The sequence below is a fragment of the Cyprinus carpio genome, chromosome A2, assembly GCF_018340385.1.
Source record: "Cyprinus carpio isolate SPL01 chromosome A2, ASM1834038v1, whole genome shotgun sequence".
Taxonomy (NCBI): domain Eukaryota; kingdom Metazoa; phylum Chordata; class Actinopteri; order Cypriniformes; family Cyprinidae; genus Cyprinus; species Cyprinus carpio.
Window position 1 is genome coordinate 22,062,718 of NC_056573.1, and position 267,500 is coordinate 22,330,217.

Here is a 267,500-nt window from a genome sequence, read left to right on the forward strand (position 1 = left end):
CTCTCCTTCACCCAAACTATTTCGTACAGACGGTGAGTGGCACATTCAAATTCATTTGAACAGAAGCTCTTTTTTTAGCTTGACAAATGTGCTGATGTTAATAAAGTGCTGCAGAGAGACATATTATTGTAGGCCAACAGTTAGCATAACCCTGGTTCCCAGAGATTTGGCGAATTGTAGAGTTTTGCTGCACTCCATTAACCTCGGAAGCTAGGAATGATGTCAGACCCGAGTTGACCATGTTCCAGTACCTAAGTTGGAAAACCAACTTCTATACCAGTTGATAAAAACACATAAAAAAGTGATATTTTACAAAGATAATTAAGATGAATCATGTCCACACATAGAGGTTGGATTGTACTGTGTGCACCACTGAGTTTATTGTGACACAGACAAATATAAGTGCTTATAAACAATATATTACTACTGTTTCACTTCTATTGATGCACTGAGCAGCCATATTGGATTCTGAAGTTGGGGATGTTGTGGTTCCTATGAATTTCCGAGTCGGAACTCTGACTTCAGGGGACATTCCAGTGAAAAGTTCCTACTGGGAACTTGGAATTTCAGACTTCTGAGTACAAATGGAGTGCATTATTTCTCTTCAATGACGATCAAACACACCTGAACCAGTTAATCAAGATCATGGGGTTCACTTGAAAACTATCAGCAGGTGTGTTGATGTTTGCCAAGTCAAAGCTCTTTCCTTATTGTTGTAATGCAACAAGATTATTTAAACTAGATACCTGGACTCTACAGGAAGCTAGATATAAGGGAGCCAGTTTAAGTTCAAGCACTCAGAATGTGATTATATTTTGCAGGTGGAAGGCGATAAACTGATCCAGAATGCTCCAGAATGTTACCAGTTGCTGCATGAAGCACGTCGCTATCACATACTTGGCAATGAGATGATGTCGCCACGAGCCAGACCCCGAAGGTACACAAATGTTTGTGACTGAAAATTGGCTGATAAGATGATTTGCTCTTAAAAAACAAATCACACTTTGCTCATGAAATAGTTTCTTCTTCCTTAAATTACATGCAATTCACAGATAAAGTGAAACTGGCCGTCCTTAAATACACCTACATTTTGCTCTTACTTATGCAAATGATAGCTCAACTAGTGCAGCTGAAGAGATTTGTGCCATTACTTGTAAGCTATCGGATTTAAGACAAAAAAATGTGAAAAAACTTGCATTGCAGAAGGGATGTCATATATTGAGACAGAATATCACCTACCACACTAACAACCACTCAAAACACTTTAGTAAACTGCAAAACAACATCCTGGCATCGTGGGAGGCACCACTCACGTTTTCTTCAGAACAAATATAGTCCATTTCTACACATTCACTTGACTGATATCATGAGTGAAGAGATCATTAAATAATTCTGTTTGTAGAAAGTATCGATTTAAAAGAAGTCTCAGAAGTAGAAAACATGTCATTGTTTAGTTTTAGCATGTCTTGCTCTGGAGGCAGTATTTATTTAGGGAAACTGCTTTTGGAGGAAGTATTTTTAGGGTAGTATCTTTATAGGAGTCAGATGTGGGAAGGTGTAATCTGTACTTGGAGGCAGTATCTTGATATGGAGTTTTTGTATTTAGAGTCAGTATCCTAATATGGGGTCTATATCTGTATTTGGAAGCGGTATCTGTGTTTGGAGTCAGTATCTTTTATCGGGGCTTGAAAATGTACATTCCACTTTGCTGGAAGAGAGACAGCCATATATAACCACTGTGTCTTTATTGGAAATCATATTTCAAAATGATTTAGTGATTAAAAATGCACCCAAACCTTCACTGTCAGATTTTACTGTGCTACACATACATAAAAGTGCCCTGAAGGCCAGCGATGTAAGCTTTATCACATAGTGTTGTAATATTTCAGACAACTGTTTTGTCAGTGGTTTGTATGTTTGGTATGATATGTAATATAAATTAAATACATGCACTTTTTTTTTATTTTGTCTAGAAGTAAGAAACTTCTAACTGCAGTAAATAAATGAGTGTTTGTGTTATGTGAGTTATGTGGGCCTCTAACTTGTGACAGTGTCTTGGAAGAGGATTCATTCTCCAATGAATCATTGCAGAATCTCATTGTACCTTAGCAGGAATGAAGCATAACCACTTTCTGATGATGTCACCACTTCAAAGCTCATGCATATCTGATATTGTTGGTTTTTTTTTTTTTTGTCATCTGCAGGTCTACTGGATTCTCTGAGGTCATTGTGGTGGTGGGAGGCTGTGAGCGAATGGGGAGTTTCAATCTGCCATACACAGAATGTTACGACCCCGTGACTGGAGAGTGGACGTCTCTTGCTAAACACCCTGAGTACACTAAGTCTGAGTATGCAGTGTGCGCTCTCCGCAACGACATCATTGTGTCAGGTGAGACCTTCTTATTCCTATGTGACAAATGATTAATTGCGAGAGAATTTCTTTTCTGTTTTTGAGTAACCCCACCCACAGCAAAGCCTCATTGGTCCAAAGTCCTTGTCATAGCTGTATATAAAGCATCCTTTATATTCTAATTGGTTGTGATTTTGTTACATAATGCTGTATTTTTGTTTTAACTTCAGACTGAAAATTACTTGAGGCTGAAAACCGATAAAGTGTGGTTAGGACATGGTGATATATTCTGTATTTTTGGTACTGGTGTGTCCTGTACTAGGTCACAGTGACTGATCAGAAAGAGTCTAGTTCTGTGGAACCTGAACACACACACACACACACACACACACACACACACACACACACACACACACACACACACACACTCTTTTGAGCTGTGTTGTTGGCACAGGCATGTGAAACTTCTTATAAAAGTAGATTCACCCAGATTTACACATTAGGGAAGAGTCTTGATGTCTGTCTGGAACATCAGTGACATCTAATTTAAAATTATAAATATGCAAATTTATCCGCAGTTTTTTGCAATTTGAACTACTTTGTTTAAATTTACTCTAAAAACATCTGAAGTGTCTCACTGACAAGACTATCACTGTGTGAAGTGTGGGTGAAAGGTGTGCTATAACCTTTCTAAGTGATCTGACTTATACCACCTCACAAGTTTAAAAACTGTTTAAAAAAAAATAGTTTTGAAGACGGGACCCAAACCATGTATGGGGATCAGAATATCATAGATACTTGGGAATGGGCTCTTAAAAATTGTTCCAGTAAGCAACCATCTCTGGCAAGCACCACTCACATTTTCTTTAGAAAATATAAGCATCTACTTTTTAAATTCATTGTTCGGTTGAGCTTCATTGAACAAATTCTGTTGTTGTTTAGATGGGTTGGACTAATTAGTCAAAGGTTTAGTTAGACGAGTAAGGGCTTTTAGCAAATGCCTTGTTTGTGAGGACATTTCTGGAACAGCTGTTTATGATTTGAGGAAAATACAACAGCTGCCTCTCTGACCGGCCAGTGTGTCAAGGGCTGTTCTCTCTGGCAAACTCTAGCGTTTGCTCGAGCTGAGAGCTCAGGACATTTTAATCTCTAACTGGCATGGGCAAGCGGCATCTTGGAGGAGTATTTGCGGCAAGAGTTTCAGAATAGTTCCAGTAATGATCTGCAGATGTTGGTAAGGTTATTGCATCACGTCATCCAGGGACACTGGCCATATGTACAGGTCATGCATTTGAGGAGTTTTTGACGTTTTAAGCATTTAAACTTGACCTAAATTCTTTTAGGTCATGTGTGTTTTTGTTTAAACAAGCTAGATGCCATAACGAGGAATTCTGAATTGTGTAATTCTTATTCTTCTCCTACTAGAGCCATTGTTTAGGGCTTTAAAAACATGAAGCAGTATGGAGTGTGTTTTGTGTGTCTGAATTCCATGAATAGAGCTGTTTTCACTCTCATGTTCTCATGTGTCAGGTTTGCCCTTCTCTCTGTCTCTCACACACTCATAAACACACACTTCTTTTTGCTGTTCTCGCGTGCACTTGTAGTTGGCCAGCCTCCAGTGTCAAGTTCAGAGGCCTCTTACTAAATCTGTCCCTCTCTTCTGTCAAAAGTCATATCCTAGCTTGGTGGTTCAGCTGTCTTTGATAAACATTACTCTTGGATTTCTTTCAAGAATAACAAAAATCTTCACTTCTAGTTTGCTAGATCAGTAATTCCATACATAGGAACACTATTTTATGCACCCATCCAAATGTTTTATTTTATAGAATCAAGCAAAACCGGTAGGATTTCGCAGTTTAACAAACTACTTTCTGATCATTGGATACAAATGAAATCAAAGCATGTACAAGTAAAGTGACTTGAAATACACCAAAGTGACTATTCTGGACAGTTCACATATTATTAGCGTGTTAAATTACTTGCCAAATCTTTCCTAGAAACCCCGTGTCTGAATTTCTTCAGCAGAGCCCAAAAATGAAAGTTTTTGTCATTGACTCACCTGCATGTTCACTCAACCTGTATGACTTTCTCTCTTCTACAAAACAACATTGTACTTTCTTTGTAAGGACAAAAAACACTGAAATAGTTCTATATGTTCGCAATGATATAAAATTGAGAAAATAAATAATTTACTAAAAATGTCCAAATAAAGAGACGAAAGGAAAGGAATAAAACCTATTTTTATATATATATATATATATATATATATATATATATATATATATATATATATATATATATATATATATATATATATATATATATATGAGGCTTCCTTATTGACTATATTGCCTAGGCCACAATTTATTACTGTTTTGCAATGATTTTGTTAGAAATGTTATAAATTTGAGATGGAATTTTATTTTGAGCTGTAATAAATATTGCCAAGAAATTTGTCATGAACGGATTTCAAATTGATTGGCCTATGCCTCTAAAACATTCAGGACTATCTGAAATAGATTTGAAGCTACATCCCTTCAGAATGTGTCAAGCAGTGTTTCTGTTAATGACTAGCTTTACTGTTCACCTGAAAGTGCCTGCTTTAAACAAGCTTAGTGACAACATGTGAAGTGTCACCTGGAGACAGACTCCATCTTAAATGCTGGTTTGTCTGGTCGTCAGTCTGAATGAATGTCACAAAGGCCTGATGGTCTTTGTCAGGTGATATTTATGACAGAAGAGCAAACTAAAAGGACTGGAGCCAGTCTTAATTATGTTTACTCCGTGTTAGAGGTCAAAGCAAGAACATCCTCTTTAATTATAGATTTTGAATCTGTCTTTGTTTACCAGACAGTTGCTCAGCTAATGCACTAATGCAGTTTATGAGCACTGTAGTTCTTGTTGTGCTGCTTGAACTTCCTCAAAAAGTTCATAATTTATTTTCTATCTCCTATTTTTCCTTCTTTCAGCTTCCCTTTTTTACTTTCCCCCAGTCTTTCAGTTAAAACAGCTGCTTATTTTGAGTTTGTTCACTTCAGCACTCATGAGCATTACTCCGCTGAAGCTGCTAAATTTATGATACCAGTATTTCCTGCATTGTAAATAGTTAAAGGCATTACCAAGATGACCATCTAGTGCACTGACCTACCTTGAAGGGACTTTGATGGTACTGTGAGGGAAGAAGGTCCTCATATGCTATTTGAGAACTTCTCAGACCTTCATTATCTAAGTCTGTAAACAGAATTAAAGTGGAACGGCCTTCTCCCAGGTGTCTAGCGTGTGTGTGGGAGAGAAGGACTGTTAGAGTTTGTCTCGGACCTGCTGTTTGGATGATAACCAGCCATTTGGCCGAGATGTGAAGTGACACAGAATAGAACAGCCCTCAGCGGGTTTAGATAAACATAGAAGATAACAAGAAAGGACGTTCAGTTCAGAGGGAGCATTTCTGTTTAACGAGAACACAGGTGAAGCACTGTGGTTTGTGTAATTATAGACATGGTATTGTCTGAAATGGAGAATTAATAACCTGTTTGTGGGTTTGCAAAGTTATGCAGTTATTTCAAATGCAGTGGCCCCAAAAAGTATCTAGACACTTAAGTCAGTTAAAAATTTAGGAATGTCATTGATAAACCAAATGCTGCTCAGAACTAACTTCATTCCTGGAATGTTTGGTCGCAAGGTGATTTTTACAGTTTTGTAAAATGTTATACTTATGCAAATGCGTTCAATAACATACACACGTTCTTTTAGTATTATGTATGTAATATTATAGCATATCTTAAAATATTTATGATTTATATCATTTTTGGATTTAGTATTTTTTTTAATACATAAACTTGTTTATTTCAGTTAGTTGCCAAAGCAGCTTTTTAAAATGTCATTTAAATTGTTCAGATAATATTTACATTTTATTTCAGATGTAAAAAAAAATTTTTGTTAACAATAACAACACTGACACCCTCACTTGTCTGTCTAAATTGGGTCATTCCATAGACATCTATTGTTTTTATTCTAGGCTGTTATAAATACTATAACCTAACCATCACAGAAAACATTTAGCTTTTTTACAATTAAAAAATAAAGAAAAACAAAATTATTTATGTTGTTTCTACAAATGAGAATATCCTCAAGTGTCCCCAATGGGAGGGTTTGTCAGGTTTAGTGACTTTTTGAGTACAAATTTACAAATTGGGTACGTAGTTGACACACACACACCCACACACACGTACAGCTTGCTTATGCTGTTGTTAATGTTGTGGTTGTTATTTACAGGTGGACGCATCAACAGCAGTTACGTCTGGATGTATAACTCTCAGCTCAACATCTGGATCAGAGTGGCTTCTCTTAATAAGGGTCGCTGGAGACATAAGATGACTGTTCTCCTGGGGAAGGTGAGAGAGAGTGGTGTGCTTGTGTCTGTGTGTGTGTTTCCAGTCCCAGTGTCCCATTTCCTAAATCAAAGGCACACTTCCTTTACTGCAGTGTGACTGTATGGAGAAAATTATGCAGGACTTGCACCTGTGTGTTGCACTGGTAATACATCCAATGTAAAGAATTTTTTTGTAATTTAAGTGTTGCTTGGAGGGGAAAAAATAATTTTAATAGGTTCAAATAAGGCTACTTTTGAATGGCTGATGATAGAGAAAGATGCTTTTGGCTTTATTTTAGGCATCCCCACCCCTGTTTGTTCCTTTGTTTTTCCTTATCATAATTAGCCCTGCATTAGAATTACTCAGATTTCCTCTTCTCTTTGTTCTCCATAATTATCAAATATTGCAGTTTGATACACGTTTGCAGCACTTTCAACACTGCTGAAAGACCATTTCTTTCTTGCATAACATGACAATCTCCCATTCCAATTGGTGGTCTTCCCATATTTATATATGGTAAAAATTTGTGTGTGTGTATATATATATATATATATATATATATATATATATACACACACACACAGTACAGACCAAAAGTTTGGAAACATTACTATTTTTAATGTTTTTGAAAGAAGTCTCTTCTGCTCATCAAGCCTGCATTTATTTGATCAAAAATACAAAAAAAAAAAATTTATATTGTGATATATTATTACAATTTAAAATAATTCTTTTCAAATTTATTATACTTTAAATTATCATTTATTTCTGTGATGCAAAGCTGAATTTTTAGGATCATTATCACATGATCCTTTAGAAATCATTCTAATATGATGATTCGTTATAAAAGTTGGAAACAGTTCTGCTGCTTAAGATTTTTTCAGAACATGTGATACTTTTTTAGGATACTTTGATGAATAAAAAGTAAAAAAATAAATAAAAAAAAAGAAGCTATGTTTTTAAAATATAAATATTTTGTAATAACAATATACACTACTGGTCAGTAATTTGGGGTCAGTAATTTTTTCTTCCTTTTTTTTTAAATAAAATCAATACTTTTATTCAGCAAGGATGTGTTAAATTGATAAAAAGTGATAGTAAAGAAAATATATTATTAGAATATATTATTAGAATTTTTTTTTTATTTTGAATAAATGCAGTTCTTTTTAACCTTTTATTCATCAAATATATTAGACAGCAGAACTGTTTCCAACACTCACAATAAATCAGAATATTAGAATGATTTCTAAATGATCATGTGATAGACTGGATGTTACATGTGACACTGAAGGCTGGAGTAATGATGCTGAAAATTCAGCTTTGCATCACAGGAATAAATTATTTTTTTAAAGTATATTCAAACAGAAAACTATTATTTTAAGTTGTAATAATATTTCACAATATTACTGTTTTTTCTGTATTTTTGATCAAATAAATGCAGGCTTGATGAGCAGAAGAAACTTCTTTCAAAAACATTAAAAATAAAAAAATATACAAACTTAAATACAGTACTTAAAAAACATCTTTTTTACCTCATTGGAATATATGCGATAAAATTTAGTGTGGTTTACGATTAAAAAAAGACAAAAATATTTTGGCAGTGGGTTAAGAGAAATAAACGTAAAAAAAAAAGGTTTTTTGAGCATAAAATGCCACATTTTAATAACCAAGATTTTAGTGTGTGTTTAGGACTTATGATCAAAAGTTTACAGCTCTAATCAGATTGTGCTGTTGCCATTTAACTGATAATTTTGTAGAAATTAGCTGCCCTAATTACTGTGTTGTGTTTGTCTTATGCAGAAGCATGCTTCACTTCCTGTGAATTGTGTGTGGGTTTTTCATGTTTTGTTGTGATGGTCTTTTTGGTGTTTCATTTTAGGAGTTTGTGAATCTTTTAAACATGCATTTTATTACACATGCAGGGGGTGTAACATTCTGCCTGCTTGGATGTGATGCATGTTTTCTGTTCATAAACAGAGAGAGAAAGACACGCACAGAATACTCTCTTGAGACTTTTTTTTGGAAAACAGTTGTTGTAATTCTCTCTTTTCCTGTGTGTGTGTGTGTGTGTGTGTGTGTGTGTGTGTGTGTGTGTGTGTGTGTGTGTGTGTGTATGTGTGTGTGTCCGTGTCCGCCCAATGCCCATCCTCCTCTATAGTTGTTTACAGACACATTTGCTTGATTTTCATGATGTTTGTAGCTCTTTAGAAGGAGGACTGAAATCAGTTTCCATTTTCCAAGGAAATAGTTCACCCAAAAATAAGTGTTGTTAATATTATGTTGTTCTGAACCTTTATGACATTTTCTTCAGTGGAACACAACAACATGAGGGTGAGGTAAATGAGGCTGCAGAATTTGTATTTCAGTGAACTTTTACTTTAAATGTTTTCATTCCATCTACCAGATTTTTTACCTTAGGGTTTTTTTTATTTATTTTTTTTGCATTTCATTTTGTGTTGTTTGTTTGTGTGTACTGGTATATATGGTTTATGAGGACACAAATGTGTATAATTACATGGGTACTACAATGTAAACATAGTTTATGAGGACACTTCCTGTGTCCCCGTAAACCAAAAGGCTTAAACATACAAAACAGTGTTTCATGAAATTCAAAAATTGCCAGTAATTTTCTTTAAGGGGTAGGTTTAGGTTTAGGGTGATAGAAAATACAGTTTATACAATATAAAAACCATTACGCCTATGGAGAGTCCCCGTAAACCACAAATGCAAGTGTGTGTGTGTGCGCGTGTGTGTGTGTGTGTGTGTGTGTGTGTGTGTGTGTGTGTGTGTGTGAGTGAATGTTGTTTATGCCCATTTTTGCATGCCAAATGCATAACTAAGTTCAGGTCGTAACCCTTTGACAAATGAGTCTCTTTTCTTGACATTTCAGAAGAACTTCTTAAGTGTTTTGCTGAAACACATTCAGGGTAAAAACTACATAACAGGATGATGAATGTGTGTACAGCTAGATTTAAGGAAATCATGTTTGATAGCATATCTTATTTATTTAATTCCATCTACCTGCCATATCCATCCAACATCCTCTTATCTTGTTTGTGCAGCTCTTTATAAAATAACTTGGAAGTTTTTAGCGTGCAAAGACGGTGGGGTTCTAATCCTGTCGTGATATTTTTTTTTTTTACTTTTTTTAATTAATTGTGTTTGTACCATGCAAACTTGAACTATACAGTAATCATCATATTTCATTATGAATACAATTACTTTCCTTTTAATAAATGTGTGTGTGTGTGTGTGTGTGTGTGTGTGTATATATATATATATATATATATATATATATATATATATATATATATATATATATATATAATATGTGTGTGTGTGTGTGTGTGTGTGTGAGAGAGTGTGTAAGTATGTATAGTATAAGTTTATGGATTGATGAAATGAATGCCATTTTAGTGCATTTCAGTGAAGACGGGTGAGATCGTTTAAATCATCAGAGAGAGTGAATAAGAGAACTTTAGCCTCTAAGGTCAGAGTTCAGGTTTCCTGTTGAACAGCTTTAATGTGGGTCATTGTCATTATGTTGTTATCGTGGCCCTTCCACACTTCCTCTTCTGTGTCAGTTTGAGGACAAAGTTGTATGTGGAGAGAAAACGAGGAGTGCTTGTCTTTGAACAGCTACAGAGAAACACCAGCCATGAGCTAGGGAAATGTGATGCTTATGTTTGATCTCTGTTATTACAATGTCACTATTTATTGTTTTGGCAAAATAATAATTAGCTGATTCATTTGACAAGTAAACATCAAAGGAATAGTTCACCCAAATATGATCATTTTCTGATATTTTCAGGCCACCTGAGATGAAATGAGTTTGTTTCTTCATTGGAATAGATTTGGACAAATTTAGCATTACACCTCTTGTTCACCAATGGATCCTCTGCCGTGAATGGGTGCCGTCAAAATAAGAGTTCAAACAGCTGATAAAAACATCAGTAATTTACAAGTAATCCACAGGACTCCAGTCCTTCTATTATTGTCTAATGAAGTGAAAAACTGCATGCTTGTAAGAAAGAAATCCATCATCAAACTGTTGATTCTGGCTAAAATAGGAGACCCCTATCCTAAAATAGTTTTCTCCAGTGTAAAGGTCATCTTGTCTGAATCTTGTCTGAGAGAAATATGCACAGATCAGTTACCATTTGCAAGATTGCCCTTTTCAAATTGCAAATAAAACTTATATTATTTTATTTTTATTAATTTTTTTATTTAATTCAATTTAATTGTATTTTGTATTTGTGTGCATGTAATTTTTCTAAAAATGAATAAAGTTTTCTTTTAGGGTTGGATTATCTAAATTCATTTAGATAGCTAGGTGAACATATCTGTTTGTATCCTGCAGGTGTATGCAGTTGGAGGATATGATGGGCAGTCTTGTCTCAGTAATGTGGAGGTGTATGACTCCTTCTCCAACCGCTGGACTGAGGTGGCCCCCATGAATGAAGCCGTCTCCTGCCCGGCAGTCACAAGCTGTGCGGGAAAACTTTTTGTCATTGGAGGAGAACCTTATGAAAACAGCTGCTCCAATAAAGTGAGTGAGAAACCATGCTAAAATACACAATACAAACACACAATATAAAATTAGGCAGAGCTCATCTCCAAACCCAAAAGGTCTTTGTCCTTCACCTAAAACACTGGTAATGCAGTTTAGGCCTGGTGACTTTTCAGTGGCAAATGTAGTTGCCTCCCATATTTCCTTAAACCTGTCCATCTGATACATGCAATAAATACACGTTCAGTAACTTCAGTAAGTCTAAATGATACTGTCATCTGATTTTCCTGTTTGACATGATGCCTTCATGAAGCAAATAGACCAAAACCAGAGCAGCCCAGAGTTTAAACAACCTGTCACGCCGGCTCTGCGCCGAACCCCAGTGAGCGGCGTATTTGGACTAGGCTGAACTGGTTTGCTGGCAAAGCTGTTCTCCCAGCTTGACTAGCTGAAACATGCACCAAGACCAGCTAACAGACATTTTTGACTGGTTTCATATGGATCATTTTTCACTTGAGTTTTGTTTTGGTTTTGTTAGGATGTTTTTTTAGACAATAGCTTCCTATCTAAACAGCCATTGAAGCAGCTCACTAGGGTTTGTCATAATGTTTGTATCTTATTTTTAATTCTCATATACATTACTGTTCAAAAAAACAATAAAAAGCAGCCTTATCAAGATTGCATAAATACAGCAAAAACATTAATATTTTGAAATATTATTGACATTTAAATTAACTCTTTTCTCTTTAAATATGTTTTAAAATATCATTTATTTAATTGGTGGCAAAGCTGAATTTAGTGTCTCATGATCCTTCAGAAATCATTCTAATATGTGATTTGCTGCTCAAGAAACATTTCTTACCATTATCAATGTTGAAAACAGTTGAGCTGCTTACTACATTTGTGAAACTGTAATTTGATTCTTTGGTATGTGTATGAGATTTGTGTATGAGAGGGGTCCTGCTGAACTCACCTGTAACATGCCACCCGAAACCCCTAAAATGTGGGCATCATTTTGAACCGAAAGGCTGCTAACGGCAGATGTAATGTGTGTGTTTGTGCAGGTGGTCTGTAACCTAGTTGACAGGTGGGCCTGTGTGCTGAGCTTTTTGTCCTCGGACACTGCTGCCATCTCGGATAACATCTCACATAGGTTTCAGATTACTGCATTCTTTACTTGCCATCTGGAGCAGAAAGAGAAAAACATGAAAGGGAAGGATCTGATAGAGTTTTATACAAAGCTTTCTTATGCAAAATGTTGCATGTTCTTCCATATAAGTGCTGCATCTGTCATCTGAGAATTTGCAAATGGTGTCTCTTCATCAATATATCTTTACTGTCTGTCAGTGTGCGTGTCTTCAGTGACATCCACATTGTCAATCTTTCTGAAATCTATACATCAGCCAGCAAAGAGAAAGATTGTTTGCACTAAAAAGTGCAAATATTAGATTTAGTTTGTTCTGGTTTTTCGCCCGCAGGCCTTTTTCTCTGCTTTTATCTTATTAAAATAGGACATTGTGCAGATGACTGAGGAATTTACATTATGACCATTGTGAATATGGTATTTTTGATATATATATATATATATATATATATATATATATATATATATATATATATATATATATATATATATATATATATATATATATATATATATATATATATATATAAAACAAAATCTCTTATATGAGGTACTTTTTATCATCTAAATAAAGTGTCAAAGTTATAAATAAACAAGCAAATAAATAAATAAAGACCCAGTGCTGTTATTCTTAACTGATACTGTTAAAATCTCTCTCTTTTTTCTTTTTTTTTGTTACTCAAAACTGAAATAAAAGTAGAAATATTAAATGAAGAACTTAAAATTTGCTTTGGCAGCTAACTGAAATAAGTCCTAAATAAGTGCTAAAATGATTGAACTGAATATATATATATATTCAGTTCAATCATTTTATATATATATTCATTCTGCATAGAAATACAAAACAAACTAGTATGAAAAACAAAATATGGTCAAATGACAAAAGTATATGCAAAGTTACTTATACATACAATAATGGTATATACAGTAGACAATACTAAAATAACTAACTAAGGATAAAATAATGAAATGAAATGGTTTATATAATTTATAATTTTAAGGCTATTCAAGATTATAAAACAACCTTTCTCCATTGTGTTACAGGTCCAGTGTTATGACCCAGAGTCAGACAGCTGGCAGCTGAAGGCATGTATTCCTTTCACCAAACCCAATATTTCTGCCGTTTCTCTCAATCACCTCATCTACGTTTATGGTGGCCTCACCAAGTCCATCTACTGCTACGATCCTTCACAGGATCACTGGATGCATGTGGGCCACACCTTCAGCAGACAGGTACCTGAAGCCTAGTGAAAACCTCAAAGTTCCTGTCATTTTGTCCCATATACTGATTTTATTTATGTATGTTTTGTTTTTTTTAGGAGAGTTGTGGTATGTCAGTTTGCAATGGTAAGATCTACATCCTGGGTGGACGGGGAGAAAATGGCGAAGCCTCTGACAACATTGTGTGCTACAACCCGGCCTCTGGCATCATCACATGCACGGCTGCTATGCCTCGTCCCATTTCCTACCATGGCTGTGTTACCATACACCGTTTCAGCGAAAAACAACACAAACCCTGAAAGCATTTGCAAATGCACATGCAAACTGTCCCAAACATGGAGCTGTAGACTCTTACATGCATATTAAAAATACAGTAAAATCATCTAAACAACTTTGCAACATTTATATTGATTGATAAATTATATTTTTCTGTCACTTATACAGTTAATATATCTACTTGCACTGTAGGTGTAGCACAATGTTTAACTGCTGCAGTTGATTTCATCATCAAAGCTGTTATTATCTGTGAGGCGGCAGTTCCCTGTCATCGGCCATTTTTTTGGAACAAGGAAGTATGCAAATTGTAACCTTCCTCATAACTGAAATGCATTTAGAGAATGTGTCTAATCTGATGGAGTAATCACATAGATGCTGTGATGGTGCCAACAGTCTTGTATTGATAATAAAAGACTACTCTTTTGCATTCTTTTCTAAGATTTTTATACCCCTCACACATTTTTATTTTAAAATGTGCATTTGTTTATGCATTTAACTTTTTTTTTTATTTCTGTTATTTTGTTTGTTTGATAGCATTACTCTTGCATTTTGACAATGATTGTCAAGTCTGCAGACAGGAATATTTTTAAGGCTCAGTCTTGAGGTGATTTTAATGTGCTATTTACTCTTTTTACATCATATTATGCTTCTGAGCTTGTAAAGTAAAAGAAAGCACTTAATTCTCCATTAGACATGCTGTATGAGGTATTCATAACAAGGTTTTAGCTTTCTAAGCATTTAAAAACCTAAACTACACACCTCAGTGATTGACAGCTCTGATTTTGATCAATGAATTGTTATGTCAGGTTCTTGATGAACCGTACAGCTGTGAAACTATTTTTTTCTCCTGTGTATCATCTCTGTATTTAGGTGTCTCCTTATCTTTAGTGTGACAACCAAGACGTGCCTTTCTGATCTTTTTTTTTTTTTTTATCAGAGCCCCAATCATGCACTTGTATGTACTACTTTTAGTAATATATCTCAATGTAAATACATTCTACTCTTTTAATGTTATCTGTGTTATTTTATGTTGTGCTTGTTAAACAATCTCATAGCTGTAGATAGCTTCTGATTTTTTTGAGTTGGACTGCTGGAAACTCTTGTGTTTGTGTGTATGGTTGTGCGTAGTCAAATTACACTAACCTGAAACAGTTTTCATGTTTAGCAGTAAGATAACTGCAGTCTCTGCTCTAGTACTAATCTGTACTGGAAATAGATATTGTCTGTCAAAATCATTTTCTGCAATTTATCTGAACGTGTAAGGCAGGATGCTGGCAGCTAGTTTACCCAAAGCACTGCGTCTCCTGCATTTTTGCCTGCAATGACAAAGATATAAGTGTGTTTGTATATACTTTAAACATAATGTTGATTTGCCCTTCGATCATTTTGATTATTAACAGCTGTTCTGGTCTGAATTTTTTGTAAATGTTATTTTGCCAACATACTGTATGTTCCATTATACTATGTATTTTTTATTTTTATTTTTTTTTGACAGTTTCTCAAACCCAGCTTTATATTGTGTTTGTCTGGGTTAAATGTGGTGTTTGGTAGGATTGTATAGATACTGATGGTCCAAGCACTGAGTTGGCTTTCAGCTCATTCATAAATACAACCTGGTATTTTTGTTGCAATAGAAACTCCTAAAAATGCAGTTTCGAACCATTTCATTTCAGTGGAATGAAACTGTAGCTGTTAATTGAGCCAGAGTTCAATGCATAATAAATACTGGACATTTTTCAAATATAGCAAAAATAATAAACCTTACTTTGTAAATCTGCAAAGGTGCCTCAATAAAAAAAGTTAATTTGCAATGATTTATGTTGACATTTCATGTAACTGTAAAATAATAATACATGGAGTATGTGTTTGTACAACCCTCGTCATTTTTGTGGTTTGCGGAAACAGGCATTCCTTGGAGTATCTGTGCATTATTCAAGATTCTATTGAAATTCTTCAAACGGAAAACGAAGCTATATTCCTCATACTTTGGTGGAGATGTCAGGTTGTAACAAAACTTAATTCCATTTTGAAAAAAAGTTTGCTTCGCCATTCTTAGCGATTGCCCAAGCTCTTTTAAAAGCAAAAGCAACTACATATTTTACAGTTTACAGGAAGTTTTGAGAATTACAAACTGAATTACTTGAAATGTTTATGAGTTGCCAGCATTGATTGAAATATGAATTATGTAGTGACAATATGTAGTTATTGTTCAGCTGTTTGCTGACTTTAAACTTTTCTTGTTGTTGTGTATAGGATATAAAACTATGCCTGTATGATTTATATAACACAGAAACAAAGATGGCATATATTAAGTGTCCTATGAAACAAATACGGCTACAAAAAGAAAAATGAAAATTAACTGAACACAAAATATGTATTGACCCTGATGAATCTGTTGGTTGAATTAGGCATTTAGCATTTAGTGAACTTTCATATTCAAAAACAATAGTGTATATTGTTTGTTTTATTTTTACACTTATTATTTTTTGTCTTGTCTGAGGTTCAGGTTTTTTTTGGTTATTCTATAACCGTTTGTGAACCCATTGTGAGCTCATGTCTTATCCAGATAATACCTGCCAATTGTTAAATTCATTAGCTAACGCTGGAGCCATGACCATCTTTACAACTGGTCAAGATTTTTAAGTTCAGTTCAAACTGTTTGTCCTGTACTTGTATACATGTTTCAGCTCATGCCTATAGACCCAGACTTTTAGCATTTTCTGTGCTTATTTTGAGGGCAAATATGCAGAATGTATTTAAATATTGTAAAAATCTTTTAACAGAGCGGATTGTACAGTAGTGTTAATGGTAGCTGAAGGCATTTTCAAATGAACCAAGTAAAATCAGTATTCAGTTGGCTCCTTATTAAAGGTGACCTCTAAACTTCTTTAAGCATCAGCAAAAGGGCAGAACAGAAAAGAAAGACCTTCCATTGTGTGTTGATTCCTCTCAAGATTTCTTCTTTATTTTTTCTTGACACTGGTTCTTTGTGATTGTAGGTTCATACCTGAAGCAATGTTTCAGTTGCCAAATGAAATAGTTTGCTCTGGCATGACAAATGAAACTTACAGACAAGTTTCCTTTATGAATGGAAATATAGGAGAAGAAGCAAGCATGATGAAAATGTGAATTCCTGTAATGTTTGTGCTTTTAATGTTCATTATTAGTCAAAGCGGAGCCCCTCAGGTGATGAATGCCGAAGTGTTGATGTGTAAAGAGCTGCTTGGAACGGATGACTTGGGCATGACACATAAGATGACACCTTAACATAAAGTGTTACCCTTTTTTTAAATCATGGAACACAACAGGGCTATTTTAGTAATAACTGAGATACTATTAAATTTTTTTTTTTAATATATTGAATCAGTTTTTAATTTTGTATTTTTTTCATTTTCATTTTAATTTTAGTTTAAGTTTTAGTAATTTTGTTGTGGATTTTTTCATTTTTAGTAGTTTGTTGTTGTTTTTTAATATGTGACTATATAGTTTTTATTAATTTTATTTCAGTTTTAGTTTTAGTTATTTTAATACATCAAGTTAAACTAAATTAAAATTAGAAATGTTGCAAAATACAACAATATACAACTGCTATACCATCACTATACTGCAGTACTGCCAGTCTTTTTTATAAGTAGTTGCCTAAAAAAAGAAAATGTATTTAATGCCAGAGCAGTACATGTGTGCCTTTTGCTTTTTAAACATGCCTGAGCAGAATTACACTTCTGACTTCATGATGAGATGTTGTTGTAAATGTTTCAGCGCCACTCTTTGGTCAGGCTCAGATATTGCATGGCCTAAATTTCCATCTATTTTCTAGCATATACTGTTTTCTTGCAGACTGTAATTTTAAGAAATACACTACTGGGACTACATGTAAATAGAACATAGTTTATTTGCTCCTGGCAGATCCGTGAGATGAACTGAAAGCCTAGATGTGTGAAGTTTAGCGAAAGGTAGGCAGTGTGTGCGTTGAATTAATGTTATACCAAAATCTGAAGCAGATATTTGCAAAAATAAAATAGATAATGTAAAAAATATTATACATAATATTTTAATATAATATTTGTGCTCTCTGTTCAGGGGCTTTTAATCTTTTAGATGTTACAGTCTACAGACCTCCAAACATGGTGATTCTTCTCGGCCATAATTGAAAAGCTAATATTGTTTGAGTTTCTTGTATAAAGACCCAATTTTTATTACACCATTAGATTTGTTTCCTATTCATTAAAGTACTGATATATTTATTTATTTTTATTTATTTATTTATTTATTGTATAACTCATTTACTGTTTTCATCTAAATATTTCCACGGAGCCATTGGGGGTCCTTGGATTCCAGCTTGAAATCCTCTGATCTAGCTAATGTAGGCCGCGCGCTCGCTGCGCTCTTTCCTGAGCGGGAACGCGCCCTGCACGAGTTAGTGTGTCCGCGCGAGACTTTCATGTGCGCGAGACCAACCCAAGCTAACGGCTAAACACCTCACCTTTAAAGATCTCACCAGCAAATTCAGCGTACGTTTAACGTGTAAATAAACACACCGACCATTTTTATGCATATTTACGTCACGTTTTGTGCAGTTTAGAAAAGCGTCAGTGGTAAGAGTTTTACAATAACTGCTTAAAAAGCTGTTGTTTTGTTTAGCGCGGTCTGTGTGTATGTCAGATTAGCAGTGTCTTCTTTCTGTTTTTAGTTATTTTGAAACCTCTGAAACAACTAATAACAATTTGTCAAGGAAATATAATGACACTTGTATGCTCATATACTAGGGCTGTGACTCAAAACCTTGCAAGCTGCCTACCTAGGACGCACTTTTAGACATTATAAGTAATCAGGTAAGCAGCTAACTAAGTTTTGAGACTCAGCCTTTGTGTGCCTGTATAAGTTTGTTGTTGTTTATGTGGCATGTTGTGTACTGTGTCTGCAGTCCAGCCAATGAGTGATCATGTCTGGGGTGAAAAGGAAAATAGAGGACAAAGATCCTGACTATGAGGACATCACTCAAGTGCAGGAGAACAAGAGGAGTAAAGTGGTGGAGCAGAATGGTAAGATTAGGTTACTAACAGTGATGTAGAGTATCACACAAGTTGTTTTTAATATGCTTTTGTTTTGTTTTTTTATATCAGCCCGTGAAGCTGCTGTGCAGAAGATTGAAGCGATCATCAAGGATCAGTTTTCTCTGGAGATGAAGAATAAAGAGCATGAGATCGAGGTCATCGGGCAGGTAATCGTCTGTCCACTCACTTTATTTAAGGACTGGCGGTGCTTTTTTTGTCTGGAACTACTTTAATTGTGGTGTTGCAAGTGCTAAGAATCTGTGTTTAATTTCAGTTAGGGGTACAGTGTCAACATTTAATTTAAAAGTCATAGTATCTTGCCTAAAACGTACCTAGACAAAGTAAACTCTTAAAGCTGTAATACACTACATGACAAATCTGATCTGTTTTTTTTTTTTCTTTTTTTCAGAGGCTGAACGAGGCCAGGAGAATGATGGACAAGCTCAGAGCGTGCATTGTCGCAAACTACTATGCCAATGCTGGCCAGCCTAAAGTCCCTGAGGTAATCTATAGAGATTAGATGCACTGATACATTTTATCTATAGAGTAAAACAGTCGAGTTTCAGAAGTAAAAATCCCACTCATTTTCTTTATAGGGGAACTGTTTTTAAGTAATGATTTATAAATCATTAAAGACAAGCCTGCTGTGATCTATGAGGTTGTCAATCAATGGGATTTGCTTTTGTTGAAGTCATCAGTCAATATTATTTTAATTTAATTATTCATGTTCAACAAGAGAAAAAAAAATACATTACCCATGATTCTGCAATGCTTCATGGCAGTGTAGTAGTTCTTTCTCTAATTAAAGTCGTATAGTACACAATCTTGTACATTTGTATTTTTCCTTCAAATAAAAGTTTGTAATGTTGTGATTCACCTTGTAGCTGGTTGGTTTGGATCATAACTTATAACTCTTAAACAAAGACTTTTTTAATATCTCTATGGGATTGAATGAATGAAAAAATACTTCTGGAACCAAGGTTGCTGAAAAGTGGGCAAACAATGTTGCACCTGAAATATGTAAAAAAAAAAAAAAAAAAAAAAAAAAAAAACCTTTTGTTTTGCTCACTCTGCATGAACATACATCCAGTTTTGTTTGCTGCTTTGTAGAACTGTCTTCTGACTCTAAGCCCAAACAGTTGATTACTGACTTCATTTGCTTCCAGGCCTCTAAGAGTGACCCATCTGTGCTGAACCATCCTGCCATAAAACGCTTCTACGATTCCCCCTCCCGCTCCTCGTCTCCACTGAACCAGAATTCAGAGACGCCATCACAGGTCCAGTCTGAGACCGAATCCCTCAGCCAACATGGGGAGGCTGGGGAGAGGGAGACGGACAGTGGGAGAGAGGATGGCGCTTCACGTGAACGACGACCCGGCAGGAACACAGGAAAGGTTAGTGGCCCACACAATGTCAAAACATTTAATAGGTTTTTAAGATGTAGTAATAGTACTGCAAAACCTGATTGTATTAGTAGTAAAATAATTAAACTGCAAGAGGTTGCATTACAGAAGTTTTACCATGGTTAAAGCAATAGTTCAATCTAAAATGAAAATTTACCGAAAATGTACTCACGTTTAGGCTATCCAAGCTGTAGATAAGTTTTTCTCCATTGGAACATATTTGTTGAATTGTAGCATTACATGACTGCAGTGTATGGGTGCCATCAGTCAGACTGAGAGTTCAAACAGCTGATGAAACATCACAGTAATCCATATTCAGTTTAGTCCATTAATTAATGCCTTGTAAAGTAAAAAGCTGCATGTTGCTTGAATCAAGAGAGAAATATGCACAGACCAAAATTGTTTACAATTGAAAACAGTACAAAACAGTTCTAAACAAACATGTGGGTGGATTTTTGATGTGAGAGAACAACAGAAGATGGATTTTTTCACTAATGAAAGCACTCGTGTTTTGGCAGAATCGACAATTTAAAGTGAATACTTCTTAATGGGTTTGTTCATTACAAACACACAGCTTATCATGCAAGTGATGTAAGTCTAAATTTAGGGATAGTTCACCCAAAAATGAAAATTACCGCATGATTTACTCACCCTCCAGCCATCCTGGGTGTATATGACTTTCTTCTTTCAGATGAATACAATCGGAGTTATGAGGTCATATGACGTTGCTAAAAAGAACATTATGTTGTGTATTTGGTGTAATGGAATGTGTTTATGTGGTTTAAGGTTTAAAAAACACATTATTTTCCACATAATGTACATTATTGTTTCTCCTCTATGCCCCGCCTTCTGAAACGCATCGATTTTTACAAAGCTCATCGTTCTGAAAAGTACACTGCTATCCAGCTATCCAGTGCGTTGTGATTGGCTGAATGCCTCAAACGTGTGACGGAAATGTTACGACCCTTACCACAGCAGTTCCCAATCCCAGTCCTCGCGCCCCCCTGCTCTGCATATTTTGCCTGTCTCTCTTAGTTAACACACCCGATTCATATAACCAGCTTGTTAGAAGAGAGCTACATGCATGAACTGCGGTCCGATTGATAAGATCCCTGCACCTTGTTCATTGCTCCCTACTCCCTGAGCAGGGGAAATCTGTTGAAGTTTACTTCACTTCCGAACATTCATTCATGGATTTGCGCTGCCTGCAGCGTCTTCACACACAGACGAGTGTGACATAATATACCTCTGTAAATAAATACAATTTAAATTCACGCCTAGCACACTTTAATGCCCTTTGAATGAAACATATACACTCGTTTCAAACTGGAATCATGGCGGAATATCCTGTGATGTCCACTTCGCAGGGCACTTATGGTCGAATAGAACAAACGTTGCACGTGATAAGAGGACTGGGATTGGGAAACACTGCCTTACTTAAAACAATATAACCCATTATAAACGTGGCATTTGTTGCATCCAGTGGGGACATAACTGATTGTAATGACTTATACTGTGTTTTTACACATTGTGTTGCGTATCAAACTGCGTAAACATAAAACCATGTCTGCATTTGTGATCGGAGAAAACAACAAACGCTACTCAACACTGCTCAAAACTCACGTTTGGATCGTCAGTGGCAAATTCTTTAAATATGTAAACGTACTTTGTACTTACAGAATGTGTGTCAGAAGCGCCAGACTGTCCTTGCAAAGTTGTAACTGCCCCACTTTATAGAAACAGACACCGGCATTGTAGGCTACTCTCACAGGAAACAGTCCTTGTCCTCCATAAAATGCGCTGTACACATCTGAATATTTTGATTGAATACAAGTGTTGTAAATACAACTTAACCACTGATTTCTAGTTGTGTCCTCTTTTGGAAGGCAAAACAAAGAAGCTTCGCTTTCACAACAAAACAGCGTCTCCACAACATGGTGCCGGCGGCAACAGTAAGAATAAAAGTTACGCCGCCTTTCTTTGTGTGAATATTTGGGCGGTGTTATGCAAATCTTCCCACATCGTGACGTAGACATGGGGGCATGTGTGAATGAGCCATTTTAGGGGGGCGTGGACAAGTCATAACTTTTATAAAGAATATCTCTTTGGATTTGAGACTTTAGTCTTTGCAACTTTACAGATCTTCTTTATGCACCAAGAGCTTGTAACACTTTAAAGAGACAGGGAAAAATTGAAATTGCATCATATGACCCCTTTAAAAAATGTCCTGGCTCTTCCAAGCTTTATACTGGCAGTAAATGGTGGTCTAGATTTTGAAGCCCAGTAAGTGCTTCGTTGATGTAGGCGTAGTGTAAGCTCCGGTGAGAATATGCATCTTGCAAGAACCAAGTTTTGTTTACAGCAAAGGATCCAACATTTTTCTTTACAAAACCTAATTTTGTACTTCTAATTCGTGACTGGTATTTTTTTTTGGCCTCTCCTTTGTGGTTCTGCATTCCTACATCATCCCCTGGAACTCCACTCTCTCGTGAAGGCTTGTGCGACAGTTAGCAGAAACTAGAAATTACTGTTTATAAAGTTTTAAATATGGATATTTTTCTTACACAAATGCATCTGTTCACTTCAGAAGGCCTTTATTAACCTCTTGGAGCCATGTAGAATTTATTTTGTTTCAAATCTCCACCACCATTTACTGCCATTATAAAGCTTGGAAGAGCCAGGATATTTTTTTATGTAACTCTGATTGTATTCGTCTGAAAGAAAAAAGTTAAATACACCTAGGATGGCTTGAAGGTGAGTAAATCATAGGGTCATTTTCATTTTTGGGTGAACTATCCCTTTAAAGCGTAATAAAGAATCAAATTAGATAAAGCAGTTTAAGGTACTGTGAAAACAGAATATAGATGCATTTAAGTACAAGGCATGTTTAAAAATTGCTACACAAGTGCTTATTAAAAAAAAATGCAATTAATGTTTGTTATTTATGTTATAGAACAAAACATGAAAGTCTGTTCAAGTAATTTTAACCCCAGATCTTATTTTACCCCTTAAATTGAACATTGCTAACGTAAAACCCCTGATGGATTGCATGGCTTCAAAATGCTACAGAACTTCTACTCTATGCCTACAACTGTTTTTTTTTTTTATTACACTCCCATGTGTAGGACACATTTGGTGTACCATCATCCTTAGAGCAGCATGTGACTTACCACACTACAGGAGAGGAGGCTTCTCGACTCTACATGAAGAAAACCATTGTTGTGGGCAACGTATCGAAGTATGAAGCATTAAACTTGTCTCTTTGCTTAAATTTACTATATTAGCACGATGTCTGTTGCGCACAGTGTAAACCCTGGGTGATTTGGAGAACATTTAATTATTTGTTTGTAGTGTAGATTAGCTTTATTCCAACAACCAGAGGCATTTTGGCCTAAATCTTTGTTATTGCACTAGAGAGATTTGATTTAGCCCCTCTGGGAAGCTGAATGATGTTTGTTCTCCTCTGAACAATACTGGTGTGCTCTTGAGTATGATGACTTATTCTCAGCTCTGCAATCTCAAGGGGATAATTCGCCAAAAAATATTAATAATAATATTAATAATATTCCTTCATCGTTCTGTTATTTTTATGTCACCCTAATATCATTCTAAAACTATTTGACTGACTTTCTGTGGAACACAAATACAGTGTCAGGTTTCAGTGAATGAAGTGAAATGTTTGAATGAAAGTTGTATGGCTTCGAAAGACTTTGAATAAAGTGCAGCTATGGTAAGGAGATATGTTCATTAAAATTGCATGGAAAAGTCTGATCGATACAATTTAAGGAAGAATGACATGTGGGCAAGTAAATGATAACAGAATTTCATTTTTGATTGAACAAATTTTTCAAACCATCATGTTTTTTGCTTCTCTGTCACAAGAGAAGAAATAGCTTCTGAATGAATGGTAGCAGTTTGTTATTTGGACAGATGGTTTTATGAGAAACAATATTTATTTCTCTGAGCTTGTATTAATTTTCAAATGCATCACTTTCTCCAGAAAATCTAAGTATTATTTTTACGAAACTCAATAAACTTTCACATGGCGCAAAGCTTTAGTTTTCCCTAGGCAGCAATATAACTTTATTTATTCTGAATTATCATACAGTCCTCGTCTACTTTACCTCATAATATCCACTCAGAGCATGTGAGAGAGACACAAGTGTGTGTGTGCGTGTGCGTGCATATGAGCAATGATATAAGCTTATTTTTTTCTGCCTGCAGAGATACTAAAGATTTTTATGAGACCATTTACTCAAGGGCTAGTGTGCTGAAAAACTCAAGCTGTTTATCTGAATAAAGAGTCTCTAAACAGCCCGACTTTCTATTTATGTTTGTAGCAGATGCTTTTTTTCCCCCAAGAAACTTAAAATGAAGTGCACACATCACATTACTGAGGCAGGTAGCTGAAAAAAATAATGCATGCTGAGCTGAAAATAAACTCACGTGCAAATAAACTGAACTTTAATCTGTGCTGTTACTGAGTGGACACATAGCAAAAATGCTACCAATGTTATTACCTACTGTATCTTGAAGATAAGTGTCATTAAGAGTTTCAATATGTTTAACATGTTTAAATATAACTGGACAGTTGGCAGTTCTGACAGTTACTGGGAGGATCACATTAGCTTTTATCTCTCTGTCTCAGGGTCATGAACTGCAAACCTTCCCCAGCATGAGTGAATGTGTGTATGCTACTATAAATTGATTTGAGTTTGATTTTTAGACTGATGTTGTTTTCTCGCTCTCTCAGGTATATTGCCCCTGATAAACGTGAGGAGAATGATCAGTCCACTCATAAATGGATGGTGTATGTTCGAGGTTCTCGTAAAGAGCCCAGTATTGATCATTTTGTGAAGAAGGTCTGGTTTTTCCTGCACCCCAGCTACAAGCCCAATGACCTTGTGGAAGTCAGGTGTGTGTTTACTTACAGTTGTGCTGCATAATAGTTTTGTGCAAACTGTGATGTTTTTTTTTTTCAGGATTCTTTGATGAATAGAATTTTCAAAAGAACACCATTTATTTGAAATATTTTATTTTGTAACATTAAGTCTTTACTTTGACTTTTTATTCACTTAATGCATCCTTGATAAATAAGTCTTTTTTTATTTTTTTACCTTTTTAACCTAAACTTTTTTAAAAAATATTGTATTCGATTATTTGAGCTCATAAAAAAAATGCATATTCGCATATTTGTTTATTTAAATGACGGAGAAAGACACCATTTTTAAAAAATCTAATTTGTCACCCTTTCTAAACAAGCTTATGATTAGGCTTTTGTGTAAACAAAAATATATATATATAAAGAACAAAAGCAATCAAGCTCAAGCAAAGCAAATGGAAAAAAAAAGCAGACTGTGCCAATTAAAGTACAGAACGTACATACACTCGATTGGCCTATACACAAAGCTCTCCCTCTGAAACTTAAAGGAAGCATATGTCTCGAGATCATTTCGCTGTCAGATAAGCTCTCTTCTTAGCTCACTCGGGGGACAGCTGCGCTTACCTGCCGTCATGGACTGTTGTCTTTTCTCAGTCAACTGGTGTTTGTGATTTCTCATTGTGGTGGTAATATTATAACTCAGTTTCAATGATTTATTTGATCAAAAGTGATTCCATTCGTGAGATCATTTAGTAAGATCATTTTAATCAAAGTAATTCGCAAGGCACACGATGATATTATGTGATTAAATACAATCAACTTGTTAATATGCTTCACAGCACCACCCAATGCATTTAGTTATAACTGACTTTTAGTTTGTGTTTAGGATTAATCATGGATTCCCTGCATTTATGGCCAGCAAAGCAACACGTAGTAAAATTTGAATAGTGTTGAACTATTTGTGCACACCTCTACTGACTACTATTTTTTCCCTATTAGTGAAGATTAATTTTGCTCTAGGCTGCATTTCCCAAGAGCATCTAAGTAGATTGTACAATGGTCTCTACGAGCAACTTAGCTCAGGATGCAGCCTATAGACTATATGCAGCCCTGTGGTGCATTTGTTAAGTTCAGCCTGCTGAGAGAGAAAGTCTCTCCTTAAAAACTCTTGTGTGTGTGTTTAGTGAGCCACCATTTCACCTGACCCGTCGAGGGTGGGGAGAGTTTCCTGTCCGTGTGCAGATTCACTTTAAAGATCAGCGGAACAAACGTATCGACATCATCCACCACTTAAAGGTCAGAGACTTACTGACCACTTGCATACACATTCTCTTTGAAGCCTTTTGTTGCCCTTTTCATCTTTCCTTTTCGCCCTCTTTATCTTTGTATTTATTCATGGGAAATTCATTCAGAATTTATTTGAAATTTACTAAATTTATTGAATTTGAAATTGTGCATAATAGAATATGTCTGTACGAATCCATCCTTTTTGTGGGATTCTCTGAGTCTAGAGGTGAAATGGTCACTTTTATAAAGCATTCCATCTGTTGCCATTTCCTTTCTCCTTTATCTGTTGTCACAGCAATCCCTTTTGTTATAGGTTATGATAACAAAGATAAAATAAAGGGAGATTAATCGAGATGTCAAGAAAAAAAGAATAGTTTGCAGATTAAAGTATTTTCATCCACCCATCAACCCCTTAGATTCACTGCAGCAAAGACTGTTGAGTGCTTTTTAATGTTTCTGTTATTTATCTTTTATTTGTTCTCCCTCAGCTTGACAGAACATACACAGGTTTACAGACCTTGGGAGCTGAAACGGTAAGACACACAGAGCTTCTTAATCTTTATATGAAACTGCAGCTGTGCTCACAAGTTTTCATGCCCTTTTTTTTTTTTTATAAGTTTACGTAATTAGATTTTTTATTTTAAGATGAGAGATCCTAAAAATTGAATTTTCTTTTTATTACGTACTACTCTGCAGAAGCACAACTATCAAAACAACAACAAAAAAAGGCTATGAATAGACATTACTGCTCAAGGAGGCAACACTTTGTATTAAGAACCAGTGTATAAGCTTTATAACAGGATCATTTGTGTAAATTCAGATATTGTTTTGTCTTGTGGAATATATATGTAAATATATGTTTTGTTAAATAGTTTCAGGAAGACAGTACTAAATTAAAAAAATTGCAGATTCTTGGTCATGTACACATATTTGCAGAATTACATAAGATCATCTCATTTATACAGAATCAAATTAGCACATCAGTGCAGGTTGAAAGGTTGAAAGGCTAAAGGGACTGTAAATCCTATGAGAAAATAAGAATGTTGTGTATGTCTGTCAGTTATCAACTTAAAGAAAGAGCACATCACTTACCTAAATGGGCAAGGAACATAGGTCATGGTCTCAGTTGTGAATATAGTGATGAAAATGTCATAGTCTTCAAGGTGGCAGCAAACTCACAACTAGAGCTATGAGTTAAGTGTCAAAAGAAGATTTATTGTTGTTGTTCACTCATAGCAAAGTAAAACGGCGAAAGTGCAGGATTTTATAGTTCTAAAATGATTTTGTGTTGACAAGGTTTATTACAACTGTCAAATATATCTTGATTCATCTTTAAAATCTTTCTCTCTTAATATCTTATTTCCTAAAGGTAGTGGATGTTGAGCTCCACAGAAACTCACTAGGTGATGACTTCATCTCCTCTGCCCCCTCATCTTCATCATCATCATCATCTTCCTCTCATCTGCTGTTTGTGGGCGGGTCTGGTTCGTCCTCCTCCACAGCTGCCCAAGGCTCTCGGCGGCCCTCCTCTCCCTCTCAGCACACTAATGATGATCAGCCCAGCTCAGATAGAGGTAGACAAAACATACACAAATGCTTGTCCATCTCACAAGATGCCACATACTAGCACAAAAGAATTATGCAGTCTAATATTGTATCTTTAAAATGGGATTATTTTGATTGAGGATTAGTAGGATGTCTGCACTTTATTGCATAAGCAGTGGAAGCTGTGTTTTGAAAACCAGTATCAGTCCAAGACTAGATCTTCATTATACATTCCTTGCCCACGTCACTTGTATTAAAATAAACTTAAATGTGTAGAAAATGAATTATTGATTAGATCTAATGATTACAAAATTGATTGTCGTCCCCCTTTTATTTCAGTTCCAGGTGTGACTGTCAAGAGTGAGTCGGTGCGTTCTTCGTGTTCTGAACGAAATTCACAGTCAAATAGGACTGAGAAAATCACTCTTGGTTCCCACGGAAACTCTGCCTTTCAGCCAATCACGGCCAGCTGTAAGATAATTTCACAAGGGCAAGTGCCCAGTCCTGCCGAATCACCTGGGAAATCATTCCAGCCGATCACGATGAGCTGCAAGATTGTGTCTGGTGAGTCTCACAGGTGCACAAAGAAGGTGGAGAAGAGCAGACTTGAAATGCAAGCAGTAAAATCCTCTATATATAGTCTTTTTCATGTTGCTCTGGCTTTTTTCTGCTGGAGGTTTCGATTTTCTGGAGAAAAGGAGACTGTCAGAAAGTTGTGAAACTCCTGTATAATTCATTATAGATTTGCTGTCAGCAAGTGACAGCATATCTAAGAGGAGCTCGGTCTGATATGTCCTAGTTTTGCTTTGCCAGACCTACTCTTTATAAAATCTGGTCTAAATTGGGTCTTATTCTGTACAATAACCACACACTTATGCCACCATATCAGTATCTCTGACATTTATCTATGATTGTCGTGTTTTGCCCCCTAGTGGCACCCAAACTCAACTTTAAATTGGTCCTGAAGCAATTGTTCCACCACTTATTCACTATGGTAAAATGAATGAATATTTAATGTATGAATATATCCACAAAAAAGCATTTGACTGCCAAAACAACTGAAAGAAAGGCAGTAGGTTTTCAAGGGATAATCACAGGCCATCTGATTAGCATGCAAAATTACCAAACTACCAGTTGTATCTTGTTTACTTACTAATGCCTAACTTTCAAAGATTTGATGCTGTGAAACTCGTAAACTTTGACAAATCTAGGAAAATACTTGACTTGTAGCAGTTTGACATGAACTTACATAAACATGACTGTGTTTCCCAATAACTTATTAAAATGCTGTACTCTCTGACACTCAAAAATAGTTTAAAGCCAGTCAGTCAGTCAGTCTCGAGTTTGCCATTTTGAGGAAACTCCAAACATCAAACACAGCTGGTTTGCTGTATAAAGATAAGACAAGAAAAGAAGACCATTGTAAAGATGTGAAACTGCTCTGTAAAGATTTGCAGTCTGTGTGGCTCTGAAACATGATTAGAAGTTTATGAGGTTCACACTGTAAATCTAATCATAGAAACACAATTTTTGTGTTCCAGGCTCTCCTATCTCCACCCCTAGTCACTCTCCTCTCCCCCGGACATCATCTTCCACCCCAGTGCACATGAAGTCCAGCCCCTCAGTCATAAATAACCCCTACATTATCGTGGACAAACCAGGGCATGTCATTAATATGGCTGCATCGACACCTGCAGCTACAGGTACATACTCTCCCACATCCCTACACGCAGAGTAACAATGTGTCGCTTTTACCGCACAATAAATCGCACTGATCTGATATTATTCTCTTGGTTTCTATTTCATCTCCTTTATTTTCAACATTGAACAAGTTCTGATTGACTGTTCTTGTTGCTTTGCGGCAAAATTCTGGTTTTAGAGAAGACAGTGAAATTACTTTTTTTTTTTAGATATTGTGCATGGGAAGGACACAGTGAGAGAGTGTCAGGAGTGAATGATGAAGACAAATTATAAAGTACAAGGTCACCCTTCAGTAATTTATTTTTTTCCTTTTCATGCTCACACACAAACACACTATGAGCTTCACTCTTTCCCATGACTCATGCTGTGGGTTTACAGGCCATCATAAGACCAGGTTGCCATAGCGACCACATCACTGAGAGTTTAGGAGTGTGTTGAGAATGCAGTTAATGTAACATTACTGTGTGTGTGTGTGTAAGAACAAATTCCACCTCCATGGCTGCGCAACTGATGTGCTTCTCGCAAATGCTGTATCACCTATAACTGCATTCTGGCACCTCTGTTAACATATTTACAACACACATGCACAGGTCTTCTCAGAAACACACCTACATGCTCTCAGGCAAGATGAGTGTGTGTGTGGGTGGTCAGAGCTCTGTGCTGTGGTGCTAAAGCAACATAGTGACCATTAGAGACGGACAAAAACGAGAACAAACGTAATAATACTACTTAAAACTTAACACTATTTTCATGACTGCTGGAATCATAGTTGTCTTTTTTTCTTGGGCTTTAGAAAATAGCTGGTTTTCAAAAACTAATGGCTGTCTATGTAGACAGCTTTATGGGGCATCATGAGTGCATTTGTGTCAAGTGTAGAACGCTTGAAGTGTAGGCAGGACACTGCAGATAATTCGATTATGACCAAGTATGCCAGTACAAATACCTAAACACTCTTAAATAAATATACAATTTCTTAATTAACTGATAAATGTAACAAAATAAATTGAGTTTATGCTTAATACAAGAACAAATATCTGTCAATGAGGTATGAAAATGTTTCCCTTTCATTTACTAGACTTTTCTAAAAACACTGGGAAATCTTTGTTCTTGTTTTAATTATAAACTCACTTCATTTTGATCTGTTTTACAGGAAACAATAATCTCCTGTCATTTTACTTAAATGTATTTTGATTTAAGTATTTGTAGACATTTGCACTGGAAAACAAGATAAAAAAAATACTGAGGAACATTGCAGTGTGATCAGAAGGTACATTAAAATCAATTTCCATATTCTAGTGGTCAGAAGCAGAGGTATTTTCTTTTCTTAGTCTTAAAAAGGTCTTAAGCAAGTTTAGATTTACCTTCTAAAACTTGCAGAAATCCTTATTTTGGATGCTGAAACTGAAAACAAGCCTTTAATGCACTAAATGCTATCTAGGTACAGTAAGACACATGATTCAAACATTTGATTAAAAGATTTGAGCGGATCTTTGAAAAATGCTTTCTTTGTATCTTGCACACTAAATTTTCAATCTCCTATGACTCTGCTGTGTTCTGACTCTGTTCTGTTTGAATTAAAACTAACAGCAACATATAAATATTCTGTTACATGCTTTTATGAATTATTAAGGCATCGCCCACAAATTAAGATTCCCTACAGGGAAAATGTATCCGTATTACATGAAGATGAGTGAAGCTAGTTCACTGTCCAGATTTCAATTGTCTGTGAGAACTTGTTATAAAAATAAAAATCACCTTATAGAAATGAAAACAAAAAATCCTTGAAATAACAGTATGTTATGACAACTTTAGTAATTTTAATTCATTTTCCTATTTGAATGGAAATTAATTAGACTTTAAGTCTCGGAGTGTCACAGCAGCTTCAGAAAATCACTATATGCTTGTCTTGAGCTCTAAGATCTCTGTCTTTGTGTTACTGGAGAACAGTGCTTGTGAAAATCAGGCTGTAAATCTGGAGAAGCAGCAGCATGCCAACCATCCTGGGGGATGGTGCATTATGAGATTTGGAGTAAATAAACTCCTTTGTTTTGTCAGTTCACACATATACTGGAGAAATTGAGCATGGAACAGCAGAGCTGCAGTCTTAACACATTTAGATTAAACAATGCTGCAGAGGAACTATTCCATTGTACACAAAGATGCAGACAGAAAACCGCTTTGTGCCAAAATGATGCAAATCTTTGTAGAAATATTGTTTTAAATTTCGGTCAACCTCTGAAAAAAAAGTCTTAAACCGGACTAAGAGTAAAAAACTGAACACAAATAACTGAACATTTAAATACAATAAAGCAATACAGAAAAAATATATAAAGTTAAGTTTTACACATTAAAGTGCAAAAGAACTATAAAGACCAATAGGTATCACTTTACAATAAGACCTCCTTAGTTAACCTTAGTTAATGCATTAGTTCATGTTAGCTCATTAAATAACACAGTTGCAACTTTCAATTTTAACAATGTGTTATTAAATATTGGAATACCTAAGGTTAATGAATGTCAGAAGATTTTTTTTATTGGCAGTTTGTTAACTAAAGAAGCCCTAATGTAAAGTGTGAATGAACAATAAAGAATCAAAACACTTTTAAACAATATCTAGGGCATGTTGTAGTCCAGATTAAAAAAAAAAAGTTTAAAAATAAATAGCCTATTAAGTCTAAATATTTAAGTATTTGGCTCTGTGATGAACACCATAGCAAATACACAAATCTGAATGGCTATTTAAAATAATTTAAAAATGGTTTAGAAAGTAGCAGCTGCTTTATTTATGGGGTTTACAGGGTAAGGGCTGCATTTTAGCGCCATCTGCTGTCAGAGAGTGAATGTGCTTTCATTTAGTGCGTCTCTTACTGTTCCCCCATGTGCTTCTCTTACGTGCTTGTTTACATCAGAGCTCACAAGCTCTTTCAAGCAGCATACAGCGGTGTTGTTCATTTTGAGCAGTTGATGGGAAAAATATTATTAAAATGCATTCCAAATTCTGAATAATTTGTAATATATAATTATTCACGGTATTTAGAAGTGCCCACGATAACAATATCGTGCATATTCATTTCCGCGATATATCGTATTGGCACAAGTCTAGTCTTGAAGCTTTTTTATTAATAAAAGGCAAGGGATAGTGTTGACAACATTTGTGATTGCTTCTCAGGTCTCTGAGCTTACTTTTCTTTTAAGGAGCACTCGTAGATTTAAAAAAATTTAGGACCACAGTCAAAAAATTAAGGAGTAACCTTCTATAAAAAAAAAAAAAAATAAAAAAAAAAAAAAACAACCACAACATTACAACTTAATACCTTAAATTTTCTAATTTTATTACAAGTACTCTAGGCTATGTCAGTTATTATGTCAAATTCAAATGTGTATAGGCTTTTTAAAATGTCCATTTAAAACAATACAATAAGAACAAGTAAGAATAAGTTAGCAATCATATGAAAACAGTAATAACGTTAATTTGTAGGCTACTAGGTAGCACAGAAGAAGACAAAAGTGGATTGTAGGTGTATTTTCAGATGTTTAATGAGGCTCAGAAGTGGCATGAGTGCAATTAAATTCATAAATTTATGTTGAGATTAATGTTTTAAATATTACAATTTTAATAGCCTATAGAAATATTCAATGATAATTGAAATGACTGAAATGATACTTTTAAAAATGAAACTGAAACTGCTAGTAGTGGCGGCGGTCACTATAATTATTATCATTGAATAATTATTTCAGTTGATTCGTTCGAATGGCTGATTAGTACAGGAGTGAAGCAATTATGAATGGGTAATCATGAATCACAGACTAGTTTAAAAACGCACATTCTTTCATAAACAAAACACCACTGTGTTTGCTTTAAAAGATGTGCATCTACTCAGGTGTTTGAACACAGTTTTGTGGCTGCAGTGTGTGAAAACAACCAGCTTATAATGGTAAAAATCCACTCACTTATTGTTTTATAATTCCAAAAAAATCATAAACAGTCTCTCCAAACGAGCAGTTCCAGACTATGACGACATAGTCGGTGAAAGTCCCGCCCATTTGTGATGCTCTCTGTCCTATTAGCATATACACAGCATATCTCTGTCCTATTAGCATATATATATTAGTCGGTCCCCCCGCAGTGTTCAAGACATGGTTATGGCCTTGTCATAACCTCATCTTCCAACTGACCTCTCTCTTGTTGTGTATGTCAGACATCACGTTAAACTCAGTTAAGCTGATGTACATATGAGTGAAAATCCATTTCACTTATATGTACAGAAGAAAACACTTGCATTAGAAATTGGTTGTTTGTCAGATGAAGTGCCATACATATTTGTTATATCTGCTGTTTTCATGTGTTGATCTCAGGCAGTCCGTCGGCCAAGCAGAGCAGCACAGCCCATGGTGCTCGATCACCTGCTCCTAAAGTTCACACCAGCAGCTTCCTGTCCTCTGGGGTCAAGGTGAGACTGATAGAGTATATGTTTCTCTCTCTGTGAATGGATTTATTCAGTGCAAACCACATTTGATCGCAGTTTGGATTCTTGCTGCTCAAGTCCAGCCATGTGTTAAGAACTTGTGAAGAAGAATTTACCTACTGGTAAATGTGCTTTGCTTCCCTTTAGCAGTCCATTAAAGTGGTGAGCATCTCTCTCTTGATCCTACAAAGCAACTGAAGTGAGTTGTGGGTTGATGAGAAAAAAATATCAGTAGAAATTATGTGGGTATTGTGAGTGAAATCACCCATAATTGAAAAATACAGATGTAGGCTGTTGAAAACAATGTGGCACAATCAGTTCCCCTTCAGGTAGATTAGCATGATGAATCAGTACTCACACTGTAATGAAACTTGTAAGAGGAAGACATCCCTAAATAGGGATTCATTTGTCTGTCATTGTTCTATAGAGCTATATTAATATGGGTTCTGTTGTTCTTTACATTTATTTATAAAGTGAAAGATAATGTTTGACTGAATCTTATTCATACCGACATTTACGGTAGTAATATGTTGTTTGTCCTTCTGTTGAACTGAACAAAAACTGACTCAAATTAGGTGACGATCTTTCTCTGTCTCTCTCTATGTGGGTTATTCTCTGAGGGTGTTTCAATGTTTTCTGGACACTGCGGGCTAAATTAACACTGGTAGTTATTAATAGTTACTGCCAGGCGGTGCAGTAAAAGGTCTGCAGCAGCTGTGTGTGTGAAGGTTTAAAATGGGACATCTATCTGTGGCATGATACTGCTGCTTTTGCGCAAGCTGTGCAGAAGACTTGAGTATTCCCAGAACACACACACACACTTTTGAATGGTAGAATGGTTCACAGATGTTTCAAAAATAATTTGTGCTTTGTGTTTAGGGTCAGTAAGGTTTTTGAAAGAAGTCCCTTCTCACCAAGACTGCATTTATTTGATAAAAAATACAGTAAAAACAGTATATTGTGAAATATTCGTACCATTTAATTTATTCCTATGATGGCAAAACTGAATTTTCAACATCTTTACTCCAGTATTCAGTGTCACATGATTCTTCAGAAATCATGAAGATGGATGAATAATAATGGCAGGACTAATCTGTGTTTCACATGGGCACATAACCAATCTGTGGGAACCAGAATTCTTGCTGGTTGGTAGGGGATCAAATACTCATTTCACTCACTGAAATGCAATCAATCTCTAACCTTTATATAATGTGTTTTTTCTGGATTTTTTTGTTTGGTATTCTGTCTCTATCCATTAAAATAAACCTACTATAAAAATTAGAGACCCTTCATTTCTTTGTAAGTGGGCAAACTTACAAAATCAGCAGGGGATCAAATAAGTATTTTCCCCACTGTAGCACAAAATAAACTTGAATGAACATTAGAAGGTATCTTGTTTCAATCACGGAACGACGTCAATACCCAACTTTTTTTTTTTTTACCCACATTAGTCAACTCTCATCCTGTCTGGTTTGTTTGTTGGATATAACAGATTTAGCTTTATGATTGGTCAGATTGCCTGTCAATCAATCTCCCGGGCGAAGGGTAAAGAATGAGTAGCTGTATCAAACCTTTTTTTTTTTTTTTTACACTGTAGTTTTTAAAGGAACAACATTTGATTTTAAATTCAGATTAAGAGTGTTTATATGAGAGATATGACAGTGATGTTGAGAATATGGGGTGTTTTGTTTGACGAAGTTTGTCTAAGTTAGCATTTTGCTGTGTGCTACTGGCAGGAGTTCACTGAGTTCATCTCAATGTTCATCCTCTCCCTCAGAGAAGCATGTGTTTATCTTACTCAAGGGAATGTGTGATTCACTAAATTAACTTTGGATTGGATCACACATCCAATATCTCTGAAAATATATTTGAAATTGAACCGTGAATCAAACTGATGGCTTTTCAGTGCACATCTTGAAGTAATGTGACAAGCACAGAGTAATAAAAATTCTGTCTGTCTGTCTGTCTTAAGTTATAATTAAGCAAGAACCAGGAGAGGTGCCCACCCAGCCATCACCACAGCAACAGATCGTCTCCACAGCAACATCCCAGCAGCAACAACAGTATGTGACAGTGAAAGGCGGTCACATGATAGCCATGTCACCACAGAAACAGAGTGGGACAGGGACTGGAGGAGGTGCCACACCCAGCAAGGTTTTTATGAATGCTTTTTGTTTTTTTTGTTTTGTGTTCATCATTATGGTAATGTTCATTTTGACTATTTACGTTTCATAATTTGAGTGTTTCTACACCAATCCTACAATGTCCTTTGCCTGTGTTTCAGTACCTAGTGAGCTGCTTACCTAAACATTTGGGCTCACGGCTCAAAGATTATTCAGATGCTCCTATGATGCCCAAAAAAAAAAATGTCTAGCTAGTTCCATACTTCAGTTCTTTATTTCTATAGTTTCATCCCACAATGTAGGCCGTACTGTCTGTGAGAGTTTTTGTAGCTGGAGTGCGCTGTGGTCATGCAGTCTAAACATATCTCAGGTCATTGTGTCTCTGTGGACCTCCTACTTATCTCTTTACTGCGGCCATTTTTAGCACCTGAGAGTCAAAGTCATTCAGACATCCTGTTTAGAGTCATTCTGCGCAAAAATTATGTTACGTTAGAGTCCTGAGCACATTTATTGCATATTTTTTTATATTACTCATTAGATCTCTGGGTTTTAAGTCAAGCCATTTTCTTTATGATTTGTATAAATATTATATATTTTTTAAAGATAACTTTAAAGTGTCCAGATCCTTAAAGGTGTAACCACTAATCAGCATTACTGTATGAGGCAGTACTGTACTATACTGAATGACCCTTTCTCATATTGAAATAAGACTTAATAGATAACATATACTACTACTGTTTAAAAGTTTGGAGTCTATAAGAGTTTATTCAGCAAGGATGAACAAAACTGATCAAAAGTCACAGTAAAGGCATTTATAATGTTACAAAAGATTTATATTTCAGATAAATGCTGTTCTTTCTATTAATCGAAAATTCCTGAAAACTTTATTGTGGTTTCCACAAAATATTAAGCAGCACAACTTTTTTTACATTCATAATAATAAGAAATGTTTCTTGAGCATCAAATCAGCATATTGGAATGATTTCTGAAGGATCACGTGACACTGAAGACTGGAGTATTGAAAATTCAGCTTTGCTTCCCAGGAATACAATCTATTTTAAAATGTATTAATATAGAAAACAGTTATTTTACATTTTAATAATATTACACAATATTACTTTTTCTCTATTTTATATCAAATAAATGCAGCTTTGATGAGCAAAAACCATACTTATCCAGAACTTTTGAACAGTAGTGTACTTAACTGTTTGATTATGCTTAATTAAAATATGTGTAGAGGAAAGATGGTCAGTAAATATTTTATAAAACTGCATTTTGTACCAAAAGGACACCAAAAGTTTTTCATTTATTGATTTATGATAGATCAGTTGTGCAATTTACAAGTATTTCCAGTTGCAGAGTAACAGATTGTGTGTGTGTGTGTGTGTGTGTGTGTAGGTGTTGGGGATTCCACTGGGCTCTGCTGTCAAACAGGTCTCCATGAGCAGCGGGCAGATCTTGGTTGCTAAGTCCAGCCCCTCTGTGTCCAAGGTTGTGGGCCAAAAGCAAGTGGTGGCACAGGGTGTCGCTAAGGCAATCGTCAGTGGAGGAGGCAGCGGTGCAAGCGGCATCACGGGACAGCAGGTGCATGCTGTTACCAAGGCAGCAAGTGGGTCTGGAGGAAGTGGCAAGAGTGGAGGTCAGAGTACACAATTTTTCTTGACCATCATAATGTCATAAAGTTAGCCATTTAATTCATGTTATTTCTGCTCTGCTGTTGTTGTTGTTGTTGTTGTTGTTGTTTTTTTACAACTAATTAACGAATTGTAAAGTAACTAAATGTAGCCAGAGGTAATGTGACAAGTTACCAGCATCAGATTGTTTTTCTGTCCTCACTGAAAACGAAATACCACACAAACTGACAATCTCAACCAATCAGAATATGGTGTTTAAAATAGGTGCTGGTTTTTAGAGATTCATAAATTAGTATCTCAATCTTGAAATACAAGTGTGCATGTATTAATTTTTAGAAGGTGAAGTGTGTGTGTGTGTGTGTGTATGTTCGCAAAGTTCAGAAAGCATTTGTCTTGCCAGGGATGCTAATTAAGATGTTCAGAACAAAAATGTGTGTTGGGGGACAAGATTGTGCATTTGTTTGCGTGTTTGGAGAAGTGTTTGTCAGGCTGATCAGCAGATGTTGTGCTAAGAGAGGAATTTCACAGGGCTAATCTAAGTGTGTGTGGCTGTACTGCAACACTGACTAAACCATTAGGAAACACCATTACTCAGTCAGACACTTGTATCTCCCTGCCACCACAGGGGGAAACAGGAATTACTTTGATTCATTTTAAAGAAACCCATATGTGAATTCATATTGGAAGCATTGTTAGTGGTATATGAAATTGCTGTATGTTCTGTATAGGTCCATGTTGAACAAATTTTCTGCATCTTATTGTGTCAATAGAGATTACGCCAAAATTATTTGTGCTACCATTAACAGTACTGCACAACAATACAGTTAAAAAGTAGTGTTGTATTACAAGTTTATTATAACTGTTGTCTATTTTAGCCATTTCTACTGTCACTTGATCTTTTAGAAAATCATTCTAATATGCTGATTTGGTGTTCAAGTAGCATATGTATTATTAACAATGTTGAAAACATTTGTGCTACTTAATATTTTTGTGAAAAGAAGTTCAAAAGAACAGCATTTATTTGAAATCATTTTGTAATATAAATGTCTTCACTGTAACTCTTGATCAGTTTAATGCATCCCTGATAAATAAAAGGATTACATTTTTCAAAAAGTTTGAAGGGTAGTGTATGTTCACACTGCTTTTTCTCCAAACAGTGAAAACATATAGCTGCCATGGGCTGTTAAGGATAAAACACCATGAAAGTAGCTAATACAGTTTCATGTTTTTCTAAGTTATACAGAAGCTTTAAGTGCTGAATAATAGGTCAAATTGATATTCACTGATGACTTCTCAAATTTATTTTATCCATATTAAGCATTACTATTTCTTGCTATAATATGTTTCTCTTTTGTGTAATAATTGTTTTTGTGGTGATTTGTATTCATTTTGTTTTTAGTTATGGCCACCCTACAGTTACCGGCAAATAACTTGGCAAACCTGGCCAATCTGCCTCCGGGAACAAAGCTGTACCTGACCACCAACAGCAAGAACCCATCGGGCAAAGGCAAACTGCTACTGATCCCTCAAGGAGCTATTCTGAGAGCCTCACACAGCGCGGGTCAGACACACGCTATCATGTGGTTTTGGGAACATTGTCATTGTCTCTTTCTGTATTCAGATAAACATCTAACTAAATGTATCTCTGTCTGTAGGCCAGCAGTCTCAGAGTTCTAGTTCTGGAGGGTCGCATTCCTCCAGTGGGTCCTCAGGGTCTGGCAGCCTGCCTTCCAATTTATCCTACACTTCTTACATCCTCAAACAGACTCCTCAGGTGATATGCATTTCTGTAAATCATTTAAAGTCAAGATTTTGACATACATTATACTCTGTAGAATTGATCATGACAATACTAGTTGTTTAGTTACTAACTAACACCATTTGAATGACCTCTGTTTAATATGTTGAGCTCAGTGTGTGATTTTGTTGTCTAAAGCAAAGTCCAGTCAAAGATATATACACACACACACAACCCAGAAGCCTTTTTCTGTCAGTCTGGGTTATGTTGACAAAGTCATTATCAATCTTTTCAGGGCACGTTCTTGGTTGGCCAGCCAGGGGGCTCTGGGAAACAGACCTCTGGTGGTCATGTGGCATCAAGTCCTGCATCCAGTACCCAACAGGCCATTCGGGTCACAGCTGGACAGAAGGCAGCCATTTTGGCTCAGGTGTGTAACAAAGTAAGGATTTAACAACACCTCTACTTCCCCCTCTGCTGTATATAGTTTTATATCTACAGGGATATGTAATTGAATATTTATACATTATTAGTTGATACTATATATATATATATATATATATATACACACACATATATTACAGTATGTATTATTATATTATAAATTAGAATATTATAATGATTTATATTAAAATTATATTGTTTTCTTATATAGATGAAGCTTATTGGATTGGATAGCAGGTGTTTAGGTCATGCTGTAGGTTTAATTTTAGGTGCAGATAATGCAGATGAAAGATGTATTGTCTTTATTTTGCAGTACCTGACCACTTTAACTTTTAATTACATTCAGAATACAAGCTCAAAATTCTTGTAAAATGTCATTTCTTTTTTGTTGTGGCACTGTAGATAACAATGCAGCAGAGATGTATTCAGCAACAAATTAATTTTTCTTGCTAAAACAGACATCTGTATTTAATGAGTTAGCTTCAATAAAATACAGAAATAAAATGTTAAAATGCACACACACAAACTCAGTGACTAAGAAGGAGTGAGATCTGTTTAGCTACTGTATAAAAGCAAAAGTGTTCAGGGGTTTGCCATTATTTCCTCCCTCTTCGTCATCGATTTCTTGCTCTCTCTCTCTCTCTCTCTCTCTCTCTCTCTCTCTCTCTCTCTCTCTCTCTCTCTTTTTCATTGATCTTGGTTTATCTCTCCTTTTTCTTTCTTCCTCTTGCTGCACTTTCGTTAGTGTTACACAACGCCTCTTCTGAAGAACTTACACTCTCTAGAGCCCTTTCTGCATGTGTGTGTGTCCTGATTATAAGATAGAGGCTAATGAGTATGCCTGCAGCTGACATTTGAGCTGTAATTCAACCTGTAAACTAGGGCTGCACGATATTGGGAAAAAATGACATTGCGATATTTTATTTTTCTGCGATATATATTGCGATATGAAAAATAATCTAATGTTTTCTTACAAACAAAAATGGGGTGAGCACACTTACATTCTCATTTTAAATGATTTAAACATCAGAGTATTATTTAAATTAGAGTAAATTATTTGTTTTTAACTTTAGGATATGGTTTGAATTCTTAACATATTAACTAACATGAACTTACCATGAGCAATACTTTTGTTACTATATTTATTAATCTTTGTTTATCTTAGTTTATAAAAACACAGCTGTTCATTGTTTGGTAATGTTACTTCACAGTGCATTAACTATGTTAACAAATCTGTACAACTTTTGATTTCAAACAATGAAGGCTATAGCCTAAATGTTGAAATTAACAATGTTGTAGAAGTGCAGGTTTAGTAAAAGTAAATGTTAAATAATGAAGTTAAATAGTTTAATAAATAGAACACTATTGTAAAGTGTTACAGATTTTTTTTATACACCAATTCAGACGTCTCGTGAGTTCAGTGTTGGACAGGTCAGTTGTTTAAAACCATTCATTAAATTGAATCGGTTCAAAGGAATCATTAGTTCGCGAATCAGACGTATACAGCACATATTGTGTAATTATCTCGGCAGTTTAGAATATTTTAGATAGTTTTTTTTTATTATTATTATTTGTTCGACACCATCGTGTCAATTGATTTTGATTAATATGCGCGAGGGAGAGAGAGCAAGACAGCGCTCGTGTTGTCTGAAGACGGTGAAGGTGAGCACGCGCGCGCAGCCGGGGCGCGCTCTCGCTCTCTCTTTCTCTCTCTCTCTCTCTCTCTCTCTCTCTCTCTCTCTCTCTCTCTCTGCTCATTCTTATATGCGCCCTGTTAAACTGACAGGACTTAAAAACACATGCAAATGATAAACTTTCCCTCTATGATGGTTAAGCTGTGCATTTAATCCGCGAATCACATTCGGTTAATAAATAACGGATCAACTACGACAGCCTACATCGCACATCCTGCGATGTGACTATCGTGGATTCGTACATCGCGATATCGATTCTCAAACGAAACACATTTCAACCCAAACATAAACATACACTCATGGGCCTCTCTTCCTTCCTTCTCTTACTACCTTTCCTCTTGTTGCTTAATTATCTATTTGAATCATACCCTCATAATTCTCATCATAAAGTGGAGCACAGAGGGCACCATGATTTCTGCTCAATAGTTTTTTTTGTTATAATTCTCGTTATCCACCCCTCAGCACAGATGGGACTAAATCAAACCTCTTCCTCTGGTGCATTAGACCTGCTAGAGATTGTTTGCATGCAGTAAGATGACTGTACATATTGATAAGTGCATGATCTACTTCAGTACTCTGGTGGTCATGGTGGAGTATTTGTGTTTGATTGAGGGTATTTGCTGTGAGCTTAAGAGCAAGAGAGAAGCAGCATTAGAGGAAAAGACATGCGAGAACAAGTGTGAGAAACAATTTAAAGACTTCTTGCTCTATCACTGCATATGCTGTTATGTAAGGTAGATACTCGCAGTCTTTTTCTCACTCTCTTTTCAAGTCCAGTGAAGCTGCATTGGCATGAATATTAAAGTCAGAAGGTAAAAAACAGAATGTAAAAAAAGAGACTCTGGGAGAATTTCATTGTTTTAAATTGTAGTTCTTCAGTAGAATTAGTCTTATTTACCTTTTTATGTGATTGTAAGGCTGAGAGTTTTATTTAGAACTGTAAAGAACAGACCCTCTGGTAGGAATAACAAATTTCTCAGATTGTTGGATTTGGGTTTTTCAACTTCTTTCTTTTAATATTTGATTGACAGGTGGTGGGTGGGTCTCAAGGTTCTCAGGTGAAGCTGTCAGATGGCTCAGTGAAAATGGTAACAGCTACTGCAGCAAGTCACCTAGGCAAACCTGGCACGACCACCCTTAGAATGACGGGAGGTGTCATCACTGCCACAAGCTCAACCCCATCCACACCCAGTTCTACACCCACCTCTCAACAGGCAAGAGATTTACCCATCTGTGTGTTCTACATAGTCTAATCAAGAAGTGTAGCTCTGTCCCTACAAAAGTCTTATTGTCTTATTAGGTCATTGACTTCATCTTTCAATTGAGACAAAAAATGTTTATGCTGAAAGCTCAATGTGTTGTGCCTCCATCACAAAGTTGATATATTGAAGTCACTTTGTCTATTTATAGCCCCTCTAATGTTTTCACCCCTACAGTCAGCCGAAGCCACTGGAGGATCGTCCTCTCAGCCGTTCCCTCAGATGGCTAAAGCGCCACCGCAGCACCCTGTGCTTGTAGCTGCCAATCAAGCTGCAGTGATCAGTGCGGCCAAGAGTGCCAGCTCTGCCGCCAGCACAGCAAAGAGTTCTGCCTCTGGCACCGGTACTGTAGTCACAGTCGCCAAGAGCGTCAACATGCCTCTCATTAGCCTGTCAAAGGGGGCGGGGTCGTCTGTAGTGGGCGGGTCCAAAAGCTCAAGCCCTTCACTGGTCACTGCAGCATCACTGATTGGTGGAGGAACGGTCAGCGGGAAAACTGCTGCCACCATCTCAGGTAACCAGTCTTCTGCTGTCCAAAGTTGCCCCTTGTTTAAATTTTTTGATCACACCCTTTGCACACACAGTCTGGAATTTCACATGAAGGTGAAAGATTTCCCCTCACTGATTTCACAATGGGTCATGCAAATTTGCCACATTGACCAACAGAAAGCTGCTTGGTTTTAAAGTTGGGGTAAGCGATTTTTCAAAAACGCTTTAGAAAACTGATTCAGGCCGAGTAGCAAAACAAACTTGTAGCCAATCACCAATAAGGGGCGTGTCTTCTCATGATGTGGAGGAGAGAGCGTGCAGTGCACAGGACAGACATTAAGTGACAGAAAGATAGAGATGGTGGATAAAAAAACAAAAGAGGAAACAACCAGCAAAACAAAATAATAATCAATCAAAAAAAACAAGAAATAAAACACCAGCAAATATAGGATCAGCTTTCCAGCACTGGAGAGAACTCAAGGAGCGGATATTTGCCTGCGATCGGACGCCGAGGTTGCTTTGTCTCAAAGCGACCGTTGAAAGTCATTTGAAATTTGTGTCAATACGTCATAAATAGAACGCAGCAGCAGTTTTCTGTTGGGGATTTTCTCGTGTCATGCCGCGCTGCATCCAGTGTAGACCATAGATGTGTATATACATCTATGGTGTAGACAGCATCACTGATTATAATGAGTTCTATAGTATTTTGTCGCGCTGCGCCAGTCGCGTCCGGTGTAGAAATGGTGTAACATTGGTTTTGCTTTGTTTCACAGAACTAATCGTTGCCTGCGTTGTGTACGTATGTGTGGGGCGGAGCTATCAAAATAGGGGCGAGTTCCCTTTGGGGTAGGGGCTTGTTTGTTTTGGTGATTTTGAATGTCAACATTGGCTACCAGGAATCACTTTCACCACCTTTAAAGTGACTTCTGTATGAGCTGTGCTTCATACATTGCTACATTATTGACAATAGACAATGGCCTGTGAAATTTCGCTGAAACATTGTTATCGTCACCGCACCTTTAAAATGACAAACAGCTAAAGCTCTCACAGACTCCCACAGGCATTTAAATTGGATCACAAATGTCTTTTTTCCCATCTGGTGGCTGAATGGTCTCTGTCCATTAGCTTCAAGAGTGAAATAAATCTTTATTAACATGAATTAGGGCGCTATGACAATTTTTTTGTAACACTTCATGTATATCGCTGTAACTATCATGATCTGTGCATGGATCATTAAATGAAAAAATGGTCTATATGTTAAATAACCATGTTACAATGTATATTTTTGAATACTGCAAGCTGTCCACCCATATTTTGATTTAATTGCTTGAAATGCTTCATTTGGTGTTTTTTTTTTTTTTTTTTGGGCCACTTTTTGGTGTTCAGGTGTCACCATGATTCTCTACATTCGCAGGTATGTTGAAGTTGCACCCAGCTCAGTCCAGTTCCCAGCAGACGGTTCTCACCATCCCAGCTAATCAGCTGAAGCAACTCAGTGTGGGCAGTGGGTCCTCAGGGCTGCAGACCATCTTGATGCCTGTCAGCAAAGGTAACAGCACCCTGTTCCTCTGATACCCACACAGCCTGACTCTCACTCCTGATCTCTAGTGTCCTGAAGGCTTTGAATCGGTGTAACATTGTAAAGTTAGACTTTTTATTTTCAGCTTCATGTTCCAGTTAAGTGCTCTGATACATAAGCTTTGTTCCAAAACCTAGAGATGTGCTTTGTGGTTATAGATCTTGGCTAGCAACCAAAAGTAGGTTTGAGTCTCTACAAGTGGTGATTTATGATTTATCACCATTGTGATCTTAGCAAGGCACTGTTGTGTTGTCATGGTGGGCTGTGTCAGGTTGTTAAGGAGTTCTAATTCTGCCAGCCTTCGTGGATTGATATTTTTTGTCAGCCTTGTTGAGCCTGCCCGATTGTATTTATCAGAGATGTTTGTTTTTGTTCAGCATTCATCAGTGATGACAGTAATAGGTGAACAGAGCTCCAGAGACACTTACCTGTCAGATGTGGTTTTCATTTTCTCATTTTGTGCTCTCTCTACCTAGTTGCTAGCTTTGTTTTAGATTGATCTGTGCAGCACCGTGGCAGCAGAAGCTGCCTCAGTTTAGTTTGTTGAATGAGTGCAGTACATGAACATCCAAGCAGCAAGACAGGCCATTTCCAGTAACAGTATGCAAGCTGTTGTCATAGTTATAGAGATGGATGGAAGTATGGAAGAACGTAATTGTGAGGTTACAGGATTCAGTAATTGAGAAATGGCAGGCTTGAGTGATCTTAACATTTATGAGAAACAACAGTAACTACATGAATCAGAACATTAAAACACCATGGCTGAAAGGTGTTTTTTACTAAATTATCACTATTTGTGGGCAATATGACCAAAATGTTATTTCACATTATGAGAAATTACAGTATATAATTGTTAAATATCTTTATCATTAAACATACCAATAAAACAAGGACAAAAATGTGTGTGTGTGTATGTATGTATGTATGTATGTATGTATATATATATATATATATATATATATATATATATATATATATATATATATATATATATATATATATATATTATTTGAAAGAAAGAAAGAAGAAAGATTTGAAGAAAGTTCAAAAGAACAGCAATTTTTTGAAAAATAAAAATTTTGTAATGTTATAAATGTCTTTACTGTCTCTTTTGATCAATATAAAAAAAAATATATGTTACAGTCATGCAGTCTGGTGCTAAAGGTGCTTCTGGCTGCAACACAACCACGAGTGGAGCTGCTTCCTCAGCATCCACACCTGTAGCTCAAGGTGAGACATGCACACACACACACACACACATATAGAGTGGATATAATGTCAAGGAGTAATGTGTATAACCATGCAATCTTCTGATTCCAAACTTTTTTTTTTAACCTCTGTTGTGTTTGTGTCTTTACATAGTTAAAACTGAACCTGGTTTGGTTAGCTCCACTTGTAATACTCCAGTAGCCCAAACATCTGCCCCACCCTCTACACCACCCACCTCTGGTCCCCTGCCGACAACCCCCACATCCACAGACGCAGCTGCTACTATTAAAGTTGAACAGGGCATAGAATCTACAACACATGAACTTATCAAGTAAGAACTAGACACACAATTGTCTCTCAGTCCTGATCTGTCTGAATGTCAGAATGTTTTTCCCTGAGGATTCTATTTCTGCAGAGGGGCATCGACACCCTAGACATGCACATTCACAATTTAGAATTTTTTTAATTGTGTGTTGCCATAGTAACACCTAGTCAGTAATAATACTGATGTAATTCTCCTGACACTTAATTATGTTAATGCTGATGTAATTCTCATGACATTTTGAGGTGGATTTTACCAAAAGTAATGCAGACTTGCAGTTTCTTGAGTGAATAAGTAGTTCATTCATTAATCACTCTGACCAATTCTTAGTGAGTGAGCAATTTTTCTAATATGTTCAGACAAATATTTCCCACATTTATTGTTTATTTTATGTTATAGTGGTCTGGTTTCTATCATCAGATTCAATCTAGTCTGCAAACTCACCACTAAAATAAAAATAAATGTGTTGCTGAGGAGCACCACTGCTGCTCAATTTCAAATTTTTTGTTGAAAGCTTGTAATATTTGTGTACATATTTTGAAAAAATTGTCAATCTCTCTAAGTACGGAGCACATCGAGAACATGACACAACTTCTGACGGCTATAGTGAAGAAATTCCCTTTGATTGTCCCTGAGAAAAGTAAGTTTGACAGCTTCACATACTTTAAAATCGACTAAAACTATTTTCTAAATGCTAAAATTTGAGAGAGAAAAAATAATTTTTATATTTTGTCTCTTATTCGCACAGAGGCATTTATTTGATCAAAAACACAGTAATATTGTGAATTATCACTTAAAATAACTGTTTTCTATTTTAATATATTTTAAAATGTATTTTATTCCTGTGATCCTTATATTATCCTTCAGAAATCACTCTAATTGGCTGATTTGGTACTTAAGAAACATTTGTTGTTATTATCAATATTGAAAACAATTGATTATCTCCATTCATTTAGTCTGCATAAAAAGAGTTAATTGTACACAAGTCCAAACCAATCAAAGTTGTTCTTTTCTTTGCAGATGAGGACTCTCATCCGTTCTGTGCCACCTCTGTGGATCAGTACTACTCATGGAACATTGGCAAACGCAGAGCTGCAGAGGTATAGGAATGTTTGTGTTTCATCTAGTCTGAGTGCCTCTGTAAGCTCTGTTGGATTGTGTTCATTTACTTTCTTTCTCTTTGTGTAGTTGCAACGAGCAGTGGCTGTGCGCCGTGTGTGTGCTGATCTGTTAGAGAGGACCCCTCGGCTTCAGGCCCTCACTCCACCCAGAACCAAAGAGGTGCTTCTCTGGTGCCGTCTCCGTGGTTACGCACCCCCTGACCCTGAAACTCAGCACACAGAGGAGGACTCCATCGAGGACATACTCACACAGATCGACAGTGAACCCGGTGAGTGTGTAGTTTATGTAACAGCACCAGGCTTGTGTCCAATGTGGTTTGTGTGTGTGTGTGTGTGTGTGTTTGTGTGATTTGAACCATTGGTTGAGGATAATTCATCATGGCCTGTGTCTCTCTCTTTGACTTACACAAGACTTGGCACAGACAATGCAGTAGTGTTCTCTCTCTCACTCTCTGTCTCTCTCTTTCTCTCTCTCTATTTTCCAGTGATGGTGCATTAGTCTGTAAAATAATAAGATAATAAGAATTCAGAGTTGGGCTTGAATTCAATTTGGCAAAAGGCAGCTGAAATTCAGCATCAGATCTGCTTCAGTCCCTACGGTGTTTCCTACCTAGACAGCATTTTAAGGCATCATAGATTTCATGGATAAGGCTTAGCTGTTAGCAAAATAGAGTGTTTGCATCATTAGCTCAGCTAAGTGCTGATGTCATACTCGTTGATATTGACTGTGAGACATTAGTGCACCTCGGCGGTATTTGTTTGAATGAGTGACCACTAATGGAGATGTTGTCCATGAATGTCACTAATGAGGTTTATTTTCGGTTAGCATGCTGCCTTAGAAAATATCCAGTGTAGACTGTAGGCAGTGAGGAGGTTCACTAGGGAGTCTTGTTTGTTGTACTGTTTTCTCCTGCATTACTTATTGTCTTCAGCCTCCATTTATGTGCTTTCTTGGTTTGCTTTTTTGTGTTGTTCAGTGTAGGTTTATAAAAGGCACTATACAAACTATTATAAATAATAAATATTTTTCTTTTTATAAATTGTTTATTAAAGGCACTATACAAACTATTAAAAATAATAAATAAATTCTAATAATTATTAGGCACATTATAAATTGTTATTATTATTAAGCTTGTGTAACTGTTAAGACTAATAATTATAACTAGATGAGTAATGTTTATAGTTTCAAGTTTAATTATAATTATTATTAACTACTGTTAAATAATAATAATATTAATAGATTAATTATTAGGCACTATAAAAACCAATAATGATATTATAATAGTTATTAGACAAAATACAAACTACTGTTAATAATAATAAAGTCATAAAAATGATAATATTTAATTCTAATAATTATTAGGCAAAACACAAACTATTTTTATGAATAATAATAATAGTGTTTGGAACAGAGCCATAGTGTAGATCAAGAGTATTATTTGTTTTTGGTAGGTTTGTGTAGCTCTGCTTCCTGCTTGTGAGGAGTTGTGTGCTGTTTTACTCTAACACGTTTGTGTGTGTGTGTGTGTGTGTGTGTGTGTGTGTGTGTGTGTGTGTGTGTGTGTGTTAGAGTGCAGCTCAACTCTGACAGGCTGTGAGGAGCTGTCTCAACGTCTAAAGCAACTTCAGAGGATTCTGAAGGCAGAGCCTGAAGAGGAGGATGATGAGCCTCTTGATATCATCAGTGTGAAAGACATAGATGCCAAGGTCAAGATTAAGCTGGAACAGGAAGAGGCTGAACAGGAACCCAAGTTCTTCTTGGGGCGCTGCCCATCGACCCAGTTCATCAGAGACACGTCGGAGCAGGTGAGAGAGATTGAGATGTTCTTTTTTTGAGGGCCGATACCGATGTTAGGGAGTAAAAGAAGGCCTATATCGATATATCGTCCGGTTTTCTTTGTGTATATTATAGTACAATACCAGTCAAATGTTTGGACATTTTCTCATTCGTGTGTCCAAACTTTTGACTGGTTCTATATATAGAATGCAGTATACACATAAACAGAATATATATACACATAAACACATTTTTTGCAATAATCACTCAAATGTGTTGATGAAACACTTATTATAACGTGACAAAGATAAGTAATGGAGGCAGGGTATATAACAATTTAACAATACACTTTATCCAAAATGAGTCTGACATTAGTGCACTGAAAAGTAAAGTTGAAGTTTATTCAACTTTATTTCAATACAATTCCATTAAACTTCCGTTCCAACATTCCGTTGAAGTTTATTTCACTTCGGAACATTCATTTATGAATTTGCGCTACACCACTGTCTTCACACGCAGACAGAACTTAGAAATGTGACATTATTTAACTGTGTACTTATTACTACTTACTTTGAATGTAACGTACGTTCCCTTAAAACTGGAATCATGGCAGAATATCCAGTGAATTCCACTTCGCAGGACACTTGAATAGAACAAACCTCTGAATTGATAAGAGAAATATACAAAATGTGCAAAACGGGGAGTCACGAGGAACAGGATTAAGAACCGCTGCTTTTGCATCTCAACCAACAATATTACAATGTAGCGTTAAATCACCATTCAACATACTCAAGCCACCACAACACAAATTATTTAGCAACTTACCGTTAAGACATCGCTTGAATGTGGCTGTCTGAACAAGAGACTGAAGTGAAAGGGTTGGCTGGTGTCACTCGAAAACGGCACGGCGGCTCTCCACCAAATTCGGGGGATCCCTTCAGATCGAGGAGCCCTCTTGAAAGCTGCCCTCTGCATGTCGTTAGATCCCAGATCGCTCGAGCTGAAGGGATCCCCCAAATTTGGTGCGGATCCGCCGTGCCATTACAGAGATATGGCCGTTTAAATTTTCAAAAGTAGCATATTCCATACACTTAAGCTTTAAATCAGTTCATCCATATTGTCAGTAGCAAACAATGGAGCGCACTCTGCTGGACAAACGTAATCAAATGTAATTACACCATTTACAAGCAATTTATCTGCGTTTTATGTTCTGTAAAAAAAAATTCATATTGGCGGTATATACACACGATACCAATATATCTGCGACAGGCTCATATTGGCCGATAAAATTGCCTAATAGATATATCGGTCGGGCTCTACTAATGATATTGTGTGTGTGTGTGTGTGTTAGATCGGCGTCAAACTGCAGCAGGTGGAGGTGGAGAAGAACATTTTTGCTCCAGTCGTGGAGACCGTTATTCTTAAGGTAAATAGTCTGTGATTTAGTAATTTGTTTTATTTTTTGAAAGATCATTTCACATGCAGAATGTTAACTACATAGTTTTAATACCGTAATATAGTCATCATTATAGTTAGAGTTCTTGGTGTAAAAAGGCCTTTGCACTATTTACTAACTTGTACATTTTCGTTCTAACCATGATGAATGATAGCCCCTCCCACTCTGAAATCTGATTTGTCTTAAATACCACTCCACATAGCTCTTTATTAAGCATCAAATATGTTCACATTAATTTTCTTTTTACCTTCAGTGAGAACAATTTTTTTTGTCCTTGGTAGGACATTCTTAACATGTCAAGGTGCTGAATGTTGTCTAAATCTCTCCATAGGCTGTGGAGCAGTTTGCCAGTGAAATCCTCAGGGAGTCTTTGGCTAATGCCCATGGGAAATCCCAACAAAACAGGTCAGTGCATCAGCCTGTGTGCCAGTGTAAGATTAATCAAGACAGATGGGCAGACCAGCATGATTCAGAGTAAAAGAGTAGTTTGAAGCGCCTCTTCTGTTCTTTACATATAGAGCTTAAAAGATTATTTCCAGGTCAGTTTTGAAGAACTCAGAGCATTGAACTTTGTCTAATGTGATTTGATCATGATTGTGGGAGGAAGTGCTTTATGATAGTATATAATTATCAGAGCACTGAGAAAAGCTCATGAAAATCTGATTTATTTGAGTTGTAGAGCAGCAGAGCCCAGCCCTGAGAGAGAAGAGATTGTCTCAGTGCTGCTCTACTTACTCAGCACATCTGCTTTCATTCACACGCCTGACACACACACACAGATTGAGCAGAATATTTCATCTGCCTTTTATACAGTATTCGGTAACTGCCTTTTATAGAGCACCGTTTTAAATGATGATCAGTATATCAATGATGAAGCAGGAACTGATCGAAGTCTCATACATTTACAGAAAGCAGCAGTTTGACAAGACTCTCAGACCTCTCATTTAATGCTCAAAGGTCAATAACCTATTATTCCAAGAGAGCAAATGTACCGTGAGACTTTTCTCTCTCATTCCCATCCTTGTTTCATCCCTCTCTTCTTGTCTCCACAGAACTCCGAGAGAGATATCAGCTATGGACGTGCATCAGGCAATTAGCTCTATTCCCACCTGTGATTTTCTGACTAATAGGTAATTTTGTTCATCCTCTTTTTAGGCTTTTCAGCAACTATCATCCCATGGTCTTGAACAACCTGGAAACATATGGAAACAATTAAATAAAATTCAAATAAATATAAATAGGCACTGAAATGTCTCTATCAAATAGTTATGCTCAGCATTTAAATATGTCATTGGCTCTAAATACCCCTTTTTGGTGCAATTTCTATATGATTTTTACAAAATCTTTAAAAATCTTAACCAACTTTTGAAATGTCATGGAAATGCATCATTATTACAGTTACACTTATTTTAAACCTCACCATAAACTCTTGTCTCCGGTAGGTACATGGGCATCATGGTGAAGGATGAAGGCCATGCTGACTAACTTCACTCCTTGGCATCTGACCACAGAAGGACAGGTGGACTGTAATTTACTGACTCCTCCCCCTCACATTATGTTAAGGTGGAGAATGTGCAAGGGCTGACCAATCACAGGTGCAAATGCCCTCTTACTTACTAGTGTCATAATAGAAGTCAGCCATTTTTACAGCAACTGCTGTGTTATACATGAGGGTACTGAACCCAAACACAGCTTGATACGCAGTCTGAACGGCATTTGTTTCGTATGGCTACATCAGTCTATTTAATTGTTTTTCATGCTTTATGAATTCTGTGATATTTATGAACTCTGGTCCAGTATATGTAACTGTCAGTACAATAACTACAGTACAGTGTTAATGATCAGGTACCATAGACGCAGAAGCATCTGCATCTGATTATTCTACTTTGATTGAGACCCTCGATCTCTGCAAACAAAAGCTTTGCTGTTGACAGCTGTTTAACTTGTCTTAGTCTTAAAGGAATAGTTCACCTAAAAATTACTTTTCTGGAATGATTTATTACCTTCATGTTGTTTGAAATAGTGTTGAGTAAATAATGACAGAAATGTCTTTTTGGGGTATTTTTTAACCAGACATACAGACATTAAATGAAATGTCCATTTTGAGTCGCACGTCTTCACTAGTTTCACACTAGGGCAAAGAATGTTTAAGAAAAGTCTTAATCATGTTGTTTTCGTATGAATCATTTTCGTACAGCTGTGGGATTTATGAAGGATTAAACTTCAGTGAGTGTGGAAGTTTTTTGTGCGTGTCATTTGGGGGCATTGAGGAGAAGGTGCAGATTGACAGGAGGCATTTTCTGTATTTGCTAAATCTGTTGTGTCCTCTGGTTTGGTGGGCTACTTTGTGTCATACAGCTAGCATCAGTGTCTGGTGTGTCTGTGGTTGGGAGAGAATGTATTGCTGTGTGTGCTAATTCAGTGTTAAAATCTTCACTTGTCTAACCAAACTCCTGAATGTTTTTCTTTCATATTGTGCATTACAAAATAGCTATTCTTGTATTAAAAATGGTCAATCTGCCACTAAGATGGATCCAGCTGTCCTGATTTGTTCTATTCTTTCTACAACTGGCAGTACAGTTGAAATATCACATAGCATGCCAATAACAAGATAGTGCTCAGGGGGCTTTCGAGGGCTCAGAAATAGATTTCCTTTGTTTTTTGTGTTTACCAGCCTACCAAAACTTGTTTACAATTTTTTTTTGTTATGCTATACCAAAGATTGAATTCACTATTTTTACTAACTTGTTTTCTTTCCATTAGCAGTTTTTTTTTCCTGATCACGCTTATGCATCAGTTTTTGAGTGATTTTATTTTTTTTGTAATGTAACTTACAAGACAATTTCAATCTTTAAAATTATTACAATTATTCGTAAGATGTTTAGAATGATTAATCAGCTCTTAGTCAAATAATGTGGAAGCAAATTTAAAGAATGTAATTTTTATTTAAACGGTTTGTCCTAAGGATTTCCCCCATTTATCTCTAAACTGAATTTACAAAATACTTGCACAGCCCCCAATTCAGTGACAGTGAAATATTCATATTAATATTTTAGTCTTTATATGGGTTTCATAAAGGGCTAGCAGGGTCTGGAGCATGAAAATGGTGATAAGAAGCACCCGGCATCCTCAGGCAGACATTAGCAGATCAATATTGGCAGACCAACATCACTATATACAAAAGCATATCATTAACTAAGCTTGTACAGGATAAACACACCCAGACACCAGATTACATTTTGTTGCTTTTTAAACATTTTTAAATCTTGCATATTCAATCAATTCATAAAACTTTTAGGAAACATGCAGATATTCATTCAACTGGGACAGTTAGCAGAAACTGAGGCCCGAAAACTTTCCCAGTCACACACTCTTTCTATCACTCTTAAATCTGAAGTGTATTACAATACAAACATATCCTTCTAGTAGATGGTTGACATTTGAAGCATACATTCTCTTGCATAGATTTCACGTTGTGTAAATTTCTAGCAAAATTCCTCTGGTTCTGTAGTTTCCTCAGTGGAATGATTTGGAGAATTCTATTTTACTTTTCACAAGCTCTTGCATTGAACCCGTCTTTATTCATCCTCTGGCATTCTTCTCCTCTGACAATCCTAGTCTCTCAGAACTACTTCAGTTTCTCAATATTCAGATGGCAATTCATTTTTAAAATGGTCTCCTCTTCTAGTGAAAGGCCGAATCAGACGTGAATGTGGCTCTTTATATGGGGAGTGTTGATGGATCATATGTTGAAGATCCTGGATTTGCTTTGAAAGACGGCAGATGGGTTTGGTGACAGCTTAGTCTTCTGCTCCTGTCACATAAAACACATTTCTGTTCAAATCAGCAATGACTTTTGTCAAAGTATAAAAAAAAAAAAAAAAAAAAGTATAAATATGAAATGTACTTTTAAAAAAAAATCTTTTTGGAAGGTTCTTATGTTCACTAAGGCTGCATTTATTTGATATAAATATGGTAAAATTTTAAGCATCATTACTCCAGTCTTCAGTGTCTCCTTCAGGAATCATTCTAATATGCTGATTTACTGCTAAAGAAACATTTATTTTTTTGAATGCTAAAAACAATTGTGCTGCTTAATATGTTTGTGAAACTTTTTTCACCATATTCTTTGATGAATAGAAGGTTCAAAAGAATAGTATTTATTTGAAATATGAATCCATTCAGAGTTTTCATCTTAAAAGTAAGTAGAAAAAGAAGCATCAGGTCATGGACACTCTTGACGTCTTCCTATGAGACTTCAAACTTTAAAACACCACTAGAAATAGTATCCATTTGGCATACTATTTTCAAATTACTATGATTTGGGATTTACTTATCCAAGTCTCATATTATAGTATCTCCAGCCCCTTTGCCACCATCTGTCTTTGTTCTTTGTCTCTCTTTCTGTCTCTCTCTCTCTCTCAGACCGTCTCCTTCTCCTAGCTAGAAGACATCTAATCCTTACTGTAGGGGCTCGCTATTTGAGAAGCCAAGCGCTGGAGTGAAAATGAGATTTATCATTTATACTAAATCTTTTTCTCTCGCACACTCTCTCACACTGTTTAGTGATTCTAGAATAAGAACTTGACACCCTCAGCCTCAGACTCACTAACAGCAGACATTGTTCAAACCTCAGGCCTTCAGAATGGCATTCTACCATACTAATGCTGGAAATGCTTTATAATATGCCAATTTGGCCTTGGAGACCTCCAAAACATCAACCTTGAATTAATTATTTCTGAAATGACAAGTGGGTGTTAAATGTTTTTTAAAGCCTTTTGCCGAGTAATAGTACATACACTACCGTTCAAAATTGATGCATTAAATTGGTCAAAAGTGACAGTAAAGATATTTCTATTACAAAATATTTCTATTTCAAATAAATACTGTTGTAGTATTTATAAGTTCTAATAAATACTCTATAATTTCCAATACCAAACAGTGTATGCTTACGTTTTCCTGGTTTCACTGAGCTTGTAATAAACTGATGAACTATACAAAAAAAGGTTAAATGAAAAAAAGACCACTTAAAGAATTAAGAATGATCAGCTGGTTTTATCTCTCAAACAAGTGTTTAAGAATAGTGGACAGTTAGTCTGTCTTTTACCATTAAATTCAAAGCATCAGCTGGAGGGAGATCAGGAGGGCAGGTTGGGTGTGTTTGAGTTAAACCTTTGGGACGGCCAAAATAATGGCAGCTGGCTTAGTCACGCAAGTCTCCAGTGTTCTAGACTCTATCCAGCACACTTACACACACACACACACAAAATATAAACCCACAAAATCAGCCTCCTAGATATAGACTGATGACTTGCGCTATGCCTACGTCATCCGCTGGAGGAGCCAGGACATTTTTTTTTATAACTCCGATTGTAATTATCTGACAGAAGAAAGTCATATTCACCTAGGATGGCTGGAGGGTGAGCAAATCATGGGGTCTTTTTCATTTTTGGGAGAACTATCACTTTAAAAATAATTTAGTAGAAAAATTGTCTGTTTGATATGATTTGAATGAGAGCACACGCCTGCTTCTCCACTACATAGTATGCCAAAAGTTGCATGTTCAGCATTATCAATTGTATCTGTTAAAAACCTCTTTATTCATAGAGCAGAGGTGCCGAAGTTTTTTAATATGAAGGGCCAAAAATCAAACTTGCTTGAGGGTCGTGGGCCAAAAGTAAAATGCATTATATCCAAACATATTACATTAAAATAAATTACATTGTAAACATTTTTATATATATTTTAAAAGTATTTCTTATAATAATAATAATAATAATTTCAAGGCATTTTTCAATGCAAAAATAAATAATAATAAAATCAATGGTTGTCTCGCAGTCCCTGGTTTTGGCATCTTTGTTTTCATCAGAAAACGCCAGACTAGTGGATCTATCTGACAACTTGACAAGTGGATCAGCACATAGGTTATGAAAAGAAAAGTTACAACTCAATAACAGAGACATTTAAGCCTGACACCAGAGGCACACATTTCATGCCAAATCTGCCTCAGACTGCTGGCATTGTGTGTTTCAGCTGTCTGTTTCTCTCCTCACTGGTCAAGCATGAGGTTTGACAGCATGCATGGGTTACCAAGAGAGTAATTAAGACTAAATGAATCCCAATTAGTGCATACTTCACTGACTGACGGGCAAAAAATTCAGCACCAGTTTCACAGTTAGTTTTGATTATTATTGAGAGGACGGGCACAGACTAGATTGACGCAATGGGGCACAGGAGCGGGTCACTGATTACATAACCTCAATGAATCAGCACTAGTCGATACAGAGAGCACAACTTTTACCAGACATAAAACTCGCATTTGACCCAGATAGGGATCAGTGTTAAATAACCAACATGATTTAACTGCATATTACGCTTGATATCACAGATTAACCTAAAAGGTTATGCAAATGAATATTTCTGCTTACATATTCTGGGTTAAATACCAGAATACCAATTGCCCAAAAAGTTAATCTAGCTAGAAAGGTAAACCCACTTCAAAAGGTTGATTTTGTCAACTTTACAGCTCAAACATGAATAATTCATTGGGGCGGGGGGGGGGGGGGGACTCTCCCTTATCAAACTGTTGATAGAAGTCCTTATGATAAGTCAACTTGTTTTTACACATTGATCTCCTGCTGATTATATGAAAGTCTCCAGTTCGTTCTCATTCTGCTGATCATGATCTGAAATTTTGCTCTTTGTTGATAGTTCTGTCACATCAGCTCACTGTCGGATTTGATCTCTTTCTCTTCTGATCTGTCATCTCACTCACCTCTGGTTTCATGCTGCTCTCTGTCCTGTGTGAGTGTGCTCTCTCTGTCTGTGCGTGTGTGCTGGTCTCCGGTACGCCGGCGTCCGTGTGTCTGTGTGAGTCTGGGCTGAAGGCAGCCTGGTAGCTGGTCTCTGGTGGGGGCTGGTCAGCACCTGTACCCAGGAAGGTGGGCCGTTTGTGGACAGGCTTTGATGGCCGAGCTCCAGACCACGGCTGGTACTCCTTCCTGACTCCAGAGAGAGATCAAATGTATCAGACAGAGACAGAGAAAGACAGACAAGTAAAAACAGAGATAGAGTCCTGAGGAGCTGCAGATAAGAGCAGCACATGTCAGGCTGAGTTAAAGTCATGCTGACAAACCATAGCAACAGTTGCCCAGCATAAAGATTTACTTCAGCATAAACTGTATGAAAAATGATTTTCACTATCCATATCTGTACATACATATGCAATTTTTATAAAAGGGAAAAAAATCTCCATGCAGAATGAAAGCATCTAGGAAAGTTTTTAGTGAATAAATCACTGGAAGTGAAGGTTTCATACGTTCACAGATCACATCCTTCAACCAAAGGCTGATGAACACAGAAGGCTGTTTATCAATTCATTCTGTTCCCTTCAGATAACTGTTTACGTAGTTGTTTGAGATTAATTCTGCTCTTTCATGAGCTGTCGGATGAAATATGCATGACAGTGACCAGTAACCACACTGTCTGTAAATCACTGCAATGCACAACTGTTACAACCACATCAGTCCCATTACAGCGCTACAGTAAGCCAGCATCAAAGAAAGACAATTCATTTTTAGTGAACATGCGTTATTTCAGAGATAAATACCACTGTTTTAAGTTCTAGTGTATATTAGATAATATACATATATATTAGATAAATACCAATAAGTGATATTATTATTACATGTTTTTATGTTAGTATAGTAGTCTATTTGATGAATAAAAATAGTCAAGAGATATGGATATATAATATTATTTGTATGATTTTTTCATCATTTTAGTGTTTTTACTTACTAAATAGGTCAATATAAATAAAATATAGATTAATAATAATAATAATAATAAAAGTTTTTTTGTCTTTGCAATGTTTTTACTTACTTCAGAATAAAATAAAAAATATATAGATTACAAAGATTTATCCATATATTATTATTATATTTTTGTCTTTGTAATATGTTTTTACTTACTAAACTGGCTAAAATGAAATAAAATAATAAAATATAGATTACAAATATTTTAAAAAAATCATCAGTTGTTGTTATTAGCAGCAGCAGTAGTAGTAGTAATATAATATTGAATGTTTGTCTTTTGTAATGTTTTACTTTACTAAAATAAAATATAAGGAAATTCAACCATATAGTATTATTATATATAATTTTGTTTTGTTATGTTTTACTAACTAAATTTGCTAAAATTAAATCAAATTAATAACATAACGTTCTTTGTTGGATCGCAGTAAAATATATTTACTCATGATGATGATAAACTGTTGAGAAGTGTGTGCGTGTGTTGCAGTGGATGAGAGGTGCTGAAGAACAGCTCCCAAGAGAGAAAGCCCAGCATGAAGAGCATCGGTACCTGTATGAGCTGAGCTGATCTCCTCCTCTCTGCCTGCCCGCCCGCGGCTGACTCGTGCCGTTAGAGTAACCGTTCACCGGGCTATCCGTTAAAGTGCCGCCTTTCCCTCCGTTACTAATCCAGGGAAAGTTATCCTTCTTCGGGATGGGCCAGGGTTTGTAATCCTGTTTGTACTGGGTGACGCTCGGGAAAGGCACACCCGGGGGATGGTAGTCCTCGCGGGGTTTATAACTCGGTTCCGTCCGTCCTCGTTGCGGTCGCCGGACTCCAGCTGCATGGTCCGGCGTTACGAAGTCGACGCCCGGCGTCTGTTCCGTGGAAACGAGTTTGGTGACGGATTGCACCTCCTGCTCCCCGATGTCAGAGTAGTTCTGAATCGTTAGCGGAACCGACAAATCCGATTTATCGAACTGGTTCCAGAACCGAGCCAAGCAGCAGACTCTGCTGATGCACGGCCAAGCCATTGCTATGAAATAAACCAAAACAAAAAGAAAGAAAACACAGTAAAAAAGCGATGAGGTGCTCGATTACATGAAAGAATGTGAGCGCGTGTCCGTTCCTCTAGAACTGCGCGAGACGGCTCGGTGTCGGGACACTGTCATTGCACATTCATCTCACGTGATTTGCATTTAATGCAGAAAAAATAATAATCCATAAGCATCCGAGTCGGTGACCCGTGTCCACCTCACGGCTGTTTCCCCGACAGAGCTCAACTTCATGCCCTAAATAATGACATATGCAATGGTAAAACTAAGGTATTTTCTGAAGTACCATGTAAACTTGTAGTCGACGTGAAATACTTGACGAATTTGACATATTCACTAGTGACTAGGATATTCTGTACTTCATCTAAAACTATTTTATGCATGATCAGTTTAGAGGCTATGTGGAGCATGTATAGTTTTAACAATTTGCCGCATCACAGCACCATGAGCTGATATGATTAAACCTAAAAAGCTCTTAAAAAAAAAAACAAAAAAAACTTTTTTTTTTTTTTTTTAAAGAAATTTTACAACCAATAAATGACATACCAAAATACTATGGCATTCAAGTTTTAAAAACAGGGCACAATGTACTGTATTAATACAAATGAATGTTCTCATATATATCGCGTATTTCAATAGTAGTCACAGACTTGGAACTGACAGTACTATGGTATCTAGTACCATCCATGGTACAGCCATAGTACATTTTTGTAAGAACCATTCTATACAGTTGCTGCAAACCAAAACCAACAAATTCATCAACAAACACAACTCTGTGCATACACGAACAAGCTGCTGTTTTCAGGCTGTCATAACAAACATCTAAAGTCTGATTTAACAACATGCCACGAAGCAGCTGACTATGTTGAGTTCTGGAATATTTTGGCTTGATATTTCAGTTATAAAGTCTATGGCTCTGTTTTTCCACCTGATAAGCATAAGACCCATTAATTAACAGGTCAATTAAGCAGCACCTGTCTCTCATTGCTGCAGTCAGTGAGTGTGGGGAAATTTACAGCTTGGTTAAAATTTTTAGCAGTTTGAAAAATGTAGCCTTTCATTTTTCAAAAATTGTTGCATCATCATTATCATTATTTTTGACAAGCTACAAGTTATGCTGTTTTTCTCCATTAGTGGTCAAGACTAATTTACAAACAGATTTGTCACCTGAAAAGTCACTGCATTCCTTTCTGTTGGGTAAAATTTCTGCAAATTCAGAAATCTTTATAACCTCACAATCCTCTCATCATTCAGCAGAGATCAGATTTTTGTCTGCCATCTGTCATTAGTCACATGACATCATGCTCTTGTGAAAAAAAGGAACACTCTGTGTTTGGAAGAGATAATAAACAGGTTTTATCTAACAAAATGTTAAGAACGTTAAGAATGTTAACAAAACAAGAGGCTTTTAATGATATAAATGCTTACGATATTGTTAATAAATTATACACATTTAGGTTTTGCATATGGAGAATATGATCTACAATTTACAAATAAAAGAATAAAAAACATTTGAACTGCAAGGCTTATACATTTTGAGTTACTCCACTTAGAATCATTTAAACTTACTAAAATATATATGGCATGTAATTAGAAATGAGTTCTCCAAATTGATTGTTATGAAATGCCTCCATCTACAGATGAGCTGAAGGACTACAGGTCTGTAGATCCATTTATCAGTCTTAAATATGATGCATCAAAGTGGGAAGACATCTGGGAAAGGTGGAATATTTGATTGGTGATTGTTGTCCCATTCCTTCTTTCTTAACTCCACAAAATATTCCTTTTAATCTGGACTAAATTGAAAAGGTCTTCAGTGAAGTATTAAAGCCAGAAGCACTGAATTCTAATCGTAAGTTACCTTGCGTGGATATTTATAAGGAGCCGTGACAGTCTTCACATGTGTTTGCGGTTCTTACACACCATTTTAATGCATATTATGTGCTCTGCTGATAATTATGGTACACCCTTCTAAATTTTTGCCTAATTCTAAGATCACACTGCATGTATCCTTCATGCAGAAGGCAATCCCAGAAAGCATTGCGCTACCTCTTCTTGAACCAGATCCTGGCTGCTGACCACAGCAGATTCTGCTACAGCTGGATGTTCTATCAAAGCATTTTCCTCCTCAAAAACACACAGACATAACATGAGATATGAAATCCTAAAATCATCATTATGATGAGCAGAATTCTGTACCCTGCATACATTATGAGATCATCAGCTCTGCCAATGAACCACAGGTATCCCTCATTGTCCATCATTCCCCTGTCACCCGTCATGTAGAACTCATTCTGCTGTGAACATTCTGGTTTGATCTTCATGCCTCTGAATGTTCATCATGAAGGATTTTGTTAAGGAATCTGTGACCATATAATAGATGAAAACAGATGGCAATTTAGGACCCATTTTCACTCATGAGTTTCTAGCTGTTTAAAGGAATAGTTCATGCAAACATGAAAATTTGCTTAAAATGTACTCCCTCTCAGGCCATCCAAGGTTGTTTCTTTGGAGAAATTTAGCATTATATCACTTGTACACCAATAGATCCTCTGTAGTAAATGGGTGCCGTCAAAATGAGAGTCCAAACAGCTGATAAAAACGTCACAATAATCCACAACACAACTTCAGGCCATCTTGTTAAGTGAAAAGCTGCGTGGTCACTTCACAAGATGATTTTTGATCAAGTTGTTTGGATTACTTGAGATTATCATGATTTTTTTTATCAGCTATTTAGGCTCTCATTCTGACGGCACCCATTCACTGCAGAGGCTTTATTGGTGTGCAAGTAATGTAATGCTAAATTTCTCCAAATCTGATGAAGAAACAAACACATCTACATCATGGATGGCCTGAGGGTAAGTACATTTTGAGCAAATGTAATTTTTTGGTGAACTATTCCTTTAAATGTTTATATACAGTCTCAGTCTGTCCGTATCCCTCACAGACGTCCAGTCCAGTGAGTTCTTTCCATTTCCACATCACCTCTGGGTAAATGGATGCTCCTGCAAACAGACAGTGCTCAAGAGCCCTGAACGTAAAGCTATCAAAAACCACAGACAAAGATGAGGACTAGACCTGGACAAGATGAATCAGTCTGATTCTGCTGTGATCACTACAGCATTCAGGTCCAGTCCAGGTCAAGATTCTTTAGTCATTTAATAACAAATTCAGTTAATTTGCAGACAGTTAATATAAAAACCAATAATCATAAATGAAGCCTATAAAAACTCGTAAAGATGGAGCTAAAAGAGAATTCATTTGAATTCAAGTACATCACAGTGCATCAGTTACAGACAGTATACTTTAGATCGAGAATTCCGAAGGTTAAGTAGTGCACTGCCTGCTGCATACTGTACATCACAATATTGTGATGCCTGAATTCAGCATTCAAAACATTTTTTTTTTTAATGAATTTAGACAAAATAGTATGGAAGGTAAATATCTGCCATCATTTGGTTATCAGCCATAACATGAAAATTACTGTCCACATATCTGTTAGAGGACTATTTAAATTTTAAAATTACATACTTCAGCTTTAGGCTGGTCTAAACTTAACATTGTTTCCCCAGCAGTGTGAATCAATAAAAGTAGATTAAAGTCTAACCCTAACAATGAACCAGTGGAAAGGGAAACAGAATAAGTGAATCAATCCAGAAAATCTCTTAGCATATGGCTTACAAGTCCATTTGAGCAGGGCTGTGAGAGTGTACCTGTTTGGAGACATGGCACATTAACCAGCCAGCACTCAGGGACTCTGGGTAAGACGAGGAACCAAAAATCTCCTCTTTCCAAACTGCACACCTGATGCAGAACATTTGCAAGTTTTCTGGATTGGACCTCCTCCCAGCTGTCATTCAACCACCACAGAGCTGGAAGAGACAACCTCTGTCCGTTCTGTAATATACAGCAACAATACATTGAAAAATTTCTGCTGCACTAGTGTCACCAAACAAAATGGCAAAATAACATATTAATTATTATTCCTGCTTAATACTGCCTTCGTTTAAAATTAAAATAAATAAAATAAAATAAAGGTTTGGAGCAACATAAGGTTTCGTAAATAAAGACAGAATTTATTTATTTTTGAGAGAACTAATAAAAGCCAGTTCCTTATTGGCATTATGCTCCAAGAAGTGAAAAAGAAAGGCACCTAATAATTATTGGTAATGGACCTGTATCGGCTGATCTGCTCAGTATTTTACAATGTTTGTTTAGGAATTATTACATAGTATTATCCAGTCAAAGTATTAACCCTTTTTTTGGGATGTTTTTTCAGTGTTAATGTACGATGTGTATTATCCAGTTTAACGTAAAATGGAATGGAAACAAACCAGAACATTTCTTAAATGACCTTTTCTTTTGTTTCCCACTGCTCGTGCATGTCTTTGGCGAAATGAAAGCGCTGAGGAACTCGTATGTTGTAAGCTTGTCTCATGCTCTCATAATCACAGTTTTTTGGTGCAGATGTTTTAAATCTGCACATTTGCAGCCACCGACCTCGCTCATGCAGTTCATTCTTCTTGGAGATTTTCACAGTGGTTAAAAAGGCTCTTGAGAAGCACATAAATTCATAGCAAGTTTTTAACTGTGGCCTCGACATTGTAAAACTAAAGCAACTGAGGTCGTTTCTCTTACCCTACATTAGTCAGTGACACAACTGAAACTTTCACACGGATCAGTATCTCATTTTCGGAGTCAGGCCTTTTAACCGTCATTTTTTTCCAAACTTCTAAGAAAGAAACAGCATTCTATACAAGAAAACGCAAGCACTGCAGAATCTACAGATGCAATAAAAGCTGCCCAAACACAGTTCAGCTCCATGAAAACAGACAACAAATCTTTTCAGCTTAGCAGGAATGACTGCCTACACAACTAAAGTCCCATATCGAAACACTTTAAACACCTTCAGTTAAAACAGATTAACCAGATGTAAACGTGACATTCCTCCAATTTCCACACTACATGGTTATTCATAAATTCTACTCAAGTTGAAAAGCATGTAAATCATCTTAAAACCCAACGTGTGAAAACTGCCATTTTAAATGCAGTTCATCAAAAACTGAAATGACAAAAACATTTATATGAACGAACATAAAAAAAAATAATTCAGAGCCATTGTGGTTCAAAAACGTTTAATTAAAAAAACAGATATACCATATTGATGGCAACTAAAACATTAAACAATTAAAAATGACAGTCACAGACCTCATCTGTCTAAAACCAAATTACATGATAGAGGTATTTACAAAAAGCTGGATATTCTGAAAAAGAGTGCTCAGTGTCTGAGACGAGTGCGTCGCGTGCGAGTGATGGGTGTTGTCACTTTGGGCATCTCACTCTCAGCCATGACAGCATCTGAAAAAGAATAGAAATGAAGCATAAGGCTTTACTGCACATTTAACTTGGAATAAATATCTAAATGATAATCATGTTAAAGTGACTGACCCTCTTCTTCATCACTGGTGAAGGTGATTGCAGGTTTGGGACGAGAGCAAGATTTCCTTGGGGTTACGAGGTCGCTGTCATCTAACTTCGGTTTTCCACTTCCTGAAGGATATAGAGATGAATGCATTATGAATTGTGTGAATACACATTGAGATGAATTTATAAAATCAATTTCTTTTGCGAGATCAGATTTGCTCGATCTCTTCACCTCGTGTGGTTTTGCGCACGCTCTTGTGTGGCTGTTGCGTTTGTAGGTTTTGACTTTGTGTGTCTCCGATCTGGTGTCCGCTCTCCTCACTCTCCACATTCTCCAGCCCTTTAGTGTGAACGGCTGTCAAACGCTTCTCATAGTCTTCAACCTGTGCCTAAACAAACACCACTACTTTCAACAGTCACCAAGTAATGATCAATGCTCTGTGTGTACACTTGTGTAAAGTACACCGTTTAGCTGCCACATTTTCGCAAATGTAGTACCTTGAACTGTGATTTGGCTCTTCGACAAAAATTTTCTCCAAAATACACAAGAGGCTCATATACACCACACTCACAGAGATTATCAATCAAACAAACACACCAATCACTCATCCATCTTAATCAATCCTCGCTCGCACACAGACAACAGGGACAGAGACACGGCCAGATCTGCCCATTGACGCTCAGTCCTGCAAACAGGAGACAGAACAAGATCACATAAGAGAGGAAGACATGGTCCTTCATACTGATCATCTGCCATAAAGGAGCCCATTCTGACAAATGTTGTTCTAGCTATGTTTTCCGGTGCACCATGAAACTGCTCTCATTGACTATTTTTAAATTTGATTTTGGGTAACTACATTAGCCTAAGTTATCTTTGGACATGTTTGAAGTAGGCAAAATAATGGAAAAATCTTCTAAAACCAGGTTAAACTTTTCTGATTTGGTGATGAACGGGAAAGGTGTTTTTATAGAACTGTTTCCATTGGGAGACTGTGGGTCAAAATAAAGCAAATAGCATATTGTGTGTGTGTCTGATACCCACTTTGCGGTTCTGAATCGTTGGCAGAGCTTCTCCACTAAACTCTCTGTCTGTCTCTCTTTAGTGATGTAGGAGAAGAGTTGTCTGAAAGAGAAAGTTAAATAGAAGTGATTTATGGTTTGTCATGCAGAATAAGTTAAAGTGCAATAGCAGCATAAATCATATCTCACTTCATAATGGTGTTGAAGTCCTCCTCCTTCATTCCACGTTCAGGATCAGATAATCGGCTGATGATGTCTGGCAGCAGATTGTAAATTGCATTGTCCTGAGAGAGAAAAAAAAGTCAGAGTTATAATTAGGGCATCTCATCTTGGGAGGCATGAGGGGATGAGAGAAAAAGAGACAGCAGAGCTGCAGTGGAACAGCTACCTTTGCAGAGAGCTCGTTGAAGAAGTTGAGAGCGAGGCTGGCGATGTGTGGCTCAGGGTCCAGCAGCAGCACTGCAACCTCACTGACCTGACCTTTGACCTTCATCACATCCTTCAGCACCAGCTGGGTCAAAACCATGATGGCAGTCAGCCGCACAGATGCATTCTCATCACATACAGTACCCCATTTAGGTTAAATTAGTGGAGTGCCCCAAAATGAAATGACTGCAATGTAATAGATTAAGCAGGAACTAAAATAAACTAGAATAACTGATTATGCAAAACATCCCTAGACCAGTGGTTGTTTGATCTTTTGGTGCAATTTACCTGGCATAAAGTTTGGGCGTCCAGGGTTCCAGGATGTTGGGAAAACGGACTGTTAGGTCACCAAGAGCAACAATTGTGTTGGCCTTGACAACAGAAAGTGGGGATTTTTCCAGTACGGTGAACTGCAGCCGGATGTTGTCTTTGCAAACAGAAAGACTAGAGAAATAGACAAAGGATGTTAATATTGTATGGTTAAAGAAACAAGTACAATAATACAACAAATAAACTTCCATTCAAAAGTTCAAGAGGAATAGTAACATCAGAAAGATTTCTAAAGCATCATGTGACACTGAAGACTGGAGTAATGGCTGCTAAAAATTCAGCTTTGCATCTCAGGAACAAATTCCATTTTATAATATATTAATACAAAACAGTTATTTTCACTATCAAATTACAGCCTGGGCCAGCATAACAGGCTTCTTTCAAAAACAGTTATAAAACAAACAACCTTTGAACAGTAATGTTAGTGTAATATAAAACAATAGCAGAAATACCTGATCATCATGTACTGAGACAGAGCCAGGCAGGCAGCAGTGGTGAGCTGAGGGTGGGAATATTTCCCTGGAGAGCTGCAAACTTTCACCAGCAAAGGCAAAAATGCACTCAACATGTTCCCTTCTGCAAAGAGAGACCACAGTTAAACAAGTATCAGTGCTTTAGTGCTTTGTGAATCAGGTAAGAACATAAAATTATGATGCACCTAGTTCTCTTTATTCCAAGCTAAAACGTGTCAAAATAGTGAAGCAAACAGTTTCTCTAGATGGGCTCACCAGCTAATAACTCAGTCTCACAGATCTTGCGGATAAACTCCACCTCAGTGTCCTCAGCTGAGGCGCCCACTAGCCCGAGCTCCTCTTCCACACAACTGTCATTAGCCTCCTAGCAAATGACACTTACATCAGTCTGCAGCAGTAAGCTTTGGGCAACACTTAAATGTGATTGTAAAGAAAACAGGTAACAACCGATCAGTGGACTGTCATCATTAACCTTTTTGTTGGCAGGTGCCTTCTCTTTCTCCTCCTTCTCTTCCTTTTCTCCCCTCCTCCTCCGTAGCTCAGAGCTTACACTTCTCTCAAGGTGAGACACCTGCCAGAAGGCCACAGCTCCACACAGTGACAGCACCTGAGCCAAGCTCACGCAATTCACTAGAAAAAAAGAACAGGAATGTTACCTTTGCAATCATAAACAAATGTACACAAAAGATCAGGGTCTCTTATGCTCACCAAGGCTGCACTGATTTGATTAAAAGCAGTTAAGATATATAGTGAAACATTACAATTTAAATGTTTTCTATATGAACATTTTAGCGTAATTACCTCTTGTAAATTTTTCAACAGTAGTGCTGACATTACCTTGCTCCTCAGAGCCCTGAGACCCGACTTCTTGCAGTTGTGATTGGTTGGGCTCTCCGCCCTCTGTGATTTGTTCCAATAGGAGATGAGAAGACCGTTGGAGAAGGCGGGAACACATCTGGTCAGGGGACTCTGCCAGAAAGTAGATAAGACGGACAGCCTGCTCCATGAAGGTTTGCCAATGGGGGTCGGACTGGACTACTCCTGATCAAATGAAGGTACAGTTGTTACCAAACAGCAGAAACGTATGAAAGAAACCAGATTTAAAAAAAAAAAAAATAAAGTGGTGAATAAGAGAAAGACCACATGAGGGATTTTATATAAAAAAAATTCATCCAGCGGATGGATTTTATTCAATCATTGTAAGGTGGTTATGTCCACACACTGTTACGACACATTTATATGTAAACACCATGTAAAAGTGAATTTTGCATCTGATGTCCCCTTTATGGGACACATGTGGGCACTTTGCAATTTGCAGTATAAAAGCTAACATTTCCAAAACAATGAAGGACCATGTACTCACATGGAGGAAAAACAAAACAAAAAAGGATGTGTTGGGGGAAGTTTTTGGTACAGCATTTTATTAGAAACCAACCAAAACTTGTGATCAGATTACCCAAGACAAAAGCTAGTAAGAGATGTGTAAACAATGGCAAAAAGAGCTAAAAGAACATACCATCAGCGATGGCTTGGGACAGACAGCTAAAGAGATGGTGGTCCACAGGAAGCCTAAAGGGAACACCCTTGGATTGCTGAGACACACAAGAGCATACAATTCAGCCTATTAGAATCATTTCTGAAGGATCATGTGACACTGGAGTAATGGCTGCTGAAAATTCACTTTGCATCAAAGGAATACATTTTTTAAATATATTAAAAAAAAAAAAAAAACAATTTTAAATTATAATAGTAATTGACAATATTACTGTATTACAAACAAACGTAGACTTAGTGAACAGAGACAAAAAAAAAAAAAAAACTTGTATTAGTATATACATAAAGTGTAAATACATACCCTCACATGGTCTGTTATGTTAGCGATGGTGATGAGCGTGTCCCGAGCCAGCAAATAATCTTCTGCAACCTTCTCACCCAGAGCGACAGAGCAGAGTGTGTCCAAATTACTGAGAACCACCTCCCTCTCAGCACTAAACACACACACAAACTGAAATTACAGATTGAAATAATGCACACCATGCCTTAACATGATAAAGACAAGAATGCCCTCAGATTACAAAAGAACTAGCTCATAGCTCATTGGACATTACAGAGAACTGAGTTTCGACCTGTGTCCACACACACACACACTATGATCATTCTTCCCAAATCTCTCCTGCATTTCTCTGTGGAAGAGCTTGATAGGAAGAACACGCTTTATTGTAGGCGGGCCCTTACAGCAAAGCAGCAAATCTCCCCTGCCCAGCCAAGATTACCAGCCAATAGGAGCACAGAAGAGCTCAGACTCTTACCCAACGAGCTCGCATTCGCCTTGGTCTCATCATTGGGCAACATTTTCACTATGCTGCGACATTAAATCAGCTCAACAGAATCATTCTAAGGCCCTGTCCCAAATGGAACACTTCATGGTGCACTTGCAGACTTACAATGGCTGCCGCGAGCATGTCATTTAAAAACCACAAGACCGTAGGGTGTCCCATTCGTCATTTTAGCGTTCAAAAGGGTGCTCACACAGCAGACTTCTACCTGACAGTCAATGTGGCATTACGTCACGAAAGTGCAGACTCAGAGGAAGACCCTCTGATGAATCAGCCGTTTGAACTAAACACTCTAAGACATCTGGGAAGCATTAAGAGTTGAGTGTCTCACCGTGCTGCCATGCCCAGCAATAGTACTGCACCTCTCCTGTGAAGTGCTTTAGTCTCTCGTTTACCAGAGAACCTCTCCCAAAGAACCTGCACCACTGTGAAGTCTGCAGGGCACTCTCACTGCTGAAAAACTCCTGGACCTGCACCAAGAGAGAGAAAAAAAAAAAAAAAAAAAATAAATAAATAAATACATTCTTCTTTGTCAAAAGAAGAATAAATTGTGGCAATGCTCACATGCAGGGCAAAAAACGGTCACAATCTCCTCCAGACACTGGACGGTCCCCAATGAAGCATCGATCATCAGATCTGACAGATTATCCACTAGAGTCTGAGCCTTTGCCCTGATGGATGGACACAAAAGGCCAGTTGAGCTACAGTATAATCAAACTGTGTTCCTTTATCCTTATGAAATGATTTTAAATGTTTGCAGACCTGGTGTTGTCACCGGGGGGTTGAGGTACAGGCGTCTGTGAGCCTGGATGACAGCGTCTTTGATTGTGACATCAGTGGACCAGACAAGAGGCAACATCTTTCTGACTCCACACACGGAGTCGGCCACACCAAACTCAAATGCTGTGACACAGAACTGCATGGCCTCCTGCACAACTGAGAGAGAGAGAGAGAGAGAGAGAGAGAGAGAGAGAGAGAGAGAGAGAGAGAGGAAACTACACATTGTCAACCTGTTAACTGGTTGGAGGCAGAGCAGTCAATTGTAAGAAACGGGACTAGATGATTGGGGAGGTTTGGCATGTCACGAAAGATAAGTCTTGTTTCACCAGAAGATCGAGTTACATCATTTTGACTAAAAGGTAAATGGATGAAAATTAATGCATTTAGAAAATAGAGTGAATTTTCATTTCGTACCGATTTAATATAAACCAGTAGGGTTGGGAACCGAGAAAAGAACTGGAACCGTGAGCAATTTCTAAGTTTCGGTTCCGAAAACGGTTCTGGTGCGACATGTGACCAAGCGCTGTGAGCAGCCTTGTGCCGGTGTTCTGACGATTCTGCGTTTCCCGTAAAGGATGTTACAAACCAAACAGAAACGCCACCCTGCCTCTTTAATTATGGAGCACATTGTTTCCAATGATGGGCACTCCACAGACTCTCCAAGCCGCATCGTGTCTTTAACTGCCGAACACGTTTCCCACGACTGTACGTGCACTCACGCCTTTGATAACTGTACGTTGTTTTGTCTGACTGTACATGTACCGCCAGTGCGCAGCACCTGCCGCCACTGAATTACATTATATTTGTCCCATATTGTCATTAATATACATATTGACTTCAGCTTGGACCACTAAATAAATAGACTGCTAATGTTATGCAAGTATGAGAGCTAGATTATTTAGTGTACAGGTAATTTCAAGAGTGATAAAGTGATAGAAAATATTTATTTTCATGCATTTTAAATGTTTAAAAATGTGGAAACAACTCATTGCATCACACCATCTCCTGACTGCATTATTATTTGTAAAATAGGGGCTTTATGGAGTGTGTGTATACATGGTTATAAGTATAACAGTTTATTATTTTATTAATTTAGGGAAATGAACAAGTGTTTTAGCCCTCAAGGGACTATTTGGCCAAACAGCAAAATGTGATTGATAGTGTAAAAAACATCAACTTTAAAGCACGTGCTGATTGATGGACTAGCAATAATCAATACTCACTGAGTAGTTGAGTATTGTGCATTTTTCTTTACCACTATTTTTTTAATAGTCGTTTAATGATTTTAATGGAACCGGAATCGGAATCAGAACCGTTAGGCGGAACCGGAATTGAAAAATTTCTAACGATTCCCAACCCTATAACCAGACAGTCATTTAACTCATAGTAATCACCTGTAGTGGTTTTCCAGTACAGCATGTTGTTAATGACAGCGATGGCTCTTTCCACTTGTAGAGCGAAGCTTTCTGTGTCTTTCAAGTACTGAACCAACATCTCCTGCTTCTTTAGTTCACTCTCTCCACCCTCTTTCTGAGGGGTGGGTGGAGCATCGCTCGACATGGCTTCAGGTGTCTCCTGCTCTGGACCTGAGCAAAATCATCTAATCTAATGTGGAAGTTTAGAAGACTATTTGAAGTAACACATACCCTTGAAAAGTGTTGCAAGTGTGTTGATGAGAGTTTCTGCATTCAAGTCGGCCAGATCTGAGAAGAACGATGACTCTGGGAACAGGGAGTGAGCCCGCATGCACAGACCAACAGCTTTCCTACACACAATTAAACAACACATTGCATGTCTGTGTGCAGAAGTAATGTATGAGAATATTTGCGTTTTAATTTACAAAAACCTGTATTTGCCTTCCCGGAGAAGCTGTGCGATTTGTAAAGCAGTGTCTCTTTCGCTTCTCTCCTCCTTTCCCTCTGTCTGCTCATCTTTATCCTCCTCTTCCTCACTGCCAGGCTCCAGTTGTGCTTTCATGGTCATCTCCACCTCAGGCTTCATTGCATCCCAAAGATCAGTGATGACTGCAACTACAAACACAGAGCTAAAATCTTAAAGCTGGAAAAAATTTCTGCAGTGCCACTGATAGTGACTCCAGGCAGACTAGAGCAAAAGACTGAAAGGAGCAATGCAGTTAGAAAAGATACATACCGGGCACTTGCTCTTTCTGGGTGTCTCTCATCTCTTTTAATTTGGCCATCTCTTTTTCCAGGGGCTTTTTCAGATCCACACTGCTCAACTTGACATGGAGAAAACAAAAGCAGATACATTTGATCACAGTAAATAGTTAGGTACCCTAGTGTTTAAAAGTTTAGGGTCAGTAAGATTAATTTTTAAAGAAGCTGCTTAATATTTTTGTGAATATATTATATATATATATATATATATATATATATATATATATATATATATATATATATATATATATATATATATATATATATATATATATATATATATATATTAGGGGTCGACCGATTATCGGCGTGGCCGATTATCGGCACCTTATTAGGGGTCGACCGATTATCGGCGTGGCCGATTATCGGCGCCGATATCAAGCATTTTTATTGTTATCGGCATCGGCCATTTTCAAAACCGATTTGCCGATAAAACCATTTTATTTTGAAATGCGTGATCTGGCACTGATCCAGCCACCTCAGTCAGAGCGCACAGCTCTGTGGCCTAGACTAAGCCCCGCCCATCGTCCGTCTGATTTGTTGGGAGTCACGAGCCTGGCCAATCAATACGGCTGGCGCGGCTTGAAAATGTTCCGCTCTCACACCGAAAGCACAGGAGCTGCTTCAGTGCTCATCATCACACATCAATAAGTTATCTCTCGAAGGTAAGAATGCAGTAAACGTTCCCGAAGTTGCAATAAATCACTACACTGAAGTTGCAAAACACCTAAATATAATCGATTTATGATGACAAGCCCCGTTCAGTTATTATACTGTGAATTCCCGGTCAATGTCCGTCATTGCAGTGATATGCTTTAACGGATCATCACATCAGTGCTGAGATAGTGAAACTAAAACCTACTTCTCTCACCATTCGGCCAACTTAACGTTATATTGTGAATAGATTATCAACACGAATGAATTCACTCACGTCTGCTTCGGTTTTTTTTTTTTGTGTTGTTCACATAGCTTCACTGAACAGCGTCCGTTCCGTTAGGGCTCTTAGTCAAAAAAAATTGCGCATATTTGGAGAAATATTGCTTTATTCTAACATGATTGCAAAATAATTTATCATACAGATTCAGAATTACCATTATGCAATTTTGAAGAGCTGAAAGGGCATCAAGCGCGAGCTCTGACGCCCTGACGCGACGCGAGCTCCCTATTCCTGATTTAGTTATCTCCGCGGCCGCGCTCTCTCATTTGAACCTATGCTAATAACGTAAATTGTCAATAATCTCACATTGCACGTTTCTGGATGACGCTGTCCTGTATACTTCCTAGTTTGTATCGCCGTAATAAACAGTCAAACAAACATTTTACACATCAAAAAAAAAAAAACGCAAACACAGCAAAAACACCATTACAATATGGGTTGTGTGTGATTTTAATGCAATTCTGGGTTGCAAATAAAATGCTAAATATAACACACACACACACACACACACACATACATATATATATATATATAGAGAGAGAGAGAGAGAGAGATTACATTTATTTTCCATTATTTGTTCATTTGTTGCTGTTTAAATTTGCTTTAAGTTTTACTTTGTTTATAGGATGCTGCTGATGGATGCAAGTTTTACTTAGTTTACAGAATGCTGCTGATGCACTTTTTATGTTTGTTGTTATTATTAATATTAATGTTGTTATTATGAACAGTTCTCAGAATTAAAGATGTGTTAAAATAATTTAAAGAGAGTCTTTGTCAGAGGCCTTTTTATTCTTAATTTTGACATTAATTTTCATTTTTACACTAGACACATATCGGTTCAAAATATCGGTTATCGGTCTCCTTGATCTGTAATAATCGGTATCGGCATCGGCCCTGAAAAATGCATATCGGTCGATCCCTAATATATATATATATATATATATTTTTTTTTTAATTGAATGAATTCTCACTGAATAAAAGTACTTAACATCTTTTGAATGGTAGGTGCATCTACCAGATGTTTTAATTGAGCATGTTTGTACCTTGCAGCTGTAAGGGTTATGAGCAATGAAGGCAGCCAGCAGCTGGATAGCACTCTTACACACATGGACAGACTTATCACCCAGACACCCAACAGTCAGCTCCATAACTTCAGTGTACCTGCATAACGGCAAGGCCTGGAAAGGGGGGAGGATTATATCTTAGAGCATCCAAGAATAAAACCCTTCAATTTCTGCTTAAGATAAAAGGGAAAACAACCCACAAACCTTGCTGTTGACAATGCGTGCATAGACCTGTAGCACACATGCTCGGACATGTGAGTGGGCATCATGGATGTGCTCCTGCAGCGTGTCCAGGAAACGATCTCGGCTTGCACGAGCAGAATCATCCATCTTATCACCAGACAAAAACTCGGACAAGAACCTCACCAAGAACCTCACACACAGCCACCCGTAGACTCGGACTCTGTCCAAACACAAACAGCATGTTAACAGAACACACACACACACATACAAAGAAGAGTAAAGCTCTGAAACTCTTTGCTTTTGAAAAAAGCTTTGTTTTAAATGATTGCCCTCAGATTACCAAAGAGAGAGCTCAATGCCCAAAGAATTACTGCAGAGAACTAAGATTCAACCTGTGACCGTACACACACACACACACACACACACACACACACTGTAAGCCCCACCCTTTTTCTTCCCCATTTCTTCAAAGGATAGAAAACTCAGAGGAAGGGGCTTATTGAATGTAGGCAGGCCCTTACAGCAAGACAGCAAATCTTCACTGCCCAGCCAAGATTACCAGCCATTAGGAAAACAGGAGAGCTCAGACTCTAATTCAATGGGCTCATATTCGCCTTGGTCTCATCACCGGGCAAGAATCCAATGAAAGAAGTGATGAAAGAGAACATGTGACTGTACCTCTCCCTCCAGGTGTGTAAGGAGAACACTGATGTTGGGGATTATGCTTTCGGGGTACAAGAGTACTGAGTTCAGACAAAAAGCTGGAAAAAGCCTTCACACCTGAACCTTCTCTGGCTAGTTCCTCACTTGACTTCTGACCAATCTCTCTGAAACACACACATGGAGATTTGATTTAGATGAAAATCGTCATGGGTGAGCAGTATAATAAATATAATTGTAATAAGATGTTACATTAAAATCAAAATAGTTACTTTGCTGGAAACACAACCCTAAAATGTTAAGTAAATATATAGTGGTAAATACATGGAAAAATCTATTTCTTTGGATTTTGATAGATACAAGCCAAAAGATATAATAATTAATAACAACCTTAATTAAACTTTAAATTATACACCTAAAGTAAAATAATATCATTTGATGAGTGCTGCTACACTGGAAATGCCCATTCGTTAACATAGACTATAAGTATTTACTACCACAGATATAACATGATACAGTGAGTATAATAAAGAATTTAATCACATTCTGTTGCTTTGCAGCCTGAAATGAAGACTGTATATGCCCACTGTATAAGCAGTCATACCAAAGTATCACAAATACAAGAAGGACTAAGGTTATTAAGTATCACCTCATGATCTCTCCGACAATGGCCTTGACCCCGTACTCTAAGCTCCAGGCAGCAACAGCTTGAGCACATACTGACGCCAGCTGCTCAAAGTGCTGCAAGAGCTGAATCACCTTCACACATGCTCCTGTACAGGAAAGAGAAGATATCCAGGACAACTCAGCTCAACATCTACACCATTGCAAACCCATTCATGGGTTTGTGGTGATGTGTACATATAAACCTACCCAACATGTGATTGTATTTCTTCACCATGATTCCCAGCACATGAATGATGGCATCTCTGGTGGACTTGCTCTTCATGTGGCTTATGGTGGGGTTTTCCAGGAGTTTATAGCAACAGCATGTCACACAGCTACATAGAAATTGACAAACAATAGAGAAGTAGAAATTGACACGTGATCATAATGATATATTAAGACATACAGAGCTAAAAAGATTAAACCGAGAAAGGATGACATTTTAAGAGGAAATACTGAGTGTTTTACCTGACAAACTCCTCTTCCACTAGAGACAGACTCCACAGTGTGCGAATGTCCAGCTGCAGCAGTTGAGTCAAACACTGAAGAACTTTCTCCCTCTCACTGTCCCACTGCAGGATACCTTTTCCGGCAACTTTATCCTTCTTGCGACCCTGAGACAAACACAAAGATGTTTATTATGGTGCATACACTAAAATCAACAAGCTTAGAAACAATAGTTGTTGCCCTCAGATTACCAAAGAAAGCATTCACAGCTGGAAGGCCCATTAGGAGATGTGACTCTTTGCTGACTGACACATTTACACACACACACGGGACATACTCAAACACACACACTGTAAGCTGCCAAATCATCCACAAATGTCCATTTCTGAAGGAGACTTGTATTATGCTTGACAGCCAGCATCAATATGGGTGGGCCCTTACAGCAGCGCAGCCAATCTCCACTACTCTGCCAAGATTACCCACCAGTCAGAGAGCAAAAGAACACAAGATCCCAGCCAATCAGCTCGTATTTGCCTTGTTCTCATCATGGGGCAAAGTATAAACCAGTGGTTCTCATTTCCAGTCCTGGCGATCTGAATAGAAACTATATGCTCCCTTCAAACTGGAATCAGGGCCGATTATCCTGTGAAGTCCACTTTGCAGGGCACTTACAGTCAAACAGAACAAATGTCTGAAGTGATAAGAGATACATACAAAATGTGCAGAGCGGGGGGTTGTGAGGACTGGAATTGAGAACCACTGGTATAAACAACTTAAGATGTGACTCTTAAGATGTGACAGTACCTTGCTGGGTGCCGTGACGATAGTCTCCCTGTATGAGTCACTCTCAACTGTTTCTGTGAGTTTGCAAAGAAGAAAAACACTCATCTTCACGGCATTGAGCTGCTGTTTGCGGTCCACGGTTGATAAAGAGCCTGACATGAGAAGGGTCGGCAGGGAAACCGACAGCCCTCTGACCACTGAAAATAGAGAGCATTATGATACATTGTGGAAAATATAGTTTTGATTAATTGCAAATAACTAGAAGTAATATGACTTGGTGAAAAGGAAGTTTGACTATGAAATTCCAACCTTGTATCAGCAACTCCAGCATGTCTTCTTTCACTGCCACATCCACTGTGCGACAATTTTCTGCATACAGAAAATTATGCTTAGACAAAATCACCGTAACACATGGGGTTAATGTTTAATACAGATAAAAATATATTTATAACATTGCTATTTCCTGTTGTTTTCCTCCATCAGTTGGACATTTAGCAGGACTGTTATTCCCATATTGGTTTCTTGTAAGGAATTGTATGGTATTTTTGGGTTTTGTAACACTCTTGATAAATAAAACATTATCACAAACTGTAATAACGGTTATTATGGACAACTTGTTTGCATTTGATGATTAATTTTCTGCTTAGTTTATTCTAAGGCTTAGAAAATTGTATACGGTTCAGTTTATATATATATATATATATATATATATATATATATATATATATATATATATATATATATATATATATATATATATACTGTTGTGTCTACACTTGCTGTGTCAAAATGTTCCAGGATGCACAGGGGCCCTTGACTTCTCAGTGCTACTTTAAAACCTTCATAGCAGACAAAAAGGGTGCTCAGCACTTACTGTTGATGTGAGAGGGAAGCTGTTTAGCAGACAACACATCCTGAACCACATACTGGTTAACAGCACCAGACTCCACGAGATCGTCCAAACAAACCGGTACAATAAAATCCCACGACATCTCTGCACGCCTAAACAACAACCAGTGAATATAAACATGCTGGTCTGTAAGAACAACCGCTGCAGAGCAGCAACAGAAAAACACACACGGCTAAGTTACATCAAGCCTAAAATGTCTGCCCTATAAATGTACGGTCTAACACTTTAATGCATCATCTTGGCTAACATAAACACAAAATATAGGAAAATGTTTGTTTCCGTTAACATTATACTTAAGCAAAACACGTTTGTTTTGTTTGACAAGGCAAGCTAGCATGCTACGCTAGCCACAGAATAAACAGGCAAATAAAAATGTATTCTAGGCTACACACTTCCTAAGGTTGAAATAAATAATACAACACACCCAAACACTCACCGTACAAAAAGACGATTTTATTCCCAACAAATCGCAACCAGAAGAACTTATCCGTATGAAGCAGACTGGACTGACTGAACATTTTGAGTCGCAGCTTTGAATTTAACACAGCGCGCGTCAAAGGAAGTACGTCATCACTCCAAGTACTCCGCCCACTCACAAACGCCACACCCAACTGATCAGTAGAGGGCGCTAGGGGGTGGATTTATAAATATTTAAAAGCAAAAAGTATTAATTACAATAGAATTTACTGACACTTTAAAGGCGACTAAACATATACTTTTATGGCAAAATGATTTTTTTTAAATTAAAAAGTACTGAAATTCTCTTTCCCCGCCCTCCTTTCTCTCATATTTAATCTGTATGGAGGGGTGTTGTGCTGAGTGCTGTTTAGTCCATAAAATAGCTTTATTTAATGTAAAATTTAAATGTCATGTTTGTTGCTTTGATTGTTTTACTAATTGTTTACTATTTTGCTCAATTTAACATTTACTTTATTGTAGTGTCGCCCTGCCGTTTTTAAATAGTTTGGGATCGTTGTATCAACGTTTTGCCAAGCTTGTGTTTTCACGAGTTTACAGCACCATAATCGTTGCAACATTAGGATAACAATTGCGGAAAATTAAACAGTTACAAGCTGCGAATGGTGCAGAGGAATTATTTAGCAAAGAAGGAGGTGTTCATGAAGCTTTAAATGCAATGCAAGTAATGCAAGTTGAATGCAAGTAACCATGATCATATTAACAACAAACGAATGGCAAGTGTCCACGTTTTTTTCGTAATTATATAAACTATGTAGTGTACGCAAGATTTATGCCAGTGCGGTTAATTTCCCAATGTCAAGCAAACAACCTCTTGCGTTGTGATAAACTTTTATTTTGACATCACAGCATTAAATTCCCACTCTTGGAGTCATGATGACCACGAGGTTAGAATGCGTGAAAACACACACACACAGACACGTGTGTTGTCAAGTCAGACCCAGAATACCCACTAGTAGTTTCTTTTGTTCTTTTATTCGGTGTTTTAGACGCACATGTTTCACAGTAAAACGGATAACTTAACTGTTAAAGACATTGACTTGGTAAGAGCCCGGGTACCGAATTTTATTTTATATTTTTTTATGTGGGCGGGTCGGAAAGCGTATTTAACAAAAACGTGTTTCGTGTAGTCAGTCAACATTATGCAAAGTATTTACAGATCAGATCCAGACACAACTGGGCTTGTCGTGTTATAAAACCATCACAACAACAGATGTGACAGCAACGCATGTTTTAATAACACGTGTGCATTTCATTTCTATTTTATAGCAGGATGGAATATTTGCCGGACTCTAACGCCAGGTATAAAGATGTTAATTACTGGAATGAGCGGTACTCGACTGAGGAGAGCTTCGAGTGGTTCGGGGACTTCACTAAATTTGAACATCTGCTCAAATAGCACGTGGGAACGGAAGAAAACATTTTGATGCTAGGTAAGTTAGACACTTAGAAAACAAAACCAGCATAATGAGCCATCGCATGTCGTTGAATTGTGTATATTACACAATGGTCAGCAGGGGTTGCTGCTGCATTATTTGTGAGAATTTTTTTATCTGCCTTAAATAAATAGTTTACCCAAAAATGAAGATTTGCTTAAAATTTACTCATCCTCAGGCCATCCAAGATATAGATGAGTTTGTTTTTTCATTGGAACAGATTTGTGGAAATTTAGCATTACATCACTTGCTCAGTAAAGTTCAATGGCATAAGCCCTATTAGTCTTCTAGTAAATCTGTTTTAATGTACATGGAGCAGGTCACTCTCTCATGGGCCAGACACATGCTGCATCATGCAATAGACCAAACTACTACTAATATTAATAATAAAAATCTGTTTTTTAAAACGATATTCAGCCATCTAATCACAGTGCAGTGCAATCCAAATCTATTGGTACTGTTGAGATGATAAAGAGAAAAATAAATAAAGAACTTACTAGGTGTATCTTTAATGAGCAAATTTTGATCAAATGTGGTTTAAGTATGTATCCTGAACAGTAATTTATTGAACAGTTATTCGTTGCTATGTCTTCAGATAGCAAGGTTTAATGGTTACATTTAGGTTGGTAACATTTTCACGTAACCCCAGATTTCTCCAAAGGAACCTACAAAATACTTCTCATGGAGAAGCTTAAAAATAATTTCCTATCATCTGGTTGGCCTAGACGAGGAACCTTGGTTTCTTGGTGCAGTATAAACATTCACACTTCCAGCTTTGTTATTTTAAGGGTAATATCTGGTGGACAAACAGTGAGGTGAATTATTTGCATTAAGCATTCTGCAGCGCTGTAACGCATAATCTTTAGATTTACTGTAGCTGCAGTGTTATAGTCAGACTCGAGGGGGGCAGTATTGGTATTCAGTATATGTATTCAGCTGGTGCTGTATTAGAGATGAGTGTGGACCTCTGACATGCACTCTAAGCTCTAGATCTGTTCTTCAATGCAGTGACACAAGCTCCTGTCCCCCAAGGACTGGTTCAGCTATATCTCAATCCAATTACCAATCAATCAACCACCATACACACACTTAAAGTGGCATAATAAAAGCACATTGGTTTAGGGTCTAGTGTGGGTCAATGTTGAGCTTTATTTCATGCATCTTGGATCAATGGAGTGTGTTCCTAGCGTAGTGTTTAAAGACAAGTTGTTGTGATTTAGTCTAATGTGGACAGATTCGAGATAGATTGTTGGATTTTGCAAAACACATACTTAACAATAAACAGATTTTCTTTTATCAGATTTTATTTCTTCTTTTCTGCTTCTCTCTTTCGTTCTCTCTCCCCACACAGACACCTTTACTGCATCCATATCATGTTTCCTCCACAGTCCACCCTCACAAACACAACAGCTACGCTCTCTGTGACCTTTCTCAACTCGGGAACAGGGCGAGGAGTTCTTACACACACCCTTCGCTGGTGTGCTTCACTTGTGACCTCTGACACAAGTAACAAACGTCTTTTATGTAATGCTCCAGTCATGACCCTTTTACCACTAAATTGCTGCTGAATTGAATATTGTAGTTCTTTGTTCATCATATGGTTATGAAATATTTGTTCTCCATTGAGCTTTTTGTTTTTCTTCCACTAAATTGCTGCTGAACTGCTTGGGATTGGGTTATAATTTACATGGATTCTTTGGTTATGAAAGGTCTCTCTCCATCAAGTTCTTTCCTGGCCTTCGTCTTTTATTTTTCCATGCTCAAGGATACCGCCACAAAAACATAAGTGTCCTCCCTTACCCATAATGCAGTGGCTCAGGGCAGATTCCTGAACAGGCTGCATGTGTCTCAAGTTTCTGTGATTGCATAACGGTTTGTTGCATGAGGAGAAGTGGAATCCCTACAGTTAACGTTAGCAGATTCTGTCACAGAGAAAGGCAGGTCAGATCCCATCTTGCTCTTGACCTTTATGCATATGTGAAACTTGGACCATTAATGGAAACAAAGATGTGAAAACGGTTCATTCGCTAAAAGTGGTCATGGTTTTGATGGCACAGCCACCACTACATTTGCATATCAATGTCTGTTCAGCAATTTGGCTCGCCCTAAAGAACGATGTGTAAACTGTGCTAGCATGTGGAGCTTATTTGAGCATAACAGGTCATTTACATATAATGGTCTTAAAGGTATAGTAGCAAAAACTGTGTTTAGTTTTATGGTTAGTGCGGGAGGGAAATGGTCTTGAGAAAAAAATAAATCATGGCTGTTTTTTGTTTTAATTAATGACCTGATTAAACTGTATGCAAGGATGGACACTTGTATATGTTAAAAAGATCATGCAATTCTGTTTGGCACTCATAGTTCAGTAATGTGAGATGCACTGCAGTTGAAAGGTCAGTTTGAGGTCAGTAAGATTTTTAAATGCTTTTGGAAGAATTTTCCTTACGCTTATCAAGTTTGCATTAGTACAATCAGAAAACAGTAATATTATGAAATATCACTGCAATTCAAAATAACTTTTAAAATGTAATTTATTGCTGTGAGGGCAGTGTTTAATTTTCAGCAGCCATTACTCCAGTCTCCAGTGTCACATGATCTTTCAGAAATCATTCTAATATGCTGATTTGGTGCACACAAATAATTTCTTATTATTATAAATGTTAAAAAAAACAGTTGTGCTGCTTAAAATTTTTTTGTGGAAACCATCATGCCTTCCTTTTTACAGGATCCGATGATGTATAGAAAGTTCAAAAGAACAGTATTTATTTGTAACTAAAAAATAAAATATAAATTTCTTAAAAAAATCTTACTGACCCAAATTTTTGAACTTGCAAGTGAAACAGGATACTCAATGTGAAAAAATTAAGGCTTATCAAATAATTGCTGTGAGAAGTAGTCTTCACAGATAACATTTGCAAGACAAGTTTACCATAGTTAGCCATTAATTTATACATATAGCATGCAGAAAATAATGACTCACCCCTCAGTTTATACAGGAATGAATCTGTCATTCTTTTTTCAGTTTACTCAGTCATGTTGTTGCATTTTTTCCAATGCAGAACTCAAAAGATATTTTGGAAAATGTCTTTATATATAATAAAACAGAAGTTAATAGGGTCAAACACTGTTTAAGACAATAACAGTTATTTTAAAAACTTTATTCAAAATATCTTCTTTTCTGTTTGCAGTAGAAGGTCATACAGGTTTGGAACAACATGAGGGTAAATGATGACAGAATATAATCTTTTGGGGTGAAATACTCCTTTTAAAATTGTTAGGCCATTGAAATTGATGTCAGTCTGTATTTTTAACAAACTGAGGTTTGAATCAGAATCATTTTCTGCGGAGTTTCATAGTATGTTGTTGATCAACACAGAGCATTCCTTTAAAGTCGTATATACATGTGTATTAGTGTTTGTATTTCTAGCATGTCTTCTCAAGTGTTTTTTTCCACTCAGTGGGCAAACTCAAATTCATTAGAGTCATTGCAGACAGAATGGAAAGATCAAGGAGAGAGGTGTGAGGGTGGTCACTGAAGTCATACCAGTGCACCATCAACAGGGTCCCCCATTCACACTCTCTCTTGGTTGCTATTGGTTTCACTGTTGAACCCTACTGCAGTGAACAAGCTAACAAAGAAAAAGAGAAGCTTTCAAGTGTTCTTTGTTGTGCGTTAGAATGATCACAATTAATCTTCAGTGAAGTCCTGAAGAGTTTGAGGCAATTGAGTTTAGAATGAACCGTCTTGAATAGAGAAATCATGAGTCACTATCGGTCAGAAAAAGTGTGAGTCAGTGCTCGCTTCACAGTGCGAGCATCGTCTTTTTTTCCTCTTGCTCTTGGCATTCATTACCCCCCAGAGACACGTAACGGGCTCTGAACCCTGGACTGCACCATGTTGAGAGCGAGCCCTGTGGTCCAGATTAGCTGTAGCTGTGATGACATGAATGAATGAATGAATCTGTGAAGGGATGAATGAAAGAACGAAGTGGATGAATGAATGGTGGGGGAAGGAAAGGCTGCGGTGTTATGCAGTATCTCCTTGGCACTGCCCAGCCTGTTTTGATCTTCCTTCCTCTCCCTCTACTTTCTGATTGGCTGAGAGGAGTCAATGCTGCTGGAAGGTACTGCAGTCATGTGGGGGTTACCCCCCCATCACAACCTATGCAGTTTATGAATGGAAGTTGGAAAAATTGAATGAAGAATTGGGTTGCATGTGAGCGATGCTTGCCCACTGTTGTGCTCAAGTGGGAAAATCTGTCATGCTTTGGTTATTTGAATGCAATTTGTTGGCATGCTATAAATGCATAAGAATATAGGGCATTTTACTATATTTGTGTGTGATGTCTTGGAAAAAAAAGCATTTTTGGTAGTTAAATGAGAGTGCTACTGTATCGTTTAATGTGACCTCTTTTTGTTTTGGACCTTGTTTTTTTTTTTTTTTTGGTTATATACATATGCTTTGCATTTGTACAATTTAAGCATAAGAATATAGTGATGCAATTTAAAAAAATAAATAAAATTTTGCTAGTTAAATGAGTGGGCTTTTGTGTAGAAAGTTTTGTGTTGAACCATTGTTTTTGTTGTATATACGTTATAAACATAACATAATATAATGTGTTTTGTTTTTTTCATGGTGATCTTTTAAAATGTTTTTTGTTTTTTGAAATATTATTACAAAATAAAATAACTTTATTTTAATTTTTTTTTAAAGTTTAATTTATTCCATTTAGTCATCAGTGTTGCAGGATGCTTTATAAATTCTAATATGCTGATATGTTGCTCAGATTGTTTTTTTAATCAATTTTGAAAAATATTTTTGCATATATATATATATATATATATATATATATATATATATATATATATATATATTAGTACAAGCATACAATATAGTTGTAAATGTGTTTGATTTAGTAAAAATATGCATTTTGTGTACAAATATGTAAGTGTGTGCTGTGTGTTTTTGTGGGTTGGATACTGTTTTGGGTAGATTATATTCATGATTTTTGTTTTTTGTTTTTTTTGTATGTACACTGTATTATGCATAAGTGTGATCTTGTAAAGTGCACATATGCCTTATGTGTGACCTTGTAGGAAACCTGGCTTTGTGTGTTGGTCCTCTAACTGTGTTACCTATTTGTTTGCAGATCAGGGAGAATTCCTCTCATTCTCTCTCACTGTCTCTCTTTCTTTCTCTCTCTGACTCATGTCTGGAATATAAACTGGGTTACCCGGGCAACGGGGCTCGGATGATAAATGGGCTTTCCTCCAATAAATGGGGCAGCGGATGCACATGAAAGAAAACTGTTTGTGTATGTGTGATTTATGAAAGGGTTTGAGTTATATACCCTGTACCTGATAACCACACACACATACACACTTGTGTTCAATTCCCACATGCATCTGATCTGACTCCCATACATGTATATTTTCTCTCTTGGGTTAACTTATATTAACATACACAGTCAGGCTTTCGTCCTTCCCAGGAATCTCTAGATCTGTTTCCTGGTTGTCTTTGCTGGATTTTCATAAACTGTTTGCTGAGAGAAGTTAGTCATAGGTGCAGACTTTATATTGGCTTCAAATTGTCATTAGAATGGATCTTGGGTCAGTTTTAGTTTTACTTCCACTTTATTTTACTAGACTCTAGACTGAGTGGGGCATTTTGAGCTGTAACTATGGCAACCTGGGATTCTGCAGAGAAGTTTCCCATCTCTGATATTCCTTTTCCACCTGTGCCAGGGCCAGTGCCCAGTCTGGCCATTCCATATGTTTTTTTTTCACCATTTATGGAAAGATTGATTCTGCCTGCTGCTCTTAAACCAAGAATCACTTAACATCAGTGGTCAGAGGGCAGGAGGATGTTGCAAAACAAGTTTTCAGATTAGTCTGTCTAGACTGATGTGGTAAACCTAGATTGCTCCCAGTATAATCAACAAAACGCCAAAGCTGTCTACAGTGGATATGCCTAATCAACTAAATGCAATGCCACATGCCTTCATTTGAGGGTCACCCCATTCCTGTTTTTGTCACAATTTTCTCACATTGCATTGACTTTCCGCTTTCCAGCCAAATTATTTTAAATTTCCTTCTGAAATTGAATATGCAGTTTGTGTCTGTGTGTGTGCACAAACACAAACTTTATTCACATTTCTTATTATCATTACTGATACTTTGAATTGAAAGTTAAAAAAAAAAAAGTAATTACATTTTATTATAAAAATTTAGAAGTACTTACAGACATTTTTGATCAATTTAATGCATATTTGCTGAATACAAGTATTATTTATTTATTTATTTTTTAAAAAAGGGTTGAAGTCTTTTTGTTTATTTTTTCATTTTTTTATTCTATATATGACTTGATTCCAGAGCAACCTAACAACCACCCAGAACCTCAAAACAACAGCTACAACATCTTAGCAATGCATAACAAAACTATAACAACCGATTAGCCACCATCCAGGGGCTGGATTCACGAAACATTCTTAAGAAGAAATGTCTTTATTTATTAAGAAGATTTTCGTGAATCTGGCCCCAGAACACCCTAGCAACAGCATAACAACACACTGTAGTAACTATCCAGAACTCCCTCGCAACTGCATAGCAACTCCCTAGCAATCAGCCAGAACACAAGCATCTAGCAAGAATTCAGCAACCACCCAAGACACCATAACAAATGAAGACCACCGTAGCAAACATATAGCTTTCTGTCTGAGAGACTGAAAACCTTCAGACTTCAAACTTAAAACTACTTAAATCTTTGAGTATTTAAAACCTTCAAATTTCAAGCTTTTCTAACTACTTCAAACTTTCTGGCTAAGCTTTCATAAGCCACCATAAAGTTTGTCTTAAAAATTATACATTGTATTAAATATATACAGTTGCTTGTTCAAACTGAGCCTGTAACGGTATGAAAATACTAAATTATATTGATATAAAAATTCCTTTGGATGTTAAAATTTGTTCTCAAAGTATTCATATTCTATATTCATTGTGAGCATTTATGCAGTAATATAATAAGTTATATATTTGTTCATTAGACAGGAAGCATTATACAATATTCATTCACTGAAGTTTGCATGTGTGTCTGTGAAGGACTGGAAGTTCTCTGGAGGTGTGTTTAAGGGCCAGATGGCGTTTGTCCACAGGAAGTAGGTTGTGTCTATCGACTCATCTTCTGTTCTCCTGACAGCTCTTGCCTCTGACTAACAGACAAGACAATCTCTCAAGAGCAGCAGTTCTGGTGTGTGTGGGAATTAGTGTTATGTGACCCATCTCACACTTTGCTGTATGTTCATCTAGATGTAAAAGGGTGTGTAAAACCTCAAGTGTTTCTGTCATGACTGACTCTTGTGATCGTTTTGAATTGAAAATCTCTCCTGCACCATTTCAGAATCAGAATCACGTTCATTGCCAAGTACTGTATGTATACATGTACGAGATATTTGTCTTGGTAAATAGATTTTGCAGAATCACTAGATTTCTTTTTTTAATAGAAGTCCACAACAATTCTAGTACAAAGGCTTTGTTTATGCTCATAAATGTTTATTTCTTATTAAACACTCTTTGATTGTTTATTCTATAATAAGCATTACTGTCACTGTTATATTAGCATTATTTTAGCAGCTCAGTGCTCATGACTATGAGACACATCTGTCTGCCTGTCGTCCTATCTGTCTGTTGTTCTGTCATTCTATCTGTCTGTTGTTCTGTCATTCTGTCTGTCTGCCTGTCTTTCTTTCTGTCTGTTGTTCTGTCATCTATCTGTCTGTTGTTCTGTCTGTCTGCCTGCCTGTCTTTCTTTCTGTCTGTTGTTCTGTCATCTATCTGTCTGTTGTTCTGTCTGTCTATCTGCCTGTTTTTCTGTCATTCTATATCTGTCTGTCTGTCGTTCTATCTGTCTGTCTGTCTGTCTGTCTGTCTGTCGTTCTATCTGTCTGTCTGTCTGTCGTTCTATCTGTCTGTCTGTCTGTCTGTCTGTCGTTCTATCTGTCTATCTGTCTGTCGTTCTCTGTCTGTCTGTCGTTCTCTGTCTGTCTGTCGTTCTATCTATCTGTCTGTCGTTCTATCTATCTGTCTGTCGTTCTATCTGTCTGTCTGTCGTTCTATCTGTCTGTCTGTCGTTCTATCTGTCTGTCTGTCGTTCTGTCTATCTGTCTGTCTGTCGTTCTGTCTATCTGTCTGTCTGTCTGTCTGTCTGTCGTTCTGTCTGTCTGTCGTTCTGTCTATCTGTCTGTCTGTCGTTCTATCTATCTGTCTGTCGTTCTATCTATCTGTCTGTCTGTTGTTCTGTCTATCTGTCTGTCTGTCGTTCTATCTGCCTGTTGTTCTGTCATTCTATATCTGTCTGTCTGTCGTTCTTTCTGTCTGTCTGTCGTTCTATCTATTTGTCTGCCTGTCATTCTATCTGTCTGTCTGTCGTTCTATCTATCTGTCTGTCTGTCGTTCTGTCTATCTGTCTGTCTGTCTTTCTGTCTATCTGTCTGTATGTCTGTCGTTCTATCTGTCTGTTGTTCTGTCATTCTATCTGTCTCTCTATGATAATACATATTTCTTTGAATATGTTTGTTTATGCTAAGGGTAAACAATCTGTCTGTCTGTCTGTCTGTCTGTCTGTCTGTGTTTTCCTCTCTCCTTGATCCATTGCAGTCACCTTCTAATGCATCCATCTTTCTGTCACTCTCGCCTTATTTCTCCCCTTTTTATTTGTTTTTCTTTTATAATGGCTGTATGTGATAGCCCTTCTATCCTTTAACAATAGAGTTAATTAGCAAAGCAGCAGCTGCCTTCGCTAATAAGACATACTTTACATATATACACACTCAAACGTGTGTAGGGGGCCAATGTGTGGGCATGGCAAGCTTTCATCTGCATGTGACTGTGTTTGTGTGCTTATACGAAGAACTGTCGTGAGTGGATCAGGCATGGAATGATCTGTTCCTAAGCAACAGTCGCATCTGTAGAGTTTTGGTTCCTCTGCCCCACTTTGTACCCCTGCAACCTCTCCAGCAGATTCATACTGTTGCCAGATCTCTCTGCACTAACACTTAAAAACATTACATTTTAATGAACTCTAAAACTGGTCATTACTTCATTAGCGGGGTTCGGAATCAAATACTTTTCTTACTTGACAGATGGCTGATTTTAACTTGAGCTGAAGTTAGTGAATGCTTTTTGTTAGCTCTAGATTTAGCTCAAATGATACATCACAACTGCAAAAAGATTTAGGCTTCATGAAGCAGTCAAGTCATGTTAAAGTCAAGTTGGAAAGATTGTATTTATGAGTTGAATGCACATGAATGCTGCTACCACAATGATGTAATTACAAACTCTGGATTTTCTTTGAGCCCTGAAAACATGGAGGATAGATACAGAGTATGTATGTATGTATGTAAATGAAGTAGTATACAGTAGTATGTATGTAAATGAACATACTTTCTAGAAGGCCAACAATTTACTAAAAATATTTTTTTTTTATTGGTCTTATGAAGTATTCTAATTTGTTGAGTGAATTGGTGGGTTTTTGTTAAATGTGAGCCAAAATGATCACAATTAAAAGAACCAAAGACTTAAACTACTTCAGTCTGTGTGCATTGGATTTAATACACAAGTTTCACAATTTGAGTTGAATTATTGAAATAAATGAACTATTCTAATTTATTGAGCTGCACCTGTATATGTGTTACCCAGAACTTCGCCTAAATTAATATAGCCCAGTATTGTAAATGAAGAAAATGCATTTATTTAGTACAAGTTCCAACTAATTTTTAAATATAGCTTTTAACTAACTATTTAAAACACTGTCTGCTTCATGGATGTCTCTGACCTCCTGCAGGTAATGGATCCATCCTCCTATGTGTGAAATGTGTTTACCGTTTGTGGTTGAATTAAAATGCTGGATATTCATGACAGTCAGCGCAAATAGACGCTGCTGACTCAGTGAGATATTCTGCTGAGATATCAGGTGCAGAAGAGATCACTGACTTTGACCTTAGTCTACTTTTCAGTCCTGAAAGAAAGAACAGGATTTGAATAGAACCAGAGAGGAATCTTAACTATTTCAAACAGCAGGATTAACTCCCAAACACTGTGACTCATACAATCTGCTTGGGTCATGGCAAATCCAAGTACCTATTAAAAACTAAAACCAAACCCTCTTGTACCTCTAAACAAAAGGTACGGTATGCTGTTTTTGATTAGAAATCCTAAAATGGAGTCGTCTCAACCAACAAAATGTGACAGTTTATGTATATATACAGTTCTGCTCATACGTTTATCTTCCCTTGCAGAAAATTCTAGATGTTAATGATTTTAACAAACAAGAGAGATCATAAAATAGCATGTTATTTTTTGTAATCCTTTGAACAGGATGACATATACTTTTTTATTTTGTTTAAAGATCATATATTTTTAGTATTTCCCTTAAGAAGCTACATACAATGTTTTCCAGAAGACAAAAATGTACAGTTTACCTTCATCATCCAATTCAAAAAAAGTTTACACTCCCCTTAATGCAGTGTTTCTTTTATCCGCCTCATTGAATGTTTGCAGCTTATATAATAGTTGTGTATGCATCCCTCCATTGTTCTCAGTGTGAAAAGATGGATCTCAAAATCATATAGTCCAGGGTTCAAATATGCAGAAGATGCTAGAAAACCACAGAATTAGAAGGACTTTACTGAAGAACATTGAGCAGTTTAAAGGTTCAGGACAAACAATGAACTCATGAACAACTATCACAAAACATAAAAACTGTCACCATCCAGGTAACCACACACAGTATTAAGATTCAAGAGTGTGTATATTTTTGAACTGGCTTATTTGTGTGAAAGTAGTTATTATTTTGTCTTGTGGACTAAACGTGTGTGTAAAACGGCTTATTTAGGACAGTACAAAATGAGAAATAACATGCAAGTTTTTATGATCCTTCTTATTTTGTTAAAATCTTTTCTAATTCGACAAGGCAGATTTTTACTGTTTTTGCAAAGGATATGTACTGTTTGTGGTTTATACCACAAACACGTTTTCTAATGAAGTCTTGGCATGAAACTTTAGAGCTTGGGCTTTATCTCTTGTGGGTGTACAGTGTTGAAGTGTGTGGGGTGTTAGACAGTGGAGTGTTCTTGTGCTAGATTTGATGTCTGTGGAGTTCAGAATAAAAGTATTTCTGTAGAGTTGCTTTTCTGTGGGAGTTCAGAGGCTGCAGAGTCCTCTGCCCTTTTCAAAAAGACAAGCAGAGGCACAGAAAAAAAAAACACCCTCCTTCCCCCTCTCACGCACATGCAGGTATCTTGTCTTATACCCTGTCTACTTTGACATTGTATGCTTTGAAATCCAACAGATGGACAGAGATGTGGGTTTTTTTTCCACATCCTCCGCAATTCTTCTGAATACATGCAACAGGATAATCAACTCTAGAAGCTTCTCTTGCTCTCACCGCATCTCGGAGTAAGTTTGAGCTGTCTGTTGCTCTATCACGTCATCCTCTACTCACCTTTAGCTCCAGTCAGCTAAGATTTGTGTTGTTCTTCGGATGTTTGCAGAGCAGGAAGGTATTTGGCAGCTCTGACCCCACACAGGCTCTGTAGAGGTTACAAACACATCCACTAATTAGGGAATTACGGGAGGACTCACTTTTACTAATGAACACAAATGAAAACCTATTGGTACTGCAGTAATCTGTGTCCATCAACTGATTTCAGTTTAGTGGGATTTATCTGCATGACAATAACTGTAAATGTGTTTTGCCAAAATGGTGTAAAATAAGTAAAATTGCAATAGGAGTAAATGAGTAGTATTGAAAAATCAATCTCTTTCTCACTCACACAGACTCATCCAAAGAGATAACTTGGTAAAAGATTAATAAATCAAATCCTTTTGCATGGAAGTAGGCCAGAGACTGACTTGAGATCAAGATTAAACATATCAAGTAAACTAGGTAGAAAGGATACTAAAGCTGTAAACAAGACAGTAGTGTTGAAGTTGTAGCTCTAAAATTCTAAACTTTAAACCAGCAAATTATTTATATATTTGAACATTAATTTGACAAAAATAAGTCAAAATGTTTACAATGGAAACTTTGAAATTTACACTAAACTTTTGAAGGACCCTAAAACTATAAACAAGCCAGTATGATTGTGTTTTTAGCACTAAAATGGTACATTTATTGTTAACTAAGCTTCTTAAAAAACTTTAAATTGTACTATAAACAAGCATAGATGTTTGTTTTAAAACTGAAATATGACATTTTACAGTACGCTTGTGACAAAGGGCACTAAAACTGTAATCAAGTCAGTAGAGTTGAGGTTTTAACACTAAAATAGACAAAAGAGTAAATGTTTGAACAAAAAGCTGAAATATTTATCAACGACAAGGTGAGAAATTTGAGGCTTTAATATGTTAAACCGTAAACTTTACCGTGGAAAGAAGTTGAGGGTGGAAATGTTTGAGGTTTAAACCCTAAAACAGTAAATATGTATCTTCTCATAAAAGGAAATATTTACGATGAGCTCAATTTGGCACAAACAGAAATAAGGGCTGATGGCCTGTTGGCTGTGTATAGAGGGGTCACATACTCTCAGCTGTTTCCTCTGTTATTAGTAATAACTTCTGTTAGGGTTACAGGGTCAAAGCAGAATCATGATCCTATGTGTGCATGTCAAAGTGCAGAGGTCAACACTGAATATTAGGCTCAGTGTTATTGCTTCAGTGTGTGCGCTAGCTCCATACTTAAAAGTTTTAGCGAATCAAAACTCTTTTCAAGGTCAGATGCAACTGCCCTCTTCTCTTTTTCATTCTCTCTCTCTCTCGCTCTCTCTCTGTCTTCAACTGTCTTATTTCTTGTCACACACTTGAAGAACGAGAAAAGGCATTTTGTGTGTGTGTGTGAATTCTGAGCCAGAAGAAGGCATTAAGGATGAGATTAAGGGACCTGTGTGTGTGTGTGTTTGTGTGTGTGAAGCATTACATCATCATATCATGTCAAGAGAGATGCAGTACTGAGTGTCACACAGATCAGCTGCTCTCTCTTGCTCTTCATTAGAGGAATGTTCAAATATCCATGAAGGTTTTTTGTCTGTTTTCAAGTTTGTCTGTAGATGTCATAGTAAATGTCTCTCTCCTGTTACAGTTCTTGGTAGCTGACATGACATGTCATTTTCAAAATGGCTAACCATAAGTATTATACTTTGAAATTAGTCCCATAACATTTGTTACAGATGTGAATGATACTTTTGATAATCTTGTGGCTTGAGCAAATCCTGCAAAAAGGTGTTGCTTTTGTAAACATAAGACAAGTTTTACTTGTTTTGCTTTGTTTATTAATAAACAGGTGAAAAATCTGTTATACAAGATAGATACAGATAGATGTAAATGAAACTTTGTGATGTGTAATGTAACTTTGTATTACATCTGTTAAACTATAATACATATTGTTTACAATGCAGTGTTAAAAAATAAGATGTATGCTTTTGATGTAATTTGATCATTTATTTTTTATATATATTATGTAACGTAATTTTTATTGTATATCTATGGTTTAAATTTCAATGTTGTTATTATGTAAATATTACATTTGAGAAATAAAATGTGTGTATATATGTATTTTGATACAATTATGTATATTTATATTACTATTTTTTATTTATATGTTCGGAATGTTGAAAAAATGATGACCATGTTATTTGTCATCTACCTGTGAACTCTTCAGGTAAAATAAACCTCTCTGTACATGTCTTTTAGCACAGGAACCAATCTGACTCAACCAATCCATTGGAATCGGTAGTTTGGACACCAAAGAGGGTGCATTCTGTTACATAAGCAGCAGTGTAGCCGTTGTCAGAGCAGAGAGGATTCAGGGAGAGCCCCTCCGGCAGGACACAGTCTCTCACTAACAACAAAGCACTTACTGTGAGCAAGGGCTTATGGGAAATACAGACATATCGACTAGAGTACACAAGTAGAGAGGATATGTGTAGCTTTATCATCACATATACGTGAAATGACAAAGATGGCATGAATATTCATGCAGACTTCTGCACACTAAGGTCACAATGAAGTTAAAGAGGTCTGAAGTGCCCTCCACACCTCCTTTTCATCCTTCCATCCCTCTTTCTTTCTCTCTCTGTGTACAGATTGTGGTGAGTAAGCTCTTTAATCTCTCCGTCCTGCTCTCATTCTCTCCTGCTGTGAGTCGACTGCTAACATCCCCTCCAGCGAAACCGTGTGTGTGTGTTCAGAAAAGCTCCTTGAGTCTCATCAGGAATTCACCTAGAGTTATCTCTGCACCAAACACACACACACACACACACACACACACACACACACACACACACACACATACTTTCTCTCAACACTTACAAAAATGATTCATATCACTTTAAACAACAGGGGACATCCTCTTTCTTACAGACACTCACACACACATACTATGCGGCGATCCCCACTCAAGTGAAAACGATATTAACACACCTGAGAATACACATAAAGGCTCCCTTGTGTTCTTGTGAAAACTAGTATGTGAGAAGTTGTGTTGAGTGTGTGTGTGTGAGCACAGACTGCAGCCTGGCAGGAGGGTGATTGGAAATGTCGTCTTGGCTGCTATACCTCTTTATTCCCTTTTTCTTTGGGTGAGTTCGAGCATCACTGTGCCTACTCATTTTTTTTGGCTTACTTTGGTAACATACCACTGAAAATCATGTGTATAGTTATTAAGCTTACTTTAGCAAATTAAACTTTTCCATTAAATAGCTTCTTTAGGTATTTAATTCATATTTATATCAACTTTTGTATATGTTGAAAAAAACAAACAAACATGTAAATATGTAAGGACATCTTGCTGTTGTTCTTGGGATCGTGTGAGTTCAGATGCATCACCCATGATCAGATGATAACAGCCAAGTTATTTCTTTTGCCATACGTGTGTGTGTGTGTGTGTGTGTGTGTGTGTGTGTGTGTGTGTGTGTGTATATATATATATATATGTGTGTGTGTGTGTGTGTGTGTATGTAGTTGAAAAGTTTGAGGTTGGTAAGTTTTTAATATTTTTGAAATAGGTCTTTTGTATTCACCAAGTCTGCATTTATTTCATTTTTTTTAAGTAATATTTATAAATACTTTTACAGTTTATAAAACTGTTTTCTATTTTAATATATTTTAAATGTAATTAATTCCTGTGATGCAAAACTGAATTTTCAACAGCCACATTATTACATTACATTTCTGTTTTCAGCGTCACATGATCCTTCAGAAATCATCTTAATATACTGATTTAGAGCTCAAGATTCATATTATTATCAATGTTGACAACAGCTGTGCTGCTCAATTAATACATTTTTTTTTTGAGTCATTTGTTTCCATAATTCCTTGATTTATTAAAATTTATATAGCACTTATTTGAAATTGAAATCTTTTATAAAATGCCTTTACTGTAACTTTGGAAAAATTTAATGCATCTTTTATGAATAAAAGTATTAAAATTTCCTCTTACTGACTGACCCCATTTATTTGTTTGTTTGTTACTTTACGTATAAAGACACATTTTCTGTTATATAGGCCTATATGAGTTCATATACATTGTATATGGATCAAAAGTGGAAGTGTTTTCATATTTGTGATCACAAGTGATTTTATGTAAATGCAGAGAGACGTGAGTTTGTACTTAGTCTGAACTCTGTCTCAACAATTTGGAACATTTCACACTGAGAGTACGAACCTGACAGTCAGTTTCACACACACTGTTCCATCGGTTATGTCTTGTTGTTGAAAAATATCAGTCATGCATTGGTGTCCATGTAACAATAAAAGTTACCTCTAAGTTCATTAGCGATGAGTTAGTTTGGTTAAATGGTTCATCTGAGAATATTTCAATGAGTGTGTGACATGATGTCAGTGTCTCTGTATGTGTGACCGAGATAAACAGACACGTCACGCTCATAGACGGAAAGAACATGTTTAGAGCCGTATGCACATGTGCTCGCCACTACTCTCATCCTACATGTTTGCACTCTTATGAACTAACTACAGCAGTGCTGATGATGGTTATTTTCTCTCTCTCTCTCAGTTCTTGTGTGTTCGTGTGTTTTTGTGTATCTGCTATTCCCAGCATGCTTTGGGAGGCTGGTAAACAAAGCCCTGTGGGAGTCGGTGTGCTGCACTCTATCTCGCATCTCCAAGGCAACAGAGCCGCTCCCTCCGTGAAGCTGACATTTCCGGGAACTATATGAGAGTGTGTGTGTGTGCCTTTATGGATTTAACATCAAGGTGAATGTTAATACTACAGATAGAAAAACACACAGAGGTTTTCCAAGAAAGAACATGGATGTTCAGGACACCAATATCAGAAGCAGTCACAATTCAGAGGAAAGTGATGATAATTTCTGGTACACAGTGGGTTTCCTCTCATTTAGATGCTGATCTGTATCGCTTCTTGCGTTTCTGTCTTGTACTTTCATTACAGACCTGCAGAGGAACTGCTTTGTTGTGTCTGTTGTGTGAACAATCGCAATAGGTTTTTCAGTGGCCAGTTATGATATTTGTATTTGTGGTTCTTGGCTGGTTTTGCTTCGTGATCCAATGGAAATACATAATGGCACTATTATTGTTTATCATACAACACACACACAGACAAAAAAAAGCATGAAAATGAATATTACCATAAACTGCATAATAGGCTCAGCTTTATGAAAATATGACATAGGCTTAAATTAATTTCAATTTAAAGTAATTAGGAAAAATTTATTTTGTGTGATGTAGTATTTATTTTGTGTAGGTTTGTTAATGGATTTTGAGGATGAAGGCATGTTGTGTAACCTGTTCCTTTTGGTACTGATCTAATTTGGTTAGCTTATACCAAGTTATTGTGGGTGATATGAGTAATGTGTTAATCCATCTAATGTTTTTGAGCTCATTTATAGCTAAGTATCAAATACTTTATTTATTTATTTTTGGTAGTAAGTTGTAGTTCTGAAAGTTATGGTATACATTTAAAAAATATATTTGGATACATCTTTTTTTAAATAATTTAAATTGATACTACACACTTTAAAAATTATCATATTGCATATCACATCATCACATCACATTTTTATTCAATATTGTGCAGCAAAAACTAATTTTATGCTTAGCCAATTCATTATTTTTTAAACATTTGTGTCACTAGTTTATTTTGAGAGGCTTGTAGTCATGTCTTAATTCTGCCGGTGCTGTGTAATACTTTGAAGTTTCATGCTCCACTTGGTATGACATCATTGTGCTAAATCATTTACACTATCTCTGCAGCACTGGGGCATTATAGGAAAGCATAGATGAGCCACATTTGTCTCCTCAAGGATAAAAACTTCCACTGACCCTCACTCACAGTACGGGTGAGAGTGTTTAGTTGCCTGAGATGTCCAACAGTTTCTAATTTAAACATTTACTTTCAGAAAAAAAAGAAATAGAGGTGGTTTTGTGAAATTGGACCCTGACTGGTGAAAGTGTTCATACAGTGAATCCTAGAGACTGCTTTCTGTTCCAGAGACATATTACCTAGAGACCTGTGTATGACACGTTCTGCTCGAGTCTCTGGATCTTGAGATGTTTGTCCGACGTGTCTCGTGACTGTCTGAGACATTGGAATCATTTTTTCCGTCTCCCTATGTGGAGAAGGAGAGAGTGAGAGAGCAGGGAATGAAGGAATGCTATGTGTGATATGCCAGACTAACTTTAGCATTCTGTCCTGATAGTTAGTGTCTCCGCTCTGGAAATTCCCAGGTCCTCGTTGCCACAACTAAAGCACTGAAGAGGGGGATCCAGGCCGAGGCAGCAATAGTGAAGGTCAGAGGCCATGTGTAGCTGCTGATGTCATGGAGAGAGCGGAAACAAGGAGTGTTTATGAGAGTAGATAGGGCAGCGGTTGATAGCTCAGGAACACTCACTCCCTCTGTCTATTTGTTTCTCTCTTTTCTTTCCCTCTGGACTCACACACACATTTACACTGTCGTAATGACCATTGACCTTTGACATAAACAGCATATCAATATAAACGGCACACAAACATCTGTCTCATGTTCAACGTTTCTATGCACACCAAAACATTTAAAAAGATATTTGACTAATTATTTTCTGTCTTTCTAGTGGCACCAAACACAATTGGAGAAATAATGGCTGGTTTCAGACAGGTTTCCTAAATAGAAAACCTTCTTTGCCATTGGTCAAAACAGTCCTGTCCCAAAATCCAAAAGTTAATGTATTATTTCCAAACAAACAGACTGTAATTTCATGTGATACCAGTAGTGGTGCAGAAATTAAAAATTTCACCCTTGAGATTGGATTGGAGAAATTATTTGAATTATTTTAACTATAGTTAAAATACCGTAGTTAGGCCATAGTTGTTTCTACTATAAAACCAAAATAAGTTGGTACTATAAATAATGGTTTCAGTATCGTTATTGTTAACTAAAACTAAAAATCATTTTAGTTAAATATTATTGGTAAAATATTTGAAAAAAAAAATCATTTGATGAATTAGAAATGCTACCTTGGCTACTCAGATAAGTTTAATGTGAAGTAATAAAAATACTGAAACTGAAATAAAATTAAAGATTTAATAAAAACAACAAAAAAGTCAAAACCAAATAATAAATGACTGAAATAATAAATGAAAAATATAACAAGCAAAGCTTTATAAAAATGTAATCAATACTATAATAGTGTATAAATAATACTGGATTTTCTTCTTTACATAAGGAGCTTTTAGTATCTCTAGAGTCAGTAATATTTGTACAGACGCAAGTCAGTAGTATTTGTACAGAAATTAAGGGTTGTTTTACTGAAGTGGACTTGTTGGGTTTTGATATGCTCAAAAAAACATCCTTTTTTTGTTTGTTGGCACAGACTGGCACACTTGCACAGAATGGTTTTGTAATGAGATCTGGGAGAAGAGTGGCAGCATGAGTGAGATATGCTCTATAAAGAGCTATAAATAGAGTTTGAGACGCTCTGGTTTAAACGTACTGTTAGGTGCCTCCAGAGAAACGCCTGTCGTCCTGCTGAGACTACAGCATGCAAGCTTCCAGATAACACTGAGAGAGCAGCAACGTTCCTGTGAAAAATTACTTTATCTTTACATGCAGTGTTAAGTGAGAAGAGCGATGTGTTGACTACAGACAGAGGTGAAGAACTGTAAAAAGAAAGAAAATGCGTTTGATTAAACGCCCTCTGTAAGATTGCTCGTTAAGCACTCTTTAATTAGACAGGAGGTGATAATTAAAGTTGCTCTCGCCTCAAGAGCTGAGACGCCCAACACCCATGCCACAACAGGAAGTCACAACATGTGACTTCCTGTCATTCACACCTCTGGTTAGATAGGTGATTTTGAATCATCTGACAACTTTTTATCCAAAAAGTCACACGGGTGGCACATTTTAATATAAGAGTGTTCAAAACTATCACTTTCATGGCACTTTAATAATTTTTTGGCCTACGCTAGCATCATCATTCACACAGAAGATGTGTTCTTACTTTCAGTCCAGATTGTTTTTTCTTTTATTTTCTGTTGTTTTTCTGTGCTCTCATGTCTCAGACAGATGTCTTTTGCATTTTTTCAAAGTCTCACTTTTAAACATGTCTTTCTGATCTATTCTGTTGTGCTTGGTCTTACAGTTTTTGAATGTAGTAGAGAGTTGAGAGTGACAACCACATTTATTTGCAAGATCAGTAATATAACTCTCAAACTGTTTTCACTCGCCAGACTCTCTGTTTCTTTCTCAGGTTGTGGTAATAGTGCTCTGAGCTATGATATGTACCAGGCTGGCTACACCTCCATCACTAATGTGGATTACTCCAGCATTTGTGTGGAGAGTATGGCGGAGAGACACAAGGACTGTGCTCAGCTCAGCTGGCTGTGCATGGATGCCCGGCGACTGGCCTTCCCTGATGGTGTGTTTGATGTGGTTTTGGAGAAAGGAACTCTGGATGCCATGCTGGTGGAGGAGAGCGACCCGTGGAAGGTCTCTGAGAATGCTGCCAAACTGCTGCACCAGGTTCTCTTGGAGGTGAGGAACAACACTGAGTCTAATATTTTGACTTTAAAGGATAAAGTCAAAGGGTCGACTTTTAGCTGGCTAAAAAAAAGCTTGTATTTTTAGTAGATCTGTATTTAAGTAGAGCTGTATTTGCAAATAGCCATCCATATGAGTCAATCTTTACCTCTTGGGTGAAGATTAATTCTAAATTTGAAGAACTTCCACATCTGTCACATCCCTTAATGAAGACTGGAAGAAAATGACAGCACAGACGATGTGCTAGGAGCATCTGACTCATGTTTAGTCACATAAGGGGCCACAGATGTATGTGTTTTCCCCTTTTATCCTTAAATGAGCAATTTGAACCTTGTGTTTTTAAACTCATAGAGGCTGAGTTGCTTTCACTCAATCCCACAATGCACTACTGCAAGAATTATTCATCAGATGTCACAGCGAGGGCCACATGGCACAGAAACAACCGTGTGTTTTTTTGCATGCTGAAGGCCTGCTAATAGATGTTTTGACTCTTAAAACTCCTAGGAAATATTTCCGTACAATCTAACCTTTCATCACAGCAGAAATCACAGAGCCATTTATATTTAATCTCTTTCTCTCATGTTAATAGTGTAACAGTCAGTTCAGTTTCCTCCCTTCATAGTTTATTCATCAGTATGTCAGAGCAGCACAGATTAGGTCTGCAGTGTGTGTGTGTGTGTGTGTGAGAGAGAGAGTGTGTTCTCGACATTTTCAGGATCACATTAGTGTCATTCACATTCCAGAGACTTGATTTACATGATGGCCGCAACATTTAAAAATATACATCCAAAAATACATACATCTTGTGTTGTTTTTACAACTATTTAGCCTCAAGAAGGAAAGAGGGAGGTTATGAGCTAGAGAAAACAATCATACTGAGCACAGTTTTCTTCTTAGCAAAGCCTGTTAAGTTGTTTTATGCTTTTGGTTATGGCGAAACAAGGTCATCTCTCCTTCTGTTCTGGTGTAACTTGCAGCTTTAGGTATTTACTCAGTACTGAGAGGATAGAGGAGTCCAGATGTTAAGGTAAATATGGTAAATAAGTTACAGATTCTGTCATGTTTTCAAACATCTTATTTTTTCCAAACACTCTCCAACCACTGATCTGTGTTTATGTCTCTCCATATTAAGCTAGGAAAGGAAAATAAATAAAAAAATACACACTTTATCCTTAACAATGTCATTATTAAAGGGATAGTTCACCCAAATATGAAAATGGTCATCATTTACTCAAAAAAGACACAAAGACACAAAAGATGATATTTTGACTGGTAACTAAAGAGTTTGTGGTAGCCATTGACTTCCATTGTATTTTATTTTCCATACTATGGATGTCAGTGGTTACTATCAACTGTTTGACTACCAAAATTCTTAAAAAAAATCTTCTTTTGTGTTCCACAGAAGAAAGAAACATTTTGGAATAATGTGAGGGTGAGTAAATTATGACATAATTTTTAGGTGAACTATCATATATATATGGACTTTTTCGAGGTCTTTTATGGCTCTGATAACTCCACTTCAGGTTGATTAAAACACCTAAATTCTGAGCGGAGTTTTGCAGTTGTGTTATTGTCTAGCAACTATTAGTCATTGATCAAAGTTTCAAGTGTATTAAATCCACTGACAGCTCAAGAATATCAAGTTTGATATCACCACTTATGATATGTGCTCATAATAGAAGTTTATAAAAGTTAAAATGAGAATGTAAAAGTAAATTGAGTCTTGCAGCAGGTAGATCTGTAAACTGATGGTCTTCCATCAGCATGTGTCCTTGAGCGTGACACTGTGCCTTTGGTTATTCCTGTGAGACTCTGAGTCTTGACACATGATAGTGAGTAGTTTTTGATATATGATGTTCAGTTTTTGTTTGTGCCTAGGGCTTTTTCATATGTGTTTTGCTTTTCATTTGTATATTTTCAATTTAATTACATTTATATTCTTTAGGGTTAGGGCAAATATTAAATGGATTTTATATATATATATATATATATATATATATATATATATATATATATATATATATATATATATATATATATATATATATATATATATATATATATCTATATATCAAGAGTTTCTGCAGGTCTTAAAAAGTCTTAATTTGCGTTTTCACAATTTAAGGGTTTAAAAAGATCTTAAATTAAGGCAGAAAGTCTTAAATTCATAAATTCATGGAATTATATGTTGCATGCATTGCAATAAATAAATATCTACCTCAGTATTTTTGTTTCTCAATACAAATATCTAAATATCCTTAAATAAAGATGCATTTACTTGAGATGCAAATGCAAGTAAATTCAGTGACTTTGCCTAAAACAAAAAGTATAATATATCTGTCAATGTGAGTGAAAACTAGTTATATACTAGTGTGTGTGTGTATATATATATATATATATATATATATATATATATATATGTATATATATGTATATATACACACACAATAGTGCACAAGGCAGTGCTGCAATGTTGCGGCAATATACATGTATACAATAGTAATTTGTGGTTTTGTGTGTATATATACAATAATAATTTGAAGTTGATATATTTGAAGAGCATTAAATGATTATTTGGTACTATGTCAATACTCCCCTTATGACATGCAAACACTCACATTCATAACACTCTGGCATATTAAAACACTCTTAAACAGTCAAAAACATTAAACTATCACCATGCCCACTCGCTGTCTCTCTCTCACACACACACATGTAAGTGTGAGATTTATTTTTCAGCCTGACATGCTCCATGAATCACCCACATCCGTTTCTATAGAAACGCTGTCCGCACACACAGGGCTCCCTCCTCAAACACATACACACACAGATTGCTTCAGTGAGTGTCACACTTGTCTGTGGTGAATAAGTGAGAGCTTTGTCTGAGGTTGTGAACAGCATAATATTTTGCAATTTTACCAACCATCAGTACTTCCAGGCTTTTTAGCAAAAGCCCCTATAGTGCACAAGAGTTTGATATATGGTTGTGTGTTTGTGTAAATTAAAGGAGTGTATAAAGTTGTCTAGCTACTGGAATCTAGTGTTGTATTTTCGTACATTAACCTACATAAAATATTGAAGCTTTGACAACATTAACTTTGAAATGTAATATATAAAATGGCAATGTTTTTTCGTTATTTGAATTTACATTTCCCATTTGCCATTTTTACATTACTATTTAATTTAAACAGTAATTTAATAATTATCAACACTACATTTTATTAATTGATTTCTGTATTGGCTCTTCCACTGCCATTTTTCAAACAACACCTGTTACACTTTTGGTGGGTACAGAAATATTTTCTTTGCCCTAATGAAAAGAATAGATTTGCAAATATTATATTTCAAATTTGACCTTTGCATTTTTTTCAAATGAAATTATTATTTATATTTATTATTTTAAGTTTTTTTTTTTTATCCTACAATTTTGTTTCCAAGGTATGGCTAAGTATCCACACACACAGTCCTCATGAAGTTCTCTATTAATCACTTTAGAAAATTACTTTGTGCTCTGCACTAGAATAGAATAGAATAGAATAGAATAGAATAGAATAGAATAGAATAGAATACTTAAGTAAAGAAATCACAACTTTCTATTAAATGATAAACATTCAGTCCAATTTAATGTATCAGACACACTATAAGTTTAACCTGTAATTTGCATACCCACACTCACAGGTCAGGAGTATTGAAGTTCAGTGCTGTCTGACTGATCAAAAAAAAAAAAAATGCTTGCTAATGGCTCAACCTTATGAAAGTGGTGAAGGATGCCCACACACACTCAGAGTCTCTTACTGTTCCTTTGTTCTTGTCTTTGGTCTTAGCTAATACCTAAAGCTTCCTAATTACCATGCCTAGGGCCCGGTTACATAATACTTCAAGAGAGAGAGAGGGAAGCAGCTGAGGAGGGTGGCTGCGGATTGGATGGTAAAATTGCACATCAACTTTCATTTTCTGTCTGGTCGTTTTCTTCATTTTCCCTCTACTTTCTTTGCCCTATGGCTCTTACACTCACTTGGAAAAGTAAACGAGAGAAAGAGTAGAGATCGAGGATCGAGAGAATCAACATCTTATCAGATTTCTTTGCTTTATACCGAGGACTGTGGATGAAATGACAGGGTTGTCAATTAATTATACTTTTTAGTTATATAATATTACATGATATGCCGATGCCAGTATTTGCAGAGAAAAAGTCCCATAATAGATTAAAAGAAAAGATTTGAATTGACAAAGATAATTCAAAGACATTATGGTATCAATATCAATTCACACGGTCTGTATTTTCTATTTTCATGGTCTCTTTCCTGATCATGTAAGTTAATACATGCTTTTATACAAAATCTAACGGTATGCTTTAAAAAAAAAGATGAGATTTTTATGCTGCTGTCCATGTGGGTGAGCTCATTTAGCTGTCAGCTCATCAAAGTGTTGATAGCTCCCTTGTTAGTATCAAACATACACAGCAGCATTCTAACAAGAGCTGGAGTTATGTAATACTGCAGTCATGATTTCTTGGTCTCAGACAGTCAGAACTCTGCTCATATCAATCAGACACTGTGAAATGAAATTTGGGATGTGATGGTCTCAATGTGTGGGATAGTCTGAAGTATGAGAGACACATATGCACCCTCACTCTCACTGTTTACATTGTTTAAACAGTACATGTCATTTCAAAGTTGCCATCTTAGTGTCTGCATGTATTGGAACAGAGTTGTGCATCATGCAGAATTTAATTGAGAATTCATATTCGATTCTGGAATTTATAATTGAATTTGATTTCAGGTTGTAAATAGGATGCAGATTTGTTAAAATGCATTACATTTTGAGGTCACATAACTTTGTTTGCAATAACAAATTTTGAATGATGACTTGACAAAGGCTTGTTTGAAAGTTTTGAAAAAGTTTAAAAAGACCTAAAGTTTGAAAGTTCATAGGGCATTACAGACTAACTGATGGATGGATGGATGATAGATGAATGAATAGATGAATAGGTAAATGGATGGATTGATGGATGCATGAACAAAGAGAGTGAGTGAGTGAGTGAGTGATTGATTGATTGATCGATCGATCAGAAAGTTATTTGGACCAGATTTGAAGAAGACTTTTCCCATAATGTGTTACCTGTGTTGAAATTCTTTGAATTCAATTCAGTAAAAAGCTTCCTGTTATTTGAATTCAAATTCCAGTTGAACTTCCTGTGGCCAATTCAATTCAAATTCACAAGCATAAGTTAATAAGTTTTGACCAACATAATCCAGAAATCAAATCCGTGATGTGTAGTGGCACACCACCATATAAGTGATCTTATTATAACTTATACATTTCTCCTCATTTGGCAAAACTGACAACTAAAGGCATTAATTATAGAATGAGAACAAGTTATGAGAACACCATATTATAAACATTTAATTAATGCATTTCAAATGTATTTCCACCACTTTTTCTAGTTAATTCTCTCTTACGTATACACAGAAATAGTTCAGGGACAGAGCAATTATGTTACTGCCCCTGTGTCCCAGACCACTCTTGTTTGTTATTACCTTTGTATTTTGTCTTACAAAAGATAAAGCATACCATTACCTCTGTGTCTGTGAGAGAGTTGCAGCTGGGGATTTGGAGAGATGATTTTAGGACCTGTGTATTTTGTCTTATTAAAGATTTAGGCGCTCTTGACTGCCTGCAGGCTTTACATAAACACTGACCCGACAGGCAGAGAACTGCTGTCATATACAGATTAAAATTTCATCATCTGACACCAACACCCTGGCAGAAAATGTAAATAGTTTTGTAGGATGCTGTATACATACTGCTTGAAATGAATTTCTTAATATGAAAGCATCTGTTCCTGTCACCCAGTAAGTCTTGAAACTACCCCACAGCAACCAACCCACATCAAACTCTTCATGCCTGGAAGGCAGACTGATGCTCAAGACATCATGAAGATCCTGTATCCTTGTACAGTACTGTTAAAGAGGTCATATTTTTACAATTTTGTTGCCTTTCATTTTTCACATGTCCATTTTCTACCATTTTTATACTGTGCCTTTAAGATAGACTCATAGAACAATAGACAGAACAATAGATATATGAATGGACAGACAGACAGAATGATAGATGGATAGATGGAGGGGTGGATGGGTAGAAAGAGAGAATGATAGAACAATGGAAGGATGGATAAATAGAACAATAGCTGGATGTATGGATAGACAGACAAAACGACAGAACAAGACATGGATGGATGGGTAGATGGATGATGAATCAATAGACAGAAAGAATGATAGAATGATGGATGGATGGACAAACAGACATAATGATAAAATGATGGATGGATGGATATGATAGAATGACAGACGGATGGATTGCTAGACAGACAGAACAATAGAATGATAAACAAATAGAAAAAAAAAAACACTTTGTGCTCAACTCAAACCACTTTTTTTTTTCGACTGTTAATAATTTTCTTAATATTTCCCTTCCAATTATGCACAATTATATGGTTAGTTGCATTGTATTTTCTGCATTCAGTACTTTTTGGGGTTCTGACCGTCCAGTTGAAAATCATTGCGTTAGATTTTGACTGCATTTTACATTGAACTCAAAAGAATGATATGGCTCCTTTGAGTGGTGTCCTTCTAATGCATTTCAGTGTAGAGGTAGAAATTAGGAAGGATATTTTACAGACAGATTAAAAAAAGAAAAGAAGAGAGCAGATGGAGAAAATGCAAAATGGAGGCATTATTAGAGACCAAGTAAAAAAAATGAAAGCTATTTAGTGTTGTGGAAAAGAGAGACATATGGACAGTAGGACAGAGAAACACTATTTCTGTTTGTGTGTGTGTGTGTGCCTGAGGCAGATTAGACAAGCTGTGTTTCTCTCCTCATACATTCACCTCTCATTCCAAACGCAGATGGATGACAGTATGTCCACTTGGTCCCTCACACACGCACATATATACCATGTAAACAAATATCTGCAATTGAAGTGTGATGTTATTGCTTCCAGTGGTTGATCAGAGGTGTGAGATGCAATGCACCACATGGTGTGTGTGTGTGTTTGTGTGTGTGTCCAGATCTCCAGATCTACTCCCTGAGGAAAATGTTTATTGCTCGGAGATTGCTCTTTCATAGCTAATAGTTCAGGAATGTTTTTAGTTGTTACTTTAGATATGAGCTCAGACACTGTGCTCAAATTAAAATATTTCATCTTTTAATAAACAAATTTCTAGACAATGCGTCTTGTGATATTAAATTAAAAAATGCATTATGTGTGAATGGCCCCTTGGAGTATAGAGCTGTAAAATTCATGCAGATAATTTGGCCTTTTCAAATTTGGAAGAATTTGATGAGAAATTACTAAATTCATAATGAAATCTCTTTTGATTGCAGACATCAATATATGAGCAATTCTGAACACAATTTGAGGCAATCAGCAAAGTTGACATTTAATATTTTTAATTAGCTGTACTCAGTAGGATTTGCTTCAGGAACCAGATTATATTCTGGTCTTTGAGTGGTGACCTAGTATGTTAGGTGACATGATTTAATATTTAAATGTATTAAAGGAATAGTTCACCCAGTAGTTGAACTATGTAGGACCAACAATATACGAAATTACTTGCATGGCATAGCTGAATGTGAAATTAACAGTTTATTGTTTAGTCACAAATGTTTCTAAATGAATTATGTTTGCATGTTCTCGGCAGCCAATAATTCACTGAACAAAACATTATGCATTTTTTCCATTGTTGCATGTGAATCTGTATTTAATGTAGTCTGGGATTCATTTTACTTTACCTTTTGTAAATTTTTGTTCATAGTTTTTAAGGATGGGGGCTTGTAACCTCTCAATGGCTCAACCAAAAGGATAACCATGGTTCTCTATTTGCACCAGATATTGTAGAGTTTGTTTGGACACACTGCTGTTGACATCAATCAAGAGCTTTTATGCGTCATTGTACATGTATGGAATAAAAAAAACATGCTATGCTTTTGATATGAAACATTTAAAGGAAAAAAACATATTTTAATCAGAAGTTAGTTGAGCCATATTTCAAAATCATCTGATCACTGTACCAGCACCAAGTGCTAAAATCCTCCCTCTTCATGAATAAAAACACTCCATTTGTTAAGAGATGAATCTGGCTAGATCATAGGCATTATTCAGACCCGAGGATAAATTTAACAATGTAAGTGTACACATTTAAAGAAGGCTTGAGAACAAAGTCTGCTTTGAGTTCTTAGCTCATAGAAGGTGATTTTGACCATGGCATCTTACAGCAGCTTCAGCAGTTCAGTAACGTTTCACTTCAGTCCTAGAATGAGCTTGAGACTCATTTTAATTTGGTTGAGGACTTCAAGGCCAAACACAGCCAGGCAAAGTCAAATGGAGGAATATGTTAATGTATTTGTGTCTCATATAGTGATCTACTGAAAATTCAGCATCTGGAATTTCTGGCTGAAACAGGAATTTTCAGTTTCACATCAGAAGGTGTTGAAATATATAATCGATCAATCAGTGTTTTAACCACTGAAAGAAATCAGTAGCTTGTAAATGATGTCGATTAGCATTACATGTACCTTAGGAAAGCTATTCAGTGTACATGGTTTGTTAGTTAGCTAGAAAAAGTAACTAGAGAACTGTATTTTGCTAAATGCACCGTATATTACATATTATATATTTTTCATTATTGAATGTATGCGTGAATTCATCAATTACAAGTTTTCATTACATTTTGTGGTTATACTTTATTTCGATAGTCCACTTTAGACATTCTACTAACTATAAGTAACTTTGTAACTACATGTCAACTAATTCTCATTAATTTGCAACTAAATGTCTACTAACTCTCAGAGGTTTAGGGTTAGTGTTAGGGGTAGGTTTAGGTTTAGTATAAGTTGACAATAAGTTGACAAAGTTATAAATATATATATATATATATATATATATATATATATATATATATATATATATATATATATATATATATATATATATATATATATATATATATATATATATATATATCTCACACTGCTCAGATTTGTCTTATCTGCAGTCAGTCTGGCTATGCTAGTCACATTAACTTCTTATTACTGAAAGTCAATGCATTTCTCATTTGTTTCTCATTTAAAAGGACCTCCTTAAACATATAAAATAAAGTTTATATTTAAAATATAACTGAGAAATTCATTAGGTTCATGGGCTATGAAAGAGCAACTTTTGCGTCACAAAAAGCAAATCAGTTTCTCTCTGGGTTTTGATTAGCACATCTTCTCTGCACAAACACTTCACCTTCCTAAAAGTCAAGTATGTGCAAATCAGCATGTGCATTAACAACAGTTTTACTCATACACGCTCATCTGCACACACTTTTTCTCTATTTCCAGGCTAGTTTGATGGTCATTGCAGATCCTTGTGTTTTGATTGGTGATTAGCCGGTAAGATGGCTCAAGTGCTCATTATATTTCTAGATAATGCACACACACACACACACACACACACACACACACACACACATTCTCATTTATCTTATCACTCTGATTTCCTCTTTTGTCCCATCTTCTGTCTCTCCTCTTTTCGGGGCATTACTGCTTTAATCCTTCATTCAGGATTTATCTCCACTCATGAAAGGACAAAATCCCGAATTTCTTTTCTCTTATTTTTCCTCATGTCATCCCTTCAGCACCTGATTAAGAAGAAGTACTTGGCATGTCAGCTCATTTTTTCCTGTTCATTGTACTTTTACTCTGTGTGTGATAAGAAATAACTAGCACACATAGACTGGATTTGCTTTCCAATAATCATATGTGTCCTATAATGAATATGAGTGTAAAATCACAAGAATTCTCTTTAATAATGCTTATTATGAATTAATATTAAATTATTTTGATGTTAGATTACAGTTTTGAAGCTTAAGTATTTTTTCAATTTCTATATATAATATAATATAATATCTATAAGAATTTAACAGTATTACCACTGTTTTCAAGTATTATGTTTCAAGTATTAGAAGTAATTTTATCTCAGAAACTGCTAATAATTTCACAAATACAAACAAACAGCATGCAACAAATTGAATTAAACATGACATTTTGAAGTAGAAAAGATGAAAACTTACTGTTTCTTGTAAAACATACTCCAATATCTTATTAAATCTTATTTAAAGAAGTGTTTGTGGATATTTGTTTTCATGCATGTATGTGTGTGTGTACATCCCTCTCCCACACACTGCAGCCCAAATCACAGATACAGAACCTCTCGCATCCCAACTCACTGTTACTACGGAGACGAGAGGCCAGTATCGACTGCAGAGCAAGTTGCTATGGAAACTCTGGATGCCTACTGGGAGGGGGCCACCATTAATTAGAGCCAACGAGAGACAGATAGACAGGACAGAGAGAAGACCACAGTTTCTCTTGATGTTGGAGCTGGGCACAGTGTGTACAGTCAGAGCAGGTTCTGTCCAGTTTTCAGGGAGCCGCTGCCTCGCGTTCTGAACAAATGGATTATAGCAGCATCTCTCTTGCTCTCTTACAGCTCTTTCAATGCAATTCCAACTGTAGAGACATTATTTTTTAGTTTATACTCTTCATTGTTCTTTAATTATTGCTACTGGAAAAAAATTTTACGGTCCCCCATACAAAAAAAATACCATGGTATATTAACATATACTACTGTTCAAAAGCTTTGGGTCATATATACAGGTCCTTCTCAAAAAATTAGCATATTGTGAAAAAGTTCATTATTTTCCATAATGTAATGATAAAAATTAAACTTTCTATATATATATATATTTTAGATTCATTGCACACCAACTGAAATATTTCAGGTCTTTTATTGTTTTAATACTGATGATTTTGGCATACAGCTCATGAAAACCCAAAATTCCTATCTCAAAAAATTAGCATATCATGAAAAGGTTCTCTAAACGAGCTATTAACCTAATCATCTGAATCAACTAATTAACGCTAAACACCTGCAAAAGATTCCTGAGGCTTTTAAAAACTACCAGCCTGGTTCATTACTCAAAACCGCAATCATGGGTAAGAGATTAACCCAGAAGGCCATCATTGACACCCTCAAGCGAGAGGGTAAGACACAGAAAGAAATTTCTGAACGAATAGGCTGTTCCCAGAGTGCTGTATCAAGGCACCTCAGTGGGAAGTCTGTGGGAAGGAAAAAGTGTGGCAAAAAACGCTGCACAATGAGAAGAGGTGACCGGACCCTGAGGAAGATTGTGGAGAAGGACCGATTCCAGACCTTGGGGGACCTGCGGAAGCAGTGGACTGAGTCTGGAGTAGAAACATCCAGAGCCACCGTGCACAGGCGTGTGCTTTTGAACCAGAAACAGCGGCAGAAGCGCCTGACCTGGGCTACAGAGAAGCAGCACTGGACTGTTGCTCAGTGGTCCAAAGTACTTTTTTCGGATGAAAGCAAATTTTGCATGTCTTTCGGAAATCAAGGTGCCAGAGTATGGAGGAAGACTGGGGAGAAGGAAATGCCAAAATGCCTGAAGTCCAGTGTCAAGTACCCACAGTCAGTGATGGTCTGGGGTGCCATGTCAGCTGCTGGTGTTGGTCCACTGTGTTTTTATCAAGGGCAGGGTCAATGCAGCTAGCTATCAGGAGGTTTTGGAGCACTTCATGCTTCCATCTGCTGAAAAACTTTATGGAGATGAAGATTTCGTTTTTCAGCACGACCTGGCACCTGCTCACAGTGCCAAAACCACTGGTAAATGGTTTACTGACCATGGTATTACTGTGCTCAATTGGCCTGCCAACTCTCCTGACCTGAACCCCATAGAGAATCTGTGGGATATTGTGAAGAGAAAGTTGAGAGACGCAAGACCCAACACTCTGGATGAGCTTAAGGCCGCTATCGAAGCATCCTGGGCCTCCATAACACCACAGCAGTGCCACAGGCTGATTGCCTCCATGCCATGCCGCACTGAAGCAGTCATTTCTGCAAAAAGGATTCCAGACCAAGTATTGAGTGCATAACTGAACATAATTATTTGAAGGTTGACTTTTTTTGTATTAAAAACACTTTTCTTTTATTGGTATGAAAAAATATAATAATTATCATAACATAATTTAAAACAATAAACTATTAAAAATAATGAACTTTTTCAAAATACTAAAATTTTTAGAAAAACACCTATGATATGTATGTATGTATGGCCATATTGCATTGATCATTAATAATGTTACGATTTCTATTTCAAATGAAGGGTGTTCACTGAGGTTTTTTGGTGCTGTCATTCGTTTTTATGGGCTGTTTGTGTAAACATTGTGAGTCAAAGATGAATATTAGCACACAGATGAACTTTCCTTATATTGCGTCAGCAGCAGCACTGCAGTAGAGCTGGCAGTGAGTTTCATAAAGTGAAAGAAACACAAACAGAGTCTCTTCCTCTATCATAGTTTATATGCTTTACTTGAACAGTGTTTCTCTTTTCAGTCATGATGTCTAAGAGGGTTTTAGGACTACATACTCTGCCCACTGAAGCTGAGAATGAAGGCATCAACACTAAACTTGGTTATGAAGGATGCATGTATATTTTTCCAAGTGCTCATCAAATTTTTTAGATAAGTGTCATCAAAATAGATGCATGGTCTCTCTTTTCTCTTTTCATAAGGAGTTGCTGAGTATGCAGAGCAGATTAGATTGAATGCTAAGCAGAAAAGTATGATGATGAAAGAGTGAAGGTGTTGAAAACATGAAGCTATTTATTAGCACATCATATCACTTCATCCTATATAGACAGAGTGTTATGAAGTGACATGTTTGTCCTTAAGTCTCTAGGAGGTCTACCTGGAGAAAGTCCATTAGCATTCCTGTTCTTTTGGAAGGAAGTTGCTCAGCACTCTAAACACAGTTGACACTTGTTTTTGAGCCAATCGCTGAGCCGTAAATATCATGTGACTACTCACTCTGGAGGTGTTGGGAAATTATGTCATAAAAACATGCATAGTCCCAAAACTTTCATCATCAACTATCCTGAACTGTGACATTATTGGCTGCGCTTAGGGAAAAATTTTCATTTTTTTTTTTTTTACAAGGAGTTGTGAAGTATCTGCTACACTAATAAATATATGATTATAAAATGATTATAGTTGTTCCTATAGCAGCAAGGCCTTTTTCTGACTGGCTCATGCACACTTCCTGGTTTAGATTATATAATATGTGTGTGTGTGTGTGTGTGTGTGTGTGTGTGTGTGTGTGTGTGTGTGTATAATGCTTTTAATGCTTTTTTTGTCATTTATATTACTCTTTGTTGTTATTTTATTTTTAAATTCAGTTTTAGTAATTATCTTTAGTAATTTTGAGTTGTTTTCGTTGTTTTTATTTTATTTTGTTGCATTGTTTTTTATTTTGTTTTGCCAGCAGGCAAACACAACTCTAGTTATTTTTGTAGTTATGTTTGTTGCCACTAGTGGTGCAGATATTGCACGCTGCTCCTTTAAACATTTCTCTAGATTTTTCAAAGTGTACCTGCAGCTTTCCCAGATGGCACTCTGTGTTTGTGTGTGAGTGTGTGTCAGGGTGCACAACCTCACACTTGAGACATGTGTCTGACATTAAAATTGATTTGACAACCTCCCTACCAATCCACACCAGTCCACTGCTGGGGCCATTACCCCGAGTTGCTGAGTGGAATATGTATGTATATGTATATATATATATATATATAAAATTTACAGCAATGTCCTCCCGCACACAAATACAGAGATTGCTCACTAATCTCTGTTCCACATGCTTAACAACCTTAGCCAGCGACAGTCACCTATATTATTGTGGAAAAATAGCTTATCAGTCTCTCACATAACACACACACTAGACTATCTCCTCATCAGAATCATGCTGACCGAGTGTAATGTAGTTTAGAGACTGCTGAGTGTGGAGTAGAAACAGATTTTCTGGAGTTTTCCATCTCATTAAAGGCCTGGCCAAGGTCACCATCCTCTCCTGCTCTCCACCCCTCTCTCGCTCTCTCATTCTTTCTCTCAGGGGAAAGGTGAGCTGCATGCTGAGTTAGTTGTGTGTATTTGCTTGCTAATAAGAGTGTGTACGTTTTTTCTGTAGACTTGCAAATGATGCGGCGAAAAAAAAAAACCTTCCATGCTGTGCCTGAGATGGGAGCTTTAACTTTCCACATTCAGGCGGGGCTGTTCTGAGACCCAGCTGACAGCGTATGGGGCTGAACCAGTCATTCATGACCTCTGCTCATTCACCTTGGCTGTTCCCATGGCGATGGGTAGCCTGCGGGATGCAGGTGAATGGGAAGAAGCCTGACAAGCATCGCTAGTGCTCTGATCGATGAGAGAGAACAGGAGTAAGCCTAGGATTGTGTGTTTAAAAGAGGCTCCTGTAGGATTTTGAGCCTACACACTCTCATGGAGAAAAATAAGGAAAATACACAAGTGTACATGGATAGTTGACATAAAATGTTGCTGTGAGCTTTTTTCCATCAGCATCAAGATTTAGGTTAATATACACTGTTAAAAGTTTTGGGCTCAGTAAGATTTTTGAAAGAAGTCAGTTATGCTTACCAAGGCTCCATTTATTTATCAAAAATATGAAAAGTAATATTATTATAATTTAAAATAACTGCTTTATATTTTAATGATTTTCAGCATCATTACTCCATTCTTCAGTGTCAGATGATCCTTCAGAAATCATTGTAATATGCTGATTTAATGATCAAGAAACCTTTCTTATTACTATCAAATTTAAAAATAGTTATACTGCTTAATATTGTTGTGGAAACTCAGATTTTTCAGGACTCTTTAAAAAATACATAGTTAAAAAAGATCAGCATTTTTTTTAATAGAACAAATATCCTTTGTAGCACTTTAAATGTATTTACTGTAAAAAAAAAAAAAAAATTAAAAAAAAAAAAAAGGATTTATGGGGAGGTATGTAATAACCCTGGGCCATTTCCCTAAATAAAAAAATTTATTTCTTAAAATACTGAACCCAAAACTTTTGAAGAGCAGTTTATGTAATTTATAAGGGAAATTGTATATCTTGGGTCCTGGAGGTTTTACATTTTTTTCAGCCCTTTTTGCAATGTTTTGTCTTGAATTAAAATTCCAAAATTATTTTATTATTATTATTATCATTTTATAAATGTGGCATAAATATTTCTAATCAAGTCTTCCAGTGAATATGGGGTCATAAAAGCTTAATATAATATTGTAAAATAATTAGAAAAATGCTATTTTAAATGGTTTTCAATTTAACAGAGAATTTTCTTCATTTAGTATTATGGGATGTCATTATCTGCCATGCAGGTGAAAAAGCAAAAAAAAAAAAAAAAAAATGCAAGTGATATGACATACAGCCAAGTATGGTGACCCATACTCAGAATTCGTGCTTGCATTTAACCCATCCAAAGTGCACACACACAGCAGTGAACACACACACACACACACACACACACACACACCGTGAACACACAACCGGAGCAGTGGGCAGCCATTTATCCTGCGGCGCCCGGGGAGCAATTGGGGGTTCGGTGCCTTGCTCAAGGGCACCTCAGTCGTGGTATTGCCGGCCCGAGACTCGAACCCACAACCTAACCATTAGGCCATGACTTCCCCCGTAAAGCACATAATAAGAACATATAAAGAAGAAAAGATGGTAAAAATAATCCAATGATGCTCGTGGGATCTGAGCATCATCAAACTTTGCATACTTCTTCACAATCGTCTCACGCCTCGTATTACCTCTGTCTACCTCACACCCACTCCCACTAACCAAACACTGCTCACTCCCTTCCCACCTGCCCACTCTCTAGTGCCTCCACAGACAGACAGAGAGCCAGCGAGACAGGACAGAGTCACAGTTGGTGAGTACGGGTATCTGAGTTTATGTAACTGCCTCAGCCGGTCCGTCTCAGCGCAGAGGTGGGGGGAGGGGGGTGCAGATGCAACCATATTATTTTCTAGTTACATAATATTTAGTGTATGAAGATTTGGCAGCAGTGACCAGAATTTCAATGAGTTTTTTTTTATTTTGCTTTGCTATTTGCTCTTCATTTTTAAGGACACCACGTACACACTCAGACAAGAACACACATGTACACATTATGCTGTCTGAATCCTCTCAAAGCCTCTCTGCTTTCTCCAGAGGACTTCATGTCAAATAAGGTTGACTGAGACCTCACTTTCATTGCACAAGGTGAAGACAGCAGGACACTGATTTGATTTCTGTCTCTCTACAGGCAGCTGTACTTTTTACATTAGAGCTGCACTTCTGTGGGCTCCTGGAGTTTCTTTCAAGTCATTTATGACTTCTTATTGATTTTTCAAGAAGAGATTTTTATAAGTCTGTAAATCACTTTCTAAAAGTGTTGTGTATAACCGTGTTTATTTGGACATGTACCAAGTTAATACCATGGTATTTTTTGAGTCCCAAGTAAAATATAAAATGATATACCATTACAAAAAGTATTGTGGTGGTACCATGACAGTGTTTGCATCATTACAGCAGTCTTCAGTGTTACATGATGTTTCATAAATCATTATTCTGATTTGTTGCACACACACACACACACACACACAAAAAAAATATTCATTATTATTATTATTATTAGTGTTGAAAAAGGGCTGCTTAATTTTTGTTAAAGTTGTAATACTTTTTTCAGTATTTTTGATGAATGCAGTAGTAAGTTAAAAAGAGCAGCATTTATTTTAAATAAAAAATATCATAAATGTTTTTACTGTCGCTTTTGAGGAATTTAATGCATTCCTGCTCAATAAAAATATTAGTTTCTGACCCCAAATGTTTGAACATTAGTGTACTTCAGAGAATCTTAGTATTACCATCTGTTACCAATTACAGTACCATGTTAGTTTGTTTTTTATGGGGATACAAACAATTAAATAGTCCAAAAAGAATACCATAGAGACCAGAATACCATAGAGACTAATAGTAAGTATTAATAGTAAGCAAGCACATTGCAATTACGCAAAACCCCTTTGCAACCATGTTGCAACATTCAAAAAAACACCCTCAACACCTTAGTATTGTGCAAGGGTTTTGCATGGCCAAGCATACTTTTTCAAAACTTATATAGCTTCTAACAGATTTTTACATCACAAGTCTGAGGGTATGATGTCATTAATCCAGAAAGTGTTGTGCGGCCCTCCACGCCATTCACTGAAGAAGAAGTGTTATGCAGATAACTGTTCTGACATTTCATGCGATGGGATCTTTATAAAACAGGCCCGACTTGATTATCTTATTAAAATCCCGTCTGATTTGCCCCGGTCACCTGTGCTAGTGTTTGTGCATCCCTGCATGGCTTTTGAGCAAGAGGTGTTTCCATAGCAACAGGTTTCTATAGAAACTGGATCACAGTGGTTGCTGGAGGGCGAGCATGACTCATCCTGCTGAGGGGGGTTTAGCAGAGCCTTCGTGCCAAAAGCTACCAAAGTTTACGCTGATATACTTCTAGTAGCTGTGACTGTGTTGCAGTCACTTTAGACAAAAATAACATGGTATTACCCTTAAAATACAGCATGGTAAACATGCTCTGAGGTGATACAGTGATGGTATCAGTTACTGAAATTCATGAACCGTGTGGTTTTGGACATGCAATGTAGTTTTTTTTTAATTTTTAATTTTTAATTTTTTTTTTGTGAGGGTTTACAGTTGTTTTTATTTATAGCAGACATCTGTGGTTTGTTTTAGAGTTTCTCTGTGTTGAAGATTGTTATATGAAATTATTTTCTTCTAATTAAATCTGAGAACAGTGACGGTTTCCTGAATTAGACTTGTTTTCTCACTGCATCTGCTAAGCTTCAGTCACGTTTTGTTAGGAAAAAAACCAAAAGAAAGAGAAGAAATGACTGACTTGCTTTCAATTTTGCTGTTCGAGATGTCCAAACACAGCCAAATGTTCCATTTATGTTCCTTTCTGTTTCATACACAGAAACACATCATAATGAACTGTGAACATCCTGGTTTTGGAACAGCTGAGTATTTTATGCGTGTGTGTGTTTGTGTGTGTACACGGCGAACAGATTTTAGTTTTATGTTTGGCAGCTGCCATCACTGAGCAGATTTCCCAGTCTGCTTTGATTTGTATTAGTGCCCAGATTGTGAGCGCTGAAATCTTAATTATAAGCAAAAATAAACTCATCTCGTTTGATTTCCTGCTTCTCAAGAGGACACACTATCAGGAGATCAGAGAGTAAACAACTTTATACTGAACTGATTATTTGTGTATACATTGGTATCTAAAGTCGGTGTTCGTACATGTTTACATGTTCATTCATATCCTCATTCCTGTGTGTCTGCAGAGGCTGTGGAATCAAACTTAGTCTGTAATGTTATTTTAAAGGCAAATAATAAGCTATTTTTAAGGCAAATAAAATGTGTAAGATGTAATAAGACCTGTTAATTAATTTCTTTTATGTACTGTAGTATATAACTGTAGTCAACCCTATAGTCAATTTTAGTTGCACTAGTTTGTATGTTATTTGCAGTATAAATGCTAACTGGCTCTGAGGTTTCTGTGAGTAATGTTGCATCTGAGACATATATGTTTGTTACCCTTATTAGGCAAAGGGAAGTGTCAGCATAGTCTTAACTGAGGTCAAAGGTCAAGAGAAGCCTCTGTGGTAATCTTATTTTTAGCAGATAATGCTAAAAACAAATTTCAAGATTGTTAAAGGATCAGAGTGTCAGATTTTAAAGTTATGATTACATTTTTTGTAAATTCAATAGCAACTTAGCAGAGGATTTGGATTGCAGTCCAGATGTTTTCATCGTCTGTAAATCCTGCAGCGTGCCATAGCTGACATCATGATAATCTGTTGGCAAAGATCAAACCCAGCAGGTGTTCAGGTCTAGGTCATAGTAGTATATGACCTTTGACCCCTCAGATGATCTTTTTTCATCCCTGTACTGGAAAAGCAAAATTATTTTTTATCTAAAACTGTTAATTAAGAGAAATATAGATACAAACCAGCTGCCACATACAAAAAACCTCTGTGGTCACCTTTAACTAGTAAGAATGGTTTTTTGTTTTGTTTTGTTTTGTTTTGTTTGTTTTTTGTTTTGTTTTGTTTTTTACCAGCAGGGGTAACAATTGCTATCTTTGTTTGTTTTAATTTATTTCATAATTATTTATTTAAAAACTGTTTATTTAAAACTTATGTAAAAAATATTTATACATTTAAATATATATATATAGTGTGCTATAAAAATAATTTCATCACAGCTCAGCATTACAGTATACATGGGTAGTTCAGAGAGATGTTAGTGTGATAATATGAGTCATCTGTGAGTCCATGTAAGGATGTCAGTGCTGTCAAAATTATGGCTCAGGGGTTATTCCACACCTCCCTAATCTTTCTCTCTCCCCTTCTGTGGCTTTATTCCAGGACCATTAATTTCCCTGAGTGACTGTCACACGTCAGTGTGCGTCTGCCTGATTTGGTAATCTCGGGGACACTTGAATCCTGTGTCAGCGTCCAAGGACGTTCTGTCACTGAGCTTTTTGTGTGTGTGTGTGTGTGTGTGTGTGTGAGTGAGAGAGGGAGAGAGAGCGATAGCAAGGGGGGTTGCATGACTGGGACCTGCTGGAATGGAAAATACCATCCACGATCCATCACAGGACAACACGGGGAAACCCAGAAGCCCTCCTGCGACGTGCAGCCAAAAAGAGAGAGTGTGTATTGGGATATTGTGCTTGATGTTTGGAAATTCACACAGTTGCGTGGCCCAGAATAGATCCCTAATCTGTTAACATGAGTCCGGTTATAGTAAATCAGCTTTGATTAGCGTGAGTCAGGGATATTGATGTTTCACGACTGATCTGAAATCAGCCTGACACAGTTTCTCATGCTCACATCTCAATAACATTGCCAGATACGCTGGTCCCAGACCACCGGTTACGTCTGAAGTTCCCAGTGCAGATTAAAGCAGGTCACCAGACTCCAGACGCATAGTCATGTTATTTAATTAGTTTTTATCATGACACAGCTTTGAAAAGCTCTACTGACAACATTGTGTGTGAAAGAGAGAGGCAGACCATATTCAGAGTGTTTGGCTTGAGGTTTCGGGCTATATTTATTCATGGCTTCGAAGTGGAACCTTGGTTCCCAGAAAGGGTTTTCCATACAGATATGGCTTGGGGTTCACATTCTCTCTCTCTCTCTCTCTCTCTCTCTCTTTCTGCAGTGGTGTTAGCAAACAGGTCGTTACCAAGCATCGTCTGTGTTGAGGTTTATAGATAAACAGTTTCCAGGGAGACCACCTTGTGTTCTGGCAGATCTGTGTTGGAGCGTTAGCTGTAACTTATTTTGCCAATAAATCAATAGTCAAGCTGTTTGTCAACAAGCTGTGTAAATAGTTTCTAAATGAAACGTGTTTCCACCATGTCTGAGGTGCACCAAAAAGCTGTTTCTTTGCTTTGGTATTAGAATAAATCATCTTGAATGTTTCTGTGTAGTGTGTTTGAGCAAGCTTCATACAGAATGTCTTTGATTTTTGTGTGCATGTGACTGTATGTACAGAGAACGTTTAAGATCAGTTACAGCTTCCCTTCTCATTCGAAAGAGGATTGACTGTTTCCCAGGATCCAACAGTCTCTATATATCCTCATCATTTATATTTCCAAAGCATGGGGTCAGTAAGAATGTTTTTAAAAGGAGATTATAAAATATAAATATGTAAAAAAAGCCATTATATAAATTATAAATAATAGCTTTTTTGTATTTTAATATATTTTGTTAAATATATGATATATCAGCAGCCATTACTCTAGTCTTTAGTGTCACATGATGGTTCAGAAATCATTCTAATATGCTGACTTGGTGCTCAAGAAACATTTCTTTATGTTATTAATGTTAAAAAACTTAATTAAGCTAATATTTTTGTGGAAACCATGATGCAGATTCTTTGATAAATAGAAGGTTCAAAAGAACAGCACTTATTTGAAATGGAAATCTTTTGTAACTTCATAAATATCTTTAATGTCACTTTTGATCAATTTAATGCATCCTATAAAAAAAAAGAAAGAATATTATTTATTTAAAAATCATACTGACACCAAACTTTTTAATGGTAGTGCATGATTTCTTCTCACTGACAAAAATTAAGCAAATTAAAATGACCCATTTTTACAGTTTTCACAGTCATGGGCAAATTGGAAATATTAGGGAATTTTTTTAAATTGTGATTTCTAAACCTGGTCAGGGACAAATCAGGGCTTATAAATTCAAATGTAAAAATGCAAAACCTCCATGTAAATAAGTGCACATTTATATAAATAAATAGCATGAAATAACCTTCATACCAAAGGAGCTTATAGAGTGGGATTTAATCCATTTGGAATTATCATGTTCTGAAGATAAATCATTCATAATACAAGGAGGAGCGTATTAGAGTAAATTAGGTCAATGTTGATATCGTTTTGTCTTCTGTCATCATTTTCGACCGTCATGTCATTGCAAACCTGTTAGACTTTCTTACTTCTGTGGAAAGCAAAAGGTGATATTTTGAAAATTATCTGATTTATTTATCCAGTCAATGAGATCCAAAGTTGTTTGGACCCCACCATTCTTCAAAACATCTTCTTTTGTGTTCCATAGAAAAAAGAAAATCATACAGGTTGTCGACCTATTGCTCTGAGCAAAAGCATGTTGTTGCCGCAGATACGGTGGTAACCATAGTGATTGCTGTCCCATTGGCGTCCTCAGGGCTCTCAGACACACTGCCCCATATACTTAGTGTTATCCACTCAAACACACACACTCTCACTCACACACTTGCTTTTGCCCTATTTACCTAGTGCCTTTAGCAGCTGTAAGTGTATTAATTCCATTGGGGTGTAGTAGTACAGGAGGACTACCCTTTCTCTTGCTCTTTTTCTGTTTCTTTTTCAATAGTCACATTTTCCCTAGAGGTTCAGGGATAATCACCTAGAAATTATTAAATGAATAATTGGATGTCCACATAGTTTTGGTTGTGTGGTGTTTTTGAATCTGTGATGAAGTGGGTGGAGCAGATATGTAGGCGGTGGCTGTTTGTTTGTCTGTTTGCTTGTTTGTGTGTTTAGAGAGGGGGTGTGTGTGTGGGCAGGGAGTTTTAGAGGGTGCCACACTCTGCAGGTTTATAGATCAGCTCATTAATTAGAACAAACAATCTGTCTGACACCCACGGTGTGTGTGTGTGCGAGCTTATTTTTAAGATGCTGCGAGCAAGAGGGAATTGGGAAGAATAGATAGATCTGCCATTTTTTTGCAGTGAATTGTACCAGAAAAAGCTTGTTTGTTCGATAAAGAAATACATGCATAAAGCATTTTTGTAATGCAGCAACAATTTCTCTGTTCCAAAACCTAGTCAAATGCCTTGCTGTCTACTACTTACATATAACTTATAAGACAGCATCCTTAACTTTTACACAAAACTGAAAATTCTGTTGTTGTTTACTCACTGTCATATTGGTCCAAACCTGTATGACTGACATTATGCGGTGGAACACAAAAGATATTAAAATTTGGGGGGACGGGGGAACAAATAAATAAGGAGTGCTGTGTTGTTTCGAGTAAATGACAAAAGATTTATTTTTGGATGAACTATATGCAGTTTTTGATGAAATGCACTACAGTTGAAAAGTCAAGTTCAAGATCTCAAAAGTACGATTTTTGATTTAGATTTTTTAGATTTTTGAAAGAAAGCTCTTATGCTCAACAAGGCTGCATTTATTTGATAAAAATACAGTAAAGCAGTAATATTATGAAATATAATAATAACTATTTTCTCTTTTAATACATTTTAAAATGTAATTCATTCCTGTGATGCAAAGCTGAATTCTCAGCATCATTACTCTAGTCCTCAGTGTCACATGATCCTTCAGAAATCATTCTAATATGCAGATTTGAAGAGACATTTCTTCTTCTTATAATTTTTTCAGCGTTGCTTGATGAATAATGAATATCTAAAGTAGAAGTCTTTTTTTAATAATGTAAATCTATCTGCTGCCACTTTTGATCAATTTAATGCATCCTTGCCAAAAAAAGTGTAAATTTATATAAATAAAAAAATACTGTCCCCAAAACTATTTAATAGTAGTGTATATTTATGGATTAAGTTACATTTATATGTATTTATAATACATATGTGTCTTGACTTCATCTACTATCTTGGGTGTTTTTTTTTTGTTGTTTTTTTTTGTGCCTTATCTGCACAATTTTTCATAATGCCGCTTTTGAATTTGTCCAGAAGAAAAAGTCTTATAAGGCTGCCTGCTGTCTAGCTAGGCTGCTTACAGTTTTAACACCGTTACATCGGTGTTGTCATAAGAAGTATAAATAGGAAATCACATGCCCATGTGATAAGAAGTTTCCCACTAGAATGCATTAGTGAGAATGACCGTTTTGGGTGAAGTGTTGATGGAATGTGGGCACTTTGCTGATTTGTTGACAGTTACATCACATATAAATTTTTTATCATGCCTTTTATTTATATAACCCTAAAAATACAGGTTGAATTTTATTTACAGTGTACATACAAAAATGCCCATTTTAAAGGTATATGCATGTAAAAGACAGATAGTATTTAACACAAAATGTGCTCTTCTTTTGTGTGTTACATCATGACCCAAATTTTTTTTTTTTTTTTTTTGCAGTGTGGAAACTTTCATTTCCATGGCAACCTTGTGTAGGAAATTGCCAGAGATTTGGGAAAATGTTTTCAGCCAAGTCATTGGAAGAGCTCATAAAAGACAAATACTTGAAGCATCCCACCACTTGGCAGCAGAACATCCGCTCAAACCTCCATGTCTCTGATTTTAAAAACACAAATACAGACAGATTCAAGCCGTTATTGATGATCAGGAAACTGATGAATGCTTTTCAAACCTGTGTGCATCTTGTATGCCATATAGAAAGGCCAATGGCACCAGTCTGCCTGGTTCCATGGCTGCTGGCAGCCAATTAGAGAGGCCGTTCAGCTTGTATAATTAAAGATATGTTATGTAATGGCCAGGTGCTGAGAAACAGATTGAGAGAATAAATCATCTTCTCCAGTAATCTGTTTGTTGGCAGGATCTGACATGGAGGGCAAAGGTGATCCAGGTGCATTTGGTTAATTGCAGAAATCAATATGCTGGAATAGCTTAAATCAGAATCTAGCAATCAGTATTTACAAATCACACATAAAGGCACTAAAGCATTGGCTCTGGCCCAGCCTACACTAAACACCATACACACACACACACACAGACAGACAGACAGATGTGCAAACACATACATACACATGAATGAACACAAACATATGCACACATGCGCAAACATGCATTCTGCCACTCACAGTCAATAATGTGCATCTGTGGGTGATGAATGTATAATTTATGTGGTTTGCTCTCAGTATGCCTTCATTCAGAATGTTCTGGAATTTTGTTTGCTCACTCAGACACATTTATCTTGCTTGCTACAGGAGACATGGGATTTTTATGAGACCTTTGTGTATTTTAAAGGCATTGACTGCATTTGCCAAAATGTGCTTTATGCAACAGACCTTACTGCAGAGAATTAGGGCTGCACAATTTGAGGAAAAAATCTAATTGCGATTTTGCTATTTAAAGATTGTAATTTAAAATTGATTTTTTTTTTAACACTTTACAATAAGGTTCCTTTTGTTAACATTAGTTAACTACATTAGTCAGTGTAAACTAACAATGAAAAATACTTGTAAAGCATTTAATAATCTTAGTTAATGTTGATTCCAGCCTTTACTAATACATAATTAAAATCAAAAGTTGTATCTATTAATGTTATTTAATGTACCTGAGCTAAGATGAACAAACAATGAACAGTTGCATTTATATTAACTAACATTAACAAAGATTAATAGATACCAAAACAATTGTATTGCTCATTGTTAGTTAAAGCATTAAGTATAGTTAACAAATGGAACCTTACAGTTAAGTGCTACCATTTGTGACACTGTTTGTAGGACTGCACAATTTGGCCAAAATGTTGTGATTATATACAATATAACTATCAAATAATAAAAATATTTATTGTAATTATTTTAATACTGCTAACATTTCACAGTAAAATAAAATATAGAGACTCTTGAAGTAATTTCTTAATTTTTAAATGTTAAACAATCAAGCTTTTATTTTGATAAAAAAAAAAAAAAAAACAACACAGGGAGACTTTAAAGCTTCTCCTTTTTTGGTGACAGATGTTTAAACAATTCTCATTCCAGAACTTCGACAAGATGCTTTTGGTGTATGTTGCAACCCAAATGTACATTGTAAGTGACACAAACTCAGAGCAGATGCAGAGATGAGTTTGTGTGGAGCAGCATTTACTGCGAACCGAGCTGCTCTGAGACACTGAACGCACCGGATCATCAGCTGTAAAATGTAAAACAACATTCACTCTGAAGCATGCGGCACATGTGTATTTAATTTCTACAGAAAATACTGTCTCGCATAATCAATGCACTTAACTTAACTTTTTATTTCCAGTGTGACAAATGAACTAGCAGTATTATGGGCTCTTTCTTGGCTTATTAAGAAGTTGGGATTTTTAGACAAAATTGTTTAAAAAAATGCTAAATAATCATATTTATTTCTTAGAGGATAATTGTGAGGTCATGCAACAACAACATAAAATGTAATGTTGAAATGTTTGTTCTTTGTACATACAGTTTCACATTATTGTTACAAAATAGTATATACTACTCAGTAGTAAGCAGTACTCTAGTATTCCATTCCGAATGTTCTTTATAAAACATATCTCATTTTGAGGATGTCTATAAAATTTTGGCAAGTTTAGCTACTGTAACCTGAGCAATTTTGTCCCTAAAGTATGGCGGCGTTAGAAACACCTAATCAGAGCTCAATTCCAGCCTCAATGCCAGACAGCTTCTCTGAAATCTCTGGGAGTTTGATCTTCTCTCATGATGAGCTTACTAACCAGTTTGTAGTACATGAACACAGGCTGCGGAAGTTGACCATTTGAGTTCAGTCTAAATGATGGTTTACTTCACAAGAGACACGCAGAAAGCAGCTCCACTGCAGCAAAGCTAATCAGTGTTCATAAACTCAGACTATACAACAGCAGGGACTGGCATTGCTGTCGAGAACTGATGTAGAGTACATGCCATCTACCTAAGTGTTAGTTATCTTACACGTGAGTGATAGTGATAGAGACTAAGATGGCCAGGCAGACACACAGATGATAGACAGACAGACTGATAAATACATAGATTAATTGATTAAGGAAATATGCCCTAAATATGGTAAATCACACAGTTAATTCTACATGTATTAAATCAAAGCAACAGCAAATAACCGTAAAAGAGTGTCATGTTTATCTCTCATGGGCATGAGTAGTGTAAATTCTGCAATTAGGCATTGCAACGCAAAAGCGTCCAAACCCCTCATTTCAACATCCAGGTCACAGGCTTCCAGCCTGCAGCCAAATCAGACATGCTGAGTGCAGTTTTATCAGAGCAGGAGAAAGTCTAGCAAACTGCTCTGATGCTGGGACCCACGGCCTGCACCAACAAATTAGGACAAAACCCGAGAGGAGTTCACAACATTAGAGTGCACATATTGCAGTAAATACTGTACTTAGAATTGTATGTGATTCAGTATGCAGATCAAAATCTTTTGAATAGCATTATGCTACTTTGTCACATACAGGTACATCTCAAAAAATTTGAATATCAAGGAAAAGTTCTTTATTTTTTGTAATTTAAAAAAAAAAGCAAATTTCTTATTCTAGATTTGTTGCACACAAACTGAAATATTTCAAGATTTAAAAAAAAAAAAAAATTGTGATTGTTACGACTAGAATCTAGAATAAAAGAAAGTTTGCTTTTTTGAATTAAATTAAAGCTTTTCCATGATATTCAGATTTTTTTAGATGCACCTGTACTTTCAATTTGCATCTACTATAATTGTCTACTTAGAAATAAATGTAGTTGTTTTGCATTAATATTCATGTTTAACAGCAGAATTATTGTAAAACTACATTATTGATGATGAGTGATTTGCGGCAAGTAAATCACGCCAAAAAAAGCTAGGCAGGGAACACTGTCTCCCATGCAATTGTCAAAAAAATAAAAATTATAATAATAATAATTTAATAGTTTTTTACTTCAAATGAAAATTTGTAATGTTGTGATTCACCTCATAGACAGTTGTTTGGTTTTATAATGCTTTAACAAAGACTTATTTTTTTTAAATCCCAATGGGAAAAATGAATTGAAAAAAATATTTCCATAACCAAATATGCATACAATGTGCATACTATGAGCACTGTACACACCACATACTTTAAAGATAGAACAAGTATGGTATTATGCCATTTTGAACATACATACAAGTTGCTGTTGGTTGCTTTTTAATCTACATTCCAGATGGCTAGTATGATTCATTTAAGCCAGTTCTGTACAACCATATATATAAAAAAAAAAAGTGGTAGTAAGGTGAGAAATGTTTTTGAGTCTCCTAATTAACAATGGCTGTGGCAAAAGACAGTAGCACCTTCTTTGCATAAAGACACATTGTGATCTGGCCTTTACTCGAGGTGTTAGCCATAATGAATGACTCATAATCAATGACTCAAGTCTGGCCCCAAACTCGCACCATCGGTTAAGCTAGTGTTGCTGTGTTGGGTTAGTCTGGATTCTTGAGCAACTTTTGTGGTGGAATTAACCTACAAATGACTAAAGTTGTGGTCGCTGCATTGTTACTTCTAATTACTACTACTACTTAATTTACTCAAATTAAGTAGGGCTGATTTAAATTTAATGTTTTTTTTTTTAATTATTTTTATTATTTTCTGTGTGTGAAACATTAAGTTAGGTTGAAAAAAGTATAAGATGACCCTTTATAAACGACAATATCTGCCTGTTGGCTATCTTGGATATTATATTAAAGACCCCATGGAATCAAAAGTGGTGTTTTGTTGCTTTTAGGTACAGTCTGACAAGTGCAGTCACTAATTTTATTGACTGCTGATGGATTATTTGAAACAATCATGTTATTTCTGGATTTTTCTTCTTTTTAAAAAAAAGTTTGAGGTTAGTAAGATATTTTTAAAAGAAATCTCTTACACTTATTAGGGCTGCTTTTATTTGATCAAAAGTAAATTACAGTAAAAACAGTAATATTGTGAAATATAACAATTTAAACATAGCTATTTTCTATTACTTTAAAATATAATTCATTTGATACAGGAACTATTCGAGCCGTTCATGCCAGACTGGGGAAAGAAGTGTTGTAATAATGTAAAATATGTGAAAAATAATGTGTTTTGTAAAAGAGCATAATAGAACCCCTTTAAAAAGAAAATCTTACTGAGCCCAGACTTGGATATTGCTGTTATTTGTTTCCTCTTCCTGTTTTCGTCAGTGTTTTAATGAAACTTTTTAATGATCACCTTGACGCACATTGTTGTGAATCACTCGTCTTTGTTATTGTTGATTGGAGCATTTTCGTCAGTAGTTCCTTTGACGAGATGCATATTGGATAGGAGGAAGCATTTTAACATTCCATAATTAACACACTTCACCTTTAATGGGGAAGGATGAATAAATGACCTCATCACCTGTGCGCTTTCACAGACTGTTAGTTTGATAATTGCGTCTGCTATAGAATTTGGCAGCTCTCAGGTGCCGTAAAGGATCTTGATTCCCTGAGGGCTGAGTGCTGGTATGACAGCTGTTAGCACACTAGAAATGCTGCAGCTACAGAGTGTCATCATTATAGTCTGTCCACAATTCTGTGTTGGTTGCCTGCATACACATACACACACACATGCCCTTCGCTGCTGGACAGATGGTGGCTTTGAGCTCAGGGTCCTTGAAGGAGACATTCACGGCGGAGAAGAGAAAGAGCAGACAACGATATGAAGGCGAGAGCATGCTGTTACTAATGCCCCTGGAGGATGCTGGGAGTTTGTTAAAGTACTTTCTGGCTGCTAACAAGCAGGAGGAATATTCTAGGTCATAAAATTACACGTTTATGCAACCTCACATGCCCGGCTCTGCGCACGGTTAGATCAAATTAAGTAGCACTGATTTAAATTTAGTGGGGTTTTTTTTATTATTATTTTCTGTGTGTGAAACATTAAGTTAGGTTGAAAAAATTTTAATATGATGCTTTATAATAGACAGTATCTGCCTGTAGGCTATCTTGGATATTAAAAAAACCATGGAATCAAAAGTGGTTTTGTTGCTTTATAGGTAAATGGGTTTTTTTTAGCAGATGCTTTTATGCACTTCTTAAAAAAAGAGCCAACAATATCCATAGTATGTAATGACAAGTTATAGGCTAATTCTCTTTTAGCAGATATAATGCAACATATACAATTCACTAGCAAGCAGAAAGCCATGCTTTGTGACACAATTTAAGATTATTTCATTTAACATGGCAACCTGACTTTCTCACATATAAAATATTTTTGTCTTTCAAAATAAAAAACCTTACCCAACAAACTCTTTATCACAAGCACATATACACACACAAATCCCCTGCCAATTTGCAGCCAATTTTTATTTTTTTTGCAAGTTTCCTCAGCCGTCAGCAGTTCTTCTTCCAATTAAAGACAAAACAAAACACCTGAAAAAGTGCACCAAGAGAAGGGGTTCAGCCTAATACATATACTATCCACACTAAATAATCTGCACTATTTAGTATGCAAGACTAGGATTAGTCCAGCCTAAATCATACAGGTATGTTTAATGTTTCATTATGGATTTGTGCATGATTTTTAAGATTAAATATTTCCCACTATCCCTTGTGCTGTAGAAAAGGAGATTATGACTAGCATCGAAACATGTTTGTATGCAGTTTTTTTTTTTTTTTTTTTTTTTTTTTTTTTATAAGACAAATGTAATATTACACTAGTGTTCAAAAATTTGGGGTTGGGAGGATTTTTTTTTTTTTTTTTTTTTTTTTTTTTTAATGAATACTTTTATTTAGCAAGGATGCATTAAATTGACCGAAAGTGACTATGAAGTCATAAAGTTACAAAATAATTTTATTTAGAATAAATGATCTTTTGAACGTTCATCTAAGAATCTGTTGTCTAAGAATTCATCTAAAAATCTTGAAAAATGTATCATGGTTTCCACAAAAATATTAGACAGCACAACAAATATTAGACAGTTTTCAACATTTGTTATAGTACAAAATCAGCATATTAGTGGTTTCTGAAGGATCGTGTGACACTGAAGAGTAATGATGCTGAAAATTCAGCTTGAATTCCATTTTAAAATATATTAAAATTGCAAATTGTAATAATATTTTGCAGTATAAGTGTTTTTACGTTATTTTAAAATAAATGCAGCCTTGGTGGGCATAAGAGACCTTTTTTCAATACAAAAAAATAAATTCTGACAGACCTCAAACGTTTTAGAGGTTGTGTTATATGGCTGTCATCAGGTGTTTGTAGAAGCAACTTCGATTATAAAACTAATATTAATAACAGTATTCATTTTAAATCAAGGTATTAATTACAAGGTATACCACAGTATTCTTGGCCCTTGTTTCAGATGGCTATAAAACGAATATGAAGTAAAAAAAACAGATCATTTACAGCAGTGTGTAAATAATAATTCAGTGATCACTGTAGACAAAGACGTTTATAGTCATTGGTTTAAATGGCCTGCTTTTGAGTGTCTGTGATGATGGCTTTGGATGGAAACATGATTTAGTGAGCAGTTCACCATTAAACAGAGTGTTTTGATCTGAAGGTAAGGTGTAATTGTTGTAAGGCCCATATTGTGGGAAGTGTGTGATGCTGACATTATCCTATACAGTAAGTGGAGCGAGATAATTATTATAATGACAACAGTAATGCTGCCTGTGAGGTCAGAACCTGTGACATTGTCCTACTATTTTCATAGGATAATTTTGTGCTAGACAGAAACTGGAGCTTTAATTTGTAGAAGATTCTTTACCATAGTTTTCAAATCTCTTTGCTTGCTTTCAATTCATATGTGACGTGTTATGCAAGGTTTGAAGCCAAATGTGATTGGTTGACGTCATACCTGATGCAACAGATCTTGATGTGCCATATTTGAATTGAGTAAGACACAGCAGGAAGATTTAAAGTGAATCTTTACCCACGTTTTGGTCATATGGACTGCTTTAATGATACTTTTTTGTAATTTTTGGAAGAACCATAACTAATAGTTTGAGCACATTAATCTAGGATTAAGTTGTGATCAGGTAACTGAATAACATTAAACATAGTTTATTTCAAACTGAGAGAAAGAAAGTGTGACTTTCTCATTCTGTTGAAGTTCTCAGTGGAAGTTTCTCTTTCTGTTCTCTCTTCTCTCACACTCTCGGCGGATGTCATGTTGACACCTTGAGGAGTGAATTATTCATTTCTTCAGGCAGATGAAGAATGGGTGGCTGGGACATGTGATGCACTCACACTCATGCACACGCACTTACATACACAAACACTCAAACATGCTCATGGGGACATAAAGTATACTGTACATAAACTATTGTTCAAAAGTTCGGGGTCAGCAAGATTTTTTTCTTTTAAGAAATGAATATTTTATTTATCAAGGATGCATTAAATTGATCAAAAAGGACAGTATAGAAAATGTTGATATTTATTTGGAACTAATTCTTCTAGATATGATCAGATGATGCTGATGATAATGCAGGTAGCACTCATAATAATAATCATGATAATAATAATCAGATGTTTTGTTTTGCCCCACAGGTCAGTCGTGTTTTGAAACCTGGTGGCCGTTTCATCTCTGTCACATTTGCGCAGCCACATTTTCGTAAGAGACTCTACGCTCGAGCAGAGTACAACTGGTCTATCAAGCACTATCACTATGGCAGCAGCTTTCACTACTTCATGTATGTTCTCACCAAAGGGGAGGAGCTTAGCCCAGAGGACGCTGCATTGGAGAGGAGACTGCTCAAGGAAGCTGAGGCTCCACCCACCGATGTAAACTTTCAGGAAGTGGATTCTGAGGACTTCCTGAATAACATTGGATTATAGGGACATGTGCAGCATCTGTCAATCAAAAGACTGCTGACAGAAGTTGTACAGACATTTTTATTGTTTTGTTTTTTCTTATGCTCCAATCCTTTAAAGGAACACTTCACCCAAAAATTACACTTCAATTTTTTTTATGTTATTAATATTATTATTATTATTATTATTATTATTATTATTATTATCATTTCCTCTCCCTCAGGTTGTTCCAAATTCATTTGATTTAATTTCTTTCGTGGAACAAAAAAATTTTTGGTTGTTTTTGGAGCTAGACATGGCCCGTCTCTTTTCACTTTTCCATTCACTACTTATGTGTTCCAGGGAAGAAAGTAAGTCATAGAGGTTTGGAACAACATGAGGTTGGTGATGTTGAGTACAGTATTCCTCTGAAATTAGACAAAACACAGCAATTTCCCCTCTGAGATCCTGTAATATTTTCAAATGGCATGTTTGACTTTTATGCCACTCTATACTGGTTTAAAGTTGGTTCAATACTTGGACTTTTAGTATCTTTTATATTTAAAAAAAAAAAAATACATTTTACTATGCTTTTTTAGGATTCTTGATGTGAATTTGTACTCTGTTCTGCAGTTTCTCTCTCTCTTTCACTCTCTCTCTGGCCTATTTCTCTGTGCAGTTGTCTTGATTGGTATGACAAGGTTGAGTGCTTGACACCTGCACACTTGTGCAGAGACAAATCTGTCACAAATGCTTCTCAAACAAATAAACAGACAGACAGAAAACAAACAGCCCTGCTGTGTGCCAGAATATGACAGACGTGTCTGCACTCTTTTGGATGAGGAATGGCTGCAGTGAATCGGAGGAGGCCATTAATAAACCAGAAATCATTTATTTTTAATTTAGCTCTGGAATGTAATTACCGTCTATTTTTAAGACTTGAGGAAGGTGCCTGAATTTCTGATCAGCTTCCTGTGTGCCAGTGTGAACATTGATTGAAATGTTACACTGGGATTTTTATAGTAAATAGAGGAAAGTTATTCTTGGACCAGGAGAGACCAAAACCCATTTAAACCCACACTATGTTGTGGATGGTTGCCAAGGTGTTATGAGTTCTTTTTAGAATGCAAAAGTGTACCAATGTACATTAGTAGTGATTCATATATCAGTAGTTTCATGAATGTTTAGATCAGAGTTGAATGTGTCCAGATTGAATATGTTATCTGTGAAAGCTGATGATGTATCACAGGTCTTTCCCCTTCACTGAAGCACTAAGCAATGACGTCGGGGCAGGGATGGCATCAGATGGACGCTGGTGTCAGGTGAGCCACACATATCAGGTGTAGATTTATTCTGTGATCGTATCCTCACGACATGCTGTGTAACAGTTCTTCAGGAACCCAGTGCTGCCTAAACACCATAAAGCTGCTGCAGAGAACAGGAGACCTTGATTAGTCTAATGGCCGGTTATGTGTCGTTTACCCCCTCGCAGTGCAAACCCACATGCAAGCTATACTTTATACTGACCTTTAAAACCATGATATTCAATAATGCACTTTTGAGTAATTGACTGAGTAATTTCTGAAGTGAACTTGTGAGATATTTTCTGAGCTGGTGTCTTGTCTTGAAGAAGAACTGGAACAGTCCTTGTATGGTACTCAGCAAATTTAATTCTGCATGTCATGGACAGTTGTTGTTATATTGACAACAATTATACCTTGTTTGAAAGTAACAGGTGGATGCATGGATGGATAGATAGATAGATTAGATTGATGTGAGATAGATAGACAGATAGATAGATAGATAGATAGATAGATAGATAGATAGATAGATAGATAGATAGATAGATAGATAGATAGATAGATAGATAGATAGATAGGTTAAATTAACTGAAAGGGAATTAAATTCAAAGGGAACCTGTTCTTTAATGTTGAATTTTGCTCAGAGCTCATTTTGAATGGTTGTGAGTGGAGAAATTAGCTTTTTGGGTACAGATGGTGTAGTTACGACATCTACCAGCGAGGCTAGCCAGACCAGGTTAACCTGCCAAATATTGACCCCTGTGGTGCATCCCTGCCTCTAGTGTACAAACAGATTGTTTTCATTAGTCACTGTGCACACAAGAAAAGAATCAGAAATGATCATTTGACCCTTCAATATCATTTATCAAAGACTGAGATCTGCCTGTTCATCAAAGCTCATGTTTCTGTAGGGACAAATGCTTGCTGTTGTTCAGCAGGGGGAGGGGTCAGGACACACCATTACATCATCAACCAGCAGCAGCAGCAACAACAACAACAACATAGGCCGTGGTATTGATGGCAGACACACAAACCCCTGCTCACAGCCAGCCAGCTCCACTGACAACACTAGGGTTAACATTGCACTAAGCTACATTACGGACAGAGGTGTGTGTGTGTGTGTGTGTGTGTGTGTGTGTGTGTTTGGTCATGAGTGCTCATAGCAGGGACATTTTTGATGTAGAGGGCAGCACTTCAAAACCTTACTGATTGATTTCATTCTTTTAATAAAAACTGTTTACCTAACTCTATTTTTCCTCTGTGAAGTATCTCTCCATTATGTGCAGGGTTATGTTATGAGCTGAAAAAAATCTAAATTGAATTGTAATGTAGGTTTAAACCAAGGTGTTTTTTTTTAAGTAGCCCAAGCCGATCTCTAGAGAGCTGTGTAAGCAATATAATGCTGATATATATGTATGATTTAAAGGGGTGCTATTATGCGTTTTCACTTTTTCAACTTTAGACCAATATTTACAATGAAGCTCTTAGCAGGCGGCTATGGTAAGCGGCATGACATTTCCCGGGCAGGCGCAGAGTCCTGCCAATCACAACACAGACTGTCCCAGCTAACCAATCACAGCGCATTTCGTATTTCAAAAGGCTGGCCTTCATTTGATACAGGAACTATTCCAGCCGTTCATGCCAGACTGAGCAGAGAGGTGTTGTAATGTAAAATATGTGAAAAATAATGTGTTTTTCGAACAATCTAGTATGAGAGCCTGTTCTAGTACATCCCCAAAACAAAATCAAGACCTTGTAAAAGACCATTATAGGACCTCTTTAATGATAACACAACATGAATGTTTACAAATTTGCAGTATGTAATATTTACAACTTTATTATACTTTACATTATTTTCTCAAAATTAATTTTGGCACTGACATAAGGGTGAACTACAGCATGGATAAAAGTCTCTGATGATGCATATTATAAATATTTTCAAATAGTGCCATTTTTAAATATGGTAAATATGATATATTAGTCTGTAACTGAATATTGGTAGTTTTTTTATTTTTTTTTATTTTTTATTTTTTTGTTTAAGTCAACTTGTTTACTTTTAATGTGTTTTTGGTTTGCACATGTTGTTCTGGGTCTGGTTTTGAATGGATGGATGAATTGATTTTGGATGTATGGATTGGTTTTGGATGAATCTGTAGTTTGCTTGTGTTGTGAATGCCAACCTAAAACTCCAGCAATGCATTATCTGTGTTGTAATTTTAATCCAATACATTTCTCTTTCTGTCATTTCCAATTCAGCTTCCTGTGATGTGGCCAATTCAATTTAAATTCAATTGCTGTATATTCAAGATAGTGGGGATTTCAGGTAATTCCTGGTATGTTCACAGGTTTCTCTTTAATTGCATAGTGGCACAACATATAAAGTTATTTTATGAGCTGCAGATTCTGAAATATCATTCTTATGCCTATTCCATGAGCTAGTCCTAAACTCAAAGTGAAATTTTAGGATGATCATAAGAATGTGAAGTCCCAAACCAATCCCTAAACCCAATACTAAAACATGATTGGTTGACACGAATGTTGTACTACAACCAACCAGGATGTATATCCAGAATCTGGTTTGCAACATTTCCAGATGCCATTCGATCATCTTTTGCTCATCAATTCCAGTTGTCTCTCTACAATGCCTTTTAAAAGTAGAAAATGTCCAAAGTATGAGTATTTGGTTTTGCTGTATGACAGTGAAATCAATTTCTGTGTGGCTGAATATGAATCTGTGCATATTTTGTACGAGCCAGTTCAAACACTTATGCTTTGACTCACAGTGGCTTTAAATGACTACTGCAAAAAAAAAAAAAAAAAAAAAAAAAAAAAATATATATATATATATATATATATATAATTTTACACACATTTAAAAACTTTTTGGAAAAAAATTATTATAATTATATATATATATATATATATATATATATTATCTCTAATGAGGGAGATCAGTAACACCAACCAAGAGCCACAAGCTGGGATGAATGAAGGACAATGCATTTAAATAAAGTGTCTTTGTCACTTTTTCGCTTTTCATTTTTTCCGGCAGAGAGCTCATTATTTTAGAATCTTAGAATGTCATCTCTCCCTCTTTCTTCCTTTATCACGCTGTCATTGTTTGCTGAGAGCTGGGCTTTCCATATTGGGTCAGGCCACAGTGTCGCTCAGTCACTCCAGAGCTGCCGCGGGCCGCCTGTCTGTTCAGATAGTGTATCAGTAATCTCCAGCTCTGAGCAGCCTGTGTGAAGCGGTAAGGATTCCCCTGGGCATTGGGGCCATACAGGAACACTGCAACAGCCATGAAGGTGTATTAATAGACTGAGATGGTGAAGCTGAGTGTCCTTGACTGCGCTTGAGTGACTGTCTGATGGACTTTCTGCTGTGTGAGGACCTCGTTGAGCCTTGAGAATAAACATGCACAGATGATGGGAGTCTGTGGTAAACGCTGAGGTTAAACTGCGATTGATCATCTGAAAATCATTTGGGAATTTTAGTGGCCAAACTTGAGCTTGGGTCAACTGGAGTTATGGACGTTATCAGGATTGGAGATTTCCAGATGGATCCTGAGCCTCATTGCACACATCGGACAGCTGACCCAAAGGCCACTCATGGGCACATGACGGCACAGATCACGGATAAAAGCCATTGATTCTCTTTCGGTTGAAATGCACACATTGTATCGGAGGTGTGTGTCTGACTGTGTGTGAAGAAAAACATCAATATTGCTGTAAAATGTTCGGTGTAAACAGAAAGCAGCATATGGCTTTATCCAAGCTGTGTAGAAACAATATTCAGATTAAATGAACAACCTTTATTCGAAAAAGAATCTGAAATCACAACTAACATTCTGAGTGTGTTTTTACTTGGTCTGGCCAGCATGATTTTAAGGTGTCACATCTTCTATTAAAGGGAAAGTTCACTTCAAAATTAACCTTCTGCTCTCGTTTACTCACCATCATTTCAGTCCAAACCTGAAGAGAAGAATATATTTGGAAGAATGTTGGAGTTCAAACTACATTGGACCCAACTGACTTTCTTCATGATCAAAAAATAAATAAATAAATCAAAAATAAATATATAAACTATCTTCTTTTGTGTGGCACATAAGAAAGAAACTGATACAGGTTTGAAATGATATGAGGGTCAATATTGTTGTGAAATCTAACTGCATCAGATGGTTCAGTGTTCACTGTAAACAGGAAACAGGATGTGACATCATACAAGCTGTGTGAAAGCAATATTCAACATAAATGAACAACTTTGCCACAGAAAACAGTCTGAAATGACCACTAACATTGTGATTTTTTTTTTATGTGGTCTGAACAGTCTGCCATCATTTACTCACCCTCATGTCATTCCAAACCTGTGTTACCTACTTTCTTTTGCAAAACATGAAAAGAAACAAGATATTTTGAAGAATGTTGCGGTTCCAAACAACTTTGGACACAAAGCTGTTTTGACTTTCATTTTGTGTACAAAAAATCCACTTTTTTTTTGTCTTTTACAGCATTGGTGTAAACAGGAATTAGCCTGTGTTGCTCTGTCCAAGCTGTGTGGAAGCATCAATCAGCTTAAATGACCAGCCTTGCCAAAAATAAAAATACCACTATCACTGTTATTTTTCTCCTGGTCATGTTTTTAAGGTGCCACATCATCATAGATTAAAGGTATGACCTTCTTTCTTATGCAGAACATAAAAAGAAGATATTTTGAAGATTGCTGGGGTCCAAACAAAATTGGACCCAAATAACTTTCATTGTATGAACCAAACAAAAAACACTTTTATTGTGTTTCACAGAAGAAAGTCATACAGGTTTGGCACAACATGAAGGTGATTCAATGGTGGCTGAATTTTCTGAGTCACATCTTACAATATTGACCCTATTGTTGAGCTGAATTGATTCAATACTGAACTGAGTCGAAATGAATAATGATACTGCTGACTTTTGTAGAACTGCTTATAGTGGAATTGAACTCAAATTGATGAACTTGATCTTGAATTCTCTTGAGCTAAATCATGAAACTGTTGTCTTTAAGAGCTGCTTTATGGCACAGTCTGAATCTCCATAGTCAAGTTTCCATAATCGATTCTGCTATTTTCCTGCTTGTCTTTGTGGATCTGCTTTAACAATCCTAATTGTAAAAGGACTACAGAAATAAAGATGAATTGACTTTTAATTTTGGGATGTACTATCCCTTTCAAGAAAACAGTCAAATTATTTCAAGACCTAAATTTCATCTTCCAATCTCTATTTTATATTGATGTGCAGAAGATCTTCAAGTAAATGTAGAAGCACAGCTCAAATCTCCCTGTCATGATTGTGAGCTTAGTGTGATAAGATGCAACCATTCTGACATGAATTATATGGAAACATTAATATTTCATTAGACAAAAACAGCTTGATCTAGCATTTTAAACCGCTGGGGATATTTTTAAATGTGACCATACTTGTTTCATCATTTGATGGATAGTATTTTTGCCTTGTTTATTAGTAGGCCTGTCTCTAAATGCAGATGGGTTCACCAGCAGGCTGTGGGTGTGTTGTGATGACCTCAAAATCAATATTTGCATCAGACTTGTTGACTTCTTTGTTATGCAGTCAAATGACAACAGAAATGCACATCTATATGTTCTTCCACCATTTATTAGTTCACCAAATACAGTGAAAATGGTATTATAATATGCAATGATTCATTCTTAGAATGTCATGACATTTTTGTTGCTTTTTTGCTTAATAAAACGATGTTCCGTTATTGAAAAGTATTAAGGTTTCATGCACAACAAACCATAGTCAGTTTCTTTAGAATAATGGTACAAAACAAAGCAAAAAAATTCAAACAAAATCAACAGAAGAAACGTAATGTCCAAAAACCTGTCAAATAACAAGTTATCTTAAGATATTCGTAAAAAGTGCAGTACATTTCTAATATCGCCATTTTTCTAACAAATTCATTAACAATGCTCAAGTCACAGTTTACGATTTCCATAACAGTAGTTGAACATGGATGTGTGTGTTCAAAAAACCAGAGAAGCATTCATTCATCAAGGTTTTTTTAAAAAAAAAAACATTCCAACCCAACTGAATTAAACTGTTGTCCCCATCTAAAGATTTTTCTCTGAAATATAAACATCATTGTTGATGAATCTTTAAGACGACATACTAGAATATCATTTTAAATAACAAATATTTAGATATAAAAATACAAATATGACTTTTTTTAAAAAGAAGCGTGCCAGGGTAAGATTCATGGTGGCACCTCTGTTGGCACCAGAGTGAAAGTTCATGCAAAGAGATGGACACGACAAAAGAAATGTGAGGAGCTGATGAAAAAAAAAAATCAAAAACTTAGGCTTGGAAGAAATCGAGATGCATTCATGTTGGGTTAATTACAAGAGTTGGTAATGCACAATGTTCCTCTGTGCTTGTACTGATGATGTGAATCCGTGGCGCAGGTGCGCAAATCAGCTGCAGTGAAGAGCAAAACAATAGATCACCAAACGACGCTTTAAAGACTACACGCTTCAACACCTGTGGGCATGTGTATGATAATCTCTGAAAAAAAATATGACGCAAAATAGCGAGAGAAAATATTCACATTGCACCATCCGTATATATAGTTCATTTATCATTATGGGAGCTTAATGTCTTTGTGTGTGTTAAATCTAAAATGTCTCTAAAAGCAGCAGTCGGATTGAAGTCGACGCTCAAGGCAGATCCATGTGTGCGTGTGTGTGTTTGTGTGTTAAGGGGTAGGTCTTCGAGCTAAGATACTGTACATCTATAGTAACAGCGTAAGATGCGGTTCAGTCTTCGGTTGAACTTTGTTTTGTTTACTGCGCATTTGGAAGATGATGGTCGTGGAATAATAATGGCAAATCAATCCATCCTTATTCACAGAGCCACAGCCTCAACATCTCCGACATCTTCCTCAAAGCTTCCATTCGGGTTGTCGTTTATATTGGAGAATTGCCAGCAAACCCCAAAGGAAATTCCGTCTCTCCCTTCTTTAATTCTCCTTTTCCCCTTTTTAGTTTAGTCTCCTCGTGGTTCGAGCGTCGTGCCACCGTCTCTCCATCTCTTTGCAATCTTCTTCACATGCACAACCGACAAGTGCTTCGAATCGGTGATAAAAATTGAAATGTCTGCCAGGCATCGCGCGGGTTTACACGCCCGGTGATGATTTGTCGGTCATGCCTTTTAGCACCTCATCTATTCGGTCGTCCTCGATGACCACTGGAAAGAAGAAGACAAGACAGCTGAGGTCAAGACTTCGGCAATCTACCATGTGTGGTCTGTGCGCTTTGAAACTGCGCAACAATACGCAACACACCACAAACGCATTCAAATGATCAAAATGCACATTAAATGCGTAACAATATCACCATCAAGGCCATTCCTCAGTCGGGTTGGATGAAATAGCCTATTATTGACATATTGAGGAAGACCGGTGACCGAGGAAATTTTTACAAATGTCAAACTGTCATAAGGTCAAAATATTCTCCAATCGTTAAAATTGCATTTAAATGGATAAATCACTTGAAAATTAAAATTCCGACTTTTACTCGTCTTTACGTAGGCCTATTTCCAAAACCATATGGCTTTCTTTTATGAAATGTTATGAACTGACAGGCTCGGTCACCATCACTTTTATTGCTTTTTTATTTTTATTTTTTCGTGCAATGAAAGTGAACGGTGACCGAGGCTGTCATTCTCCATAAATCTCCTTGTGTGGTGCACAGAAGAAAAGGTGAGTGAAAACTATAGTCTCTATTCCTTTAACTTCAGTAAGTTATCTTGAATCAGGAAAACATTCTCACCTCTCTTAGCTCTGCCGATCTGTCCAAGTTTTGGAGGTCTTTTCGCCTGCGACGCTCCGAAGAACGAGTTGGTGTCCTGCAGCCCGCAGCTGAAGGACATCTGACTGACATCGTTGTCCGCTCCGTATCCGCTCATTTTCCCCTCTCCGTACGGCAGAACCTCGGACATGACTGTTGAAGGACGGGCTCGCGACTCAGAAGGCGCTAATGAACTGATATAAATAGGCAGCTACGGTGGATGTGGCAACTATCCCCGCAAAACAAGTGCACTTATGTTTTTTGTTGTTGTTGTTTTTGCGTAGATATCCCCGCGCGTAAATGTCAGACCCCTCGCACCGCCAACTTCCAAATGGATTGGAGTGCTCGGTGCAGAATGAGAGAGCGAGCGCGAGCGAGAGAGAGAGTGCGCGGCTGAGTGTACGACTACATCAGCGGTCGGGTTAGTCTGCTGTAAGATACGGGAGAACCCGCGATCATAAAGGAAACCCGGGCGGAACAGTGAAGTCATCCATCCGGGCGTGTGCGTTTAGGAGAGAGAGAGAGCTAGAGAGAAAAAAAAAAGATGGGGACTCCAAGAGGTGCAAGGGTGGCCCCATCAGGCGAAAGCTGAAAACGGCGAGAAGAAACACTGACCGGCGCTCTGCAGTATATATGTATTACATATAGTACATATATTATATGTGATGCACGGTGTGCGCAGGGGTCTTTGGAAAGCCTGTGGTTTGGAAGCTAAAAGAGAAAGATAAAAGATAGCAAAATATAACTACCTGGTTTATGGAGCTCACCTGAATCTCAACAACTCTGTACTGCAACCTGCATTGTGCCGTTACATTTGCTGCATAGCTATGTGGATATTTGTTCAGATTTGGGCACTTTTTTTGTCCTGAGGTTAATTTTTATTTAAATATAATATTTTGTAGATTTTATTTTTATCTGCCATAACGTCTATAGTCTTTTAACATGCATTTAGATTCACTTAAAATGTAAATTCTGTCATTTGCTGAACTTTGGCCTTTTTTTTTTTTTTTTTTTTTTGGTCCTGGAGGTTGATTTTTATTGATATATAATATTTTGGATATATATATATATATATATATATATATATATATATATATATATATATATATATATATATATATATAATATATAGTATATTTATCTGCCCTAACATCCTGCGTTTAACATGCATTTAAATTGATAGGCTAATTCACTCAAAATTCAAATTCTTTCATTTAGCCTACTCGCCTTTAAGTTTTTCAAAATATAATTATTTATTAAAAAAGTTTTTTCTCTCTAAAATATATGTATATATTTTTTGTTAAAGGTCACATTAAAGCTAGTGAATGTTTCTTATTTATTTTTGTAGCTATTTTTTATTCATATTAAAACAAAAATTTAATCAAACATTAATAATTTCAATATAAGGCTAATTTTGTGAAAATGATTTAAAGATTTAATTTCCACCATAATAAATAATTTTGCCCCAGATAAAGGCTTTGCAACCGTATAACAACCATGTCAGTGAAGAACATCACAAAATAAATACAAAGGGTATTTTTTCAGCAGATGCAAAAAGTGTGAAAATAGCCTATTGTTTGAGTGTCCATTTAGCATATAAACTACTGTGAAATTAAGGACCGTTCACACGAAAGACGATAACTATAACTATAAAGTTTTAATAGTCATTCTAATTCTAAGAGAACAGGGAAGTCCACACCACAGCTATGATAAAGCTTGTAATAAACACAGCGTTATTGTCCGCTGGTTAGGACGCTATTATCAGTCTCGGAGTGAACGGACATTTAGCTTTGGTGAGACAAATAAGTTAATAAGTAGCATATCTACATTTTATTCCATAAATGTTTAAAAGTATGATTTTCAACGTGTTAATTGTCTACTAGTTGGTCACATTAATAAATAACCCACCCAAAGCAGTTTATACCTAACATAGTTTTGTCTTCGTTTTGCGCACCATGGCTGCAAAGTGTAACTTGAATTAACTTAATTTTGTTATGTTGGAAATTGTAATGACCATTGTCTTCCGGTTCCCGCTAAGTGGAGGTTAAGAAGAATGTGGAAAAGGCTTTGTAACTATCAGTTGTTGTGATTCACTCACCGGTGTACCGGGGAAATGTCACCGTAACACGCCAGTGCTGCTGTACAGGCGTCATAAGCGTGCGTCACGTTCAGCGTCGTCTGTCCTCGGTCTCCAGATGCCGGAAGCTGTTCGTCACCGTGGAGCCACCTGTTGTCTTTCCGATCCTTCTTTTGAATTAATTATGTTTGAATGAAGCTAAGTAGAGGTTTACGGTAATGATGCACCTGGCTGGCTTGAATATTATCTCTCTCTCTTTCTATAGTAAGAGACATAGCTACTTCAGCACCTTGGATAGAGCTCACAAAAGAGCTCTAAACTGATCTTTCAATGATTTTTGGATTATGTATGCATATTTTACTCTTTAAATACGAGTGCAAACCATATAAAATAAAGCTCTAACCTACTGTATCCCCTGCAGCATTACAACTAGTGAGCAGTGAGCATAGGCTTTTTTATGTGAATCAACTCAAGCATTAGATTGCTGGTATGGCAACAATCCTCAGAAGACTGCAGTTCTCAAAGCTCATTTTCATATCTTCACTGTCCTCCAGAGCAAAAGGATTTTCATAGTCTGTGCCACTTGACTGCTCGAGTAAATGAATGAATGACAGTAGGCCAATCCATACTGACAGGTCATTAGAAAACCACAGTGGTCTGGGCTCTGAAATAAACCATTTTTAGGGATTTATGGAAAACACCAGAGCTTCACTGTGGAGCTTTACTGAACTCAAGCTTTTCAGCGATTCATATAAGACATTTGAGTTTGTGACAAACAGTTATAGCCATATTTTTTCCTCTGTTACAAACTATGTGATTTTTTATTGTGACCTCAGATTTAGCCCATGTGTACCAAGTTTGGTGAAAATTTCTCATTCTCTTAAAAAATCTTTTTGTAAAAGTGGCCCCATTCCATTTGAATGTTTTGGCATCCTTTCGTGAACGTGAGTTGAAAATACAATTGATATTCACTTTCCAGAGAATCTTTCTGCACTGGTTTGGCTCTGATCAGGCGAAAAAAATGGGTTTTGCAAAAAATCCAGAATGTTGGACAAATGTTCGGGACTGAAACAAAATTTAACCTTTTCTTTGATCAGAGCCATTGTTTTAGCCAACAGTTAATTTCCAGTTTAATAATTTTCTTCTTGTCACTACAGCAATGTATTTTAGTGAAATAATCAGACCAGGCTTAAATTAATGAGAAGAAAAATCTATCACTTTCTTTCTTTCTTTCTTTCTTTCTTTCTTTCTTTCTTTCTTTCTTTCTTTCTTTCTTTCTTTCTTTCTTTCTTTCTTTCTTTCTCTCGCTCTGTCTCTTTGTTTTTCAGTCTAGCATCCTTGTTGCCCTCTCTCAGGTCTTGTGTTCTGTCACAGAAGTTTGCCGTGTGTGAAAGTGTCCTCTGGGAGAGTGTTTGCGGTCACACTGGCCTCTGCTGACTCATGTGCTGTAATTGCTGACTCACTCTCTATCCAGCATTAGAAAAAACACAAGATCACAAAAACCTGAGTAAAATGAAAAAATGAGAACAGAAATTGCATAGTTTTCAGGGGAGGGCGATGAAATGTGCAGATGCAGTTTATATGTGAGATATGTGTGCCTTCTTTTCACTTGAAAGGTCAGCAAGCATCTGGTTAGCAAAAATTATTCATTTTTCATTTGTCATTTCCACCACAATAAATAATTTTGCAACTAACACGCCTAAAATAAGATGAGTGATGAGTAAAGAAAGTCCATCATTTACAATTAAGCTGCAATTTGCAAATGTATGCCTAAAGTTTGAAAATATTATAAAAAAATTACCAGATATAATTTGGCATATTTAGCATAGCTATAAATGAAATGTATGAAATTAAATGTTATATTTTGTTTGACTTAAAATAAAATAAAAATCATCAAATATTTGTTGAAAAAGGTTTCCAAGGAAACTCTTGTGACTCTTTGAAAAAAAGCTTAAAATCCCTCGAACATAACAGTGCCTGTAGTTAAAGAAACACCTGTAAAGCTAAGTGAGAACAACAGCACCTTCTTCTTTGCCACTTCGGCTCTGCTGGGTCAAATGTGAGATGTTGGCTCCTGTGCAGAAGTTCAGGATGGCAGTGTAATTGGCACCCACTGATGAGTGTCTATGAACATTTGTTGGCCAGTTCACTGTATATTCACACACACCCACACATTCTTTCCTCTGAAGCATTAAATCAAAAAACACTAAAGCAGGAACACAATACTGACAGCCTGTTTAAGCCTGCAGCACAGGAGCAGGTTGATGGTCTCTGAGATGAGAGCGTACGCAGATGAGGCACAGGCCATGGGCACGTTACAAACAGCTGCACGCTGAGATGCATAAGGAGTATGTGGCTTGGGAAACGCCAGCATGTTGTTTTTTTTTACTTAATGTGAAATTCTCTCTGACCTTTTTTGCTCCTGTCACATACATAGCAGCACATGTCTTTATGTTTGTGCTGTTGTTGTTCTTATCATGTCAATAATTTTATTTAATGTAGTTTCCACATCATGACAGATTTCACTTACAAAAAAGAAGCATTAAAGTGTTTTTTGAACACTACTATATGCTATCTTTGTAGTGCCCTGGAAATATCATGGTATGTGAAGTGTTAATAATGGTGTATATAAAATACCATCCAATACTGCATATAAATTATTATTGGATGGTATTTCATATACACCATTATTGACACTTCACATACCATGATATTTCCATAAAATATCCGTGATATCATATGGTATACATATATAAGACATTCCTTGAAATTTTGATTTTAATACTTTGTTTTCATTTTAATTGTATTTTAAGTTAAAGTAGTTTTGTTATGTGCATTTTTATTTATATTTTTAATCTACATTTATTTTAAATAACCAAAAAGTTTTAAAAGATTTTAGTGAACAATAACAACACTGCAATATACCATACCATGTTATATATAAAAGTATTTTTTTTTTATTCATACAAGATAGTAGTCATACAAGTCAGTTTAATATAATTTAAGTTGAGATGACTTGTACAGCCTATTTGATTATACTTAAAATTTAAGGCAGCAACTGAACTTAAGTTTTTAAGTTGAAGGGCAAGAAGCAGTGGATGAAAATAAAAAATTAAAGTGAATTAATTAAAAAATCATTAGTGCAAGAGATGCACTGATTCATGCAAATATATTTCCTTCACTTTTCCAGAGTCTGGCCCTCCTTTGCTCTCTAGTGGTTTAAAGTAAAATGACAAGCATTACTGGTTAATGCAGCATCAACAGAAGTTCAGCTTGACCTTGGCGAAAAAGTTTTTCTTCAAATATTTATGCATCTGCATCTCATTTGCTTATATTTAAGAGAAAAAAGTCAGAAGGAATGGGGAAGGTTGTTGTGGGTAATTTACAGAAGTTAACTTGTATCAGGATGACAGCAGCTGTTGCATAAAAACACTTGAAAGATTCCTTAATGGCAGACACACACATATTTCTCTAAAGAATTATGACTTTCAATGACACAAGCACTAATAAATCAGCAATATAGTAGTATAATATAGTAGCAATTTAGAATCTGTGCGTGAAAACTCCAAATAATGCTGGAACAGAAGATTAGCACACAACAGTGTTTATTGACCAAAGAAATTAGTCCAGAGATTTAACATGACAAACGTGACATTTGGACTTGAAAACTCAAACAAATCAAACTACCCAGTGCAGTATCTTATTCATAAATAAAGGCACTAAGCTTACTAACAACATTTTTCTTTTCTATTTGAGGTTTATTTATACCAGTTATTCAATACAGTACATAACCATACTTTTTAATGAATGAAAAAAATAAAATAAAAATCTTTTGAACCATTTGATAAGTGCCAAATATGAGATACGCAGAGTCAAACACAAAGACATCTGTTTATCAGGATATTCAATAAAATATCAAAACATTTTTGCTCTGACTTCATGCTATTTTATCCCAAACTGAGTAATGACATATTAGAGCTCCGAGAAACTTGACTTTTCACTTGTAACTAGCAGACCAGCAGGAATATATGGAAAATGAATTCTACCAATGAATAAAAAATAAAGGTAATGCGATTCTTTCAATCTCACAATTCATTCAATTCATTCATTCTCATTTTTTTCTTACAATTCTGAGTTTAGGCCTATATCTCACAATTCAGACTTTTTTTCTAGCATGTTTATAACTTGCTATTCTGAGATATAAACTAGCAGTTCTAAAAAGACTATAAAGTCTTGTTGTGAGTTTAAACTCGCAATTATGAGATATAAATTTGCTGTCCTGATAACCGCAATATTGTAATATCGCGCTATTGTCCAGCCAGCCGCTGATTGGTGGGAAGTAACCGCAACAAATGCGATGTTCACTTTATTTTCATGAGGCTATGCCCTTCTTGTTTTACACTTAATCCTCATGTATTGAATGTTCAATTTGTTAATAATCATAAGAGTGAAGTGAGTAATATTTTTTACATACTTTTTACGTCGTGTGTACCATTGTGATTTGTACCGTTACATAGGTTCCATAGATTTGCACTAATTAGGCAGAAAGAGAGATCATTGGAGCATGCACTATTACCTGCATCTGTCCTTCTTCAGGTCATGTTATATATATATTTGTGAAAAAAAGAAACAGTTCACCCAGAAGATGAAAGCGATATCTTTTTCATAGCATCCATTCAGCGTTTTACAAGATTTCCCATGACTGTGTCAGTGCTGTTCAGTGCATTGATTCAACTGCATTGTTCTTGATGAATAAAACAGCAGTTTTCAGCACTACGCAGGTACACTGAAGTGGCACTCAATGTTAAATTAATTTCAACACCATATTTCATTCATGAACGGAGCATTTTTAAATGTAGGCTATTAGTTGACTCACTCGAAAAGACAGTCACTTGCCGCCACCTCCTGGTGTAATAATGCAACTGCACCGACTGGCAGCCTGTGTGAAACGAGCGCAGAGACAAGTCCCTGTCCCTGTCACTGCTGCAATGTCAATAACACAGTCCTCTTGTACAGTCAGAAATTTCTTCACCTGATAGCCCTAATCTGAGTAGAAAAATATTGTTGATTTGATTGCGAGAAGATTTACAATTCTGAGAAGAAAAGTCTGAATTGTTAGATATGAACTTGCAACCGCGAGGAAAAAAGTTATAAGAAAAACAGATTACATTCTGAGTCAGAATTGTGAGATAAAAAGTCACAATTACTTATTTTTTTTATTGATATTGTTTTTTTATACTGTGGTGGAAATAAGCTTCCATAAGAATATGTTAAAACTAAAATGGTGAAACTAAAGTGTCTATCAGTAATCTCTGTGTTGCTTCTATCGCAGGTGTCCTGTTCACAGTATAACATTGTTTTAAAGCTTAAGGCTGTTTCGACAAGTACATCATGTAAATCCAGCACAAGTGGTCATGTGTATGAGATTAAACCATGTTTAGTAGTTGAAACGTGCTGAAAGCCTTTTTTAAGAGAAACCAATGGATTCTTTTCAGTCTCTCAGGCTTGGTACAAAGGCACGACTCGTTTGATGTTCTGTCTGCAGATGGGACAGATGGGTTGTGGCAAGGCCTGATAGCAGCGGAAACAGCAGCACACGTGTCCGCAGTCCAGCAGCACGCAGCCTCGTGGGTTACTCAGGCATATCACGCACGCGTTCTCCGATACCTCCATGCCGTTCTCTTCTTCTCCTCGCTCCCCTGCACCCATCAGTTCAAACTCCCTCCTCATGTTCTCCTGCTCCCATCGCAGCTTCAATTGGCGGTAGTACCTGCGTCCCGCCCACATCAGCACTGCCACACCTGCCAATGCGCAAATGCATGCCAGCACCCTCCACACCTCTGCCTGCCCTTCCTGCTCCAGCCGCAGGGTTTCAAAGTCATCTGTGCTCAGGAAGTACTCCGAGCCATTGGTGGGTGGGCGGATTTTTGGGAGGCGGTCCGTGTCCAGGATGAGCTCGCCCACTGCGGTCAAAGAGGCACCCACTTTCAGCATCTCCTCTGTTTCCAGTTGACCTTTGGGCTTCTCTCCACTCAGGTACTGACCAATCAGGTCCGTGAATCCATAACTGGCCTGGTGGAACTTCTCATGGATGATGTCCATATTGGGACCCGTGGCCTCCAGGGGACAGAGCACACGCACAAACGCCTTGTTTACACCCAGCAGGTTAAAGGGCACAGCATTCACACGCTGGTGAAGCACACGCTCGCTATCTGTCCTGAAAGATGTGAAAGAGAATCATGTGTTTTAGAAATGCCATGTTAGACTGACACATATACAATACTGTTTGGAGTTTTATATATATATTTTTTTTTAAAAAGTGACTTATGCTCACAAAGGCTGCATTTATTTATCCAAAATACAGTAAAATATAAATATTGTGAAATAGTATCACAATCTAAAATAACTGCTTTCTATGTTAATGTATTTTAAAACGTAATTTATTCCTGTGATACAACGCTAAATTTTCAGCGTTCATTACTCGTCTTCAGTGTCACATGATCCTTCAGAAATCATTCTAATATGCTGATTTAATGATTATTATTAATGTTGAAAACAGTTATGCTGATTAATATTTTTGTACAAACAGTGACACGTTTTTTCAGGATTCTTTAATGAATAGAAAGTTCAAGAGAGCAGCATTTATTTGAAACAGAAATCTTTTGTAACATTACAAATGTCTTTACTGTCACTTTTGAATAATTTAATGCATCCTTGCTGAATAAATGTATTCATTTCCTTCTAAAAGAAGATAAAATCTTACTGTCTCCAACCTTTTGAACGGTAATGTATATTTACATTAGTAAGGGACCAGGACTTACCAAGTGCGTGCTAAACTGTTCCACACAAGTTTGTGTTCTCGGAGGACCAGTTTCTGGATGACACCAACAGTGCCTTCCTGAAACTGACTCCTTAACGGTTCCCCAATGGGCTGCACTGTACCTACAGAGAGAGAAAGTGGGAACAAGTCAGTGGAAAGTGAAAGAGAGATTGAGTTATGTTCTACAGATCAGCTGAGACACTATAATGGAAAGTGAATGTTACCCTCGATGACCACATACTGCAGACATTTCCCTGGCGTGGCATTCAAAAGATCTACTAACTTTTCATCCAGCGGCAAAACTGGAGCTTCCTAACATCAAAAACAAATTTGTTTGTTTTTAGAAATTTCTCCTACTCTTTCATTGCTTCAGGTGTACACTTTAAATCCAAAGAACAAATTCCAAGCACTAATAATCTCCATGTACCCAAGTTATATTTATATAAATGCATATATAGTGTCTAAATTGTCATTTTTGCAAAGTTACTCACATTAAGCTTGTCCACAGTTTTGCATTTCTTCCTGTAGATGTAATAAAACAGACCAGAGAGAGCCACACTTGAACCCAAACACACCATCTCCAGTGTCCGGATGGGGAAATCCTCCATCTTCCACCTCACCCTCGTCCTCTTCCTCTTCTCTAGACTACTGAACACAGAATGAAATCAAAATGAACAGGTGCAAGATTCAAGAGGAATCAAGAGAAACCTATGGTGATTTGATTCAGCATTGATTTTCATTCATTTTTACTACTGCTGTTCATTTAGCAGATGCTTTTAATTACATTAACACGGGTTAGTTTCTTCTTCTGTTTTTTTTTTTTTTTTAAATAGTTCAAAAAATGTCCAATTTAAATAACTGATGTCATATAGAGTTCAGCTGACATTAAAGTTTGTGACATTAACAACTAGATGTGTCATAAACAAACTTAGATGTTGGCTCGAGAGCCTGGTTAAAAAAAAAAAAAAGAATTAAAAGCTTTAAGGTTATAGTTTAAAAGTTATCCAGGTCAGCAAGAATCTCAAACCAACAGACAAGAAGATTTTCTAGCTGAATACAGACAGAAGCAAAAATGAAAGACAGAGAGAGAGAGATGACAAAGTCTTTGTTTTACACTGGAATTGAACATTTCGATTTTGTTTTGATTGTCTATTTAAGAGAAACCGACATAATAACACTACCAACACCACTGCAATGAAATATACATAAGAATAACCACAGTTCAGCAGACAAGGCAAATCATCTGTGGGCTGTCAAAATAATGTGACCCATAAATGACCTTTAAAGACTTTAACCTAATACTTTGACCACGGTTACATATGTATGCTCATATATACACATTAAAGTTCTGTCTGAAACAACAGAAATGAATATAGCGTGAATAAGAAGCAGAAATCACCTTTTACACTCACGATCCTCCTGAATTCATTTCCGAAAACGGCGAAGTTGTTTAGGTCACGTGGCACGTTAATGCGCGAGGACCTCTTATAGGAAGCTATGAATTTCGCCTGACCGTGAATTTGGGGCGGGGGACGGGTTAGCCTCTATTTTAAGACAGTCTGACAAGCTAGCAGTTAGCCAAAGAGTAATCAGTCGTTTTTTTGGATTCAACTTAAACTAATCTACATTTTTATGTAACCAAAAAAGAGAAACAAACAAATATATAAATAAATACTTCCTAACAGCATACTGTATGTATTCACAATTTGGATGGCTTTTTCAATGCCATTTTTGCCCTGCGATCGAATCCTTTTTTACCCCACTCATCGAACTTTTAATTTGGAACTCGAAGTTTCCGATTCCGGCTCACGTTTATGATTGAATCCGCTGACTTCACCAAGGCGGCCAACATGGCAGGAGGAAAAAGGAAATCCTCTACTCTACCATCAAGAATTCAGAAAACACTTTCCTCCATATGGCAGGACAAACACATGGTGCTGTTCAAAGCAGAGTACACCTTCTTGGTCACGGCCGTCCTTTGGTTCTTGGAAATTGGGATTAACATTTGGGTGATCCAAAGAGTTGCATGTAAGTGCAGTAGAAATCAATCACTGATATGATCCTTGGATAATTACAAGTAATTGTTAACAATTCAGTAATAGAACAACAAACTAAAGAAACTGCTTGATGTTCAAATAGGATAGCAGGGCATGCTTATTAATGCATTCATTCATTCATTCATTCATTCATTCATTCATTCATTCATTTCATATAGACTCAAATGTCCAACTCAACTCTGCCTTCCAAAATTGTAGTCTGGTAAAGTTGTGCATTTGATCCGTCGGGACCTAATTAAAGGGAACACGTGCACAGACTCCCTGCTCATGCCACTGTCAGTCACGCGCACCATATACCCAAAATGACAACATGACACTGAATAGCAGTGTGCAGAGAGATGCCAGTTATAAGTGCGATCGTGATTCCTCTGTCTGATGATGTAAGTGTTGTGTGTAGATACAGAGATCGACTGGAAGGCGTATATGGATGAGGTGGAGGGAGTTATTAACGGCACATATGACTACACACAGCTGAAGGGCGACACGGGGCCGCTGGTGTAAGTGTCAACATAAAAAAATGTGTGTGGTGTATTCCAGCTTTTAGATGTCCAGTAGTCTTCTCTTCATGTGTACCTCTGAGAATGGCATATTAAATGAAAATTTGGCCACTAATCATTTACTGGATTTTATATACTGTATGTGTATTTCAGGTATCCAGCTGGTTTTGTGTATGTATTCACTGGGCTGTATTATCTTACTGATCATGGACAGAATATTCGTTTGGGTCAGTATGTGTTCGCTGTGTTCTATCTCATCACTCTCCTGCTTGTGTTCCGCATTTACCATCGCACCAAAAAGGTAATGAACCCATATAATGCCAATCCATTATACATACTGTGCATTCTGTTCAGTCAGTTTTTATTACACCCAAGAATTGCCAGCATTTTTTTTTTACAAACCACTGTTCAAAAATTTTGGGTCTGTAAGAAAGGGGAGGGGCATTGGATGCACTGAGTTGTAAAAAAAAAAAAATATATATATATGTATGTATGTATGCATGTGTATATATATGAACTTTCTATTCATCAAAGAATCACAAAAAAATGTATCACGGTTATATATATTACAGAAATATATTAAGCAGCACAACTGTTTTCCACATCTAAATCATGTGTAATAAAATGATTTCTGAAGGATCATTTGACACTGAATACTGAAGTAATACATTCAGCTTTGTGTTGCAGAAATACATTACATTACATTACATAACATAGATGTTAATAAAAATATATTATTTTAAATAGTAAAAAATAGTTCACAATATTTCTGTTTTTACTGTATTTTTGATCTGCTTTTGCTTGGTGAGCATAAGAGACTTCTTTCAAAAATCTTACAACCCCAAACTTTTGAATGCTGGTGTATAATTTATGTAATACAGTATTTCTACAACATGTATTATTAGTTCTACGACCTGTATATCCAACTTCAGCTAAACAACTTTTGCAAAACAAAAACCTTTAAACTATGTAATCCAGCAACTACTCATCACTATGTTACAAAGACAAAAATCTTACTAATAATGCAGTGCACTGGTAATTTCTGTTTTTATTATGTTTTTGTCATTTACAGAAGTTTGTATTCATGATTCTGAAAGTGTCTTATTAATAGTGCTTGTCTGTTTATTCTTCTCTAGGTTCCTCCATATGTGTTCTTCTTCATCTGCTGTGCTTCGTATCGAATTCACTCCATTTTCGTCTTGCGTCTCTTTAATGATCCGGTGGCCATGATGCTGTTATTTGGAGCCATCAATCTCTTCCTGGATGGCCGCTGGACTCTAGGATGTGCCCTCTACAGGCAAGTAGAAACAACATCTTCATTCTACATGGAGTGATGGATGAATGCTAAGCGAAACTGAATAATTGAATTACAGAATATACTATCAGGCATATTTGTAACTTTTTTTTAACAATATTTCGATGCCTGATTTCTTCATCACTTTGTAACATAAGAATAATTATCGCTTGATAAATGGTCATTTCAGCAGTGTGTGTGTGCATTTAAAGTGTATATTTGTCTGTGCTGTGGACAGTTTAGCTGTGTCTGTGAAGATGAATGTTCTGCTCTTCGCTCCTGGTCTCCTTTTCCTTCTCCTGTGTGAGTTCGGTCTGTGGAAAACTTTACCTAAACTCACTCTCTGTGCTGTCATTCAGGTTAGACGCACATAATTAAACTCATTCACATATTTATTGAGTGATTCTTTTAGTCTTTTTGATGTTTTACACTAGCTTTTCATGTACAACTCTGATTTTTCCCGTTCAGCTGGTATTGGGACTGCCGTTCCTCTTTGTGAACCCTGTTGGGTATGTTAGCCGGGCCTTTGACCTGGGCAGGCAGTTTCTTTTTAAGTGGACAGTGAACTGGCGTTTTCTTCCCGAGGATGTGTTCTTGAGTCGTTACTTCCACCTTGCTCTGCTTCTGGCTCACATTACCATGTTGCTTCTGTTTGCGCTGAAGAGATGGAAGAGGTACGAAAATCAAATCCTACAATTAAACTTGGGATTAGTGGCAGTATTTTACATGGTTGAATCAAAAACAATTTAAAGGGCTTTTAATAGGACTTGCAGCTTCATTTGTTGAACAAAACTATAACTACAAGTCTAAGGCCAATATTAAGGCTTCTTGGTAAACTAAATATCCTGCAGGTCTTTTTATTCTACTGATTGTGTCATTTAAAAAATTGTGTTTATTACAGGTCTGGGATCAGTATTTGGTCTATTCTAACAGATCCGTCTGAGAGAAAAGAGACTGTACACAAGCTCAATGCTGATCATATCCTTTTTATGATTGTTTTAATCAAATGTAAGATGGCTTGGATTTAAATCATTTTAAATAAACCAGGCATTCCTGAACTTTGTACTATTAGTCCTAGTCGATATAATGAGAATGGTTCCTTAACCCAGATCATACAGACAGTTCTGGTTCTTTACACTTCTAATTTCATTGGCATGTGCTTCAGTAGATCTCTGCATTATCAGTTTTATGTCTGGTACTTTCATACGCTGCCATACCTGTTGTGGAGCGGAGGAGTCAAGAAACTTGCCCATCTGCTCAGGTAAAACACAGACACGTGGATTAACTGTTTTTTTTTTTCTCATAAATTTTGTGTGTGTGTTTGTACATTTTAGTTAGTTTCGTTTGTTGTGCAAAGTGACTATCACAACAACCAGAGTATATTTGTTGATTAATAATAAACCGCTATATGGAGCAGAATTTGGACCAGTGAGATTTCACTGTGGGCACAGACACCATGTTATGTGGTAGAAACATTAGTTAATGCATTAGGCAGTGCTCATTTATAAGGACTCTCTGATGGTCCTGGGTACGTGTGAAAGAGGCTTGGGACAGTTGATGTAAATGTGCATCATCACTGAAGTTAATTTAATCATTTAAAAATTCAAGTGTTTTTAAACCTTTTGTTTGCATGAAGAATTAGATTAATGTTTAATTAAATATATATTTATATTTAATTATATATATTTATATATAAAAAAAATATGAACCACTAGTAGGGCCAGTAGAAAAATCCTTAGAATTAAGTCCTAATTAGGAATCATGAATGAAATTTTTTACACCATTCATTAATCTAGGTTAATTTTTATTTATAAACACACTATTATTAATTGTTAATTCATCTTTGTTTATTACATTAAATGAATGTTAATTTATTCAACTTAGAATGTAAAAATGCACTAGTGTATATATATATATATATATATATATATATATATATATATATATATATATATATATATATATATATATATATATATATATATATATTATATATATATATATATAGAAATGAACACTTTCTGGACAGTTATTTTCATTGTTAGTTCATGATATCTAATGCATTAACTAGTTAACAATCGTAGTTGATTAGTACAAATTTGTTATATGTCAAACCTCCCCACCTCCCCCCTTCCCAAATCATCTGTGTATCATTCGCTCTCTTTTAGGGTGTTGGTTCTGGGTCTGATTGAACTGTCCTGGAACACGTATCCGTCCACCAACTACAGCTCTCTATCACTGCACGTCTGCCATCTCATCATCTTGCTCTGTTTGTGGCTTAACCCGACTCCAGCTCTTCCGTCTCAGAAGTCAGAGAACAAAGCTAAGCGCCACTGATCCCTGACCTGCCCAGGGCACTCGCTGTGTGGGATGATCCCTGGCCTCCAGCCCCTGTCTGCAAGCTCCTGTACCAGAGGCACACATAGGGGTGGCCAGGGACCTGTGCCCTGAGTGATGCTGAAACGGTATCAAGGTTTTGTTAATGGAGGAAATTACTCTTCATTTCTATGCAGCTTATCAGCACAGTTGACCTGTGAGACCTCAAGGATCTCTTCTTGTTGGCCATTGGACTCATTCAGTACAGTTTATTTGAACAAGAAAAGTTATATATAACAGAATATCTCTGCATTTCAACATTTGTGTTAATATTCAGGGATTTGTTTTCATTTAAATGGGTAGTTCACTCAAAAATTTAAATTGTGTCATCATTGTGTCATCGCTCACCCTCAAGTCGTTCCAAACCTGTATGACTGACTGACTTCTGTGGTACATGAAGGTATTTTAAAGGACTTGTATGTACCATTGTATGGGGATGGGGGAGGAGTATCTATTTTAAGAAAAACACATACAGGTTTGGAACAACATGATGGTGAGTAAATGATTACTGAATTTTCAGTTTTGGGTGAACTATCCCTTTAATAGTTGATTTTTTTCACATTCATTCATTCACAATTGTCTATAAGCTCAACAGGATAATATAGTTACATTTATAGGGCACAAAGGAACCGCATAGATCTGCTTTTCCATTTTGTTTTATTTTAAGGCAACCATGAACCTCTAGTAGTTCCTGTGTTTGTTTTCTATCTTTGGCTTTGTCCTTTTCTAGCATGAAGAGCGAGAGATTCAATGCTGAAATGCTTCATATTAAGAGTGTGATTTTTATTTTTCTGTGATGAAGAGTGAATGATTGTTCTTATTAATCTTATTCTCACGATCTGCTTGCAGTTTTTTTTTTTTTTTGCATGACATGGATTTGCTTAATCCCAAAGTGTAGTCGATAATCATAATACAACTGTTGTCCATGATTTTATTCCATTTCCAAGGCTTTTGACAGGCTCACAGCTAAGAAAGTCTGGGCAAAACCAGGTTGAAGGTACAGTGAACGATTAAAGCCCTTACTGTTTGAAACAACAGTATCTCAAAACCTGAGGAAGCATCATTTGGAATCATTCAGAGCATTTTATTGTATAGATTTGTGATTGAAAATAAAAAGTCATAATTTCATAACATTCATAGTTACCATAGTTATGATTCTTCTTATGATTGAACATGAAAAATATAGCCCCCAATTTGCAGATTGTTTTTGTGGTGTTACTTGAAAACTCTTGCTTTTAAGCAAACTCTACAAACAAACTAAATGGTTAAATCCAAAATCTCTCAAGAAGGCCAAAAGTAAGCAGTCATTGCCAAACACACAGAATTCAATTGCTGTCAAAAACAAAACAAATGATCCTACAAAAATACAATTTACCAATGTTATTTAGACTGTTTATATGGTTAACAGCGCTTAAACGGAGTAATACTGACAGAATCAGTCACTGCAAAAAAAGGTGCCTTGAAATAAAGTCCAGTTTAGTCTAAAACTTGACTAAAGTAAGAAATAGATTAATCAAATTCAAGCAGCTGTTGAACTGCCGTTCAAAAGATCAGTAAGATTTTTAAAATGTTTTTAAAAGAAGTCATTTATGCTCACCAAGGTCACATTTATTTGATCTAAAATACAATATTATTGTGAAATATTATTACAATTTAAAATAAATGTTATCTATTTTAATATATTTAAAATAGAATTTATTCCTGTGATTACAAAGTGAATTTTCAGCGTCATTACTCCAGTCTTCAGTGTCACATGATCCTTCAAAAATAATTCTTATTTAATGTGTCCTTGCTGAATAATAATAATAAAAAACTCTTACTGACCCCAAACCTTTGATTGGTAGCATAAGTTAAGGCAAGAATGTGTCATTTTGGCCTGCTATATATGTTGGTGATTGTTTTCATGAAGCATCCAATGCTAGTCATTTTGCTATTGCAAAGATAAAGTGTCGTCACATCTGCAGTGAACTGCATTCTACTTAGACTGAGGCCCAAAGATTAGGGCAAAGCTCGTACAGTATTATGGTCTGGGCATGAGAAAAACTCGAACACAACCCAGAATCCTTTATCTTCAGTCCCTTTCAAAGGGCATCTTAGATGAATTCCATTCTGCTATAAAGTTGAATTGCGAGTGTAGCCAACAGGGTCAATTAAAGACCAAAAAACTTCATCATTGAGGCTTCAGATCCTATTTGTAATTTATTACATGTTATTGGGGTTGTAGCAGAGCACGTTCAATTTGATGTTTTCATCCCAGTGACGCAAGAGCAGGAAAAGCTGCCTGGCCGCTGCCCTCAACCCTGCCAGGTTGACGCCTTCTGGCAGCGACTGACACTTCAGCCAGAAATCTGCCTTGGCAGCCACCAGTTCCCACTCCACAAAAAAACCAGCGCAACGGTGCTCCAACCAGGCTAAAGCCACCGCCGTGGCCCAGCTTGAGCTCTCTATGTCCATCTGCAGCAGTTCCTTTCCATGAGGTTCTGCAGGATCCAGTGGAGGACCTTCACACGTGTCAGTCTCAGAGCCCCGCCCACTGTCAGTCTGCGGGACTGCACCTACCAATTTCTGAGAGCCTTCCTCCAAGGGGTCGGACCATGAGTATTGCATATGCCTTGCTGATGTGGCGGGTGGTGAGGTGCAACGGAAAGGGGGGCTCAGAGTGCTACGGTGGCTCAGGTATGGGGATGCTCTTTTCAGGCGGTCCAGAGGGATCTGGATGCACTCAGAGTATGATTCAGACAGCAGAAACGCACCTGATGCCAACTGTAGGCGCACCTGTGGGGACACAAAAACTAGGTAACGCTGACTTTATGTTGCGATTAATTTTGTAAATCAGTAGGCAATTAAACCAACCAATGGCAAGTAGTTAGGCGTGTCTGTCTCTCTGTGTTTGTCAGTGTCTGCTGAAAGACAGTGAGGTTTGAGAGGAGCTTGTTTTCCATTATTGCCCTTTAGTCTGCCCAGATTGAACCTGGAGAACACAGAAAATCAGTGTGATAGTACAATAAAGTATTACAAAGTGTGATACTTCTGCAGGTCAGTGCTGACTTGGACCCGAAGAAACTCTCCACAGAGCGCTGAGAGCGAGAAGACACTGCTGATGGACTGATGCTCCCTCCTGTGCCTGAAAGACACAACTTTATTACACCCATTATTCACCATCCTAAAGGTGTGGTCACACTTACTATTGTTACTATTGATATAAATGCAAAAACATTTCCCATGAAGATTTTGCTGGTGTTTAAGTTGGTCGTGCAAATTTTTCACTGACCAATAGAAAGCTCAAGCTGCTTGGTTTAAAAGTGACTCCATGCTTTATGCATCGCTACACTATTGACTCTTACCTTTCTCTTTGAGAAATTTCACTGAAATGTTGCTAATGTGACCGCGGCTTAATGCATTCTTTCTGTCTCCAATACTTACTACTGTCCCAGGATGTCATGCTACAAGGGGATGCAGGTGTGTCGTCTCTGTCTGGGTCCAAGAAAACAGAACAGAAATTCAGAGTTGCGCTGAACAGAATGCATTGTTTTACAGCCTCATAGTTTTCATGGATGTCCTTGCATCAGTATTTTAAGAGGGTTTCCTTTTCAGTTATCTGTATTTGAGTTGCTTGCTGAGCCTCAGACTGTTTATGGACTGTTTAATGCATACTGCGGACAAAAATGTCAAGAGTTGGCTGAAATTGTGAGCGCCAATCTGATTGGCTGATCTGGGCAGTAAGGATGCAAGGGGTTTTATCAGTCTGATGGGCAACACAGTCATGTTTACAGGGCTGCAATAAAAAGTGCGCTAAAAGCTTGAGATTCATGACATTAAACCCTTGAAAGGTATTCACAAGCTTTGTTTGAGGCAAATAAATTATATAATCTTGTAAACACTGGTTTATTTTGAGCTATATTTATCCCTAATGTAGGCCCAGTTGTGATTACAGATAGACTTTCGTTCACAAACTGCATTTATTTGATCAAAAATACAGTAAAAAAGTCATATTATTAAATATTACTATTAAAAATAACTGTTTTCTATATTAATATAGAAATATATTTTTAAGCGTAATTTAGTTATTTTATGGCAAAGTAATTTCAGCATCATTACTACAGTCTACATCATTACTTCAGCATCATTACTCCAGTCACATGATCCTTCAGAAAACATTCTAATATTCTGATTTAGTGCTTGAGAAATATTTATTATCATCAATGTTAAAAACGGTTAGGAAACAGTGATACATTTTTAAAAAATTCTTTGATGAATGGAAAGTTTAAAAGAACGGTATTTATTTGAAATAGAAATGTTTTGTAACATTATAAATGTCTCCACTGTCACTTTTGGTCAATTTAATTAATCCTTGCTGAACATAAGTATTCATTTGTTTCAAAAAAAAAAAATATATATAAAATATAAAATATTTACTTTATTATAAAATATTTATACTTTTCACCTTACCTGTTGAGGTGTGTGTATCTTCAGTTTCTTCACTGGCTCTGCTGGAGGGATGGCGTCCGAATCCCACCGAGCACAACTTCTGTCTTCTGCTGCCAGAGTGAGAACTGTGTCCTGTCCTAAACCGCACACCTAACATACACACACAGGAGAATTCCATTCCCCCCTTGTAGTTTAGCTTGTTTTGTCTCACTTTTTGTGAGATCGTGTAGCTTGTCGGTGTTACAGTATATGTGTGTACCTGTGTGTTGTATGCGAGTACTCTGAGGTTGATTTCTCGCGTTGGTGTCTGTGGTGGTGAAGCTTGTATACATGCAGACGATTCCACAACTTTTGCTGGTCTGGATGGCTTTCATTCTGTAACGCTTGGACGGACCTACACACCCAAACAACAGGAACAAAACATGGATGGAGCAGCCTGTTTATAACTTGAATTCAAATTCAAATATTTTGTTTTTAACTGTTATTCCTATCAGACCTCTTTCAACTTCAATATCTGTTTCTTTCTCCGCCATGTTTTCAAAGTCTCTGATGACAGATCGTGCAGTCAGCTGGTGGATAATCTCATCCCAGGACCCAGTGCTGGTTTGCAGGGTTGCTGGGCTCTCCGTGTCCCACAGAATAGACAGATCCACACGGACCTCCCAGGATACGGCCCTTCCTCCCAGCATGCCATGGATGACTGAGCGACACTGGTCCCCTGAAGCCTGGAACTCGCCTGGGGGAGCGGCTGAAAATAGGCATTCTGGATCGGTGAAGGTGTCCCAATCTAGTGGGGAAGCGGGAAACAGGAGGCCATCTGGATAGAAAGTGGTAGGTAAAAAGAAGAGGTTGATTTAATATTTGGACCGAGTTTAATATGCATCTGTGTGTATTTATGTTGATGCATGAACTATAAGATTGTTTTCCCTCACTGGAGTCTGTCAGACTGGGGCGGGATAGACCTCCCCGTGAAGTGCTGTGGGTGTCTGTGTCACTCTCCTCCAATCGGCCCCCTATGGCCTGCTCAAATGAGACCTTCTCTAGCGCCCTCCTCAGCCGGTGCATGTCTAGGTCACCCTGTGGAGATGAGAAACTTCGGCCAGCCAGAGCAGAGCGAGCTAGTGCCTTCTGCCTGTGACGAGACTCATCTAAGAGCTTGCCAGCCTACAGAAACAAACATAGACTACAAGTTAGGATTAGAGTTTTGATTTCTATTTTATGTTAAGACTGTTCTGTCAGTTTAGTTTTTACTTATTTAAAGGAATAGTTCACTCAAAAATAGAAATTTGCAGAAAATGTGTTCATCCTTAAGCCATCCTAGATGCAGATGAGTTTGTTCATTGGAAGAGATTTGGAGAAATTTATCAACTTGGAGAAAGCAATATTATTAATATTATCAAGCATTGGTTTGAAGTTAAAAACCTCTTAATGTTGGATTTGTTTATTACAAACATACAGCTTTTTCTTCAGAATATGTTAATTGATGGACTGGAGTTGTGTGGATTACTTGTGGATTATATGTTTTTATCAGTTGTTTGGACGCTCATTCTGACGGCACCCATTCACTGCAGAGCATCCATTGGTGCGCAAGAGATTTGTAAAGTTCCAAAATAACCGTTTTTTTTTTTTTCTCAAAAAATCATAATTACCTCTGTTTTAGGAACCAGTATGGCTTAAATGGCTTTGCAATGTGCATTTCAGGAATACTTGGTCAGTACTAGTGAATTTTCAAGTTAACAGCAACAGTAATTTGAAAAATGTTTAAATATTAAATCCAAAATAATCAGAATACTTTTTGTCCAGTATACACTGCAAAAATGAATATTTGCATTTGTTACTTGAAGGAGCTGCTTTTAATGTGTGACTAATTCTGCTTTAAATCTGCTTTTTTCCATTTTATTTGTAAAGTAAATTTCCTTTGCAGGCTATTTTAGATTACTGGTACTATACATGTAAACTGATGTTAAACTTTCTTTATGTTTAGGGAATTCTTAAATGTCATCTGCTGCTGTCACCTTCCCTGATGCTGAATCAGTGTCCCCTGTAGAGGTGGTGTTCTGAGCCCATGGAGATTCCCAGCGCGAGAGGCCTCTACCCTGTGTGTGCTCCATTCTCTCCAAGCCATGTGGCAGAGAACCCATACCCAGCACAGAGCTCTCCACTTGGGGAGAATCAGATGAGAAGGCCTTTTCACTGCTCAGAGAACAGTGTGTCAACACATACTGATCCTGAACATACGAATCCTGTTGAATACGCAGGCGCACATCGCTGGTGCTGTAGTCAGTATCTCCACCTGCAGATCACGTAAGGTATGTTTGAAATGGCTACTACAATTAAGATTTAAGGGTATGTAAACTTTTGAACGGGGACATTTTTATAAATTTAGTTATTATTTTGTCTTGTGGAGTATATATATAAATATCTGTTATGTGAAATAGCTTATTCAAGACAGTACTTATTAACATTGTTCAAATATCTTTTTTTATGTTCCACAGGTAAGAAGAAATGCATATAGGTTTATTTTTTAAGTATGCACAATGTATGCTGATCACTAATTTTTTATGCGTAGAATAAACCTACTACTACTTTTACAACCTGAGCACATTAAGTAGTATCCCAAAATGCAATGTACTGAAATCTTAAATAGATTGTATAGTCTTACCAGGGCTGACGGCATTATCGGTGGCATGTGCACAGGAGAACTCTGACGAGATTTCTCGTGAAATTTCCCGCAATGCTTCCTCAAAATCTCCCTCCACCCCACACTCTCTTACAGCATCTCTCTCTCGCTCCTCCGGGGGAACCAGAGGCTGAAGGAGCTCAGAAGTAGAGGGAGAGAGCTCGAAAACCGACCCCGCTGAACCACGTGGATGGCTTCTGTATGGACGAGGCTTCACCTGCTTCTGAGCAAGTGTACAGACACCAAACTAAGACTTTATATAACTGTATGCATCTCATTTATTTGAACATTTCTTCATTTGGCATATACTGAACAGGAGAAACTAGTCTCTCACCTCACTTTTCTGGGCCCTGAGTCCAGACACGTCATATAGAGTGCAGTAGCCAATCAGGCAGTTGCCTGGGTAGAGTGGAGGAATTTCATTGGGTGAGAGAAGGGCCTCCACATTGTCTGGCACATACCAGTCAATCCGTACATCCGTCAACACAGGTTCCAGAGCTTTCTTTAGACATTTAATCAACTGTAGAAAATAATCGAGACATTGATAACTGATAGCAGATTTCCACAGACAAATATCAAGGTACGGCTATGTTTTTTGTATATATATATATATATATATGTATGTATGTATGTATGTATGTATGTATATATATATATATATATATATTGGATGTAGTAAAACACCCACAGGTCCTGTGTTTGTGCCAGCTTTCCTGATGATTAAGGAATAATACAAGATTTCTTTACCAAATGATTGTTAAAAGCAAACATGCTAAGAAATGTACATAACATTTTGTGAGAAAGTGTGACATGCTAGAATGAAACAGGCACTATTTTTGGAATCAGCGCCCCAAAATGAGTAAGTAACAAGTATTGTATTTGTATATTTTTTATTTCACAGAGTAAATATAATGCAAGGTGGTGCTATCAACATTTTTCAAATATCTTCTTTTATGTTCCGGAGATAAGAAGAAATGCATACAGATTTCTTTTTTATTTTAAATATTAATACAATAAAAATATTATTTATTTTAATAATAATAATTATTATTATTATATTATATACTTAATACTTTATTTTATTGTACAGTACAAAAGTACAATTTCTATATAAGTATATTTATTTGATTAAATAGCTTTGTGTTTTAAACACAAAATTGCATTTGATAATAGCAGTTTTGTCTTTGTCCCTGTAGAGGGCGTTATGAACACTCGCACCTTTGGCTGAAGCCTTTCTTCCTCATTGAGAAACTCAGTACTGCCTCCCGTAACCTTGGCAACACCCTGCAGTAGCCTCCGACAGGCTTGAGGACCAAGTCCCAGACCGAAACACCTGGAACAACACCAAGAATGTCAAAACACAGGTACTTCAATGCAAATACACTGGGTCTTTGTATATAGTGCATTTGTATGATATAAAGACACATTGTATTTGCACTGAATTGCCTGTGTTATGAGAACTTTTGACATATTCTTTTTAACAGTGGATTATACAGGTGTATGTATGGTTTCATGTCTGTAAGAACATTTCAAGAAACATTTCTCATGACTCAAGACATGTATGCGATGGACTGCCAGTGTTCCAATGTGAGAGAAAAGAGAATATGTTTAGTATTCCCCTGACAATAATCTGGACCATTTCACTAATTAATTGTCTGAAAAGAAACAGAAGCCAAGTGAGACACACACACACACACACACACACACACACACACACACACACACAAGCTGTTTAGAATTCAGGTCTGCTCCGTCTGGGTCGAAGGCTTTTAAATGTCTTGACTGAGTATCAATAACGAGTCTGTGTTCCAGTACAGTGAAAGCTATATGTGTGTGTGTGTTTAGTATAAGTCAGTTTATTATGGGAGGGGACACTTAGTGCTGCATAATATAAATGAAATAATTTTTCTCAACCTTTATTTTTGTTTACTGGAAATGTACAATGTCATGTGCAGTATACATTTTAAGGTGGAAAACTAAATAATTAAGGTGGAACAGATTGGATAAAACATACAAGACAGCAGCAAATACAAGTATGATTGGAATTTGGATTATAGCTGTTTCCCATCTGACTGGCTAAATGAGTTTTATTTAGATACATTATGGAGGCATGGGGTGTTTCCATGGTAATGCCTGAGATAAAATAGATTGGAGTTTAAGTGCTCTAAGTGTTTAGCCAGTGACAAAAGTGTTTGCTAGAGCAAAAAAGTGTTGAGCTGCTTTTTATGGGTGTTTGCTGTGAAGTGAAAGGTGTTTAGCTTGTTTTAAAAGCTGGATGCCGATATGTACTGGCTAACTCTATAGACAGTAAAGCTAAGCACCCTCCACCCTTTTTTATTTACATCTTTTTATACATGCATATTATGCTGTTCTAATTTTATTTTACTGCCAGGTATTTTATTTCACTGTGTTATTACATGTAGTTAGCTGAGGTTTTGTTAATTGGGGTAATAATATTGCAAGATTTCAAATTGTGGCAAATAGGTTTGTTATCTGTGCACTTGTTATTCCACACAGAAAAATCCAATAAAGTTAGATTAAAGATGCAGATGTAAAATGTGTTTAGCTAGTTGTAGAGTTGTAGTGCAGTTTGCTGGAGTGAATGTGTTATGCTGGTTTTTGGGTTTGGTTTTAGGGGTGTTTGCTGATGTGAAGTGGATATTTAGCCATTTTTAAAGCTAATTCTAAAATCTTCATCTGTTTTTAAAATTATCTTTAAAAAAAACCTCTTTATATACTATTATACTATCATTAAAAAAAAGATTTAACTTAAAATAAAAAAAAATGAAATAATATTAATAAATATTATAATATTTATATAAATAAAAGAAAATCTTAAAAACTAATTCAAAATGTTAATAAATACCATAATAATATATCATAAAAGTTATGATTGTTGTGAAAGACTATCTGTTCAGATTAATTTAGTATTATTTTATGTTAGGTGTTACCTGGCACGGTGTCTTCAACACTAATTTAACCTAACATTACAGTTTTTACCTAACGTTACAAGCGTTCCTCCTGACCAGTTCGAGCACGCGGCCTACATTACTGCAGGTTCCATCCATGATGAAGAAGAGCTGTCGTGGGCAGCTGCGGTGGACGGGCTGCCGATAAACCCAAGACAGCACCCCCCACAGGTTAGCGGCACCTTGATCTGTGCGTATCTTCTGGATGTACTCCAATGCCTGAGTCACTGTGCTCTGAGAAATGAGAGAGGGTGAGAATGGCAGTCTCTTTAGCCCTGATATAATAAAAAAACTGTGACCTTTTTCATACACAGATCATGACTTCCTGAAACTCTAAATATCACACATACATAACTGGCAATATTCAACCAACTTTTTCACTGTTTTAAAGAGATATTCTAGGTTAAATATAACTCTCTCAAATAACAGCATCTGGAGACAATAATAAAACCATGTTTTCATTTGTGAAAAATTAAATATGGTAAAGTTTTTGTTTTGTTTAACAGAGAATGGTCCTATAATTTAAATACTATAATTTAAATCAATGATTTTTTCTGTATAGTGGCTTTTGTGAGTTGTACCTTAAAAAAAACTTAATTTTTATATTTTTTTATACTTCCCATTATTTCCTATGATGGTCATTTTTGACCATGAAGAATACAATTGTGACTTTTTAAATGAACATTTGGCCTTTTCCTATCATGCCCATCATCTTTGTGTGCTCATATAGCCAGTACCACAAAAGTCACCAAGTTTTGTACCATTTTCAATGAAGTTATAATTAAAATATATATATATATATATAGCAAAACTTAATATTTTTGAGTTAAAAGTGATCAAAGAGCACCAGAGGACTAGAGAAGCTCTGTGTGATGGAGATGTAAAGAGCAGTGGTGCACAATAGTGTTGTCAAAAGTACCAATGTTGCAACCAGACTGTACTTTTCACAACACTAGTGCACAATGGAGCAAAACAAGTTTGTTTTTAATCATTGCATGCTGTAAACTGCATGGCAGTGCCATATGGCTCTTGCTGTTTTAAAACAATTTGTCCAGCCAGACCCTGGACCTGCTTCAACCTGATATTGCAGTGTCATGGCAACCGGTAGTAGCGACCTGGACAGAGATTGTTATCAGCAGGTCACTCAAAGGTAAACATCAACCATCTCACACACATCCACCACCACACAACCCTGTGTGATCTCCATCTTTTCAGTTATTCTTAAAATAAATACAGTGCAATGATTTTGGCAACTACAGTTAAAATGAGACTGGAGAAACACTCACATCAGTGCAGGGCTTGCTAGAGCTGAAAAGAGGCCTGACTGTTGAGCAGGTGCCAGCAATGTTCAGCATGGAGCGGGTCGGCAGACTTTTGATGGCCACCAACATCCCCTCCTGTCAAAGATATGAAAGCACAGGAACACTTCTGGTTATTTTCAACCGGCATATACTGCACATTCAGAGTGAAATTCTATCAGACGATATTGTTTGATTCTAGTTTTGGAGGTGGTTTAAACAAATTTGCTGCTCATTTCTAATGGCAACAAAGATTTTAAAGTAAATGCTAACAGTTTGAGGGGGAAAAAGCATGTACTGAAGACAAGAAAGTGCATGTGCCAACAGAGCAGCTGCTCATACAGGAGATCACAAGAACCTTGATCTTGTTGATGTTTTGCTGTGTCATTATGCTGCTGTGGTCAATGAGGAAGATGAGCTCTCTGCTGGCCTGCTGCAGTTCTGTTGGTTCTGACAGCAGATCGGGGCAGAAGTTAAGCATCAGGACAGGGTTCAAGAGCAGATCCTTGTGATAGCGTCTCCGCACAAACTCCAGCTGGGGGAGGTACATGCACTCATGATATAACAACTAAATAATCCTCTAAATGATGTTCTTAAAAGACAATCAAGATGAAGTCAGCAATGCGACTGTATAATAGAAATAATTTTACCATCTTCTCAGACTCTGCCTCCTTTTGGGCACAGCGAATGAAATCCCGTCGAGTATGGATCTGCTGCTCGTATTCACTAAAGGTGAGACGGCCCCTCTCTAGGATGACCAATGGACTATGAGGCTCTGCAGGCGACAGCGACAGCGACTTGCAGGTAATTATAGTAGCATTGATAAATTGATTATCATTGATTATTTTTGTTAATATTTTGAATTAGATTTTATTTTTCATGTTTTCCGTTTTCATTTTAATTAAATATATTTTTTTATATTATTATTATTATTATTATTTTTTTTTTTTTTTGTTATTTTAGTACTTCAACTTAAATGAAAATGAGGAATGGTATCATGGCAACTAACTGAAAGATAATAAGTTTAGGATTTTGATTTTATTTCATTTAATGCTATATTATTTCAAGTAACAATTTTGTAAATGGTTTTGGTTTTAGTTTAACGATAGAAACCCTGATGGAGTTTTGATGGTGGTGCCAAATTCTACCCGCTAACCAAGGAGAAACTGTTTAAAAAACCTGATGCATAATAGTCATATTTTTGGCTTTTCTTATTAGCCTTTTGCTACATTACATGAAGTATAATAGGTTCAAGTCACTCTTATAGCATAAATACAATGGAAATAAATTAGATTTTAAAATATACTAAAAAAGAAAAACTTATTTTAAATTCTAAGTTATTTATTTAAGTTATTTAAGTTACTTTATAATTATAAATTTCACAATGTATTTTTGGACAAATAAATACAGTTTTGGTGAACATCTTTCAAAAAATTTGGAATGGAAAACTGCAATGCTCTATTTGGCAACTGTAGGAAAGGAAGTGATCTAATTTAAAGTCAATTGTTTTATTTTTAAAGGCATCAGCTGTTTTTGTTGCTGTAAAGTGTGCATTAATGTTAGCTTTAAAAGCATGATTTGAGCTGGACAAAATTTTATGCTGATGTTGTCCGAGTTTGTTGCTGGTTTGAAATATGCTACTTAAATGTAATATGAACACAGAGATTTTTGGAGATTTTTGTTTTTATGCATTCAAGCAGATATGTGCTATATCACATGCATAACTATAAAATACCTATGGAGGTGTTGCTAAAATGCCAAACAGCTTGTGATTTAACATGTAGTCAGCTCTTACCGCTAAGGTGTAGAATTATTTCCAGATGTCGGTCACATGAATGTTCTTCCGCCAGCGTGATGTAGGTTGCATATGCAGACTGTGCACTGGGGTCAGCGTCTGCACGCAGGGCATGGGTGGGGCTTTCTAGACCTGGAGATGAAGAGAAAGCATGAGAAGAGTTACAGACTCTGTTCACATGACATTTCAGCACTGATTTGATTAGTTGTTATGAAAGAACATTATGCTGGTGGGAATCTTTGACATCTGAGCCTCAGGGAACTAAAGATATGATAAAACAGATTCACAAGTGAAGACTGATCCTGACTTTTAAATTAATTACATTTCAGGCAGACATTTGATATAAATCTAGACAATTTTTTTTTTTTTTAAGGTTAGTGTTTAATCTTAAAACAAAGTTTTTGGCTTTATAATCCGTTGAACCCTGTATAGTTTAATTTTAAAATCTGATTTAAAAAAAAAATAAAAATTGGTTTATATATTATCCATAAAAATACTATAGCCATTCCAAAGTTTGGCATCAGTAAGATTTTTATTTATTTATTCATTTATTTTTTGTTAAAGAAACAAATACTTTATCAAAAACCTTTAAATTGATCATAAAGTGACAGTAAAGACTTTTATAATGTTACAAAAATTTGTATTTCAGGTAAATGTAGTCCAAACATAGTACTTCATGATATTACCATAGTAAATGTAAAAAAAAACCATGGTAAATGTAAAATGAAAATGATATTACCATAGTGTGTCCAAAAACATCATATTACCATGGTACATGTCTAAAAAATTCTAATAATATAAGACATGTACAAACCAACATATGTAAATGTAAATGTCCAACAATTACATGATTCAGTTCTTTACATTGTAATATCTCTGTACTGTCCTACTCAATTTATATTAAAGTTGAGCCAGCTGAAATAGTGGCCACTTTCCTCCGGAGCAGAACAGCATCACTGCTGCACTGTGATTTAGGATATCACCCTGACTCTATCTCTCTCTGTTCTAGTGGCCCGGAGCCAGAGCCAAACACTCTCTCTGAATACACCCTTGCAGACATGCTTTGGCTCCTTCTGGCAGGCGCACTGATATCTATCATAATCACTGATGTTCGTGCCAAGTTTACACTAACTGGATTATTTCAGAACACAAGCTGAACCTACATGAACGTACAGTCACTCTTAAAAGGCAAACAGAAAAAAGGGGCAGAACGAGACAGGTAAGAGACAAGCTCACCTTACTGTATGGCTACTTCTCCCAATATCATAGTTCTAGACCTTTTCTGCTTTTACATTTAAGTTCTTGTTTTAGTTTACAAGTGACTTCTGTTGATAGGTTGGACAGAAAGATATGAATGTTACCGGCCAGCAGACAGGCTCCTCGAACCAGCAGGTGGAAGCTGAGCTGATAAGGCGAGAGGTTCGTGGCAGTGCTGGTGAGCAAAGCATGTGTGCACTGCTGCCCAACTCCCAGCATCCTCTCCTGCTTTCCAGACACGCTGCCAAAGCACGTAGTTGGGCTGAAGGAGAGACGTGAAAAGGGATTCTTGGAAGGTCAAACCCCCAATTTTCACTATTTGTTTTTCAGATGGTGTAAATCTAATTATCAAGGAAAGAGTAAGAGTGTCTTATCGAAAATACCCTTATTACACTCCTAAAAATAAAGGTGCTTCAAAAGGTTCTTCAAGCGATGCCATAGAAGAAACATTTTTGGTTCTACAAAGAACCATTCAGTCAAAGGTTCTTTTAAGAACCATTTCTTCCTTACCTTTTTATAATCTGAAGAACCTTCTTTCTCCACAAAGAACCTTTTGTGAAACAGAAAGTTTCTTCAGATGTTAAAGGTTCTTTATGGAACCATTTAGACAAAAAGGTTCTTCTATGGCATCGTGAAGCACCGTTAATTTAAGAGTGTACTTTGTGATTTTTCTGTTATTTTGTTCATTTACACACATTCAAAGGTTGGGGTCAGTAAGATTTTTAAAATAAATGAATACTTTTATGCAGCTTAATTCATCAATGAATCCCCCCCCCCCAAAAAAAAATAAATAAAAATAAATTATATATATATACATACATATTTCATGGTTCCTACAAAAAATTTAATATCACAGCTATTTTTTTACATTGATGATAATAATAAGAAATGTTTTGAGCACAAAATAAGCATATTATAATGATTTCTGAAGGATCAGTTGACACTGAAGACTGGAGTAATGATGCTGAAAATTCAGCTTTGCATCACAGAAATAAATTATATTTTAAAATAAATGAAATAGAAAACAATTATTTTAGATGTGATAACATTTCAAATATTATGGTTTATAACATAATATTTTACAATATGATGTATTTTCTATCAAATAAATGCAGCCTTGGTGAGGAGCATAAGAGATTTCTTTCAAAAACAAAAAATAATCTTACTGACCCCAAACTTGTGAAAGGTAGGGTATGTTATATTTTAAGAATTTTAATATACACTGGCCCTATACCTGAACGTATACATTTCATAATTACTATGAACATGATGACTTTATCTTAATTTTGAACAATATATTTATTGTTTTTTCACCTTGAACCTATAAGACTTCTTTTTTTATTGTTTTGCTTGATTATAAAACATTTGTTTGTTAACATACTGTTTGTTTATTTAATGCAAAGACATCATACATTTTAAAGTGTGGCTAAAGCTTCCAAATACTTTTCAAGACCACTGTAATTATTAAAAATGGTAAAGGAGAACTTAAAGAGATTAACCTTACCTGTTCTGCTCTGATTTCCTGTCATTTTCACTCTTTCCTGGTTGGAGCCGCGCTCTGACTATAGGTGTGAGCACTGTGGGATAGACCAGGCGGATTGCACCATTTTCAAGTGTAGGAAGTTCAAGGGTGGTACTGATGACAACGGACACTATTTCTAGTGTTCCAATCTGGCCTGTGCTCACAATAAAAGTGCTCCTCTCCAGGTCCTCATCCAGCAACAGATGACCTAAATGATAAAAAAAAAAAAAAAAAGTAAAAAAAAAAAAACATTTACAGCCATTCTGAATCAACCCAACCTTAAAGGGGTCATGAATTGCCTTTTTTAATTATTTTGTACTGTTATCTGAGGTCCACTCACAATGTTGTCAGGATTTTTACATCAAAAACATTATAATTTAGAAGTAATAAGCTGTTTTCTGTCCTGTTTTGACCCCCTCATTAGAACGCTCTGTTTGAGTCGGCGTGGCGTATTGTAGACTCGGAAGCAAACGCCCACTGCTCTGATTGGCTAACTGTTGTGTATGTTTGACACCCTACAGCCTTCATAGATGGGTGCTGCTGTGATTTAGGTTAAAAACGCATAAATACTCAGTACATATCAAACGATCTATAATAGGAGACAAAGCTGTTTCTCCACAACTTCTGAGCCATCTTTATCGTTGTATTTCGTTTGCCTCTCTCGTTATTTACACCATATATATGTATACATATCTGATTTACACTACATGCGCAAATCGGTGAGTAGGGTTAAACAGGAAGTGATGTAGAAGTTGATCTTCCTCTATGTGATGTAGTTGCTCTTCCTCTGCGGAGGCGGGGTTTAGCCACACTATTACGAAGACAAATTGGCTTCAGTATAAGTTGTTTTTGGACTAACGAGAACATTTTGAGTTCTGAAACTTACAGGATGTTTTTATAGTACAATGACCTCTTAAAATGTCAAAAGATCAAGGGAATTTTGATTTCTCAGTTCATGACCCCCTTTAAAGAGCTCAAGCATTCAAAGCAGCATTACAATGCTCATTATAAATTTCATTAAGTAAATCCACTTCACCAGCTAATTACTCTTCAACAGTGATGCTATATAATTACGGAGAGCTAAAATGGAATTACAAACACAAAATTCTAAAGAGAACTGTTTGCTTGTTTCTCTGATGCATAAGGTTTATAATAAACAGAACTTTATCATCCGTTGGTGTAGATGTCAATGTTATGGACCTTAACAGGTTGAAACTCTCACCGTTGGAGCACTGTATCTCCAGAGCTGCTCCTCCACAGCATCCCCACTCCTTACTGTGACCACACTGGGTGTGCAGCGCTGATCCTAGGCAGCAGTCCAAACAGCAGTCCTCTAGAGTCCCACGGCTCTGGAGTTCCACACTGACCAGCCTCCCAGAGACCACTGCCTCAAAACCCACCACAACCTCCTTCTCCCCCAGAGGATACACAAACACACCTGAGCAGGTGAGGAGGACATGGATTTATTTTAGAGCAGATATTCGACGACAGGTGTTTGTTTTTCTACTTATTACATATTCAGTGTCTGAATTGTTCTACAGTATGTGTGCACGATCTCTTACCCTCTACAGGTTCAGGGTCAGTATTCACATATGTGAGATGAGCCGTGATGCCCAGAGAGCAACCGTTGGCACAGGAAGTGATGTTGGATGTCTTTAGCAAAAGTGGAGCCCATGTGGTGCGATTTTTCAGTCCTGGCATTTTCCTGGAGAGAAGATCATCTGATCTGTGTAAGTTAATTATGCTTGTTAAGAGTATGCAACAAGATCCCTGAAGAATATTAAGCATGATAATTAATATGCTTCATTTAATTAAAATGTTGACTTTGGTAGTCACTACAGTTCATTTACTAACTGCACTCTAAGAAATGTCAGTTATAGTGTCTGATGTACTGTGTAATTATGGAAAAAGAAAATTCAGTATAAAATTTTCTCTCAAATTTTTAATTGTGCATTGCATAATGTTGTGTTTTGGGGTTAAAGGCAATGTTGGAGAATTAAGGAAATTTAACAGATAATGGATAGATCCTGGCAGAAAATTACCAGTACCTTTTTCTACAGATATTTTTCTTAGTGTAAACCTCTTTTTCAGTCGTCTATGATTAAATTCAGTCTTTGTGTTATAGTAATGTATTTGTCCATCGTTATTAATAAAAACTGACAATGTTCAACAATTGGTTGTGTTTACCATTTTCCCTGAACAATCTTTAGTAGACATTTTACAGGCAGGGTTATTATTGTGAACTAAACCAAAGTAAAATTTAAAATAACGGAAATAGATTAAAATTAAATATTAAAAAACCCTACACTTATTTTATTTCAGCTAGTTTCTAATGCAACATTTCTCATCATTTTAAGTACTAAAATAACAAACTTGATAAAAACTAATAGACATATTTTTTAAACAATAAAATAATAATAAAATTACTAAAAATGTAACTAAAATTAAAATGTAACAGAAAATATAAAAATAAAAGTCCAAACTGATAAAAACTATAATAATATATTAATATTGATACTAAAATAAAACTGTTTACAGCAAAACCACCAGTGTTAGACTGTTTTAGATGTAATAGGCTGGTGCAAAATGGGCGGATTATAAACTTGATGAACCGAATCTTAGACAACATATTAGAGGCTGTAGCAGCAAATTTCCATCTGATTATTTGCTTCAGCTACCATGAAACATTTTAAGAGCTGACACAACCTCTCATTCACACAACTGGACGTGTCCACCCTGCATGCTGCCTGGCAACCGGACGGCACTCATCCTGTCACAGTGGGAACGTACAGTATGTGTCAAACATTAACAGATTGGTCAATAGTGCAGCAGCACATGCATACAAACACATGCATACAAGTCAACTGCCTGCTGTTTCTGCTGAGGTACAGATGCTAGAATTAGAGTAAAGAGGATCAAATTCAGATGATCAAATCTGAAATCTTGAAATTTGTAATTTGGATTTAGCATTATAATTTTCTGTCTAATGATCCATCTAATGTGAGAATATTGAATATTGGGTTCACTGGTTAATGATGCAGTGATGTTTGTTCTGTGCTCAAGGTCTCTCAGGTGCTCCTTGAACAAGATGCACTAACACCTGCCACCTGGAAACATGTCCACTTACCGAGATTTACTGTGCTGTGATTAAATGTCAAGCATGCATGAATGCAAACACCACACTAGTGTGTGTTTGTGAGTTAACTGCTCTTACAAAGATTAAAAGTTCACTATTGACTTGCTGACTCTGAGTTGTAGTAATGTTGTGCAACTATATATTTTGTACTCTGGCCAACATTGATGCAAACAATAATATTTCTAAATACATTTAGATAAATTGTTTGTATAGTTTTAAAAAAAAAAGGTCAAGCGCTGTCCTATAAATGTATCAAGCATATGGAACAATGCCACAAAAATTAAAAGTCCTTAGAGAGACTTAATATGCAAGGGGCATTACCGAGTAAACCACAGCATATGAAGGTGGGAACATTAGATTTTGAGAACTGATAAGTTTTATAGTAATTGTCTTACTAATGATGCTGTGTTGTTTCATAGTTACATGTACCTGCTAGAGTGGCTTCCAGTAACACAATACAAAACAAGTTCTAACTCTCTGTAAAGAGAGATTGCATTTATAAGATGACAAAGAAAAAAGTAACTATGAGCTGAACAAAAAACAATAAACAAACAAATAAATACATATATCTGCTGATCCAAAAGAAGTAACTAAGTTTCAGAAAATGTGATTAACTGTTTACTGTCTAAATTTATTTAAAAATTTGAATAAAAAGGGTAAGGTATTAAAATCACACTAGTGGTTGTCAGCAAACTGCTCTTTTTAGGATTCAAGAGTCTTTTGACCGGCTAACTTTGAGTAAACACACATCTAGCACTAACTTGTATTTTGAAAAACACTGATGCACAAATCAGTCTTTATAAATGCATTTAAATGAAATTAAATTTGTAAAGAGAAAGAAAATAGGCGATTTCAAGCTCAGTCATTACAGAAATAAAGAAAGAGACATGAACTTTAATTTACAAAACAAAAAGAAAAGAAAAAAATTAGAGGAAGTTGCTAAAATGAATTTCCAAGTCAGTGTCATTTAAAGGGATCGATCGCTGAATCGTTCAGAATATTTTCACGATGAGAATCACATCGGTAACATAAAATGAAGCTGTGAAATAAACATCATTTCAATCAATTAGTATTTTTCTCGTCAACAGGAGAGTTTACGCAGTCTATCAACTATTATTTGTAGACATGTTCTTGAGCATGTTAATTTCATAAAACCAGAGTCCGCGTGAATAATAACAAATAATCCAAATTATAACGACTGAAGTGTTTTAGTATGTTTTGAAAAGGATAAAATTATGCACTTCACGTACACGGCGGGTTTTCACTTACTTGATGAGCTGCTCCTTGATTTTTGTCTGTGATTCGGAAGGTGACGTGTTACAGGTCTCTCTCCATCTCTCTGTTCTGTCACTCTCAGGGCGGAGGGACTCACTCAAGCGCGAGACACACTTCACTACAGCGCGCATTCGCGCACGCGCACGGAAACCAGGGAAATTGCATCTTATAGGAGTCTATAATTTACTGCTGTCATTTTATTTCGAGCTTCTGCAGCGTGTGATATGAACAGTTCTGCTTGCCGAAAATGAGTTCAACTAATTTCATTTAGGCTTATGTATATTTTTACAAATGCAAACAGTAACAGTAGCCTTTAGGTTTCGGCCAAAAGTATCAGCCAAATATGCAAATATACATCCAAATATCCTGCAAGCTACTCATACACATTTAAGCAACTGTAGGTAGTTTTGTGCATTTTTGAGACTTTGAAGCCACCTGCAGTTGAGTGAGTTGAATGCATCATTGTCATAATTACACTGGGTAGCTGTACATGTGCATTTGTTGTTGCCATAAAATTTTTTCGCGAAATTTCATAACCCGCTCACACATAGGCCTTCTCCCAAAGCAGACGTTTAGGTGCAGCGTGGGAAAATACAGATACCATTCGCTTTATTAGAACAATTTTTGAAACAGCTTTCAAGCTAAAAGCAGTTGCTTTAAACCAGCAACTACGTTTTAAATTTATTCAAAGTAATTATAAAATGATCACATAAACAAATTTTTTTTTTTTTTATATTTCAATTCTTTTATTTATTTATGTATTGCTTGCTTTGTGTCTTCTTTTTCTGTCGATTGAAAAAAAAAATAGACTTTCATTGCATCAGCAGTTACTGCTGTATGGCGGTGTTATGTGATTAATAAAATTTGATGTGACGTATTTTATTAATCCGGCTCTATAAAGTGAAACTGCTTTGCTTATTTGGTTTTGTCTTAAAAGACCCACCAGAGGGAGTCAACGTTTAAGAAAAAATAAAGAAAGAAAGAACTAAAGAAAAACTGAAATCTATTCATGTTCATATTAAAACATTAGAATGGTCCTAGACTCACATAGTGGCGTAGGCAAGACCAGGCACGAGATATCCAACACCAGAACCTCATAATACTCTGAAATGACCAAATGGTAGATTGTATGTTCAGCACCTTGGACAGCTCTGTGACTTTCTGATCCATTTCGCTATGTGAGTCTAGCGAGAAGGAATGATTACATTAAGTAAAACTAATTACAATTGATGCTTTAGCATTTAATGCTTTTGATTCATTTTATTTGACCTATTATGGGTGATAGCTCAGTTATTTGTGCTGTAAAGCTGAAAAATGCCAGTGCAATTGCAAATGCCAATGGAGGTGTGAGAGGGGCAGCATTAATGTTCCCTATATATATATATATATATATATATATATATATATATATATATATATATATATATATATATATATATATATATATATATATATACCGTATAACAAAATAAAATAGTGTGAATGCGTTTAAGATTTTAAAATCAAATAGCTAATGAATTAAAACAGGCCTAATTTATTTTAAGTACAACATATACAATTTTCTTTTATGTCAGTTTTTCCATTTGACTTCCATTGAGACATTCTGACTTACATTACATTTTAAATTTACTTCTATCCCCTATATTACTTCTATTACTTCTAAATTTACTTCTAGATTGTGTGAACGTGGCCTGATTAACTGAGAATCTAACGAAAATGTAAAATCGAGTGTGCACCGAATTTAACTGGTTGATTTAACCGAAATAGTGCCTTTTTACAAGTACTCCACGTTTACTGGCTTTCACCCCAAATGATTTATTTCGCTTTTCATTTTACTAGCCAAACGCATTTGTCTAAATGGTGATTCCAATAAACAATCTTTTGGAGGTTACTAAGGTGTATGTGTTAGCTCTGCTAGAAGGTAAAAGCACTTTATAAACAGATTATATGAAATAATATATTTTTTTGGCCTAAAACAATCGTCATGGTCCGGTAGAAGGCGCTGTTGGCACATGCTGCCGAACACACTCTTTCAGAGTTCGCGTTCGCTGATGGTCTTAATAGCTTCAACGTTTTATGTCATTAATCATCTAAAACATTCTAGATACTCATAAGATGCGTGATGTTTAGTTAATCTGTTTTTATAACAATTTGTTAAGTGTATAAAGCAATGTGTTGTCAGCACTTCATACGTTTCTATGTCAGAAACTCAGAAAACAGGTCTGAAAATAAAGAAAAGATGCAAATGCTGCGCCACCAGTTAATACAAAATAACTGAACAAACTGCCCTTACATTTCTAAAATGCAACTTAGGATGTTTTTTATAATTTGTCCGCTTTGAGGTCATCTACATGTAGCCTACAGGGTTTTACGGGACATTCTAAAACGCTTAATGTGAAAAAACACTTAACGTGGTTTAATGTAATACAGTGATATAACAGACCAAACTCACTAAACACTATACTGATAAAGTATACTATCTACAAAAAATCAGATGAGCTCAGAATATGAATGCAACGCGTTTAATAACACTTTAAGCCTTTTCCTCCCATAGAAAACCATTATAAGGCTTAACGTGTTATTAAACGAGTTACATTCATATTCAAGGCTCGTCTGATTTTTTGTACATAGTATACTTTATTAGTAGCTTATAATGTTTAGTGAGTTTGGTCTTAGTACATTAAGCCACGTTAAGCGTTTTCTTATAAAGGTTTTCTATGGAAGGAAAAGGCTTGACGTGTTATTAAACGCGTTGAGATCATATTCAGGTCTCATATGATTTTTTGTATATAGTGTACTTTATTAGTATGATGTTTAGTGAGTTTAGTCTGTTAATATCACTGTCTTAGTACATTAAGCCACGTTAAGGGTTTTCTTATAACGATTTTCTATGGGAAAAGGCTTAATGTGTTATTATATATATTAATATATATGTAGGCCTACTGTATATTTTTAAAAAATCTAAGAGTAAAAATTATTTTTAAATTTTATATATATATATATATATATATATATATATATATATATATATATATATATATATATATATATATATATATATATATATATATATATATAATATTAATATATTTTTGTGTGTGTGTGTGTGTCTGTAGGTGTTGTTGGATCATGGCTGAAGAGACAGGGAGTCCGGTGTGGAGATGAAGAGTTGCTTACTATTCAAGTGTCAGATGAGAAGTGACCATGATGTCTAGAGTGGAGGTGCGTCTTGACTGAATGTAATGGAGGGTCTGTCCTCTGATGTTCTTGATGTTAGACATTTTCTTTAAATCCTGTACTAGTGCATCAGGCCACTATCCTTCAAATGGATACCATTGTTAGGAAACACTGGCTCAAGTTGTTTTAACATCACTTTAGTCACTATGGAAGCCTGTTTGGAATAAAAAAAAAAGCAGTTACAACTTTTTATCTCACAATTATAACTTTTCTTCCTTGTAATTCTGAGTTTATATCTCACAATGTGGACTTGTTTTTTTTTTTTTTGCAATTCGTAGAAATAAATTCAGAAATGCAAAATATTAACTCACAATTCTTACTTTTTCCCTTGCAGTTCTTTGAGTTGAATTTAAATCTCACAATTCTGAGTTGATATCTTGCAATACTTTTTTCCCCTCAGAATATTGAGTTTAAATCTCCCAGTTCTGATTTTTTTCCTCTGGATTCTGAGTTTACATCTCACAATTCTGTTTTTTTCCTGCCATGAAATAAAAAAGGTAATTCCAACTTTTTCTCACAATCCCTTTTTTTTTATCTCTCACAATTCTGACTTTTCTTTTCAGAATTGTGAGTTTATACCTAGCAATTCTGTGTATATATCTCAAATACTTAGAATTGCAAGGGAAAAAAAGTCAGAATTGTGAGATAAAAAGGCTCATTACCATTTTTATTTTTTATTCAGTGTTGGAAGTGGGCTTCCATACAAACCCACCCTCTTAGATATATTAGACCTATACCAACAAACTGTATTGAAGGAAGAAAAAGGTTTAAGAGACTTAAGATTATTGTGAAAAGGACTTTTTTTCGACTAACTTGACTAACATTATAAAGTATGACCCTTTTAATCAATCATCTAATACAAACAAATGTCTTCATCACTAAGGTTGTGTTCTGAAAGAGTGTGAGCTAATGGGGTCATCCATGTCATGCAGAAAATACTCTCTGGGAAAAAAATTCTCAAACTGAAAAGTTGGGACATGTTTTTTTTTTTCATCCCACTGACCCACTTTTCAATTGTTCTCAGCACCAGACAATAGAGACAAATGGTTTCATAACTAGTGCACAATACCTGTGTATTATTCAACATTGTGGTTGCGTAGATTTTGTTTGGGTGTAGTTTTTGTTTTAGTGTGCCATGTCTTTATGTAACCTCCCTCTGTTGCCCCCTGTAATTTTAAAAATGCCGACAATTTCTCACACACACTTAAGTTGCCCTCTCATTGGCTCCAGTTGTGCGTCAGACCTCATGGCTGTGACGACATGAGTAGTTTCACTGATCCAGGGCTCAACCAAAGACACACGTGAAGCTCGTCCTTACAGCAGAATGAGAGAGTGAGTAGCAGTCTGTGAAAGATTCAACTCACACCCCCAACTACTGTAGAGCTTAACTGCATAAAGACAATGTTGTCTTCTGTGATTAGACTGAGCTGTTGTCTTCTTGGATGACTTTGGGGTATTTCTTTCAAAGAAATGTTCAGGGTTAAATACAAGTAAATCTCTGCCATGCTGTTAGTTACCACCAGTGTTGAGGAAAGTTACTTTTAAAAATAATGCATTACAATATTGCTTTACTCCCTAAAAAAGTAAATAATTACATTACTTGCATTACTTTTGTTACATTTTCTAATCTGAGCTGAGCTTGCTTGTTTGTTTTTGATATAAAAAGTTATATTTTTGGCAAATGCATAAGCCTTTTCACACCAAAAGTGAAATGAATAAGCCTCAGGCTAAAGAAAATGAAAATTTACACTCATACAGACCTTTTAGTAGTGCTGCCGTTCTAGATTGCATGAAAAATAAAACGCAGGAGAAGAAAGTTCAACACTCTTAACTCAGCAATGAAACACAAATGTGATGTTTACCTAAAGTTATTTTTGCCTATATGGTTGGAGTGGATCATCCAAAGTCAGCAGCAAAGACACTTGTTAATAAAATGGGATTAAATACAGTACATAAAGGATATTTTCATAATCTAAGATATCTAATTAATTCAGAATAACACCAAATCCTTAAATTCATTTTAACAAATACTCAAAATCTACATTAACAATCAAGATAAGAAAATGCATGTTCACAATTAGTCTAGAACTACAGTAAGCATCATGTTTACTCAGCGAACACAACGCCTCTGCACTTACTCCTGATTTCTCTCAACATGGGGACAGGAGAGCTGCCAGGCAATAAATGGGAAAACCCAGTAACTGGTATTACTTATTTGAAAAAGCAAGATATTTTCTTGTAGATTAAAAAGTAATGTGTTACTTTACTAATTACTTGAAAAAGTAATCTTATTACATAACTTGTGTTACTTTTAATGTCTGATATCTGAATGAGACCATTAAAATTTTGTGCAGTTTTGTGCACTGTATTCTGTGCAGTTTTAATCCAATACACTCTTAAAAATAAAGGTGCTTCACGATGCCATAGAATAACCTTTTTGTCTAAATGGTTCCATAAAGAACCTTTAACATCTGAAGAACCTTTCTGTTTCACAAAAAGTTCTTTGTGGCGAAAGATTATAAAAAGGTAAGAAAGGGATGGTTCTTTAAAGAACTTTTGACTGAATGGTTCTTTGTGGAACCAAAAATGGTTCTTCTATGGCATCGCTTAAAGAACCTTTTGAAGCACCTTTATTTTTAAGAGTGTATTTTGTCATATGTAAAGCTGGTAACTTCTGCACTTAAATGGGCAATGAAATCAGAATGGGACGTAAGAATCCTGATTGGGGACTGTTTACATCAAGCAAATTTCACCCTGATTTTCACATTATTAGAACAGTTGTCTCACTACTAAAATTATGTGTTTAGACAACTTAGACAACTCAAATGCACTTTAAAAAAATAAATAATAAGAATATTATTGCTTTAACAAAAATTCACATTTCACACAAAAATTCACCTAATCAATTGCCTCATAGGCTTCCACTTTACTGTAAGTGCATTACTTTAGACATGATTTTTGTTTGTCTTTTTAAATGAATTAATGAACGCATAAATCATAATGCATAATGAACCCAGAACATTAAAATGATGCTTTAAAATGAAGTTGTCTATAATCGTTAGTCTTTCTGGTCACACTGTCTTTTTGTAACCAAACACTGTAGAATCTGATCTGAAAGTATGCTCATATGCTCATTCCTGAACTTTTCCTTGAATGCAGCTTTTGCCTTTAGTGCTGTGATCAGCATCTTTTTCGTGGAGGAGAGTGACGGAGCACCACAAAGTGGACAAGAGAAACTGAAGGGAGCGGAGGGCAGATTAATCAGGCAACATCAAAGAGAGCAGCAGGGCGAAGGGAGGGAATGGGGCAAAAGATGAATGGAGAACAGCCGCCTGATTGCTGTTGTTGTTGTTGTTTTTATTCCATGCCATCCCTCAGTGCTTCAGTTGGCAGTAGGATGGCAAAACCATTGTGCAGAGGCCACATAGAACGCCTGGAACAGACTGTCGGCTCCTGTTTTTATTCTTCATGCCAAAAAAGTAGGAGAATGCAAGATAGGGAGACTCTTGCTCTTGAAGTCCATCTTTTCTTTTGATATTTTCGTCTGTTTACTTTTTTCTCTTTTTTTATCAGTATTTTAAAACATTATTCACCAGGATAAGCCTTAAATGTTGCTCAGATTGTGATGACTTTTAGATGTCGGCATGTTTCTGTCTTTTGACCAGCACCCAAACTTTCTGTCTCATGTGCCGCTGTATTTCAGAGGAGGTCTTTCTCTCTCAGTCGTTACACACATACGTACTGTAGGCCTTGTGTGAAGTACTTTGAAAGTAGCCTGCTGCTCCGCGTGCCCTCACTGTATTCGGTTGCTCAGTTGGCTCAAAGATAACTCCAATCTGGTTCTTTCATCCTGACTGCAGACTCAGCACACGTACATTACACAATGTTCCTGTCTTGTCCTTTAGTTGGACTCTCTAATCTCTCCACACTTTGTCACAAAGCCTGTCATGAGTCCACTTCAAAGAGACGTTTCGAACCTGATACCATGTGAGAGCTTAAAATGATCGTTCATTAGCTCTGATGAATTGAAGAGCATCTCTGGCTGTGCATTCGCTCCTTTATGTTTCACTTTGCCCTGATTGCCACGTCCCGCCTTATTTGAGGGAAGAACAGTCATTCAATTGTCATGCGTCATTATTTCATGAATCAGGCCACTAAGCCTCACTTTGCTCTTCTCGCACTTGACACACTTAGTAATGTCATTGCATTAAATATCAAACCAAGTGGTGTTTATTTTAAAGATGACACAAACATTTATGTATTTAGCAGACACTTTTATCCAAAGCAACTACTACACTAATGTTGGAAACCATGATAATTTTTTATGTGATGAACTATACTAGGGAAAATTACATTATACATCCACCAAAGGCAAGTTGGAAAGTGGTTTGAAAAATAGTTTCTATTAAAGCTCAGATGCCACTTATTTTGATACGTGAATTTCTCAGTGTTTTTTGAGAACTGGGGCAGCTGTACTCGGACATAAGAGCACAAATAGACATTGAAAATCAAGATATTTCTTATTTTAATTCACCCCTCAACAACTGTGTTTTTTCTCTCTCTCTCTTTCTCTCTCTCTCTCTCTCTCTCTCTCTCTCTTTCTCTCTCTCTCTCTCTCTCTCTCTCTCTCTCTCTCTCTCTCTCTCTCTCTCTATGAAGAGCCAGGACATCTGAAAAACCTGAATAAGTAAGGTAGTAATTAAAAAAAGTGTGATTGCTAGACTTGGAGAAGTCATTTAAATTATTAAAATCTTTATAATATTTTATAATTCAAATACATTTGTCTAGCTATTCCAAGCTGTAATATATAACTAGAAATTGTGAGCAAAAAAATCCTTATCCAGTAAATCATGTAAAACTGGAAAAGTCATGGTACGTGTGAATATTGTTGGGGGGTCTTGGAGTCAAAAAGGTTGCGAACCACTGGAAAAAACTATTGTCTGATAATTGTTTACATTTCTAATTAAAAAATGTAAACGATCTAACTATTAATTATTATAAGGGAACAATTTATTGTAATGATTAACAATTTCTTTTTTTCATTTATTATGCAGCCCAACCAAATGGACATCATTGTCAAAGTAGTCAAGTATTTACCATGAAAACAACAAGAACACTTAGACTTACATTTACAGTACATGATATAGTTATGATTTAGTCATAGTGTTATGTATGCAGAGCTCAGCATTTGATTGATTTAATTTATTCTATCAACTATTGCAAAAGGACCAATTTAACGTTGAACTTCAATTTGGTTTTTTAAATGAAAAAGTTTTTGGAAAACGATTTGGAAATCAACTTCTGTGACTGTCCAACAAAGTTGGAAGCATAACAAACTTTTCTACGAACCCTCGGCCAGTAACGAGTAAACAAATGATGAGCTGTTGTTTTTTAATGTTGTATGTTTTATGCAATGAGACTATGCTGAGCTGAGAAAGATGCAATGATCTGAACTGACAATATTTTAATGGAGCACATAAAAGCGTGAAAGTGATCAAGGAGGTCGGCGTGCCTGTGATCGCCACATTCGCTCGCTTTGAACTCTCAGGGAGGAGCACAATGCTCTCATTCAGAGATTGGCTGAATGACAGACGCTCTCTCTCTTTTTCTCTTTCTCTCGCCCCCTCCTCTCTGTCTCTCTCTAACGTTAATGAATTCAAACAAACCCGCCCCCTACCCATCCAGCTCTCTTTCTCTTTCCCTCTTTTTCTCTCACCACAGAACATTTCCAGCCTTGGCAAGTTCCTCCTGATTTGCTCTCATCGTCTTAATGAATTCAACTGGGAGTGCATTGGCCCTGATGCCCACCCCTTCAGAGAGAGGTCCAGTGCTCTTGCATATATCTGCAGGGCTGCTGCATGTTTTCCATTGTTCCATCAGCTTCTGTCACTAACACATCCTCTGAAAGGGAGTGTGGGAGAAAGCTAAGCCAGCCAGGAGGTGGGAAACACTTGAGCGGCACAGGTGCCTTGATGCAAAAGGAGCTGCGTTGTGTCCGTGTGCCTGTGTTTTTGAAAAGTGAAACTTCTTGAAGCTGTCAGAAAATTTGTTTTTCTATTGGAAGACTCACCTGTGGAAAGGTGAAGTGGAATCATGGGTGTGATGTCACTGCTGCTGTTGATGGTGATTGGCTGGTGTGGTGGGGCGCCACCATTGAGAGAGGTGTACAGAATGCCACAAAGCGCACTTAAAGGTAGGCCAGGTATTCAGATGTTTTGGCTGCTTCTACATTAAAGGTACAAAACTATCACTGGGGTGGTATACTTTCAAAAACTACTAATATGTACCATTTAGGGGTAAACAGGGCACAAAGTGTACTTTTTAGCTTTTGTACCTTACTGACTGCTCTATTGACAGCTTTGTACCTTTTTTTCTGAAAGTGTAGATGCAGAAGATGCAAACTCTGTCTAAAATAACCTAATAGTTAAGCTTAGCTGGTTAAGCTTAGCTTTTCAATAAACTTGTTGCAAAAGAGTTGCAAAGGTAGAACTTCTCTAAAAAACATGAACAGCCTTTCCAATGATGGTGAACATTGATGTCAGAGCTCCAACAGCTTGCTTTAACTCTTAATAATCTGACAGTATTATTATTTTCCACAAACTGTTTTGACTGTTACTGAATAAGCATATGTCATATTCGAAAAACATTCTTTCTCAGATTCTTCCATCTAAAGCATGCTTCTTCACTGCACTAGACTGAACTTTCTGGCCAACTTGAAACTTTATATTCCAACATTAATAATATTTCTGTCTGTTTCAAATAATTTGCATGTTTTGTAGCATTCCTTAGCTCTGTTTTTATTTAAATAAATGTAAATATATGATTTGGATATCAAATGATTTGCATAATCCTTTGATATAGTTTTAAAGTTATCTCTTTTCTTATCTCAGATCTGTGTAAATATGAAGTATTTTAAATATAGACTCCATATGTTATTCAATAAAACATTATTTTTGTTGGTAAGAATCAGTCCTCGACTTGTGTGCCATCACAGTGAGACTGTGTTCAGGAGTTTAGCGTAGTCACCACAGAGGCCATAGTTCAGGCCATTAATTAAGATCTCAATCAGCTTTGAAGTCTCCCTCGCTCTCTGGGATATAGAGAAGAGTGCATGTCTGAATGTGGATCGGTGTGTTTGAACTTTGTGTTTGGTGTCTTTAGCACTGTTCTGAGCATGAGTTTGCTCACTTGTCCTCATTGGAAAACCATACAAATACTGTGCTCATATAGACTTTTTTCTAACAAACAAACAATAATATAACAAAAATATTGCATTTATATGACAAATCAGTATTCTCTAATTCACATAAACACCAAGTTTCTGCTCCACTGAGGTTAAATGTCTCATATTTCTTCTTTATACCTACTTTTAATGTTTTTTTTAGATTTGCTTTGGGTTGGTTGTTTTGAGGCATGTACTGTATTCACTTTTGCTTACTTCTCTTTCTGCTTCTCTCTGCAGCTCTGTCTGATAGAGGAACAGTAGTGATGGAGGCCGCTCTATCCCATGCTCTGTCTGCCATAGATGCTGCCGTATCGGACCGCAACAAGGCCGAAGCAGGCTGCAGAGGGTGTGTGCCCTGTCTGTTTCAGGACTGTGGACAGCGAAAAGGCGCTTGTGGTAAGCTTGAATGAACAAATGCTTTATAACTTGGACTCTTTGACTTTAAACACGGATGCTGATGGTGGTGGTAATTCCGTAGCTTCTCCAGAGGACACACAGTCAGAGCCGAATTGTCAGGTCATCTCTCGTGCTCAAGAGGAAGTTGATGAAGGAGAGAGGAGTTGGTTGCTGAGTCAGGCCTGTGGCTTCTACAAACGCCGTTGCACACCTGCACAAGTGAACAAAGACCTGTGCGTCAGAGTTATGGGAGAGAGCTGCAGCGCTCGTGTCCTGCAGTGCAGTCTGCTCAACACCATGCAGAACTTAGAGCCGGCCACAAAGACCACAGCACAGGGTAAAACAAAATAACACACACACAAAAAGAAAAAAAATGTGAATTGTGTAAACATACTCAGAACTTTGATATATACATCTTACATAATCTGCATAATTAAAATAAAAAATGTAATCGAAAATAAATCTTGACTATGATTGTCAATGGACTTCAGAGGAACTAATATATATATATATATATATATATATATAATAAAGGTCCCTTTTAATGTAATTTCAGCTATGATATTGATCACTTTACTGCAAGAGTTCTAATTATTGATGTAACTTCCCTTATGTAGCTGTGTGTGGTCAGCGTTTCTCTGTCTCGCAAAACCTGACACAGCCTCGCTCTCGTATCATGGGGGGATCTCCTGCCCCTCTGGGCAGCTGGCCATGGCTGGTGAACCTTCGGCTGGATGGGGCTCTGATGTGTGGTGGTGTGCTGGTTGACAGCTCTTGGGTCCTCACTGCCGCCCACTGCTTTGCTGGGTAAAAGCACAAATACATATCTACATAATTAAATTTACTGTAAAGTGGGATACCTTATTGCCTTTTCACTTGAACATCTTGCTATTTGTATTGGTACTGAGAACATACAATTTTTTGGCTCAGATGGATTTTTGAATGAGCAACATGTGAAGCTGTTGTAAAATACCAGAACAGCACACACTTGTGACAGTGATTAAATGTGGCATAACATTAAAAATGATTAACCACAGCACTGTCTTTTATCATATTGCTGTTCTCACCATTTTCTGAAAAGGATTATAAGTTGTGCTGTGTCTTGTTGTTTTATTTGAGAATGTACTCAAATGTTTTGTGAACGTCTAAAATTGATCTCCCCCAATTAGGAGCCGCAGTGAGAGTTACTGGACAGCAGTAGTGGGAGAGTTTGACCTCACAAAAACTGACCCTGATGAGCAGATCATGAAAGTCAATCGCATCATCACTCATCCGAAGGTACACACATATATATCTATACATATATATATATACATATATGTATTTTTTATTTTTTTATTTTAAATATGTCCCTCCTGTATCCAATCCTTTTCTCTTGGTGTAGTTTAACCCAAAGACGTTTAATAACGACATTGCTCTGGTGGAGCTGAGTTCTCCAGTAATTCTGTCTGAACGGGTCACACCTGTCTGCTTGCCCTCTGACCTCGATCCACCGGCTGGTACACCCTGCTTGGTGGCCGGCTGGGGCTCTCTGTATGAGGGTAAGAGAATCTGCATAACTCATATTTTAGAAAAAGAGCCCAATAATATCACACAATAATTACTTAAAATGCTGTGAAGTATTTGTTTATTCATGTTTGTCTTGATTGTCTGTATGTGTGTAGATGGACCCTCGGCAGATGTGGTGATGGAGGCGAAAGTGCCACTGCTGTCTCAGACCACCTGTCGCAGTTCACTGGGGAAGGAGCTGCTCACGAACACCATGTTCTGCGCTGGATACCTGTCTGGAGGTATCGACTCATGCCAGGTATCTCCACATTATCATACTAGCTTGCATTATAAACACACACGGCTGATGAAGAAACAATGTATCTGCTTTATAAACGCTACGCCTGCTTTACAATCATCTGACTAGAATCCGTGTCTTTGAATGTGTACAGGGTGATTCCGGAGGGCCGTTGATCTACCAGGACGGTTTATCGGGACGGTTTCAGCTCTTTGGCATCACCTCTTGGGGGGATGGCTGTGGGGAGAGGGGAAAGCCTGGTGTTCACACGGGTCACCGCCTTCTCTGACTGGGTCATGACAGAGATACAGAGTGAGTTGCTCAACATGTTGCACACACTACAAAACAAAGAATATCTCCACCACCATGAGTTTAAACCCTCCCACATTTTCTGAAAAGCCAGAAGTCCTGCTAAAACCTTTTTACATTCCATTCTCCAAATCCCAGAGTCCTTTGGGAGTCGGGAACCCACATGTCCTGAGCTGCTTAAGACAAGTGAGCTGTCTGAAGAACAGCAGATGTCAGAATTCACCACGCTCTGCCACTTCTACACACTATCCTGCTCTTCGACCCTCGACCCCTCTGCCTGCCAGCGTCTCGCTCAGGACAAATGCCAAAGCCGGTTTAAGAAGTGCCGTAAGTTATCCAGACAGTTTAAATACAAAAATCTAATTACATATTTAAACAGAATGAACTTAATGTTAAGTGCTAGTTGGGATGTGCATACTCATTCTTTATTACTACTATTTTCCAGATTTTAGAATAATAGTAAAGTCGTCAAACTATGAAATAACAGCAATGGAAATATGTGAATTATTTAATCATCTTGACAAGCTCTGCACCTTAACAAAGTGCATTCTGGGATGCTTTTCATACTGCATTGAAAGAGTTCACATGTAGTTGGGCACTTGTAGGCTCGCTCATACAGTTTTATGAAATTCAAATCATCAATTAAAACAAATTAAAATTAATTTAAACTAGTTTTTAAAGAAATTTGTATGTAGGCACAATTTATTCTACACAACCTATTTCAAGCATGTTTTTATCCTAAATAAAAGGTTTAAATTATAAATTTAGTTATGTATGTCCAAACTTCACTCGCAGTGTACTTTGATCAAAAATACATTAAAACAGTAATATAGTGAAATATAGAAAACTGTTTTCTATTTTAATATATTTACCTTCCCTCCATCTACTGCCTTTATACTGTCTGCTGTCTTTCTCTCTACAGAACTGCATTCCTTTCTGCAGACTCTGCTGGACTTGCTTCAGAGGGCCGATGACTGTATCAGAGATAAAGTTGATCTGACCTTCTTCACTCAGACTCTTCCTCAGTTGGTGGAGAATGTGTACAGCTCTGCTCATATAACACGAAGACGCAGAAATGCACTTGAAACAGGTAGAGCCATTAAACCTGTCTGCACTATACTTGTACAGCCAGTCAGGGCTCAGGGGGGATGTACAATGCTTTCAGAATGTAATATTTTTCAGCAACTATATATTTCATTCTCAATATTGTTATTCTTCTATCTAACCAACATATTATTCTCAAAGAGCAGGTAGGCCAGCCAGCACTGTTCCAGCAAGTGGGCCCTCTGCTGGACGACTGGGAGATCTACCTTACAGGCATTGCTGAAGATCTGGATCAACACAAAGAACTAAAGAACTCACAGGAACTTTCTCAGGAGCAACAACTCTTCACACCGGTAAATTTGTCAAAATTAAACTAGCAGCATGTTCACTACATTTCTGTTTAAGAGACATTACACTATAGATAATAAACTAAGACTGATGGTGATTTGATGAAATTTTCAGGATGAGGACAGTGAAAAAGCACTTCTTCAGCAGCTTGATGGATCACTGCTCTCCTCCATTGCTGCCCTGCGTTCCAAGCTAGACTCACTGCGCATTCCTGTCATACCAGAATTGGACCACCGACTGTTTCAAAGGGATTTCACCATTCCCACCACTGGAAAACAACAACAGGATAATAGTGCCAAATCTAGGGAGTCTGTATTGTCAGCTGACTTTTGGACTGCTCTGATATATAAAGCTCTGAGAGGGAGTGGCACAGGAAGTGTTACAGGAAGTCCAGTGATGACAGCATCCCCTCAGGATCATATGGATACAACATCCACACAACCACTGAAACTCAAGACACTGGAACCTTCTGATTCTGTCCCTACCCAGGTGCCCCTGCTTCAACAGCCACTCTTCAAAAGTAAGTGTTAATAACAGGAAATTGAGTAGCAGAATATTGAGAAACAATTTTTTTGCAATAACTATCATTTTCTCAACCTGCAGTAGTCTCCTTACCACCGTTTAGACCACCGTAGAACTCAAATAATGTATATTTTAAACAAATAATGAATGTAAATGATTGAACAAAAATACAAACTTCAGATTTAGCTTCAATTTTATTTTATATGATATTTTATCATTATTACCATTATTAATAATAATAATAACTATTACTATTACTATTATTATTAAATACTTGTTTTTTAATTTATAAAATAACAACAACAGCAACTATTCGTAGTATAAGAGGTAGTAGTAGTGGTAGTGCAGAATGATGTGAAACCATGAATGTCCAGAATAACAGACTAATAATTGTTTCAGAGCTCCTGTGGAGGAGAAAGAGAGATCTACACAAGCGACAGATACAAGGAGCCAATGACAAAGGTACAATTTCTCATTTGATTTAGCGTTTCTATGCATTCATATGATTTGAAAAGGAATATAAGGGTTAATATTAAATTTATTTTAAGGAATATGAGTTTTTATTATTTACTGTTTTAAGGCTTTGTTCTTTGTGTTTTGCAGTTTGCTCAGGAGTAACTGAGTCAGCTCAGCTGGTCAGCACCACCAAAATGATGTACAACTGGATCCTGGCTGTTCCATCTAACAACATAAACATGATCTTCCAGGAGGTGAGTGTGTGTGTGTGTCGTAGAAGTTTCTAGATTTAATTTGCAAGTAAAAAATATGATATTTATGTACATGTTCTGACAAACAGACATGAAATGAAAAGACAGATCATTCAAGTATATATTTACAGAAGTTGTATTAGATTATGGAATATACACTATTGTTCAAAAGTTTTCAGTCTGTAAGTTTTTGTCATTTTTAAAAGTACTCTCTTATGCTTACATTTATTTGTGTCACATATTAAAAGGTATCAATAAAAAAAAAAAAAAAAAAAATCTATTCACCCCACATATATGTAATGTATGTTATGTTTGTGTGGTGTTGTATTTTAATTCTGTATATATTTCATTGTGTGTGTTCAACATCTCAGGTGCTGGTTGACCTGAATTCTAAGAATGATCGTGGTTTGTACCAATCACGGATCAAGGCCACTGTTGGTGGGCGACCTTTGACCTTTTACAGCTTGGTGGGTTTGGAGAATGAAGCATTCTATCGTAGTATGCCACGCATCATTGCTGTCGCCATTGATGCTCTCAAAACGTAAAACACACTCATATATGCTGCTGAAATCATACTTGAGCTGAATTGGCATCCGCGACATTGAGTGTTATTACATCCTAAACTTTCTAATGTGACATCACCTGCTGCTATGGAAATGACTGGATGAGACCTTCTTTCTAGAGTCATCACGGGACAGCTGACACTTTTCTGGAGGATGAAGGGTCTCAGTCGGTCACTGTGAACTGAGACTGGACTGACGTGACGATATGTACACCCCGATTTAACTTATTTCCCAAGAACAGAGGTTGATCCTCCTCTCTGAGCTATTATATTTGATATTTGTTATATATTTATTTGTATGACTTTGTATTTTTTATATGAAAACAAATCACAAAAAAATAAAATGGATTTAAAGATTTAACTATTTAAATAAATTTTGTCTTTATATTTATGAGCTTGTCAGGTCTTTCTTTCTTTCTTTCTTTCTTTGGGCATTGTAATATATATTTTTTTTATTTTAATTGAGCTTTAATTTTAACCTCCCTCCCTCTTCCTTTCTTTTGTTTCTCTTCCCCCTTTATTCCTTCTTTTTCACCTTTTTTCCAGGCATGTATTTCATACCATTACAATATTTAATTCCTGTCTTTTTGTACTGTTAAATTTATCCTTAAACTACCGCTAACTCTTATGTAACATTTCTATTTCAGATTTATTAGATGGGAAAGGGAAGAAATAGGTGTGAGAAATCACCTTATTTAAAGGCCTCCACTGAAACTGCACTTGCTATGATCATGTCAGTTCATGGCAGCTGAACATCTCTGTCAGCAGAAAGCAGTGCTGGAAACTCAGGGGGGCTTTTTTGTTTGGCTCAGATTTAATTTCTGAGGTGTTTTAGCATATGGGAACTGTGCTTATTGTGCAGTTCCGCGACAGGTGTCCCTACATTACTAACATACATCATTCTGATTCTTTATTTGGAGCTGATGACAATCCTCTGGGCTTCAGAATGAGCATTAAAAGATTCTGGAGGATCCTAGGAACACTGAGAAATGCCATGCTGCATTAGTACATGATAGTTGCAGCTCATTGTCTGTTTCACCTAGTATGTTCCCCATAAGAAGCATGCTTTAGTGATTTATTCAGAGTCATGTAAATTCACTTTCCGTGCCAATCAACTGTAGTTTCATGGGTTTACATGTTTATATAATTCCTTAAGTATGATTCAAGACTCAATTTAAGTGCTAAAAGCCCCATTGGAATTATGAATGGACAGAAATAATGCATGAGATGGGGTGCTGGATGCCAGAAGGACTGTCACAGTAGTGATGCAAACAGCTGTTGCGTAATGATTGACAGGATTGGATGAACTTGCTCCTATCATACTTTAGTTTAGAATTCCATTTTAATCCATCTCTTGGCAATCTCAATCAACAAGTAGTACCAGTATGAAGTATTCTATTCTATTCTATTCTATTCTATTCTATTCTATTCTATTCTATTCTATTCTATTCTATTCTAATGGAATTACATGGAATGATTTTGTTTTAATAAGACCTGTATCTCTGATCCTCAAACAAACAACCAGTCTAGAATCTGTCATTCCAAAATTCCAAAGTGTTAAAAATAAACCCCAACTCTCATCGGTGAAGGATTGTAGAGGTGCAGGGTGGCAACACATGATATTTCTGAGCTCTCTGTCTATTATCAGATATTATGATCCCTTGTTACATTTACTCAGACAGCTTTAAACATCATGTCAAACATCATGAAATTCATGTTTATTCAACAACAATGTAGATTAAAGCATCCATCCATCAATCCCTATCTTTCATTTATTTGTTTATTCAAATTCGACTAACTGTCTATCCCTCCATCCATCTCCAGATTGTTCGTTCATTTGTTAGTCTATCTCTCTGTCTGTCTGCCGGTCTGTCTGTTTTTTTATTTGTTTGTTTGTTCTGTTCCTTTACACTAGACATGAGGTGAACCCGTTTATGAGGCATTTATAATTTTCGCCAGCAGCTCATATTCTTGAAATTGGTTTTAAACAACAGTTCTGTAAAAAAAAAAAAAAAAAAAAAACCTTTTTATATTACCAGATGTCTGTATATTACCAAACTTGTCTTGTTTGTTCCACCAACTAAAATAGTTCCAGAAACATCCAAAGCAGAAACAACTTTTTCATGTCTCCAAGTAACATAAAGCAGTGATGTTTCTTGAACGAATAAGTGTTTTTTAATGATTCAGCTGAGTGAATGATTAAATGACTCATACAAAACAATTTTTATTCCCTTAAAAATAGACAATGGCTGCATTTTCAATAGTTTTTTGTCAGACCTTTTTGTGAAAAAATGGATAAGTATCAAGGTTTCTCATTTGATGTATCTCCAAGATATCCTAAAACATAGATTAGACTAAATGCAGCTGTCAGAAATGTATGCCTCAGAGATACCATTAGGCTTAAAATAATACCCTAGAGGATATGATCCCCATTAGCACCCGTTGACCCACAGTACAGCTCACAGCTCTGCTCAAACCCTCAAAAATTCCAGAAAACTGTCTATTCATGCATAAAACATGCTTAAAACTTCTCTAACCCCTTAAGAATCCTAATTGAAAGCTAAACCAACCCAATTTGTAAAAGAAGGAATTTATGGTGTTATGACGCTCTTTGTCACCCCAGATGACAGTCGGAACACATGACAGCTGATGACACACATCCTTCCACAAATCATGCCTGGGACACCATCTGTGCACCGACTTGTGGGAAATACTGTAACCTTATCTTTCTGCTTGACATCAGAGAAAAAACAGACAGAGAGAAAACAACTAGCTCAAGTGACCTCGCTTTGAGGTCTTTGATATGTGTGTGCGTGCACATGCATGTGTGTATAGTGACAGCTGAAAATGTGAGGAACTGTATGGGTACAGACTGTTTGGGCATTCTGAAAATAACAATGAGGATTCAAGTTTGGAACCACACCTATTTTTCCTGTAACCCTTCCCATTCCTAAACAACTGTGTTTCCCTCACACACACACAGCTGGAGAACCCTTCTTCACTAATGCTGCTCTGAGGATATTAGACATGGAACTGATCTCTTCCACAAAAACCGTCTGGTTATGGACCCTTCTATCACTCTCATTCTCAGGTAATATGGAAATATTCTTCTGAGTTCTGAGGGTTTGTGATGCACAAAGGGGCATGGATTATGACCTTGTGAAGTTTTCAGTGGTTCAGCATGGGTTCGTTCTAGCGGACAAATTCTTTATGGCACCACTGGTCTTTACATGTTCACAATCTGCCTTTATGAAGTGTTAAAGCCCGAGAACTGAGTGTCAGCAAAGAGGGTGTGAAACAGGGTGTTAAATCTTTGTTGATTTACATGAGCATTACATAATTACATAAATATACATCTACTTTAGTAATAAAGAGATTGTTTTAATTGTAAAGATGTAATGTGTGTGTACACAGACCAACCAAGACTTAACTTCAGCAAGAAGAATATTCGGAAAAGAATTTAGAAGAACAAAGGGACAAAAAAAAACATAACACAAAATGTCGAACAATATAGGATTCAGTGCAGTGAGCCCAACTGGTATTTGGGCACAAAAGTCACACTTAATACATATATATGAATTTCATCACATTACATAACAGAAGATGGGGGCAATACATACAGGTACATCAAAAACATCTCCAACTGGTGCAAGACCAAAACTGATAACATGAAATGAAAAGATGAAAATCCACTGGAAAATCCAAAAAACTGCACTTTTCACAGAACTGACTTCAATTTTATGGAAATTAATTAAATGGAAGATTTTTAGTGCATTCATGACATAATTTTTGGGTCTTCACATTTCTGTACGAACTGCAGCAATCATTTTTTACAGTGAACATTCAAAGCTGTTACTTTTCAACTGACCTCAACTGATTGTGTGGAAGAGTTTTCCTCAATAAAATTAAAATAAAAGTGAACAAGTTATTTTTTGAGTGAATGTACGATAACTTTTTTTTTTTTTTTTGAGGAATAATAAAATGAGGGATTAGATTAATGTGCTGTGTGTTTCAGATGTGATCTGTAATCTAGAAGGATCTCTGCACAGAGATCTAATGGTGGGATACAACAAGAACATACGACCTATGGAGAACCATGGTGACATCACTGATGTGAAGATCAAGATGACCCTCACCAACCTCATTTCTCTGGTAAAGTCTGCCTGTCTCTGTATACACAAGGTAAATCTATGTGAAATATGTGACTCTATGATTTGTAATCCTTTTTTCATGTTCAGAATGAGAAAGAAGAGACCCTAAGCACTTGCGTTTGGATTGAAATGGTAAGAGAAATCACATCTCTGTATATGTACAGTAAAGTAAACAGTGATTTCAGAGCAAAATACCTTTCTTTCTCTCTCTCTCTCTTTCCAGAAATGGCACGATTATCGACTCCGCTGGGCCAACAGGACAGGGTTTGAGGTCTATGAGAACATAACACGTATGCGTCTTCCCTCTAAAGCTATCTGGCTGCCCGACATTGGCCTGGAGAACAAGTGAGAGACTGAATTATTAAAGATTGATTTGATTATGCGGATTATCTAAAAGGCAGAAACAAGTTGTCGTAAAAATCCATCATCATCATCATCTCACTGTATCTTCAACTTTGTCGTTGTTTTTAATTATGAAAGTAACTAGTCTGAAACATATTTGCAATTCTGAGTATTTTAGTCCGTAAAATGTGACCTGTGAATACCTGTTTGTGTGTGAAGTGTGGATGGGCGTTTTGAGGTGGCGCTCTACACTAACGCTCTGATAGATCCTGACGGTAGCGTGGTCTGGTTGCCCCCTGCTATCTACCAAAGCTCCTGTGCCATCAAAGTCAACTACTTCCCTTTTGACTGGCAGAACTGCAGCATGGTGTTCAGGTACGGCTGATCTGTCTGTCTTGACACTGTTGAGTGGTGGAAATACATAGAAACAGGACAAGTAGCTTTATTCTGGCTTTCACTCTGATTGCTTTGGCAGGTCGGAGACGTACAATGCCAATGAAATCAAACTGATGCTGTCAGATGAGGACAACGTTACTATGGAGTGGATTGAGATTGATCCAGAAGCTTTTACTGGTACTAAACCTCCTATAGTATGTTATTTTTTGCCATCAACTAAAATTTAGTTGCGTGTTATTCAAATTGTAAAACTGCTGTAAATTAAAGTCCTGCAAACCTTAGTAAACATATGAACTAAAATTACAGTCATCTGGCTATCCATGCCAGAAGGTGCAGCTGTGTTGCGTCATGTATGTACTGTAAGACTCAACACAACTTTTTTTGGGACAAAATGTAACTATATTATTACCCAGCTCTTTACCAGCAGGGGGCGGTCCCCACGCGGCGATGGGTAGTAAGCTCACTTTCTTTTTTTGAATCCCGGGCCCAGGGGACGCCCGTCTCTTACGTTGGGGGGGGCCGAGAGTCGAGAGCGAGAGGCCAACCCGCTTTAATGGGCCGGGGGGGGCAGTAAAAGGGCCCGGCTGGCCAGCCAGGGGGTACCTGGATCGCAGCCCCCAGTTTTTTTTTGCCGCCCGGCCGGGGACAGGGGGGGGGGGGGGGGCTGTAGGGGGGGGGAGGGACTAAAGATCATATGAAAAAAAAAAAACGAGTCCGGGGTCGGGTAGTGGGGCGTATGGTCAAAAAAAAAAAAAAATCATCCGGTAAAAAATTTGTTTTTTTTCTTCCAGCCTTCCCGCCTCGTAAATTTAGTTTTTACGTGGCGTTTTTTTTTTTTTTTTTTTTTTTTTGACCACCAGGCCAAAATAAAAAAATGGCACTACCGTTGGCCGTCTTGGGGTTTTAATTTTTTACTTGCATAATATTACTTTTTAAGACCAGCGAATTTTTTTAGAAAGTGTTTTCCCTTTTTAAAAGCGAAAAGGGAGAAAAGTTTTCCAAAGGAATTTTTTTTTCTTTTCCCACCTTTTTAAAAATCGTTAAAAAATTAACATCCTCTTTTTTCCTTAAAAATAAAAAAATTTTTATTCTTTCCATTTTTTTTATGAAAAAAAAAAATTAAATATTACATATTTAAATAAAAATTCAAAAACATATTTTCCCCATTTATTTATATTTTTTTTTGTTCCCAAAACCCGTAAATTTTTCATTTTTATTTATAAAACATATTTCCCAATTTTTGTTTTTTTTAATTCCAAACTTTTTTTTTAACAAATTTTTTACTAAAAATTTATATATTTTAGAAAACGGGAAAACTTTAGTTGTTTACTATTTGTGTAACTTAAACTGGTTGGAAACTATTGGATTCATATTTCCCCCCCCTAAAGTCCCCCCCCCCTTGTTCCTTATTTATTTTTTACAGTAAATAATTTTTTTTTTGTTTTTCGCAATTTCCTTTTGGTTTTATTTACTTTAGTAAAAAATAAATGGTTCCTTTTTGAAATAAGTTAATTGTGTGTTGATTTTAAAGAATTTAAAAGAATTTTTAATTTAAATTTTTAATAATTGAATGGTCAAAGCTATATAATTGTCCCAATATGCCCAATGTTTTTTTTATAAAAATTACTTTTGTAGGTAAAAAGTTACATAAAAACCTTTTTTTTTATATATAAAACCCCCCACCCCACTTAAGCCAGCATCCCCTTTATAAGTTTTTTTAAATTTTCCCAATTTCCTATAATAAGGAACAACAACCAACATCCAAATTTAAATTACCGTGAGGTAAACCACATTTTGGAGGAAAAATTAATGGAACCAAAATTAAAAAAAACAAATTTATTGAACAATGGGGTGGACATGCCGGGCCAAAAAAAATAAAAATGATTAACAGGGCCCTTGTTTTGGTTTTCCGCCGCGTTTTATAGCCCCAAAGCATAAAAATGCGTTTTTTGAGATTGAAACCCCTAGACCACGGGTCTCCTTCTTCCCAACCAACAAAACACCGGAGGAAGGGGGAGTATCGGGGAAAAACAGGTGGGTAGAGAAAAAAAAGGAGCCCCCGTGGGCTAGGTCCCAAATTCCTTCCAACGTTTAGCTTTTTGACATATAAAAAAACTATCTAAAGTAATTCCCCTGCAACACCCTGTTATGCCTTTATGCCCTTGCTAGACACCCCGCGGAAACACAGGCATATCATGTTATTTTTTTTTTGCCAATGTTGTCCCCATTAATTTTTGTTTTCAAATAATTTTTTTACTCAACGGGTATTTTTAATTTTTTTTGATGTTTGTTTGTGTTTTTTAATATAGAAAAATTTGGAATAAACCCCTTGGCCAACCAACATGTTGATGGCTTTGCCTATTACACCCCATTGGCCGGGGGCTATTTTAAACCCCAAAAAACGCGCCGGGGGACAACCAAGGTCCCATAAATCCAAAATTTTTTTTTTTTTTTTTGGGGGGCACCCCGTGTCCAATTAACAGTGTTGTCCCCCAAATAAGTTTCAATTTTGTTCCCCCCCAGACCGTTGTGTTGCATTTATTAAAAAAAAGTTTTTTTTTACTAAACTAAAAATTTTTTATCCTAAAAGTAGTTTACAAATTCCCCCCCTTACCTAAAGTTAATAAATATATTACTTACTTGGTAAAAAAAAGACCAAAACCCAGTGTTGTTGACGGAAAAAAATTTTTGGTAAAAAGAAAATAATGTTTAATTTTAAATCATATTTTTCCAAAAAAAATTTTTGGGTTCTAGAAATTTTAAGAAAGGGGTTTTTTTTGGGGTAGGGGTTTTGTGAGGGGGACCACAATAACTGGGGAAGTGGGGGGTTAAACTTTTTAATCCAAACACCCACCCCAGAGCAACAACATCAAAAAGGGACAAACAAGCTATTAACCATCTTATGCTTTTTGTCCTCCATAAGGACATAATGAAAAAAATTATTATATACATGACACATAAACTTTTCCTTTCCCTTTTGGGGCATTTGGTCTTCTTTAACTCCTTCCTTGCTTGAGGAACATGGGCGGGGGCCCTGAGCAGGGGGAAGGGGATTTAAAAAGTTTCCTGGGGAACGGCACACCGCTTCGCCCAGGGACAGCTCTTTGGGGTTAAAGCAAAGGCGATGAATCATTTCAAACAGAAAGGCCAGCTAGTTTTATCGATGAAGAGAAAAAAAGGGGTGCTGAAGACCTTTAGGAAAAGACAAGCATACTATCTAAGGTGGTGTCTGGCATTTTGTTTCATAACGGGCCAAAATGTCTGGATAAATTTAACTTTTTTTTATTAAATTAAGAAATTTGTTTTTTTTTCAGAAAGGATCATTAAAATTTTTTAAAATCAATCTACATAAAAAAGTTTTGAATTTTTTTTAAGTAAAAATTTAAAATAAATCTTTTTTTTGTACCTAAAAATTTATTCATTTCACAAAACGGGAAATTTAGAAAAAAAAAAGTAATGCAGCTGAAAATTTGCTTTTTTTAAAATGTAAATTTTTACATGTAAAAATATTATTTTTTAAAAAAATTTTATATTTTAATACACCACCAAAACACCACTAAAATGCAATAATTTTAACATTAATGTTTTTTTACTATTTTTTTTTCTCTTTATTTTAATTTTATTGAATAAATTTATAAATTTAAAAATTTTTTTTTTCTGGCCCTTAAATTTGTTTTTTTGGTCTGACCCCAGAAATGGTTTGGGAGGGAACACGCACGGATCAGAATCCATTTGGGTTCAGTTTACCCAAATGGCAGTTGTGCCTCCGTAAAACCCTTTCAGAAATGCCAAGCCCAAAAAAGACTTTCAAAGTGTAAGGGCGTTCAAATTCTCCAAAAAGAGGCTGAAGTGTCTCTTTTTACACAAGAACGCGGGGTTTTTGTTTGGGGTTTTAAATTTCCAATCCCCCGAAAAAATGGTTTAAGTCTGAATTCGCATCCTTCTTTTCGCTCTGCAGGAAATGAAGAAAAGGGTTTCGGTTCGGGTGATTTAAGGGGGCTTTTCGTATGGCGTACGTTTATACGGGGCCCACGGAATTTTTGATGGCATTTTAACCAGGGCCCCCTCTCCCCTTCCCCCGGAACCCCAAAGATACCTGCCCGAAAACTCACTGGAGACTCAAGGCTGAAATGCAAATTTAAAACCAAAGATAATCAGAGAAACTCCGCAGAATCGGAGGACCTTATGAAGAAATCTGGGACAAAAACCCCAGATTGTTCCAAGCTGTGGCAAAAGGGGTCTCAGCGCTTCAATTAAGTAGGCGCAGGTTTCAAAATGATCGAAGGTTTTCCCAAAAAGAGTTGGTTGGATCCGAAGTCACTTAAACTGAATTGGCTTTGAGATGTTGAAATAAACTCTATATTTGCTTGCATGCCTTTAATTTCTTTTCACCTTTTTCGTTTATGATTCAAAAGTTATGCTTTGCTTAAAATAAAAAAGGGAAACTTTTACAGTAAATATGACTCTGCATGAATCAAATGAATTGTTTAGGTTAGTCCCTTTCCCCCCCCTAAATTTAGGAGGGTCTTAATTTTAGGGTTTGGTACTTTTCTGCTGCAAGACCAGATCCGGGAAGGGGAAAAGCGGGGGTGGGGGGGGGGGGGGTTCTGTGGATAGCTCAACTACTACACCGTATTTTTAAGTTCTCAGTGAAAAAAACACCCTTACCCACTTTTGCACCTCCCCGCAGCCCCTAGAACCCCAGGACCTAAAAAGGGAAAGGGGCCTATTTTTGAAGGGGGTATTTAGCAGCAAAGATTGATTAATGTCAAAGTTCTTTACACAACAAATTGCATATAAAGGAGTTCCAAAAAATTTTGGTTAATCACAACTTTCAAATAAAAAATTATATATATATAAAATATATATATTTAATATTTTAAATTAAAAAATATATTTTAAATGCTCTGGGGGGGGAAAGAAAAATAGAAGACTAAAGATTTAGTAATTAAATTTTTTCCCCCCTTTTCCCCTACATTTTTTTGGGGTATTTTAGGTTTTTCTAAAAAAGTTTTCCCACAAAAAAAAAAACTTCTCAGAATAAAAAATACCCTTTTTTATTTTTTATTTACGTAGGTATTTTTGTTAGTAAAAGTTTAATTTTTAAAATTAAAATTAATATATATTAATTTGCATAGGGATAATAATGATTTATCAAAATTTTAAAATTTAGAAAAATGTTAAAAATAAAGTAAATTTTCTTAATTAATAAATTTTTAATAATTTTTTTATTATTTAATTTTTTCCATTGTTTTAAATTTTTTTTAGGGAAAATTTATAGGAAAGATTACAGTTAAGAACTTTTTGCAAAGAGAAATTTTTTTAAAAATTATTAAAAAAATTTTTATTAACAAAATTACATTTACCGGTTTTAGTGTTAAAAAATTAGTCTTTGCCATTTTTTCCCCTTATATAATTTAAAAAAAATTTTTTATACAAAGGGTCCTTTAAGATTGTTTTAGAAAATTTCATTTATCAAGACATTCTGCCCCCCGATTCTATTGAAACCTGTTTATGAGAAAATTAAAAGGGTTTTCCGGGCCGTTCAAACTGATTTCAGGACTTTTCCAAAAATTTTCTTTGGCTTTCATACCATGTTTTTACCCCCCGTGTTTTCCCCCTCTCTCCCAATCAGGCCTCCCCCTCTGTGACCCCTCAGCCTTTCTTTTGGGCTGGAAAGGGGAAACATATTGACATGCTCTTCAGGCTTTTCCTAGGGAGATTGACCTACTCAGACACGCAAGACCCCACTCCTGGTTCATATCCTTCTACCTTAGAGTAATGTTTGCCTCAGTCGACACCACTAATGATCATTTTACCCAATATCCTTCTACCTTAGAGTAATGTTTGCCTCAGTCGACACCACTAATGATCATTTTACTCATTAACATGCATTTTGTCCTGTGCCCTGATTGGTCAGAAAATGGGGAATGGATTATAAAGCACCGCCCTGCTAAGAAGGTTGTGAACAAGCGATACAGCCCAGATGAGTTGGAGTATCAGGAGATCATCTTCTTCCTCATCATCCAGAGGAAACCTCTGTTCTACATCATCAATATCATTGTGCCCTGTGTCCTCTTTTCATCCCTTGGGTTGCTTGTCTACTTCCTCCCGGCCAAAGGTCAGACTCCATAGTGGATGCTAACAGATGTCACTAAGCACAGCTTACTATTTCAGCAAGTTCTTACAAATGTAGAAGGGTTTTTGAGAAATTAAACATGAAGTGTGGCTAGCAATGTCATCCAGAGCCATTGACCAGCGGGGACAGTAGCAGATGGCTTTAACATGAACTAATTTGCTTCATGATAATCAAAAATGAAGTGAATGAATAACTTTTACAGTAAAACTTTAACCTAAAAAAATCAGGAGATGTTATCATTCAAATCATCAGCATGTTTGTGACCAGAATGTTGAATTGATTGTTTTTTTATAATAGCTGGAGGACAGAAATGTACTATGACCATTGCAATCCTGCTCGGTCAGACTGTCTTCCTGTTCCTTATTGCCAAGAAAGTGCCAGAAACTTCCCAAGCTGTTCCTCTCATCGGAAAGTGAGTCTGCGCTTTTTTTCACTCATCACACCTTTTCATCAGTTTCTGATAAACTTGTATTCAATGTGTGCAACATAAGATAAACAGTTTATATACACTATTGTGTGTTCTAGCACACATTTTCTAGAGAAATTTGGGTTCTTTTTGCAGGTATCTGATGTTTGTGATGTCGGTGACCACAATAACTGTGATGAACTGTGTGGTGGTGTTGAACGTTTCTCTGCGAACTCCAAACACCCACCCCATGAGCAACAACATCAGAAAGGTACAACAGAGCTATCTAACCATCTTTATGCTTTTTGTCCAGTCCATAAGGACATAATGAAAAAGTTATTATATACATGAAGCTACATAATCGCTTTTCCTTCCATTTTGGGGCTATTTAGGTCTTCTTGAACATCCTTCCTTGTCTGCTGAGGATGACGATGCAGCGCTGGACACCTGAGCAGGAGGAAGGGGATTTTAAAATGTTTGCCCTGGGCAACGGCACACCGCTTCGCCGCAGGAGACGAAGCTCTTTGGGATTAATAGCAAAGGCTGATGAATACATGTTCAGAACAGCACGTTCCGAGCTGATGTTCAGTCGACTGAAGGAGAGAAAGGGGCTGCTGAAGAACACTTTAGAGAAAATACGTGAGTTAACAATTCTGAACAAATTATATACACTACTATTCAAAAGTTCGGGGTCGTTCGGGGTAAGATATTTTTTTTTTTTTTTTTTTTAGAAATTATGTTTTTGTTCAGAAAGGATGCATTAAATTTATTAAAAGTAACAATACATACATTAATAAGGTTAGAATTTTTTTTAAGTAAATATTTAAAATAAATGCTCTTCTTTTGTATCCTAAAAATTTATCTCAGTTTCCACAAAAACGTGAATTGAGAAAAAAAAAAAGTAATGACAGCTGAAAATTCAGCTTTGTATAATATGTATATATAATACTATGTAATATATTATATTTTATATAATATATTTTATATTATAATACACACACACACACACACACACACTAAACTGCAATAATATTTCAACATTACTGTTTTTTTACTATTTTTTTTTACTTTTTATTTTTAATTTATTTGTATATAAATAATATATATATACATATATATTTTTTTTTCTGGCCTTAAATTTGCTCTTTTGTGGTCTGACCTCAGAAAATGGTTTGGGAGGGAACACAGCACAGGATCTAGAATCCAGTTTGGCTTCAGCTTCACCAGAAGTGCAGCAGTGTGTGTCCTCCTGTAAACACATTGCAGAAAGTGCCAAGCACCAAAATGACTTTCAAAGTGTAAGTGGCTGTTCCAGAATTCTCCAAACATGAGGCTGAAAGTGTCTCTTATTTACACAAGAACAGCGGATGTTTGTGTTGGGGTTTAACTTTCCAATCCCTGAAAAACTAGTGTTGAAGTCTGAATTCCAGTCATCCTTTCTTCTCGCTCTGCAGGAAAATGAAGAATGGTTTCTGGTTGCCAGGGTGATTGACAGGATGTGCTTCATCGTCATGGCGCTACTGTTTATACTGGGCACCATCGGAATCTTCCTGATGGGACATTTTAACCAGGCCCCATCTCAGCCCTTCCCTGGAGACCCCAAAAGATACCTGCCTGAAATCTCATCTGGAGACATCACAGGCTGAATGCAAGTTTAAAACCAAATGATAGACTCAGAGAAACTCCAGCAGAAGTCTGGAGGACCTTGATGAAGAAACTCTGGAGACAAAAAGCCATCAGATTGTTCCAAGCTGTGGCAAAGGAGCTCTCAGCGCTTCAATTAAGTAGTGCTGCAGGTTTACAAAAGTGATCGAAGGTCTCCAGAGAAGAGTTGGTTGGATCCGAAGTCACTTGAAACTTGAATTGGCTTTGAGATGTTGATAAATATGAACATCATATTATTTGCTTGTCATTGCCTGTCAATTTCTTTATCACCTTTAATTCTGTTTAGTGATTCAACAGTTGATGCTTTGCTTAAAATAAAAACGGTAAACTTCTACACGTAAATGATGAACTTCTGCATGAAATCAAATGAATTGTTTCAGGTTAGTCCTCTACCCCCCACTAACTTGAGGAGGATCTTAATTATATGGCTGACTGGTACTTTTCTGTCTGACAAAGACCAGATCCGGGAAGGAGAGAGCGGGGGGGTGGGGGGGTGTTCAGTGTAGGAGTAGCATTACAACTACTAACACAGTATTTGAAGCTTCTCAGTGAAGGAACAACCCTTATCCCATCACTTCTGCACCTGCCCAGCAGCCCCTAAAACCTCAGGACCTAAAATGGTAAGGTAGCCTATGTTGTTGAAGTGCCTATTTAGCAGCAGAATTGCTATTGATTAATGTCATGAAGTGTCTTTACACAACAAATTATGCATAGTAAGCGTAGTTACACAACAAATTATGGCTTAATCACAAGCTTTCAAATATATATATATATATATATATATATATATATATATATATATATATATATATATATATATATATATTTAGAGTGCATCTAGGGTGGAATGAAAATAGAAGACTAAAGATTCAGTAATTAAATTTTTCCCCTTTTCCTACATTTATTGCTATTTTATGGTTTTCTAGAGAAGCTTTCTCACAAAAAAAAAACTTCTCAGAATAAAAAATGACCTTGTTTATTTATTTTATTTACAGTAGGTAATTTTTGTTATGTAAAAGTCTTAATTTTAATATTAATATTAATATATATATATTTAATTATTAGCATATGTAATATATAAATGATGTTATCAAATAATTTAAATAATAGTAAATAATGTATAAAAATAATAAGTAAATAGTTTCTTAATTAAATAATTTGTAATAATGTTTTTATTATTAATTTTAGCCATTGTTTTTATAGTATTATTTTTATGGATATAATATTATATGGAAAGATTACAGTTAAGAAACTTTTTGCAAAGAGAAATTATTTTTAAAAACTTATTAAAAAATAATTTTATTATAATCAAAATTTATCTTATTTACTCTGGTTTTATAGTGTATAAAAATTAGTCTTTGCCATTTTTAACCATTATATTACATTTAAAAAAAAATTATTTTATACAAAGTGGTCATTTAAGCATTGTTTTAGTAAACTCTCATTTAGTCAAGCTACATTCTGACCCCCAAGATTTCATATTGAATATCCTGTATTATGAGAAAATTAAATGGGTTGCACATGACCGTTCACACTGATTTTCAGTGACATTTGACAAATATTTACTTTGGCTTTCATATGCCATGTTTTTACCTCCTGTGTTTTCTCTCCTCTCTCTCCCAATCAGGCCTCCCCATCTGTGACCACTCAGCCTCTTCCTTTTGGTCTGGAAAGGGAGAAACATATTGACATGCTCTTCAGAGCTTTCCATAGGCAGATTAGACCTACTACAGACACGCAAGACCTCACTCCTGCGCTCCAGGATACAGGCAGGACAAGAGGAGAGGACGGAGGACCTGCATGGAAAGAGACAGTCAATGACAGTAAAAGACTGGGAAAACTGTCTGCTCTGAAAACAGTCACAAGACTTAATATTGCTGCCAGACCAGAACTGCAAGGTGAATAAAACATTTATAAAATAAATATATACATAAAAATGTAGTATCAAAAATCTATAAAAATAAGTATAATAGACTATTTTTTTTAGGAAAAATATTTGTATTGAAAAGAACACCTTTAAAGGTGACATTTATCAAAAATTATGAAGTTCCTATTATTATTGTCTCTTCAAATTAAAAAAATATTCAAGAAACAGACATTGAATAGCTTTGAAAAAAGATTTATACTTTATTATTATTTATAAATTAAGATAAAAAAAGGACCGCATAGTCCATTTTTAAGTAATTAATACTTTTATTCAGCAAGGATGCAATTTATTAAAAGTGACAGTAAAGACATTTATAATTTTACAAAAGATTTCTATACTTTTCTTTTGAACATCCTACCCATCAACAAATAACAATAGAGAAATATTACCACAAAAAGCATTAAGCAGCACAATCATTTTTAACCGTGATAATAAGAAATGTTTCCTGAGCACCAATCAGCATATTAGAATGGATTAAATACTACTAATAAAACAAATAATAAATAATGGTTTAAAGTAAATAAATAAGTAAATGATAATAATTACAATTTTAAATATTTATAAAAGGTGGAACAGCTTGGACTTGGTTTGAGATCTTCACAGTATATAAATGAATATAATATGACAAGGTTTAATAAAGGTTTATATTTATGTGATGTCTCAGGTCCACAGTGTGTAGCCCGGAGAACATACAGCATCTCCACTGAAACCAGGGACCGGCTCTTTGTGGATGTCGAGGGTAAATATGAAAAAGAGTATACTGTATGTGCTGTTCTGTAAATTATCATATTGTGTGCCACTCTTTAAGATGATTATACTATAATTTGCATTGTCAAAGCCACCAAAACATGCAGCCTCAAGTAAACTTTGAACACAACAGATTTGTCACAAAACCTCTTTTTGTGTTGCGTCTTTGTTAGAGAGCGCATGCATGTGTATGCAATGCTGCGGTCCAGCTCGAGCCTGTTCACTACAAGGCTTTGATAAGGATGCAGAGTGTGTTTTCCTGTTTGAGAGGCCCCTGAGAGCTGAGATGTGCTGGCTCGGCTGCTGCCTGATGGAAATAAGGGCCTACACACCAGAGAGAGAGCTTATTGGGACAGTTCATCAAAGGTAGAGATCAACAGCAAACCAGATCTCATTCTCATGCAGCTAGAATATTAATCCACACTGCAAGTATCAGCCACTTAGACAGGAAAAATCCATCTGATTGATGTGATATTTAGGGCACTTGAATATACAGATGCAAACGTCCCAGTGTTATAATAAAATATCAGCACGCGTGTCAGATCCAGTGTTATTTTAGTATCACTGAGATACTATATGGTTTTAATTTTATTGGTTTTCATTATTGGTTTTAATTTTAGCTAACTACTGTATCATTTCTCTGGTCCAATCAAATTAACTCTAACTCTTGTATAATGGTGATGTAATCTCCTGTACTGTAAACCTATTATGCAGACAGAGCCATCCACATCATGTTTCATCATGATGCCAACTATTCTGTCAGATAAGGTCACCATTGTGTATCTACTAACTGCACCCAACAAAAATCCCTCCAGTAACCTCTCTCAGACTGAATAGGGAGAGATGTGGTGAACTTTCTGAGATGAAACCATCAACATGACCCCCTTCTCAGGACAGCCATGAACAAAGACCATGCCGTGTTTGTTTGTTGTCACACACCGAGCCTTTCAGCATCAGGTCATATCAAGCTAAAATAATATCAGTCACACACAAATGAACATTCACTAGGCTCAGAAAAAAACTCTTCTTATGTGATCTTCTAAAACCAAATCCACTGCATTAAGACTGTTATAAGCCCTGATGTTTTTATCAGGTGGAGCATGTTCACGCCGTATTTCGAGATCTGTGACTCCGAGGGCATCTCAGCTGTGAGGATCCAGGGCTCCTGTTGCAATACACGCTGCCTCTCTGAGCAGGAGCTGCAGGTCAGAAACCCTCCAGCAGACCATTCGTACCGGCACCTTTTACATGCAGCTCTAATGGTACTCTAATTATTTTCATGTATTGGGGGCAGCAGGTGGTTTCCAGTATTGGTGAGATTATCGGGTGCATATGGAAAAGGTGGCCTGGATATAATGAGGAATGTAACATGGATCACGAGTATTTTGGACTGGATGGTAAAATTAATATAAACATATCAAGTGCTATATACTGTATATAGTAGATGCCAGAGTGATATACTGTAGTGTGACTATTTTGAACATCTCTTTCTCTCTCAGTACCTCAAGGAATGAATTTGAACACCAAAGTGCTGTTACTAGCTGCTGCCTTCCTGCTGGTGAGTTGCCAACCACAAACAGATGCTGCTGTTTTATTAATATGTCACAGCTTTATCATTTATCTCTTTCTTTTTGCAGAATCATATGTTTTTTGAGATGAGCTAAGTAGGAGATGAAAGACATCAGCTTCACCTGCTAACATCAGCTCAGAAGTGAAGTGTGAACCCAACAATATAGAACTATGGTGACGAGATGGAACACTGCATCGTCTTTCTATGACAACTACAAGGAACATGGATTGGTGATGCTTTTCTGAGCTAACGGCATTTGAGCTGTGTTGTGAAAGCCACTTTACACCTGAACAATTAATTAAATTGAACTAAATATTAAACCTATACAGTTATATCACATTTGATACACAAATTAGGCCTCTAAATTAATAACATGGTCAAAACCTGTGATAAACAATCTACTACATGACTTCTCTCATCTTATCTATAGTTCAGACTTTTTTAGCAAGTGAAAGGCCTTTTAGTATAATTCCTAATAATTACCCTAAGAATAACTTTTATATTTTCAATATTTCAGCATGAACATCAGCATGACTGAGGCAAGGTTTACTTGATTATCTATCTATCATAGGAAAGTTTAGTTGTCCTCAATCTCTCAATCATCATTGTATTACCTTGCATCATATGTTTTGCCCCACAATAAAAAACTATAGAGCTTTGATCATAAAACTAATAATTATTAAGATATTGTGAGATAAAGAGTGACAGCTTATATTTATATGCAGTAGTCTATAAGCAGTCTTCTAGAGTTCCATCTTACTTTTTGGCCTTATAAATGTCAGAAACTCAGTTTAGGCCTTTGAATTTTTTTTTTTTTTTTTCATCAAAACTGAGCTATCATATGAGCCATAAATGTAAGGGTTACAGGGTTAAATGTTCAATGCATGCTTTTGTAATAAAAATATATAATATTACAATATATTACAAACATATATTATTTCTGCATATAATAAAGATTGTTTGTTGGTTAGTTTATAATTGTTTACAGGCCAGCCACAGTATCACAATTATCTTTATGGCACGAAACAGGTTAAATTATGAATAAAACAAAATTAAAACAACTAAATCGATTTCATATGGCCTATTCAGCCTGTCATGTTTTGATTTAGGCTATTTAAGGCCCTGTTTCTTAAAGGAAATTTACTAGATAAATATTTTCCATAGTTTGACATATTTTACCCAAAAATTCTTCATACAGTGGACTACCAGTAAAACTGAAAAGTAAAACTGAAAAAAAAAATGAAAAAAAAAATATATAATTGGGATCAAAAATTAATCAGTCACTTTGACCTGACCATGTTTTCCTTAAGTGTTATCTGACATTATCAAGATGAATTTGTTCTGACAGTTTAACTCTTGAGTGTGAAATGTTGAAGGTGTCTGAATAAATTTTGGTTCGACTGTATACACATAAATACATGAGTGTATTGTACAACTCACTTGATGCTATCAGTGTGTGTTTTATACTCCATAATAGTATTAGGAGGCAGGTTGTGAACTCTGCGTAAGGTGTCTCTATAGTTAAGGAGGACTCTATTCCCAGTTAGAACCAAAAATTTTCTGAGGTCAGAATCATACCTAGATGTGAAGTCCAGGTAGCATTAACAAGGCTGTACATGTAACTCATGCTCTTCAAATCATATTAGATAGAAACACTTCCAACAAATCAGAGGCACACCACAGCTGAAAATTAGCAGCAGATGCATAATCAACATTTATTGCTATGATCAATCATAATTAAAAACCTTTCCTTTCCACTTATTTTTATGTACCTCAAATACAACAGTCCAGCACTGAATTTCAAGGGAGGTTTTGATACATAGCCCCCATGAACAGATCAGTGTTTGTTAGTTAGCATGTCTGAATAACATCCGAGTGATTTCTAAAACAGGGCTTGGAGTCCTATGAGTCACGTCTCCAGTGTGGTCTCTTCCAGCGGAGTGCCAGGATGTTGAGCGATCTTGAAAATCAGTGATTTGCCGGAGGCACAGTGAATCAGGCAGCGTGGTACCCATCCCTGATAGGGCACTGTCCTTTGAGTTAACACTCTCTAAGCTCAGGAGAAATAAAAAGTTAGCCATTATAGAGCTCTCCAAATACATTTAGAAATATAATTCTTTTTTGTACAACAGTTCTATTTTAAAACAACTCAACACTGTAGCTAAAATACTGCACTATAGTAAAATATCCTCATCATCCTGCAACCTCATTGGTAAATATTGTGACCTAAATGAAACCTGTCTTCCTCTCTGGCCATCTTTATGAGACAGTGTATTTCAGATGATAATTCAGTTAATGTGACTGTACTACACAAGGGCATGTTGTTGTTTTTCTTCTTGGAAAACGGTGGCAGTTCCCAGCCATTAGTTCACGTCACAGTGGCTGAACTATGTGGTCCCTCTGAGAGCTCCACCTAATGACTGACTGGAAAACATTTGTTCATATGTTGATGAATTGCTTCCCCCTTCTTCTTCTTCTGTGAGAGTTTTCAGGTGATGAGGTGTTCGGATGATTATAAAAAAACAGATGTCGTAAGTCTTCAATAGTAAACATTTGTCATGCTGCCCCTTTTCATGACGTCCCGATCATTTTTCTTTTAAAAACAGGTAAATTCCTCGGAAACATCCTCTTCGGTGGTAAAACTGACTTTATAATCTAGATGGGGAGAAAGAGGGAGTACTTTTACCCAGTTATGAACATGTTGGGAATGAATCTTATATGTATCTCATAAAGAGAACTGAGCAGCTCCAGTGTGAGTGATTACGTGTCAGTTAAGAGTTTATACCTGTCACACACACTTCAGATGAAAAACTAGCGGCCTCCACTTGCGTTCACTAGACCATGGAAATCCTCCCAAGCTCTGAAAGATCACACAGACACACACACACACACACACACACACACACACACACACACACAATATATATATATATATTAATACCTTCAAATATATCAACACTGTGGGTGCAGGACACTTTAGTTAATTTATGTATGTGAGGATAGCAAAATAAACTGTGACATATTATACCCAAAAATTCTTCAAATAGTGGACTACCAGTAAAACTGAAAAAAAAATTTAATAAAATAATAATAATAACAATAAATTGGAACCAAAAATTATTCAGACACAATGACCTTACCATGTTTTGCCAAAAATTCTTCATACAGTGGACTACCAGTAAAATTGAAAAACAAAACGAAACAAATTATAATAATTGGGATCAAAAATTAATCAGTCACTTTGACCTGACCATGTTTTCCTTAAGTGTTTTCTGACTTTATAAAGATGAATTTGTTCTGACACAGTTTAACTCTTGAGTGTGAAATGTTGAAGGTGTCTGAATAAATTTTGGTTTGATTATATACACATAAATATATGAGTGTATTGTTGTATAACTCACTTGATGCTATCAGTGTGTGTTTTATACTCCATAATGGTATTAGGAGGCAGGTTGAGGACTCTGCGTAAGGTGTCTCTAATGCGAGCAGTGGTGGCCTGATCACTGGCTGTCTTATTCCAGATAGAAATGATATCCTCCCAAACAAAAGCACAAATATTTATGACTATACAGAAAAGCTATTATTTACAATATAACAGCTTCAATCATGAACACAGAATGAGCAAAATGCTGTCTATGTTCTAAATGAACACCTACCATACTGCTTACTGCAAACTACACTGGATGCTGTATGCTATTTTATAAAAATAATATTTAGCAATTATAGTAGGTTTTATTTGCATGCTATACAAGATACAAACTATATTGCATGAATATTGCAGTACCTGGAAGCGAACGGACACAACGGCCCCACAGATCTCCTCGCCCACCATGAACTGCTCGCCCAGCATGGCCAAGATCAGATTCTCCCAGCAGCGTGACGCCAGGCCTTTACGAAGCCGGATGATCCATTTACCTCCACTTTTATTAGCATCATCCTAAATAATACAATCCCAATTCTATTATCTGTCATGTGACAGTACATGTGATCTAACAAAACTCACCTCCCACATGGGTTTGATTCCCTCTTTAAACAGGTGGAAATCGCTGTGACCAGTCAGATCATCCGGTCGGATCATGTGACTATAAAAACGCCAGAACTGCTCCACCTACAAACACAGGGCAGCTGTTGAACTGTCAATCATGTGATCGTGTGACCTGCAGTGGGGCAGTCAAACTTCATCCCCCACTGTGCCTGAATCTTCATTAAGTGAGTCTGCATAAATATGTCAGTGTGAGTTTGTGTGTCTGTAGGTTACCGAAGCAAAGCTGCCGATCTGTTTAATGTTCTGTTCGTAGCTCTGTGTGCTGGCTGGCCGTCCTGGTGTGCGACGAGAATACCAGAATGTGTAGTTGTACTGAAGAGGGTGCTCACCAGCCCCTGGGACCACCGCCTGCACAAGTGAAGCAGCTCATAGTTATATAGAACAATCTATTATAATTAACATATGATTTCTTTCTGTCTATCAATTTACTGGCATGAATTATACAGTAAAGCCAAAGCATTGACCTATCTATCTATCTATCTATCTATCTATCTATCTATCTATCTATCTGTACCTTTCTCTTGGTAGTGTTTGAGTCCTTCTCTTCTTCGTCATTTTTTTCCTTCTCCCCATCTTTCGGTGAGCAGTTGTCCTGGTCGTGATCTCCACTGTCATCATCTTTCAGGCTTAAAGGGAGAGAAAACAGTTAATTCAACTCAGCCACAATATGTTATTTTTTAGTAACTCCGGCTTCAATAATAATTGCAGTGGTTCCAACAAAAAAAGCAACCATTTGTGTGATCATTCATATATGAAATAAGTCTCTTCTGCTTACCAAGACTGCATGTATTTGACCAAAAATACAGAAAAAAACTGTAATATTGTGAAACATTTATTACAATTTTGAAAAGTTTTCTATTTGAACATTTTTTAAAATCTAATTCATTCCTGTGATGGCAAAACTGTGTCTTCAGTGTCACATGATTTGATGCTCAAGAAAGCAACATAATTTTTATTATGTTAAAAACAGTTCTTGCTCCTTAACTAAAGACTGAGTAATGGTTGCTAAAAATTCAAATATGCCAACATATGTTCAACATATTAAATTAAGTCATACAAGAGGCTTTACAATGTACACTTTTTTCAGTACCATGTTATTAACTGTCTGATACCAAAATCATACTGCAGCCACAGTACATTTTGTAACAGTTATTATATTTCTGAGGATTGTTATAAAGGTTATTATATTATATTATATTATATTATATTATAAAACTCGACTTTATTAGCGAAAGGACAGAGGCTCTGTCTGAGTTTGCAGAGACAAACTGCATTACCTTATTCGACCCTGCGATTATAATGGTCAGTGGCTGCGCATGAGAAGTTTGCAAACATAACAAAGTACGCTGCTTATGTAACAGATGAGTTTATGGTAGTTTCGTTTTCACGTGCCATATACAATATAGCGTGTTTTGCTTATGCACACCCCCTCGCGTGTTTACAGTCAGCCTACACCGCCTCATGACATTCCAGCTGGCTACAGAGAAGAGTTTGAGCCGGGGTCGCAGAGCACCTGCCCCCGCTGCTCACACACACGCGTAACCCGGTGATCCGTCCTCGGCCTGGAGGCCCTGAGCATGAAGATCTGGGACTAGAAGTGGTTATTTGCATGCTGCATTCACCGCACGCATTAAAACACAATCCATCACAAAATCTTAGTGGAGTCTAATCATGCAACTAAAACATGGTGACCTCCCAGCCCATGCCAAAGCTTCTAGACACACCTCTTTTCCCCCTCTCTCTCTCTTTCCTCTCTCTCCCGGTCTCTCTGAGTTAAACAGACGCTTGGAACGCATGCATTTGCATTAAGGCACGACTAAATCCCTGCTAACGCGTAGCGTCGGTTTGATTACTCACGCGTCAAATTTGTTGTTCATTATTTTCTAGGTGAGTGTCTGTATCCGCTCTCGCGCCGACGGCAGCCCCGTCAATTCCGCAGCAACGGCGGCGCGCGCTAGTGGTGGTGGCGGCCGCGCGCATCGCCCGTGTTAGGTGACGCGCACGCTGTACACTTGGTGAATATTTGTATTTTTTGCAGTATACAAAAGTGGGAGAAACTGTAACCTTATCCTAGTCTAATAAACATGTTGTGTTGAATAGCTAATGTATAAAAAAAAAAGTATCTATATAAAAACACATGCATGCATACATACAGTTCCTAGAAATAGCATTAAATTATTAAATAAAGTCAATTACAGCTGAATTCCTTTAATAATACTAAATAAATAAATAATGAATTTAATTAAATTATTAAGAATTTAACTGGGTATAGTAATGTCAAATTTCACAAAGTTTTCATATTTAAACTTTCATTTTACTAAATTTCACTAAAATTATATAAATATATATACACATATACATACTGTATACACACACACACATAGATACAAACATATAATTATATACATTTTATTTTTTTGCTTCTGAAAATAAAAGGTAATTATTTAATAAAAGAAATTACAGCACTGATGTCATATTTTATTAAATTATTAATAATTTAATGGGGTCAAGTAAAGTTAGGTAAGCTAAGTCATTGCGGAACAGAAGTAAAATGTTCTTTTTAAATAAAAATGTTTATAAAAAATTAGTTTTCGTATAGACATCTTATTTATAAGTGTAAAATAATTCTACACGTTTTAAGAAAGTTTTGTATTCAAATAAAGTAGGATTCAAGTTTTAAAATTCAAAATATTTTAATGAATATTGCTGTACATATAACAGACATGCACATGGGGAGGAAAGGGTCACCGCAGTGTAATTGCTTCACATAACGAGCCATTGTGTGGCGGCACCAGGCACTGGATCAGGGTGGACAGTGACGCTACAAGTTCGTCACTAGTGCGGCACTAACAGGCCTGCAGACCCTCACACACAGGCTATTAGCACTCACAGAGGGGCCGACGGGGCAGCGACCGCGTGAGGGGCTCCAACTCTGCGGCACACTTCAGAGAGAGCTGGAGCTTCAGTAGAGCCGCTGACCCTCCCACTTATTCAATCACTGTCTACCCTTCTTTTGGCCAGTAATACCCCCATCTTTATTCTTCTGCATCCTTGTTTTCTCTTTCTCTCAATATTAAAATTTTCTCTCTTTCTAGTGAGTCTTTCATTGAAATTTACATATCATGATGTAGTATAAATCTGTGTGAATATAAAAGTGGTAATGGCTGTTTTCAATATTCTAGTAAAGAATTATTTTCGCAACTTGGACAAAAAACATTAATAATAAATAATTCATAATAAATAAGTCTGGCATCAGTACACATTTATAGTACATTATGTAACACTTGATCTGACATTTTTCTTAGAGGGCGGTTGTTGAAAGACTAGACAACCATTGTGACAAATCCCTAAATAGTTTATACCAGGGGTGTCCAAACTCGGTCCTGGGGGGACTGTAGAGTTCTGCAGAGTTTAGTTGAAGAGGTTGAGGCTGTGCAGAGACACATACTACACACCATGAGACTCCTGTCCTGAGGATGGAGAGCAAGACTTTCATCTCAACATAGGCATGTGATCCACTTCCTATCGTCTCATCACAGAGATACAGGAGACCTGTGAGAGGAAAGAGAAATCTTACATCTTACTGTGGAGGAAGTAAAACAAAAACAGAACTGTAAATTACAGAAATGGTACAAGCAAATAATATTTAGTAGGCCAGGAAAATATACATAAATGTATATTAATATAATTCTTCATAATTAATAATATATTTAAAATACACTAAATTTGAACTATATATCAGGTTAAGTTTATTTGTTTTATTTTTCTAAATGATATAATAGAAGTCAATGGGAACTGAGACTGTTTGGTTACCAACATTCTTCAAAATATCTTCGATGTTCCACAGAAGAAAGAAAGCCATACAGGTTTGAAACAACATGAGGTTGAGTGAATCATGACAGGATTTGATTTGGGTTGAGCTATTTCTTAAAATGAGGTGAAAGCTCATTACCTCCTGAACAGCATGGCCCAGAAGCTCTTGACTCTGCATTGCTTTCCTGAGGAGGTCGACAACATTAGTACTTCACTATATTAGAGCCAAAGATTTAAGGCCAATGTCAACTAGCAACATTTTCTTAACAAGAAACTACATTTCACTTGTTTTTATTTTATCTAGGGTTTGTTTTTTTCACAGTGCATTGACCAGATAAATTCTAATTAAAGTTTGTATAATTACAGTATGTAACAATTTTTGGAAGAATGTCAACTAGTGGTTGACCGATATAGTTTTTTTTTTTTTGACAGCTGATGTCGATATCTTAGAAAGCGGGGTGTAAAGCCGATATAAAGCTGATATATGCATGTATGTATGTATGTGTGTGTTTGTGTGTGTGTGTGCATATATATATATATATATGAAATTTGTATTTATTTTAATATTTAAGAAATTTGAAATAGAATTTAAAAAAATGTGTCAAATAAACAAACATTCTTGATTCTATAATCCTATTAGAATATTTTTCACAAATAAAGAAATATTAAAAAAATATATAAATAAAAAGGGCACTCAGTAATCTGGGAAGTTTGTGTGCATTGGGAATCATATTTTTTTAACTAAAGCCAATGTAACATTCATTTTACGTACAGCACACAGTGATAATGACATGAATATGACAGCGGAATAAAAGCAGCATAAAGCGGAATATAGTTTTAAATCACAAATTTAAATTTTGTCGATCATGCATCTCCAGTGAAGCTGCACTCTCCTCCTGTCCGCATTCAATTCGCACAGACTGACCATCACACAGAGTACACGCGATCATGCAGGATACAAATGCACACTTCACAACATCTCACAGCTGGATTTGACTAAGTCTGAAAGGTTCGTGAAATTAAATGTTTAAGTACTATTACTAATAATATGACAGCAATTGTTATAATACTTTATTCTATGCATTTTAATTCCTTTTAACAGTTCTATATGATTATTAAACAGACTTCTATCCATATCAGACAGAACTGTTAAAGGGCTACAGCAAACAATGAAGAGGGAGAATGTCAGTGCTGTGTGCATCGTCAAAATAAAAGTCCCGTCTCGAACACATCGGCCAAACAGAAAAACTTATCGGCCGATGCCAATATATTTGAAAAATGCCAAATACTGACCACTAATGTCTACATATGTAAGATTTTATTAATGTCTATGACTTTAATTAAAATTTTCACGGATATTTCCAGATTTTCCTTGTAATGTATGTAGGTGGAGTGCTTACCGATTTATCCTGCATGTAAAAGTGAGTGTGAAGTGAGCGCTGAGTTCCGGCTGGTAGGTGGAGGGAATTATGATGTACTTGCCCGGCTGTAGATGGCAAAACACACTGACCTCCTGGGAGTGGGCATGAGGTACACAGCTAACCACCGGAGACATGGCACCAGGGCTTAAAAGAGAGTCACCATCAGGTACCTGGAGACACACACACATTGAAATATCATTAAGACATACCAAAAGAGATTAACTACTGAATGTTAGACATCTACTCCTACTATTACTAATACTGTTACCAGAAAAGTTATGTCTAGAACTGGACACTTTTGGCACAAGAAACACAGCTTTTCAGCAGTTTAGTCATTTAGATCCTCAAAACGGATTATAAATGAGGCATGTATGAATTCTGACCTTATAAATATGAAAGCCGATGGCATGGAGGGAATTTTCAGGTCTGTTTTGGCATAATGTGACCTTTACGTTGTTACCTCCAGGATCATAGGTCACAGTAAAGGGTATACGGGGGTTGAGTCCATGTGTGGTGAAGTTGCGACTTCCTCCTGCAGTTGAACCAACGGACCAACAGCCATGAGAGCTGAGGGTTTCCCACTCGCCCTCTGAACAGTGCTGAAGAGGAGGAGGGGATTTCATCACACTGGAGAAAAATACAGATGATTTGGACCAATGATATGGCTTTATCGTATCATATTGCATATTTAGATGCAGTGTTTATATAATCACTAATAATTAGTGTCATTATTACATATATACACTGCAGTTCAAACCTCTGGGGGTTGTTTTAGAATATTTTATACTTTTTTATACTTATTTTTATACTTTATTCAGCAAGGATACATTAAATTGATCATAACAGTTTCCACAAAACTATTAAGCAGCACAACTGTTTTCTGCATTCATAATAATAAGAAATGTTACTTGAGTAGCAAATCAGCATATTAGAATGAATTTTGAAGGATTATTTGACACTGAAGACTGGAGTAATACTGCTAAAAATTCAGCATTGACATCACAGAAAAAAAAAAAACATTTTAAAATATATTCAGATAGAAAACACTTATTTTAGAGTGTAATATATTTTATAATATTACTGTTTATGCTGGATTTTTTTGATTTAAAAAAACATTAAAAAAAAAATACGGCCAAATCCACATCAAACTTTTAAACCGTACAAAAAGTTTAATACAGTTACGTTTCCCTTAGTGCAGTCACCTGAGAGAGGTAGAGCAGGAAGAATGAACTCTCAGAAGGAACCGGCCCTCCGCTCCCTGCAGGAAGGTACTAGGCACCAACAGGTAAAAACCAGGATTCAGGTGAGTGGGCACTACCACTTCCCGATTGTATGCATGCGTGTGCGACACAAGCGGTGGCTTGTTCAGCGTCCGCATCAGGTTAAAGTGTTTCTTCTCCACCTATAACATATTACATATAACATTACAGAATGAAACATTTTCAATCACTGAGAAATTATAATTTTGTGATTCTCTAACCTTCCACACATGCAGTGCGATGGCCTGGAGGTGTGAGTGCTGCTGAGTGCGGCCCTCTGCTGGTGGTTCAGGATGTCCGTACTGCAGCAATGACAGCAACACTTCCCCTCTCTCACACACTTTTAACCAGAACTTAGGGTTGATACTAAAAGTGTTATTGTTACGGCAACCGCCCGCAGAGTGACCTTTGACCCAGCGACCTCCAATTTGGTGGCTGTGGGTAAGATAGCTTCCTACATGAAGGGAAATGACAAATTAATATAAATATTAATTTTTATTAATATTATTATTAAACGTGCAAATTTTTCACTAGATATTCAAACAATTTGCAGATGTATAATTTATAGACCGCAAGGAACTATTCATGCAAATGCTCTCAAGAACGCATAGACCAAAGATTCCCAAACTAGGACCCACGGGCCAAAGTTGGCCTGTGATGACTTTTGATTTGTTTCATCATGCCATTTCACAAGAGGAAGAAAAAAAATCCTTATTCCTAATCTAATTTATATTTTTCTTTTAACATTTTGTTAAATTTTTTGCAGTGAAATGTAAAAAACAATGTAAGTGAATTTGAGTGTAAATTAATTTCATTAATACATTTTTAATTGTTTAAGCAATTGTAAAATTTGATATATTTTCATACAATATAGTTGGATTTAATGCAACATTTACTTTTGGCCCACTATGAAGTTTAAAAAAATAAATAAAAAAATAAATAAATATAAAATATTGTCCCTTTGTACTAAAAAGTTTGGGCACCTCTGGTATAGACAATACCTGTGTAGATGCTTTGTAGGTGTCCTGTTTCACTGAGGGGACAGCCTACTGTAACCTCATCAAATTCCTGCTGGAATTCTGTCTCATCCATCCAGAATTCCCCCTCTGCCGTGCGGCCCAGTAGAGCCTGAGAACAGGAGGGCTCCAGAGAAGCCCAGCCTGATCCACTGTACAGAGAGACAGACAAAACCAGTCAGACAGAAGCTGCATTTCCACTCTCACCAACATTTGCATATGATTGTCACGCCCCCTAGTGCCAGTCCAACAACTGTCACTCCGCTTATTCATCATGGTAAAATTAATGAATGATGATATCCACACAAAATAAATGACCACCAATATATTTGAAAGAAATTCGTAGTAGGTTTTCTAGGGACAATAAATGTAAATAAACATTTAAGAATTATAATACCAATAATTATGTCTGAAATAATTATAACCACTCATTTTACAGAAATAGTGTTTAAAGAATCACATTTTAGTGGAACAATATTGGTATTTCTCACTTTGTTCTTCAATAATATAACAGATTTGATTAAAATATGTCACATTCGGTCTAGTGTTGTATTCAGTCTAACTGCAAAAGATAAAAAGTTCAACGTATCCCAAGCTCAAATAGGATCCCAAAATTCTTCATATGCAAATGAATGACTTCCAGTGCTTTGTCGGAGATAGGTGGCTAGACACAGCACTGCAGTTACTAATTAAACCTTATTATATATTGTTAGACATGTTCAAATCATTATACATAGATATGAAAAATTCACAATTAAATTAACAAATTGTTTTAAAAACATCTATTTATAATACATATATTGAAAATAAGGTACTTAATTTCACTCTATACCTCTCTCTCCAGACCCCGTTCCAGCTCCTCCTGCCCCAGGGGTTTCGTATCCTGATCAGCTCCACTTGTTCACCTGTAGTGGTTGTCACATTTGTCCACTCCATTACACTCATGGCGTGATACTGACCAAGCTCTGGGATACCTGCAACAAACCCATTACTATTATTATATCCTTCCTATGGTGTTTTGTGAAAGATTTTCTGAAAACTGCAGAGTTGCCAGCAAAAATTTAAGGAGTAAATGTGGAGTAAAATCTGTAAACTATTAAATATTGTTGCTGCAGTCTTTAATCATTCCCAAATAGTGCTGATCTGTTAATGAAAACTATTAAAAATCATTGCAATAAAATAAACGTTAACTGAAATAAAATAAAATACAAAATGACAAACTAAATTTAATAAGAAATGTTTTTAAAGTAATAATAACAATAAAAATAAAGTAATTTGAAGTACAAAAAAAAAAAGAAACAAATATTTAAAAAAAAAAAAAATCCACAACAAAATTAACTTAAACTATAATTAAATTAAAAACTGAAAATATAAACAAAATCCAATTTTAAATATTAATAAATACTATAAGAGTATATTATTAATACTTTATTTGGTTCAGTTTTAGCTGTCAATTTTGGAAAGTTCATTTAATTCAGTGGTTGCTTTCCTCTCTCACCTGTGGGGGCGCTGTGGACACAGCAGCTGATGGCACATCGCTCCTTCAGCTCCAGTGAGAGTTCAGATAGTCTCATCCCATTAGGTGTGTGTTGAGTCTGGGAGTCCTTGGGCTGTTGTGGAGACTCCGCCCCTTTTAGACTCCATCGTACTGCTATGGTTCCGCTCAGGTCCACAACTGCCTCACATACTTGCCCCGCCCACAAACGCTCATACGAACCATGTAACCTAGCATGAAGAACATTAACATTAACAACTTCTCAATTATTATGTTTTGCACATAGTTCACACATTACAGTTACATTTTATAATCCACCAAAATCCTCATTCAAGTTACAGCACTTACTTGGCATAAGCTTTCTCCAAAAGTGCTACCCAGAATGCCCTAGGGCTCTGGCATCGTGAAAAGCAGAGAGTGTCATTGACACAGGGCAGCTGGTCATCCACCCGTACCTCTATCCAGCGCCCGTTCTGCCAGAACTGGACCCGGAACTCACCGTGGTAAACACGGTCACCCCACAAAGGCTGCTCTGGTGGAAATACTTATAAAAAAAACAAACGCACATAAAAATACACCTTGACAACATTCAGTTGGAGTTTTTACACAGAATTATGAACGAACAAACCACAGCTGTGTTATCAGAATTTTTTAGAATAAGTCTAATGTGTGAAATATGATAGATGTTTCTTGCTATGTAACTGGTATATTTAAAAAGTTAAAAGCCATGAACCAAACCAACAGAACTTCTCATCTTCCCAGATACCCCATCAGTACAGCATCTCATCAACAATACTCCATCGAGTTCGGCCAGGAATCTTGGGGTGATCCTTGATGATCAACTGACCTTTAAAGATCACACTGCAAACACAGCACGATCATGCAGGTTTGCACTACACAGCATCAGGAAGATGAGACCCTTCCTAACAGAGCATGCAGCACAGCTTCTCGTCCAGGCCCTTGTCATTTCTAGGCTGAACTATTGCAATGCTCTTCTGGGCTGGACTTCCAACATGTGCAATCAGACCTACCTAACTCCATCCAAACAAGAAACAACTGAAAACTCATGTCTGCTGTGAGCATTTAATAATAATAATAATAATAATAATAATAAAATTATATGCCTTCACTTTGTCTGTTCTCTTATTATCCTCCTGTCCTAGCTTTTTGCTATTTTGAATGATGACTGAAACCTTGTATAACGGGCAATTCTCGTGTTTTGACATCTTATGATACATTGCTTGTTGTATTCCTCAACTGTAAGTCACTTTGGATAAAAGTGCCTGCCAAATAAATGTAAATGTAAATGTAGCAACAAAGTGAATCACAACATTACAAACTCCTACTCGAGGCAAAAAAGTATTTGACAATTGGACAAAAAGTCAAAGGTACAAGATTTATTTATTTTTTTTCCGGACTGTTGCACTCTATTAAACATGTAGGTTTTATTTCCAGTTAAGACAAAATATCTCCACAAGAAATCTGACAGTGTTCACCTTGTTCAGAAGATGCTGGTTCTTGAGTAACATGGAGCAGGCACAGAGCAACCAGCAGTCTCCCAGGATGCCTTGCTTTGGGTGGGCCTCCACAGGGTCATCGGGGAAGAGCTGAGGCTGCTTGCAGATCTCCTGTAATATACAGAAGGAAAAGTACTGTAACGTTGCTTTGTGACAGTCTGCATTGTTAAAGCCCCACACTGTGTCTGAAATCGCATCCTGCACAGTAGGTACTATGTGTGGTTTGAAACTTATTCAAGACCATTAAAAAAGTATGTTGTTTATAGTATGAATGTGTGTTGTTTGAAGCATGAATGAAATTCATCATGCTGTCACTGTTATGGTGTCAGTAAGTAGTAGGTCCTCCAATTAATGTTTGCCTGCTGTTTTATGAATAATAAGAATTTGTACAAACTACTCAAGCTAACCAACTACAATCCATACAAGCAAAACCAAGCTAAATAGATATTCTTATAGAAGGTCTTCATGTGTGCTCACTGGAATATACATAATATTACCAGTGAGAATAATTGAATATTATGGTACCTGTGGGCGGAGCCATGTGACATCACCCAACAATTTGGGGAGGGGCGTGGTGTAATCACAGAAGAGTGAGGACTCCTCAGCAGGAAAGTCAGGATCCACAAACATCCCATGATGCTCATTGTCCGTCTCCATGGCAACCGAAAGCTGCTTCACTTCTGAAAGACGAAACTCTTGCAGTAACAGTGAGATAATCTGAGCATGCTTTACGTTTTAAGACTAAGACATCTAACAGTAACAAATGCAGTAAGACCATTATCGTAGCTTCATTGTCTTTGCTTGTTCCAGTATGTATGTAATACTCAATTCAGTAGCCGATCTCAAAAGAAAGCATGAACCTGACAAACAATTTGCTCTTAATGACGAGCTGTTCAGTTTACAATTTCAGCAACAAGTTGCGACAGTGGCATTAAAGACGGTTTTTAACGTGAATTTCAGCTTTAGTGTCAGACATGTTCAGATATCAAACATAGAGCGAGCATTAATAATGCATTCATCCAAACGTACCGTCAGCTCAGCTGGGTTGCTAACCCGTTAGACATACTGCCGGCGGTTTTGAATGACATGGCCAGGTCGACGCGAAGAAAAGCATCAAGGCAACGTAAAATCCATCGACCCTGATGTCGCTGAAACAGAATCAGTACGTTCAAATAAATAAAAACACTGCACCAAGGCAATTCATCCCAAAACCGGAAGGACGCGCACGCCGCGGACAGCGCTGTCATCCGGGGCGGAGGAGCTGCAGCAGGCGCGCCCCCGTGCGGAACTCCTGAGAACTGCCAGCACTACAGATTTACTGTACAAACGCCCATTACTGGTAAAGGTCTTTACTTTGATTTTTATTTTTTTTAAATCTTAGCTAATAAGACTTGATTTCATGGTTAATAAATGTCTAATAAACAAACACTTATTATTTTTATTAATATGTGAGACATTACTTAAATTTAATGTTAATTACATTTACTTAACAGTGTGATAAACGACTTGAACAATGACACACAATAAAATTTTATTTTCACAAGTGATAGTTAACTTGATTTTTATTTGCTTTCTTCACATATCATGTCTCATATTTCCAGCAAAGGCCTACTCTTCACAGACATGTTGTCTCTATAGTAAACAAGTACACTTAAAAGAAAATTGTTTTGTGGCAAAATTGTTTAAAAATGAAACTATAACTGTAGGACAGTCTTGCAGGCTGTACTGTGCCTACACACCCTGTCTGTAAAGTACAGCCTCCTCCATACTGTATAAATAATCATCTGAGAGATGTGACAGATGCAGAGGCTCTTCCACCGAGGACCTTCAGTCTGAGGTAGTGTGAATTTAAATGAAAGTCTGTTGAATATTATAGATTTCTTCAAAGTGTTTAAATACATTCAGATTATAAATTATGATTATGAATTACATTTACTAAATCGATTGAAATATTAATGTTATTTTTAATACAAATCAAATCAAACAAAAGTTATTAAACTATTGACTTTATATTACCAATGAAAGCTACCAGTGTTAATGTGTTCTTGAAATTTCAAATTAAAGTTAAATGTTATGTGTGTAATTCTTTGGAAGATAAAATATTTTGTGGATATAACTAAGCAGCCAATCCTAAGTTAATTTCCCCAAAAAGTGTGGCACTTTCAAAGTATTGATCTATTTTTTGATGAGTTTCCAATTTGACTCTCAATAAAAATGCCACAATGTTAAGAACCTTTATAAAAATGTACTACTGTAATGAAGTTCTATATCAATATTTTTAGTGTAAACATTAAAATAGCAGAATTTTCCTGTTCAGTTTTTTTAAATGATTATATTAAAATCTTAAATTCAGTTTAAAACTACGACATTTTGCCATCATTAAATTGCCTGCTTATGATCCAAGTATATTTACAGCTTATGTGTTTGATATGTAGTATTTTGTTTTTGATTAAGATTTTGTCATGGGTGCCATGCGACTCTGCTTCCTGCTCTTCTGCCTCTTCTTGGTTAGCATCTCTTTGAGAAAACTTAATGATATTCATGACTTGAAAAACATTACATATGCCATATGACAGATGCCTTCAGTTTCTGACAAAGACAGGATACAGCAGCAATGACTGTAAACAGTCATATCAGAAAGAAACACTCACCCTATTTGCAATGAAATGCATATGAAGGAATTAAACTAGAGATAAGAGCAACTTCAGAAGGTTTCTCAAAACTCCTTTGGGAGATACCTGCTAAAATGATGGAAAATTCCAAATATGTATACACTGAAATTTGCCAAAACACTCGTTCCAGTGAAACTAATGAAGTTCATACGCAAGTCAGGGAATGGCTGTATATTTATGACTTGTCTGGGGCTTCAGATACTTCTGTCTCCACAAATGCTGCTCTCCAACCTCGACTGCGACTATACCCATCACTTTTTGATTTTCAGTTTACTTATCCATACATTTGGTATGGACCAGAGTTTGATGGAACTAACAGAGTGATTCCTGTCTGAAAACCTTCAGCAACTGGAAAAATGTTTTTTTCCCACTCATGGGTGGGGTTTTACAAAAGTTCACAAGATAAAATTATGCTTATTCAACATATCAGTATGCTGATAAGTTTTCAAAGATTGAAAACTATATCACACACAATTATGATATTTACCAGTACAGTTCCAGTTTAGCTATTGCTCCTGGAGTTCAAAGCCGTTTTCTGCTGGACAAAAAATATGACAAAGTTTTAGCACAAACTACGCCCTGGGAGAGTGCTGAAGCAGTGACAATATTACCATCAGATTGTGGCACACAAAGTCAAGCTAAACTCTCATCAAACATTCCATAATTCTTTTATGGACCAGAGTATGGTGATGTTGGTCTGCAGCTCTACACTGAAGATGGTAAAGCTTGTGCTCGACTTTATATCAAGAAGACTTTCACAGACTGGAAAGATTTCTTTTACTATTGATGGGTGGGGTTTTACACTAGTTCACAAGAGAAAAATGATGACTATTACACGTATCACTATGTTGTGAAGTTTGAAAAGATGGAGGTTGGTAATGAGAATTATGATATTTATCAGTACAAATCCAAACTGGATATTGCGCCCAGAGTACAGATCCGTTTCCTGAAAGACAAAAGTTCTGATAATGTATTAGTGAAAACTGAGCCCTGGAAGAATAATGAATCCATAGAAGCTTTAAAGTAGGATAATGTTACACTAACAGTAAAAATTCCTATTAACTTTGACTTTAATGAGTCTTTACAAATATACATCAACATTTGTAACATTCTGCTGTCCATGTCCTGATAAGAATGACCAATAACACATTGTTTTAACATATCATGCACTGTTAATGACAGATCTCTCTAATGCTTATATCTTAATTTGTTTTTAACAAACACTTATTCTAGATAAGATAATCTCGTCAACAATAATCTTGAAAACTGAATTTAATTATAATGTATAATATGCAATATAGCTTTGCTCTCTGTTGTATACATTTTTTTTTTTTTTACTATTTTAAACTATTTTCTTCCCTATTAAAAATCATTTGATGAAAGTGAGTTGAGTCTGTGTCCTTTTTTTTTTGATAGTCCAATGGACAGAAAAAGCATACCAAAACTGAATAACTGAAAAATTTCTATGACTATTTTTAATTTTTTCATTTCATCTTAATATCAACATTTATAATATCTATCCAAATTTTGGCTAGACTATTTTTTATTTTGTCATTTCATCTGAATATCAACATTTGTAAGATTTAGTCAGTTGAAGACTCGAAACAGTTTTGAGGTTAATGAGGGCTTTGTGGACAGCAGGGGCCAAATTTTACTTTTTGTGCTATAACAACTAAATAAGGAAATGTTTTTATTTATTTTGTATGATAATACATTGGCCGATGAATCATCATCCTGCACATGCTAAACTTATATTTAAATATGTTACAATTTAAAATTAAATTTTCTTGTTCTTAAGGGGGAATCTTCCCCCATTTTACCCTGTACAGTACATGTGAGATGTTTCATGTTTATAACTAAAAGCATAACTCCTTAAAATGGACAAAAATGATGATCATGTGTTAGCACAATCTGCCAATAACAAGTTAGTACAAACATCAGAATGCTCTGCATTTTAATGGGAACAAGAATTCTTATATCAGCACAATCCCATTTGGCCACTGCATTTAGAGTACACATCTGTTTCCTTACAGACAAAGGTTATGACAATAGCCCTACTACATTAGTACAAACAGAGCCCTAGAGTACTGTTTAAAAAAATCCTCATTAATAAATCATATTACAATGAATGATTAATATTTTCAACAATTTGGGACAAGCAGGTGGGCTCTCTTACAACACATGTCCAGTTTATCAGGCAGTGCCACTGACATGAGGACATCTGTCTGTATGAGTTCTTGCTTTTTATACATATGGTGCAAAATCAGACGAGGAAGAAGAGTGTTATTTTTGCTGAAAATGATTCCATGACTCATTCATCAAGACAGTGACTTGCTAGTGACAGTGGTTTTAGTTTCATAATTAAAAATATTTATTTGTCCCCCAACATTTCATTGATGTTCAAAATGTTTTGTTAAAACATTAATCTCATAAAATTATTGTAGCAATTATAATGTTTAAGTGCATTAATGCTACCCCTGAGCTACATTGCAAGTATATATATATAAAATACCTTCTCACTCCGAACGGAGCTAAAAAAAACAACATAATTTTAAATTAGACTTGGAGTAAACAAATACATATATATTAAAATATTTCTAACTCTATAGATGTAAAAAACATTTTTCCTTTACACATTACACACAACAAATGGACAAATGTATACTTTTCCTTTCTAAAGGAAAATGTGCCAAGTTCTAAACCACAGAATCTTCTCTGACTCTTGACATATAAGACTGTTCTAATACTGTGTGTAGTGTGAGATCTTCACAGCATCACAGACTCTGCACAAGCTCCATTTCATGCCCGGGGTGCTTATATTTACCCTGTCGGGTTTATTAAGGGATAAGGATTGTACAAAGGCCTTACAAATCATTCAGTGAAGAGTAATTTTACATGCTTATCCTTGTTTTGTACCTCTTTCACATAAACATGGATGCATGATATTTTTTATATGAAACTGCTGACAACATCTCACCAGCTTGGATCTGTCACCATGCAGGTCATGTTCAGTCTCACCCATTACAGCCATTTAACATCAGGGGTAAGGATAGAGTAAAAGTTAAAGACCTGTTTTCTGTTCTAACTATGTTGCTGTTCAGTGTGCCCTTTTTGACACTAAAAACAATGACATAGATCACTGTTGCAGAACCTTCAATCCCAATGTAATAAAATAAAGGAAATGACATTAAAGGTTATGGCTGTTTGCATACATTATGACTTTATAGCAGCCCTCATGAATCATGAATGCCCTAAGTTCAGGGTAAATATATATATACCAGACAATAGTTTTTGAACAGTAAGAATTTTAATGTTTTATAAAGCAGTCTCTTCTGCTCACCAAGCCTGCATTTATTTGATCCAAAGTGCAGCAAAAGTAGTAATGTTGTGAAATATTTTTACTATTTAAAATAACTGCTTTCTATTTGAATATATTTTAAAATGTAATTGATTGCTGGGATCAAAGCTGAATTTTCAGCATCATTACTCCAGTCTTCAGTGCATGATCCTTCAGAAATCGTTCTAATATGCTGATTTGCTGCTCAAGAAACCTTTTTTAATTATTATTATCAATACTTAAAACAGTTGAGTAAATTTTTTTTTCAGGATTATTTGATGAATAAAAGGATCCAAAGATCAGCATTTATGTGAAATACAAAGCTTTGATAACATTATACACTATACCATTCAAAAGCTTAGAGTCAGCATAATTTTTATTTTTCGGAAAATAAATTACAGAAATTAATACTTTTATTGATAATTGATCAAAAGTGATGATAAGATATTTCTAATGTTACGAAAGATTTCTATTTCAGATAAATGCTGTTCTTCTGAACTTTCTATTCATCAAAGAAACCTGAAAAAAATTATACTCGGCTGTTTTCAATATCATCATAATAATAAATGTTTTTTTGAGCAGCAAATCAGAATGAGTTTATGAGAGTTATGATGCTAAAAATGTACCTTTGCAATCACAATAAATTACATTTTAAATTATATTCAAATAGAAAACAGTTATTTTAAATAGTAAAAATATTTCAAAATTTTACTGTTTTGCTGTACTTTGGATCAAATAAATGCAGGCTTAGACATAGGCAACTGCTGGCGGTTTTGAATGGCATGGATAGAGGCAAAGAAAAGCATCTAAACTGAGTTTAATCCATCTCGCAAGAGCATGTCATTAGTGATATTAGTGATACCGAGGCTTCGAAGCTTGTATCGAGAATATCAGGTAGCCTACTTCCAGACGGAGCTCCGTATCGAGGTTTATCGTTTTATTGAAATAAACATAAAAAGGTATTTATTTTATTTAATTTTACATGTGTTTACTAATGTGAGTGTATAATATCGATGTATCATATATATCTTATTTGGATCGACCAGCAGGTGACCCTAGCGTACATCCAAAGCAACACATCTGGCTGAAAAGCTTCAAAGCTTCATGATGCTTCATCTCGCCACCACTACATGTCATAACACCAAGGTCGTTGAAACACACTTGATGCATTCAGAGAAACAAAAACACTGCACAGGCAATGCATCCTATAACCGCAAGGACGCGCAGCCGTAGACAGCGCTGTCATCCGGGGCGGAAGAGCTGCAGCAGGCGCGCCCCCGAGCGGAGCCCGAAACTGCCAGCCGCACATCACTGGTGCTATCCATCAAGATCTTTGCTTTGATCGAAAATCTTTGTTTCTAGGGACTTGGGTTGGAAAAAAAACTTGGCAATATTCATAGATAAATATAAATAAGTATTTAAAGGTTAAACCCCATTTCAGTGGATGGAAAAATGAACTGAGGATATTTATGAAGTCTTTTCATTAGTCCTACATGACATAAATGACAGAAATGCCCAAAAAATCTTCTGCTCTAATCTTGTTTTTGTTAGAACAATACCCTCAGTCTTCCATTTCATTTTTTTTTTTTTTTTTTTTTTGTATTTTATTGTTTTTATGTTTTTTATGTTTTTATGTTGTATTTTTCATCTTTCTAATTGCTGTATCAACACTAACACTGTGTTTGATCATTGAAATATGGCGTTAAGGTTTGTACTTGAATTTTGTTACTTATCTTAAAAAAAAGTTATTTGCTTTGATCTTTCTTATGACTATAAATCTTCAATGGCAATTTTTCTGGGCATTTTTTCATTGTGAAGAACTGAGAACTTGAGAAATTAAAAAAATATTCTTTTCACAAATGAGACCTTGCTTTTTTCTTTGTTGTCTTCACACATCAGATGTCTCATTTTTTAAGCATACCTTTAATTGACACTGTTGTCTCCATCGTAAACAAGTATACATACTTAACCAACTAGTTCATTGTTGTTTGTAGTCAAAACTGACCAGAGATCATAATCATATAATAATTGTATTTTAATTTAATAAATGTACTATATTTCATTTCAATAATGTTTTTTTTTTTGTCTTTGAAACTTGGTATTTTGAGGGGAATATATGTTTATAATAGTAGGCCTATGATTTGATTTGAAATTACAGTTTTTGCATCATGGTTACAGCCAATCATGAGAAAGCTTTTTGTTACACAATCTAATTCAAACATCTAAATTCAATAAAAATATAACAAAATGAACAGGAATGTTTGATCAGAACTCAATTTATCTGGTTGTGATCTGACTTCAACCTCTTAGTTGAGTCTTCTGGCTCAACTCACTGGTAAACAGTCTCAGACTCTGTGTGTGTGTGTGTGTGTGTGTGTGTGTGGGTGGGTGTGTGTGCATATAGCCGTGTTCACACTGCCTGCAATAATTCAATAATTTTATAATGCTAATAAAACAAATGAATTAAATCACTTTAAAAAAATACAAAATAAATGATTAATTTCTCCATTAGCCTTTGGTGACACATCAACACATTTTTAGCAGATTTTTGTTTTGGTACGAGTGGCTGGTTTATTCTTTAATGTAACAATTCAGATTCATTTTGATCAGTTGATTCTAGGAACATCAACTTTAGCTTTCCATGAAAGGAAACTAGACTAACACACCCACACACAGCAAAAGCATTGCACATGCAGTTAATGAAGAGCTTGTGAAAAATAGAATGAGATTGACATGCACTTAGTAACAAAACCACTACTTTCTCACCAGATCATTTGGACATTGACCCTTTAATTTAAAGGTTATTAGAACAACATCTATTTCGTTCTTAACCGGAAATGTTTATTATTGAATGAAAGTTATTACGCATCAATATACAGTATATTGATGCGTAATAACTTTCATTCAACTTTCATTATTGAATGAAAGTTATTACGCATCAATATACAGTATATTGATGCGTAATAACTTTCATTCAATAATAAACATTTCCGGTTAAGAACGAAATAGATGTTGTTCTAATAACTTTTATATATATATATATATATATATATATATATATATATATATATATATATATATATATATATATATATATATATATATATATTATATACTGTGCATTTTCAGAGAACATGGAGGATGGTAATAATTTTTATGAGCACGAGTCCAATTTGGCCACTGAACCCAATACAGATCTATTACCTGAAGAGTGTATAAGAACTCCCATCCATAAATCAGTTTATGAAAAATTATATATTAAGAATATAAAAATATATAACATTATATATTATTTAAAATACTAAATACAGAATTATAAAAATAAACAATAAAAAATAATATATGGGTGTGAAGCTACAGTGTTTATATACTTCATTGCTGTTGGAAATCTGCATCTTCAAGAGTCACAACACGTGACAAATAAACAAAACACTCAGACCGAGCTCGCGAGGTCAGCTCATTTCTATGTCCTATTGGCCTACATTTGCAGCTGTCTCATCTAGAAAGAAAGATTTAGGCCAGAAAAAAAGAAAGAGTCATTCTTGATCTACCCATCACAAGTCAAATAACTAGGCACATTTACATGCTCCGAATTATTGGTTTGAACCGAAACAAAACATTGCATGATCGCAAATGTTTCGAACCTTCTCGTAGCATAAGTTCAAGAGGAGTTTGCTCCTCTAAGACAAACAATGTGAAAGAAAAATAAGAGATGCTGCATGTAATAAAAATGTACATTCAATGCTTTTGTGTTAGCTCCAAAAGTTTCCCTTGAAATGCAAAATTTCAAAGTGAAAGTGAAAGTGACGTGACATACAGCCAAGTATGGTAACCCATACTCGGAATTCGTGCTCTGCTTTTAACCCATCCAAAGTGCACACACACAGCAGTGTGAAATTTGCATGCGAAAGCAAAAGTTTAAAGCTATAGTGTGCAATGCTCATACATGAAATACATACATGAAAGCTGTCACTGGGCTGATACCTTTTCAAAAAGTACACTTTTGTACCTTTAAGGTAAGGGACCCTTGAACGTATACTGCCCCAGTGATAGCTTTTCTAGCTTTATTTCTGAGAGTGTACTGTAGCATCACAGCCTCTGCATGAACGTGAGAAATATCTTTTTTACTGCTAAGAGAGGAATTAATTTACTTCAGTGGATGGAGACTATAATGTGAATTAAAACTTTTACATGTTCAATGAAAGAGGAACTTGTGTTCCCCTTTCATAAAAAGAAGGAAGTTGGATATGTACAGCAGCTTTCTCCAGTTTGGATCTGTCACCCTGTGGGTCATGTTCATTCTCAGCCATACAGTTATACTGCATGACATATGGGAGAAAGACAGAAAAGCTGAAGTTTAAGGCCACTGACTTGCCATCCTACAGTATACGTCCTTTTTGATGTTGGCAATGACAAATTACTATTGCAGAAACTTTGAATGGAGATTCACTGTTTCACAAACCCCAGTAGTAATGAAATAAAACGGAGGAAATTAAATTAGAGTTAAAAATATTACCAAGTGGCTTTGCAGAACTCACATTGCAACACATTCACAAGATATATAATATAAAATTATATGACTGCATGACTGTTTGCAAAAATGTTGACTGCAGCAATACGTTAAGTGTAAGTTGCTTTGGATAAAAGTGTCTACCAAAAGCAAAAATGTAAATTAAACAAGCCCACTAACAAAAACAACAAATTACAACACAAAACTATAATACACAACTCAAAAAAAAAATTCAACAAAAATTCAAGTTACCAGACCTAAATAAAAAATCTAAATAAAAGGTAGGAGAAGATAGCACAGAGACATTTTACATTTATAGCATTCGAATTTGGCCATTGAACCTGCAGTTTAGATCTGCTTACTTATAATTACGCACACCCTAGGGTACCAAAAACCTAAGTATATCACGGTCAAATAATTATGAGCTGTTGAATGTTGGCCTTCCACCTGAGCAACGGATGACCTATCCAAAAAATTTATTGGACAAGACAAATGCAGCTGTCTTGACAACATACTTTCAACACCCTGCTTACTTAAAATGAGGATGCATTTGATTAATTACTACTACTAATGCTTTTACAAGCACTAAATAAATATTCAGTTCAAAACATTAAGGATTGTATGTGTATTTTGGAGCAGCCTTGGGCACATACTACCACCTGCTGTCTACTGTATGTGCTTACAAACATTAATTTGCCCAGGTTTACTGAATATTTGAATATTTGTTTTAGTGTGCTGTAATCCCAGAGCAGCCTTATGAGCATACAATATTGTGCACAAATTCACAAAGTGTCAACTTTACTAGAAATGTTGCAGAAAAAACCCAACAAACAACAGCGTTGCTGTCAAAACAATTTATTAATTTATTAATTATAAAAATAAATTCTAAAAAATACATTTTATTGAAGGATTTCTGTTTCTGTTCATTTGTTCAGCTTAAGCCAGTTTTTGACCGATTTGATGGTGTCCATATTATGATGACTTTTTTCTGCTCCTGCAAGAGACAATTAAATAAAACCCTTAGGAAAGGATTCTCAAGTTTTATCTTTAGCTCATTCATATTTACCAGTATATTCAGCATATGGAGATATAAGACACTGCACATTACAAAACTTTACACTGTATATTTTCAGTAATATACTTGCAGTTTAGTCATTCACCATAGCCACTTTAAGCCTTGTGCTCATTGCCATTGCTAAGAGACATTAATGTAAGTGTGTGTAATGCTGAACTCACTGGATATGCACGATGGCGTTCTGGACCCACAGTTCATCAGGGTTAGCACAGATCTGTCTGTTCTTCACCGTAGTAAAACTACAGGAGAGAGAATATTCTAGATTGTACAGATTGTTCTCTTACATTGTTATGCATAAACATTAATACAAAATTTTCATCTATTTAAGACAAAACCAGTGTTGCTCCTCACATGACAGCCTCTAAGTTGCAGGTCATGGTGGCATCCTGTCGAGTGAAGTCTTTCAGTCGGAAGACAGGAAAAGGCTGTGATGAATATTTGGTACAGCACCTCACTGAACCTTAACACATGACAGACTCTCAGTTCATGTTGTTTCATGACACTTGACCAACTATCCTGACCCATAGCTTTATTCAAAAATTCAGTTCATATACTAATTTTCCTGGTAATAAACTTGGGATTGTATAATGTGAATATTGTTGACTCTGTGAAAAATTGTTCATCTATTTTAAGTCGCTTTGGACAAAAGCACCTGCTATATGCATAAATATAAACTTTTTTTTTTTTAATAAAGCAGTGTCTTTGAATCTGGCCTTATAGGCCTTATTAACATAAACAAACAATAATAAACATAATATGATGCATATTTGTCATACATTAATTAGTAGTTAAGATGCACTCAAAAACTCATGCCATGGTTATATTATTAACTATTAGCATAGGCTTGATTTTAATTTATATAAAAAAAATATATATTTTCAAAATTAATTTATTACAATTGTTTAGAATTGTTTAGAAGTATAAACGGTTAAAATCTGGCTAGATGTGGAATACGAAATATTAAATTAGCTAAAATTAAACAAATTGGATTGATGATAAATATATAAACCTGGTTATTGTGTATTTAGTTTTAGCACATTCAAATTATTAGTACTATTACAGAATCAAAACCATATCATGTCAGTGATGCTCAAATAAGTTGTCAGATTTTTTTTTTAGCTAAACAGTTACTTTCAATTTGTCATTGAGTTAAGACATATACCCATCATATAAATTAATTCATCAAATCAACTGCAAAATTCCTGATTATTAAACATTGCAGCGTCTCTGGTGAATGTAACCACCCAAATTCTAAATTATTAAAAATGTATGTGGATACATTTCAAGAGCAGCCTTGGGAACTCAAAGCAATGAACAACACTTGAAATCAAAGAGATTGTCTGAGAAAAGTTGGCTTTACTTACTGCTTTGACTCAAGTTGACCCAGACACACAGCAACAGCAGCAGCATGGATGACGTCAGGACGAGTCTGTTCATCATGGGAGGGGAAACAAACCACTTATGGGTGAAAAACTAAAATGAAATTGATCAAAAGTGTTCAACAAGTTAATGACAGTTGTGCAGACAGCAGCAACGGTGTTGAGGATGGTGATGATGAAGATGTATAGCTCTCCCAGTCCACGTTATCTGGCATCCCCAAAAGCTACATTATATAGCTCTTCATTTGGGGAATTTGTGGACCACACAACAGCGTCACTGAGGGGATGGAAGACAGGGGAAAATCAGGGTGTCTTGAGTTAAATATTAGTAGGTCAGCTGAATTTGAGTACTAAAACGGGATATTCCATTCTTCTCACTATCATGGGTACTTTAAGTAGAAAATCGATCCCAATTTGTGATACGATCACAAGTGTGAAATCACCGAAATGACTGGTTTAGACACAAAACGTTATTAATGATGGTATATAAAAATTTAAAATATATGTAAGGAATGCAAAAAACAACAACAACAAAAAACAACATCACTCTGACTGTAGATGCAACAAATTAAAAAACAAACAAATAAATAAAAAACAAACAATCGCCTAATTGTAATACTGAAAAATGGGAATAGATTATCTTTAGCTCATAAAAAGTAAAAAAAAAGTGTACCTGGGTAAACATGTAGATTAACTTTTTTCCTCAACATGAAGATTTTATGTTAGATATGCAGTATTAATGTACAGTATAATATGAGCTGTATATATTTGTAAACTTTTAATTTTATTATTTAAAATTTAGACATCAAAAAGAAGACATTTTTTAAAAAACTGAGGAGCTCTTAGAACAATAATGAAGAACAGTGTATACATAATGTATAAGTGTTTATTTATTGCAAGGCAAACAAAAACTTAAATAGGTCAAAATTTTACAAATACTGTATATATGTGTGTGTGTGTGTGTGAGGGGAAAAAATGGTATTTTTATTTCATTCTAATTATTTTAATAATTAGTATTCATATTGGTATTTATATTTTGTTTTAAAATTAAGCATATAAAATTAGAAAATTATACATACACACTATATATATATATATATATATATATATATATATATAGTGTGTGTGTGTGTGTATATAATAGTAAGGAGCTAAGACTCAGATACCGTAGCTTAATTTTTCATGAACTAATTTTCAAGTGAGCATTTTTGCAGTTTTTCCAAGATGAATATGTGGATAATAGAGATGTCTGTGATGAGTTACTTGAGTTTATATAATTTCTATGCATTTACTTTCACTGTAAAAAATAAAAACCTCTCCAACTCTCCAATATTTTCTAGTGACTGGTCACATCTAAATTTTTAAATTGACCTAATTAAATTTATGAAATTCAATTCACACAAATTCAGTTTGGCCAATTGAAACATTTAGATGTGATCAGTCAATAGAACATTTTGAGGTGGACAGGTTTGTATTTTTTTTTACAGTGTTCAAGACAAATAATTGAAATACCATGAACATCTAGTCAAACATTTAGACTAACATTCAGCAGTCAAAGGCATCCGCCTTTCCTGGAAATTGAACACTCATCAGATTCTCTTTTCACAGCTTCAGATCAGATGGCAGTCTTTGATGGGAAAAACAAAACAAAAAACAATATAATAATCAACCTGTTATGACTTAAACCTTTCTCTAATTCTAATCCAGACACTCCCCCGTTTTAAAAGATCATAAGTGTGTTTCATAGAAATAAAACTATAAATGTCAAGCAGCATGACACCTCTCTAAACCTGGAGGTGTAAATGAAAGAATCTGAAAATGTTTTAGTAAAACCAACACAGAGAGCAATGCTTTCAAATTGGTGTCTAAAGTCAAGCAGGAAGACTAAAGCGAAGGCTGTGGGTTTGAAGGGAAGTGATGCATTGCTAAAGGGGCCACTGTAAGGCTTCATTCTCATCCTTATGACCTATTTCACCCTTTGATGTTAGGACATGAGTTACATAAAACATTATGACCTAGAAAATATATGTAATTCTACACACCCACAAGAAACCACACGTTAGCATGTGGAAATGAGGACACCGCTGAACATGTGGGTAGTTCAGAACTATCCATTTGTGTGTGTATGTGTGGTTTTATCTATTAAAAGTGTTATATAATCAGAAAACACAATATAATCATAATTCAATAATGCATTCATTCTATAATCAAAAGGTTAGGGTTTGAGTGCTTGTCCTGGTGGACATTTCCAGTTCCTCGTTACAAAAGACCCATGCCAAATGAACCATGACGCTTTTTAGCAAATCATTATCTTATCTGGTGATTCCAAGTGGTTTTACAGTACGTAAATTATTCCATGTGTCAGAGTGAATTTAAGAAAAAAAATTCAAATGTTGGTCAATCACACTTTAAATAGTAAAAGTTTTTTTTTTTTTTTTTTTTTATGCAAGGGTCATTTTAAAAGAAAAGTTCACCCAAAAATGAAATTTTACTGAAAATATACTCACCCTCAGGCCATCAAAGACATAGATGAGTTTATTTCTTCAGATTTGGAGAAATTTAGCATTTAGCATCTGTTCTAATGAAGAAATAAATTCAACTTTATCTAGAATTTTATGTATTGACTGTATTTTATGGAAGCCGAAATGATTGCACTGTATTTTATGTAAAATCATTTTCTATTTTTAACTCTTCAATTGATTTTTAAATTAAATTTGAAATTAAATTAAAATTAAATTTAAATTTTTAATTAAATAAAATATTGCAACGTTTTTAAATCCTAGTTTTATTTTTATGATTATTTTACTTTATTTTATGTAAAGCACTTTGAATTACCACTGTGTATGAAATGTTGCTATATAAATAAACTTGTCTTGCCTAGAATGGCCTAGATTCTAGTACATTTGGGCATTTTTGGATTAACTATTCTTTTAATAAATTAATTAACTATTCTTATAATAACTAATAATTATTTTTTATTAAAAAAAGTAATTAAAAAATGATTTAAAAGTGCAAAGATAAGTTCACTGCAAGTTGTAACTGCAATAACATTTTATTTCAGCAAAGTTGAGTTAAAATATTCAGTTAAAATATTATATTACTTAAAACTTAAAAACTTAAAGGATAAGTTCAATTTCAGAATGAAAATTCTGTCATCATTTACCTGTATGAGTTTCTTTCTTCTGTTGACCATTGATTTACATAGTAGGGGAAAAAATACTATGGAAGTCAATGGTGCCCTTTAACTGTTCGGATACCAACCTTTTTTCAAAATATCACCTTTATGTTCATCAAAAACTCATACAGGTTTGGAACAAGTGGAGGGTGAGTAAATGATGACAGAAATTTCATTCTGGAATTGAACTCTTCCTTTAAAATATTGTATTACATTATATATAATCCTAATGTGCTGCTCACAGTACACTGTATGTGTACAATAAGCTTGTTTGTAAAGAATAAAATCTGAATGTGTTTGCCTCCAAAAATTTAGCATGGAGATATTTGTTAGATTATTTGCCAAATATCCAACAAATAACATCCTAACTCAGTTATTGTCACTACAGCAATTGTGTGATCAAAAAATTGCAGCTGTACATATATTCCTGTAGCTCAAATAGTAGGGTTTCCCAGAAAAAGCATGAACTGATAAAATGTATATGCAGAAAGCAGTGTAAATGACACTGAATAAAAGCATCTGCCAAATGCATAAATAAAAAAATAAAAAAAAATAAAACAAAACAAAATACAATATAATATAATAGACAATAATATAATATAATATAATATAATATAATATAATATAATATAATATAATATAATATAATGTAATATAATATAATATAATATAATATAATATAATATAATATAATCAACAGTAATGACAATACAGTCAAAGAATATAAGTATTAAACTAATAGAATGTCACACACCCTTGTTTTCATTTATCTAATTTAATATTACATAGCATAAAGCTATTTATGTCATAGCATTCTTTGGCAAATTTTTGGTCCTGAATTTTTTCTTTGTTCTAGTGACCTCCTGGAGTTTCCCACATTTAACAGTAGGAAACAATTTAAATATGTTGAAGGTTCACTCTCTCTTTCAGGGGAGTAAACATTAAACCTCTGGGCTTTCCCGCAAGCTGATCTTCCTTTGTATTCTTCCTTGTTGTACCTGACAGGTCAGATATGATCTCACTGTGGCTTAATTATTATTTTTTTGTTTGTACACATGTATTTCTGTTTACGTATGCACGGAAAACCCTGACTCGGGTGTTTCCATGTCCACCCTATAAAAAAGGCTAGAGTCTCATTGCACGCTCTCACAACTGGCACATTTCGACTCTGACAATCTCACACACACAGACACAGAGACGATGACTCGAATTTCAGCTACCGTGATCGTACTTATGGTTGCAGCTCTTAGTGTACTACATACAGATGCCTCTGCTTTGTGTAAGTACATTTCTTTATTACTTTCCATAACGGTTTTGATAATAAAGCAATTTGCACAATCAAGGATGAACTTTTAGTTTTCGTTCCATTACTGGAATACGTGTTTTGTTTGTCAGAGACACTGTTATGTGGAAAATGTTTTTAAAATCTGAGGATCATAATGTGAAGATATTTTTGTAATGTCTAAATAAAGTAACAAAACAAACAAAACAAAAACACTAAACTTTAATTGTGTTTACAGCATGTTGCAGGAAGTATACCAAAGGAATAATATCAATGACATTAATTAAAGGATATTCCATTCAGACCATGACAAGAAACTGCCACATTGATGCTGTCATGTAAGTCTAAGATGCCCTCTACATATATGGTGCATTATGCATTGATTGACTATATGTGTTATGACTGATTCCAGGAAAAAAAAAAAAAAAACTAACCAAACGGTGTTTCTTCACCTCACAGATTCCACACAAACAGAGGCAAGAACATTTGCACAGACCCCTCCAAAGCCTGGGTGATGGAAAATATCCGTAAGCTAAAGTAAGCTTGCAGATATGGGATTGCTGTGGATAGATAAAAACAAATGAACACAGATTAACTGAACAGCCTTGAAATGAAAGCTAATGACTGTTATCTCTTTTCTGTTCTTTAGGGAGAAAGTGCAAGTAATCAGCAGAAAACATTCAAGGGTCTAACTGTACAACTTACTGTGCCTAAACAGATGTTACTACAAGAATAATTCTTCATGGAGGAGGATCTATTTCTTTATGAAATTTGCATATTTACTCTGCATATTTGTATATGCATATTATTTTATACTGTTATACTGTTTATGTTTGCTTTTTTTTATTCAATGCATTAAAATGATTTTTCTATGTAAAGAGAAAACTTGCCTTTTGTATTGAAATGATTTTCGTGTATCTCAAACTTAATACAATAAAATTTTTAAAAATGAATAATAATGATAGTGTCAGTGTGTATATGCAATGCATTTGTAATGCAATTAAATGTCACAAACTTGCATATAATAATTATTCATATAATTCACACATGCACACACACATAGCCTATATATATATATGAACAATAACACAAATAATTTTATAGAATTATAGAATATATATATATATATACATATATATATATATATATATATATATATATATATATATATATATATATATATATATGCACATACGATGGGTTTCAAAACAGTATCAGTAAAATGACCGCACATAAGAGGATGTAGAGCACAGCTTAAATTTTAGTTAAAGTTCTGCTTAATGATTATCTAGATTTGTTTTGTGATACACACAAAGTGCATGGACTAAAAGAGCAGAGAAATATTCTGTGATGGTTCATAAGATGTTAGAAAGGTTTTAGGACAGAAATTCCCCATAGGCTACTTGCTTCAGCTCTGGGAAATTACCTTAATGATGTCACCTATGGAATGCAGAATAACGTCTCTCTGGTTTAAATTAACATACCTTGAAAGACATCTGTCAAATTAATACTCACTGACATGCATTGTTCTTCTCATGTGTGTAGAGCTTCACCCAGTTAATTACCATCTGCAGAGCCTTCCTGTGCGTCACAGCGGTTTCAGGACAGCTGCGGCAGGCCAGCGCTCTTAGGCCAGAGGGTAGGGAAGATTACAGCCTTATTAAGGACAGGTCTAGTGCTGGGTTTGGGTTAGGCATTCGTTATAGTGGAGTTTACAGTTGTAGTGAAGTAAAAAAAAAAAAAATTAAAGGATGAAATACCCCTAAAATCCACATGGTGTCGCCCTCCTCTGTATTTCATTGACCAAAAACCAGCGACCGTAGCCTCATCTTTAGCAAATGAGAGATCAATAATAACAAGAACAAATCTATAATAAACACAGTTACTTTAATATACTCTCTCTTTATAACTGCAAAGTTTATGAGGTCATTCTTACTTTCTTAATATGAATTGCTACTGAGGAGAAACTAACAAATAGATGCAAGGTGCTCAAAATGATAGCCTAAATAAAGAGATAAATGGAAAAAGATGATCTGATTATGAGGGGAAAGTCTAGCAAATTTTGCCTACTGTAAAAAAAAAGGGGGGGGGGGGGCAAGACAGAGAAAGAAAGACATAATTTCCTGCAAATTGACCGGACAGCAGTAAATCATACTGTTGTGTTTAGAAATAACAACAGGTGCAGCCAAAAATTTAAATGTTAGCTTTAAAGCGGTAGTTCACCCACAAATAAATTTCATCATTTGTCATCATTTATACTCACCCTCATGTTGATCTAAACCTGTATGCTTGTATTTCTTCTGTGGAACATAAACGAAGAAAACTGGAAGATTACTCTGAATGGCTAGTAAAGCTTTCAAACTTACAAAAGTATCATTAAAGTATCAAAAAATATAATTTTTTAATCCCTTTCAGAAGGAGAAGACACAATACTCACTCTTTCTGAAACGACAGTTCCATAAAATATTAAAAACATTTTGAAGTTATATTCTGATGTTCATTTCAATTATTTTAATGGAATAACTTTCTGAATACAGGGAGAAAAACTACAAAATTCTTTTAATTTCCCACTTTTTCACGAGTATCTCTTTAGCGTTTTCAGAGCACTGAACACAGTAAAGTTGAAGAACACATTACCACTTTCTATTTTACAGCATCCCCCAAATGAATTTTTGGCTGCTTCTAGGGACAATTTTTACACCATTTTGTCCCCAAAATTACAACCACACACTTCCTGCAGCTGAGTGGTTTAATTACCAGCCATGCTCTCCAGTTAAGCCATGACTGGCAATGACATCATTGCCTCAGTCCTCTCTGCACTGCTGCACACACAGAGGACTTCCTGCTGAATAATGGAGAAATACACATTCCTAAACACCCACACACACAAACAGGAACTCAGCAACAAAACACTCCACTGCCCAGCTCTAATCTTTCCTTTTATGCAATGCTGAACGGCAAACTTCCCCCGTCACATGAACTCATACACGTATGAATATCTAATTGCTGTTCATATTAGCCAAAACTCTTTAGATAATGAGCTAAGATCACAATTTCAGAGTTTCAGTGTTGAAAGCTTGGGTCACGCACTGTGACTAAAGCATATTGCTTATTTAAGAAAAAGGGATAGGCTTAAGAATTGCAATGCGTCCTGCCTTCCTGAAATAAATAAAGAAAGCTGCCCTCATCAAGCCATTTAATGGGGCCTTTAAAGAATACACTAGCACTGAGATTAACTCAGACAGTGTCGTTCTGCATTAGGTTTGATTATTTCATCTACAGCTCCAGGCTAGGAGGTTTGATCCCAGAGCTGTGGATCTGACGACCGCTGTAGCCGTGTTCTCAAGAAACTGACTCGTTTAGGGCTCGAAAAAGAACTGTAAAATTATAATAGCTGAGTTTATTGAGCTGACTCATGACAAGAGTTATTGCAACATAGGTGTCGATACAACTTTATCTTCACAGCATTGTGAATTTCATTGTGCTCTGTGGGTTATAAACTAATAAAATTACAAAACCAAACTGGAGCAATAATTCTCAGGGAATTCATTGTGTTCACTCAGCTTATTTTAAGAATGGACCACTTTGCTCTCATAGATTTACACAAAGGGAATAGTGTTGCTCATCTGAAAAGGTCAGCCAATCATTGCCCTCAATTTTTAGGGTAAGGTTCAGATTGGGGACTAAAACAAACATTATTTTCAACCAATACCATAGTACTTACAGTAATGAATAATCATTAAATTCACATAATGTGGTATTTGCATGGTACTTAAATACAATACATTAACACTACTATGATAAATGTCCAACAATCCATGAGAGCATCATTTCCAAAACATGGTAGTACCATATTTTACATTTAATTTAAGGATTTATTTAAGAAACAACCGAGAAACAACCATTTTATTTTCCTCAATAAGGAAAAAAACTACATCTACAAAGAGATTTTTTGCAGAACCATGGGCAATGTCATTTTTTTACCCAGAAATCTGCAGTTAAACATGATTATTTTAAGAATAAGTTGAATTAATGTGGGCTGGTGGCTTTAACAAAATCATATATCATCGATTAATAATATCAGTGCTCAAAGTATGTATGTTTTTTGAAAGTTTAAGTTATCGTTAGAAATCAGTTCCCCTTTGGAGATAATGCATGGGATTTCCACTTCCAGATCCCGCCCGTTGCATTTCATTGGACTGATATTGTCACCTGATTAATATTCATGAGCCGAGCTGATAAGGTTTAGAATGCACTAACCTCACCCTCTTTTCAGAGTTTAGAAGTATGCTTGGTAATAATATGATTCTTGGTGTTGACAGAAATGTTGTACTTTGATAAAATCATATTTCACATGCCACTTCCTGCAGTTAATCGAGTTTAAGCACTGGTTTTAAAAAGAGAATCTTCTCCATAACAAGACGAGACAACAAACACTCAAAATCAGGACAGAGACGCAATGCACCACTGAGATTTTATTATTCAGACATTTTATTCAGCTCACGTTCCACTGAGAACATGGAAGAATGAAAGGTAGTCAAAGAAGGAGACAGAAGGACAGACGTTGTGTGTCGTTGTGTTTTGGTTTTGGAGATTTTAACACTGAAGCTTCTTTCTTTGATTTCTTCGATGGAGACGCATACATACACTACATCTCTCACATACATAAACTAAAAAGTTGCACAAACACAAACTCACACCGCATACACTTGCAAGTGCCCACCAAACAGACACACAGCTGACAGAGAGGACACAGTATTCAGCAGCAAGTGCCATTTTAGGCTCATTTCAGGCTGCAGTGAACACAGTATATAATTTGAGAGACAAAACAGCCAAATGAGAAGAACATCTAAATGATTACACATTCATCCTCCATTTCCTTCTATCCGCTCCACACACACACATACATATACACAACCACCAATTAGATGCAGGAGGAAGCAGTCAGTGCGGCTGCTTCTATTTGTGTCTTCCTTGAAGAACTCCAGATCCGTGAGGATGAGAGCAGGAGAAGAAAGGAAAAGAAAAGCTGATCCCTGCTGTACTGGCGTAGAGTGTGATGTATGCTGGCATGACAGGCTGGAATCTGGGCCATAGTTACATTCATTGTTCAGAGAGCTGTTACACAATTAACCCACCGACAGCAATGAATGTTGATTATGACCTTTGAAGAAATGAAGTCATCTATAGAGGTGGGCGTGTCTGGGCTGAAGAGGGCGTGGCCTCAGGGCACAATCAACGGTCGATGGTTTTTCTATGTCAAAAACTCACCGACAGCGTTGAATGTTCAACAAGACCAGCAAGAGGGTGGGAAAGACTTAAATATTTCATTCAAACCTTGTCACATGAGCTTCTGCATCCTCAGAACCTTCAAGAAGAACCTTCACCACGCTGAGCCGAGTTGTCTGGTAGAAGATAAAATGAGAATATGAGCAAGGAATTCAAAATAAGAAAAACTATAATAAAATGTTCAAAGGTTTGGGAACAGTAACATTTTTTAAAGAAATTTATATTTTTATTTGGCTAAAGATGCAAAAGTTTAAAAGTGACAGTGACATTGATAATGTTGCAAAAGATTTCTGTTTCAAAAAATGCTGTTCTTTCACACTTATTCATTAAAGAATGCTGGGGGGAAAATGATCACAGTTTTTACAAAAAACAACTTGTAAACATTGATAATAAGAATGCAAATCAGCCAAATCAGCAAATTAATGATTGTAATAATTACTGATTTCTGAAGGATCATGTGTGACATAAAAAAAACGGAGTAATGGCTTCTAAAAATCCGATTTGCCATCACAGAAATAAATTGCATTTTAAAATATAATAAAATATAAAACAGTTGTTTTAAATTGTAATAATATGTCACAGTATTACAAACAATATTATAGAATATTTATTTATCGATCTTGATCAACCCTTATTAAAGCCATGTCTAAAAACTGGACAAGATTAAGCTCCGGTCAAAAATATTAAGAAATAGAATAAAAATGTGCAATTATATTAATATAGCTCTAAAATCCTAATAAAGCTCCAGAGGAACTACTGTTGTAGAGGACCTTCCTTCACAAAACCAAAATCTATTGAGAAAATGCTCTGCAAGTCAAATAAAATCTCATCATAAAAAAAATAAAAAGTGATGTTCTGGTCATTGCAGAAGGTATTTTTTTAAAATAATTTCATTCTTTTCTTTTTTTTAAACAAATATTAAAGTTTACCTCTCTCACACACACTCTTTATTTTCAGACAAAAGGCAGTGATGCAATTTGCACTAAATCCAAACTCTTCAACCAAATCGCTCTACCATTTCAAACACAATGGACAATGAATTCACACACACCCCACCACCTCTTCAGACGACCATGGGGGGGAAAGGGTTTCCTATGGCAACAGCAGTGTGAGGGAGGGATGTGATAATCCAGGGGGATTGTGCGTAAAGTGGATGTGTGTGTAGGGGGTCCCCTGTGAATCCAGATACTCAGCATTAAATTAATCACGAGACAGAACACAGACACATACAGACTTTATACCCGAAATGAGGGGGAAGTCTAGTTCATATTGCATCACGAAAACGTTGCTCTGGTGGTGTTCTCATGCAATTTTTAGATATTATCAGTTATTTATCAGGATATGTATATGAACTTCATACATTTGTGTGATCAGTGTGAACCCAGTAATATAGAATATACAGTAGCATGCAAACACAATGCAACCCAAAATACTCCATACTGTATAACATTTATCGTTCAGGTTGTTCATGAAGATCTTTGCTTTTGTCAGTCTTTCATACACCTGAATAAACCTGGTCAGTATAACAAATTTACTTACATTTGTTTACAAGTTATGTTCACACAGGCAGAAATGTTTAATTTGTTTAGATCAATTAATTTTAGTGAATCAATTAGCTTATTTTTTTTAAAAAAATGATTCACTAATAATTATGTAGTGCTGGATGTCTGATTGATTTTAGTGAATCGATTAGTGAACCAAGTTTTGTTCCTGCAGACAAAAAAATATAAAAAATAAATATAAAATTGGCCTATCCAAATCAAATGTATTTAGTTTTTAACAATTTATGAAAGATATTGTGCTGGGGTAGATCAATTCAGTAAATCAATTTGCTTGTTCTGTAAAAAAAAAAAAAAAAAAAAACATTTACTGATTGCTTAATAGTGATAAGCTTGTCTGATTCAAGTGAAGTGAATGGATTAGTGACTCAAGTTATGTTTACTCATTTAAGTGAATCAATTTGATTGTGCTGTTTTAATTATTCACTGATTAATATGTAGTGCTGGAACACCTGATTCATTTTAGTAAATCGATTAGTGATTAGTAAAGTTCATACAGGCAGAAAAATAAAAAAATTTGGCCCATCTAATTCAAATGTATTTAGTTTTTTACTATTTTAATAGAAAAAAAAACACAAGAAATCTAATTTGTACAAGTCTGATCCAAACCACCTTCCAGAAATCTGAAATATTTCAGAAGCGTACATTTTTTTTATCATTTTAAATGTTCGTCAAGTTTAAATTAAAAAAGGGAAATGTGGTTTCAGAATTTTGGACCCCACTGTATTTACAGAACACACATATCATTAAAAATACACACTCACTCCAACTCACCCTTAGTCCCAGAGCAGTTTGTCGTTTAGTGTGAATCAACACCTTTGCAAAAACACCAGAGCCTGTAGTGTAGCTTTCAATTCCTTATTTGTCCTAAGAGTACTCAAGGTGGTCTGAAGTGGTCCAGCTTCACAAAGAGAGAGAGAGAAAGAATGTGCCTTCCTATATACGCATGTGTGTCTGATATATAGTCCATAATGGCTTTCAGACGTGGTGGTCTGATCTTAATGTGGACTGGGGATGTGGCCTTTTTCAGTGCGTCTCCTTGTGGTCTTCCACAAAATTTGGGGCGAGGTTAGTGGGGGGTTGGGAGGGGGCCCCGTTTTAGCTCTCAAAATACCCTGCATCAAACCGTGGTCGGGCAGCTCGTCTATCAGCGCTGATTACACATCGCTGCCACTGCGGACAGGAGGCAATCAGGAACACGTTCACACTTGATGTGTCTCAGAACGCTTCCGTCCTCTACAGCCACCTGTGGTTTCCACCGCTCTGGACGTGTCTTTACTGTGAGAGAGGAAAACTACATGATGTCCTAACTAATCAAACTAATAGAACTGAAATTAGGAAATGAAGAGTAATTAAATGGAAATGAATAGAGATGGAAACTAAATAGAAATGAAGGGTGACTATATAAATCGGTTAAAAAAATGGTTTACTGGGAAGTCTGTTTTAAAAAGTTGATTTGTTTTTTTGTTACGTTCAAACAAATAATTCATTTATAGATGTTGTGCAAGGCAGATCAATTCATTTTACTGAATCAATTTGTTCGGTTTTAAAAAATGATTCACTGAGTGATATGTAGTGCTTGGAAGTCTGATTCATTTCAACAAATCAATTTGTTTGTTCATTTCAAACAAAGGATTCACTGATAGATGTGGTGCTGGGATAGATCAATTCATTTCAGTGAATCACTTTGTTCTGTTTTAAAACATGATCCACTGATTGATACGTAGTTCTGGGATGTCTGATTCATTTTAATGAACTGATTTGTTTATTCAGTTTAAGAAAATGATTCACTGATAGATGTTGTGATAGAACTCAATTTGCTCTATTTTAACAAATAATTCACTGATGGATAAGTAGTGCTGGAAAGTCTGATAAATTTAACAAAATGATTGGTTTGTTCATCCATGGTGGCATTTAGTGTACATTTACCTTTTTAAGGTTACCTTATCATCAGTCATTATACAAAAATATTTTACTGCAGAATGTTGTGACTGACCAATCAGAATCAAGTATTTTATTGTGATGGCATCTCTCTTGCCTTTGCTGTGCTGTGAAGGATCACTGAAGACAAGGCACTCTTTTGAAGCTGTGCAGCTGTTTCAGTGAGATGCGCCGCTGGACAGTGACGGCATGCCAGACGGTCTGATGAGATGAAAGTGAAGCTTCCCTGATATGTTCTCACAGTGCCGCAGGTGCCATGAGGTTCAACTTTTAAGTTGGAAATGGAGAACGGGGCTGGAAAACCAGTTAACCCAATCAGCCCTCGCTAGAAAACAATGCAAAGAGAAGCTCAAATGAAAAGAATTAGCTAAATGAATGGCTGTGCTTCTTGGAAACAAAGACTTTAAAAATAATTATATATCTTATAAGTAATATGCTGATTGGTCAATCAAGGCACTGAGCAGTCAAATATTTCTGTGTAACGACCGTTAGTCTATATATTTGGGTTTAGCAGTCATTATCCCAAAATAAACCCTTTCAGGCTAATTCAGAAACATTTTGCTTTTCAGCGGAATTTTCACCAGCAATTACTCCAGTCTTCAGGGTCACATGAATTTTCAGAAATAATGCTAATATGCTGACCTGGTGCTCAAGAAAAATGTATTATTATTATTATCAGTGTTGAAAACTGTTGACACTTTTAAATGGTAGTGTAACTGTTTCAGGGGCTTTTTAACCACAGTTGTGCCAGCTAAACAGTAAAATGTGTCACATCGTCAAATTCTAGGCATTTAACCTAGAGAAAAACAGTTCAAGCGCTCAAGCTATCAGAGTTCACTGCTTCTGAAGCGTGTTTTAGTTTTTAGCTCAAAAAGGTAAACCCCAGTTTAACCTTTGACCCCTAAACCTTTAGGAATGCAGCCCCAAGTCGCTGGTTGCATTGTTCCAATAACCCCCATAAGAGAGTGTATATGCATGCATTAGTGTGTGTGTCTACAAGAGGCATTTAGAGTGCTGTCAGGTTTCAAATGAGTTTGGCTCTGCTATCAGCCTGAAGGCTTTCTACGGGTCACCTGCTACAGACCTGAACTCAGAGACCGTCTGGGACTGTGACACCCCCACCCCAATACCCCGCACACACCCAATCGCTGAATTACACGTACACAGCTGTTTTCTACACTGCAGACAAAAGGATGTTTGTCAGACATGCCTATGCACAATGTTTCCTATTGTAAAAATCAGTGGCTGGACAACCCACAACCCATTCAATCTCTGGCAAATCACCACTCAGACTCTCAGTTTCCTGTTAATCACCACAGAGTTCATTCAAAACCCTCACACAGCAACACAAAGAGACAAAGAGATAAGAGAGAAGTGAGAGGCAGACTACTGACTAGTACATTTCCAAACTACCAACTAAACTACAAGGACTACTGTAAAGGCTCATTTGTAAGTCACTGGATAAAAACATATTATCAATATAAATCACGCTATAAAATCACAAGAAACCACACCAACAGCAAACCACTCCCAAAAGCCAAAACATCCAAACCTCCCACAAAAAAAATCACAAAAACCACGCCTCCTTAAAAGCACATGAATATACACAAGGGGACCAGAGGCTAACCAGTGACACACTGAGAGACAGCGTTGGTGAAGGGTTGAATGCAACGCTGTCAGATTTTTGACACATAATATTACAATAATAACACCGTCTATTCTCACTTGGTCTGCAATAGCATAATGGAAAGTGTTGATTACAGTATGTACTGTATCATGTCTGTGTGAACAGGGTGCGCAAAGGTATGCAAATACATTCATTGACAGGCAGGAAGGACAGCCTATCATAGTCCTCGGGCTGAGGAATAAGATTGGACAAACATTTTATAGTCCTTTTTTTTTTTAATGTTTTTTAAAGACCTATCCCCAAGGATGCATTTTTTTGACCAAAAATACAGTAAGAACAGTAATATTGTGGAATACTGTTGCAATTTACAACTTTTAAATATTAATAAACTCCAGGCTTCACTGTCACGATCCTTCTGAAATCATTCTAATATGCTGATTTTCTGCTAAAGAAACATTTCTTATTATTATGAATGTCAAAAGTAGGGGTTCTGCTTAATATTTTTCTGCCAACCATGATTATTTTTTTCCCAGTATTCTTTGATGAATAGAAAGCTCAAAAGAACAACATTTATTTAAAACAAAACTTTTTTTAACATTATAAATTTAATGTATCCTTACTCAATAAATGTAGGCTATTAACTTCTTTTACAAAAAATTACAAAAATTATAGCTCTCCTTGAATAAAACCACCAATTAAAAAAACCCAAAACATCAACCAATGAAAACCACAAACCAGTTAAGCAACCCCACTATAAAACTAACTACCAATCTGAAAGCATTAATTAAACAACCCCACCTTAAAACATTGATCAACCAAACAGCCCAAACATAAAACCGTTCTCCTGAAGATACAACAAAACACTGCCCCTTCCTTTCACCCTGAATGCCCTGTTTTCTAAAGCCTGTAGGAGTGGCGGGATTCCAGAGTACAGTGAGACTGTTTATGCCACGGATCACAGCAGACAGACCTAAAGCTTTCACCCTGCCTCCCTCACATAGCGGCAACTACATTAAAAGGACATAAATCTGTGGGAATGAATGGACATGCAATAATGTGTACGAGCGTATTAAAGAAAATAAACCTGATGTCAGTCAGAGAAACCAATGCCATGCAGATGTGATGATGTCTCCGTGTGTGTTGAGAGAACAGATTCTTCCTTGCTTTTTTGGTCAAGAAATTCATCATTCCTTCTTCTCTCATTTTTGATTCACAAAAGAGGCTGTTCTACTGACGTAACTTATACATGGAAAGTCATTATATAGTCATTTTTTTAAATATAGTTACGGTCAGGGTTTGCATGAGAATGTATGGAGTCCTTATATGCAACATAGCTTCATTTGTCTTGGAACACACACTCTCCAATAAATCCCTTATGTGAAGGGCCTGGAGCCAAAACCCAAACAATCATTTATGTAAAATATAACTACAGCTTGTCAGTTTTTGGAAAGCTCCTCATATTACTGTTTTTCTTATTCAACACTGTAGTATCTTATCCTCACAGCTCTTACTTGGAGGTCCAATGAAGACAAGATGTGCGTGTGTTGGTGTTCTTGGAGGCTGACAGTTTATATCGGTTCCTGCGTCGCGACGCGTTTTTGCCATCTCAGCGAAACCTCTGCAGCTTTTGGAGACAGAGCGTGGGTGAGAGGGAGAGTACAAACCCACAGTCAAAACTTCAACAGCTTCTACTGTCCTGCACAGCCTCTGAAAAACACATACACACACACACAAATAAAAAAAAAATCACACTATTACATGATCATGCTCGAACTTCTTGGCCCCCAAGCAGCTGAAACACAGTAAATGAAAAAATAATCACATGTCATCCCCGCCAGACAATACGGTCATAAAAGAGAAAGTGCACAGCTATGGTTGGCTTAAACAAAAGGACAGGGACAGACCGTCGGGCACCAGAGCCACATCCACAAAAGATGAAGCCCTGGCTTACAGAGCACTGCAGAAAACCATATGACTGATACAAGACAGCCTCGTCTGAAAGAACCGCATAAGACATGCACTCATAAGGGTTGTGCAATATAAATAATGCATCTTGATATTTTTGAATCTTATGATGTTCAATACATCACTGTATAATTATGAATTTGTTGTTTATGAATGTTTTTAACGCTATAATCCAAATACATTCAAAATGTTTAAATAACTTTTAAGCAGAAGAAAACAGCTGTTAAATAAATGAAAGAATATTTTTATTTATTTATATTATTTTTTTTTATTTATTTATATATAAATTAAATTGATATTAAATGTATATTTTTATTTATTTTAATATTACCTATATTATATTATTTATTGTAATATTTTCAGTTTTCTTTTTTGAATTTTATTTTACATTTTAGTAATTTAGTTGTGCCTTTGTCATTTTTATTTCAGTTTTAGTTTTAGTATTTCAGTGTATTTCAAAGTTTCAAAGGCAACATTTCTAAATTTCATTTAAGTTTTTCATCTGATATTTTTATTTTATTGTATTTAAATTATTATTTCATTAGTTTAAACAATAACAGCATTGAATTATATGCACCAATATCATGTAAATAAGTGAACAGCAATATTTACTTGCATGAATCTTTACAAAAACATTTAAATATATGAAAAATATCTGGTGGGACCATCATGAAAATCTTTGATTCACCGATTAATTGAAATGATTTTCAGAGATGAATCAAATTTTAAACCAGAGAAATTATGTTAAGCTGTTGCCTAATTTTATGTAATCAGCTAATACATTGTGAATATAGCCATAATTATCTTTTTTGTCTGTAAATACAATACATATTTTTCTCCATATGGGACACATCATTACTGATATAGAAAATCTGAAGATACCATATCAATGATATATGCACCGTTAGTCTCTCTGTAAAACATGAATATTCGATAAACAACTTCATGCCAGGACATGTCTCACACAGCCTCAGGTGAACTTGCAAAAAGGCAGCAGAAGGTGGATGCAGGGCTGTCGCAAAAATTCACAAAGCCTATGACAAATGGCAACCACACACACTGGCCAAACAATTACATGTCTTGTTGACAGGAAGTGCAGAACTGCAGGGATATATGTGGCAACACAAAGAGCTTTAATCGTCCTTACAAAAGAAGGAAACATGGCGTGTGATTTACAAGCCAACACCACCACACGAGGATTCATCGAATCACAGCAGAGACCCTTGAGTGTAACAGAGCCCATTTAAGTTCAACACTACAATCTTTAATTCCTCTGCTTCTGTTCTTTTCCCTCTTCACCCATTTTCTCTCTTCTCAACGCCTCTGCAGGAAGTGCACACTGGAGTTTATTTTATAATAGGACAAAAGGAATGCATGCCATTTCCTGTTCATGCCGTCTCCATATGGACATATGAAGAAATGCACATGTCTAACAGAGGGGTTTTCCACAAGACTGCCATTACAAGCTTCAATTTTATCTCATCAGACTTTAAACATCAAACAATAAGAGTTTCTTTTCTAATCAGATTGGATCGGGCATCCAATATAAGAGTCCAAATAAAAATGTATGATTTTTTTGGCCTTTTCAGAGATGGGAAAATGCAGACTATAACAGTATTCATGAACAACGTTACACAAATAAATTGTATTCTTTCAGCAAGCTTTCTAAAACATTTGAGAGCCAAGTACTATAGTATAAAAGTAATATTCATTTACATTTATCAGACACTTTTATCCAAAGCAACTTACAGTGCATTCAGGCTATACATTTTTTACCAGTATGTTCCCTGGGAATTGAACCCACAACCTTTTGCGCTGTCAATGCAACGCTCTACCACTGAGCCACAGGATCTACGTTGCACCTGGTCCTTCACAAAGTCCACACTTTGGTGATGTCGGTTAGTAGTCGGCCACATGGCGGCAAAGGGGGCTCTCATGAGCTCTTCTGAACCATAAAATGACAACAGGACATGCTACACAACATCTACACTATATAGACCGCAAGTATGCATCAAGTGCACCATTTGGGTTTTCACCAATGAAAACATCAGTATTCTGACTTCCACAAACTGCGAACACCAGCTGATCAAATTGAACCATTTTGAGAAACATTTTTTAAATGCTGCCAGAAGGGCTATTCACATCAAGAATGATAACTACATTAACATCTACACCAGCAGACGATAATGTCTGTTTATTCTAAACACATGCTACAGCTTTGTCATCTGTCACTTTATATGCTTCATTTAAATGCTCAAATGATTCTGCTTGACTGTAAATGATTTTATTGTTCATTATCTGGAAAAAAAATTCTGAAAGTGATTCCAACAATGTAGTTCCTTTTTGTCGTTATGTAGTTAGCTTTATAGACATCACTTCAGGTTTAAACAGCCCTTTAGGCTGAGACTAATTAGAAAGGAAAAAACTTTAAAAATGAATGATTAAAGTCATGTTAAGAAAGTCAAATCACTAAATTTATCATACCACATTTTTGCATCCTTTCAAAACTACAGAGAAATCGGAGTATGGGCGTGCTCCACTGTAAGAGCCTCAAAATTTGAGTCATTACGTTGTTTTTTGTGCTAAAAGCAGCATCTGCTTTGGCGTCTGCTGAAACAAGACAAATTGGTGGCTTCTACTGAAGACAAATTGAGAAGTCTATAAAAAGAACATGCTTTAATGAGGAAAAATAAGAAATAAAAAGAAAATTCAGCCCTGGCAGGTTTTATGTGATCATGTGACATCAAGACTTGAGTGCTAACTTTCTGTCTCTCTCTCTCTCTATTTATATATATATATATACAAAATACGATACAAGTGAAATGCCATTCACATCAAGGGTTTGCTTTGAAACAAGCTGGTTCTCTTTATGTGGAAAGGCTGTAAAATATGTTTTTCTCTTTACTACATTTGGGGGAATAAATGTTTAAAAATGAAGTAAAAAAATAAAAATAAGCAAACCACACCACAATCATTAACATAAAAAAACTAATGTAACTAAATATTCAGTTCTGTCATTTTGTCTCCGAGCAGATTAAATGAACAAAACAGCCTCTTTTTCTTTTTCCTTGGCATAACTCTCTAACAGTCCTCACTCATTTTTCACACAGAGAGGGGTAACAAGTAAAAAAAGAGATGGAAAGAAAGAAGAGGAAAACGAAATAAGAGAAATGAACGGCTCATTGCTTGTGCATCCTACAGCAGTAGGGTCCCACACTGTGCCTAGTGGGGTTTACAGCATTATGGGTAATGAGAGGGGGGAAATGAAATGTCTAATGGTTTAGACTAGCTGGGTGGTTGTCTTTGGAAGTGAGAAAAAAAAGAGGAATCGTCGCTTTCTGTTTATGCCGTAGACACTCAGTAGAACACAGTGTTCTTTAACTGCATGCGTATGTGGTTGCTCTTCAAAAGGTTTCAACTTATTGAATCTGCAGATCACAGATTACAGCCAACAAGACTCAAGCAAACAGACATCTTGCAGTTTCATTTTTAGTTATATGGATGTTGTTGTTTTTTAATCTATTGCATTTCTTTGCTGACATTTATGTTTTTTTCTTAATTTCCTAATGCAGAGGTGTTCTTTTGGGAAACTGCTGTGTAAGATGTCTGTGGTTAAATGATCAGTCATAAACACATGGCACATTCTACAGTCAGCACCTTCAGAAAATGTTCTCAAGACAGTGTTTACAATGGCCTTTAATCAGTTTCCAATGAAACCGATTAAAATCAATTTCACACGTTTTTTTCAATTCAGCTCGTAGGAGAAATCTGGTGTATCAATTCACATTGTATCAAAACTGGTCTTTGATTAAACACATTTTTACCATGGGTTTTGGGGAAAAGAACTATCAAAGATAAATTATGCATAATTAAGCCTTTAAAAACATGCCTTAATTTCACATTATTTCATCACAGTTATGATGTAACTGTCAAAGAAGCTGTTCACCAGTCAAATGAATGTCTTTAAGACTGATTGTGGATGTTTTTGAGACAATTCAAGATCTTTAGAGCTAATTTGTGAATGCACACTTACAATTACCGCCTACATTTCCCAAACTAAGAACCTTGCGCAGTATAACTCCAGCCACCATGTGCGAAAGCAGAACGTCACTTGTCAGTAGAAGTGTCACTGAATTTTCAACACTACACTACAAAAAACCTGGGAAAGGAAGCTGAAGTGATGACGTCAACAACTGACAACTTTTAAACTGCCTAGAATTAAAAAAAAAAGAAAAAAAAAAGCAGTAACTAACTACACCAAAACTGGAAGGGAGTAGATTGGCTCGGTTTTTTGATTATTTTAATTTTCACATTTGGTTTTCTCTCTAAGCATAGTCCAACCAAACCCATCTGTCACAGTCAATCATAGTCTAAGAGATCTGACTACAGTCATATCTCAGCTGACAAAATGTGTAGTTATTTTGCCCTGTAGGGCATGGAAATGCAGTGTTTTTCTATACAGTCTTAAAAATAAAGGTTCCAAAAGGAGGGTTTTGCTTTGAATGCCATAGAAAACCATTTTGGTTCCCCAATTAACTTCTCAGTGAACCAAGCGTGAAGAACATTTCAATCTAAATAACTTTTTTTTGTTTGTTTGTTTTTTTTTTAACTATAAAGAACCTTTTATGCAAAAAGGTTCTATGGATGTTGAAGGTTCTTCATGAAACCACTGTTCCAACAAAGAACCTTTATTTTTAAGAGTGTACTCAGATTAAAAACTAAATCTAAGTCTTAAAAACACCCCAGTCCAGTTCTTTCTACAAGTCTTTTCAAAGGCAGCAATTAGGATGTGTTCCATTCAAATTCCATAATGGCTATTTTAATTCCAATTAAGATGACTGTATGTAATTTCTACACCACTAGTGACACTAAAAGGAATTACCAAAATGATGGTTTCCATTCATGGAAAGTCTCCTCCAATCTGCCATTGTTAAAAAAAACAGTAGCAGTCCCACCTTAAACTCGTGCCATTGACTGAGCCAATGTTGTTACTCAAAAAGACTTTTGAAAGCACACAGACACGGGGCATTTACAGTTTTCAAGGAAATCAAACTATGAACAGCTTACTTGTAGTTGTCTCTGAACATTAAGCTGGTATAAGAGATGGTATTTTAACTCCAAACTCATTTTAAAAAAAATACATAAAGTATACAATCACATACTATGACTGAGCAGTAGGTGGTGGAAATTTTACATAAAATCCCATATTTTAACTGTACATAAATGTGTCACTGCAGCCGAAACCATGCCGTTTTAGTGTGATTTTTACCAACTATCCACAGTTGTGCTCCAGGGAGCCTGAGCTTGTAAGTTTTCAGTGAAGAGTAAAAAGATCGTTAGCATAAATCATTTGCTACGTTAAGGGTTGTTGGTGATGTAGATGCAGGAACGCTGGTAACGCATTGCCCCACACCACCCAAACGCTCCAGATGGGGACAAAGTTTATGCAGATTGGCTCATTAACCTCACTGTGCTGATCTCTCCACGGTAATGACACACGCAGCACGCTGGGGCTTCAATAATCCATCTCAACATCCTCTCCACTAAAAAGATTACAGTGTGGATGCAACTGGAAATAGCGAAGCCTCTAGATGGAGTCTACATATGCGAGCGCACATTCTCAAGCGCACCCAGAAAAAGCGCTATACAAAAAGCAAGAAGGCGTCTTAGCAGCTGGTGTCATATTCCCCCTGAGGTGTTCCTGTTCATTATTGTTCCTCAGACAGAATGGATGAACATCTCTTTGAAGTGCAGCCCATTCTGGAATATTTTTCCCAAAACACCACAACCACACATTGAGGTATGTTATCTGTATGTGTGGATGGATTTTGTTGAGACTTGGAATGGGCGTGGCTTCCCTCAAGACACCCCAAGCATTCTATAGATTTTAGAGCTGCTTTGACTTCTGTGTGTGTGTGAAAATATTGTTGAATAGTGACTGCTTTTCACTGTTTGCGATAAACGCCCACATTTATGCTGCTGAATACCACACACCTCAGAACAAAACTACTTCTTTCATTTTTTACTTGAAAAACAGTCAATGTGCTTACCTCCTGCAAGAGGTCTTGGATTTCTGGGAAATTTTAAAAGAGCTGCGCTCAAACTATTTTATAACATTGGTAAATGTAAAATGTTCACACTCCTAAGAATTTATCCTCTGGACAGTACAAAACTGTTACTTATTATTGTAGTGTCCTTGGCTGTGTGCTTTTTTGCTCAATGGAGATTTGTTTTGTGTGTACATCTAGCACTATAGGCTCAAACTACAATACTCTTACACTACATGTTGAAACGTTTGGGGTCGGTGAGATTTTTAATAGAAGTATTGATTTCTTTTAAAAAACAAACTTTTTAATGATACTCTATGTATTTGAGATGTACTTCTATCTTATATGTCTTGTGCAAGACAGCATTCTGAACTTCATTTTAGACATTAGATTACACATTAAATTTTCACATTAGACATTGGCATTTGCAACCAAATGAGGTTTCCCTCAAAACTAATTTTCAGAAATATTTTTGCAACTACTTTTAACATCTCACAATTTTAAACTCTTAATGTCCCAATACTTTTGTCTTAAATTTTCTTTTCCAGTCTAAAACTCAAACAATATCTCTTTGTGAAATGTTTTCCTTTTATATAAGTGTGCTTAAGCGGTGTTATTTAAAATCTATTAATTAAAATAATAATTTTTTAGTTCAATGACATTCATACAATGACATAATTAAATGTTCAAATACTTTCTGAGGCCAGTGTATCTTATCCTGCAGATATACCTGACATTAAAAACATCGGATTTGTGTCTCTTATCACACTGTGTGTCCCCTATTCATGAAAGAATAGAAGCCCTTTCTGACTCTGTTTGGGCCTGTTTGCTGTGTGTAAGAGAGAGAGAGACAGAGAAAGAGAGGAGGGGGTGTTCAGACGCCCGTTGCTGTTGAATCATTATGTCTGTGTTCAGGTGTCTCTGAAGGTGGCAGTAGGTGGAGATAAACCCGGGAGACAGACAAAGAAGGTGGAGATTGTGTGTGTGTGTGTGTGGAGAGGTGTTTACTTTTCGGTACAGATATAATCACACAGCCTGTAATATATTTAACAGTTGTCTTTTTCGGTCTGTTGCAGCTTTCCGTGACCTCACTTTATCTCACTGCAGACCGGAACGGCAACAAACAGATTTCATATATTGCAATAAGACACATCTGGATCCTGTCAACAACACCAGATGGATTTGAGGGATCGACTTGATTCAGTTTTTCAGCACATAATCTCCTTTTTCTTTTAAACAGTAACTCATCTACACAAAACATCAACTGCTGTAGTTAATAAGTAACATTTACTGTACAAAAAACTGCAGAGAACAACGAAACTGAAACCCAGATTAAAGGTAATCATGCACATTTAACTTGTCACTAAGCTACGTTTATCTTCAGCCCACATACAAGCATCAGTTTACTGATTTAATCTAATGATCCAGCGGTGATGATGAGAGTCTGAGCGCTGAGATGACTCAACACAACAGTTTGTGATCAGACTGACAATGGAAAGCAGTCAAACACAAGAAGTGAAATCCAGGTGATCTGGAGCGAGCTTTAAAAACTAGAAATTTTATCTCTGAGCAGACAAGGAGGGTTGATCTATTAGAGCCACAAAGATTGCTCAAAATGGGACAGTGTATACACCTACATTTGTTTCCCATTTTATTTGCGTTTTCATTCAAAATGCTTTTAATGTGCTTACCACTTTAAAAATGAGAATGTTTACAATTAAGACATTTGATTTCCACAATAAATTAATGCACATAATTTAAAAATGTCTGTGTTTTTAATTGGGGCCCACTCTGGGGACAACACTAACAATAGCACTCTTTATATTTTACATTAATTTACATAGTTTGATGTAAACTGTACATATCTAAACTACTTTAATTTGTTGCAGACAAATTTAGGAATACTATATTAACATTTGAGATACATAGCACAAAACATGATGAAACAAAATGTGTTACAACAATTCCCAGTGTCTACTTAAAAAGAAATTGGTGTAGAAACAGTTTTCACTCAGAAAAAGCTAGTAAATTTCACAATAGATTGCAAAAGAAATGGCAAGGAACATCAAATTAAACTTGAAATTTTGAAGAAGAAAGACTGAAATAGTTTTTTTTTGTGAAACATACTCTTTTAATAATATTTGTATTATTTACAACTATGAAAAATATTTTTTTATAATGTACTTTACACATTTAACCCTTCTATGAATTGAATGAATTATTAAATCACAAAATAAAATAAAAATATATTTTAATATTTCTTTTTTTTTCAAAACATGAATACATTTATTTCCAGTTTTATCTTTTTTAATGATGTAGAGAGGTGACGTTATTGCAATAAAATATAAATATTCCAGGTTTTGGTGCGATAAATAATAATAATAATAATAATAATAATAATAATAATAATAATAATGAACATATAAGGAGAACAGTTATATATAATTAAGGAAGAGTCAAGGATAAACACTTATAGCTGTTTGGATGTTACACCCTGAGAGGCAAAAAGTGGCTTTTAAAGATCTTTGTATCTGCATATCATGTTTCAAAATTAGACAAGAAGCTTATATATAAATTTCTAACAGATAATTTTACTTTGACAAAGAAATGTAATAAACGAAACATCTAAATAAATGTCAATATATTTGTCTGGTTGAATCGATCATCCTGCAGATAAAGCACTTTTATGAATAAGTTATTGGTGACACAGTTCATTTCATGAGCAGCTGCCACCAGCTTCTGCGCTGATTTTATGATCTAAATCTGCAACCTTTGAATTGTGAGAGCAAAGTGAAGGCTTACATACCTTCTTCAAAATCTTAAGAAGAAATAAAGGAAGCCAGTCCACGTAAGGAGCGTTCGTATCGCCTCAGAAATCTCTCCGGATCCTCCAGCTGGTTGGATCTGCGCCGGTCACCGCTGAATCGCTGTAGTTCCACTCGCGCTCTCAATGATTCCACAAATGGGGCGGGGCTTTGTGTCACATGACAGTCTGTAGAACATACGATTGGTCACTGAGATGTAGGTTGCCGAATGCTGTTGTTAGTGATTGGCTGAGTGTAAAGCTATTTGACGTTGAGTTCAGTGTGTTACAATTTTGTGAAGGGGGGGAATATTGTGGGTGGGTGGGGTCCTTTAGAAAAAAAAAAAAAGGCAAAAGCAAAAGCAAGGCCCATATTTTCTGCGAGTCTGTCATTGTGGAGATTTCAATCTTAAAGATGCTTAAAAACGGATATCATTTATGAAAGTGAAGCTATATATTCAATGAATATTTATTTGTGTGCGTGCAAAAGACCAGTAACTAATGTAGTTAATCATTCAGACGTTTTCAAAAAACAACAACAACAACAAAAAATGGTTTTACAAAGATAAAATAATTTTACAATATTTAAATTAAAATCCAAATGTATTTTTTGTCAAATAATATTCATATGATATATATTATTTACATAAGACAGCTAGTGTCTGGATGGACTTACTGAATGTAGAGCAAGCACATTTTACATTTAGTTTGATTTCTGAATGCTTTGTTTTTTGCATTGTGCGTTTATAGTGTCTTTACGATAGGCATGAATTAGGCTACTTGATTCGCTTTTTTTTTTCTTAGCCTGTACAATTCCAGTCTACCCCACTAACTACAAATCTGAATGAATTTGCTTGGCTTAGAGGAGAAAGAGTATTGCTATTGGGACACTTTTAAACCGAATCATTTGTCTTCCTTCTGGTCAGAGCCGCAGAAGGAAGCATTAAAGCAACCTTAAACACTTTCATTGAGGTATGTTTCTGACCTTCTTCTGGAACAGATTAAATTTAAATTGACAATTGGTTCCCAAAGATCTATAAAACAACAAAGAGGAATGAAAAACATTAAGAGTGCTTCTTCTCTGTGCTCTTTCTGCCGAACCGCAGAGCTCTGTGACACATTTCGGTGAATTATTTACTCAGAATAGGATTCAGTCCTCCTTTTGTGAGCAATGAGGATCACCATCATGTTGGTTCCAACATGTACGACTTTCTTTCTTCCATGGAAAACAAAAGGAAGTAAGAAGTCACATTGAACATATTTATGGCTCGTACTGCCTGGAAAAGAGTGTTTATTTTTCTAAATTTCTCCATTTGTGTTCCATAGAAGAAAGTCATGTGTGTGATTTTGCCATATGGTTCTTCAAATAGGCTACAGGATTTGATTGTTGAACATTCATGTTGTATATTCATTTTGAACAAATTTTAAGGATTTATCTGGACCAGTATGGAAAAAAAGACAAATTCATTCTTAAATTATTGCTCATCTAACATTCTGTCCCCATAGCCTCATAGAGTTGTGCATAATACTGCACACATTTCTGTCTACGTTGTCAGTTGAAACCACAATTTATAAGGATGTGGTAGACAGTGTGAAGGAAAATTAATCTCTCTCCTCTTCACACACACACATTCATGTCCTCAGTAGTTATTTGCAAGGTTGATAATTTCGCTCCTGCTAAAGGATAATCCGTAATGAAAGAGTTGCAGGTTTGTGCAGCAGAGGCTGGTTTCTGTCGTCTCCATGGTGATTTGACATAGACATTCACATGTGGGTAAGAACATTTCACTGGGATGGTATTCAGTGCTGGAATTTATTGCTAAATTTAGGCAGGGCATTTTAACAGTTATCTGCCTGACACCACAGTCTACAGACCACATCATGAATTGTGTTTGGCAGAGTGTTATGAGAGAAAATCACACATACCCATTATTACCATAAATTCCAAAAGCCATTTCAAAATCAGTTCTCTTTTCTTATTGATGGTGATTCTTTTTTAGGCTTGTTTCACATCATGTAAATGTGCTAAATATATTCTTACCAGCAGATTTGGTAAATGCCTGTATGATAAATTCTGGTGTTGCTTTGTAAATCAATTTAAATTGGGACGACACGTAATTTTATAACCGTGTTGATGCAAAAACATTGTTTGTGTGTGATCAGAATGATTGTTCCACCTTTTGTCACTGTCATCACGTGTGAAAATCTGATCTGCTACACTTGATTACCATGGCAACCTACCAAAGCCAGGGATTTAGTAGTATTGGTGCCAAACACTAGGAAGAGTGCAGATTTCTATGTGTGCATTAACAAAAACCTATCAGTTAGCTATTTATATATTAGTTCTATGTGACTGAGAGGATGGAGGTGCTCCTGTGTCGGATCTCAGAATGGCTGGTTGATTGCTGTCATGCCTTGAGTGAGGACAGATGTTTCTTAATTGGAGTGATTAGGTCGTAACGAGGGGAGAGGTCCTTAAGCAGGCACCCACTGTTTTAGCCAATGACACATTGCTCATGTCAGCTGCTGATAATGAGCGCTACCAAATTCCCTCAGACCATAAACAAAATAATACCAGAGAATCAGGATTCTGTTTGGAATTCTGATTGCTCTCAATTTTCATATTTTGAAACAGGAAACATTTGGTATAGTGTGTGAATTTGTATTTGAAATAAATGCTGTTCTTTTGAACCTGTTGTTCATCAAAGAATCCTGAAATAATGTTGCAGAGTTTCCAGAGAAATTACACAAATTTATTAAACTGTTGACATTTATTTCAATGTTGGACATTGGTGTTAATTAGAAATGTTTCTTGGGCAGCAAATCAGCATATTAGATTGATCTGATTACAGGAATAAATTACATTTTAAAATATATTTACACAAAATCTATTTGAAATTGTACAATATTCCTGTTTTTGCTGTATTTGTGATCAAATAAATGCAACCTAGGTGAGCATAAGAGACTTCTTTCAAAACATTAAAAAGGTTGTTGAACCCAAACTTTTAAATGATAGTGTGTGAATGTTTAGTTGTGTATATGTTCCAGTGCACGTAAGTGAGGACTCAGGTGGAGATGAGTGTGTGTATGTTTTGACATCCTACAGATCATCCTCAAACCACAGGGTGACATGAGTGACAGAATGATGAACCACGACTGACACACTGACACATGTTTGCTTTTCTGTCATTGCGGGGATTTTCTATTGACTTTTTTTATTTTATACTGAGCTAATAATTAAAGAAAAAAATTTTATATACAAAAATATTTTTGGAATATTTAGGTTTTAATTAAATCATTACTTACCGTGTTTATTTTTTTATTTATTTTTTATTATTATGTTTATTATAGTAGGCTTTTTATCCATGTTGGTCCTAACTTTGCATTTGATTTTACTACCCTTGTGGGGACATTTTTGTATTGAACAAGATGTAATTTTTTTATCAGTTCTTGTATCCCCTCGGAATTGAACCTATGTCTTTGGGACTGATAGCACCATACTCTACTTGAGCTACAGAAAAACTGTATATGTCTGTGTGTACACTGTAAAAAAAGACAGTAAAAACCTTGGTTAATGATAAGTTTATAATCTATAATTTACAGTAAAAAAAAAAAAAAAAACCCTGTAAACTGACATTCCCAGAAAACACTAGGTGACACTGCACATTTAACAATATTTTGTTTAAATAATTGTGTTTCTTATTTGTTTTTGTTATCAGTTATAAAAATT

At 36.1% G+C, this 267,500-nt stretch overlaps 16 protein-coding genes, 3 non-coding genes and 1 pseudogene across 35 annotated transcripts in view; 9 read left to right on the forward strand and 11 right to left on the reverse strand.

The window, feature by feature from the left end:
* LOC109111410 (kelch-like protein 24) overlaps positions 1–15,682 on the forward strand; it is an 18,993-nt gene extending 3,311 nt beyond the window's left edge. For both annotated transcript variants that reach the window (XM_042778716.1, XM_042778709.1), the window contains exons 2-8: positions 1–32; positions 822–937; positions 2,205–2,389; positions 6,623–6,741; positions 11,078–11,266; positions 13,416–13,604; positions 13,691–15,682. The exon at positions 1–32 is cut by the window's left edge. In XM_042778716.1, coding sequence (XP_042634650.1) covers positions 1–32; positions 822–937; positions 2,205–2,389; positions 6,623–6,741; positions 11,078–11,266; positions 13,416–13,604; positions 13,691–13,891 — 1,031 coding nt within the window. In that variant the 3' untranslated portion in view covers positions 13,892–15,682. The remainder of the gene's footprint in view (positions 33–821; positions 938–2,204; positions 2,390–6,622; positions 6,742–11,077; positions 11,267–13,415; positions 13,605–13,690) is intronic.
* A 2,547-nt stretch (positions 15,683–18,229) lies between these two features.
* Positions 18,230–53,584, forward strand: LOC109058176 (YEATS domain-containing protein 2-like). 6 transcript variants are annotated; one of them, XM_042778778.1, is made up of 32 exons: positions 18,237–18,379; positions 18,635–18,700; positions 18,793–18,910; positions 18,992–19,089; positions 19,332–19,424; positions 20,089–20,316; positions 23,451–23,563; positions 25,079–25,240; positions 26,392–26,503; positions 26,983–27,027; positions 27,864–28,068; positions 28,379–28,603; positions 29,581–29,742; positions 34,097–34,191; positions 36,178–36,360; positions 37,728–37,968; positions 39,363–39,524; positions 39,619–39,737; positions 39,997–40,143; positions 42,871–43,053; positions 43,276–43,612; positions 45,002–45,136; positions 46,310–46,396; positions 46,529–46,706; positions 47,261–47,337; positions 47,718–47,797; positions 47,886–48,087; positions 49,389–49,624; positions 50,947–51,021; positions 51,383–51,456; positions 52,104–52,181; positions 52,494–53,584. In XM_042778778.1, the coding sequence occupies exons 3-32, from the start codon at positions 18,811–18,813 to the stop codon at positions 52,534–52,536; spliced, it is 4,275 nt and encodes a 1,424-aa protein (XP_042634712.1). In that variant the 5' UTR covers positions 18,237–18,379; positions 18,635–18,700; positions 18,793–18,810; the 3' UTR covers positions 52,537–53,584. The 6 variants fall into 6 exon arrangements, with proteins under 6 accessions (XP_042634702.1, XP_042634712.1, XP_042634695.1 ...); XM_042778761.1 differs by having other exon boundaries at positions 18,269–18,463; XM_042778803.1 differs by having other exon boundaries at positions 18,269–18,463; positions 39,997–40,131.
* A 421-nt stretch (positions 53,585–54,005) lies between these two features.
* Positions 54,006–60,223, reverse strand: LOC109058174 (microtubule-associated protein 6 homolog). Its single transcript, XM_019075398.2, has 3 exons — positions 59,413–60,223; positions 57,827–58,052; positions 54,006–54,865 (listed from the first exon to the last, which is right to left on the reverse strand). Exons 1-3 carry the CDS (start codon positions 59,874–59,876, stop codon positions 54,794–54,796), a joined length of 762 nt encoding a protein of 253 aa, XP_018930943.2. The 5' UTR covers positions 59,877–60,223; the 3' UTR covers positions 54,006–54,793.
* A 4,820-nt stretch (positions 60,224–65,043) lies between these two features.
* On the reverse strand, positions 65,044–78,674 carry LOC109058200 (annotated as a pseudogene).
* Positions 69,632–69,917, reverse strand: LOC122135377. The gene has a single exon (XR_006153482.1). It is a non-coding gene; the product is annotated as a small nucleolar RNA U85 (small nucleolar RNA).
* On the reverse strand, positions 75,374–75,680 carry LOC122135378. Its single transcript, XR_006153483.1, has one exon. It is a non-coding gene; the product is annotated as a small nucleolar RNA U85 (small nucleolar RNA).
* LOC122135381 lies at positions 77,058–77,373 on the reverse strand. Its single transcript, XR_006153484.1, has one exon. It is a non-coding gene; the product is annotated as a small nucleolar RNA U85 (small nucleolar RNA).
* Positions 78,675–80,260: 1,586 nt separating the features above from the next.
* LOC122149281 (EEF1A lysine methyltransferase 4-like) lies at positions 80,261–133,257 on the forward strand. The gene is given in 3 exon segments (XM_042778824.1): positions 80,261–80,423; positions 100,179–100,462; positions 132,200–133,257. Coding segments are annotated over 3 exon segments (732 nt in total). The 5' UTR covers positions 80,261–80,263; the 3' UTR covers positions 132,488–133,257.
* Positions 133,258–139,373: 6,116 nt separating this feature from the next.
* LOC109063678 (calcium/calmodulin-dependent protein kinase II inhibitor 2-like) lies at positions 139,374–142,043 on the reverse strand. Its single transcript, XM_019080716.2, has 2 exons — positions 141,566–142,043; positions 139,374–140,981 (listed from the first exon to the last, which is right to left on the reverse strand). The coding sequence occupies exons 1-2, from the start codon at positions 141,732–141,734 to the stop codon at positions 140,911–140,913; spliced, it is 240 nt and encodes a 79-aa protein (XP_018936261.1). The 5' UTR covers positions 141,735–142,043; the 3' UTR covers positions 139,374–140,910.
* Positions 142,044–147,248: 5,205 nt separating this feature from the next.
* mul1a (mitochondrial E3 ubiquitin protein ligase 1a) lies at positions 147,249–152,022 on the reverse strand. Of its 2 annotated transcripts, none has more exons than XM_019080706.2 (5): positions 151,880–152,022; positions 150,972–151,128; positions 150,705–150,792; positions 150,482–150,602; positions 147,249–149,877 (listed from the first exon to the last, which is right to left on the reverse strand). In XM_019080706.2, the coding sequence occupies exons 2-5, from the start codon at positions 151,086–151,088 to the stop codon at positions 149,160–149,162; spliced, it is 1,044 nt and encodes a 347-aa protein (XP_018936251.1). In that variant the 5' UTR covers positions 151,089–151,128; positions 151,880–152,022; the 3' UTR covers positions 147,249–149,159. The 2 variants fall into 2 exon arrangements, with proteins under 2 accessions (XP_018936251.1, XP_018936252.1); XM_019080707.2 differs by having other exon boundaries at positions 150,972–151,125; positions 151,880–152,014.
* Positions 152,023–152,115: 93 nt separating this feature from the next.
* Positions 152,116–157,953, forward strand: LOC109063669 (ALG3 alpha-1,3- mannosyltransferase). Its single transcript, XM_019080704.2, has 9 exons — positions 152,116–152,508; positions 152,935–153,034; positions 153,188–153,335; positions 154,171–154,331; positions 154,567–154,687; positions 154,797–155,002; positions 155,230–155,306; positions 155,445–155,589; positions 156,497–157,953. The coding sequence occupies exons 1-9, from the start codon at positions 152,295–152,297 to the stop codon at positions 156,663–156,665; spliced, it is 1,341 nt and encodes a 446-aa protein (XP_018936249.2). The 5' UTR covers positions 152,116–152,294; the 3' UTR covers positions 156,666–157,953.
* A 937-nt stretch (positions 157,954–158,890) lies between these two features.
* On the reverse strand, positions 158,891–177,184 carry LOC109087242 (von Willebrand factor A domain-containing protein 5B1-like). Of its 5 annotated transcripts, none has more exons than XM_042778879.1 (22): positions 177,059–177,184; positions 174,216–174,358; positions 173,876–174,091; positions 172,636–172,861; positions 171,236–171,393; positions 169,875–170,006; positions 168,730–168,854; positions 168,438–168,614; positions 168,068–168,178; positions 166,813–167,015; positions 165,031–165,145; positions 164,147–164,332; positions 163,795–164,035; positions 163,148–163,425; positions 162,065–162,296; positions 161,629–161,949; positions 161,392–161,526; positions 161,154–161,282; positions 160,128–160,178; positions 159,753–159,828; positions 159,558–159,675; positions 158,891–159,479 (listed from the first exon to the last, which is right to left on the reverse strand). In XM_042778879.1, the coding sequence occupies exons 2-22, from the start codon at positions 174,352–174,354 to the stop codon at positions 158,907–158,909; spliced, it is 3,942 nt and encodes a 1,313-aa protein (XP_042634813.1). In that variant the 5' UTR covers positions 174,355–174,358; positions 177,059–177,184; the 3' UTR covers positions 158,891–158,906. The 5 variants fall into 5 exon arrangements, with proteins under 5 accessions (XP_042634813.1, XP_042634838.1, XP_042634830.1 ...); XM_042778904.1 differs by having other exon boundaries at positions 163,795–164,029; positions 174,216–174,379; positions 177,059–177,168; XM_042778896.1 differs by having other exon boundaries at positions 163,795–164,032; positions 174,216–174,379; positions 177,059–177,168.
* An 8,879-nt stretch (positions 177,185–186,063) lies between these two features.
* LOC122147012 (coagulation factor VII-like) lies at positions 186,064–189,301 on the forward strand. Its single transcript, XM_042767688.1, has 5 exons — positions 186,064–186,494; positions 187,764–187,922; positions 188,005–188,259; positions 188,540–188,729; positions 189,092–189,301. Exons 1-5 carry the CDS (start codon positions 186,395–186,397, stop codon positions 189,264–189,266), a joined length of 879 nt encoding a protein of 292 aa, XP_042623622.1. The 5' UTR covers positions 186,064–186,394; the 3' UTR covers positions 189,267–189,301.
* Positions 189,302–189,306: 5 nt separating this feature from the next.
* On the forward strand, positions 189,307–193,459 carry LOC122147011. Its single transcript, XM_042767679.1, has 10 exons — positions 189,307–189,463; positions 189,587–189,729; positions 189,863–190,020; positions 190,156–190,344; positions 190,940–191,107; positions 191,263–191,414; positions 191,524–191,929; positions 192,331–192,393; positions 192,535–192,641; positions 193,010–193,459. The coding sequence occupies exons 3-10, from the start codon at positions 189,942–189,944 to the stop codon at positions 193,181–193,183; spliced, it is 1,338 nt and encodes a 445-aa protein (XP_042623613.1). The 5' UTR covers positions 189,307–189,463; positions 189,587–189,729; positions 189,863–189,941; the 3' UTR covers positions 193,184–193,459.
* Positions 193,460–196,117: 2,658 nt separating this feature from the next.
* LOC109112670 (acetylcholine receptor subunit gamma-like) lies at positions 196,118–206,366 on the forward strand. 2 transcript variants are annotated; one of them, XM_042778911.1, is made up of 12 exons: positions 196,118–196,291; positions 197,216–197,352; positions 197,439–197,483; positions 197,575–197,696; positions 197,913–198,068; positions 198,169–198,266; positions 204,010–204,210; positions 204,526–204,640; positions 204,791–204,905; positions 205,027–205,273; positions 205,799–205,932; positions 206,089–206,366. In XM_042778911.1, exons 1-12 carry the CDS (start codon positions 196,228–196,230, stop codon positions 206,278–206,280), a joined length of 1,626 nt encoding a protein of 541 aa, XP_042634845.1. In that variant the 5' UTR covers positions 196,118–196,227; the 3' UTR covers positions 206,281–206,366. The 2 variants fall into 2 exon arrangements, with proteins under 2 accessions (XP_042634845.1, XP_042634852.1); XM_042778918.1 differs by having other exon boundaries at positions 196,151–196,291; positions 197,250–197,352.
* A 472-nt stretch (positions 206,367–206,838) lies between these two features.
* Positions 206,839–211,764, forward strand: LOC109084219 (phospholipid scramblase 2-like). 2 transcript variants are annotated; one of them, XM_042778942.1, is made up of 8 exons: positions 206,839–206,919; positions 207,927–208,197; positions 208,891–208,965; positions 209,147–209,339; positions 210,067–210,178; positions 210,271–210,370; positions 210,473–210,531; positions 210,611–211,764. In XM_042778942.1, exons 1-8 carry the CDS (start codon positions 206,917–206,919, stop codon positions 210,635–210,637), a joined length of 840 nt encoding a protein of 279 aa, XP_042634876.1. In that variant the 5' UTR covers positions 206,839–206,916; the 3' UTR covers positions 210,638–211,764. The 2 variants fall into 2 exon arrangements, with proteins under 2 accessions (XP_042634876.1, XP_042634881.1); XM_042778947.1 differs by lacking the exon at positions 206,839–206,919 and having other exon boundaries at positions 207,759–208,197; positions 210,268–210,370.
* A 463-nt stretch (positions 211,765–212,227) lies between these two features.
* On the reverse strand, positions 212,228–216,598 carry LOC109111483 (eukaryotic translation initiation factor 4E type 2-like). Of its 2 annotated transcripts, none has more exons than XM_019124436.2 (8): positions 216,446–216,598; positions 215,103–215,214; positions 214,802–214,936; positions 214,547–214,651; positions 214,328–214,480; positions 213,945–214,081; positions 213,329–213,403; positions 212,228–213,198 (listed from the first exon to the last, which is right to left on the reverse strand). In XM_019124436.2, the coding sequence occupies exons 1-7, from the start codon at positions 216,463–216,465 to the stop codon at positions 213,355–213,357; spliced, it is 711 nt and encodes a 236-aa protein (XP_018979981.1). In that variant the 5' UTR covers positions 216,466–216,598; the 3' UTR covers positions 212,228–213,198; positions 213,329–213,354. The 2 variants fall into 2 exon arrangements, with proteins under 2 accessions (XP_018979981.1, XP_042634889.1); XM_042778955.1 differs by lacking the exon at positions 216,446–216,598 and adding an exon at positions 216,102–216,289.
* Positions 216,599–217,233: 635 nt separating this feature from the next.
* capn10 (calpain 10) lies at positions 217,234–226,373 on the reverse strand. Of its 2 annotated transcripts, XM_042778925.1 has the most exons (13): positions 226,139–226,372; positions 225,635–225,789; positions 225,089–225,220; positions 223,941–224,137; positions 223,596–223,822; positions 222,930–223,071; positions 222,083–222,249; positions 221,303–221,535; positions 221,025–221,224; positions 220,206–220,449; positions 219,802–219,992; positions 218,541–218,586; positions 217,234–218,140 (listed from the first exon to the last, which is right to left on the reverse strand). In XM_042778925.1, the coding sequence occupies exons 2-13, from the start codon at positions 225,764–225,766 to the stop codon at positions 218,111–218,113; spliced, it is 1,941 nt and encodes a 646-aa protein (XP_042634859.1). In that variant the 5' UTR covers positions 225,767–225,789; positions 226,139–226,372; the 3' UTR covers positions 217,234–218,110. The 2 variants fall into 2 exon arrangements, 1 of the variants encoding a protein (XP_042634859.1); XR_006162921.1 differs by lacking the exons at positions 217,234–218,140; positions 218,541–218,586 and having other exon boundaries at positions 219,851–219,992; positions 220,206–220,421; positions 226,139–226,373.
* Positions 226,374–236,475: 10,102 nt separating this feature from the next.
* On the reverse strand, positions 236,476–243,232 carry LOC109112699 (C-C motif chemokine 20-like). Of its 2 annotated transcripts, XM_042710832.1 has the most exons (5): positions 242,974–243,232; positions 238,068–238,132; positions 237,055–237,163; positions 236,865–236,942; positions 236,476–236,622 (listed from the first exon to the last, which is right to left on the reverse strand). In XM_042710832.1, the coding sequence occupies exons 2-5, from the start codon at positions 238,111–238,113 to the stop codon at positions 236,601–236,603; spliced, it is 255 nt and encodes an 84-aa protein (XP_042566766.1). In that variant the 5' UTR covers positions 238,114–238,132; positions 242,974–243,232; the 3' UTR covers positions 236,476–236,600. The 2 variants fall into 2 exon arrangements, with proteins under 2 accessions (XP_042566766.1, XP_018981160.1); XM_019125615.2 differs by lacking the exon at positions 242,974–243,232 and having other exon boundaries at positions 238,068–239,002.
* On the forward strand, positions 242,243–243,498 carry LOC109056845 (C-C motif chemokine 20-like). Its single transcript, XM_019074037.2, has 4 exons — positions 242,243–242,536; positions 242,778–242,877; positions 242,999–243,076; positions 243,189–243,498. Exons 1-4 carry the CDS (start codon positions 242,458–242,460, stop codon positions 243,229–243,231), a joined length of 300 nt encoding a protein of 99 aa, XP_018929582.1. The 5' UTR covers positions 242,243–242,457; the 3' UTR covers positions 243,232–243,498.
* Positions 243,499–267,500: the final 24,002 nt, after the last annotated feature.

What these genes read in the sequence shown, in the direction of transcription:
- LOC109058176 (XM_042778768.1), top strand. Translation starts at nt 18,811, where the DNA reads ATGTCTGGGGTGAAAAGGAAAATAGAGGACAAAGATCCTGACTATGAG. An exon ending in ACATCATCCACCACTTAAAG is followed by an intron (nt 26,504 to 26,982) that starts GTCAGAGACTTA and finishes GTTCTCCCTCAG; the next exon opens with CTTGACAGAACATACACAGG. An exon ending in GAGGTGCCACACCCAGCAAG is followed by an intron (nt 36,361 to 37,727) that starts GTTTTTATGAAT and finishes GTGTGTGTGTAG; the next exon opens with GTGTTGGGGATTCCACTGGG.
- LOC109058174 (XM_019075398.2), bottom strand. Translation starts at nt 59,876, where the DNA reads ATGGCTTGGCCGTGCATCAGCAGAGTCTGCTGCTTGGCTCGGTTCTGG. An exon ending in GATCAGCTCAGCTCATACAG is followed by an intron (nt 58,053 to 59,412) that starts GTACCGATGCTC and finishes CTCTGGAGTCAG; the next exon opens with GAAGGAGTACCAGCCGTGGT. An exon ending in AGAGCAGCATGAAACCAGAG is followed by an intron (nt 54,866 to 57,826) that starts GTGAGTGAGATG and finishes TTTATGTGACAG; the next exon opens with GAGCAGAAGACTAAGCTGTC.
- LOC109063678 (XM_019080716.2), bottom strand. Translation starts at nt 141,734, where the DNA reads ATGTCCGAGGTTCTGCCGTACGGAGAGGGGAAAATGAGCGGATACGGA. An exon ending in GATCGGCAGAGCTAAGAGAG is followed by an intron (nt 140,982 to 141,565) that starts GTGAGAATGTTT and finishes TCTTCTTTCCAG; the next exon opens with TGGTCATCGAGGACGACCGA.
- mul1a (XM_019080706.2), bottom strand. Translation starts at nt 151,088, where the DNA reads ATGGAGGATTTCCCCATCCGGACACTGGAGATGGTGTGTTTGGGTTCA. An exon ending in GCAGTATGTGGTCATCGAGG is followed by an intron (nt 150,603 to 150,704) that starts GTAACATTCACT and finishes CTCTCTCTGTAG; the next exon opens with GTACAGTGCAGCCCATTGGG. An exon ending in AACAGTTTAGCACGCACTTG is followed by an intron (nt 149,878 to 150,481) that starts GTAAGTCCTGGT and finishes CACATCTTTCAG; the next exon opens with GACAGATAGCGAGCGTGTGC.
- LOC109063669 (XM_019080704.2), top strand. Translation starts at nt 152,295, where the DNA reads ATGATTGAATCCGCTGACTTCACCAAGGCGGCCAACATGGCAGGAGGA. An exon ending in GGCGACACGGGGCCGCTGGT is followed by an intron (nt 153,035 to 153,187) that starts GTAAGTGTCAAC and finishes TGTGTATTTCAG; the next exon opens with GTATCCAGCTGGTTTTGTGT. An exon ending in AAACTTGCCCATCTGCTCAG is followed by an intron (nt 155,590 to 156,496) that starts GTAAAACACAGA and finishes GCTCTCTTTTAG; the next exon opens with GGTGTTGGTTCTGGGTCTGA.
- LOC109087242 (XM_042778879.1), bottom strand. Translation starts at nt 174,354, where the DNA reads ATGCCAGGACTGAAAAATCGCACCACATGGGCTCCACTTTTGCTAAAG. An exon ending in TGACCCTGAACCTGTAGAGG is followed by an intron (nt 174,092 to 174,215) that starts GTAAGAGATCGT and finishes TCACCTGCTCAG; the next exon opens with GTGTGTTTGTGTATCCTCTG. An exon ending in CGATAATGCCGTCAGCCCTG is followed by an intron (nt 163,426 to 163,794) that starts GTAAGACTATAC and finishes CGTGATCTGCAG; the next exon opens with GTGGAGATACTGACTACAGC.
- LOC122147012 (XM_042767688.1), top strand. Translation starts at nt 186,395, where the DNA reads ATGGGTGTGATGTCACTGCTGCTGTTGATGGTGATTGGCTGGTGTGGT. An exon ending in GCCACAAAGCGCACTTAAAG is followed by an intron (nt 186,495 to 187,763) that starts GTAGGCCAGGTA and finishes TTCTCTCTGCAG; the next exon opens with CTCTGTCTGATAGAGGAACA. An exon ending in ACAGCGAAAAGGCGCTTGTG is followed by an intron (nt 187,923 to 188,004) that starts GTAAGCTTGAAT and finishes GTAATTCCGTAG; the next exon opens with CTTCTCCAGAGGACACACAG.
- LOC122147011 (XM_042767679.1), top strand. Translation starts at nt 189,942, where the DNA reads ATGGCTGTGGGGAGAGGGGAAAGCCTGGTGTTCACACGGGTCACCGCC. An exon ending in TCAACAGCCACTCTTCAAAA is followed by an intron (nt 191,930 to 192,330) that starts GTAAGTGTTAAT and finishes TAATTGTTTCAG; the next exon opens with AGCTCCTGTGGAGGAGAAAG. An exon ending in ACAAGGAGCCAATGACAAAG is followed by an intron (nt 192,394 to 192,534) that starts GTACAATTTCTC and finishes TGTGTTTTGCAG; the next exon opens with TTTGCTCAGGAGTAACTGAG.
- LOC109112670 (XM_042778911.1), top strand. Translation starts at nt 196,228, where the DNA reads ATGGAACTGATCTCTTCCACAAAAACCGTCTGGTTATGGACCCTTCTA. An exon ending in GAACACTTTAGAGAAAATAC is followed by an intron (nt 205,274 to 205,798) that starts GTGAGTTAACAA and finishes GTCTGACCTCAG; the next exon opens with AAAATGGTTTGGGAGGGAAC. An exon ending in ACCAAAATGACTTTCAAAGT is followed by an intron (nt 205,933 to 206,088) that starts GTAAGTGGCTGT and finishes CTCGCTCTGCAG; the next exon opens with GAAAATGAAGAATGGTTTCT.
- LOC109084219 (XM_042778942.1), top strand. An exon ending in TGCCAGACCAGAACTGCAAG is followed by an intron (nt 208,198 to 208,890) that starts GTGAATAAAACA and finishes GTGATGTCTCAG; the next exon opens with GTCCACAGTGTGTAGCCCGG. An exon ending in GCTCTTTGTGGATGTCGAGG is followed by an intron (nt 208,966 to 209,146) that starts GTAAATATGAAA and finishes CGTCTTTGTTAG; the next exon opens with AGAGCGCATGCATGTGTATG.
- LOC109111483 (XM_042778955.1), bottom strand. Translation starts at nt 216,199, where the DNA reads ATGCAAATAACCACTTCTAGTCCCAGATCTTCATGCTCAGGGCCTCCA. An exon ending in AGATCGGCAGCTTTGCTTCG is followed by an intron (nt 214,652 to 214,801) that starts GTAACCTACAGA and finishes CTGTGTTTGTAG; the next exon opens with GTGGAGCAGTTCTGGCGTTT. An exon ending in GAATCAAACCCATGTGGGAG is followed by an intron (nt 214,481 to 214,546) that starts GTGAGTTTTGTT and finishes TGTATTATTTAG; the next exon opens with GATGATGCTAATAAAAGTGG.
- capn10 (XM_042778925.1), bottom strand. Translation starts at nt 225,766, where the DNA reads ATGGAGACGGACAATGAGCATCATGGGATGTTTGTGGATCCTGACTTT. An exon ending in TGTCCACAGCGCCCCCACAG is followed by an intron (nt 223,072 to 223,595) that starts GTGAGAGAGGAA and finishes GGTTTGTTGCAG; the next exon opens with GTATCCCAGAGCTTGGTCAG. An exon ending in TGGGCCATGCTGTTCAGGAG is followed by an intron (nt 218,141 to 218,540) that starts GTAATGAGCTTT and finishes TTCCTCTCACAG; the next exon opens with GTCTCCTGTATCTCTGTGAT.
- LOC109112699 (XM_019125615.2), bottom strand. Translation starts at nt 238,143, where the DNA reads ATGATGAACAGACTCGTCCTGACGTCATCCATGCTGCTGCTGTTGCTG. An exon ending in GGTCAACTTGAGTCAAAGCA is followed by an intron (nt 237,164 to 238,067) that starts GTAAGTAAAGCC and finishes TCATGTGTTAAG; the next exon opens with GTTCAGTGAGGTGCTGTACC. An exon ending in TGCAACTTAGAGGCTGTCAT is followed by an intron (nt 236,943 to 237,054) that starts GTGAGGAGCAAC and finishes TCTCTCCTGTAG; the next exon opens with TTTTACTACGGTGAAGAACA.
- LOC109056845 (XM_019074037.2), top strand. Translation starts at nt 242,458, where the DNA reads ATGACTCGAATTTCAGCTACCGTGATCGTACTTATGGTTGCAGCTCTT. An exon ending in TGCCACATTGATGCTGTCAT is followed by an intron (nt 242,878 to 242,998) that starts GTAAGTCTAAGA and finishes TTCACCTCACAG; the next exon opens with ATTCCACACAAACAGAGGCA. An exon ending in GAAAATATCCGTAAGCTAAA is followed by an intron (nt 243,077 to 243,188) that starts GTAAGCTTGCAG and finishes TCTGTTCTTTAG; the next exon opens with GGAGAAAGTGCAAGTAATCA.